This window comes from Thalassophryne amazonica, chromosome 10 (assembly GCF_902500255.1).
Source record: "Thalassophryne amazonica chromosome 10, fThaAma1.1, whole genome shotgun sequence".
NCBI classification, from domain to species: Eukaryota; Metazoa; Chordata; class Actinopteri; order Batrachoidiformes; family Batrachoididae; genus Thalassophryne; species Thalassophryne amazonica.
In genome coordinates, this window is record NC_047112.1 from 27,678,858 (window position 1) to 27,967,215 (window position 288,358).

The following is a 288,358-nucleotide window of genomic DNA, read 5'->3' on the forward strand; positions in this document are numbered from 1 at the left end:
TTCAGATTAATAATCATGGTGGCTCTCATCACTCCTCTCTTTTTTGCAGACTTGGGTTCGGAGAACTGCCTTCTCCAGTTAGATTAACCAGAGTTCCATACTGTTTGTATTTCTTAATGATTGATGTAAAAATTAAGTCCTAGACATATTCAGTGACTTGGAAATGTTCATGTAGCCATCCCAACTTCTCTAAAGAAAACTGGCTGTAAAAGTGTTGATTAAAACCTTATATTTAGAATTATGTTATTTTGTCCAGTAACTTATTGCTTCTGAAAATGGGCAGAGTGCATAAAAATTTCATTATTAAAGATTGATTAATTTCAACTACACTGAACAGAAGCAATGACAAAAAAATTGTGTCACAGCCCAGTTACTTATGGACATGGCTGTACGTGTTTATTATCTGCCACTTATAAGAAACACGGTATTAATGAAGGTGTTGTTGAAGTGATTGGTGAACTGTGTTTCTGCTGTTTCCAGGAAAACCCATCATCAAACGGGAGGTGGATGAAGCATCCGAAAAGAACTAAATTTCACCCACTCTCAACCCCTTAAACCCAGAATGGACCAAGGGCAGTATTTGCAACATTTTGTATTTGTAGTTTGTAATTGCTATTTCTCAACAAAATGTCAGTGTAGAAAGTGCATAAAGGTGTCGAAGGCTCACATTCTCCAGAACAAATCCAACCTGAACACAATGTTTGTGCGAGAGATTCAGCTCAGATTTTGGAAATTTTATTTTATTTTTCAATAACCAGTGTTTATTGGTTAAAAAAGTGAAATTTGTTTCTCCTTCATTAAAGAAGCTAATCAATTATCTACTTTCAAACGGGTATACCTGAAAGCACTGTTACCTCCCAGGGAGAAAGTTCTAGGTTCACTGCCCACCTCATCCTTTCTGTGTGGAGTTTGTGTGGGTTCCCTCAGGGTGTTCTGGTTCCTCAATACTTCCAAAGACATGGCTTTTTTTTTTTTTTTTTTTTTTGCTTTTGGTGGACAATGTTCCGTAAATGAAAGAAGCAAGATTGCACAAGTTCTTTGTTATGTGCGGGGCCAGACACATGCTGGATCAGATTCAAAGATTCCATCAGACTGATAGATTTAGCGGCAGATTCATCTCAAGAATCATCAATGTGGAAATTAAAATCACCCACAATTAAAAATCTCACTTATTCAGAGTGCCGGACAAAAAGTCACTAAAGTCCCAAAGGAGGTGCATGGACTAGGTGGACAGTATACTAAAACACAATAAAAAGGATTGATTTGTCCCTCTTTTAAGATCTGAGATTCAAATGATGAAAAAATCTCTGCGCTCACGCATCAACACATGAAGCTGCTCTTAAAAACCACAGCAAGTCCTCTACCATGTCCAGAAGAATGTGGTGAGCTGAAGAATCTGTAATTTTGAGGACAGAGTTTGATAAGAGGGGTGTGGTCCAGTTCCTGCTGCCACGTTTCAGTCAGAAACAAAAAGTCCAGGTCCTTGGACAGAATATAATCATTCAAGACAAAAGTCTTATTTGTAACGGACCATGCATTTATCAGCGCTATCCCAAAAGTCTCCGCAGGACCCGTGGAGACGATCCACTGTGCCTGGAGGTTCCGTGTGCCAGCAGGGGGCCATTGCAGCCGCAGGACAGTCAGGAAACACCTGACGGGGACAGCAAGCCCTCCTTTGATGATCCAGCGAGACAGACTGGCTGTACATCTGCGCGTCTGGAGAATGCAGGTTGATCAAGAAAGAACATCTTCCCGTGACTCCACGCGTCCAGAACAGCCTCAGCCTCATTGGACACTAGCTCTTCTCCCCCTCTTCCATCTGCATCCACGGGTGGTCAGCTGCACTCTACTCTCGTGCTGGGAGCACGAATAGCCCCGCCTTTTCTAAGTGTCCAATGAGTGGTGTTGGATGTTCGTGTGTGACACCTGGAATTTGGCCGACACCTGCTGAGAGGGGATTGAATAGGCACTCGCAGGGCACTGGCTGTCTTCTGGCCGCTGATGTGTGCGAATGGTTGTGGCGACAGGTGCACGAGGCGTTTGAGGCGGCTCCGATTTTTCATGAGTGGCATGCAATTCCTCCTTCGCCCGCCATTCTGCCTCAATCATGTTACGTGTAAAGTGGCTCTAAGGTAGGCTGAGTCAGGTCAACTCTTTGAAAATATTTGAAAATATTTCACTCGTCATCCAGAAAGGCTTCATCGGTACTTTAAGAGTAGTGAGAGGCTCAGATGTTTGTCCTCTGTTGGTTCTCTGATGTCACAGTGATACATAGAAGGGTGTTCATTGGTCACTGGAGGTCACTTGAATTCAGGTTAATTGTTCTTACTTTCACGAGAGGAGATGTGAGAAATATCTTTGAGTCTCTGAAGTATGAATGAAAGTGTAGAATTATCGGTGGAAGAGGTGGTATCTCAGCCCCACACCCCCTGTTTAGAGAAGGTTTCATCACTTTGACAAATATGCTTCCTGACTAGAGGAATTTTCCCTCCTGTGATGGGCCATCCTTTTTTTGAGCAGCTGTTTGGTTTCTCTGATGTAGAGCTCATTGCATTCCTCACTGCATTGAACTGCATGCTTTGGTGTGTCTTTTACAGTCTGGGTTGAACCAGTTTTTGTCTAATGTTGCTGAGTCTGAAAAACAAACGTGTTTATTGAAAATCCTCCTTGGTTTCTCACAAAATTCCAGACAGATATGGAATTATAATGTTACTGCTTCTGACTCATTTAGTCATTTTCTGTACCGCTTACTCCAACCAACCGCAGTCATAGGGTGAGAGGCAGGGTAATTTTCAATTTCAGTTTAATTTCAATTTATTTCCTTTATACGCGTATAACGCCAAATCACAACAGGGTTGCCTCAAAGCGCTTCACACAGGTAAGGTCTAACCTTACCAACCCCCAGAGCAACAGTGGTAAGGAAAAACTCCCTCTGAGGAAGAAACCTCAAGCAGACCAGACTCAAAGGGGTGACCCTCTGCTTGGGCCATGCTACAAACATAAATTACAGAAACAATTCACAGAACTGTTCTGAGTGAGCCTATAACAGTTTTATGAAGGTCATCCATTCCCACTGGCAAATACTGGGCCTCAATTTGATTGGAAATTTTGAAGGCATTTTGATGTGCCCACCAATCAGCATTTTATGTAGTGTTGTTGGCAAATGGGACAAAGTGCACCAAATTTCAGATTTTTACCTCAAACAATTCTACTTGACATGTCAGTTGTGCCCCTTGTGGATGAAATTTCACAAAATTGAGCTTGTGTGTGTGGATCGGGAGGTCTGGGCGGCTTTGCTTGAGCTGCTGCCCCCGCGACCCGACTCCGGATAAAGCGGAAGAAAATGGATGGATGGATGAGCTTGAATTAAAAAAAATGTATTGATTGTTAGTGTGAAGTTTTGTAAAGTTTCAATTTCTACAATTCCTTATTGCTTTAAAATATAAGTATAATGGGGAGGACTTCCGGGGTGGCATTTAGTGAGTAGACGCTTATTTGACTCACTCCACTTTGCACTTTTTACTTGGAATCCTAGTTTTATTTTTCATACTTACTGCATTCTGATCACCTGCAAAACGTCCAAGTCTAAAAGCAAGTCTGAACGAGACAGAAACTTCGCCACTTGCTGCACCTGTAACTATGGCGGAGTTTAGCCTTCTGTTGGAAGATCACAGCGCTGTGCTGTCTGTGGACTTTAAACCATCTTTTGAAAGTCTGTCGTCCAATCTGGACAGTGTCCAATCTGCAGTGCGTAACCATGGTTTATGCATTCATTCTTTTTAATCCGCACACACTGATTTCAGTCAGCATTTGGACCAGCTCAAGGTCGAATACTCTGCACTCAGAAAATACGAGTGGTTAAAATCCAAGATGGCAGACCTGGAGAGATGTAGCAGACGCCAGATGTTCAGATTACTTGAAGCTACTGAGGGAAGTTCTCTTTCATGTTTTTGGAAAGAGAGGTTCCTGCTTCGCCGCCGGAATTGTACAAGGTGCACCGGAGCTTAGCTCCTAAACTGGCTCGCGGAGGAAAACCCCGACCAGTTATCCCGCAATTTCATCATTATCAAATGAAAGATCTGGTGATTTATGAGGCGCGGAAGAGAGGTGACCAGACCTACCTGGACATAAGATTTGGCTCTACAAAGATTACAGTCCTGAAGTGGAAAGACAGCACATGAAGTTCAAGAGCGCCATGTCGGAACTCTAGAAGCAGGGACTCAGGCCTGCGCTCCTGTACCTGGCCAAACTGTGTATTACTTTGCCAACGGGGGAGAGGAAGTGGCTGCAGTCTGCATCGGATGGTGACACGTTTGTGCAGGACCTGTGCAGAGACGAGAGGTGTTGTTCTTCTTTTCATTTCAGTAATTGTTTTCTGCGCTGTTGCAGGTTAAGTGGACTGATCGTGGCCGTTGCTGTTTCTGCCTTTTCGTTGATCCAACTGTTTTGTGTTCAGTGTCTTCTCATAATTAATACCTTTTTGTTTTGTCATCTGTCCTACCCCCCCACCCCGTAATATCGTTCAGTGGTAACTTTGTTGATCAAGCGTGATGACTGCCTCTGCCAAAAAATTACTGTGATTATCCACTAATGAAGAGAGGGAAAGAAGAAAAAAGAAAAAAAAAACTTTATCTCAGCCAGAACAGTGCTAAAGGACCCTAATTTGTACTGAGTTGCTCTGCATAATGCCTGTTTGTTTCTCTTCACCTGCTTGGACAATACTGCCTTCTTGTGGGAACTCAGCTTTGTGGAAAAGGTTAATACATATAACTTTTTGCACATTTTGTTCACATTGGCTGTTTAGGCTGTAGTATTTGTATTATGTCACCAGATTAATAGCCTCGTAAGATACGTTTCCCTGATTTCAAATAATTTTTTTTCTGTAAATTGAGACCTTTACCATCTAAGGTTAATTTTTTTACCTCCGCCAACAAAGTTGGATGGAGGTTATGTGATCGTCTGCGTTTGTTGCTTAGTTAACAGTCTCATAGGCACACTTTTGTATCAATCATCTTAAAATTTGGACATATGGGTCAGATAATCCTAGAATATAGCGAGTTCATTTTTCAAGGTCATAGTTCAAGTTTCAAGGTAACGAAAAAAGTGAAAATCGCATAATCAGCCATAACTTTGGAACTACACACCATAGAACCTTACAATTTGGCTCACATTGTACCTCTAAGGGAGATGCTTTCTGATTGACCTTGACCTTCGAGTTTGACCTTCAAAAATTCGGTCAAGGTCAAAGTTGACCCCCAAAAAAATATTCTGTATTTAAATCTGAGGTGTGGAAGTGGTGTATTGGGTCCTACAATACAGTGAGTTCACGTTTCAAGGTCACAGTTCATATTTCAAGAAAAAGGTCACACAAAACATGAAAAATGCATAACCTATTTAGATCCCACTTGAATTTCATGATTATGAAGTGTCATTTTTGTAAGCATTTAGTTGGTATTTTTAAGTGGAATCACTTGCAGGACATTGTTGGCTTCACGTTGAAGGTCTCTGTTGTTGAAAACATGGGTGCAAAGCCAGCCAAAGGCAGTTCCTCCACACTTAAGTCTGTGCTGGATCTTGTCATTGACATCTGTGTTTAATGACACATGGCTGCCTGGGTTTGGAAAGTGGGTCATGTTTTCCAGTCTCAAAGCAGGAAGCTTTGAATTGATTATGTTGGGTAGAGGCTGATTCATGTCTCTGTCTTCTTCAGGTTGATGTGAAGACCAAGCTTAATGTAGGCTTTGTAGAAGGTTTCAAGGTTTTTCTGAAGACCTTCTTCTATAAAGGATGACACACTGCTGTCGTTGGAATACTTGAAGTCCAGGATCAAAGTGGTGGTGAATTTCTTCTTGGCTCTCACTCAGCTCAGGTTGAACAGCTTTCCATCTGTTTTATACGTGATGTAATTTAAAGGTATAGTGACACTTTTTTTAAAAAAGTTTTAAGTCATAAAAAGAATTATCACTGGCACCACTATAATTTTATTCCTTAGCATTTTGATGAAGGATTCATAATATGATATTGCCAATATGATCAAAATTCATGCTGTCTGGAAAGAATTTAGAAATTCAACCCAGAGGGGGAGAAATTCAAGGGATCAGATGTTATGACCAACATTTGGTAGATTTGGAAGTGATTTGCAAGAAATCTTATGGATGTTAATGTAAGATAGGTCACAAGTCATTTCAAAACCTCATGCATGCCACATGCACTTCCTCCTGTAATTAGTCTGTATGACGACGATGAAGGCAAAGACAGTATTCACTATGGAATTTCTCCCCAGATAAACATGTCGTCTTCATTAAAATGAGTTGTAATTTTGCAACATGTTACAAAAGTAAACTTACATTATAATACTTGGATTTCAATTGAAACTAAATTTTCTCACTTTTGAAAATTTTGAAAGGTCCTATTACTTTAATGGTGGGATCTTGTCCTTGAGCAGGTGAACGATTACTGCTACTAAAATGATGTCTTCATCATCTTTGTAGCGCTGCCTTACTCGTGATTGAACATTGAAGGATGCAGTTTTTGTGCCATTTGCCAAAACTGGCAGACATGTCATCGCGGAGAAGCCTCAGGATCTTGATGAATTTCTCCGGATTTCTCAGGATCTTCTACAGAAGAGGAGTGACGTATTTGTCGAATGCCTTTATCAAGGTCTTTGACAGAGTTGCAAAATAAAATCTTGAATCAGATCGAGGTGCAGTTGTGTGCTTGAGGTGACGCACATACTGTAAACCTCCAGAGCAGTTCACATCATTTTTGTTGCTTTCAAATAAACACATTTTAATTGTGATTAATATAATAATTAATAAAGCGAGGATGCTTTCAAAATAGTTGCACGATGTGTTTTTAATTCATCAATGACAAGAAAGGGTGTTAAATAAATAACAAATAAAAATTTTAAACAAACTAAATCAACACACTTTGAGTTTTTCTTAATATCTGCAGATGGGTTCTTTGCAACTACCCAAATATGCTCGTTATGTTGGCAGGTATGTTTGCTTATTTTAATTATTTCAGACTTTTAAACAACTTTTTAATTCCTAACTTTTTTTTTTATTATTTTGAAGTGTATTTGGTAACGTGTTTTCTGGTCACCCAACTTTAATTCCCCCCACACAGCTCTTTCTTTTCCAATCAGTCTGTTGTGAAAGTGTAGGAACACGGACCCACAACAGGGGGCGCAAATGAACGGACAATGGAGTAAGTCAAATAACAAAGCTTTACTGTTGTGAAACTCGCACAACAAACACAACAGATTACAATTTCGGGAACAAGCCGAATTCCAATGGTGTCGTGTGGGCAGGCTCGAAGGTAGGAGACGTCTGTCCAAGTCGAACCGGAACCACTCGATTTCCACCGCCACCGAACCCCGGGAATACTGGAGCCGCCAAGTCCCGAACTCCCAGGTGACCACTGCCTCCGCTTGTCGGATCTGGTACTGCTGGCGAGGAACAAAAACAGTCAGAGGTGGGTGCGCTGCACCCAGCAACACGGACGGTGGTAACACCACCTCCCCCTCTCGTCAAGTAAACACTGAAGTGCAGGAGTGTGAGTACTTATCCAACACTGTCTCCTGCTGCTCTTCTCTCTCTCTGTATAAAGGCAAAAAGTATTCAAGGTTGATATAGTCGGCTGGATACGTTACCTCCTCGGTAGAAACGATATCTCGGCAACGAGGTGGAGATGCCGTCCTGCTGATATACCCCTCTGATGATTGCTGTCAGCTGTCTCAGGTGATGGGTGACAGCTGTCACCCTGGCTGCTCCTGTGAGGCGGCAGCGCCCTCTGGTGCCTGGAGCCCGCACTCCAGGCAGGGCGCCCTCTGGTGGTGGTGGGCCAGCAGTACCTCCTCTTCAGCGGCCCACACAACACAGTCACTGTGTTTCAACCTACATATTATTTTGTTGGTCATTTTAGCAGCAGTTATTTAGTACAAATGCCTTCAAAATCTGAGTGTGCCAAAGAGAATTGTTGGCCTTTTAATTGCACATATGGTCATGCCAAATATTAAAGTGATTTATCTTTTTACATTTACACAATTTGTATGTTATTCATTACCTAATGTCTTCATTACACACATTTTAAAAGCATCCTCACTTTAGAACATTCGTCCTGCCCTGACAAACACATAAACAGTTTGCACATTACCGTAAAGAAGTCGTGTCAGATCTGTAGAGACCTGAGCTTATCCGAGACATTCATGCTTTTGAGTCCTCAGACTTTCAGATCAAGAGATGCCTGAGAAGAGCTCATGGAGACAAGAGGTGACTTTTGCAGGAGAAAGAAGGACCAAGTCTTGAAGATCTTAGTGCTTCCTGTCTGATTTTACTGTATGGTTGTGAGAATAAATGCTAACCAGTCACTAAGGCGATAACTGGATATTTTTTGGTACTAGGTTTCTTCAGAGGAGCCTTGGGTATCACTGGAATGCTTTGCGTTAGGGAAACTCATCACTGTGAGGGATCGTCAGCTGTGATGTTCAGGTACCTGAGTGCTGAGGACTCCAGTGGCTGGAGAAGGCCAAGAGGATGCTCACACTTCACCTGGTTGGGGCAGATAGATGGTTATTTTAGAGAAGAAGGGACGGACTGGTTGATTGGCTGGATAGTTGCCATCTAGGACCCAAGATGGTTTCGCAGCATGGTGGAAACGGCGACATGGTGCATCAGCACATTCTCCCACATCTAACCTCACCTGATCATAAAGAATAAACATGCAAAACCACACACACAAAACACAAGTCAGTGTTTGAATTTATGCATCTAGACTGATCAGCCATGACATTGTGACATTGTCCCCCTTTTGCCACCAAAACAGCCCTGATCCATGGAGGCATGGACTCCACTGGACCTCTGAAGGTTCTCTTTTGTGATATCTAGCATCAAGATGTCAGCAGCAGATCCAAATCCTGTTACTGCTGAAGCGGGGCCTCTGTGGCTCAGACTTGTTTGTCCTACATGAGCCTGTCGCCGGTTCACAACTAAATACAAGCACATATTGTTAAAAAAAAGTACAGTTTCCTGTGATACACATGATAAAGATCTGCTACACACAAAACAGATAATTATTCAAACTTTTGATACTGTTATTATCGTTATAGTTAAACATACGGTGCCTCAGGAAAGTATTCACAGCACTTCACTTTATCCACATTTTGTTATGTTACAGCCTTATTCAAATGGAGTAAATTCATTTTTCCCTCAAAATTCTACTCACAACACCCCATAATGACAACATGAAAAAAGTTTTTTTTTCAAATTTGCAAATGTACTAAAAATAAAAAAAACTAAGGAATCACATGTACGTAAGTATTCACACCCTTTGCTCAATAGATAAATAGATACATTTATTGTCATTACAAGTGCAATGGAATTTCTTCCCACACAATCACCTCAGACAAAAATACAATTAATCCACAATTATTAGAAGTTGAAAGTAATAATGGCACACATCAGAATTACAACACCCATACATATACATTTGATTGTTTATGTACACTAAACTTTAAGACAGTCCATCATCCGAATTGAGGCAATGTGAATGTGTGTGTGTGTGGGGGGGGGCACAGTAGTGTCCCACGCACCCACAAGCTCAGGGGGAGCGGCAGGGCGGAGGCAAGGGGAGTGGTAGAGGTGGAGGGGAGATGGCGCGTGCGTCATTAGTGCAGATGAGATCAGTTTGTATCAGTCTGTTGAATTTGTATCAATTTCTGTCAGTGTGTGCGCAATGTATGGAGTTGCCTTGACAACATCAGACTGACTGTCGAGGATGGCAGAAGATAAGAGGGCAGCTGTATGGTTCACCAAGACCACAGAAATTCTTCTGCAGGAAAACGCGGGGCGTTTTGACCTTCGGAGGCTGATAAGCCTGCCATGTTTAGGGTTGAGCAGAGAAAGCACTTTGCAGCTCCTCTAACCAACCAAATCCAATTTATGAGTATTCCCTGGTCTCCGGCATCTTCCTTTGCAAGGCGTTGCTCTGAGATGTTATCCAACTTACATCTGAGTTCAAGCGTTAACGCAGTCTGAGAATGTATCGCCTTGCGCAACTCATTAATCATGACAGACAGGTGAGGGGACATCGTTCTGGTAGCAGCTGTCTTGCAAATTCTCCGGTAGGTCAGGGCAGCACATAAACCAATACATACCAGCCTTCCCATGATCAAACCAAATATAAATAAATCTTTGACGTCATCCACAGAGAGTGTTTCCAAACACACAACACGCCATTTCTCCCAGGCACCGAGAACATAGCCCGCAGGGTAGGTTGGTTAATCCAATATATTTTGAAGAATTCACAGTCCAGTGAAGTAGGGACTTTGAAGGTTGGAGCAGAGACAGAGGAAGAGATAGGAGGAGTTGCAACCACCCTCGCCGGAGTCCCAAGCCTTTGGCAGCAACTACAGCCTCAAGTCTTCTTGAATATGATGCCACAAGCTTGGTGCACCTATCTTTGGGCAGTTTTGCCCATTCCTCTTTGCAGCACCTCTCAAGCTCCATCAGATTGGATGGGGAGTGTTGGTGCACAGCCATTTTCAGATCTCTCCAGAGATGTTCAATCAGATTCAGGTCTGGGCCCATGACTTGACCACTCAAGGACATTCACAGCGTTGTCCTGAAGCCACTCCTTTGATATCTTGGCTGTATGCTTAGGGTTATTGTCCTGCTGAAAGATGAACCGTTGCCTCAGTCTGACATCAAGAGTGCTCTGGAGCAGGTTTTCATTCAGGATATCTCTGTACATTGCTGCATTCATCTTTCCCTCAATCCTGACTAGTCTCTCAGTTCCTTCCACTTGACAAACATCCCCACAGCATGATGCTGCCACCACCATGCTTCATTGTAGGGATGGTATCTGGTTTCCTACAAACATGACGCCTGGCATTCACACCAAAGAGTTCAATCTTTGTCTCATCAGAGCAGAAAATTTTCTTTCTCATGGTCTGAGAGTCCTTCAGGTGCCTTTTGACAAACTCCAGGCGGGCCGCCATGTGCCTTTTACTAAGGAGTGGCTTCCGTCTGGTCACTCTGCCATACAGGTCTGATTGGTGGATTGCTACTCATTGATAATTGGCAAAGCTTCTGGGGAAAACCTGGTCTTGTTAGGAGAGACGGCATCCATCCCACTTTAGAGGGAGCAGCTCTCATTTCTAGAAATCTGGCCAATTTTTTGGGATCCTCCAAACTGTGACTGTCTAGCGTTGGGACCAGGAGGCAGAGCTGTGGTCTTATACACCTCTCTGCAGCTTCTCTCCCCCTGCCATCCCCCTATTACCCCATCCCCGTAGAGACGGTGCCTGCTCCCAGACCACCAATAACTAGCAAAAATCTATTTAAGCATAAAAATTCAAAAAGAAAAAATAATATAGCACCTTCAATTGCACCACAGACTAAAACAGTTAAATGTGGTCTATTAAACATTAGGTCTCTTTCTTCTAAGTCCCTGTTGGTAAATGATATAATAATTGATCAACGTATTGATTTATTCTGCCTAACAGAAACTTGGTTACAGCAGGATGAATATGTTAGTTTAAATGAGTCAACACCCCCGAGTCACACTAACTGTCAGAATGCTCGTAGCACGGGCCGGGGCGGAGGATTAGCAGCAATCTTCCATTCCAGCTTATTAATTAATCAAAAACCTAGACAGAGCTTTAATTCATTTGAAAGCTTGTATCTTAGTCTTGTCCATCCAAATTGGAAGTCCCAAAAACCAGTTTTATTTGTTATTATCTATCGTCCACCTGGTCGTTACTGTGAGTTTCTCTGTGAATTTTCAGACCTTTTGTCTGACTTAGTGCTTAGCTCAGATAAGATAATTATAGTGGGCGATTTTAACATCCACACAGATGCTGAGAATGACAGCCTCAACACTGCATTTAATCTATTATTAGACTCTATAGGCTTTGCTCAAAAAGTAAATGAGTCCACCCACCACTTTAATCATATTTTAGATCTTGTTCTGACTTATGGTATGGAAATAGAAGACTTAACAGTATTCCCTGAAAACTCCCTTTTGTCTGATCATTTTTTAATAACATTTACATTTACCCTGATGGACTACCCTGCAGTGGGGAATAAGTTTCATTACACTAGAAGTCTTTCAGAAAGCGCTGTAACTAGGTTTAAGGATATGATTCCTTCTTTATGTTCTCTAATGTCATATACCAACACAGAGCAGAGTAGCTACCTAAACTCTGTAAGGGAGTTAGAGTATCTTGTCAATAGTTTTACATCCTCATTGAAGACAACTTTGGATGCTGTAGCTCCTCTGAAAAAGAGAGCTTTAAATCAGAAGTGTCTGACTCCGTGGTATAACTCACAAACTCGTAGCTTAAAGCAGATAACCCGTAAGTTGGAGAGGAAATGGCGTCTCACTAATTTAGAAGATCTTCACTTAGCCTGGAAAAAGAGTTTGTTGCTCTATAAGAAAGCCCTTCGTGAAGCTAGGACATCTTTCTACTCATCACTAATTGAAGAAAATAAGAACAACCCCAGGTTTCTTTTCAGCACTGTAGCCAGGCTGACAAAGAGTCAGAGCTCTATTGAGCTGAGTATTCCATTAACTTTAACTAGTAATGACTTCATGACTTTCTTTGCTAACAAAATTTTGACTATTAATAACCATCCCAAAGATGTATCGTTATCTTTGGCTGCTTTCAGTGATGCCGGTATTTGGTTAGACTCTTTCTCTCCGATTGTTCTGTCTGAGTTATTTTCATTAGTTACTTCATCCAAACCATCAACATGCTTATTAGACCCCATTCCTGCCAGGCTGCTCAAGGAAGTCCTACCATTATTTAATGCTTCAATCTTAAATATGATCAATCTATCTTTGTTAGTTGGTTATGTACCACAGGCCTTTAAGGTGGCAGTAATTAAACCATTACTTAAAAAGCCATCACTTGACCCAGCTATCTTAGCTAATTATAGGCCAATCTCCAACCTTCCTTTTCTCTCAAAGATTCTTGAGAGGGTAGTTGTAAAACAGCTAACTGATCACCTGCAGAGGAATGGTCTATTTGAAGAGTTTCAGTCAGGTTTTAGAATTCATCATAGTACAGAAACAGCATTAGTGAAGGTTACAAATGATCTTCTTATGGCTTCGGACAGTGGACTTATCTCTGTGCTTGTTCTGTTGGACCTCAGTGCTGCTTTTGATACTGTTGACCATAAAATTTTATTACAGAGATTAGAGCATGTCATAGGTATTAAAGGCATTGCGCTGCGGTGGTTTGAATCATATTTGTCTAATAGATTACAGTTTGTTCATGTAAATGGGGAATCTTCTTCACAGACTAAAGTTAATTATGGAGTTCCACAAGGTTCTGTGCTAGGACCAATTTTATTCACGTTATACATGCTTCCCTTGGGCAGTATTATTAGACGGTATTGCTTAAATTTTCATTGTTACGCAGATGATACCCAGCTTTATCTATCCATGAAGCCAGAGGATACGCACCAATTAGCTAAACTGCAGGATTGTCTTACAGACATAAAGACATGGATGACCTCTAATTTCCTGCTTTTAAACTCAGATAAAACTGAAGTTATTGTACTTGGCCCCACAAATCTTAGAAGCATGGTGTCTAACCAGATCGTTACTCTGGATGGCATTTCCCTGATCTCTAGTAATACTGTGAGAAATCTTGGAGTTATTTTTGATCAGGATATGTCATTCAAAGCGCATATTAAACAAATATGTAGGACTGCCTTTTTGCATTTACGCAATATCTCTAAAATCAGAAAGGTCTTGTCTCAGAGTGATGCTGAAAAACTAATTCATGCATTTGTTTCCTCTAGGCTGGACTATTGTAATTCATTATTATCAGGTTGTCCTAAAAGTTCCCTAAAAAGCCTTCAGTTGGTTCAGAATGCTGCAGCTAGAGTACTGACGGGGACTAGCAGGAGAGAGCATATCTCACCCGTGTTGGCCTCCCTTCATTGGCTTCCTGTTAATGCTAGAATAGAATTTAAAATTCTTCTTCTTACTTATAAGGTTTTGAATAATCAGGTCCCATCTTATCTTAGGGACCTCATAGTACCATATTACCCCATTAGAGCGCTTCGCTCTCAGACTGCGGGCTTACTTGTAGTTCCTAGGGTTTGTAAGAGTAGAATGGGAGGCAGAGCCTTCAGCTTTCAGGCTCCTCTCCTGTGGAACCAGCTCCCAATTCAGATCAGGGAGACAGATACCCTCTCTACTTTTAAGATTAGGCTTAAAACTTTCCTTTTCGCTAAGGCTTATAGTTAGGGCTGGATCGGGTGACCCTGGACCATCCCTTGGTTATGTTGCTTTAGACGTAGACTGTGTTTCATAATTATTGTATGGCCTTGCCTTGCAATGTGGAGCGCCTTGGGGCAACTGTTTGTTGTGATTTGGCGCTATACAAGAAAAAAGTTGATTGATTGATTGATTGATTGCTACAAAGATGGTTGTCCTTCTGCTAGGTTCTGCTCTCTCCACAGAGGAATGCTGGAGCTCTGACAGAGTGGTCATCAGGTTCTTGGTCACCTCCCTGACAAAGCCCCCAGTCACTCAGTTTAGATGGGCAGCCAGCTCTAGGAAGAGTTCTGGTGGATCTGAACTTATTCCATTTACAGATGATGGAGGCCACTGTGCTCCTCGGGACCTTCAAAGCAGCAGAATTGTTTCTGTACCCTTCCCCAGATTTGTGCATCGAGACGATCCTATCTCAGAGGTCTACAGACAATTCCTTCGACTTCATGCTTGGTTTGTGCTCTGACATGCACTGTCAACTGTGGGACCTTATATGTAGACAGGTGTGTGTCTTTCCAAATAATGTCTAATCAACAGAATTTATCTCAGGTGGACTCCAATTAAGCTGTAGAAACTTCTCAAGGATAATCAGTGGAGACAGGATGCACCTGAGCTCAATGAATACTTATGTACATGTGATTTCTGAGTATTTTTTTATTTTGAATAAATTTGCAAAAAAAAAATACTTTTTCACATTGTCATTATGGGGTATTGTGTGTGGAATGTTGAGGGAAAAATTAATTTAATCCATTTTGGACTAAGGCTGTAACATAAAAGGTGGAAAAACTGAAGCGCTGTGAATACTTTCCGGATACACTGTATTTGTACCTGTATTAATGCGTCTGTCATGCCAATGAGCCAAACCTTATTGAAAAAAGCATATTTGAGTATTTAATTAAAGACTGAACAGGCTGTTTATGTATAATTCCAATCAAGTGTGAGTTTTAGAATATCTACATTTAATGGACACGGCAGCAGATCTCAGGTGGGTCAGACTGAGACTTTTGTTTTTCACAGTCTGATCTATAGTAGATCTGGTAATAAACACAGTAATCAGGGTAAATGTTTCACCAGCACTAAACACCTAATACAGTAAGTCTTAAAATAACAATTAGCATAGACATGGAAGTGAGGTGATTACGAACTCCATTCAGGAAAGGGGACGTGAGGTGGCAGGCAGATCGTGGGGAGTCATGTGGCTCAGAGATGGGGGGGCAGCGGTTTTTGCAATCAGCGTTAAATAGAGCAGTTTTGTGCCTGTGTGATTGTCAAGTGGGTCATTACCCCTTGATAAGAGTCCTTTTTTTTCCTGATGCGGCTCTGATTGGACTGAGCACGCTGCTCCCTCTCGCATGCTGTCCCATTGCAATCAGGCCCCTCTTTCACTGCTATTTTCACTGCTGTGATTTTCTACCCAATCCCCCTCCTACCATCAGCCCCCAGCCGACACGACTCCCCCAACCCTCTGCCAACACCCCGCCAACCCACCACCTTCAGATTCAATGAGGACCCATTTACAGCAAGGAGAAAAGGTCACGCCAAACCGCTTGTGTCAATTGTAAGCCGTCCCAATTTGGACTGATTTCAATGAAGTAAATGAGCAGTTGGAGCTCTAAAGAAAGCAAAGGTCTGTGCGAAGGTAGAAAATTAGATTTTCTTAAATGGGGCTAAATGTTCACGGCTTCTCTGGTTTCTCAGACATTCCTTTTTCTTGCTGTATGCTGGCATCCTCCCTTCAACTTACGGAAAACTTCTGTACAGCAAAAACAGCGTCTGATGTAGAAATATAAAACCTGAAGACAGTGTTTCATTTTAACTTCTGCTGACAGTCAACAATAACAACAACTAGAGTACTGCACTCGTAGAGCGCAAACCTCCACCAACACTAGTTTCTAATTTCCCAATATTACCTTGGAAAATATTTTCAAGGTCAAAGTCCTGTTAGAAGTGGCTTTTTATAAGCTAAATTAGATGTGATCAAGTGCCAGGAGTATGTATTTAGTTCATGCATTTGAAGTTTTTTTTGGTGTTGTCAGGGTTGGCTTTTTTTTTTTTCAACTTTTTTGATTTCTGAATTCTTTTTCAGATAATTTTCATTGAACATTGGCTATCTTTGCTATGTACAATTTGTCATTGCTTTTTGGCACTTGGTTTCCACCTGATAACTGGAAGACAAACAGGCAAAAAACTGGAACCTCCACCTTATTTTGGTGGTGTAGGTAAATCCATAACAGAAAAATGAGAGTGATTGAGACACTTTTGATTATGATATAATCCAAAATGTACACCAAATGGGTTTTCAATATTAAATTCAAATGTCCAGCAAATCCACAATCTGGATCAAACCCTGTCAGGTGACTGAGTGCCAGTCTTCACCTCAGGTTCAAATATGAGAGTAATTGGGTTACGTTTGATTAAGATGTAAAATATTTATTAAATGGGGTTTTCATATTCAAATCAGATTTATTCATATACATAGCGCCAAATCATGACGAGGTCGCCTTAAGGTGCTTCACAAACATTTAAAAAAGCACAACAAAAACAAAAGATTAAAAACACAATAAAAACTAAAACATAAATAAGTAAATGGACTGCATTTATATAGCACTTTTCCATCTGCATCAGACGCTCAAAGCGCTTTACAATTATGCCTCACATTCACCCCGATGTCAGGGTGCTGCCATACAAGGCGCTCACTACACACCGGGAGCAATAGGGGATTAAAGGCCTTGCCCAAGGGCCCTTAGTGATTTTCCAGTCAGGCGGGGATTTGAACCCATGATCTTCTGGACTCAAGCCCAACACCTTAACCACTAGACCATCACCTCCCCTAGTGAGTAAGTAAGTAAGTAAACAGAATAAAAATAGACATGCAATAACATAAAATACTAGCGATAAAACAAGGAAAAAAATGTCTCCAGTCTAGACTTAAAAGTCTCCACAGAGTCCGATTGATGGATCTGCACGGGCAGATCATTCCGCAGAGCTGGGGCATGGCGTGAGAAAATGCTCTGTAACCCAGTGACTTGTTTTCACCCTAGGGACACACAGTAGACCTGCATCCTGTGAATGCAGGGCCCGAGCCGGTACATAGGGCTCAACCAGGTTGACCAGGTAAGGAGGTGCCAGTCTGTGAACAATTTTGTAGGCCAGTAACACCACCTTAAAGTCCGATCTTAAAGAAACCAGAAGCCAATGAAGGGATGCCAAAACCGGTGTAATGTGGTCAAATGTTTTCAATGTTAAATTTAAATGGCCACAAAATCTGTAATCTGGATCAGATCCGGATCAAAATTTGTTAGTCAATAAAAGATACCATCCTACATTATCTCAAATATGAAAGAAATTAGATCTTTTTTGAGTTATGAATTTTTGAACATTTGTTCAATGATTAAGAGTAGGGATATTTTTAGTATTCCAAGATTTTTCTTGACTTTGACCTTTGACCTATGACCTAGAAAATGTAATCAGTTCTTGCCTATCAGAATGTGAATCTTCAATAAAAATTTCATAATGATATATGAAAAATTGTGGGCTCCAGGCTGTTCACAAACAAACTTTGTACTGAAATAGAATTTAATTGATTTACATGGAATTTGACAGGGAGGTGCGTTCTGGAATTGCAAAAGGTCAGATTTGCCAAAGATCATTCATTGGGGCCAAAGTCATATCAGCCTGTCTGTTTGTTGGTGTCATGATCTGACTTTATGTATTGTGCTTTGTTCTGTTTAGTTCTGCTTAGTTTAGTTTGATTTGGTTTTCTATGTGTGTGATTTCTCTTGTTGGGTTTTTCCTGCTTGGGCTTTGTCTTTCCCTGTCTCTCTTGTCTGTCTCTCTTGGTGTTTGGTGGTGGGCGGTGCACACTTTCTGGGCCACACCCTGTTCTGATGCTTTCCACACACCTGTTTCTACAACCCCTGGCAAAAATTATGGAATCACCGGCCTCAGAGGATGTTCATTCAGTTGTTTAATTTTGTAGAAAAAAAGCAGATCACAGACATGACACAAAACTAAAGTCATTTCAAATGGCAACTTTCTGGCTTTAAGAAACACTATAAGAAATCAAGAAAAAAAGATTGTGGCAGTCAGTAACGGTTACTTTTTTAGACCAAGCAGAGGAAAAAAATATGGAATCACTCAATTCTGAGGAAAAAATTATGGAATCACCCTGTAAATTTTCATCCCCCAAATTAACACCTGCATCATATCAGATCTGCTCGTTAGTCTGCATCTAAAAAGGAGTGAACACACCTTGGAGAGCTGTTGCACCAAGTGGACTGACATGAATCATGGCTCCAACACGAGAGATGTCAATTGAAACAAAGGAGAGGATTATCAAACTCTTAAAAGAGAGTAAATCATCACGCAATGTTGCAAAAGATGTTGGTTGTTCACAGTCAGCTGTGTCTAAACTCTGGACCAAATACAAACAACATGGGAAGGTTGTTAAAGGCAAACATACTGGTAGACCAAGGAAGACATCAAAGCGTCAAGACAGAAAACTTAAAGCAATATGTCTCAAAAATCGAAAAATGTACAACAAAACAAATGAGGAACGAATGGGAGGAGACTGGAGTCAACGTCTGTGACCGAACTGTAAGAAACCGCCTAAAGGAAATGGGATTTACATACAGAAAAGCTAAACGAAAGGCATCATTAACACCTAAACAGAAAAAAACAAGGTTACAATGGGCTAAGGAAAAGCAATTGTGGACTGTGGATGATTGGATGAAAGTCATATTCAGTGATGAATCTCGAATCTGCATTGGGCAAGGTGATGATGCTGGAACTTTTGTTTGGTGCCTTTCCAATGAGATTTATAAAGATGACTGCCTGAAGAGAACATGTAAATTTCCACAGTCATTGATGATATGGGGCTACATGTCAGGTAAAGGCACTGGGGAGATGGCTGTCATTACATCATCAATAAATGCACAAGTTTATGTTGATATTTTGGACAATTGAAAGGATGTTTGGGGATGATGAAATCATTTTTCAAGATGATAATGCATCTTGCCATAGAGCAAAAACTGCAAAAACATTCCTTGCAAAAAGACACATAGGGTCAATGTCATGGCATAGGGTCAATGTCAACGAGCAGATCTGATTTGATGCAGGTGTTAATTTGGGGGATGAAAATTTACAGGGTGATTCCATAAATTTTTCCTCAGAATTGAGTGATTCCATATTTTTTTCCTCTGCTTGGTCTAAAAAAGTAACCGTTACTGACTGCCACAATCTTTTTTTCTTGATTTCTTATAGTGTTTCTTAAAGCCAGAAAGTTGCCATTTGAAATGACTTTAGTTTTGTGTCATGTCTGTGATCTGCTTTTTTTCTACAAAATTAAACAACTGAATGAACATCCTCTGAGGCCGGTGATTCCATAATTTTTGCCAGGGGTTGTAATCTGCAGCTCATCACCAGGGTGTATTTAAGCTTCACTGGTTGCACTAGTTCTCCAACAGATCATTGCGCCTTCGCTTCCAGCATTTTATTCTGTGTTTTCTAGTCCTGCTTTCACATTGTGTTTTGACCACCTGCCTGTTTGTTTGACCAGGCCCTCTGCCTGATGATTTTGATTTGTTTGCTGATTTTGGACTGCCTCGCTGTGTACTGGACCCCGCTGATTCGTTCAGTAAACAATCTTAAAAACCAGAGCTTTACTGTTGAGTCCAGCATTTGCATCCAGATGTCTCTCTCCACCAAACCTGATAGTTGACCAAGCCCGCCCAGGTCCTTTTGCTGATTTCTACCATACTTGGTAAAACTTGTCAATGTAGGTTGGATCCGAAATTGCCAAAAATTCATTTTGGCAAAGGTCAAGGAATTTCACTTTCAACCCGATTTGGACCCAACGTTGCACACAGTCAAATTCCAGATGCGCCCTGGCAAAGTCAGCCAGAGGTCAGTCATTTGGATCACAGTCACTGGATTCAAATGACAGATTGCTGTTGTGGTTGTTATCTTCATGTCCATGAGTACTATTAACCAAGTAATAAAAAATGTCAAAACACATAAAATGTTAAGATATAAAGGAAAAATAAATACATTTACATAAAGTTAAGCCATATTCTCATTGTAAGCAGCAGGAAAAGGTATAATTTAAGGTTATTTTTAATAGGTTCAATAGCAGTGTGGTGGCCAAGGGATCGGAGGTCAGTGTGCTTGTTTCCAAAGTGGAAGTTACCTGCTTTAAGACCACACTTGTGCATTCTCCAGGTAATGTGGTGGAGTCGTGTTAGGACTTAGGAAAGACACCTGGTGTAAAATCTGTGCCAGCACACAGGGCTGTGTGCTGAGTCCCCTCCTGTACACACTCTTCACACACGACTGTGTGACCTCTCAGAATACCACCAGTATCATCAAGTTTGCCAACGATACTACAGTCATTGGTCTGATCACTGGCGGGGAAGAGACAGCATACAGGAAGGAGGTGGCTGAGCTTGTGGCCTGGTGTCATGACAACAATCTTTTATTAAATGCAGACAAGACCAAAGAAGTGATTGTTGATCCGAGGAAGAAGCAGGTGCTGCACACACCCCTGTATATAGGTGAAACGGAGGTGGAGAGGGTGAGAACTTTCAAATTCCTTGGCATCCATATCAGTGAGGATCTCCCCTGGTCTCACAACACACAGACCATCATAAGGAAGTCCCAGCAGCGATTATACTTTCTGAGAAGACTAAGGAAATTTGGCATGCCAGCCAAAATTCTCAGCACCTTCTACAGGAGTACGACTGAAAGTGTTCTCACCAGCGCCATCACAGTCTGGTATGGAAACTGCACTGCTCAGCACAGAAAGGCTCTCCAGCGTGTGATCAAGACTGCTCAGTCCATCTCAGGAGCAGTCTTTTCCCTCACTACAGGACATTTATCACACCAGAGTCATCAGGAGGGCCCAGAATATAATCAAGGACAGCACTCACCCCCAGCACAACCTCTTTACACTCCTACCTTCAGGCAGACGTTACAGGAGTGTGAAGTCCAGGACCACAAGACTAACAAACAGTTTTTATTCACAGGCCATCAGGCTTATAAACACATCATACACTACCTCCTCTCCCCTCCCACCCTGAACTGTTTTTAATTTTTGCCTGTTTACACTAGATTGCACCTTAAATACACCATACTGCTGCTATTAAAATACTGTTTACATAGGTTTATTTATATTTGTTCTGAATACTACTGTCCACATCCGTTACACATGATTTGCACTCTCTGAATCGCTGCTCCACATATTTGCACAATTTGCACAATAACTTAAGTGTTTTGTTTTTATTTTATTTTAAACATTTTGCCTTTTCCTCTCTGTCTCTCTTTCTTTCTTTTTAAGATTATATTGGTGAATGGAGGAATAGCAAAGTAATTTGGAATCTATTGCATTGATCCTGAGTTGGGGAAAAATGGAGAAGCTTAAAGGACTTACTCATTTTAATGGATTCCAAAGAATTTTACTTTCTGACACAAATGGACAGATATTCCACAATGTAGGAGCATGAAGAGCAAAATTTCTACAAGCTGTTGACTTAACACATTCTTCAATCCTTAAAACCATATCAGTTGTTTCTTCCTACTCTTGTATACAAACCACAGGAATGTTTAGCATGTTGTGCACACACGCATGGCTCCTTGTTGCTGCACATCTGTTTCTTGCTTCACGTTCACTACTGGGGCAGTTTGTGTACGAGGACAAACAAGGATTTTAGAGGCATGTTTGTGGTAAGGACGAGGCTGTTAAAAGCCAATTATCCAAGCACCTGGCGGCTACGCAGACAGGACAGGATATTTTGGCTCAGCCTCTTGCGCAGTTCCTCATGACAATTTCACCTGTTTTGTGCACTGGACGCTGTATATAAAATCATTATTTTGTACCGGATTAATCATTTTCAGTCACAGCTTGGATGTTGAAAACACAGAGGACATTTGGATACTTTTTTCCTCTCTCTGTGTTTCATGCACTGAGGTGGAGAACGTATTTGGAACAGCCTAAAAGGTAAGTATTTGTAATGTTTTTATTGTAATAGCTTGGTAAAACAGTTGCATGTTCATTCCTTCTTTATAAGCAGCTGTGAAAGTATGTTTATGATAGATTGGACATCTTCTAATGAGATGAGGTGTACTCTGAGTAGCCAGTAAACCAGTATTGATCAGTATGTCTGGTATTTATATTGTGTATTTATATTGCAAACTGTTTTTTTCTTTTTTAACTTTCTCTTTTGATGCTCTGTGTGCTTCTTCAAGTTCAATTCAATTTTCAATTTATTTTCATTTATATAGCGCCAAATCACAACAGAGTTGCCTCAAAACGCTTCACACAGGTAAGGTCTAACCTTACCAACCCCCAGAGCAACAGTGGTAAGGAAAAACTCCCTCTGAGGAAGAAACCTCAAGCAGACCAGACTCAAAGGGGTGACCCTCTGCTTGGGCCATGCTACAAACATAAATTACAGAACAATTCACAGAACAATTCACGGACGAATATACAAGAAATGCTATTGGCGCACAGGACAGTAGGATCGCCAACACGAATACAACTCCCATCTCTGGATGGAGCTGCACCTTAAACAGAGAGGAAAAAACAGAATCAGGCATCAGAAAGACAAAAAATACTGTATAATTTGCTAGCATTAAACAACAAGAAAAACAGAGAAGTACTAAGGTGATCGCTGACCACTAGCCCTAAACTTCACTAAAAGACCCAGAATTTAGGTAAAGTTGAGGCCACAGCCCGCTCCAATTGCTAATAAAATGAATTAAAAGAGTAAAAAGCATAAAACAAAACTGTACCAGTATGCTGGCCATATGAAAGGGAAAATAAGTACATCTTAAGTCTGGACTTGAAAATCTCCACAGAATCTGACTGTTTTATTGACGCAGGAAGATCATTCCACACACAGAACAGGGGCACGATAAGAGAAAGCTCTGTGACCCGCAGACTTCTTATTCACCTTAGGGACACAAAGTAGTCCTGCACCCTGAGAACGTAAAGCCCGAGTCGGTACGTAAGGTTTAATTAGGTCAGCTAGGTAGGGAGGTGCCAGTCCATGAATAATTTTATAGGTTAGTAGCAGAACCTTAAAATCTGATCTCACTGGGACAGGAAGCCAGTGAAGGAATGCCAAAATGGGTGTAATGTGGTCAAAGTTTCTGCTTCATGTCAAAAGTCTGGCTGCAGCATTTTGAACCAACTGGAGACGCCTAATGTTAGATTGCGGTAAACCAGAAAATAGAACATTGCAGTAGTCCAATCTAGAAGAGATAAATGTATGGATCAGAGTCTCAGCATCAGCCATAGACAGGATGGGATGAATCTTCGCTATATTTCACAGGTGGAAGAAAGCAGTCCTAGTAATATTTCTAATGTGGAGGCCAAAGGACAACAAAGGATCAAAAATTACCACAAGGTTCCTCACTTTGTCAGTGTGATGTATGACACACGAGCTGAGGCTGGTCAAATTGATGCTGATGTCTCACTGGACCAAGAACCATCATTTCAGTCTTATCAGAGTTTAAAAGTAGGAAGTTTCTAGACATCCAACTTCTCACTGCTGCAAGGCAATCTTCTAAGGATTTTATGTGAACGAGATTACCAGCAGTTATCGGGATGTATAACTGAGTATCATCTGCATAGCAGTGAAAGGTAATCCCAAAACACCGCAATATGTGCCCAAGGGGTGCTATATAAAGGGAGAAAAGCAGGGGACCTAAGGCAGACCCCTGTGGAACCCCAAATTTCATGTCACTAAGGTTAGAGGTAGTGTTACTGTACAAAACACAGTGAGAACGACTGGTCAAGTATGACGTCAGCCATGCAAGGGCACTCTCAGTAATCCCAAAATGATTTTCCAGCCTATCAAGTAGAATATGATGATCCACTGTATCAAATGCAGCACTGAGATCTAACAGCAACAGAACCGTAGTGGTGTCCGAATCCATTGTAAGCAGAAGATCATTCGCCATTTTAGTGAGAGCCGTCTCTGTGGAATGATATTTTCTAAAAGCAGACTGCAGTGGCTCAAAGAGATTATTCTCAGTAAGATAGTCTACGAGCTGCTGTGACACCACTTTTGACCAGTCGTTCTCACTGTGTTTTGTACAGTAACACTACCTCTAACCTTAGTGACATGAAACTTGGGGTTCCACAGGGGTCTGTCTTAGGCCCCCTGCTTTTCTCCCTTTATATAGCACCCCTTGGGCACATATTGCGGCGTTTTGGGATTACCTTTCACTGCTATGCAGATGATACTCAGTTATACATGCCAATAACTGCTGGTAATCACGTTCACATAAAATCCTTAGAAGATTGCCTTGCAGCAGTGAGAAGTTGGATGTCTAGAAACTTCCTACTTTTAAACTCTGATAAGACTGAAATGATGGTTCTTGGTCCAGTGAGACATCAGCATCAATTTGACCAGCCTCAGCTCGTGTGTCATACATCACACTGACAAAGTGAGGAACCTTGGGGTAATTTTTGATCCTTCGTTGTCCTTTGGCCTCCACATTAAAAACATACTAGGACTGCTTTCTTCCACCTGCGAAATACAGCGAAGATTTGTCCCATCCTGTCTATGGCTGATGCTGAGACCCTGATCCATGCACATATCTCTTCTAGATTGGACTACTGCAATGTTCTATTTTCTGGTTTACCGCAGTCTAGCATTAGGGGTCTCCAATTGGTTCAAAATGCTGCAGCCAGACTTTTGACAAGAAGCAGAAAGTTCGACCACATTACACCCATTTTGGCATCCCTTCACTGGCTTCCTGTCCCAGTGAGATCAGATTTTAAGGTTCTGCTACTAACCTATAAAATTATTCATGGACTGGCACCTCCCTACCTAGCTGACCTAATTAAACCTTACGAACCGGCCCGGGCTTTACATTCTCAGGGTGCAGGACTACGTTGTGTCCCTAAGGTGAATAAGAAGTCTGCGGGTCACAGAGCTTTCGCTTATCGTGCCCCTGTTCTGTGGAATGATCTCCCTGCGTCAATAAAACAGTCAGATTCTGTGGAGATTTTCAAGTCCAGACTTAAGACGCACTTATTTTCCATTTCATATGGCTAGCATACTGGTACAGTTTTGTTTTACGCTTTTTACTCTTTTAATTCATTTGTTATTAATTGGAGCGGGCTGCGGCCTCAATTTTACCTAAATTCTGGGTCTTTTATTGAAGTTTAGGGCTAGTGGCCGGCGATCACCTTAGTATTTCTCTGTTTTTCTTGTTGTTTAATGCTGGCAAATTATACAGTATTTTTTTTTTGTCTTTCTGATGCCTGATTCTGTTTTTTCTCTCTGTTTAAGGTGCAACTCCATCCAGAGATGGGAGTTGTATTCGTGTTGGCGATCCTCCTGTCCTGTGTGGCAATAGCATTTCTTGTATATTTGTCCATGAATTGTTCTGTAATTTATGTTTGTAGCATGGCCCAAGCAGAGGGTCACCCCTTTGAGTCTGGTCTGCTTGAGGTTTCTTCCTCAGAGGGAGTTTTTCCTTACCACTGTTGCTCTGGGGGTTGGTAAGGTTAGACATTACCTGTGTGAAGCGCTTTGAGGCAACTCTGTTGTGATTTGGCGCTATATAAATGAAAATAAATTGAAATTGAAACTTTCCAGAATTTTAGAGAAAAATGATAGATTTGATAACGGCCGATAGTTTGTCAATACACTAGGGTCAAGATTAGGTTTCTTAAGTAATGGTTTAATCACTGCAGATTTGAAACATTTAGGAACCGATCCAGAAGTCAATCAATCAATCAATTTTTTTATATAGCGCCAAATCACAACAAACAGTTGCCCCAAGGCGCTTTATATTGTAAGGCAAGGCCATACAATAATTATGTAAAACCCCAACGGTCAAAACGACCCCCTGTGAGCAAGCACTTGGCTACAGTGGGAAGGAAAAACTCCCTTTTAACAGGAAGAAACCTCCAGCAGAACCAGGCTCAGGGAGGGGCAGTCTTCTGCTGGGACTGGTTGGGGCTGAGGGAGAGAACCAGGAAAAAGACATGCTGTGGAGGGGAGCAGAGATCGATCACTAATGATTAAATGCAGAGTGGTGCATACAGAGCAAAAAGAGAAAGAAACAGTGCATCATGGGAACCCCCCAGCAGTCTACGTCTATAGCAGCATAACTAAGGGATGGTTCAGGGTCACCTGATCCAGCCCTAACTATAAGCTTTAGCAAAAAGGAAAGTTTTAAGCCTAATCTTAAAAGTAGAGAGGGTGTCTGTCTCCCTGATCTGAATTGGGAGCTGGTTCCACAGGAGAGGAGCCTGAAAGCTGAAGGCTCTGCCTCCCATTCTACTCTTACAAACCCTAGGAACTACAAGTAAGCCTGCAGTCTGAGAGCGAAGCGCTCTATTGGGGTGATATGGTACTACGAGGTCCCTAAGATAAGATGGGACCTGATTATTCAAAACCTTATAAGTAAGAAGAAGAATTTTAAATTCTATTCTAGAATTAATAGGAAGCCAATGAAGAGAGGCCAATATGGGTGAGATATGCTCTCTCCTTCTAGTCCCCGTCAGTACTCTAGCTGCAGCATTTTGAATTAACTGAAGGCTTTTTAGGGAACTTTTAGGACAACCTGATAATAATGAATTACAATAGTCCAGCCTAGAGGAAATAAATGCATGAATTAGTTTTTCAGCATCACTCTGAGACAAGACCTTTCTGATTTTAGAGATATTGCGTAAATGCAAAAAAGCAGTCCTACATATTTGTTTAATATGCGCTTTGAATGACATATCAATCAATCAATCAATCAATCAATCAATCAATTTTTTTTTTATATAGCGCCAAATCACAACAAACAGTTGCCCCAAGGCGCTTTATATTGTAAGGCAAGGCCATACAATAATGATGTAAAACCCCAACGGTCAAAACGACCCCCTGTGAGCAAGCACTTGGCTACAGTGGGAAGGAAAAACTCCCTTTTAACAGGAAGAAACCTCCAGCAGAACCAGGCTCAGGGAGGGGCAGTCTTCTGCTGGGACTGGTTGGGGCTGAGGGAGAGCATATCCTGATCAAAAATGACTCCAAGATTTCTCACAGTATTACTAGAGGTCAGGGTAATGCCATCCAGAGTAAGGATCTGGTTAGACACCATGTTTCTAAGATTTGTGGGGCCAAGTACAATAACTTCAGTTTTATCTGAGTTTAAAAGCAGGAAATTAGAGGTCATCCATGTCTTTATGTCTGTAAGACAATCCTGCAGTTTAGCTAATTGGTGTGTGTCCTCTGGCTTCATGGATAGATAAAGCTGGGTATCATCTGCGTAACAATGAAAATTTAAGCAATACCGTCTAATAATACTGCCTAAGGGAAGCATGTATAAAGTGAATAAAATTGGTCCTAGCACAGAACCTTGTGGAACTCCATAATTAACTTTAGTCTGTGAAGAAGATTCCCCATTTACATGAACAAATTGTAATCTATTAGACAAATATGATTCAAACCACCGCAGCGCAGTGCCTTTAATACCTATGGCATGCTCTAATCTCTGTAATAAAATTTTATGGTCAACAGTATCAAAAGCAGCACTGAGGTCTAACAGAACAAGCACAGAGATGAGTCCACTGTCCGAGGCCATAAGAAGATCATTTGTAACCTTCACTAATGCTGTTTCTGTACTATGATGAATTCTAAAACCTGACTGAAACTCTTCAAATAGACCATTCCTCTGCAGATGATCAGTTAGCTGTTTTACAACTACCCTTTCAAGAATTTTTGAGAGAAAAGGAAGGTTGGAGATTGGCCTATAATTAGCTAAGATAGCTGGGTCAAGTGATGGCTTTTTAAGTAATGGTTTAATTTCCAGCACAGACGGCCCAAGAGTGGGCCACAGGTCCTTAAACAGTTTTGTTGGTATGGGATCAAATAAACAGGTTGTGCTTTTTGTTGACATTACGAGTTTTGTCAGCATGCCCAGTGAGATACTATCAAACTTTTACCCTGTGTGCTGCTATACAATGCTGCTGGAACCTCAGTTTCCCTGAGGGAGTCTTCCAAAGGGATCCATAAAGTTCTATCTAATCTATTGATCACTGATGGGAATTCGCCGTTAAAATAAATGCTGTTATTAGTGCCATTATTTTGCAGAGGTGGGCAGGAGTTCATGCACAAATGCAAACCCACATGCACTTGTTCACACACAAATGACAGAGGGACACACATGCAGCTTTAGCATTAATAAAGTGGAACTACAGGCATTACTTTCTCCTCACTGAGACAAAAGGCATGAATGTACGTGAACAAACATAATTTAAATTTAGATTTATTTGATGGCCAGATGTGGCCTGTTGAGGTGCAATAAATATTCATTTTCAGCTGCTTTTCCGCGTACAGGTCGCAGTGCAATAAATATCAAAAATTTCTTAAATATCTATTGTGTTTGAATGTTCAACTATATAAACATAGTAATGATTATAGCTACAATAATATATTACATTGGATGGGTGTTTTGTCTCACAATGTCCCACAGCAACATTAAAATAATGTAGATTAGCATATGGTGTTCACTGTTAATAATTCATTCTAATAAGTGTACATTGCATTCATTAAACATTTAATATTCAGTTTTTTATTATAAATGATCTAATATACCATTGAATTTAAAGAACATGGGGGGGGGGGGTAGAGATCCAAATTCAATGAGATATTTGAACATTTGAAGAAAAAAAAAGCATGTTGCAATATGAAAATAGTGTTGATTAGTGTACAATGTTTTTGGTTAATATTTTAATTCTGTTAAGTGTCAATTTAATGAATTAAACTTGTTTAATATTCAGTTTTATTATAATTAATTGAGCATACAGTTGAATTTAAAGTTCCATTTAAAAAAAGCGGGGGGGGGGAAGACACAAATATTTGAATATTTTTTAAAATGTAAGGCAATAGTTTTTTTCCCTAGTAACTAATTACTTACTAACAGAGGTAAGTAAAAAGTTGTCCAATAAATGGATAAAAAAAATGGCACCATGAATTCAAATTTGATGAAGATTGCTATGTACAGCATTTTAGTTAGCTCACTGGATATATGCTGAATGTAGCTGTAAGCCAGCAAGCAAACCATAACATGTCAAAGAACATGCCCAACACAACAAACTCAAAATCTGATTGGTTAAACAACAGTACAGCTTACAACATTGTCCCCATTTGGTTTTAACAGCAGAGGGATTTACTTGAAATTTTGAAGGCCTCAGAGAATATTTTTTACGATTGGATAAAACAAAGCTCTTGTCAAAATAAGCTGATTTGAAAGCAGCACAGAGATAAAATAAAGATATAAATAAATGTCAGTAAATAAAAAACAGATGATTGGACCTTTTTTTGTAAAACCCATGTAACATGAATGAAAATATTAATTTAAGAAAATATAATTTCTGATTCTGACAATATCTAGGGCAGTACAGAAGGCCTGAATGGTGTTGACTGTTATGACAACTGGATACCAATAAAAACACAGGAACTTGTAAACAGACCAGGTTTTTGGTGGTCTAAGGCCCTGCCCTGACTCCCAACCTGGGGTTTGAGCCCATACCCTTAAGACGGTGCCAAAGATCACTAGTTGTGCCTGAGGTTATCAAAATTAAAAGTTCACCTAATAAATTATGTCATAACAACACACTTACTTGACAATCAAAACTAATTAAAATGATAATTTTCTTTGGATGAACCAAAAAGAAAAACTATCATGTCAATTTAAAAAAAAACAAGAGGAATCAGAGATTTCTGACATCCACCAAGGGTTGACAAAAACTCAAAATAAAAGATATGTGTCAGTCATAATTTCTCAAGGCGGCTGGACACAAATGCTGGATTCAGGAGGTTTAACTTCCGAGTTTAATGTCAGGTTGAGCAGGGTTCGGTACACAAAAAGGCAGGCAGAAATGAGCAACAGTGTCCGTAACGTCAGGCTGAGAGAGGATCCGAAAAACAAGCAAACAGGTCAGGACACAGACCAGCAAAAACTGGGAAAATACTCTGAAGACAAAAAGGCTTCAAAGCGACACCACAATCTTGCACCAGGTGAAGGGAACAGTACAGCTTTTAAATGGGAAGTGATTATAATAACAGCGAGACACCAAAAAACAAACCACAATATCAGACAGACCCCAATCATGACAATATGTGATTTACCTGGATCCGGATTCCACAACACAATGAAATCCTTCAAAGCCTATATAAAGTAAAATCTTGATCAAGAATCTGGATCCGGGTCACCTCAAAATTCAGTGGAGTCTTACATGCACTAATCAATTTATGGTGCAAATTTGATGAGAATCCATGAAGTAGGGTTTTTTTATGTAATCCTTCAAAGTCTGTATAAGTGAAATCTTGATCCAGAATCCAGATCTGGATCACCTCCCAAATTTAATGGAGTCTTCCATGGCCTAACATCTATCTGTGGTGAAAATTTTGTCAAATTCCACACAGTAGTTTTGACGTAATCCTGCCAACTGACAGACCAATAAATACATATGATGGTGATTTTATTACATCCTTGGCGGATGTAAAAATGGTAAATGGACTGCATTTATATAGCACTTTCCAAGGCGCCCACTACACACCAAGAGCAACTTGGGGATTACGGACCTTGCCCAAGGGCCCTTAGTGATTTTTCAGTCAGGTTGGGATTTGAACTGAGGATCCTCTGGTCTCAAGCCCAACGCATAACCACTAGACCATCACCTCCCCAAAAATGTAATGAATCATTTTTTGGTGTGTGCAGGCTGGGGGGTCTCAGCATTTCTTAGGTATATGTGGGGGTTCCAAAAAAAAGAAGACTGGGAGCCACTAGTCCATAGGGCATAAACACTTTAAACACATTTGAGTGCCAGATTATATCAGTGTGCCACCAAGATTCCCATGTGAGTGCAGGTGGACTTGCTCTTTAAAGAATGTGCGAGCTGAGCACCAAAATGACAACCACACCAAGCGAAAATTAGCAGTGACTCTAAAGTAGTAGCTCTAGTATACAACTTTTTGCCAGCTGCAAGATAGGGCCCCATCACACATTATGACAGCAGGGAGCCCAGGACCAGATCACCATACACACACACACACACACACACACACACACACACACACACACACACACACACACACACACACACACACACACACACACACACACACACACACACACACACACACACGGGTGGCCAATGAGAACACATAAAAGCAGCAGAGCAAATATGTAAGTATGTTGACAGATGGGGCATTATTTTTGTTTGCTCCACCTCATACATTTAAGAAGTCAGCCATGCAATGCTGAAAATGAAAACAGATAACTGCAAAGATTGTATGACTGACATCTTCACCCACATCAGTGTGGCACTGCGATAAATGACTTTCATGTGTGGTAGTTCCAGGCTGGATAAGGTACAGGTCCAGAGAAATCAGACTGACTTCTGTTTTTGATGATCCAGTGACCAGGTTCTGTTCAGGCGTGTAATTACGGTTTACTTTGGAATAACACAGAAACATGGTTTGGTTCTCTCGTCCATCTGTGTGCATCCAAACGGCCAACATAAAGCAGTTTTTAAAGCATTAGTGGATTTCAGCTTGAAATGCCTCCCATGGTGTGACACAGCAGAAATAATGATACTTTGAATCAAATGAAACAGAAAATGATTCACTGTTTTGAAATGCTTAAAAACAAAATATAACAATTACATACACACAGTTGAAATGCTTCAGACAAGCAAGCAAACAAACAACAATTAAGATTAACTTGTAAAAGCTAAATGAAACCATTTGCTTTAGGAAATATTCACTCATTTGGGGCACTCAAAAATCTATATGAAGCAAAAAACAAACAAAAAAAACACTATTTACTGTTTCAAAACACAACACTGAATGATGTAGTTACGTCAAAATAACATTGTTTTAAAATGTTTGAAACACTACGGTGTCAACATCTGGAGGACAGCGGGAGTTCAATGATCCAGAAAATGCTCAATAAATTAAATGAAACAATTACTTCAAAAATAAATAAATTAATTAATAAATAAACTTTCAGTGTTTTGAAATGATTGAAACACTGATGGTGACATTTTTTTGGACACTGACGATTCCTTGATCCAGAAAATGATTAATTTTGAAATGTTCAAAAAAATAAAATGAAACAATTCTTTGAGAAAACAACTATTGTTTTAAAAGCTAACGACTGAAAAGCTAACTAAGTTAACTCACTCTTGTTTGAAAAGCTAAATGACGCAATTACTTTTGGAAGTTACTAAAGTGTATCAAATGACTTAAACAATGAATGAATGAAACAATTACTTTACAAAAAAAAAACTTTCAGTGTTTTGAAATGATTGAAACACTGATGGTGACATTTTTTGGACACTGACGATTCCTTGATCCAGAAAATGATTAATTTTGAAATGTTCAAAAAAATAAAATGAAACAATTCTTTGAGAAAACAACTATTGTTTTAAAAGCTAACGACTGAAAAGCTAACTAAGTTAACTCACTCTTGTTTGAAAAGCTAAATGACGCAATTACTTTTGGAAGTTACTAAAGTGTATCAAATGACTTAAACAATGAATGAAACAATTACTTTACAAAAAAAAAACTTTCAGTGTTTTGAAATGATTGAAACACTGATGGTGACATTTTTTGGACACTGACGATTCCTTGATCCAGAAAATGATTAATTTTGAAATGTTCAAAAAACTAAAATGAAACAGTTATTTGAGAAAACTGACTGTTGTTTTAAAAGCTAATGACTGAAAAGCTAACTAAGTTAGCTCACTCTTGCTTGAAAAGCTAAATGACACAATTACTTTTAGAAGTTACTAAAGTGTATCAAATGACTTAATGAATGAATGAAACTGTTGTGTGGGCCGCTGAAGAGGAGGTACTGCTGGCCCACTACCACCAGAGGGCGCCCTGCTTGGAGTGCGGGCTCCAAGCACGAGAGGGCGCCAGACCCAGAGGAGGTGACAGCTGTCACTCATTACTCCAGCTGTCACTCATCTACACCACCATATAAGCCAGACTGCAACTCCACCTCCCCGCCGAGAAATCGACTACCAGTACTAAGGTAATTTTCTCTGCTGACTTATACGTTGAATAGTAATCTGAACTTCTGTTGCAGCCGTTTTCCTGGTGCTTTCCTTGTCTGGAGGATTGGCGTTTGGTGTGACAGTGACGGCTTCACCTCGCACCCCGTCCCAGATAAGTGGTTGATCAGGAGCTGCTAGTGTGTTCCTAGGTTGGAGGTGGAGGTGCTCCCTCCTAACGGTGTCTGGACTGTTAATTACTGAGTGTGCGGACTCACACTCACACATCATCGTTCTGTTTTCTGCCAGCAGTACCAGGGTCGACAGCCGAAGACAGAGGCCACCTGGGGACTCGGGACTTGGCGGCTCCGGTGTTCTTCAGGCCGTTGGTGGTGGAGGCCGTGTGGGACGCGGCTTCTCTCTCGTCGGGCGTCTTCTATCTTCGAGCCTGCCCACACGTCACCTGGTGTTTATTGACTGTGAACATTAAGACACGTTTCGTTGTGTAATATCACAACATTAAATTGTTACCTTTTGGCTTACTTATTGTCCGTTCATTTGCGCCCCCTGTTGTGGGTCCGTGCTACGACACCTTCCCAACAGAAACAATTACTTTACAAAAAAAAAAACTTTCAGTGTTTTGAAATGATTGAAACACTGATGGTGACATTTTTTGGACACTGAGGATTCCTTGATCCAGAAAATTATGTTGAAAAAACTAAAATGAAACAATTCTTTGAGAAAACAACTGGCTATTATTTTAAAAGCTAAAGACTGAAAAGCTAACTAAGTTAAGTTAAAAGCTAAATGAAACAATTGCTAAATGAAACAATTGCTTCAGGAAATGATTTATCATTTTACAGCACATGAAAGTCTGAATGAAACAACTACATCAGAATGTTTCCGTTTCACAACATGTTCTACACTAAATGGACCAGGAACAACAACAATATAAAAACTTTATTTATATAGAACTTTCTTAGAAATACTAAAAATAAAAAAGCAATAATAACAATAATATTACATATATTTGCACTTACAAATAACTACAAAGTGCTTAAAAACATCAATATATCAAACCAACAAAACTCACTAAAAAGAAGAACATGTGTGTGTGTGTGTATATATATATATATATATATATATACACACACACAAGAATGAGGTCAACAGCCACAAAAATAAAATAGTAATAATAATAATAATAGTAATAATAATAATAATAACTGCCCCCAGCAACACCACCAACTCTAGACGTGAATATCTGCCTACAGCCCTGCTTCAGCTGACTTTCATGTGCTGCAGACCCCAAACAGACCTCCAGCACAAAGGACTGTGGAAAGTCGTCTGACAGGCTGCTTGAGCTGAGAGATCTGATAAGCACTGAGTGGAACAGGACACACGATGATGGAGGCACGCTAACTGACTTATCGCGCTGTGATGGTGCGATACGGATGCAGGGTCGTGTCGGCGCAGGTTGGAGTGTTGTTTCTCATCAGACATGGAACCTGCAACACTGAGTGACAAAGACTTGCCCTTTTAGCTTCAGAGGCTGCGGTAATTTCCATGTCTGCCTGCTTGTCTCTCCATGGTGACATCTCCAAAAACGCAGAGCAATTTCAATTAAAATCTCGTGGATAATCTTAGCGGACTGACACGTCACAACACAGGTCACGTCAAGGTCAAATAAAAAGTCATCATATAAAATGCTTTAATCATTTCTGCTTTTCTGGGTCTATGCAGTGTATCAAACCTCTAACATCGATGATGTCACATGAACACATCAAGGAAAGTTGAAAAATCAGCTGGCGGTGTCAAAGCTCTGTGGTTGTCTGGATACGGTGATGCTGTGTGCATCTGTGTTGCAAGAGTTTAACTGAGTGAGTGAGCTGGTGAGCAAAGAAGTGAATCCACATAAGACGAAGCTCCTGTTGTTGTGCCTACAGTCAGTGACACATCCTGCCTTATGCACATCATGTGGATGGATTTGCTTAGGATGTCAAAAAGCGGCGTGACAGAGGAACAGATCACTAATCCTCACTAATCACCTGCTCCATGGCCTCCTGTGACCACGGAGCACTGCTTCTGTTCCTGCAAGGTTTGCTGGAGAATTTTGATCATATTGTGAATTCTTTAATTGAATCTACTTCTTCTTTTGGCTTCTCCCGTTAGGGGTCGCCACAGCAGATCAACTATTTCCATCTCACCATGTGACTATGTGTATCATCTTCTGTCACACCAGCCACCTTCATGTCCTCCCTCAGTACATCCATAAACCTTCTCTTTGGCCTCCATCTTCTCCTCCTGATGTTTGACTCCATCCACAGCATCCTTCTCCCTATATACCCTGGGTCCCTCCACTATGTCCAAATCATGTCAGTCTCACCTCTTTGACTTTGTCTCCAAACTGTCCTACCTGTGCTGTCCCTCTGATATCTTGACTCCTAATGTTGTCCATCTTTGTCACTAACCACATCAACTTCAGCTAAGGAGGTATGTGAATGTGGTGAGGGAGGACATTCAGGTGGTTGGTTGTAATAGAAGAAGTTACAGAAGACAGTGCGAGATGGAAACGATTGACTTACTGTGGTAACTACTAAAGGGAGCAGCCAAAAGAAAAAAAAATGTTTGAGCAGATCCAAATACAGAAGCCAAGTGGCCTCTGTGTGCAACTGTGTGTACCGTCAATCACGGGCACGGGGAGAGCTGACATTTGCCATTTGGTATGCTTATGTATTTGGGGTCAAGGATGAACAGCACCAAAATGGAACATTGATAGGACTAATATTTTTGGAGAAACTACAGATATTAGCTAATAACAGTGAACAATGGACATTGATATTTACATTCTGGACTCACACGCCATTCTAGCAGGGGGCGGTATATTTCAAGCGAAGTGGCCTTTGTGTGGAGCGCCTTGGGGCAGCTGTTTGTTGTGATTTGGTGCTATATAAAAAAAAAATTGAAATTGAATTGAATTGAATTGTGTATGTGTATGGCACCTTTGAACACAGATAAACTGGGTATGGTTATTTATTTTAGGTCAAGGATGAACGCTGCCAAAATGTTGATGTTGATAGGACTAATATTTTTAGAGAAATTATGGATATTATGTAACAACAGTGAACAATGGACGTTGATAATTACATTCTGGACTAACACGCCACTCCAAATCATTATAGAAACTTTGCATAATTTATTACCACCCCTGAAAAATGTCAGCTACCTATTTTATAAGCACTACCCAATCTAGAGCCCATGGATCCCCATGGGCAACACACTAGTTTTACAATTATTTAAAATCATATGATAGAGCATTTTGCTATTTGACAGGTTATTTTTTTTTAATAAACATTTGGTACAAATGTTTGGCCTTTAGGTGGAGCACACACATACACTGCAACCAATTATTTCCCTTATCAATTAATCGATCTATTACTTTCTCAACTAATCAATTAGATAGAAAATGGTGAATATTGCCAAATGATGTCCTTAAATATTGTGTTTTGTGCACATAAGCCAAAAGATATTGAATTTACCCACAGAGAAGTGTAAGAAAACCTGGTCAAATAAACCAGAAAATATTCTTGAAGAAGCTAAAATCTGTGAAGTTGTTTTGTTTTTTTAATGTATCTAAACAGTTCAATGATCTGAACAGTTGTCAATGAATTTAATAGCAGATTACTAATCAGTTAACTGTTGCAACTCTTGTACGTGTGTATTGTGTTAATTTTTTTTTACTTTCCTCAAAACTTCCATTAAGATCAAAACACGCAGTGTTGTGGGCGTGTCCATCTGAAAGTGTGCCTTGTGACCCCGCCCTCAACAAATCCGGAGGAAACTTGCAACAGAAACGAACACGAACAGCACTTTTCTTGAATGCAGCTCGAGTCTGGGCTCAGAAATGCGCTGGAAAAGTGAAGTAAAAGTTGGATGTTGTATCGTCAGAAAGAATGAAAGTGGATTTGCGTTGTCTAAAAAGGAGGTGAGTCTGGAACACTGAAATTGTTTTATTTGCAGGGGAAATTAAAGGCGGAAAGTGGTGCGGAGCGCAGGCTGTCTAACAGCAGGCTGACAGCTCGGTAGTTTTACAATTTATAGAAATGTCGAAGGAAATTACCCCTGCTGAATTCAGCAATTAAAACTCAAGTAGTTAATGAGACCTTTTCACCTTCTGCGCGACGTTTGTGACGACCTTACTCGTTTAATGGCAGTTATTAAATAAATCAGTTCTCTGCCTGCTTTTGATTGACAGGCAAATTGCGGTGCGGCGTTTTAACGGCGCAGTTTGCTGGCGCTCAACAACATAATGCGCACGTGGAGGATTAGTTCAAGGGTTGTCTGTTTTTGGAGGTAATGGCGATCCTTCTCTCCTATTTTTTTCTTTTCTCGTTGTCATGGTGAAAAGTGAAGGGCATGATATTTATGGGATGGCGTAGTGCGCGTTTAGTGCAGCTGCGACAGTTTGTCCGGAGCGTCATGTGCGAGGACTGCAAAGAAGTGCGCACGGAGGACAGGACGCGCGACTTGGTATAAGCGCGGGCCACCTTTTTGAAAAGACTTCAAATCTCACTTTATCTGCCAGATGCTCTAAAAACTGCATTAAAAAAAAAACTCTTTATAGCTTTATAGAGTTGCGCTTTAAGTAAGCGCATGTGAATTAAACTTTTATATTTCGATTTTGCACAGTGAGACCACAATCTAAGTTTGAACCTTTAACTTTCAGCATGCTGGGATTGACGCACGAGCATTGCGCAAAAAGAAAAAAAAATATATATATAGGTATCGCACTGTTTGGGTGAGTTTTTTTGCGTCACTTTTTAACCGCTGGTTTGATCCCCACGTAGGCTGCGCTGCCGGAGGTTTTGGATGAAGACTCGTCGTCGGTGCAGCCGATGTCCTCTGCGCCGCTCTTGGGCCGAACACTGTGCGCAAATTGCAACGAGGAAATTGTGGATAAATACTTATTGAAGGTTTTTATTTCTCAAGACATTTTTTTATACCTTTTTTTAACCCCAAGATGCATATTTCGGCCTCCACGTGGTTCTGATTCTTATTTCTTTCCAGGTTAACGACTTGTGCTGGCACGTGCGCTGTCTGTCGTGCAGCGTGTGTCAGACTGCACTCGGCGGACACAGCAGCTGCTACATCAAAGACACAGAGGTTTTCTGCAAACTGGATTACTTCAGGTAATATATTAGTGAATAGTTAACAGACAGTAACCGCGGCGGTGCAGTGAAGTTGGTTTTTTTTTTTTTTTTTGCTCTGACTGTCTGCAGAAGATTCGGCACGTGGTGCGCGTGCTGCGGCCGGAACATCCACTCCACGGATTGGGTCCGCCGGGCCAAGGGGAACGTGTACCACCTGGCCTGCTTCGCCTGTTTCTCCTGCAAGAGACAGCTGTCCACCGGGGAGGAGTTCGCCCTGGTGGATGACAAGGTTCTGTGCAGAGTCCACTATGACTGCATGCTGGACAACCTGAAGCGGGCCGTAGAGAAAGGTGCGCACCATGCGCTATAGTTTACGCAGATTTTTTTTTTAAAGAATGTTAAAATAATCTCTGATAATCCATAAATGACCCCCCAATATTACTCAAATTAATTGTGGGGAGAAAGCCTATTTTGTACAATTTAATATAAATAACTTTGTATCTCACACACACAGTCCTAGTCATTAAAAAAAAAAGCTTTTTAAATGGCACTTTATTTTTATTTCATTTTTTTGAACGAACTTTACATTGTTGTTTAAATTTTTAGGTTCAAAATAAACCTAAAAATCAAATCAGTGGCAAATTAACGAAAAATGTGAGTGAATTCTTGCAGATTCTGTTTAAAATCGTTTGATGTAATTACTTAGATGATACCATTTATATAAAAAAAAACTTTAAACATTTTAAAAGGCAATTTGGTGTGCCAAAAATAATTAATAATAATAATAATTAGTAGTAGTAGCAGTATTTATGTAGCACTTTCAGGCAATATATTTCAAAATGCTCTGCATAATAAAGCATCAAAAACACAGGAATAAGACCAGAACATTTAACCATTCTTAAAACGTGATTAAAATCAAGCACCAAACACAAATATACCACACTTACCAACAAATATAGCTAAAAATATGGGATCAATAAATAAATAAACAAACAAACAAATGAGGAATTACAATCAAGGCTGCTAAGAATCTAATACACATAAGTAAATATAAATGAGTAAAGTGGGTAAGTGCCCTATGGGGAGAAGATGATGATGATGATTATTATTATACAAGTAAAATTTGTGCCCACAGTTCACCTTTAAAATAACAACAAAAAGATTTAAGGTGATAAATACATAATTTTTGTCAGATTGTGTCTGTGGTTTAGACAAAAGTAGGTTTTGTTTTCAACATTTTATGTTTAGTAATGACTGGCAAGTCTTTGTTTTAAAATTGAGTTTTAATTTTTTTTTTGAAAATGTGCAAATTACTGGTAGTTGTTATTGAAACAGGGGGAAAAAATCTTTCATTTGAATTTTTGGAATTTTCTAGACGTAACTTGGAGGGGGTAAAAAAAAAATCCTGCTACATTTAAAAAAAAAAAATCTACTGTTTAAGAAGTTGGCAGAGTACTATGCCTTTAATAAAATGACATTTATAGAATGTTGATTTTGCTGCAGGAAATAGAGTTAACATGGAGGGAGCCGTTCCTACAGAACAGGAGATAAACCAACCCAAACCCTCCAAGAGAGCGCGGACCAGCTTCACTGCCGATCAGCTGCAGGTCAGAGTCCATCGGTACACACACACACACACACACACACACACACACACACACACACACACACACACACACACACACACACACACACACACACACACACACACACACACACAGCCCCCCTGTAAAGTTGCATATGTGTAAAGTAATTTTTTTTTTTTGCCCTCAAAACAAAATTTGAATCAGCTGTTGTTGCTGTATGTGCATGTGCACTTACATGGGGGGAGCTCAGCCTAGATTAAAAAAGAAAAAAAAAAGTGTGGGGTGTCCCCAAAGGAAAACAAAAAGGCTGGAGAGCACTGACATAGTGTGAGGAAGTTCTAAAATATTTTAGCTTTGTGTCTCCCCAAAATATTGACATTGTTATGTGTTGGCTAATCTGAGTGCACAATAGGCCTGTTTTCTCATGGTGGCTACAGAAGTTTCTGGAATAAAACCGTTTTTAATGCAGAAATAGAGTAACCAAAAAGTCTGAACACATTATAAACTTTTCAAGAACTATTATTAACTATTATAATGCATTATTACATTATTATAAAGCAGCTTTCTAAATTTTGGATTATTAAAATATGTCATGTCTTGTCATTCCATTGAATTTATTTTGTAGAGATTAAAATGTGCCATCTCGCACAGAGGATTAGCATGAAGTAATAAATAATTTAGACTTTTTTTTCCCCTGATTTATTTTCCCGTAAAATAGGATCCGAGGTGATCACTCAGAATAACATTTAATGCCTTTTTTTTTATGCATTTTTTTTTTTAAATTATCTCCAGTGACCACTGGTAATTTACACATCCACTAGTCCACAAGGTAATACTTAAATCGGATGTTGTGTCCAGTAAACTACAAATGCTGGTAAAACATTTATTCAAGGAAACTGATATCAATGGATGCAGGGCTTTTTTTTTTTTTAATTGGTGCATTTGTTTAATTGAATACTTGAGCATCATTAATGGTTTTGTTCCTGTCCGGGGTATTTTCAGTTAAATTTAAATAAACTCTAAAATAATACATTTGTAAATAAGTACTATCTAAGGACATTTCAGACAAAGTCATCTCTTTCTTTCCTTTTTTTTGTATCCAATTTGACAACCTTTAAACATGATTTCTTCTTTTCCACATTAGTTGGGCTGATTTTGAAATAGAGAAATCAAGAATGCAGCCGTCAGGTGTTAGTCCTCAAACTGTCTTACCAACATTTATTTCCATGCTTTTGCCCCCTCTGTGCTCCGACATGCAGGTGATGCAGGCCCAGTTTGCTCAGGACAACAACCCAGATGCACAAACGCTGCAGAAACTTGCGGAGCAGACGGGCCTCAGTCGGAGAGTTATACAGGTCAGTGAAACATCCGTGTGCATGACAAGAAATGTTTACGTGACGCATAGACGCATTAATGCAGTGCACTTTTGCACGAGGATAGAGCTAAAGGGAAGAGAAGTAATAAAAATGTACACACTAAAAATATAAATAAATAATGCTCTATTTACTTAAACTAGTGAATGTCAACTGTTCCGGCACCACTTGGTTGTTTAAAGTGATTTTAAAATGCGTCTACCAAGGATGCTTCTCCTGTTAACTCAGGTCTGGTTCCAGAACTGTCGAGCACGCCACAAGAAGCATGTGAGCCCAAACCATGCTTCCAGCACACTCTTGAGCTCGCTGCAGCCCACGGAGATGCCCGAGGAGCTGCATTACGCTGCCTACGGAGGGCCGGAGGGATCCATGCTGTCTGCACTTCACTCCTTTATAGACAGTGAGCAAAAGGTTTTTTGTGATTTATTGTTCATGCATAATTTCTAAATAGTTATGATGCTGTACTATGCAAAATGTTTGATCACTTTCTTTTGTTAAACGACAGCGTGGTCGGGCCTGGTTTTTCCGCTAATGAATATTTGTCTCCAGTGATGTTGTTCAGTGTGTTACTGTCAGGTCCATAAGTATTTTTGGCTGAATTTTTTGTAATTTTGCCTCTGTGCACCACCACAAATTAGACACTCATGTCCTTGTAGTGTAGACTTTAAGTTTTAATTCAAGGGTTTTAACAAAAATATTGCATTAACAATTTAGTAATTATGGCCCATTATAGATGTAGTTTCCATTTTCAGAGCCCAAACTAAATATAAATAATTATTGTGAATTCATACCATCATTTTTGTAGTCAGATTTCTTGAGATGAGTCAGGAGGTACATACAAGAAGATTTCCAAGTCACCCAAATACAGTAGTGTTCAGAATAATAGTAGTGCTATGTGACTAAAAAGATTAATCCAGGTTTTGAGTATATTTCTTATTGTTACATGGGAAACAAGGTACAAGGTACACACTGGAAAGGCCGCCAGTCTACTGTAGGGCCACATATAGACAGACAAACACACTGACACGTTGACTAAACTATGATCAATTTAAAGTTTCCAGTTCCCCTAACATCAGGGCTGTGAAAACTCTGCGGATCTGCGTATTTCATCATGGGGAGGGGAGGGGGGTATTAGTGTTTAACTCTAATCGTGATCATCACTGTCGGACAGAGAGAACATGGCGAGAAAGACTGTTTGAAAAAGTTTTTAAGGACAAGAATCCGTGGAATTGTCGCTGGCTTCATAAACACAGATGAAACGGGAAAAGTGAACTGTGCCATCGGGAAACGCGGTAAGAATTTTTCTCTTTCTAGAAAATAAACATTGTACTGTTCAAACAGGATTTTAGACAAGATTGTGACTTTTTTCATTAATCTAGACTTTCTTTCATTGGAAAAAAAGACTGGCTTTGAATGGATTTACACAAGAATATAAATGAGTTTTTATTAATATAGACTTTTTTCATGAGAAACAAGACACTGTGGCATTGAGTGGATTTACAGGAATTTACACAAGAATATGTTGCTTTTTTACTATAATGTATGTTAATGATATTTACCATGATTTTAAAAATCTTCTCCAAGCTTTAGCTGTGGTTTTTGAAATGCTTCAACAGTCTTTTCAGTCTTCATGAATTTCATGTAATTAAATTGTTTTAAGTTAATGCATAATTTGGTTTACAATTAAAAGGAAAATCATTCCAGGTCCTACTTTCACATCATATTTTGTTATTTCAACATGGTCATTGACGGTTCAAATCAAAGGTTGAATACAGGGTCATTTAAATATGCACTAATTTTGAGATTTTTTATTCCAGGAAATGCTGAAAATGTATCATTAGATAAAAAAATTTATTTGGTTTCTGGGATTCCACGGGGCTTGACACCCCAGCTCCTGGGGGGCCTGTGGTCCCCAGACCACAATTTTCATTTCACAGCCCTGTAACATGCATGTCTTGGGAGGTGGGAGGGAACCCAATGCAAACTCCACACAGAAAGAACTAGTCCGAAAGCAATCCCAAGACCTTCTTGTTGCGACGCAACATTGCTGTCTGCTAAGATACCTTGCTGCCCCAAATTGAGATCTAAAATAATGTTCCTTTGCTGTCATCTACAGTGCATCCGGAAAGTATTCACAATGGTTCACTTTTTCCACATTTTATGTTACAGCTGTATTCCAGGATTCTTCAAAATTCTCATATGAGCTGTTCAGACAGGAGTTGGCCTGAGTTGTACATATTCGCACTATGTATGAAGGGGCCCTAATTTGAGCAACGTTTGTCTGTTTTTTTGTTCCGTACTCCCTTGAGGTCTTTTGTACAATTTCCATGAAGCTTAGAATTGGCCTTAGTGTTATGCCACCTTGACACTTGCACGAATTTTGGCTCCGCACTGCCGTGCAATTCGTCGCGCCAACACGTGTCATTAGGTGGTACACTTGAAAAGCCACCTTGACACTTGCACGAATTTGATCCCGGGACTGGCACACAATCTCGTCATAAACTGTGCGAGGCCCTGCGCGCAATGGCACACAGTATTTGCAACCCTAACCCTTTGCAAATAGGTTAAGCAATGTTCACGCAGTCCAATCTCATGCTTTTTTTCATGCTATTTATAATCCTCCCCCTCATCCTAAGAATAACTAACCTAACTGTCTACCCTCCCCTAACCATAACCCCCCAGCCCCATCACCCCGCATTTCATGCCCCCGTCATGAAAAGTGCCCCATGTTTGTGCCCCCATCACAAACCAATAGATTAATGTACTTTTTGTAATGGTGTCATGAACTGCCATGAGACTGGATTGTGTTCATGAAATTTAGGGCCCCTTCACACACATAGTATGAATAAATACAAATCAGGGCGAATCACGGCGGAACGGCTTGTATGAGCGAACCCCGAAAACATCGAGCCGACAGGCAGGTGTGAACAAACCCGCTGCGACGGTGTCATGCACGTACAGTCATGAAACGACATGAATGGAGCATTGCGCTCTTATCATGTCCACATCTGCTGAACCTGGCGTGTCCAGCTGCCCCATATGCGTGTCCTGTGGATGGCACGCCACAGGACAGACAGCGCGTCATGTGGAACAGAGCTCACGTGGGTGACGTGACATTTAGATCGCCCGTTGCGTGTTATGATCTGACTGTCTGTATCACATGGGGCAGCCTGTCAGTGTGGGTGCTGTGCATGCTCTCCAGCCCATCGCAAAAGCGATATCTGTTTTTATGTATTTCCATGTGAGGACAGCAAGCACACACATGAGTGTGTCTGTCAAAACATGGTGCGTGTTCTGCAGCTGTGACATCCAAGACCAGAGATGCCACAACATCTTCTGCTGTTGGCAGACAGCCACGCCCCCGTCTGGTCAGCACACAGACCAAGGTGTCACTCTTTGATCATATTAGAGGCGCCTCGCCTGCGGGGGGGATACTAACTTGTGTTAGTATTTCTTAATGAATGATGTAAATAGAATCCTAGACATACAGTAGTGTTCAGAATAATAGTAGTGCTATGTGACTAAAAAGATTAATCCAGGTTTTGAGTATATTTCTTATTGTTACATGGGAAACAAGGTACCAGTAGATTCAGTAGATTCTCACAAATCCACCAAGACCAAGCATTCATGATATGCACACTCTTAAGGCTATGAAATTGGGCTATTAGTAAAAAAAAAAATAAAAATAAAAAAAGTAGAAAAGGGGGTGTTCACAATAATAGTAGTGTGGCATTCAGTCAGTGAGTTTGTCAGTTTTGTGGAACAAACAGGTGTGAATCAGGTGTCCCCCTATGTAAGGATGAAGCCAGCACCTGTTGAACATGCTTTTGTCTTTGAAAGCCTGAGGAAAATGGGACGTTCAAGACATTGTTCAGAAGAACAGCTAGTTTGATTAAAAAGTTGATTGGAGAGGGGAAAACTTATACGCAGGTGCAAAAAATTATAGGCTGTACATCTACAATGGTCTCCAATGCTTTAAAATGGACAAAAGAAAAAAAAAAAAAAACAGACACGTGGAAGAAAATGGAAAACAACCATCAAAATGGATAGAAGAATAACCAGAATGGCAAAGGCTCACCCATTGATCAGCTCCAGGATGATCAAAGACAGTCTGGAGTTACCTGTAAGTGCTGTGACAGTTAGAAGACACCTGTGTGAAGCTAATTTATTTGCAAGAATCCCTCGCAAAGTCCCTCTGTTAAATAAAAGATGTGCAGAAGAGGTTACAATTTGCCAAAGAACACATCAACTGGCCTAAAGAGAAATGGAGGAATATTTTGTGGACTGATGAGAGTAAAATTGTTCTTTTTGGGTCCAAGGGCCGCAGACAGTTTGTGAGACGACCCCCAAACTCTGAATTCAAGCCACAGTTCACAGTGAAGACAGCATGGTGGCGCAAGCATCATGATATGGGCATGTTTCTCCTACTATGGTGTTGGGCCTATATATCGCATACCAGGTATCATGGATCAGTTTGGATATGTCAAAATACTTGAAGAGGTCATGTTGCCTTATGCTGAAGAGGACATGCCCTTGAAATGGGTGTTTCAACAAGACAATGACCCCAAGCACACTAGTAAACCAGCAAAATCTTGGTTCCAAACCAACAAAATTAATGTCTCGCAGATGTGAAGAAATCATGAAAAACTGTGGTTATACAACTAAATACTAGTTTAGTGATTCACAGGATTGCTAAAACAGTTTGAACATAATAGTTTTGAGTTTGTAGCATCAACAGCAGATGCTACTATTATTGTGAACACCCCCTTTTCTACTTTTTTTTTTTTTTACTAATAGCCCAATTTCATAGCCTTAAGAATGTGCATTTCATGAATGCTTGGTCTTGTTGGATTTGTGAGAATCTACTGAATCTACTGGTATCTCGTTTCCCATGTAACAATAAGAAATATACTCAAAACCTGGATTAAACCTTTTAGTCACATAGCACTACTACTATTCTGAACACTACTGTACATTGATTTTATATTGCGCGTAGTCAACAACGAGTGAGTGATATGGCAGCGCTTAGTGAAAGCACGAACTCCGTCGCAGAGCACGCTGAAGCGAAAAATCCTCCCCCACGAATATCTACAGTCTGGGAGGGATGGATACTCAAACTGGGTATTAAATGGGGGTCTCCCTGTCTCCACGTGCATGCGCGCCATGTGTTTGGCTCAGACTGTAGGGGTTAACTCTGTTTCTGTTGTCTGGAGCACTGGATACTGCATGCAACACTGCATGCAAAGAAAAAATAGATCCACATTTGTGATGTGAAACATTTTTGTTTGTTTGTTTTTTTTGTCTCCATGAGATGATTTTCAGACCACCAGCTCTCATATGTGCACAAGAACCATGCTGGTGAGGAGGTGCACAGCCAAAAACAAAAATGAACCTCAGACAATTTGAAAGTGACTGTCGAGACAGATCTGGTCTTTCAGAGCTGAATGACTAAAATAATGAAAAAAAAAGAAAGAAATGGAAACAATAAAGGTGTGGCTATGAAATAAATCAAAATAAAGGTGCCGGGTTATTTTATTTATTTTTGAGGAGTGTGGGCTGTACATTTCCCCATTTATATTGAGCCTTCTTATCTCGTGTTTGGACATAAATATTCCATAACTCCACCTCCTGATAGAACTAATAATTTCATTAGAACAGGGCAAAACTTGGTCATCTTTCAATGATATTTTCCATTACTGTGCTGTAAGTGTGCTCTTTTTCTTTCATTTGTTGTTATTGAATGAAACAAGTTCTTGCATTAATTTTATTTTGGAGGGACTTCATAATGGACAAACTACCAGTTAAAACTGGGATATTTATTTGTTTAAAATTTTTTGGGGTGGTGGTGGTCAGTGGGGGGATAATGTCCAGCAGTGTATACTTTGTGCAGTTTTATCTTTTAGAGATTATTGAATGTTGAAATATGAATGACAAATTTTTAATTTGTGTAAATTCATGGTCTTTAAGCGTCATAACAATAATACTTTAAGTGGGGGAAAAAAATCAATAGTTTAATCAAAAAATAATCAGATGAATTAGAAAAATAAAAGTTAAGTGCAGCCTTAATATTAGTAAATGATTTCATGAAATCAAAATTTTAAAAAGAAGCTTTTTTTTCATCTTTTTTTTGGGGGGGGGGGGGGGGCTGTTTGATATGTGTGAATGCTTACTGATGGCGGTGTTGTCTGTCCACAGTACACTCTCCTCCGTCCATGTTCCAGCCGCTGCTGCCAGGTCACGCCATGACCTCTCTGCCTGTGTCGCACACCTGAGCTGCTCAAACGCGCGCACGCAGTCGACTGCACCAGTTACTCGCCATCATCATCTTCATTTAAAAACATTACTTTCTGCGAACTGCAAAACCCCCTTTTTTTGTGGAGATTTATTAATTCATGACTTCATAGTTTTTGAAAACATCAACATATATTCTGGATGGCTACTATCGACGTACACTGTAACTGAAGTATCCTGTGTTGTGGAAAAGCGAAGGTTGTTGGTTGTTGTGCATTTGGTGGCAGTTTGTCGGCGCTCCTGTAGGCGGAACCCAAAATCTGAACTCATCAGACAAAGAATATGAACAGTTTCGACAGTGTTTGAGTATTGCAGCTTTATTTATTTATTGTTTGTGACATGTTTGTTTTGAAAATAAATGTCTAATTTCAGAAAAGTGTGACAGGAATGAATGTAAGAAAGCGTACGTGGTGCAGCGTTTAGTGCAATAAGTGCATAGAGCATGAAATTACTGACAATGGTAAGAAGAAGATACATATGGAGCTGCTGGACGTCAAAACATTCCTACTGTTTCAGTGTGCTAACGGACTGTTGCAGCGTTTCTTTTAAGCAAACTGATGCACATTTTACTGAAGACACTTGTATCTACTTGTTGACCACTCAAACAAAATCTTAATTCCAAACATGAGAGGGAGAGTAAAACATTTAAAACCATCATTATTGCCTGTAGGAAAGAAGTGCACACAAAATACATGAGTACATTAACATCGCGTAGAAATGATGGTGCATTATATGCACGCGCTGCGCCATCTCTCCTTTCAGATAAACACATTTGCTTTAATTGCACTCTTGCATTGTTTGTTTCTGAGCATGTTGGAGCGTGTTGAGCTCCAGCGGCAGCAGACGTAACGTCTGGTGGAGGCACCATGAGGGCACATTCTCAGGAGTAACAAACACGAGTTACAAAATGTCACAAAAAGCCTCAATGTTAAACGTATTTTGAATCATTTTGACATGTAAACTAGTCGGAGCGTAGCCTGTAGAGATGCCACCACTGTGACCACAGGTATTTGCTGGCTGTGTATCAGTTTGTTGGATACTTTGCATTTCATTTTCAACTCTATTTTCTGGAAGAAATGCATGCGATAGCTACTAAAGCGCTGGGATGCAGACAGCTTCTGAAGTTTGGACAAATTTTCAGTAAGTAATGAAGCTGCATACTGTCTCCAGCCGTCCTCTGTAGACTGACAAGTGGTGCAGTCTGTACAGTCTATTCAGGTGCCGAACCGGAAGGGACGGCTTGGTAGTTACATTGGATTTGATGTTACCTGGGATCTTGTGGTTCAAGCTCCTGATTAGGGAAAAAAAAAATAAAAAATTCCACCAGAGATCAGAATTCTTACTCTGTAACTCAGGAAACATTTCTACACAGCCAACGTTATCCAGCGAAACAACAGAAACAACAACTGAAACTGAATGGCATTGATGGTTCATGCTACAGAAAAGATGGTACTGTGTTCATGGAAGCTCCAGTATGAGAAGGACCTGTGGCTGCGAGGATGCCCAAACTGACCTTCATGGCAACTAGTGTTGAAGAAAAACCTTGAACCATAAACTTTGGCATCACACTCTGTTTGGACACCAAGTTACTGGCCAAGATACTCGACATGACTTCAGGCCATTGCTGACCCAGTAAAACTTACAACCCAGACTCGAGTGTCATGGAGGGAGTCCCCTTTGCCAACAATGACCAGTTCAGCTTTGGCGCCACACTACACTAATAGCAAAATGACGCTTCCAATACAAAGACGTCCATCCCACTGGGTTCTGCGGCCCACCAGGTCCACTGTGTCAACTGTTCCTGTGGCTACGCTAACAAGGATTTCTTACCAGTTGTTCAAATTTCTCCTTGACGAGGAAGGGCAGCAAAAGGAGGGGGAGCACCACTGATTATACACATGCGCGTGCAACCTTATCCACACCAACACTACAGACCCCATTGCCCTTTATCTCACTTCACTTCAACATTTGTAACCCATTTAACATACTGGCTAAAAACCAAATTTCCTCATGTATTGTTGAAAGCACTTTGTGTGTTGGAAAAGCGATACAGAAATGCAGTCGATCACATAATGACAGCGCCTTTGCAGAAGAGTAATTAGCTGCGGTTGCTGAATTTTGAAATAGCTATCATATAGGACGCTTATTTACCTGCACATTAATGCAGCAGAAAGACTTCCTGTTGACATAATTACCTTCATTTCCTGAAGGAGCTGTGATAGGAATATGAGTGCCAATCTCACCTGGAAACCTCTATCACATATAAAATGAAATGATTCAGGCTTCAAGTGTCAAAGTCTCACACTAAATTAAGTTATTTTGATTTAAGAGTGAAACCTGCATTTCTGTGGAATTGTACTTTGATAAATTTCATGGTGGTGTGACTTGGGAAGATAAAGGTGTAGAATACATGTTTCAGTGCGTGTAGTTGCCTTGGAAACCACAAAGTGCAACACACACGGAACAACTGGAGCATCTTGGATGTGCTGCTATCATCAAAACTGAGGATATTTTTTAGAGAAATGATCAAACGAGCAGAAAATCTGTGAGGCTCAAACAGTATGATCAGCCTCTCTCAACAGAATTCTGCTGGGAATTTGTGTTTCAATATTGACTGGATATTTCTTCAGTCTGGACTTTAGCTATCCAGGAGGTTAAACTCTGAGCTACCTGAAGAAAATCTGCAAGCAAGCAGGTTAGTTTCACAAAATACCACGCCATAATGACGGCTTCAGAGTTCACCTGAACTCATTCTGTGAAGCTGATAGTGTTATTATCGAGTCTGTTAGCTGCAGGTCCGAGTCTGAGTCCCCAACATTCTCATGATCCAAGCATGGGTCCTTGGCATTTCAGTCTGAATCTCAAAATATTAAAAGACAATAACACACAAAGATGGAGGTAGGCAAAAACAACAAAAAAACAAAAGTAACTGATTCTACTGTCTGAATTTTTGTTGATTGGAAAAAAAAACATATTCTTAGAACTAATATAAAAATACACATAAAAACAAAGACCCCAGGCAGAAATGTGGAAAAAAGCAGCTGCCATGACACAAATGACTCACTGACATCAAGTGACAGCGACAACACTATAAAAAATAAAAGTGCTGAATAACAAATAAAATCATTTTTTTTCTTTCTTTTTTTAAATTAACCAATAATGCACACAATAGAAGACTGTAAGTCATGCTTTCTTTACTCATTTGGCTTGTCCTATATGCTAAAAAATTAAAAAATATATATACTGCATTATCATCTATGGCCACAAGATGACAGTCTACATGCCTGACAAGCTGCTTTGTATACTGATCTGAATGAGGTACTGTCTGATCTACAATCCACAGCAGAAGGTGACGGCGAAAGACCATTAAGATGGATGTTAGCCATCGTAAAACAAGAAGATCTGAATGTGGAGAACGTGCTGGATCTTAGAGAATGAGTGAAATAAATGAATCATGCTCTCAAACTGAAAAACCACGCTCTCGAATAACGACAGACAATAATCTTCACAATACTTGGCACTTGACTTCTTTGCACTATTTGGGAAAGTCAGAGAACAACAGAGGACAGATAGGCTAATGGTAACTATAATGTTTTAAAAATGTTCAATCAATTAACAAGTATATTTACATTTAGCAATGTAAACATGCACACATTTAGCTGCTTCTTCATGTTATCTGTTCAGGGGCAGCAAGAAGCAATTTATAATAAATAATAAAACATTTATTTATGCAGCACTATTCATGTAGGACTTTTGCTTAACATAATAAAACAACATTAAAACAGTTCATATAAAATGTGATGTAGAAATAAAAATTTAAAAGACGTTTACTCTCGAGCCTCTCTTCCAGTAACATTAATTAGCCCATAGCTTCTGCTCACTAATGTAAGTAAAGTACCTTCGGCTTCTCCCTTGTTTTACTCGAGGTCGCCACAGCCGATTAGAGGTGGATTTGCATGCTGATTTGGCAAGTTTTATGTTAGATGGCCTTAACCACTTGGCCACCACCCCTGCCTCTGCTCGCTAATGTCGTGTTTGCATTATAAATAAATAATGCACTGATTAATTTCATATTCTTGTTGTATGAAGCAGTAGTAGTACCACAGTTAAAAAACAAATGTGACTTATAGACCGATAGACTGAAACTATATCTTTCACTGCTGTCTGTATTATCCAACCTGAAACTGAAGAAAAGATTCCCTATTTGTGGACAATAAAGATTATTCTTATTATAACACTCATTTTCTTTCAACTCTGAGTCAACTAACTCAGTTTTCATTAAACCTATTTTCTAGAATGCTCCATTTAACATAAACTCTCACCACCATGTGGCACATAATGGAAACTGTAAAATAAACACCAAGATGTCTGATAAACTCCAACAATTACAAACCAACACTCATGCGAGAGCTTATTGTGAAGTACATTTTTTGACGATAAATGAGTATATAGTTAATTATTATCTGGTTATATGTATAACATTCCATTACTTGCAGGGGCTGCCATAGTTTTGACAAACTCAAACACGAAAATGGCAAACAAACAAAAAACAAAACATATTTCTAAACTGGCTGCAGGGTTACTTGTAAATAAAATATTGACCAACCTCTAGTTAATTTACAAATGTAGGTGAATCAAACCATTACAATTAGACATCTATCATTTGCCTACAATTTTGGCTGCTCCTGTCATTGCTAGGGGTCACCACAGCAGATCCTGCATGTTTATTTGGCACTGCTTTCACATCAGATGTCCTTCCTGACAAGTCCAGATGCACATGGACATTGAAGCATGGGTGGCTTTGAACAGGGAACCTTTTCGTTGGGAGGCAAAACCCACCACCACTCTTCCACCATGTCCTTCTGTTGTCCACTAATGTGTCCCGGTTAAAAAAAAAGTCTTTTCCCAGATGTGCATGTTGCAGTGAGCTTTGGTAAAAGACCTCCATTCATTGTCCTTCCTCACCTTTCTTCTTGTGCCTATCTTCTCCTCTTCATCTTCACGTTCTTCTTTTTCAGGATGCGCCTCAAGGTGTGGTTCATATAGTAGGGCTGAGCAGGAGAGCCGTCATTTGTCTCCAGGTCCCACACTAGGAATCAGGAGTGGCTTGTTAATTTAAGACAGACATACAGTATATCAAAGTAAAAGTAGAAATACAGAGGCAGCTCCCCCACCCACCCACCCACCCACACACCAATATATCAGTTGCTCAACTATAAACACCAACATAAAACTGACATATTCCAGTCAACAATTACTCAGGTTTTTAGCTTTGCACCACCACAGCAATGGATCTGGACCTACAGTGCCTTCAGTTACAAAGTATCATTCTCATTGCTATAATTTGTAGAAGATTAACTATATAGGCTCTGAGGCCCAGTATCGATCTCCAGAGTCTGTAACGTGAAGTGGATAAGTCACCTCAGTCAGAGTGGTAGCCATTTACAGCTGGGTGTACTGAGACAAGGCATTGTCCAAGGACATAGACAGGTAGCATGAGTGGGATTCAATTCCAAGTCCACATATTGATATAACCCAGCTCCTTATCCACTGAGCTATCTAAGATATGCTAGCATGATTAAAAATGGCAGATTTCCTTTCCACATAACTGTGCAGGAACCAGAACCAGATGAAATTGAGAGACTGGAATATGGACGTCTAAAGCCACCTTGACACTTGCATGAATTTGAGAGCCAGTGCGTAAACTCATCATAAACTGTTGTAAACTTGTCATAAACTATGCAAGACTGCACGCCAGAGCATAAAGAAAATTTTGAAATGTTCAAAAATCCTGGCATGCATAAATTTTGTGGCACTTGTGTGAACTAGCCATGAATACTGTGCACCTGTTTGCAAACACTGCATGTCATTGAACAGTTCACAAGAGTTTACAAAGAGTTTACTCACTGGCACACAAGACTGCACCCAAGATCAAGTGTCAAGGTGGCTTAACACTCCAAAAGTGAGAAGAACAGCCCAACCTAAAAGACAGCAACCTGTATCCTGACCGCGTTGTTTGTTGTTCGGTGCGTAGGGGAACTACGATTTTTAAACAACCACTTTGGTTCTCAGTTCTGTCTGTTGTGCATGGGGTCACACAGACCACCTTACTGCTCTACAATAATGCTGTTAGCTTGACGTTGACTACTCACTGAGCACATGATTATGGCATGGTTATGATCATTACAAACTACTGATGGCCGTTACTACCTGATGAAGTGTAATTAGTTGCCTTCTGCCTCCCTTTCGCGCAGTTGCGCAAACCACAGACTGAATCTTGTGCAATTTCATTTTTTCTTACAGTAATATTTAAAATGTCTGTCGTACTTAAATGGAACTTGTAGCAGACACGGTGTGCAGTCATTTCCACCTGTTAGTTTAAAAAAATGCATCATGAGTTATCAGCAAATGCATTAATTTTGTGGATATAAAGCATTTCTTTTCTCTCACGCTCCACTATTAGCGAGATCAATCATGGTCAGTCAACCTCATCAGAATTTTCATAAGAAAAATTTCAACTTTAAACAGTAACGCAACCCCTAGTGTGGAATCATAACATGTATAGTAGTGCTTGAAGGTTTGTGAACTTTTACATGACTGAGCTTTGTGATGATGTTAATAAATAAATAAATAAAAATCAGGCTGCTTTGTATTAAAATTCTTTTAAAAAAAATGCACTTTACACTCACAGGGAAAATCAATCTCTATAATATGATGCAAATAAAATTTTAGAAATGTTAATGTAGAGAAGCCTGAATTATGTTCTTTAATTACGATAGTAAGTCCCTTCGGCTGCTCCCTTGTTTGCACTTGGGGTCGCCACAGCAAATCCAAGGTGGGTCTGCATGTTGAATTGGCACAGGTTTTATGCCGGATGCCCTTCCTGACGCAGCTCCACATTACATGGAGAAATGTGGCAGGGGTGGGATTTGAACCTGGAACCTTCTGAACTGAAACCAAGCGCATTAACCACTTGGCCACCACTACAAAATTCAGATCTGTAAAAGCTCAAGGATTCACAAACTTTCAAGCACCACTGGATGTACCGTTTTTTCTGGAGTAAAAATCGTGTGCTTGCTCTGGGGGTTGGTAAGGTTAGACCTTACTTGTGTGACGCGCCTTGAGGCAACTTTGTTGTGATTTGGCGCTATATAAATTAAATAAATTGAATTAAATTAACTTGATAGTCTGGTGTGACTTTATCTAGGTTTTTTCTCTTCAAGAAGCATTTTTTTTTTAAACAGGTATGACTTATACTGTGGAAAATACGGTAGTAGGCACTTGAATTTTTACAAAAAGGTCTGTTACTATGCCACTAAATCACACCCAAATCTACCCCAGCCACAAAAAAAAAAAAAACCCTGTGGAAACACCCCTGCATAAACACATACTATGCTATGAAGGAGTAAGACTTAAACTGTTTAAGTTTATTCAAAAAAAGGAAAAAAAAAGAATCGCATTTTCATTGTATTTCATTGATTAAAAAATGTCTCCTTTACAAAAAGAACACTGAATTACCTCCATACAGATGTGTGTATTATACTTGGTATTAAAACAGTACTACATCTGAACCATCCAATAAAAAATGTTTTTACCAAAAATGGCTTTGACATCCATTTATAAACTGTATCTCAAAGGATCCTGGTGTTAAGCCTAAAGTCACAGAATAAGCAACAAATCAGTTGTGTTTTGTATTTTTCCCCACAGCTAGGCACATAAACTAGTGGCTGCATTCAGACGTGTCCAGAAAATGATCAGGTTGGACTCAAAATGTAAAGCAAATAAATGAAGTCTCTTTAAGTCTTGACCTCCCACAAAGTCTGTTTCATTTACAGTACATCTGCGAACAGAACAGAAACTTTCCAGATAAACGTGACTTTGTGCAAATGATGTGAAACGTGAGAAGCCGGTTTTGTTTAGTGCAAAATAATGCACCATTTGGGCCGTGGAGTCTGTGAGTGTGTGTTGGTGTAGATACTGTGGGTCAGCGCAAACTAGAAAATCAGTCATCATGCTAGACAGAAAAAAAAAGATATATGAAAGTGCCTATCAAACATGATTTTAACACTCAGAAGATCAAAGTGCTAGAAGAGAGTGACCCATAAGTTCACCATTTCATCGTGAATGGTGTCTTATGTCATAGTCCATCTGTAACATCTGTACAACTTAATGTCTGTATATTTGCTTCTTCTCAGCCTGCTGCATCCTTCTTGTTGACGTGTACCCTCTCAGTAAGGCAGAGGTCAGCAGAGAATATATTGGAAGAAAAGAAAAACTAGAGAACAAATGCAGAAAAAAGGCAAGTATCTGAGTTGGCTCAAGAGAGGAAGTGAACACAGGTCCTTTTCCAGTCCTGCGGGCCTTTTGTCTGAGGAAACAAAAGCATGTCCCGTCTCATCCAGGTCCTTCCTGGCCACACTTGGATGCATCCGGATTGATGTTTAGCCCTACAGAAGTCACTCTCTAACATCCCACCCCCACACGTACTGTACAACAGTTATGGAGAACTGAGAGAGAGAGAAAGAGAGAGAGTCAGGGGTTCAGTAACACTGCAGCACTTTGCTCAGGAGCCGGAGCCCAATTTGGCACCGTCCTCTCCTTTGCGCAGGATCTTGTGCAGGCCAGGAGACATGTAGTAGGGCCTGGAGGAAGAACCGTCATTCCTCTCCAGGTCTTCACCTGATGCCAGATCCCAGATCCCAGATCCCAGCACAGAAAGCAGCAGGAATAGCAGAGTGCAGAGTGACAGCCAGAAAGAGAAACAGAAGAAAAGGAAGGCAAAGGCTTAATCAGGTCAAACAGGAACTGAAGAAACAGTGAACGAACAGGAATCAGTTTAAGCAATTAGTAACCAGTTTTACAGAGGAAAAGTGAATTCAACCAGCCACAACAAGCTTTTTGGATTAGGGTTTGACCCCCTTAAATTTAGTTTTTAAATGACCCCCCCAGCAAACCAAACTGTTTCTTTTCTACATAATGTCAGCACAAGCTAAAAGACACTCAACTGTGATTGTTGTATGAATGTTAATTCTGAACAATTGTCAGAGGAGCTTCAGGAAAAATGTTCAGTTTGGTGAGCGTGGTAGAGTCATTTAAGCCCAAATCTGCTCTGTGGTCTCAGTCACTTCTGGCAGTAGGTGAATTTGAAAATTTTTATTTGTTGCCAACACTGTACTTTCTGATGAAATGTGCCATTAGAGCAGTGTTTCTCAAACTTTTCCAGACCAAAGACAACTTAACGATTAAGAAAAATTTTGTGGACCACCTATTTAATTGAACCTTTATGTAACCAGGTTAGTCCTATTGAGATCTAAAACGCTTTTGCAAGGGAGACCTGGACAATTATAAAGTTTCCAATTCACCTAACCTGCATGTCTTTAAATGTGGGAGTAAGCCGGAGCACCCGGAGGAAACCCACACAAACATGCAAACAAACATGCAAACTACACACAGAAAGGCCATAGGTGGGAATCGAACACGAGCCTCTTGCTGTGAGGCAACAATGCTAACCACTAATCCACCTAACTCCAAAATATGCAGAAACAGTAGGTCTGCTTATCCTTACAACATATATTACTATTTATTAAACTCTGAGTCAGAATATGATAATTTAAAATGTGATCTTTTACCAACATACTCAAGGACCACTAGGGGTTGCTCATGGACCACCAGTGGTCCGCAGACCATTCTTTGAGAAAGGCTGCATTAGAGCCAACAGAAACTTATACTTTGTGAGCGATTTGATGTAAAAACTGAGAATGTGGGACCAACATTTCTTACTGTACGACATAATGTTCATAAAAGCACTCGCAGAGAGAACATACACACAACTTTTCCTTCCCCCCCTTTTTATTTTAAACTTGGATCTGTATGGGGTTCGTGAAAGTACTGCCACGCTACTCGACCTTTAAGCCCCTTTCACACCAGGGCCACTTCCAGTTGCTTCCTGTTGTGTCATGACAACACAGGAATATCTGCGTCAGGGGCGCGCAGCAGGGGGCAGAGAGGAGGTGAGAACGCAGCCTGCAGGTTCTCTGCACAGAGAAGTCAGAGTGCACAGTTTGGCTGCAGACAGACTGTGCACTCTGACTTCTCTTCTACTTGTTGTTGTGCTGAACTGCAGGGCTGCACTCTGAGTTCTGTTATAGTTTATCTTTCCTCCTATGACCGCGAGATGCGCGCGAACGAACCGTCCTTGAGCAAATGTGGAGATGTCTGGAGTTCTACTTAATGTTGACATGTCCTGTCTCTGGCAATCAGTCTGTGAGCAGGACTTGTGTCCTTTTATTAACTGTGATGAGAGAGTTTGAGGAGAGAAAGGAACTAACTGCCTGCAGACAATTTTTTTTTCTTTTAATTGTTCACATGTGCGTGTGTGAACGAACCGTCCCGTCCATGAGTGGACTGGAGATGTCCGGACTTTTTACTGGATGTCTCTGGATGTCTCAGTCTGTGAGCAGGACTTTTATGGATTTTATTTAAACACATTTGTGAGAGAAGAAGCTGCAGCTGGTTCACAGTGCCTCTCTTCACCAGACAGCTCCACACAGAGAAGGAGCTGAGCTGCAATCAGCATTTTTTTTCTGTGGTCTTTTTTTTAAGCGTGTAGTTTTTACTGTATTGAGTACAAGTGTATAAAAACAATCCTGCGTGATTTATACTTCGGGAACAACGGAACACAGCAGAAATCATAAATTGGCATCGGGTAGTGTGGTCTTTCGAGGGTGTGGCTTCCGAGTAACGCCTCTTTGCCCCGACTTGCGCTGGAACCACTTCCTTTCTGCGTCGAGCACAGGACGCCAAAAAAATTAAACAGGTTTAATTTTTCGGCGCCCGACTTGCTTCCTCTTTTGCGCCCCTTGCGCTGTTGTGGCGCCGAGCTGCATCGTCTCTGTACTGAGTTGCTTCCACGCGGCAGCGTCATAATGATGCACGGCGCAAATGGGAGCAACCGGGAGCACCCCCGGTGTGAAAGGGGCTTTAGTCTGTACCCACTTTACTAATACTGACAGACAGGCATATTCTCACAGTGTGTGATGAACGTAGGAACAAAAACCAGCATACTTACAAAAGCAAATGAACAAAGTGTCCACACACATGGCGTAGACGTTAAAAAAGCCATGTGCAATCAGGTAGGATCCAAATATCACAGTCTGTGAAAAGCAAAACAACACAATTCATTCATCAGCAAATTGTTTTTTAAATGACTGATTTCAAAAAATGTGCAACTCATTGATATACATGATGCACCACTTTACTTATCTCCCCTTCAAATTACAAACATTTTGTGTCGTCATTTAAATGTTTGATGTTGTTCGGGTAATCAGCAGCTGAGTGAGCTTGTGTCCAGGCCAGGGAGAGCTGGAGACTCACGTCCACGTCACAATATGGAATCAAGGCGTGGAAGAAGTAACATACATTCTTATTTTAAAATGCCAAAATAAATACTGTACCAGTATATCCCACTGAAATAAATGTACTATTTATAATGCATAGATTTTAACATGAAGTCTTTTTTTTAATTTAAACTTTGTGAAAAACTCAAGGGGACAGCAATGTCAATGTAGATTTATTTCAAACAAATCGCAATAATGCAGATACCGATGAAGCAGAAGCAAGTACAGGTACAACAGAATCTATGCAATAGTTTTATAACAAAGGTGCATGCTTCAAACAGAATGTAGTGTCACTGGCAGTACAGAGTATTGACAGTATACACAGCATGAATGAATGAATAATTCATTTCAGACATTCCACCAGAAGTGACCAAAATATCAAAATCAGCACATATACCTAATCCACAGTATTAACACACACACACACACACACACACACACACACACACACACACACACACACACACACACACACACACACACACACACACACACACACACACACACACACACACACACACACACAGTGACCCAAAAACCCCAGAACCCATAAAGACTGCAATAAATCCTACAGACAATTGGAACAATCATCTTCCCCAACATGTCTTGTCAACCAAGGAAGAGACATTTTGCCTGGTGGCCTGTTTTGCCAACAAATCAAACCATTTGGAGCATAAATTTGAAAGGACATGACTTTTATGCAAAGCAACCAAGATAACTGAACCTTTGAGGAATGATTGTACACAGACTGAAGTTTAAAGTTTAAGTTGTAGGATTTATTACTTTTTTGGGGGGGTTCTGTTTTTTTGGGTCACCCTACACACATTTTATGCCTGTATGTACATGTGTGTATCATCCCATATTTAAAAAAGGTGACCAGAGAGTGTGTGCCAGTTACAGGGGCATCACACTACGCAGCCTCCCTGGTAAAGTCTACTCCATGGTGCTGGAAAGGAGGGTTTGGCTGATAGTCAAACCTCTGAAGAGGAACAATGTGGGTTCCATCCTGGTTGTGGAACAACCGACCAGCCCTTCACTCTCACAAGGATCTGGAGGGTGCCTGGGAGTATGCCCATCCAGTCTACATGTGTTTTGTGGACTTCGAGAAGGCGTATCATCGGGTAACCCAGGAGATACTGTGGGAGGTGCTGCGGGAGTATGGACTGAGGGGGTCCCTTCTCAGGGCCATCCAATCTCTGTACTCACAAAGTGAGAGCTGTGTTCAGGTGCTCAGCAGTAGGTTGGACTCGTTTTCAGTGCCGTGGGGTGTTGCTTCCGCCAGAGCTGCACCTTGTCACCAATCCTGTTTGTGATATTCATGGACAGGATATCGAGGTGTAGTTGGGTGGAGGGTCTTCAGTATGGGCGGGCTCAGCGTCTCATCACTGCTTTTTGCAGATGATGTGGTCCTGTTGGCTTCATCAGCCTGTGACCTCCAACACTCACTGGATAGGTTCACAGTTGAGTGTGAAGCGGCTGTGATGAGGATCAGCACCTCTAAATCTGAGGCCATGGTTCTCAGCAGGAAACCGATAGATTGCCTACTCCGGATAGGAAATGCAGTCTTGCCCCAGGTGAAGGAGCTCAAGTATCTCGGGGTCTTGTTCATGAGTGAGGGGACAATGGACCGTGAGTTTGGCTGGAGAATCGGCACAGCAGGGGCGGTATTACATTCACTCTGCCGTACTGTTGTGATAAAAAGGGAGCTGAGCCAAAAGGTGAAGCTCTCGATCTACTGGTCAATCTTCGTTCTTACTCTCACCTATCAATCAATCAATCAATCAATTTTTTTATATAGCGCCAAATCACAACAAACAGTTGCCCCAAGGCGCTTTATATTGTAAGGCAAGGCCATACAATAATTATGTAAAACCCCAACGGTCAAAACGACCCCCTGTGAGCAAGCACTTGGCTACAGTGGGAAGGAAAAACTCCCTTTTAACAGGAAGAAACCTCCAGCAGAACCAGGCTCAGGGAGGGGCAGTCTTCTGCTGGGACTGGTTGGGGCTGAGGGAGAGAACCAAGAAAAAGACATGCTGTGGAGGGGAGCAGAGATCGATCACTAATGATTAAATGCAGAGTGGTGCATACAGAGCAAAAAGAGAAAGAAACAGTGCATCATGGGAACCCCCCAGCAGTCTACGTCTATAGCAGCATAACTAAGGGATGGTTCAGGGTCACCTGATCCAGCCCTAACTATAAGCTTTAGCAAAAAGGAAAGTTTTAAGCCTAATCTTAAAAGTAGAGAGGGTGTCTGTCTCCCTGATCTGAATTGGGAGCTGGTTCCACAGGAGAGGAGCCTGAAAGCTGAAGGCTCTGCCTCCCATTCTACTCTTACAAACCCTAGGAACTACAAGTAAGCCTGCAGTCTGAGAGCGAAGCGCTCTATTGGGGTGATATGGTACTACGAGGTCCCTAAGATAAGATGGGACCTGATTATTCAAAACCTTATAAGTAAGAAGAAGAATTTTAAATTCTATTCTAGAATTAACAGGAAGCCAATGAAGAGAGGCCAATATGGGTGAGATATGCTCTCTCCTTCTAGTCCCCGTCAGTACTCTAGCTGCAGCATTTTGAATTAACTGAAGGCTTTTTAGGGAACTTTTAGGACAACCTGATAATAATGAATTACAATAGTCCAGCCTAGAGGAAATAAATGCATGAATTAGTTTTTCAGCATCACTCTGAGACAAGACCTTTCTGATTTTAGAGATATTGCGTAAATGCAAAAAAGCAGTCCTACATATTTGTTTAATATGCGCTTTGAATGACATATCCTGATCAAAAATGACTCCAAGATTTCTCACAGTATTACTAGAGGTCAGGGTAATGCCATCCAGAGTAAGGATCTGGTTAGACACCATGTTTCTAAGATTTGTGGGGCCAAGTACAATAACTTCAGTTTTATCTGAGTTTAAAAGCAGGAAATTAGAGGTCATCCATGTCTTTATGTCTGTAAGACAATCCTGCAGTTTAGCTAATTGGTGTGTGTCCTCTGGCTTCATGGATAGATAAAGCTGGGTATCATCTGCGTAACAATGAAAATTTAAGCAATACCGTCTAATAATACTGCCTAAGGGAAGCATGTATAAAGTAAATAAAATTGGTCCTAGCACAGAACCTTGTGGAACTCCATAATTAACTTTAGTCTGTGAAGAAGATTCCCCATTTACATGAACAAATTGTAATCTATTAGACAAATATGATTCAAACCACCGCAGCGCAGTGCCTTTAATACCTATGGCATGCTCTAATCTCTGTAATAAAATTTTATGGTCAACAGTATCAAAAGCAGCACTGAGGTCTAACAGAACAAGCACAGAGATGAGTCCACTGTCCGAGGCCAGTGACCTATGGTCATGAGGGTTGGGTCATGACCAAAAGAACTAGATTGCAGGTACAAGTAGCTAAAATGGGTTTCCTTAGGAAGGTGGCTGGTGTCTCCCTTAAAGACAGGGTGAGAAGCTCGGTCATCTGTGGGGAGCTCAGAGTAGAGCCATTGCTCCTTCATGTTGAAAGGAGCCAGCTGAGGTGGTTTAGGCATCCGGTAAGGATGCCCCCTGGGCACTTCCCTAGGGAAGTGTTCCAGGCATGTCCATCTGGGAGGACACCCAGGACTAGGTGGAGAGATTATATCTCACCACTGGCCTGGGAATGCTTCAGGATCCCCCAGTCAGAGGTGGTCAATATGGCACAGGAAAGGGAAGTCTGGGGTCCCCTGCTGGAGCTGTTGCCCCATGATCCAATCCCAGATAAGCGGTTGAAGATGATGATGATGATGATGTATATGTGTGCGTGGGTACATACACACGAGCATATATGTATACATACCCCCTCCCCCCCCCCCCCAAGACACCAAATAGATTTTAAGCCCAAATATACACTAGTCCAGTATATGTGCAAACCAGTATACATCTCCAGTCCAAAATAACATTCCAACCACAATATAACTCCCTGCAGAGTCCTACATAGGTACACATTCGCACCCTTATAAACCATACACACATATGCACATCCCAACACATTCTTTGAATATCTGTACAGTTCACCTCCCCTCCTCATTCCCGTACCTATTTATAATAACCAGTTTCAGCCTTTTTTTTTAATTTTTTTTTAAACAGACTCATGCTTGGACTTTGTTTCAGCTCTTTACCGAGTTTGTTCCAGAGCTTCACACCACTGACTGAAATGCACATTGTTTTCATGGTTGTTCGAACACTTAGGGTTTTATAATTTAGGTTTTCCCCATAATTATACTCACCCTCTCTCTCAAGAAGGAGTTTTTGTAAGTTATCTGTCAGCAGTTTGTTTCTTGCTTTGTACATTAACTGAGGTGTTTGAAATTGTAGCACATCAGGCAATTTTATCAGGCAAGAGTTCACGAATAATAAATTATGATCACGACATCAGGGTGAATGTGAGGCATTATTGTAAAGTGCTTTGAGCGTCTGATGCAGATGGAAAAGCGCTATATCGTAAGTGCAGTCCATTTACCATTTTACCATTTACCATTTAACCCGCCTTATGCATCATTTTAATGGATTTTTTCTGGAGCATGCATAACGGTCAGAGTGAAGTCCTGTAGCTGTTACCCCAAAACTCTGCACAGTAATTCAGATATGAAAAAATCAGAGAACAATACAAAATGTGTAGTGCTTTACAAATATGTAATGCTTACAGTAAATCTGAATCTGACACAGATCTTAATCTGCACAAAACCCAAGCAGCTTCAAGGACTAGCATTGCTATTAAGGTCTAAAAGTTTTCATTCCTTACCAGCAGGGGGACCCAGTAGTAATTTAGGGATGGCACCTGTTCTTGGATAACTGGTATCTTGCGTGTGAAAAAGAAAAATGCCAGAACACCTGAAAGACAGAACACAACACACTGCTTATGAAAAATAAATATACAAGATTGGAGGCAAATTATAATGGGGTACCATGAGCATATTTGCAGATATGCATACCATTTTCACTCATCAGGAAGACAAATAAAATGTGTAAATTTTATATTAAAAAAGAAAATACATGAAAAAAACAGCATACAATTAATTAAAACAAGAAACCTGGAAGCAGGTTTGTATTTTTTTTTTAAGTGTAAATGACGTTTATATCCGAAGGCACATAGAAAAGATTTCCGATATGTCTGCAGAGTTCAAGGTAATTCTTTGTAAGACTTTTAAGAGACACAGCAAAATAAATAAATAAATAAATTAATTAAATAAATCTTATTTTGTGCTGGAATTGTACTGCTATCCTGTATTTTATATGAAACATGCATTATGTCAACCATATTGTGTGGGCTGAACAATCTGGAACTCAATGCTCTAAATACTGTGGACATAGCAGTGGACCTCAGCAGGAGCCCCCCCAACCACCATCCACAACAGCACTGTGCTTATGGTGCATACATTCAGGTTTCTGGGCACCACCATCTCCCAGGACCTGAAATGGATGATCAACATCGACTCATTGAATGGAACATTCCATCTTTCACCTCATGAAATATTAGTACTCATAAACATTCATTATTTGTATAATATATTGTGACTCTGTAAATCCCCTGGTAACCAATTTGCACCTGATATTAATAGTTTTCAATATGTGCAGAGAATCAACAAGTTTGTTGAGAGAAGTGCACAAAGGTACATTTCTCTCTCTTTCACTCACTCACTCACTCACTCGAATGTTAGCAAGATGTGACTTGGTTTCATGTGTTCAAGGTTTCTGTGGTTGTGTAATAAATCCACACATTACTGTCTTTCTGTATAAATAATTCCTACAGATAATGTCTAAATTAAATTTAGTTTGATACTGAAATTAAACTGAAGCTGAATTTAAAACCTTTAAGATTTATATGACAATCCTTTTGAAGACCTACAGGCAGAGGTGGGAGTAAGTCACCATCAAGTCACAAATCAGCAAGTCCCAAGTCAAGTCTCAAGTCATAATGACCACCAAATATTTGACAGCTGACTTGAGACTTGCAGACTGATGACTTGAGAATGACTTGACTGTGACTTACTCCCACCTCTGCCTACCGATATATAAAAACTGCATTTCAGTAAATTCAACTTCCAATAACTAAGTGGAAATACATGAGAGGACACATATTAATGGAAAAAAAAAATTAATTGAATAATTTTAAATTATTTTTGGTTTGTTTAACTGCATCGCCATAACGGATCTGGTAGAGATCTGCATTCAAATTTGCCACAAGTTTAACATTGGATGTTGTCCCAATGCAGCTCCAGGTCCACGTGGACAAACATGCACAGCTCCTGGTGTTCCTAAGCAGTCTCCCAGCCAAGTAATAATCAGGACATACGAGTACTTGTACTCTGCTTAACTGTTGAGATCTTGTGGATTGAAGTGTGCACAGAGTGACATGGCTGCACCAAGTGAATTATTTTAGTAATATCTTATAATCTAAAATGTATAATGTATATGGCCCTGTGACAGACTGGTGGCCTGACCAAGGTGTACTCTGCCTCTCAGCCAGTGACCACTGGGATACATTCCACCCCCTGCCCCTTTGAAATAAGCAGGTATAGAAAATGAAAGAACTAATGAATAAAATGTATATGTGTATTGTAATTAATTATGCTCCTTCTGACAGATGTAATTAACATCTCACCAACTCAAGCGGATACGACAAATTAGGAAATATCTTTATAAACCAGCTACTGAAAGGATTGTCCATGTATTTGTCACCTCCAGTATTGACTATTCTAATGCCCTTCTGTACGGGGCGCCTAAATGCGTCATGAGTAAGCTGCAGAAGCTTCAAAACTGTGCTGCTCGTGTGGTATGTGGTGCAAGAAAATACGACCATGTGACACCTCTGTTGAGAGATCTGCACTGGCTACCGTTGTTATTCTGCATATCCTTCAAGATTGCACTGCTGATGTACAAGTGCATTAACAAGCTCGCACCAATGTATCTTCAAGGTCTGATTGAGGCTCACAATCCACCGCGACAGCTATGCTCCAGCAGCCAACTCAACCTGAAGGTCCCCAGGTGTAGGATTCAGGTTGGGACTTGTGCCTTCACATGGACAGCCCCACAAGTGTGGACCTCTATCCCTAATCATATCAAACTACTTAATTTGGACAATTTTAAAAGACAATTGAAGTCACATTATTTTAAGCATGTATTCTGAGTCAATTTTAGTATTGTTATTTTTCTTTTGCATTTTTATTGGTTTTTATTTGTCTTCAAATTATTTTAATTTTGTTGTTTTAATTGTTTAAAGATTGTAAGTGCCCTGAGAATGTTATATTTTTGGTGCCAAATAAATAAACTGTTTTAACTGTTAAATGCTCATGGCACTTCCCTATGAGCAAATCAATAAAACTCACCAACGCTTCCTGAAATAAGAAGTTTTCCCAAGAACAGCAGAAAATCTGTCACCTTGTCCAGGACAGCGACCCTAGAGATGACACAGACAAAACACTGTCATGCAACAGACAGCCTCAAGGGCTGAGTGCAAACTCTACGCTTTAGATGCAGTGTTGGGAAGCAGGGTAATTAGGAGCACTCTTCCTGTTACGGTTTCACATTCAGGCTTGTAACTGCAAATGCTGTTTGTGTTAGCATTACATGTTTCCTGGCAACAAAGATTTTTTTCCAAAATTGAATATGCAGAGATGCCAGAAACAAAACTGAGAAATAAAATAATAAATAAACCTTCGTAGTAGCATATGCACTGCTGTCAACAGTGGAAAGCAAGGAATGGTTTTACCTAATAACATTCCTCATCAAGAGGCAGAAAGCGTCCTTTGCAGAGGTGCAGAAGTTCTTGCCATATATTGCTACCTGTTGAGGGGAAAAAAGGTTAACAGCGCTCCCTAGTGGGTAATTCAGTGTCAATGCACGAATCAAGAAAAAACTGATCAGAGCTCTTGACAATTCATGTACAGCTCACCATAATGTATGCATTTCTGTTTAGAAATTTGATGAAACGCTCCAGGCACCAGAAGCAGCATTTGAAGCAGCAAAGTATGAAACGGGCAAATGTGTTATGACTACCTGGAAAATGGAATAGATCTATCAGTATCAAAATTAACACCACATTTGGATAAGGTAAACTGTGTTTGAATATCTGCATCTCAGAGGTGCAGCTTACCTTTGAGTTTATGATCCATGTACTCAAGAACAATTCGGAACATCTGCACCACAGCGAGAATCAGAGAACCAAAGGCCAGAGAACCTGTGTGGTAACTGTGACAAAGGAGACCAACAGTGTAAGTAGCAAAATGTTTGAAACCAGATACATTAATGAACAATTCTACAAATGGAAAAACAATCAGAACAAGTTTTTACTTGTAAGATAAAATATGTATGGTGAGATTTTACAGTCACTGTAATTCCACCACCAAAGTCAAGTCTGGGAGCATGCGCTGGTGCTGTGCTTTGCCATGGAACTGTCTTGGGTCCTGGGTGGCAACCACCCAGGCAGACAACTGGTCCATTCCCACAACTCTAAAATAACCATCTATCTGCTACAACTAAGTGAAACATGGCAATGAATGGACGTCTTTGGTACTAGATCTCTTCAGAGGATCCTTGGGTACCGCTGTAATGACTTTGTATCAAATGAATGGTTACTAAGAGATACTAAGATGAAGAGTACCACATTGTGAGGGAGCATCAGCTTTGACATTTTGGCCATGTGGCCCATTTCTCTGTTACCAAAGGACTGCCATATTGTAAAAAAAATAAAATAAAGTGCCTCTGTTTTGTTAGCAGTTTGAAAACTAACTGAAATGTGTTTGACACTGAACCTAAACCAGTTTAAAGCGTGGTGTACACTCAGTAAAATCCTTTTTCCCCATAAGACACAGCTGTTTGAGAAGCTACCACAAAATAAGCTGTTTTTTCCAGTGTAACATTAAATGTAATATGTGGAAGACATATTTCTAAGTAACACTGCTCAACAGTGTTTTCTTGTCATCATGAAGAACTAAAAGAGCTTCTAAGGCTGTTAAAGACATCGTAATAAGAATAGCTTTTAAAGAGCAAAACAATCTTTAACTAGGTCCTTATTCTCTTTTCTAGAATGGCTTCTAGTGAGTCCAGATTAATGCCAATCACAGAGCCAGCTTTCTTGATCAATTTGTTGATTGTTTCAATCATCAACACAGATGTTGCCTCCCCAGAAGAGCACAGACTAAAAAAGAATGTTAGTCAAGATTCCCTGATAGAGGACATGTAGGAGCTTCTTGCTAATGCCAAAGGATCTCAGTTTTAATTTAATTTAATTTATTTCATTTATATAGCACCAAATCACAAGAAAGCTGCCTCAAGGCGCTTCACACAAGTAAGGTCTAACTTTACCAAGAAAAACTCCCTCTGATGATTTGAGGAAGAAACCTCAAGCAGACCAGATTCAAAGGGGTGACCCTCTTCTTGGGCCATGCTACTGACACACTTGACAATACAAATATACAGGAAATTTTGGGAGTCCATGCTGGTGTCCAAGATGGCACACAGTTTTCTCAAAAAGAAAAGTCTTGACTGAGCATTCTTGAAAAGAACCTCAGTGCAGGTGATTCAGTGGTGACTACAGCACTCATTAGCTCCAGGGATGGTTCTTGTGTGGAAAGTGTCTCTTCAATCTCAGAGATCCATAACTTGGTCAGATGCAGAGAATCTCTGCATCTGACCAAGTTATCAATAATCAAGTGCCGCTGCTTTGACCACGGACGTTTGCATAAAACTTTAAATCTGTTCTTGTGCTGGAACAAGGTGCTGGTTATAACATCAGCCTGGGCACATTTGGTTAAACATTCCATTTAAATTAATGTACAATGTTGTTCTTAGCAGTGGTTCCTTTCCAGTGGTTGTGCTCCCTTCCAACTCAAGCAATCGCATTTCCAAGAGGGATAAGTTTGTTTTATTTTGAAATGCAGGGAAAATTGCCACTAGTTGCATGTACTGTAAATACAGGTAATGTTTCCTTCACTTTGTCTTTGGCATGTGGGAGCACACACAACAAGGATGACAGTTGTCATGCAGTTTTTGAAAGATGGAGTGGCTGTGCCATCAAACCTTCACTGACAACGGGGACTTTGGTCAGTATCAGAAGGAGGGTGCTCTTGATAACAAATCCAATCTCATGAAGTCTTGATTGCATCAGGAAAATGTCACATTCACAAAAAAAGTGTGTCCTCTTTTTTCTTCTTTCAACTGGCCTTTTATCTGCTTCACGTCTGGCTTCATTAAGAACAACAATGTCTAAGTTGTAGTTTGTAGCTTGCGAGTGATCAGAGCTGTTCTTCTCAATCCAGTCTGCTTGAGCTGTCCATAAGTGTTCTGACATTACAAATTCTAAATTTGATAGCTTTCACATTTTTTTCTGATTTCAAGCTTGTGATTCCTCCAGATGTTGGCATCTAAAGTAAATAGCTTGAAGCAGACTATCTATAGGTAACCTTTTCCAACCACTTTCCCATGTTGGCCGATCCTAAAAAAGGTTGTCCAGATATGGATGCAGCAGCCTAAGCCTCCTGCTTTTGCCCAAAAGATCAACAACTAAAATCAAATATCCACTACATGTGTGCAACATCCAAACAGAGTTTCCAGATGATCCTGCCCTCATTACTGTTCAATACAAATGCTCATGAAAATGCCAACGCCAATAGTGTTAAAAAGCCAAAGAAGCTGGCGCGTAGTTGAATTTCTGTGTCGTGTTATTTTGTGGAACAGTCACCTTGGTTTTATTTTTTAATGTCCATTTAAAAACATATTTATTGTGTAATACTTATTAATATCATATATAGTTTGAAATAATTTCAACTAACTTTTGTTAGTTTTTATGATATGCTGGTTTGTATGTATGCATTTGTTTTGTTTCTTCTTTTAATTTCATTTTATGGATGTTTAAATTTGTGTTTTAGCCTTTGTGTTGATGTTTTACTATGTAGAACATTTTGAAATTTTCTGCCTGAAAGTTCTATATAAATAAAGGTATTATCACCGGGTGTAAATTCTTACTGAATGTTTTCACACTGTTTCACTTTATGACACTTACTTACCGTATGGCTCGAGTAAATGAGGAGAAGAGAGGACACGCTGGGATGTCGTTTGGCTTTTTCAGAGCCCAGTAGTAGGATGCAAAAGCCCCGGCAAGGGTGCACTGGCCCAGGGCGATAGTAAAGTTGACCAACCACAGGAATACAAACACGTTACACAGCTGGAGGACTAAGATGTAACGGTGGTACAGACTCTCTCCACCATAGAAGGCAAACATGCACTGTGACCCTGGGCACAGTTTGGTAACATTGGACTGATGGAAGGTCTGAAAGGAAGCAATGAAATTGATCTTGTTGTGCAGTCAGGCATCATGAACGTCTGCTACTGTTTCAACAACAGTCATGCAGCACTGTCTCAGGAAAACAATATGGTTATTTCTCACTTTTTGGCCTTTTTCTTATAGGGTGTTGATTACTTTTTTACTTTTGATCTTTTTGATGATTAACAAAGAATTTCACTGAGTATAAGTTAAATCTACACTCACTGGAGGTCACTTAGGCAACTCTCAGAACTGTTGAGCAATATTCACAACAGGGAAGCACAGTGTTGCAGACCGAACGTTCCGCCCCTAAAAATTGGACCGCCTTTTGCATCTGCACATGCGTCGTTTCGGACCACAGCAGCATGTCTGACACGGAGTCTCTTCACCCAAAGTAATCAGATGATAAAAACTTAAAAATTTAAGATGGTAAAACCTCTTAAATCATTCTAAAGTCAGTTTTAAGCAGAAACAAGGCCGTTTTAAGCAGAAACTCGATGAAAGTCCGTGACACTTTGAAATGACCGATGCACAGTGAACGCATCAGCTAGCAGCTCGTTTAGCCGCCCACCCTCTTTTCTGATGAAATAATGCTGAATTTGTGTGGAAATGATTGCTGTACAAAAGCTTCAGATATCTGTCGTTGAGATAGATGATGACTGGAGTGCAGTTTGAAGCAGAAACAAGATGTTAATCCGTGAACCGCGTCATCGAGGGGACCAATTTTTAGGGGGACCGTTTGGTCTGCAACACTGGCAACCTGAATAACATCTGTCAAATAAGCATTCACAGCTGCCAGCTTTGTATTTACACTGTACAGCGCACTCACCTACAGAAAAAAAACAAGAACAAAAAAAAAAACCTGGCCCATCTAGCCCCCATTACTCACAGGAAACAAAAAAGATGCTTTGTTTGATTATACAGTCGGGTAAATAGAAATTGAGAACAGTGACAATCTTTGTCTCTGTATACCACTGTGGTGGATGTGAAATGAAGCAGTCATGATGTGTTTGCACAGTTAACTGTCAGTTTTAATTCAAGGGGATTAACAAAAATATCACTTTAACCATTGTAGGAATTACGGCCTGTTTTTTGCATCAGCCCTCCAATTTCAGAGGACATAACTAACTGGATAATTGACTAACTCACAGGTTCATGGTCATGTGTGGTCAGCTCCCTAATTATTTCATGGCAAATTAAACAGAAAAATGGTCTAAAGCTCATTCCAAATATGGAATTTGCATTTTCTTGCTGTTCTCTGGAACTCTCAAAATCAAGTCCAAAGAGATGCAAGTGATGCAGGGACAGAATTTGGACAATCAGACAGATATAGAGCTGCCACGATTAGTCGACTATAGTCACGATTACACCGAATATTAAAACTGACGTGTCTAATTCAATAATCAACGCACTCATCAGGGCTGGATCCAGAGTGAAAATCTGACAGATGCATTTTTACCCAATGATAAAATAAAAATCGTACGTGTCTTGCTAGTCAATAATCTTCATTCTTTTATTCGGATTTTATTTTATTCGTGTATCACATGGCTGTGGAACTTCCCTATAATTTAAAAATAAGTTTTAGAATTTTGCAGAATTTATTTATTTGCTCCAGAAGAAAAGTAGATCTGCAAATTTACAGTGTAGTTTTTAGAATTTTATAGTATTTATTTTTAATATTTATTCGCTCCAGAAGAAAAAAAAATTGATCTACAAATTTACAGTTTGGAATTTTTTGAATTTATTTCTAATAGTATTTATTTGCCCCAGAAGAAAAATATAACTACCAATTTACAGTGTATTTAAAATATGAAGAAAGTTCTGTGTGTCAATAATGATTTAATTTCTTTGATTATCGGAAAGTGTCCTATGCCACGTGACCGAATGGATGCCTTCGTTCGGATACATGTATTTGGTAAATAAATAGAATGTTTTCCAATCTGGAGTTTGTGTGTGGCATAAATACACTTAAACCAGGCATACTTCCATGATGATTTATGGATAAATTAAATACTTTTACAATCAATGCATGTGGTATGTCCGATATCGTCGGCATCAACAATCGATAGCGACTGAGCGAGTGTTTTTTTTTCCAAGTTTCGGCCAACAATTGACCAACGATTTTAGTCGGAAAACCACCGAAAATGTAATTTCAGTCATCATAGAATGCCTTTCAAACCACACTATTGTCTGAAAACTATTTATAAACCACTCACTGTTTCTTGCTGAAATAAGCGCCCAATTTTCCTTGCACAACAACGTTTTTCCTGGATGCCATGATCATCGACTCGATTGGACTGACGCTATGTTTGTTTTGATCCACCTGTGCGGTGCATTGTGGGATCAAATCAAAAGCTGTGTTTACCGCAGGGAAACGTTCGTCACTATTCGGGATTATTTGAGATTTTTTTTTAACCGATGACGAAAGATGCATAAAAAATCTGACCGATGCAACTACATCGGTCCAAACCGGTCTTGATCCGGGCCTGGCCATCATTTACTTTTTTAAGCTTTGTTTTTCTCTTAAAGCTGCCACTGTATCTTCCACTGCCTTTCTGTCCTTGACGCACCTGCACAGTAGTGGTAATCCAGGTTAGCCATGATGTCACCGGAAAAGTTACGCCCATACAATATCATGGCTTGCCAGCAATGAAGCTCAAAAGTTTGGGAACATTTTAGTCAAATTAAAAAGAAAAACGTGCAATGCAAAATCTGCAAGGCTTAACTTGCCTTCCACGGCAGTACAACGGTGATGGAGGAGCATCTGAAAAGGAAAGATGTTGTGACTGATTGTGACGAAGTGAGACAGTCCTCTTGGTAAGCTAATTGGCTAGTTAGCCACTAACATTAATGTCTATAGTGAGCTACTTACTTAGCTGTAAAAGTTGACATTAAGGATGACGATTGCATTAGCCTTAACACACATATGTCATGTGTTTGCTGTAACGTTATAACAGGGATGTCATGTTTGAATAGGAAATGTGATAACGCTAATGTTTTATAATGGTACATTAGAGTGCTAAAAAATATGTTCCTCTTTAATGGATGACTTTGTCACCAAGTAAAAGCTGAATGAACTATCATCTTAATTGTATTTATTTTTAGTTAGTGTTTAGCATATACCTTAAACACGTCAAGCTTGAAGCTAATGATGGTTATATAAGAGCAGCTGCTTCCCAACGCATTAAGCGGCAATTTCCGTATGATCCGATTAGTCGACTAATTGCAAAACAGACAGAAGCTCCACTGACTGATCTGACGGAGCAACTGTGCCGCAAAGTGCCACAGGGACTTTTCTTCAGCCATGACAAGGAATTTAAGTATTTTCAGACATCATTTTCCAAAATCAGAATGCTTTATGTGGGTAATTTTTTTTCAGATTTTCTTTGATGAGTCCACTAAAACGAACAGGTAAGATATATATATTTATATTTACTTTGTGTGTGAATTTACACTGCATGAGGACAGCAGCTTTCAGCGAATTAATGGACACCATCAACTGACGTATTTCGACTTATGAGAAAGCCTGTAAAAATCCATGAATTAGCCGCATCATTGTTTAAGCTGCAGTGTTTAAAGCGTGAGAAAAAAGTAGCGGCTTACAGTCTGGAAATTACGGTAATTCCTAGATGGTTAAAGAGATATTTTTGGTAAACTCATTGATTAAAGCTGGATGGCATTACATCAATCACACCTTTATTGTGTAATTTCAGCTCCATTGTTACAAACATTTATTACAAAAATTGTGCCACTGTCCAATTATGCAAGTCGACTGTAGGTGTTAGAGGTATACTGTGAGAAAACCGTTGCACAATGGTATATTTCACAGGGGATGAGAACAGTATCAGTAAAAAACAAAATCGAATTATTATTATTATTATTGCAGGGACATTTGTTACACCTAAAACCACTGAAAAACAATGAGCACCTCTAATACTTATAAATAAACAGAATACACCACGTAATGTATAATTAACACTTTAGAATTAATAATTATGAGAAACGACATAAATTAGTTTAGGTGGGATGACGCAAATTATGAGGAAAATATGCAAACACGGGGAGAGCACGCACACTCCACACAGTAAGGACCAGGTGTGAAGCAATGCCATGGCCTTCTGGCTGTGAGGAAACCACTGTACTACCCCAAATCAAATCAAGTCAAATCAAATAAAATAATTTCTTTGTATCCATAAGCCCAGTCTATCTGCCAACAGTGATCACAATTGGATTAAATGTTCTTAATATTACATAAATACATACAAACAAACAAACCATTACATAGGCAATCATGAGAGTGTAAGTCTCTATTAGCGCCAATAACTAAACACTGCAAAAGTATAGTGACTGTATTTTTTGGAATAGAAATGTTCAGAAATTTCACACTTGATTTTCTGATGACCCACTACTGCAGAAAAAAAGCCATCAAGCACTATTTTTTTAATGAAAGCTATACTGTACACACTGTGTACTACTGACAAATGTTCCTTCTGTGTAATTGTAGAAAAAAAAATAAGGCTCACCTCTGGATTGCATGTGTGATTGGCGTACATACATTTAACATCTGTGGACAGCACCTTATAGACGGCATCACCAGAGGATGCTAAGAAGCTTCAGGGAACAGTTAAGGGCTGTAAAAACGGACATCACCAAATCCACAGCACACTGATAAAATACAGTCATATTAGCTGTGTACATTCCGTCAAATGATATTCAACAAGAGTGCTCTGAGAGCACATTATCCCCTGCTAGCAAATAATGCTCTGGTACAAGTGTTTGGCACACTGTGATAACATTTCAAGGTATCTGATAACATTTGTTTTGTCAACACACATTAGCTATTTGGACTTCTAGCACAAAAAATGTAAAATGAGCTAATTTAGTGAAGAATTTCTTTCTTAAATCAGGAGAAACATTTCTTGCTAATGAATCACAGAATAGAATAATAAATATATCAAATGACAATATAATATGTGTACAATCAAAATATAATGAGTTGTACCAGGTTTCATGAAATTCCCCATAAAAATGTGAGAAGAGTTGATTTCAGAATGTAGGCACCCATTCATGAAACTGACAGAGCCTAGATTTGTTAATCAAGGGCCATTACTCTGGTAAAATGGGCCCAACTCTAAACAATATGATAATGTGCATATTACCAACCTATAATAAGGATTTGTACCAAGTTTAACAAAATTCCTCCTATAAATCTGAGAGGAGTTGATTTCAGAATGCAAGCACCCACTCATGGAACTGACGGAGTCTGGATTTGTTAATCAAGGGCCATAACTCTGGTAAAATGGGCCCAACTCGAACAATATGATAACGTGTGTATTACCAACCTATAACATGGACTTGTACCAAATTTCACAAAATTCCTCCTAAGGATGTGAGAGGAGTTGCTTTCAGAATGCAGGCACCCACTCATGAAAATGACAGTCTAGATTAGATTTGTTAATCATGGACCATAACTGGTAGAATGGGCCCAACTGGAACAGACAGACAGACAGATAGAAGTCACCACACCATAATCCCCTTCAAGCATTCGGCCAGCAAGGGATAAAAACTGCTGTGCCATTTCATGGGTTAAACTACCCAAAGATTGCATTAAGTTAGAAATATTTTGTACTTGTGATCAACTTGGAGTAGCAACAGTCAGAAGGATACACTGCTGTGACGGCCCAGTAAGCTATGCAGATGGCCAGAAGGAAAAAGGTGATTATTGGATAAAATAGAGTGGACATGACATAGCCGATGGCCCTAGAATGAAGAGAAATAACGTTTCCAGTTGTGTCTTATGCATAAAAACAGCATTTAAATGTTACAGTCAACAGCACTTTTATCTTTACTCACTTGCTCCCCTCCTTCAATAATGCAATTGCGATGCGTAGCCTTGTTCTCAGAAATATCAGCATAATGACAATGACGGCCTCAGTTACACAAAGTGAAATCACTGCAACATAAATGCAACATTTAATTCAATGTTAAATGGACAAAACAAGTTGAAAACAGATGCGCAGTTGGGGAAGTGATAGTCTAGTGGTAAAACAGTGGGCTTGAAACCAGAGGATCCTCATTTCAAACCCCTGTCAGGCTAGAAAATCACTAAGAGCCCTTTGGCAAGGTCCTTAATCTCCAAGTTGCAATGGGTGTGGAGTGAGCACCTTACATGGCAGCATCCTGACATTGGTGTGTGTGTGTGAGTGAGTGAGTGAGTGAGAGAGAGAGAGAGAGAAAGAATGGGTGAATGCAAAGCATCAATGTGAAGAGCTTTGAGCATCTGATTCAAATGGAAACGTGCTATATAAATGCAGTCCATTTACCATTTATTTTTGACAGTTACAGCCCAGACATATTTCTAACAATGAAGCTGAGTATCTGAACAACAGCAACAGCAGTTTTCACTCTGGCATTCTAAAGCATCACACTGTATCTCTATTTGAGAAATGTGTGTGTGTGTTTGCGCCCCTACTCCTTTGAGGTGTGCAGACCAATTTCCACCAGCATGTAAGCTCACCCCAGAATTGCTGTTAAATTGGTCAGAACAAATACAGATATTTTGTTTTGGCAAAGATCAAGGTCACTGGAGTTAAAGGTGAAAATTGTGATAGTTACTTTGATGTCCACCAAATCTGGCACATCTAATGTACAACCCCAGTTCCAAAGAAGTTGGGATGTTGTGTGAAATGTAAATAAATACAGAATACAATGATTTGCAAATCCTCTTCAACATATATTCAATTGAATACACCACAAAAACAAGATATTCAATGTTCAAACTGATAAACTTCATTGTTTATGTGCAAATATTTGCTCATTTTGAAATGGATGCCTGCAACACATTTCAAAAAAACTGGAACAGTGGAATGTTTACCACTGTGTTACATCACCTTTCCTTCTAACAACACTCAATAAGCATTTGGGAACTGAGGACATTTATGATTGGGTATAAAAGGAGCATCCCCAAAAGTCTCAGCTGTTCACAAGCAAAGATGGGGCGAGGATCACCACTTTGTGAAGAAATACAAGAAAAAAATAGTCCAACAGTTTAAGAACAATTTTTTCAACATTCAATTGCAAGGAATTTAGGGATTCCATCATCTACAGTCCATAATATAATCAGAAAATTAAGAGAATCTGGAGAACTTTCTACATGTAAGCGGCAAGGCCGAACACCAACACTGAATGCCCGTGACCTTCAATCTCTCAGGTGACACTGCATTAAAAACTGACATCATTGTGTAAAGGATCTTACTGCGTGGGCTCAGGAACACTTCAGAAAGCCAACAACATCAACAACATTCAGAAACGCTGCCGCCTTCTCTGGGCCCGAGCTCATTTGAAATGGACAGACGCAAAGTGGAAAAGTGTGCTGTGGTCTGATGAGTCCACATTTCAAATTATTTTTTGGAAATCATGGACGTCATGTCCTCAGGACAAAAGAGGAAAAAGACCATCCAGATTGTTACCAGCGCAAAGTTCAAAAGCCAGCATCTGTGATGGTATGGGGGTGTGTTAGTTGCCCATAGCATGGACAACTTACACATCTGTGATGGCACCATCAATGCTGAAAGGTACATCCAGGTTTTGGAGCAACACATGCTGCCATCCAAGCAACGTCTTTTTCAGGGACGTCCTTGCTTATTTCAGCAAGATGATGCCAAGCCACATTCTGCATGTGTTACAACAGCGTGGTAAACATACCACTGTCCCAGCTTTTTTGAAATGTGTTGCAGGCATCCATTTCAAAATGAGCAATTATTTGCACAAAAACAATACATTTTATCAGACTGAACATAAAATATCTTGTCTTTGTGGTGTATTCAATTGAATATAGGTTGAAGAGGATTTGCAAATCATTGTATTCTGTTTCTGTTACATTTTACACAACGTCCCAACTTCATCGGAATTGGGGCTGTAGGTGGGTTGCAGAATTTGCCAAGTGACATCAAATATGCCAAAGGTAATTTCCTGGGGCCAAAGTCACTGACGTCAGCGTTCAAAAATGGTCAAGGTCATTGTGGTCATTTAATGTCAAATTGTCATGGCCATTACTGTCTTCATGGTCACATGTACTATTACCTACTGTTTTTAAATTTATCCATGTTCTGTCGTTTATCCTTGATCAGGTCTTCCGACTCTTCCTGGGGAATTCCAAGGCATTCTCAAGCTATCTGGGAAATATAATCCCTCCAGCGTCGGTCTTCCCTGGGGCCTCCTCTCATTTGGACATACCTGGAAGGACCCCCTAGGGAGACGGCCAGAGGGAATCCTCACCAGATGCCCAAACCACGTTAGCAGGCTACTTTCAATGCAAAGAAGCAGTGGCTCTACTCCAAGTCTCTTCTAGATAGTTAAGCTTCTCACTCTGTCCCGGGGAGTGACAGCCCAGATACAGGATAGAGGAATCTCATTTCTGCATCTTCCACAACCTTCTTTCAATCATTACCCAAAATTCATGATCATAGGTGAGGATGGGAGTGTAAAGCAACTGGGGAACTGAGAGGCTCACCTTCTGGCTCAGCTCTTTCTTTACAACGACTGCCTGGTACAGAGCCCGTAAAACATCAGACGCAGCCCCAATCCATCTATCAATCTCATGCTCCAACTTGCCCCCACTCATGAACAAGGCCCAGAGATAGTTAAACTCCTCCACTCGGGGCAGTAACTCTCCCCAGACCCTTACATACTTTTTCGTTCACCCACTCAGCTTGCAGGTGAACACCTGGTAGCTGGCCCAGGTCAGGCTCAGCCAAAAAACAAAAACATGGCTTCACCTCCATGTGGACCCACCATCCACAAGGAGAGAATGAAAGGTTTGGTGTGCTGCTTGATAGGCAGAGAACGTATAGACAGGAGCATAAACCCACACAGACTGACACACCCCTTTGCTTCACAATACACATGGGGTTTCTTTTAAAGAATACAGACCAGGAAATGCTCTTGCAATTGTATTTCTTCTCAAGTAACGATTGTGGATGAGCTCCTAGTTAAACAGCTCAATAAAAAAAAGACGACATGCACTCTCACTGTAAAGAACCAAATGATACATAAAGCTGACACAATACACAAGAAGGATTAAGATAAAAGATCAACTAGAGGGAGACATACTGAAGATGAGCCACGTCTGGCTGAGCTGAAGGTAAACTCTGAAATCTGTATGGAAGCCGATATCTGAAATGGTGACGTTAGCATCTGGCTTCCCTCTTAATGTGCTGTACTCCCAATAGCAGTGCCAGATACCTGACAGAAAGAGGCACATGCATTCAAAGGTTAAATGTGAACAAAAGATGGTGTGTTTCTCAACTAATACTGTATGTGATCAAAACTCTTTTCTGTTGTGTACTCTGTGTACTAAGTGGCACCAACAGTGTGGTTAAATGCAGTTTAGTGGATTCTCACCATAGCCAACCACAGTGATGACGCCAAAGATGATGAGCCACAGCAACACGCCAGCGGTGAAACGCAGCAGCAGAATGAAGAGGAGACTGACTACCATGGTGATCACCAGGCCACTGCAACATCACAGACACATGCACATACTGGGATCACACCATTGGAGGGTAGAAGACCTGCATCAACTAACATTTACAAATAAATAATAATATATAATTGTGCAAACTCGAAAGTCTAGCTAGCAGGTCTTTATAAAAAGACACATTTACAAGAATTTGCACCGCTTCAATTTTGTGTATTTACATATTCATCCTGGGGATTTGTAAATACACATGACATTTGCATAACAATAATGTAAACAAAAACATTACATTGATAAAATATAAGATAATTATGTGTTACAGATATATAAATCTGGAATAATGTACAACCCCAATTCCAATGAAGTTGGGACACTGTGTGAAATGTAAATAAAAACAGAATACAATGATTTGCAAATCCTCTTATTGAGTGTTGATAGAAGGAAAGGTGATGTAACACAGTGGTAAACATACCATTGTCTCAGCTTTTTTGAAACGTGTTGCAGGCATCCATTTCAAAATGAGCAAATATTTGCACAAAAACAATAAAATTTATCAGTTTGAACATTAAATATCTTGTCTTTGTGGTGTATTCAATTGAATATAGGCTGAAGAGGATTTGCAAATCATTTTTGTTTTTATTTACATTTTACACAACGTCCCAACTTCACTGGAAACATCCTTTGTGGTAAATCACACTGGGCCTAAAATAATAATTTTGCAGGACTGAATAATACGCAACCATGCCGCACCAATATCATTTGTGCGGCATGGAGGTGTGTCTTGTCAGGTGAGGCAAACCAGGTTTTTTTTTTTTTCCTTCTTTACAACATTATGAAGCCATACATGACTGGAGACGTTATTTGCAATGTCATTACTCCAACTCTGTGATCTCTCATCTAAAACCCCTGCTCTTCTGGAAACGTTTGCACAACAGAAGAGCATTAAGTCACAACCTCTTATAGGCCACATTAACTACAACAACGTTAACTGCAGAATGGACACGTGATATTTAGTGGTGTCGAGTGAATGATGATATCCACACATCAGCTTTGCAGCTGACCACACCTCATTATTTTGATCACACAGGTGGTGCTGGGTGTAAAAATGACATCAGCATCAGGTGAAAACTATCAAAGATGCTTGTATTGGGCTGTGTGCCATCTTAAGCCAGTGGGACAACAGGGGCAGACTCTTCCCTTCTTAAAAATAAAACGTAATCTTTTTGGAATGATAATCAGATGCTTTGTTGTGATATTTGATGTACTTATATTTGCAAACCATTTTTCTTTTTTCACTTTTGATGCTGTGTGTGCTTCTTACCCTGTGTGCTGCTATACAATGCTGCTGGAATCACAATTTCCCTGAGGAAATAAGAAAGTTCTCTCTAATCTAATCTATATGAATTATCATTTTGTTGTAGGGATTTCTTTCAGCTGCTTTCGGTCATTAGGAGTTACCACAGAGGAGCCACTGTGGATCTGCATCATAAATTGGCATATGTTCTATGTCAGACAGCCTTCCTGACACACAACTCTGGATTTGCAAAAAGAACTGACATGACTGGGCTTGAATCCTGCACCTTCTTGATGTGAGGCAAATGACTATGCTCCATAATTGTCTTTTTCTTGTAAAATCTAACAAATTGTTGCTTTAAAAAGCGAAGACTGTATTATTATTATTATTATGAAACTCCATTAGAGTGAAAATGTCGTAGTTTCAAAATGTCATTGCAGGGCCAAAGAAAGCAGCCATGTGTAATAAGAAATACATACAAAGGGACATAAGCCACAGACAGCAGTGAAAATGTGTTTTTTAACCAGATGTAAGGAAAGCACACTTTATCCTACAGACATATTTACATCAGGATCCAGTTCCAGGAGCTGGCATAATCCTCAAAGATCTTGATGCCGACTTCTTTGGCATTGAGAAGACTGGCGATACCTCTGTGCCAGAGTACCAAAGTGAGGTGGGGAAAAAGTCAGAAAGATGACAGAGGACAAAAAAAGGAAGATATAAATAAATAAATAACTAAATAAATAAAAGCAAAGAAAATCAAAATTAACAATCTGTGTTACTGGCTGTAGGAGACAACTGTGGTTCTGAACATTTTGACATTAATTTACCTATGGTGCTGTCAATGGAAAACAAGTCTAAATATAGTTTTAAAAATGTCTCTAATAGCTGCTTAGCAGGTTATGATGGTCTGTAAAAGAGCACAAAGCAGCGCTAGTGTTATCAAAGCACTACTGAGCAATAGGTCCCACAATATGACAGTAAGTGGTGCGGCAGCAGGCTGCTAAATGTGACAGAGAACAGGAGAACATGGAAAAGCATCAAGTAATGGATGAGTTAGATCAAGACAGTGATTTCTGCTCAGACTGCAGGGAAATGTGCACATAAAAATAAGCTTTAAAAAGATAAACTAGGTCCTTTGAACACAACATAATAAAAATACTATCTGCCAATTTGCTTAATTAAATGCCTTAATAAAGTTATATTTTACAACAAGGTAACATGACTGAAATGGAGTACTTGATTTTGTTGACTGACTGGCTTGTGAGAAAAAGCCTAAATACCAACACTGCCACAGAAAACTTTCAAGCACCAAATTTGGTATATATATATATATATATATATATATATATATATATATATATATATATATATATATATATATATATATATATATATATATATATAAAAGTCTTTAGACATTATCTTTTGAATAATCCCACGGGTCATTCAAATTTTCAAGAAAAAAAAAAAAGATTAAACAGTCACTATTCTGGAATCTGGACAATCTTGGTGTCTAAAAGCCTCTACTGGTGGTTGGCTCTCACTGCGGTATTGTATCACTTCCTGTTCCGGAGCACAGCGGTGTTTTTCTGTATCTGTTAGCTGTTTAATCTGCGCAGTTAGATTGATCTAGTTATCTAGATTACGATTTGTTTCCCAGTGTAATCTTTACGTGCCTTAACTAAAGCACTCCTTCTGCTGAATCACCTCTAAATTATTTACACATTATTCACTTTGCGTATTTTTAGGAATCCGCTAGGTTAGCGTAGCTACTAGCTCTTAGCCGATTTAGCATGGCGGCTTCTCCTGTCTCTCCCGCACTTTTCTGCTCTGGGTGTGAAATGTTTAGTTATTCCTCAGCCTCCTTTAGCAGTAACGGTACTTGTAATAAGTGTAGCTTATTCGTAGCTTTGGAGGCCAGGCTGGGCGAATTGGAGACTCGGCTCCGCACCGTGGAAAATTCTACAGCTAGCCAGGCCCCTGTAGTCGGTGCGGACCAAGGTAGCTTAGCCACCGTTAGTTCCCCCCTGGCAGATCCCGAGCAGCCGGGAAAGCAGGCTGACTGGGTGACTGTGAGGAGGAAGCGTAGCCCTAAACAGAAGCCCCGTGTACACCGCCAACCCGTTCACATCTCTAACCGTTTTTCCCCACTCGACGACACACCCGCCGAGGATCAAACTCTGGTTATTGGCGACTCTGTTTTGAGAAATGTGAAGTTAGCGACACCAGCAACCATAGTCAATTGTCTTCCGGGGGCCAGAGCAGATTTGAAACTGCTGGCTAAGGCTAAGCGTAAATTTGGTAAGATTGTAATTCACGTCGGCAGTAATGACACTCGGTTACGCCAATCGGAGGTCACTAAAATTAACATTAAATCGGTGTGTAACTTTGCAAAAACAATGTCGGACTCTGTAGTTTTCTCTGGGCCCCTCCCCAATCGGACCGGGAGTGACATGTTTAGCCGCATGTTCTCCTTGAATTGCTGGCTGTCTGAGTGGTGTCCAAAAAATGAGGTGGGCTTCATAGATAATTGGCAAAGCTTCTGGGGAAAACCTGGTCTTGTTAGGAGAGACGGTATCCATCCCACTTTGGATGGAGCAGCTCTCATTTCTAGAAATCTGGCCAATTTTCTTAAATCCTCCAAACTGTGACTATCCAGGGTTGGGACCAGGAAGCAGAGTTGTAGTCTTACACACCTCTCTGCAGCTTCTCTCCCCCTGCCATCCCCTCATTACCCCATCCCCGTAGAGACGGTGCCTGCTCCCAGACCACCAATAACCAGCAAAAATCTATTTAAGCATAAAAATTCAAAAAGAAAAAATAATATAGCACCTTCAACTGCACCACAGACTAAAACAGTTAAATGGGGTCTATTAAACATTAGGTCTCTCTCTTCTAAGTCCCTGTTGGTAAATGATATAATAATTGATCAACATATTGATTTATTCTGCCTAACAGAAACCTGGTTACAGCAGGATGAATATGTTAGTTTAAATGAGTCAACACCCCCGAGTCACACTAACTGTCAGAATGCTCGTAGCACAGGCCGGGGCGGAGGATTAGCAGCAATCTTCCATTCCAGCTTATTAATTAATCAAAAACCCAGACAGAGCTTTAATTCGTTTGAAAGCTTGTCTCTTAGTCTTGTCCATCCAAATTGGAAGTCCCAAAAAACAGTTTTATTTGTTATTATCTATCGTCCACCTGGTCGTTACTGTGAGTTTCTCTGTGAATTTTCAGACCTTTTGTCTGACTTAGTGCTTAGCTCAGATAAGATAATTATAGTGGGCGATTTTAACATCCACACAGATGCTGAGAATGACAGCCTCAACACTGCATTTAATCTATTATTAGACTCTATTGGCTTTGCTCAAAAAGTAAATGAGTCCACCCACCACTTTAATCATATCTTAGATCTTGTTCTGACTTATGGTATGGAAATAGAAGACTTAACAGTATTCCCTGAAAACTCCCTTCTGTCTGATCATTTCTTAATAACATTTACATTTACTCTGATGGACTACCCAGCAGTGGGGAATAAGTTTCATTACACTAGAAGTCTTTCAGAAAGCGCTGTAACTAGGTTTAAGGATATGATTCCTTCTTTATGTTTTCTAATGCCATATACCAACACAGTGCAGAGTAGCTACCTAAACTCTGTAAGGGAGATAGAGTATCTCGTCAATAGTTTTACATCCTCATTGAAGACAACTTTGGATGCTGTAGCTCCTCTGAAAAAGAGAGCTTTAAATCAGAAGTGTCTGACTCCGTGGTATAACTCACAAACTCGTAGCTTAAAGCAGATAACCCGTAAGTTGGAGAGGAAATGGCATCTCACTAATTTAGAAGATCTTCACTTAGCCTAGAAAAAGAGTCTGTTGCTCTATAAAAAAGCCCTCCGTAAAGCTAGGACATCTTTCTACTCATCACTAATTGAAGGAAATAAGAACAACCCCAGGTTTCTTTTCAGCACTGTAGCCAGGCTGACAAAGAGTCAGAGCTCTATTGAGCTGAATATTCCATTAACTTTAACTAGTAATGACTTCATGACTTTCTTTGCTAACAAAATTTGAACTATTAGAGAAAAAATTACTCATAACCATCCCAAAGACGTATCGTTATCTTTGGCTGCTTTCAGTGATGCCGGTATTTGGTTAGACTCTTTCTCTCCGATTGTTCTGTCTGAGTTATTTTCATTAGTTACTTCATCCAAACCATCAACATGTTTATTAGACCCCATTCCTACCAGGCTGCTCAAGGAAGCCCTACCATTATTTAATGCTTCGATCTTAAATATGATCAATCTATCTTTGTTAGTTGGCTATGTACCACAGGCTTTTAAGGTGACAGTAATTAAACCATTACTTAAAAAGCCATCACTTGACCCAGCTATCTTAGCTAATTATAGGCCAATCTCCAACCTTCCTTTTCTCTCAAAAATTCTTGAAAGGGTAGTTGTAAAACAGCTAACTGATCATCTGCAGAGGAATGGTCTATTTGAAGAGTTTCAGTCAGGTTTTAGAATTCATCATAGTACAGAAACAGCATTAGTGAAGGTTACAAATGATCTTCTTATGGCCTCGGACAGTGGACTCATCTCTGTGCTTGTTCTGTTAGACCTCAGTGCTGCTTTTGATACTGTTGACCATAAAATTTTATTACAGAGATTAGAGCATGCCATAGGTATTAAAGGCACTGCGCTGCGGTGGTTTGAATCATATTTGTCTAATAGATTACAATTTGTTCATGTAAATGGGGAATCTTCTTCACAGACTAAAGTTAATTATGGAGTTCCACAAGGTTCTGTGCTAGGACCAATTTTATTCACTTTATACATGCTTCCCTTAGGCAGTATTATTAGACGGTATTGCTTAAATTTTCATTGTTACGCAGATGATACCCAGCTTTATCTATCCATGAAGCCAGAGGACACACACCAATTAGCTAAACTGCAGGATTGTCTTACAGACATAAAGACATGGATGACCTCTAATTTCCTGCTTTTAAACTCAGATAAATCTGAAGTTATTGTACTTGGCCCCACAAATCTTAGAAACATGGTGTCTAACCAGATCCTTACTCTGGATGGCATTACCTAGAGCTCTAGTGATACTGTGAGAAATCTTGGGAGTCATTTTTGATCAGGATATGTCATTCAAAGCGCATATTAAACAAATATGTAGGACTGCTTTTTTGCATTTACGCAATATCTCTAAAATCAGAAAGGTCTTGTCTCAGAGTGATGCTGAAAAACTAATTCATGCATTTATTTCCTCTAGGCTGGACTATTGTAATTCATTATTATCAGGTTGTCCTAAAAGTTCCCTAAAAAGCCTTCAGTTAATTCAAAATGCTGCAGCTAGAGTACTGACGGGGACTAGAAGGAGAGAGCATATCTCACCCATATTGGCCTCTCTTCATCGGCTTCCTGTTAATTCTAGAATAGAATTTAAAATTCTTCTTCTTACTTATAAGGTTTTGAATAATCAGGTCCCATCTTATCTTAGGGACCTCGTAGTACCATATCACCCCAATAGAGCGCTTCGCTCTCAGACTGCAGGCTTACTTGTAGTTCCTAGGGTTTGTAAGAGTAGAATGGGAGGCAGAGCCTTCAGCTTTCAGGCTCCTCTCCTGTGGAACCAGCTCCCAATTCAGATCAGGGAGACAGACACCCTCTCTACTTTTAAGATTAGGCTTAAAACTTTCCTTTTTGCTAAAGCTTATAGTTAGGGCTGGATCAGGTGACCCTAAACCATCCCTTAGTTATGCTGCTATAGACGTAGACTGCTGGGGGGTTCCCATGATGCACTGTTTCTTTCTCTTTTTGCTCTTTATGCACCACTCTGCATTTAATCATTAGTGATCGATCTCTGCTCCCCTCCACAGCATGTCTTTTTCCTGGTTCTCTCCCTCAGCCCCAACCAGTCCCAGCAGAAGACTGCCCCTCCCTGAGCCTGGTTCTGCTGGATGTTTCTTCCTGTTAAAAGGGAGTTTTTCCTTCCCACTGTAGCCAAGTGCTTGCTCACAGGGGGTCGTTTTGACCGTTGGGGTTTTACATAATTATTGTATGGCCTTGCCTTACAATATAAAGCGCCTTGGGGCAACTTTTTTTTGTGATTTGGCGCTATATAAAAAAATTGATTGATTGATTAAAAGTACATTTTTAACCTATAGAGGTCCTAAAGTCCACTGAGCCAATCCTCCCCATGTATTTTGGCATGTAGCAGATGAGAATCTACAGCTCCCCATAAATGGGATACCAGTTCATCACAAGTTACTTCCCCAGCCATGAACAGCACCCAGCTGGTTGGACTGCAACAATGCAGCTGAAGTATCTTGTCCAAGGACACAGACAGATAGCGCCATTGAAAATCCAACTCAAGTCTATATACTGGTAGGCAGCATGCTGGTCATGCTTAAGTAATGCTGCTTGAGTTGAGGAATGGCTTGTCGAGCTACAAATTTGGATTCTACAAAGTTAAAAATTTATGATTTTGTATCAGCAGCATCAGTATTGCGCATTACTGTTTCAAATTTTCATAACAAGCATGTCGGCCATCTTGGAGAATGGCTGTCACTTTCCAAGATGGCCCCCACAGGCAATTTCAAAGAATGGCTAAGAAGTATTTTGACAAATTTGCATAAGCATTACCACCTTTTGAAACATTCTCCTGAAATATTCGGTTTCTGCTACTGCATACAAAGAAAATTACATCTAAAGCACTGGCAGTGACAGAATATGTCTGCATACAGAGGATTCAAAGTCCCAGAATGCTTTGTGATTCAGATATATTTTGAGACTATGATGGAGGACCAGAGGACATTCTCACTGGACAAACAACACTCAATACAAATAATCTAAGGACAAAGAATTCTGTTTTGCTACTGGTTGCAGAATCCTTGTCTGTTGACAACTGTTTGGATCATATCTAGAATTGTTATGTAATTCCGCATTTATGTCTAAACTGGAGCAGAAGAGCAAAGGTAACAACCACCAGGGGGCACTGCACAACTCTACACCTTGTTCCACAGAGACTCTGCACAGCAGTTTACATGGTCGTGGATTGAAGTGATGTTATCATCTGCCACACATTGGAATTTTAGTAATTGTTCCTGTTTCCTGTCCACAGTTAATTATAGATGGATGAAGGAACACACAAAGTACCTCATGATAAAAAGCACAAACAGGAAGGTTAGTTTAACGCTATACTGATGACAAAATTACAAATCTGGAATAAATTATCTTTGAGACCTGTCGACTCCTTGTTGCATGGCAGTTACTTGGCTACAAAGACAAAAACATTAAAAACATCAAGTTTCCAAGTTAAATGTGAGAAAACCAAAACTTTTTGTTTTGCTTTCTTAATTACATAACAACAGTTATCTCAGCCCATCAACATGTTAACAGTGACTACTTTTACATGCAGCCAATAACCCTTTCATAACCGGAATATTAGCAATAACCCAGTTGCGCACGGCCATGTAAACACCCGCAAAAACCCGAATATCCTCATATTCCGGTTTTTATAAACCCGAATAAGACCCCTGGGTTACTCCTTTTCTAACCCGAATATCAGATCATATAAATGCGCATTGGGATATCCCCATAGAAAGGAACATTATTTTGTGTTCTGCGCATGTCCTATCCGCAAGGAATCTTGGTCTTTTGAGTACGACAACTACTTGTATGCAGCGCACGCAACCCACCAGACACCACAGAAGCAGAGGTAAACAGCGCATTGTGTTCTGCGTCCTTATCAGGCAGGCCGGTCGCGGCACCGGTCGGCATCACCGCGATTGCTCTCACTGCCTCTGATGCGCTTACTGAGTCTGCTGGCTCGGTAAACGCCGCAGCGGGCCACTCACACCGCCCCCCTCTCTGCTGTGCAGCGCTGCGCCAACTCTGGCAACAGGTCCAGAAACTACTCTCGCTGTTTTGATGTGGAACGCTCCTATGGAGTTAAAATTGTCTCATTAATATTTGTAAATGCACACAGGGTGATTTACAAATAATCATTGATTTGCAAATGTGTTCAGATATCTACAAATGCAAATTTCATATTTGTAACTTGTAAACTGGTCTTTGCAAATAATGTTGTATTTGCAAATATAAAACTTAATTTGTAAAAAAAAATTACATTTGTAAAACTGGAAATTGTATTTGTGAATTGAGTTTCAGCATTTGTGGATCACCAATTACACGCATTCATCGCTTTCCTCTGCAACGTCATTTTGAGACATTCTTTTCACGAACACAGATCCACAAACAAATGCCAACTGATTCACAAATACACACGCACACTGGATATCCACTAGATGGCAGTGTGGTTCCATTCATTGATGTGGCAAGCTGAATTATTTTTTAAAATTATGTGTCCGCGGATTTCATCATGGGAATGGGGGCGGGGGTGTTAGTGTTGTACTCTTTAGCGCAGTGGTTCAAATAAGCGTATTAAACAGCATTGCGCCTGTGCGTGCTCCGTGACACAGACATGCTGCAAAATTCTTCTTTTAAAAACTTGAAAGTTCTAAAAGTTGCTACATTTAGCTAAGCTTCACACAGGAGCCACACAGCGTCACCGCAGCAACCAACCAGTCCCGCTTTACGACAACTGTTGCAACAGCCAAGCTCCGCGGATCTGAGGAAACTGATTTGTATATGTAACACACAGATCAGTGTCCGCGGACTTATAAAACTTGCATTATGTCGTAAAAAAATAACGCTTTGCGATAAGCTTTTTAAATACTCAGTAACGATCACGATTAAAGAGTCATCCGGGAGCATATAGTTTCAACTTGCCACATCAATGAATGGAACCACACTGCATTTACAAATAGTAATGAGACAATTTTAACTCCATACGCTCTGGCCGCAAGGATAGATTTCTTGCGGAAAAATCCGCAGCGTGGCAGGGTCTCGGTATACCGCAGCTGCAGAGCTCTGTGGCCATGACTTGGGTTCTTTGCGGATCCCGCATCCGTACCGTCCCGCATGCCGTTATCCAGAATATTAACAGCATGTAAACGTAGCCAATGAAGGCTTTAACAGCAACATTTTAGTTTTAACTTATTGCAAAGCTGCATTTTCATGCAAAAAACATGCAAAGGCCTTTGCTTTGGAATGTAGTTCGCCACATTCCTGGGCATCAGTGACATGTCCACGTATCCTACCCTGTCACATCTGTCCAATTCTTTCTGGTACCGTTGACAGCCCTATTGACAATATAACACCTTTTAAATACTTGATTTGACTGTCAGCATGTCAATCCTCCATCAAGTTTATGTAGATTTCTTACATGCATATTGTCATCAGTTTCATGAATTTGTGGAACACAGGTGGTGAACTTACTTGGCAGCATCTTTGAGGTCACTGACACTCCTGATTTTACCATCACCATCTTTGAAGTTGGTTTGGTTCGCTACAGTTAAAATTTGATTTCTTGTAATAAAATCAGGGAAGCACCGCTGAAGGACTGAAACAAAAAAACAATACATAAAAGGTCCGCAGTGATTTGGCAAACAAATAATGAGTAAATCTTTGCAAGTCTTAAGACATACAAGGTCGGCTTGGCACAATCATAGATGGGCAGTCTTCATCCCGTAAGACTTGTTTTCCTGGCTGAAAGGTGAGAAGAACGTAAGTGACTGCAATGAAGAAACACAAGCAGGGTTTATTAATTTAAGGGACAATTTTTGACATTAAAGTATTTCTATTGTGTCGATTATCATTCTAAATGTACAACACGTATAATCTACCATATGCACTGGCATAATGGAGTTAGTCAGTGAGTAAGTCTGTAAACTTTCTGCCAATAATAACACTGCAAAAACTACTGCACTATTGCTTTGAAATTCTGAATTTCAAATTCTGATAGACATAGGTGAGGACCAGTGAGCCTCCTATTTGGGCCATGTTGGCATCTTTCAATAACAATGTGCCAGTACATTTTTAGACATTAGTTTAAATAGTAATATTGGCACAGTGGGACATGTCTGGACTTGTTCAGACAGGAACATGTAAAGGAGACCTTATTCTTAGCCTTGTTATTAAAGTGCATATCACAAGTAAATAAAATGTCAAATGAGCTGACTATTTCAAATAAATAAAGAATTATGAAAACACTGATGTATTTTGTTTTATTTTTGGTGCCATATGCCCTAAGAAATTAAGGCATAAACATGGGGCATTTAACCTGATTCCACCTGCTGCTGATAAACGCTCAGAAATGTCCAACAAGGACACCAAGAAAATGTATTTGTCTGTTCGTTAGGAGAATTACATCAAAAGTACTAAATGGATTTTGACAGGATTTCCACCATAGATAGATATTAGGCCATGGAAGACTCCATTAAATTCTGGATGTGATCCAGATCCACATCTGGATTCTGGATCAAGATTTAACTTTATATAGTCTTTGAAGGATTACGTCAAAACTACTTCACGGATTCTCTCCACATTTACACCACAGATAGATATTAGGGCATGGAAGACTGCACTGAATTTTGGAGGTGAGCCTAATCTGGATTCTGCATCAAGATTTCACTCTACATAGGCTTTGAAAGATTACGTCAAAACTACTTCACAGATTCTCACCAAACTTGCACCACAGATAGATATAAAGGCATGGAATACTGCACTTAATTTTGGAGGTGATCCAGATCCAGATTGGTGGAAGTCAGACATCTCAGATTGCTCTTGTTTAAAATGTGTATTTATTGTGGAGTACTGTCAGCTAACATCAGCTATGACACTACGGCCATGTGGTGTGTTTCGGAGGATGAACTAGCAAGCGGGTACTTCAATACCGAGGAACCCAGTAACTGGAAAAGTCCAGTGGTATGCCCACATGTCACCTGGATGTGGCAGGAGGTCGGTTTCAGCAGAGTTCCAGTTCAGGGCACACTGTAAATAAACCTCGTGAAGTATGGACAACAAGGTAACATCGGGGCACGGCAGAAGTCCATCAGAGGTCCTACACCTCCTCTAGATAACCCTCTCAACTTGGGTGAATGTGCCATCATCATAATTGCCCGTGAACTCGCTGGATCAATGCCATCCACATCCTCGCTAGCTATTGTTAACATGCACTGTGAGACGCCAGAACTCTGCTGGCGCCATGGTGCATTCTGGGAAGTACAGGGGGGCGCCAGGGGGATTATGGGAAACCTTAAAGTACCAAATGGGAATGGACCGGTTGTCTGCCTGAGTGGTTGCCAACTTCACAGGGGTGGGTGCTGCACTGTGGCAATCAGCAATCAGTTTGTCAGTTGGGCAATTCTATGGTAACGGAATTATAACAGCAGCAAAATCTGGAAATATGGCATCTAACCATGACAGATTAGCTCAGATTGTAATTCCATTACTGTAGAATTGCCCAGTTTGAGCTTTGCTATTTTTTTTTAACAAGTCATTGATAGGTGTTTATTGTTGTTGTGTTTGTTCATGCATTGGACTACAAGGCAACATGTTGAGTACATAAGGATTAGATCCCTGAGCCTGGTTCTGCTGGAGGTTTCTTCCTGTTAAAAGGGAGTTTTTCCTTCCCACTGTAGCCAAGTGCTTGCTCACAGGGGGTCGTTTTGACCGTTGGGGTTTTACATAATTATTGTATGGCCTTGCCTTACAATATAAAGCGCCTTGGGGCAACTGTTTGTTGTGATTTGGCGCTATATAAAAAAATTGATTGATTGATTGATTGATTTATTGTGAGGAGTTCTTTTGTTTGCAATCAAACTGGAAAGTGAATCAGCTACCAAATCGGACTAGCTCAAGTTCATTTGGTGGTTAAACGTGCAAATATATTTCTGATTTAAGTTGCATTTTTTTTTCTGTGTGATTATTCATGACTAAATCATAGGGATGCCGAAAAAAAAAAATCGCTTCACGTCCGAATCGCGATTCTTATTTATTACGATTCTGAATCGATCCAAAATGTCCAAGAATCGCTTTTTAAAAAGCATTTTTTAAAAACATTTTCTTGCTTACTCGCTGCGTGTACTGTATGTCATGCAACGGCCTCCGTACTACAACGTCCCCGCGAGGGGAGGGTCTGGCGTGCTTCAAACATTCATGAGCTGCAGCTTAGCATGGCGGACGAAGAGCTAATTCAGCCAGCACCATCTTTGCTGAAGGTAAATGTTTGGGCGCATTTTGGATTTTATTATTTGCTGCATAAGAAGGAGCTTGACATGACTTATGCAGTGTGCAAAATCTGCAAAATGAAAGTCAAGTACTTCGGAAACACTTCAAATCCGCAAGCCCACATGCTACGCCATCACCCAGAGCTAAAAGAAGTGGAGCAGCGGTATCTGCCTATTACTGACCAGCGCACACTCCATCACTTCGCTAAACTGCCAGCCAACTCTGAAAGAGCAAAGCAGATAAGTAAATTTACATCTTTAGAATAGAAAAACCGCATTTTCTTAAACATAAACATTTTTTAAGTAAAATAACTTTCTCAGAGCTCTTTGAATCAAAAAATCGATTCTGAATCGAATCGTCACCCCAAGAATCGGAATCGAATTGAATCGTGAGTTGTTGTAAGATTCACATCCCTACTAAATCAATAAAAATGTGTGACTAATTAGTGACTGAAAAAATGACTAATAATTAAATTAAATCCCAGTAATCATTAATCCCACCCCCACCCTCCCACCAAACCCCCCCCCCAAACAAAACAAAATAAATAAATAAATAAATAAAAAACCTTTGAATTGGATATATTGTAAAACTGCAAGTACACAGACTGCAGGATATGTCAGAACTTGAGTCGCATCACTGTGAAAAAATAATAAATTTGCTCATCTGGATAGCTAGAGCTCAAAACAAACCAGTAACGTGACAACTCACCTTACGGCCAATTTCAAAGCCCGGCTTGCAGAATTGCTTGTAATATTCCCAGTCTTTACTATTCTGTGCATCCAGGAATGTGGCAAATCTGTCAGGGCACTCTGAGACACAGAGCTGAGGAGACAACACATCTTCTTAATTACAAAAACCATCAATCATGCATAATCAAGCATGGATGAACACGTGGAGAGTAACATAAAGCACTGTAATCGTAGCATGTGTGGCTGCAAGCCGGGCTTCAGTCAGGCTGTCACCTGGGTTGTAGGGCACTGGAGGTTAATTAACACTGCAGGATTGGCACATTTCAATATGTTGAAGTAGAATAATATGGCTTTGTTTCTGTGGAGACAAATGTCGAAGACAAAGAATTAGATGTGCTCACTGGAGTCGAAGGAAGGAAATCAACTCATTACTGCATAGTGATTTATCAGCAATCCTTGGCATACACGCGCCCATGGCCACACGCACGCACACATGCACAGCAGTGAAGCTTGCCATCGTCATCTCCGACTATTGTGCTGAAAGGCTTTTGTGATTAGCAGGATAACAATGATAAATCAGAAACATAATTGTTCCACAGCACAGGCGTGTAAGAAGCAGACATTTTACACTCACGCATTCAGTGTGCCGTGCTGTCCACAGAACTGGCCGTGGCTGTCGGTGGGATAGACCACTTTCCTCGGGTCACCGTGGATCCAGGCTGAAAATACACCACAAGGTTTTTCAATATGATCCCTTTCCTATAGCATACACATATTACTGCATGCTTTTTTTTTAGCATGAATCCATGCAGGGAGCAGAGTATAAATCCTGTCAGTTTTATTGCCGTTTTGTATAAAGTCAGTTCAGTACACTCCTTTGTGGTTGAAAACCACTTTTTTTTTGCCTTGATTTATGTGTAAGACATACAGTACCCTCTAAAAGTATTGGGCCCCTGGGTATTTCACACATTTTAATTTGTTTATGGCATTTCAAATACAAAAAGTAAATCAGGCTTCTCAATATAAAAATATCTAAAATTATCTTCCTTAAACTAAAACTCAAAGCAAATCTCTACAACTTGACATAAATTAATTATATATATAAAAGCCAAGATGACAGGTTGCATAAATAATTGGTCCCTTTTGTATAATACCTCGAAATAATAAGTTTTATTGCCAGGGGATGGATACATGAACATTTCCAAGTCACTGAATATGTTTTGGACTTTATTTACATCAATTGTGAAGAAATACAAACAGTATGGCACTCTATGATTAAGTCTTTTTGGAGTAGACAGTTCTCAAAAACTGAGTGACTATGCAAGAAGAATAATGAGGAAAGCTACCAAGACACCCAGACAACCCAGAAGAAGTTATAGGCTTCTGTGGCTGTGATTGTAGAAATTGTGCACAGTGCATGTTTTGCATTTTGCATCACCAGTTATACAGCTTCATGATGAAGTGGTATAGATGAGGATTTTCTTTCACAAAAACATCAAATCTAGGCTTGCATCTCAGATGTACCTCCTGGCAAATTACTGCCGAACTTTCAGGTCTTCTTTTTAAGAAAATCCTCTTCTATACCACTTCATCAAGAAGTTGCATCCATTGTCTCCCACTCTTTTAAATTACTGGCAAACATCAAGTTATTCTTGTGCCAAGATTGAGACATGATTACACTGACATCTACCTTCTCTAATTTGTCATGTACGCTGTGCACATGTGAAGGTGGGAAAAAGAAATGTGTGGTCTGGCTTATTGGGTATAAAACAGATATGTCGGTGAGACAATGAGACAGGGAGAAAATAAGTGTGTGAGAAAAATGGAAATCAGGATAAAGAAAAGTGGAAATGAGGTACTTAAATGTCCTAATTTCTTGCCAAGACTTCACAAATTATAATTAGTATAAATGCGTGGTTAACTCAACTTACCTAGTTTTGACTCGCTACCTGTTTAGTAGGATTGCTCTCTCAGCTTCCTTTATGCATAATTTTGTACAGGACCCTTGCCTGTATTCTTAAGGCACCCTGACACTTGCACAACTTTGATGCACGCACTTGGACACCCTGTGTCGTGCAGGAGAGTAAACCCGTCTTTAACGGGTGTAGACTGAATGTGAGAGAGGCGCCGGCGCATGCAACTGTGCAAAGAGAATTTTGAAATGTTCAAATCTTTCATGCATAAATGTTGTACAACGTTGCACGACCTGCTCGCCAACACTACGTGCAGCTCGTCAAGTTGAGTAAAGAAGTGAACAGAGCGAGTGCTTGCGTCAGCGCACTTGATCACAGCACAGCTCATCTAAACGATTATAATGAGATGTTAAATCCATTATAAACATACTTTTACAGCCGCACACAAGAAGGAAAAAACATGCAACTGGTTTACCAAGCCATGACAATGCAAACATGACAAATAATTACCTTTTTGACGGCTCCAAATGCTTTCTCCAGCTCATTCAGCGTGCGCGTGTGTGAGAACAGCTCCGGCTGGAGCAGTCCTCTGTGATTGAGGAAGCCATCAGAGCCATTTTCAACAGACAACTCACAGAGAAAATGATTAATCTGCAACAAAATAATTATTTTATATTTGCAGCATCCGGCGCACAGCGCGTGGCAACCAGTGGAACAAAGCATGGCATCCAGCTGGGAACACAGCAGGTGAGATCTTCATGACGACGTGCATGCAAGTGCGTGCATCAAAGTTGTGCAAGTGTCATGGGGTCTTTAGCCATTCACCTGTTCAGTTTCCCTCTGGACAAGTTCTTTTGTATTAACTTCCTGTGCCGTGCTTAGTGAATGATCCAGTTTCTGATGGGCAGAATGTTGTTTGTTGGTCTTTTGGATGTTTCTAGGTGCTCAGGGTCACCATAGGCAATTGGATACAGATATACACTGGGACTAATTCTGGCACTAATTTAGGGAGGTGATGGTCTCGTGGTTAAGCGCTGGGCTTCAGAACAGAGGATACTCAGTTCAAAACCCAGCCAGACCAGAAAATCACTAAGGGCCCTTGGGCAAGGTCCTTAATCCCCTAGTTGCTCCCGGTGTGTAGTGAGTACCTTGTATGGCAGCACCCTCATATTGGTGTGTGTTTGTGTCAACGGGTGAAAGTGAGGCATAATTATAAAGCGGTTTGACCTTATGATGCAGATGGACAAGCGCTACATAAATGCAGTCCATTTAACATTTTTACCCGAGGCCAACACATGGCCATCGGGTATTGCAAAGACTTGGCATCCATCCATTTATCTGTCCATCTGTCTGTGCTCAGCGTAAGCCCAGTTCTCTTACTGCCACAGTCTTCAAATTCATAGGGAATGTTCTTGGGACACAGACCTTGGACAAGTTTCAAGATGGCTAACCTTGACATATTTTAAGAGGTATTTTTTTCAGAGGTTAAAAAGTCGCATTCTGTACCTAATTTTATGGCATAATCTCACAGACGTTAGCGTGGTGACGTCACATGCTGCTAGCTACATGGAATCTCCATTTTGTTTGTGTATAAATATAACCTCTTTGTCATAAATTATGTAAAAATGGGCTAGAAATAAATACTTCTAAAACTAAAAATGCTGTTTTTAGAACCTAATAATACCTCTGAAGTGATTTAAAAGACATTTAGCAGATGTTAACATTCAACCTATTCACTTTAGTTTTTGAGTGGCGGGGTGACAGCCAATCAGAGTAGAGCTGCACTGTGACATCACAGTCTGGTTGCTAGCTGCAAATTCAGATTTTGGAACCTATTAATTACTTAAACAAGGGGGTATTTTAGCATTACGTTATTTTTAATTTTACACTGGATGCCATTGAAGACAACTCCAGTTCTACATGGAGAAACACACAGCCATGTACCAGTCAGGACCAACTCTGCTTCACTTCTGAGATCTGACAGGAGCTGTTGATGTACAGAATAAAGTTTGTTTTTACCTCACACCAACATTGTTCTCTGCTCGGGGTCTTTTGGTGCTGGCATTACTGTACAATCTGGCTGTGACAAAACCCGGGGAGAATAATCCAGTAAGGACATCCCTTAATACGCAGGCACAATGGATAGAGGCTCGGGTACACAGTCCTCACAGGCATCTTTTGATCAATTCTGATGTCACAAAAATGGTCATAAAATATGATGCCGTTGTGCATGGATGCAGACGCCTCGTTGGCTCCAAAGAATGGTGCTAGTTTGTGTGTTGATGTTTGTCTCAGAGACTGTGCCAAAGCCTGTCTGGCTAGTTGTCGAACCACCTTCAGCTACAGCCATAAAGCACTTATAACTCTGGGCTGAAAGAGCAAATATAAGACATAAATGCTGACACGACTATCAGAGAAGCTACGTGGCCTGGGACTACTGCATAGACAAAGGCCAACTGGGGTGTCGCCTGACTCAGCTGTCTGGATGAGGAGGCACCGCAAGCAGTGCGAGAGGAAGCGGAAGCAGGGAAAGCGAGAAACGGCCCGCCCCAACGTTAATCATGCCAACCTCAGAATTGTTGCACCAAAATTCTACCAGCATGTGATGTTTGCCACAAAAGAGGGCAACATACTGGACTTATTTTACACAAACATCTGCGATTTATACAGGGCCTCATCCTGCCCCCACCTCTGTGTCCTGCTTCTCCCTGCTGTTGAAATGCTCCAGGCCAGAACAAAAGACCATCAGAGTGTGGCCTGAAGGCGCCGCGTCAGTGCCTCAGGACTGCTTTGAGGACACAGACTGGGACATGTTCAGGGAAGCAGCCACCTACAGCCAGCTCACCTGTATAGAGGAATACACCGACTCTGTGACTGGGTACATAGAAAGGTGTAGAGGACATCACTGACGTGGGGGAGTGGGCGGTAGCCAAATGGAATCAGCAATCCCCCATCTGTCAGTCAGATGCCATGAGAAAAGTTATTGAATGTGGTGCTCCAGGTAGGGAGGCATTCAGGGCCTGACTAGACTCCACTTATGCTCCCGTCCACTGCTGATCACGAAGCACACCAGAACCTTCCTTCTCTTCTTGTTGGCGGTGGGTCCACATGGAGGTGACACCGTGTTGTTTCTTTGGCCTGAGCCTAACCAAGGCCCATGGCTTTTGGCCCAAACATGAGGTGCTCACTTGCAATAGTGTGCCTAGATAGAGCGAGTGGCGACATGACGAGTCGGAAAAAAAAGAAAAAAAAAAATCGGTCACATGACTCCTGGTGCCATCTTGGATTCAAAATAGCATTCATTGTTAATCTGCCTGCATGGAAATCCAGCTATTTTATTTATTTATTTGCTGAAGCCTAAACCGTCATTGTATAAACCAGATATTCGCAGTCACCGGACAAAAAAAGTCCCAAAGTTTTTGTATTGTTTTCCATGTAAATAATGGATTTTGTACAACGGATTTTCTCTCACATCGGCTAAAATGTCCCGTCCGATCGCAATGTATTTCTATTAAAACCCTCACATGTGGGACCGGAGTCATTTCCATGATTAAAAGTCTGACCGTTTATTTCACACCGTGCACAAACTGCAGCCTGGACGTGCGCGTCAGGCTGCGCAGTGAAAGCAGCAAAGTGTCAAATCACAGCCGGCTGTGATTTGACACTTTGCTGCTTTCTGTTTTTGTCTGCCACCATATTTTAACAGTTTTTACAGTGCACGCGCTGACTACAAATGGATCAGAAAAGTATGCATATTTACAATACGAAGTCAGTAAAAGAGGAAAATGTACAGCTTACCTTTGACCTTTCAGGGTCAAATTAGTTGAGAATAAAGCATAATCCAGACGGAGAACTTTAAACTGTCATGCACGTCACTGTATGACACAGAGTTACAGCCGTGCAGCTGTATAAATCAGGCTTTAAATTAATTAAATAAACTATCATAAATTGTAAATGTGATATCTTAACTATTTTTATATTTATTTTGATAGCACCTGTACCTGGATGTGTTGCTTTATGCGGTTAAGTGATTTAAAAAAAATGTTGAAAACATTAAAGGTTCATTCAGTAGTTCAGTTGGGCCCAAAATGGCTTCATGTTCTAAGTTGATGCCACTCTATCTATCTAGGCGCACTAACTTGCGAGCTTCCCCCACCCTGTGGAAGCTGGGCCTCCACCTGCCTGGCTGCATGTTAAAGGATAGGGATTTCTCCAATTTTGCAAGATTTTTCCTGATTTTCACCTTTGACCTTGAAAACTGAATCCATTCTTGCCTATCAGGATATGAATCCTCTGTAAAAAATAAAATAAAATAATGATATATGAAAAATTACAGGTTCCAGGCTGTTCACAAACAAACAAACGGGGCGAAAACACAATCTCTGTCCAACTTCATTGGCGGAGGTTAAAAACTGCGAGAGAATACAAAAAAAAAAAGAAAAAAAAAGAAAAACAAAAGAAAAGATGAAGAGTGAGAAATAAGGAGGAAAGGAAAAAAGAGGCAGTTGGGTGATTGACATCAGTGCAAGAGTGCAACTAGTTACACAAAACATGCATTGTCCTTGTACTCAAGTGAACTAAATGGTGTCAAAGAAATGTGATTCAAACGAGCCACTGGTCTCCGAGACAAAAACATGACAGCGACATCAGAACAGCTTTTCTAACACAATCGCTTTAACTCCAGATTGGAGCAGAGTGAGTTATAGAGTGTTATGCTGCACTGTAACTCCCACTTTAAAAGAATAGTCTATTCTCCGGGGGAACAGTGTTTAAGAACTCCTTGCATGTATTATGATAATTTTTTCCTAAATCCTCCTGCTATGAAAAATCAAACAAAACAGCTTATGTAGTCTTGGAGTTGATTGCATCCTATGGTGCAGAGTAGGTCCATTTTGATGCTGTTAAATATGACTCAAAGACACAGGCAGAGCACATGACTTCCACTCACCTCCCCAACACCACTCTATTCCATGCTTCCGGCCAGAAGGATAGTGAGCAATTCTCACTTCTAGACCTCAGAACATATCACCATTTTTATTTATTTCTTTATTTTGCGTGTGTGTCTGCGTGTTTGTGCATCGTGATAAAACTTCCCATGATGAAATCAGCAGCAATGTGTCAAACTCACCCACGGTTCCCAGAGCGATGTAACCTAGGATGACGATGATGAAGATAACACAGCAAACCACATCAGTGCAGCTCCTAGAGAGAGAGAGAGAGAGAGAGAGAGAGAGAGAGAGAGATGAAAACAATATGTGTGCGGCAAACAAAACACTAAAAGTGAAAAGAAGTTGGAAAATAAATGGCTGATTTTATTCACAGAAGCTTAGAAAAACAAAAGCAAATGCATGTTATTATTAGCGACCTCCGGGGGAATTAGGAATCCACCTCATGTATACAAAGAAGAACAGAGAAACTAGACAAAATAACATGAAGGAGCACAATAAACAATTCATATTCTTCTTGGACATACGATATTATGTATTCTCTCTGTGTGCATGCGTGACCTTCAGGGCAAATATCCAATTCTTCTAATCCTTTTCGAGGGTACAGAATTCTATTTGTGCAAAGCACACAGCTGTCAGAAGTTGTCAAGGCCCCTCTCCCACACTGTACATTTACATAAAAACAACCCACCCAGCAACAGCGATTTGACATTCCCACATGAGATTTCGTCACATAATGTAGGTGATATCCACATGTGTCACATACACCCCTCAACCAGGGATCTGTGTGCAAGCTCACAGAATGATGCGCCTCACTCTGGCATAGTATTTGCATATATCTGTAGCTGTAATTCATTTGAGATGTAAAATGAGGTGGACTACAGGATTATTATTATTATTACAGATTATTAACACAGTTAGTTCTACCCTGCTGTGTGCTAATTCTCCTGTTTAACGTGATGCACACACCTCTCTTCTCTCCTCTGCACCGCAGATACTTCATGTGTGCTTAACAGGCAAATTAATAATAAATATAATGCAATGCTAAAATAACCGCGGCCATATGAGCATGGTCTTCTTTATAATTTGCACTTGTTTAACTGGTATCTAAGTGCAAAGTATATATTTATTTATTGTTATTTACATTAATTATTAAGATCCTATTGTCTTACAATTAACCCTCTATCAATCAATCAATCAATCCATCATAAACAATATTTACATTCATGACCTTTTGACAAGGGCAGAAGTTAGCTTCGAGTTGGAAGACGTTCCTGTGCACAGACAGACAGACGGACGCAAAGTCTTTGCAATAGCCAACGGCCATATTTGATGGCTTCGGTAAAAACAAAAACACTGTTGGGGTGGCATAGATTTATAAAGAAGACTACTTAAGAAGTCAGCAGGACAGGACATTTTTATATTACTTTGTTTTAATCACTAAATGTAACAGGACAGATGGATACAGTTTTGACCTTTTTGCAGAAATTTTGTAATAATACCATTTTAGACAAAAGACAGAGTATCTAAAACAGCCAGGTTTTTTCTTCAATATTGTATTAAGCCCTACCAAAACCTTATTTTTGTGCATCTTCATCCCACATTCGTGGTGGAAGGGTGGCACTGTGCTCCAAAGATGAGCAGTTTATGAGTTCAGTGCCTTATCCAAGGATACTTCAAAGGAGTTTGAACCCATGGATTCTATTAGTCGACAATCCACTCAAACAAATGAAATATAGTTCCCCCTTGACATGTTCAAAATACAATGTCCTAATAAATCATGGAAGAATGTAGCGTTGTACAGAATGGTACTAGGTCACGAGTAGGAGAAAAATTTGGATTCACTTCTCGGTATCACACACTCTCTTTTGTTCCTACATAACACTTGATGTTTTACAAGAGGATACATGTTCTGGTCTATCTTTATTTCCCCAAAATAACCATTTTTCGTGCTGCAACCAGTTTTTAGGTGGGCGACCCCTTGGCCTGGTCTGATCATCGGCATCCTCAGTGATGATGCACCTGCGTGCTTGATCATGTTTGACCAAATGCACTACATAGTGGCCTAATTTTAAGAGAGATGCCCCATTTACCAACACAGTAATTGCAAAATTACAATGAAAAAATAATTTGCTGATTAGTTTTAACCACATAATCAAACTGCATGCTATGCTGGCTGCGTGCCTCTTTCATGCCAGTTGTAAGACTTTTCAGGTTCATGATAGAGAGCTCACCAAGATGAGTCATAAGTTTCTAAAATTAACCAAGTAAAGATGATGTTCTTGCGGACCATTTGTGTATTGCAGGTTTGATGATTTTATAGTGGTCCATCGTGACATGTTAAATGTATTTTCTGCCCTGTGGGTGAGTTGAGTGTTTGCTGCAAGGCTTGACAGAGTGTTGTGTGTATCCTCAGTTTTCAGAGGGTGTGTAGTAAAGCTTTACTGACTTTCTAATAAGACTCTGAATCCCCCCCAGAGTTAAGTGCCCCACAGGCACAGAGACAGCTATTTGATGATTACCTCTCTTTCTCTCCACGGCAGCTTCAGTCTGCTAGTTTAAAGAAGTAACCGGGAGTATTTCTCTCTTGAGTCTCTCTCTCTCTCACTGTCTCGCTGTTTTTCGCATAACAAGCTTCTTTTCTTCTTTTAAGACTTGAGAGAAGCTGTCAATGCAGCCCCTTCTTTGCTCTTTCAAAACTGTTCAGAGTGTAGCCTTCCACATGCTGTGCAATCTTGAATTTAGCAAGATCAGCGGTTGCCAAAGTCTGGGCCATAGCCCCCTGGTGGACCACATGAATACTGCAGTTGGTTCGTGGCCTCCTAGTCGGAAATTAATTTTGTGCAGCTCGAACAAAATAAAAAAGTGTCTGAATTTCAATTTAGCTATATTTAAAATTACTACTACTAAAATTACTACTAAAATTGCTACTGGAGCTCTGAGTCGGACCTCGGCTCAGGGGCACCCTATTAGCTCTCACTCAAAGTGACCATGCCCCTAATTATGCAAAAACCTTATAGCTTAAAATGTATTAAATGAGTTATTAAAAATCACTCCTATACAGTTGTCATGTAGAGGGGAAACTAGCTATAGTGACCAGAATTGTTTTTTGTACCAGGCTGTAAGCATGTTTATTTCTCCAATAATGTTGGAATTTTAACTTGGGCTTCAATGGGAATCTGCTTGCTTTTAGAGCTAGCCTCAAGCACCCATTCAAGAAACTGCAACTTCTTAACTGTTCTGGGTAGCTTCATTTAATGGTGGGAGGCAGGGATTTGAGAAAAACACAGAAATGGCTCCCAAATCAAAATTAATGTCAGATGTATGGAATTAATTCAGGCACAGAAAGGATGATGCTGCCCAAAAACAGGTCATTTGTTGGGGGTTCCTTGCAGAATCTTAAGTTTTTATTTCTGAATTTCAACATTTTATTTTCTGTGCAGATGCATTCCCCTACAAAATCACCCTAATCATTCTACAATGGCTCATTCTTTACAAATTGAGCTATTCACTATAAGTGTAAAAATGAATGTATTTTTTCCCATTGCAATATGTATCACAGAAAAGCAGCAATATTGCAAGCCTTGAATACATGCTACTGGAAAAAAGCCCTGCTTTTACACTTTTTTCAGACTACCCCCAATGTCCAAAGAGCAACTTGAGGCCCTCATTTCTTCCAACTCTTTCATTCCTCTTTCAAAGGATCAAAGCTCTCTTCTGAATAAGGCCCAAGCTTACGTAAAACTCTCCTCTCCTCTTAAATATTCCTTTGAAGACAGAATTGTACTTGATCTGTATGCAACAGAGGGACATGGCGACATCATATATTTCTACTAATCTTCTGCTTCCCACCCATCCATGATTAACTAGCAGATGGTCAAGAGGTGCACTGATGCACATGCAAAATGTTGCCCGAGAAGCAGCGCAGACAACAGAAGATAAACATGATTAAAGGTGTTGTCACCATAGACATTATAAAGAGAAGACGCCACATTGGTTGCTGAGGCACAAGAAATGCGGCTGCCATCTTGGACCGGTCATCATAGTCATTCCATCACAAGGGACAGTGAAGGTTTGACTTTATATTCTTGTTTATTTTTATTTTTTAATCTTTCTATAATAAAGTTGCTTTGTTATTTTCTCTGTTCTGTAAGGTGTCTTCTAGCAGTGTGTAAAGTGCTATATAAATATAATGCATTATTATTATTATTAGTATTATAATAAGGTGCTGAGAGCTGCACGAGCAAGTTTGTACACGTGTAAATATGATTTGGGGTGGGAACGTCATGTTGTGTTAATTTGACAATTTACATTTACATTACATTTTATTCTCTCTCTCTTTGTACAGCTTTGGAACTCTGTCTTTCTCTCTCTGACCTGATATAAAGTATATTGATACGCGATGTCAGGGGTGGCCAAGTTCGGTCCTCGAGAGCCACCTTCCTGACACTCTTAGTTGTCTCCCTGCTCTAACACACCTGAATCCAATGAAAGGCTCTCATTGGATTCAGGTGTGTTGGAGCAGGGAGACAACTAAGAGTATCAGGAAGGTGGCTCTCGAGGACCGAACTTGGCCACCCCTGCGCTATGTGATCTACATATATGTTACCATTTTCTGATATATAACTACTTAATATATATGTAGGAATTATATTGATACTTTATATATAATTTATATTATAATTTTCTCTGATATATACACACACACACACACACACACATATATATATATATGTATATATATATATATATATATATATATATATATATACATACATATATAATAAATTTTTTGTTTGTTACTGCTGCAAATAAGTATTTGAACACCTACCAACCAGCAAGAATTCTGGCTCTCACAGACCTGTTAATTTTTCTTTAAGAAGCCCTCTTATTCTGCACTCTTTACCTGTATTAACTGCACCTGTTTGAACTTGTTACCTGTATAAAAGACACCTGTTCACACACTCAATCAATCAATCACACTCCAACCTGTCCAACATAGCCAAGACCAAAGAGCTGTCTAAGGACAACAGGGACAAAAATGTAGACCTGCACAAGGCTGGGATGGACTACAGGACAACAGGCAAGCAGCTTGGTAGAAGACAACAACTGTTATGATTACTTATTAGAAAGTGGAAGAAACACAAGATGACTGTCAATCTCCATCGGTCTTGGATTCCATGCAAGATCTCACTTTGTGGGGTAAGGATGATTCTGAGAAAGCTCAGAACTACACAGAAGGACCTGGTCAATGACCTGAAGAGAGCTGGGACCACAGTCACAAAGATTACATTAGTAACACATGATGCTGTCATGGTTTAAAATCCTGCAGGGCAGCAAGGTCCCCCTGCTCAAGCCAGCACATGTCCAGGCCCATTTGAAGTTCACCAGTGATCATCTGGATGATCCAGAGGAGGCATGGGAGAAGGTCATGTGGTCAGATGAGACCAAAATAGAGCTTTTTGGAATCAACTCCACTTACCATTAGAGGATGAGAACAACCCCAAGAAAACCATCCCAACTGTGAAGCATGGGGGTGGAAACATCATACTCTGGGGGTGCTCTTCTGCAAAGGGGACAGGACGACTGTACCGTATTGAAGGAATGATGGATGGGGTCATGTATTGCAAGATTTTGGCAAACAACCTCCTTCCCTCAGTAAGAGCATTGAAGATGGGTCATGGCTGGGTCTTCCAGCATGACAATGACCCCAAACACACAGCCAGGGCAACTAAGGAGGGGCTCCGTAAGAAGCATTTCAAGGTCCTGGAGTGGCCTGGCCAGTCTCCAGACCTGAACTGAATAGAAAATCTTTGGAGGGAGCTGAAACTCCAAACCTGAAAGATCTAGAGAAGATCTGTATGGAGGAGTGGACCAAAATCTCTGCTGCAGTGTGTGAAAACCTGGTGAAAAAAATACAGGAAACGTTTGACCTCTGTAATTGCAAACAAAGGCTACTGTACCAAATATTAACATTGATTTTCACAGGTGTTCACATACGTATTTGCAGCAGTAACATACAAATAAATTATTTTAAAAAAATCATACATTTTGATTTCTGGATTTTTTTTTTTTTTTTTAGATTATGTCTCAGTGGACATGCACCTAAGATGAAAATTTCAGACCCCTCCATGATTTCTAAGTGGGAGAACTTGGTGGGGGCAGGGTGTTCAAATACTTATTTTCCTCACTGTATATATATCTATATCTATATATATAGCCTAATCATATATTGTCTCTTCAAATTACTAAAATAGTCGACTTTACTGCCACTATCCGCTTCTCTATCATATATTAGTGTGTGTATATATGTATAATGTGTGTGTTTCCAGTGTTTGTGAAATACCTGTCTGCTATATCAGAATATTCTATCGGAATATTCTATTACTGTTAATCCCACTATGAATATTAATATACAGCATATCATTTATCCTGTATCATAGCTACATGTACAATGTTTTCAGAAAAAAAGGTGTGAAAATCGGTTTAGTATTCAGAGAGTTATGATGGATTAAATGCACTGCGCTGCCAAACAGCACTGGGTGGAGCGGGTCAGATGACCAGTCCAAGATGGCGGCCCAACTTTTTTTAAATGTGTTGCAAGCAACCATTTCAAAATGAGCAAATATTTGGACTAAAACAAAAAAAGTCTATCAGTTTGAACATTAAATATCTTGTCTTCATGGTGTGTTCAATTGAATATAGGTTGAAGAGGACTTGCAAATCATTGTATTCTGTTTTTATTTACATTTTGCACAACGTCCCAACTTCATTGGAATTGGGGTTGTAGTAATAGTATGAAAAAATGTCTTCAAAAGTGGACCTTTAATCTAGGGCTGTTGTGGGGAGCCATGCACCCCCCGCCCCCTCCACACGTGGATGCACCCCTTACTTGCTGTTTGAGCAGAAGAATGGATAATGTTTATTTGCAGAAAACATGACCAGATTGAAAGGTAAGAAAGTTTTATCACGTCATATCACCCTCAGAAAGAGACTTAGGTGCATTTGGGTGGAAAAAAGGTGTTTTTGCGCATCACGGATCAGCTGTTTTTAGCGGAGACACACAGCGACAAAGAGTGTTAAAGAAAAAAAAGCGTAAAAATGTCCTTAAAACCATAACTCTGAGCATCACCGTGCTTTGCGAGACAACTGTGTTTCAACTTACAGCTGCTGCACAGCGGACACGGCTCTGTGCTCATAGCTCGCTGAAAGTGGGTGAAGTGTGCGGTTCAACCGAACACCAACCTCCCCCTGCTCACACGCTGCAATCGAGCCACAATAGTCATGCACAATGACTCGAAGAAGTAACTTTAATTTGATTAATGATTTGGAAAGATTAATGCATTAGATGTTGTGTGGGCCGCTGAAGAGGAGGTACTGCTGGCCCACCACCACCAGATGGCGCCCTGCTTGGAGTGCGGGCTTCAAGCGCGAGAGGGAGCCGGAGCCACTGGGAGTGACAGCTGTCACTCATCATCAGCACCAGCTGTCACTCAGTCAACTCATCACCATCACCATAAAGGCCGGACTGCAACTCCACCTCCTCGCCGAGAAATCAGCTACCTTGGAGGTAATTTCTCTGCTGTATTTAACGCTGACTTATAGTCTGAACTTCTTTGCAGCCGTTTTCCTGTGGTGTTTTCCTTATCTGTGGGATTGGCGTTTGGTGTGATCAGCAACGGCTTCGCTTCACACCCCAACCAGATAAGTGGTTAGACAGGAGCTGCACGAGTGTGTGACTGGAGGTGGAGGTGCTCCCTCCCAAAAGAACACAGACTGTGGGATTACTGAGTGTGCGTACTCACACTCACCTGTGCTGTTTCTGTTCTCTGCCAGCAGTACCAGGTCTGACAGCTGGAGACGGTGACCACCTGGGGACCCAGGACTTGGCGGCTCCGGTGTTCTTCAGATCCGTTGGCGGTGAGGGCCATGTGGGATCCGGCTCGGTTCTGGACGGGCGTCTCCTATCCTCAAGCCTGCCCACACGTCACCCAACGTGTAATTGACTATAGTCCCAAACTGATTGTTGTCTGTATTCTGTTGTGCACAATTTGCAACATTAAATTGTTACTGTTTGGCTTATCCATTGCCCATTCTTTTACGCCCCCTGTTGTGGGTCTGTGTACCTACACTTTCACAACATTAGATTACTCATTACTGCAAAAAGCGGTCATATTAGAGTAAGGTATTACTAAATAAAGCATTACTGGTATTACTGGTCATTGAACATATACAACCCCTGGCAAAAATTATGGAATCACTGGCCTCGGAAGATGTTCATTCAGTTGTTTAATTTTGTAGAAAAAAAGCAGATCACAGACATGACACAAAACTAAAGTCATTTCAAATGGCAACTTTCTGGCTTTAAGAAACACTATAAGAAATCAAGAAAAAAAGATTGTGGCAGTCAGTAACGGTTACTTTTTTAGACCAAGCAGAGGAAAAAAAAATGGAATCACTCAATTCTGAGGAAAAAATTATGGAATCACCCTGTAAATTTTCATCCCCAAAACTAACACCTGCATCATATCAGATCTGCTCATTAGTCTGCATCTAAAAAGGAGTGATCACACCTTGGAGAGCTGTTGCACCAAGTGGACTGACATGAATCATGGCTCCAACACGAGAGATGTCAATTGAAACAAAGGAGAGGATTATCAAACTCTTAAAAGAGGGTAAATCATCACGCAATGTTGCAAAAGATGTTGGTTGTTCACAGTCAGCTGTGTCTAAACTCTGGACCAAATACAAACAACATGGGAAGGTTGTTAAAGGCAAACATACTGGTAGACCAAGGAAGACATCAAAGCGTCAAGACAGAAAACTTAAAGCAATATGTCTCAAAAAATCGAAAAATGCACAACAAAACAAATGAGGAACGAATGGGAGGAAACTGGAGTCAACGTCTGTGACCGAGCTGTAAGAAACCGCCTAAAGGAAATGGGATTTACATACAGAAAAGTTAAACAAAAGCCATCATTAACACCTAAACAGAAAAAAAACAAGGTTACAATGGGCTAAGGAAAAGCAATCGTGGACTGTGGATGACTGGATGAAAGTCATATTCTGTGATGAATCTCGAATCTGCATTGGGCATGGTGATGATGCTGGAACTTTTGTTTGGTGCCGTTCCAATGAGATTTATAAAGATGACTGCCTGAAGAGAACATGTAAATTTCCACAGTCATTGATGATATGGGGCTGCATGTCAGGTAAAGGCACTGGGGAGATGGCTGTCATTACATCATCAATAAATGCACAAGTTTACATTGATATTTTGGACAATTGAAAGGATGTTTGGGGATGATTAAGTCATTTTTCAAGATGATAATGCATCTTGCCATAGAGCAAAAACTGTGAAAACATTCCTTGCAAAAAGACACATAGGGTCAATGTCAACGAGCCGATCTGATTTGATGCAGGTGTTAGTTTGGGGGATGAAAATTTACAGGGTGATTCCATAATTTATTCCTCAGAATTGAGTGATTCCATATTTTTTCCTCTGCTTGGTCTAAAAAGTAACCGTTACTGACTGTCACAATCTTTTTTTCTTGATTTCTTATAGTGTTTCTTAAAGCCAGAAAGTTGCCATTTGAAATGACTTTAGTTTTGTGTCATGTCTGTGATCTGCTTTTTTTCTACAAAATTAAACAACTGAATGAACATCCTCCGAGGCCAGTGATTCCATAATTTTTTCCAGGGGTTGTATACTCAACAAAAATATAAACGCAACACTTTTGGTTTTGCTCCCATTTTATATGAGATGAACTCAAAGATCTAAAACTTTTTCCACATACACAATATCACCATTTCCCTCAAATATTGTTCACAAACCAGTTTAAATCTGTGATAGTGAGCACTTCTCCTTTGCTGAGATAATCCATCCCACCTCACAGGTGTGCCATATCAAGATGCTGATTAGACACCATGATTAGTGCACAGGTGTGCCTTAGACTGCCCACAATAAAAGGCCACTCTGAAAGGTGCAGTTTTGTTTTATTGGGGGGGATACCAGTCAGTATCTGGTGTGACCACCATTTGCCTCATGCAGTGCAACACATCTCCTTCGCATAGAGTTGATTAGGTTGTCAATTGTGGCCTGTGGAATGTTGGTCCACTCCTCTTCAATGGCTGTGCAAAATTGCTGGATATTGGCAGGAACTGGTACACGCTGTCGTATACGCCGGTCCAGAGCATCCCAAACATGCTCAATGGGTGACATGTCCGGTGATTATGCCGGCCATGCAAGAACTGGGACATTTTCAGCTTCCATGGATTGTGTACAGATCCTTGCAACATGGGGCCGTGCATTATCCTGCTGCAACATGAGGTGATGTTCTTGGATGTATGGCACAACAATGGGCCTCAGGATCTCGTCACGGTATCTCTGTGCATTCAAAATGCCATCAATAAAATGCACCTGTGTTCTTCGTCCATAACAGACGCCTGCCCATACCATAACCCTACCGCCACCATGGGCCACTCGATCCACAACACTGACATCAGAAAACCGCTCACCCACACGACGCCACACACGCTGTCTGCCATCTGCCCTGGACAGTGTGAACCAGGATTCATCCGTGAAGAGAACACCTCTCCAACGTGCCAAACGCCAGCGAATGTGAGCATTTGCCCACTCAAGTCGGTTACGACGACGAACTGGAGTCAGGTCGAGACCCCGATGAGGACGACGAGCATGCAGATGAGCTTCCCTGAGATGGTTTCTGACAGTTTGTGCAGAAATTCTTTGGTTATGCAAACCGATTGTTTCAGCAGCTGTCCGAGTGGCTGGTCTCAGACGATCTTGGAGGTGAACATGCTGGATGTGGAGGTCCTGGGCTGGTGTGGTTACACGTGGTCTGCGGTTGTGAGGCTGGTTGGATGTACTGCCAAATTCTCTGAAACGCCTTTGGAGACGGCTTATGGTAGAGAAATGAACATTCAATACACGAGCAACAGCTCTGGTTGACATTCCTGCTGTCAGCATGCCAACTGCACGCTCCCTCAAATCTTGCGACATCTGTGGCATTGTGCTGTGTGATAAAACTGCACCTTTCAGAGTGGCCTTTTATTGTGGGCAGTCTAAGGCACACCTGTGCACTAATCATGGTGTCTAATCAGCATCTTGATATGGCACACCTGTGAGGTGGGATGGATTATCTCAGCAAAGGAGAAGTGCTCACTATCACAGATTTAGACTGGTTTGTGAACAATATTTGAGGGAAATGGTGATATTGTGTATGTGGAAAAAGTTTTAGATCTTTGAGTTCATCTCATACAAAATGGGAGCAAAACCAAAAGTGTTGCGTTTATATTTTTGTTGAGTGTACATATATATAAAATATGTGTGTGTGTGTGTGTGTGTGTGTGTGTGTGTGTGTGTGTGTGTGTGTGTGTGTGTGTGTGTCATATTGTATGAGTGTCTGAGGTGATAATTTGGTGACAAACAGATTCAATATACATTGAGTACAGAATGATAAATTACATTTTCTTTGGTTTATGGTGACCCACTTTCTTCAGTACAACCAAGTCCAGGCATTTGCTTTGCACTGAAGAGCAGTGTTTTCCAGAGAAGCAAACTCCCATGAGATTTTCACCACAGGCTTTTCTTGATGATTTAGTCATTTTCAGAGGTAATGTAGGCTGTTATCTCTTTTACGTTCTGTGTCAGTTTGGCAGGCTGCTGTGAAGGCATGTTTCACTCCTCCCGTGTCTCTTTAGGCCACTTTCTCTACCCCATTTCACTGCTACAGCTGGATGAAGGCACCAAGGATACTTTGTTTTTTATGGCTAAGAGCCTTTTTCTTAATGAGAAATGAAAGAAAACCAACTCTGTGGTCATCTTGTTTTTATGCTAACTCGGTGCTTAAATTTAATAATAACCATAGGGTGTTGAGCTTTAAAGCACAGACATAAGTGGGCATGATAGTAGTGCAGTGGCTGCAGAAATGAATTTTTAAAACAAATATTAATGCGCTGCAGTGTGTTGACTCTCATTGTAGCATGTGCAGCAACATACTAGAATGATTGTTGTGTTCTCCCTAAAAGTGCCACAGCCGTGCCACTGAAAGCCCATCGAGTCCTTCAGCTCTCAGAGGGGAAGCAGAGTTGGACCTACAGCAGATCTGCACAATATTGCGAAAAATTGAAATTACAGTATTTTTCTTTTCTGCAATATCTGTTGTGCACAGTGACTTAGTAGTTAGTACAGTTCCCTCACAGCAGGATGGTCCTGGGATCGATTCCCATCTGGTCCTTTCTGTGTGGAGTTTGCATGTTCACATGGGTTCCCACTCTCATCCAAAGACATGCAGATTAGGTGAATTGGTGACGCTGAATTGACTGTAGGTGCTTGTGTTTGTCGATATCTGACCCTGCAATAGGCCGGGGTCCTGTCCATGGTGTACCCCGCCTTTTATCCTGTGACTGCTGGGATGAATGAATGAAGATCTATTGTGATGTAAAAAAAAAAAAATCGCTGGCATTTACATGCATGTAACGTCAATTATCAATAGTCATTTATTTATAAAGCATTTTACAGCAGCCATAAGGTAAAATCAAGGAATACAATTCAGGAGCATAAAAGGAAACAAACAATAGAATTAAAAAGGGCACATGAAAGCAAAACATGCCACAGTGTCACTAGGTATTAAAAAGCTCTGTTTGGTAAAAAGACTCATTGTAGAAGATTAAACTCTTAAATGAAAAATGAAGTTAAAAAATCCCTGCCAGTAGCTGTCAACAAATCAGCTAACATATTTTGGGTCAACATCATCCTTTCTGCACCCAAATTAATCTCATACAGCTGGAGTTGTTGCAGTCGTGTGTGTGTGTGTGTGTGTGTCCACATACACACACAGTTTTACTCAATTTTACCAATGAGTTGAGCTAACTCGCCACTTCTTTCACAGTCAAATACTACACAAAGCAAACGTGGTTCTTCTGTTGTGATGCTTCACAATAAAAGTTCAAAATATAAGGTCACATGTCCAGGAACGTCCGTCCTACAATACAGACGGGCAAAGACAAGCATTGCAAATTTGTGACAATTTGCGGTTAGCTTGGCAGATGTTGTGTCTTGCTAGCACAAAATAACACAACAAAACTCCTTGAATACAGGAATCCTTCATTTGGAGATAATGATATTATATCTGACAGACGTCTCTTGTGAATTACTCATGGAAGATGAGAACTTTCTTTTTTAAAATCAAGCAACAACAAAGTTGTTACTTGAAGTGTTTTATTTAAATTGCTTTCTTTGATATCGCATGACTTGCGATGTGGCTATTGCGCATGCTCACATTGTGATGATGATGTTGAAACGATATAACATGCAGCCGTATATGGACCCGATTTGTACTTGTCTGGGAGACTGTGAGCAGGTTTCTGTATGTAGAACTGGAGTTGTCGGTATACAGTGCAAAACTGGTGTCACACCAAAAAAAGTGGATAAGGAGCTGGCTTGTCAGTACGTAGACCTGGGATCAGTTCCTGCTCATGCTACCTGCTTGTGTCCTTACATTGTCCCTCCCCACCCCCAGCTGTGGGAAAGTAACCTGTGTCAAATTTGTGTCGTGTCTAGTGGAAGTTGTAGACTCTGAATCGCTTCAGCCTACAGAATCTGTTGGTTAGTCCCGGAATGGGTCTCAGGGCCTATATAGGACTTACTGTATTTTCCGGAGTAGAAGTTGTGGTATTTTTGCTAGTTTGGAAGGTCCTGTGACTTATGCTCTGCTGCGACTTGTACTTGTTTTTTTTTTTTTTCTGTCCCTATTCAAGAGGCATTTTTTTGACAGGTGTGACTTATACTGCAGAAAATACTGTATATATACTCATGGTGGCAATTGCAAATAGACAATAAATATTTGCCTGGATTTGAAGTAGTGTTGTGCGCTTCAAGCAACATTTTTCAGACTTGGAGAGCCTGTTATAAGTCATCAAACTAAAACAACGAGAACATTTATTCATATTCTATATCCATTTACTACAATTATGGTCAAGCGGCGGGTGGTGGGGGGGGTGGCTGGAGCCTATCCCAGTAGCAATAGGGCGTGAGGCGGGGTACACCCTGGACAGGAGGCCAGTCTATTGCAGGGCAACATACAGACAAACACAGTTACACCCTGACTCACTGCTACGATTCAATTTAAAGTTTTTACTTCACCTAACATACGAGGTCTATTAGATAAGAAACCGACACTTTTATTTTTTTTTTAACTATATGGATTTGAATGACGTGCGATTACATCAATCATGCTTGAACCCTCGTGCGCATGCGTGAGTTTTTTCACGCGTGTCGGTGACATCATTTCCCTGTGGGCAGGCCTTGAGTGAGATGTGGTTCAGCCCTCTTGGCTGAATTCCTTTGTTTCACACGCTGCTCAAGACGGCACGCGTTGCTTTATCAAAATTTTTCTGGACCTGTGAGGAATATCGGAGTGGACACTATTCGAGAAATTAAGATGGTTTTCGGTGAAAAGTTTAACGGCTGATGAGAAATTATGGGGTGTTTCTGTCGGTGTAAGGACTTCCCACGGAGCAGGACGTCGCGCAGCGCTTCCAGGCGCCATCATCAGCCTGTTTCGAGCTGAAAACATCCTAATTTAAGGCTTAATTCACCCAGGACGTCATGAGAGAACAGAGAAGAGTCAGAAGAGGCCGGCATGAGGACTTTATGCGGACATTCCACTGTTTAAGGACATTTTTTAATAAAAGACATGCGCGCAAATTTGCCGAGTCATTTCCGTGACAACTCGGCGAATCTGTGTGCGCCGCGACAGGAAAAACACCTCCGTGTTGAAAACCATTTGTAAAATTCAGGCGGCTTTTGATGGCTTTCAACAAGTGAGTAACTGAGAAATTGTTTAACAGCTTGGGCATGTTCCAACTTGCCCGTTAAGGTTTCCAGCGGAGGTGTTTTTCCTGTCGCGACCCCCCGAGGTCGGGTCCGGCCCGACATGCGACTCTGCCCGCACGTTCTTTCATTACAAAATGTCTGTTAACAATGGAATGTCTGAATAAACTCCTCATGCTGACTTCTTCTGAAAGTTCTCTGTTCTCTGACAACTTACTGGGTCAACAGAGCCTGAAATGTGGAAGTTTTCAACTTGAAACGGCAAGACGCTGCCGCCTCGAAGCACAGATCGCCGTCAGGCGCCGTGGGCCGTCCTTACGGTGACACTACCAGACCAAAATCTCTCATCAGCCGTTAAAATTTTTACCGAAAACCAGCTGAATTTATCGAATGGTGTCCACTCAGTTGTGCCTTACAGTTTTGAAAAAAATTTTGATCAAACAAAGCAGCAGTCTCTGAGCCATTCCTAAACAATGAAAAAATCGACGAGAGGGTGGACGACTCCTCACTCAAAGACTGCCCACAGGCGAATGACGTAACCGACAGGCGTTAAAAAACTCTTGCATGCCCACGAGGGTTCAAGCATGTCTGATGTAATCACACGTGATTCAAATCCATATGGTTTTTGAAAAAAATAATAAGGTCGGATACTTTTCTAATAGACCTCGTACATGTCTTTAGAAGTGGGAAGAAGCCAGAGAACCCAGCGGGAACCCACACAATCTTGGGGAGAAGATGCAAGTGCCACACTGAAAGCAATGTCACATCCTTGTTGCTGTGAGGCAACAGTGCTAACCACTAAGCCACCATGTCGCCCACAATGAAAACAACCTTTTTCAAATCTTTGATGCACACAGTCAACCTAAAAAGCAATTTTGTTTTGCCTATGTAATATCCTGTGGATATGTCTGCCACCTGCTGTACAATTGGTGGATGCTGAACTAAGGATGAATTGTGTGTGTGGTTTTGAGTAGGGAGGTATGGTGGCTTAGTGGTTAGCACTAATGCCTAACACCAAGAAGGTCGTGGGATCGCTTCTCGCCCTTTCTGTGTGGAGTTTGCACATTCTCGCCATGTTTATGTGGGTTCCTTCCAGGTGCTACAGTTTCCTCTCACATCCAAAGACATGCAGGTTAGGTGAACTGGAGACAGCACACAGGGTAAGAAGCACACAGAGCGTAAAAAGGTGAACTGGAGACAGCACACAGGGTGAGAAGCACACAGAGTATCAAAAAGTGAAAGTAAAAAAAACAATTTGCAAATATAAATAGAAATACCAGACCTAGTAACTTAGGCCATAATGTTCCTTCCAGTTCACCTGAAATATAAATTTCACAAACATCAGACTTCACATTTAGCTATCAGGTTTGTTAGAAAAATTTAAGCTCACTTCCATTCTTGTGTCTTTGTAATGTTGAACAGCAAAGCTGCTTCAAATTAACATTCACAGCTTTGCTTCCAGGAGGTTAACAAACACAATAAACACAACAAATGCATACAAGTTGTTGCAGTTTTGCATGAATATGGATATCAATATGAAGATGTACAGACTGGACTCTGTGTAAATCAATCACAAGATCTTGATATTTTATGAATTACCATCTTGTCAGTCAAGTACAGATTGTACTTGATTTTCTCCTCAGTCTGGTTGAGCTCACCACAGTGGTGTCCACACTATTCTGTGGCACCGCTGCCATTTGTGTCACCTTTGCAGCACACACTTTGGGCCCTGTTTGAGCATCTTGAATATGATGACATCTAAACTTTTGGAGTGAAGCCAAAATGCATTTGTCCCCATACTGCAAGATATTTTGCATCACAGTTACAGTTAATCTGTTTTTGTTGTTGTTTCTTGTTTTGTTTGTTTGTTTTTGTTTTTTGGCTTTCCTGGGATAAAACAATGAAGCACACTTGTTTCAGTCCCCTCACTTTGTCATCTTCCCTTCACTGCACCGTTTCATCCCTCAAAGGTGACTTTGTGTTTGTGCCGGGGTGCTGTGTTGGCACTTTGTGTTAATTATGCAGTCGTGACTATATAAGGGAACTGGGAACAGGAGACCTCCAGTAATGTTCATATTAAGGAGGAGGAGAATCAAGGTTGGTGTTGGAGTGTCACCCTTTAGATCTCCTCTTCTAACCATCCACAGTATGTGGCTGACTGACAGCTCACTCCCCAACCAAACCATGAAGACAGATTCAGAGTGATTGCCATGACAACCCACACAGCACTTCCTCTTATTCAGTGAAATTTAATGATTCGCTCTTGTCTTCTTTATTAACAATAAGCACAATATCAACAACTGCTTTGCTGGTAGTGTGACAGGACGTCCTCACACTTATTACCAGACAGACCTCCATCCACTTCAGCTTTCAATTTCTTCATCATCTTCCTAATTGCTGTGCTTTCTGTAAAGATGTGATATGTGTCAAAGAAAAAGTGACATGTCTCTGAAGGAGACTTTTTATTCGCAATGTCACAGCTGAAGACCTTTCTGCTACAGAGATCGACTGTGTTCTTGTGGAGGGTCCATGAAAGTGCACAGTTTGTGAATTATCCAGTTGTGATCAATCAGGATAAGGTCCTGATCAGGATCAGCGATTGGGATGTCATGATTGTCTACCCATAAGTGTACTTTGGACTATGAATTGGAATTTGATTTGAGGCTTAAATTAAAGAGGACTGTGGAACCTGCATTCTAACAAGTACACTTCTAGTTTCTAAACAGTGCTAGACTAGAATAAAAAAAATATTAATTTTACTTGCACATTCCACTTAGGGGTGCATTATATATTGTTTGAGTATCACCATTTCAATGTGGATGTGTGCAATTGTTGCATCGCAGGACTCGCAATGTGGCATAATTAAATTAAGCATGCACGTTTACATAAGGGTAAAAGTCCAATTTCGTTTTTCATGACTAACCGACAAACGATATCGAAGACGTTGAATTTACTCTGATGGGCTCAATGCATATGTAATTTTTACCCCGGTTCTTTTTGTAATTTACTGCCCCTTACCAAAAACCAGACCATTATTTTCCTCATTCTGAGTTTATTAAAGGTCACCTGAAAACCAGGCCTGGGACCCTCACAGACAGTGTTCCATCTTGTGAAAAGTCTCTAAAATGAGTCATACAACACTTTTTATACCTTGCAGGCGTCACAGTGGGTGTGGTTTAGTCTCACATTTCTAATGTTACTGACTCTCATCAACAGGGGGAGATCTCCCTGTTTCTGAAACTTGCACATATGATGGAAGTGAAACTTAACTCATATTTCTCAGAAACTTCCAAACAGATAACAGTCAAACACTTGATAACTAACATAGAATAAGGAATTAGCACAGATATTATCTAACACACACATCAGTTCCGCATTTGACATAAGGACATTATGACATTTCCGGTCACCGGCTGAACGCGGATGAAAACTGTAGCATCTGTGGGACATATATATATATGCTCTTTTAATATGTTTAGTGTCCATATTGCATACCATACCAACTTTATTTCTAAAAGCACCTTAAGACAGCCAGCGCTGACACAAGGTGCTATAGACTACAAACATAATCCAAGTTAAAAGGCAATACAATAAAAATAAAAAGAACCACTAAAATGCAATTAAAAATTAAACAAAGCCTCATTGATGTCAAAAGATATGTTTTTAGACAAACTTTAAAAATGACCAATGAGGGTACCTCCCTAACACCCAGAGGCAAACTGTTCCACAGGTTGGGAGCAACAGTTCAGCATTAAACTGCAAATATGTCAACATCCTTATTGTCATTTATTACGCTACTGCTCTGCGGCTCTAATACTTCTATATTAATCTGAGAAACATGGTGGATATTTTAATTTATCTTGTGAAAAATCTTATGTTGTCATCAGTAGCAGCAAACTTCTGCAAACAGAACTTGCTGCTAATGGTTATGTCCTCAGTTTGATTTTGGAGCCTTGCTATTTGTGCATGGACTTCTTCATTGTGGTCAAGAGACAAATCCAGCATTGCAAGGTCAGTACTGACACAGTAGTCATTGCCGGGATCTTCCACGTCCACAGACGGGTCATCAGTCTGCATTGATTCTGTGTTGGGTCGCTTTGTCCTTTCCCAAACTCCGGACTGTGGGGCTTGAAGACTGAAGTTGTTTCACTGAAAAAGCACCAGGACGGCTCAGTTTCTCAAAAGCATGCATCTAGCAGGAGTTATAGGCTCTATCAAGTCTATACTTTGTAAATGTCAGCTACAAACTCGTGAGTTGGTTATAACTGTAAAGTTGTCTTACCCACTGCCTCTTGAATTCCTTGTCTTTGGAAGCATATGGGAACTGAGAACAGAGTCCCATATTGCAGGCGCTGTGCATTACAGCACACAGCAGTGGTGGCTTGAAGTGCTGTCCTCCCATCTTTGAAATTACACTTTTGTACCTTTTCACGTTGTTGTCGTTATTATGTAGACGTATATTGAAGTAATAAAAATTATTAACAACAACAAAAAGAGCAGTTTAGATTGTTTTGGTGACTGACGCTCCATGGTAGCTTAGCACTCTACGATGGCCGGATGTTTACAACCATCCGGGAGAGGTGATGGTCTAGTGCTTAAGCGTTGGGCTTGAGACCAGAGGATCCTTGGTTCAAATCCCAGCCTGACCGGAAAATCTCTAAGGGCCCTTGGGCAAGGTCGTTAATCCCCTGGTTGCTCCTGGTGTGTAGTGAGCACCTTGCATGGCAGTAGCCTGACATCAGTGTGTGATTGTGTTTGACTGAATGGGTGAATGTGAGGCATAATTGTAGAGCGCTTTGAGCGTCTGATGCAGATGGAAAAGTGCTATATAAATGTAGTCCATTTACCGTTTATCCTGAGATTTCACCGGACACACATCATGCTCATGCATGCATTTAGGCCATGCATGACATGTACCTTCTGCCTCGCTGTGTTGCATGCAACAGTCATGTGCTAAGCTAAAAAAAAAAAAAAAAAAAAAAGCAAAACAGGCAGCTCCCTTGCCTCTTGTCTTGTTTTTGGTGGCCAGAAACAATGCTTTTTGATCATCGGCCCCAGAGTGGCTAAATTTGAAAATGCTGGATTCGCATTTCATAGTCCTGCCTCTGTAGCCTTGGCCTCTCATAATTAATGACACATTGTTTTTAACACTGTAATTTAACATACTTCTTTTTTGTCTTGGTAGATCATTAATAGCATTTACTTTTGTGGAGAGCACAAAGCTGAAGAGATGATGGATGGCTGTGGTGAACACTGATTGTGAATAAATGAAGTACTGTAGCGCTTATAAAATAATTGCAGAAAGGACTTTCAGCTTTTAAAATAAGTTATTTTTCATCTTGTTGGTGGCTTCCTTCAGCTCACACTGAGGGACAGTTTTTAAAATGCTGTATTTATTCACAAGCAATTTCCACAATAAGGAATTAAAGTATTTCCAGATGGTGTCTTCAAAAAACAAGGGCATCTTCTGTTAATAACAGTTTTCCACAGGCTGTAATGATGAATCTGGCTGAAAGTGGGAACCAGGTCAGAAAGATTTTATTTACTCAGTTTGCCGCTTTGAAATGTGCTAGTCTTCTGCTGCTACATTGATTAACTCCTTACATTGGTTATGCACAGGCTCCTGTCTTCTTCTGTTTGTAGAATTGTTACGCCACATACAGGCCTTGCATATGTACTACAGTGGCCCTTTCAGTGGATTCATATGGACGGCGATATTTCTGGAAACAAACATATATTGCTATGGGCAAAAAAAAAAATCGCAATATCAATTTTTTTCCAATATCATGCGGCCCTAATTCCACTGTAATTTTCACTCTTTAATGCTGAATTAGTCCTTTTACATCATGTAGTGTGTGAATAATTACCTTGGAAGACAAGATTTAGCATTGAACTTCCTATCAGACCTGATTTGACTGGACTGACGACATGAAGATACAAAATCTTTCTTCAGCTGTGAAAGAGTAGTTTTACTCTCCCTTGTAGTGGTTGTTAGATCATCTGTCTCAACACATAAGATTGGCCACTTTGACCACAGCTGCTACAATCTGAGAAATAGAAACTTTCAAACTGTGATGTCACCCAGATAGCTCATAAAAGTGATGATTTTAAAATATGTGAACAAAACTTGTCCGAAGATTGACTAGCGTCCAGTCCAGGGTGTATCCCACCTCTCGATTTATGACTGCTGGGATAGGCTCCAGGCCCCCACGTGGCCCTTGATTGGCGTAAGCAGGTATAGAAAATGAAAGAATATGAACAAATCATTTTTCTGTTGTACTTTGAACACCATCCAATATAACAGTACGAATATCTTAGTATATTTGATAAGTATTATGTTGATTTTGGATGGCAATTCATTAAATCAATGCTTACTTAGGGTCTGTTCCTTTCTCTGTCCCTGACCAAGGCAGCACCTCTACATCTGGAGTTGATCCCTGGGCACCAGACTGTGGCTTCCCACTGCTCCTAGTGGTTGGATTGTGTCTAACCATAATTAGGATAGGATAGGATTAGGATAATTTTGCTGTATGTATGTACACTCAACAAAAATATAAATGCAACACTTTTGGTTTTGCTCCCATTTTGTATGAGACGAACTCAAAGATCTAAAACTTTTTCCACATACACAATATCACCATTTCCCTCAAATATTGTTCACAAACCAGTCTAAATCTGTGATAGTGAGCACTTCTCCTTTGCTGAGATAATCCATCCCACCTCACAGGTGTGCCATATCAAGATGCTGATTAGACACCATGATTAGTGCACAGGTGTGCCTTAGACTGCCCACAATAAAAGGCCACTCTGAAAGGTGCAGTTTTATCACACAGCACAATGCCACAGATGTTGCAAGATTTGAGGGAGCGTGCAATTGGCATGCTGACAGCAGGAATGTCAACCAGAGCTGTTGCTCGTGTATTGAATGTTCATTTCTCTACCATAAGCCGTCTCCAAAGGCGTTTCAGAGAATTTGGCAGTACATCCAACCAGCCTCACAACCGCAGACCACGTGTAACCACACCAGCCCAGGACCTCCACATCCAGCATGTTCACCTCCAAGATCGTCTGAGACCAGCCACTCGGACAGCTGCTGAAACAATCGGTTTGCATAACCAAAGAATTTCTGCACAAACTGTCAGAAACTGTCTCAGGGAAGCTCATCTGCATGCTCGTCGTCCTCATCGGGGTCTCGACCTGACTCCAGTTCGTCGTCGTAACCGACTTGAGTGGGCAAATGCTCACATTCGCTGGCGTTTGGCACGTTGGAGAGGTGTTCTCTTCATGGATGAATCCCGGTTCACACTGTTCAGGGCAGATGGCAGACAGCGTGTGTGGCGTCGTGTGGGTGAGCAGTTTTCTGATGTTAATGTTGTGGATCGAGTGGCCCATGGTGGCGGTAGGGTTATGGTATGGGCAGGCGTCTGTTATGGATGAACACAGGTGCATTTTATTGATGGCATTTTGAATGCACAGAGATACCGTGACGGGATCCTGAGGCCCATTGTTGTGCCATACATCCAAGAACATCACCTCATGTTGCAGCAGGATAATGCACAGCCCCATGTTGCAAGGATCTGTACACAATTCTTGGAAGCTGAAAATGTCCCAGTTCTTGCATGGCCGGCATACTCACCGGACATGTCACCCATTGAGCATGTTTGGGATGCTCTGGACCGGCGTATACGACAGCGTGTACCATTTCCTGCCAATATCCAGCAACTTCACACAGCCATTGAAGAGGAGTGGACCAACATTCCACAGGCCACAATTGACAACCTGATCAACTCTATGCGAAGGAGATGTGTTGCACTGCATGAGGCAAATGGTGGTCACACCAGATACTGACTGGTATCCCCCCCAATAAAACAAAACTGCACCTTTCAGAGTGGCCTTTTATTGTGGGCAGTCTACAGCACACCTGTGCACTAATCATGGTGTCTAATTAGCATCTTGATATGGCACACCTGTGAGGTGGGATGGATTATCTCAGCAAAGGAGAAGTGGTCACTATCACAGATTTAGACTGGTTTGTGAACAATATTTGAGGGAAATGGTGATATTGTGTATGTGGAAAAAGTTTTAGATCTTTGAATTCATCACATACAAAATGGGAGCAAAACCAAAAGTGTTGCGTTTATATTTTTGTTGAGTGTATATTATATTGAATGCCATTATCTTGAATGACCTTGAAAATCTGGGCCAAGGTCCTATGCCTGAATGTCACATTTATGTCTGTTTACAATATAGTATTGGTGTGTATTATGTATGCATGGGGGAAATCTAGAGACCTCAAAATGTGACGGACAGATGGATGCACAAAAAATGGGCTTTGTCAAAATCACGAAAAGTAAAAGGGGTAAAACTGATCTGAGTTTACAACTTAATTTTTTTTAAACAAGACATGACGATATCTACATTGTCTGGTGAGAAGGTAACACTAAAAAGTTTAATTAATAATAACCCATCTGGCATAAATACATTCATCCTACCCACTGACTCAAATCCATTCAGATCAGTGGTCCTGCCAGGCAGACACGCAGAAAAAGTCAGGAACTATGAACCTTCATCCACCTCACTTGGTTAAGTGCGCTCAATACTCATGTTGCCAAAGTAAGAGACGATGGACACTTAGTTGTTAACTCCCTTAACGTTTGTGAGATTCTTTCTGTGGTTGGATCCACATGTGTGCTGATCCTGTTGTCTGTAGCAGAGCATGAGGCTGTAACAGGCTGCATGAGTGCACCTACAGTGGGAGCGACAGTCTCTAAGCGAAGTCTGTTTAAAAAAAAACAAAAAAAAAAAACAGGCTATGTGAACATGGAACTGCATTTCATCCACTCAGATTATGATTTTACTGCAATGGCACCAAAATTAACACAACTATCTGCTGTGTGGGCCGCCAGAAGAGGAGGTACTGCTGGTCCACCACCAGAGGGCGCCCTGCCTGAAGTGTGGGCTTCAGGCACGAGAGGGCGCTGCCGCCACGGACACAGCCGGGGGTGACAGCTGTCACTCATTATCTCATGACAGCTGTCACCCATCTACACTTCATCATACTACTCCATAAAACCCGGACGTCATCTCCACCTCATTGCCGAGATATCATCTACCTGTGAAGGTAATTCTCTGCTAAACTGAAAACACTGACTAACAGTCTGAACTTCTTTGCTGCCGTTTTCCTGTAAGTGTTTCCTTATCTGTGGGATTGGCGTTTGGTGTGATCAGCGATGGCTTCGCTTCACACCCCAACCAGATAAGTGGTTGACAGGAGCTGCACGTGTGTGTGATTAGAGGTGGAGGTGACTTTCCACCTTCTGACTGTTTTTGTTACTGGGTGTGCACACACCCACATCTCACTGTTTGTGCTCCTCACCAGCAGTACCAGATCCGACAGTCGGGGACGGTGATCACCTGGGAATTCGGGACTTGACGGCTCTAGTATTCACCAGGTTCGGTGGCGGCGGAAATCGTGTGGTTCCGGCTCTTCTCAGGACAGACGTCTTCTATCCTCGAGCCTGCCCACACGTCACCTTTGTGTATTGACTGCTATCATATTCTGAGATTGTCTGTATAGTCGTTGTGCACATTCACAACATTAAATTGTTACCTTTTGGCTCATCTATTGACCGTTCATTTGCGCCCCCTGTTGTGGGTCACTTTCCCCAACACTATCACTTTAAAAATAAGTCACCATGACATAAACACATTTACATAAAACAAAAAATAGCTAAGAACAGAATCAAATCAGTCCTCAACAATACAAAATCAAAGGATGGGCAAATACTATAAGGTAATAAGATAAGATAGCTGACAAAGGTGTTGTAAATTTATGCCCTTCTTTATTATATTTTTGTTGAGTGAATGGAGGACCCTTCAATCATACTGTGGAGGATAAAATGGTGCAAACATTTTAAAATAATACATCAATATCAAGAAAGAAGATATTCTTATTAACAACTGCATTCGTGTTGTTTTTCTTTTATAAGTTCCAAAATAAACATACCACCTTGTGAACACATAAACACTAAGTGGATTGAATGTATGAATAACTGCAATACATTGAGCGCAGCTATCAGACTGCAAGTCATCAGATGTGCTCAGTGGCTTCACTGATGTGTGAACTCCAGCTGTTGTGGGTGTATTAAGGCAGGGTTAATAATGTGTTTCATTGGGCTAACTCCAGCCACCAGTTTGACTTATGGCTATCGATTTGTGTGCTGGAGTGGAGAGAACGGCGAGCAGTTAGCTGTGATCTTTATTAATGTGGCAAATGATCAATCAATAAGCACTCAAATGCAAGCTGTGCCAAAAGGCTTACACAATGGGGTGCAATCTACACGCAGTAAATATAAAAACAGATGTCAGAATACAGCAGGTGGTATTAAGGCAGCTTACACCTTTTAGAGTTGAATACACTATAAATCACAAACAGCTTCTTTGCACAACTACAGTTACATTAGAAAGTGTGCTTACAAGCTGGAAGCATGCTCCATTACTGCTACACTCTCAACAACAGCAGGACTAAAGGTGGGGATGCACGTAATACCTGTTATGAACAGGCCCTCTGAAAGTTGGATCAAACTTGTGCGGCTCACCTGAAAAAAACAAGAAGATGTTATCAAGGTTATGTGAAAAGAGTATGATATATCAAAAAGGAAAACGGTTAATAAGTTCAAATACATAACAAGGAAACCTGCTAATCAAACAGTGAAAATATGCCAATGTACTGGGACATTCAGATCAAAGTATTTTATTTAGGTCAAAACAGTAATTTGTGGTTGCACAATTCTGGAGATTCCAACATGTGTGCTATTAGCATTAGCTTCTCCTTCCTGGTCAACAGGACCGATATCCAATCTTTATTCACTGGCTGCATGTACTAAGGTCAGCAAATGTGTGGAGAAAGTTTAACCAATTTGAGCTTTTGATTCAATGTATTTCTGAGCAAAATTGTCACAATGAGTCACATACACAGCAGTGGAGGCATCGCTTTGTTTTGCTACACTAATGTGAACACAGATTCAGGTATACAGTAGTGTTCAGAATAATAGTAGTGCTATGTGACTAAAAAGATTAATCCAGGTTTTGAGTATATTTCTTATTGTTACAAGGGAAACGAGGTACCAGTAGATTCTCACAAATCCAACAAGACCAAGCATTCATGATATGATTTATATGATGATTTATATCACCATTTAGTATTACTGCCATATCAGAATCCTGGTTACAAAAGGAAAAAGGTATTGATTTTGATTTAGATGATTATGAGTTGCATTATGTAAACAGGAAAAACAAAACAGGAGGTGGCGTTGCATTAAATATTCATAAAACAATTCAGTTTACGGTTGTAGAAAGTATGTCAGTAACAATAGATGGAGTAATGGAATGTCTGACAGTCGAAATATACAACAAAAAGAGAAAAAACATTATTGTAAGTTGTGTATATCGGTCACCTGGTTCAAGTATTGACATTTTTAATGAACAAATGGAAAAAATGTTTTCAGAAATAAGTACTAAAAACATATTTGTCTGTGGGGATTTTAACATAGATCTTTTGAATCCTGAAAAACAGAAATCAATAGATGCTTTTTCTGACACAATGTATAGTATGTCCCTTTATCCAGCAATTACAAAACCAAGCAGAATAACATCTCACAGTGCCACAATAATCGATAATATCTTTACGAATATTATTGAAAATCAAGTTATAAGTGGCCTGTTCATATGTGATAACACTGATCACTTACCTGTTTTTATTGTTTATGACTGTGACTTTAAAAAAAACTAAACATGACAGAGAAGTAGTCCATAAACAAATAAGAACAGAAGAAACAATAAATGCCTTCAACAGCAGTTTAAATACACAAGACTGGAACACAGTCTACAGTGAATCAGATGTAGATGGTGCATATAGCAATTTCATAGAAATTTTCTGCACGTTGTATAATAAACATTGTCCCCTTAAAGAATACTATAAAAATAAAAGATACAATAAATGTCCTTGGCTAACCAAAGGAATATTAAAAGCCTGCAAAAAGAAAAACAGCCTTTATAAAAAATTTATTAATTCAAAAACAAAAGAAGCTGAAACAAGATATAAAGTATATAAAAATAAATTAACAGAAGTCATCCGAATAAGTAAAAAGTTGTACTATAATGAAATTTTACAAAAACAATAAAAACAACATTAAAGAAACTTGGAACATTTTGAATAACTTAATTAAACCAGGATCCTCCAATATAAGATATCCAGATTATTTTATTGATAAAAATGTTCATGATTACAACATGAACAATATAGTAAATAGTTTTAATAAATTTTTTGTACATGTTGGCCCCGACTTGGCTGCTGAAATCCCAAGTCCAGGAATTCAGCAGTCCAATGAAACCATAAATAGAAACATAAATTCAATTTTTCTTTCAGCAACAAATGAACAGGAAATAAAAGACATTGTTAATAAATGCAGAAACAAACTATCTACAGACTGTCACAATATAGACATGGTATTAGTCAAAAAAGTCAAAACAACATCTCAAAACCTCTGACCTATATCTGTAATTTGTCATTACAAACTGTATGTGTTCCAAAAAAAATGAAAATTGCAAAAGTTATACCACTGTACAAAAATGACAATAAACATATTTTTACCAATTATAGACCAATTTCTTTACTCCCACAGTTTTCAAAAATCCTAGAAAAATTGTTTGACTCTCATTTGGAAAAATTCATAGAAAAATATCAGTTAATAAATGAAGGTCAATATGGCTTTAGAGAGAAAAGAACCACTTCAATGGCTATTATTGAGGCAATAGAAGAAATCACTAATGCATTGGACAGAAAAAGATATGCTGCTGGAATATTCATTGATCTTAAAAAAGCATTTGATACAATTAACCATTCAATTTTAATCAACAAATTAGAGAATTATGGTATCAGAGGAGTCGCAGGAAATTGGATAAAACGTTATCTTACAGATAGGGTCCAATACGTGAAAATGGGAAATTACAAATCCGAATGTCTTGGCGTTGCTTGTGGTGTCCCCCAGGGGGGAAGTGTTGGGTCCCAAATTGTTTAATATGTACATTAATGACATTTTTAATGTATCTAGATCACTGAAACTAATATTATTTGCTGATGATACAAATATATTCTACAGTAGTGATAATTATAATGAACTTATAAATACTGTAAATGATGAACTAAGTAAAATAAAAAAATGGATGGACAGTAACAAATTATCATTAAATTTAAATAAAACAAAAGCAATGATATTTGGTAATTATAAGATTTACAAATAAGCATAGACGGTGTCCAAATTGAAAATTTAGCTGAAAACAAATTTTTAGGAGTAATGATAGACAGTAAATTAACATGGAAAGCCCACATCAGACACATAAAAATGAAAATTTCAAAAGCCTCTCTATTATGAATAAGGTAAAGCAATTTCTTGATCATAACGTACTCCGTACATTATATTGCTCCTTAGTTCTCCCATACTTAACATATTGTGTTGAAGTGTGGGGTAACAATTATCAATGTTCAATACAACCACTATTTATATTACAAAAACGAGCAATAAGGATCATACATAAAGCTGGATTTTTAGAACATAGCAATAATCTTTTTATGCAATCAAAATTACTTAAATTTCATGATCTTGTAAAATATTATACATTATAGATTCTATTCAAGGTATTTAATAAGTCACTGCCAAGTAACATTCAAAAGTTCTTCTCAGTCAAAGAGTGTGCTCATAATCTTAGAGGTTTTGCTAAATTCACATTATTAAAAGTTAGAACCACCGGAAAAAATTTTCGCGTGTCTGTATGTGAAGCAAAGTTATGGAATGGTTTGGACGTCAAACTCAAGCAATGCCAAAATATTCATGAATTCAAGTCACATTATAAACAGAGGGTCTGGGATCGGTATAGAATGATTGAGACTCAACAATAAAAGCCATTTTACATTCATGGCTCTGTATCACAATTGTTGGTTTGTGCATTATATGTTTGTTTCCTTCATATGTTTGGTTCTTTATCGTAATTGGTATTGTTGCTCTCTTATCATTGTTGGTATGTGCATCATATGTTTGTTTTCTTTGCCGTAACTGGTATCGTTGATCTCTTACCATTGTTGGTATGTGCTTCGTTGCTTGTTTATCATATTGGTATTGTTTTTTTGCCGCTGTTGGTATCTATTGTGGGAAATTACAAGTATTTAAACGTATTATTTTCTTAATTTTCTATCTAACTGACCGGAAGCAGCTATGTACTTTATGTTAAATTTGAATAAAGAGGTGGGATTAAATAAGTTTTCTTCCTCCCACTCCATTTTGAGCGGATATAATGACCTGAGTTAATAGTAAATTAAATTTATTGTTTAATTTATTGTTCAATTGTTTTCCTGTTTTTTCTGTTTTGTTTTTCTGCATTTCTTATCCTCTTCTCAAATAAAAGAGATGATGATGATGATATGCACACTCTTAAGGCTATGAAATTGGGCTATTAGCAAAAAAAAAAGTAGAAAAGGGGGTGTTCACAATAATAGTAGCATCTGCTGTTGACGCTACAAACTCAAAACTATTATGTTCAAACTGCTTTTTTTAGCGATCCTGTGAATCACTAAACTAGTATTTAGTTGTATAACGACACTTTTTCATGATTTCTTCACATCTGCGAGGCAATAATTTTGTTGGTTTGAAACCAAGATTTTGCTCATTTACTCGTGTGCTTGGGGTTATTGTCTTGTTGAAACACCCATTTCAAGGGCATGTCCTCTTCAGCATAAGACAACATGACCTCTTCAAGTATTTTGACATATCCAAACTGATCCATGATACCTGGTATGCAATATATAGGCCCAACACCATAGTAGGAGAAACATGCCCATATCATGATAAATACATGGTAAATGTACTGCATTTATATAGCGCTTTTCCATCTGCATCAGATGCTCAAAGCGCTTTACAATAATGCCTCACATTCACCCCGATGTCAGGGTGCTGCCATACAAGGCGCTCACTACACACCGGGAGCAATAGGGGATTATGCTTGCACCACCATGCTTCACTGTCTTTACTGTGAACTGTGGCTTGAATTCAGAGTTTGGGGGTCGTCTCACAAACTGTCTGTGGCCCATGGACCCAAAAAGAACAATTTTACTCTCATCAGTCCACAAAATATTCCTCCATTTCTCTTTAGGCCAGTTGATGTGTTCTTTGGCAAATTGTAACCTCTTCTGCACATGTCTTTTATTTAACAGAGGGACTTTGTGGGGGATTCTTGCAAATAAATTAGCTTCACACAGGCGTCTTCTGTAACAGCACTTACAGGTAACTCCAGACTGTCTTTGATCATCGTGGAGCTGATCAATGGGTGAGCCTTTGCCATTCTGGTTATTCTTCTATCCATTTTGATGGTTGTTTTCCATTTTCTTCCATGTGTCTCTGGTTTTTTTGTCCATTTTAAAGCATTGGTGATCATTGTAGATGAACAGCCAATAATTTTTTGCACCTGCATATGTTTTCCCCTCTCCAATCAACTTTTTAATCAAACTACGCTGTTGTTCTGAACAATGTCTTGAACGTCCCATTTTCCTCAGGCTTTTAAAGAAAAAAACATGTTCAACAGGTGCTGGCTTCATCCTTAAATAGGGGACACCTGATTCATACCTGTCTGTTCCACAAAACTGACGAACTCACTGACTGAATGCCACACTACTATTATTGTGAACACCCCCTTTTCTACATTTGTTTTTACTAATAGCCCAATTCCATAGCCTTAAGAGTGTGCATATCATGAATGCTTGGTCTTGTTGGATTTGTGAGAATCTACTGAATCTACTGGTACCTTGTTTCCCATGTAACAATAAGAAATATACTCAAAACCTGGATTAATCTTTTTAGTCACATAGCACTACTATTATTCTGAACACTACTGTATATTTTAATTTAACCTTTATTTTACCAGGTTAGTCCCATTGAGATCACAATCTCTTTTGCAAGGAAGACCTGGGCAATATGCCCTTATCTTGATGGCGGACACAAAAATGAATTACACTGAGGACACAAATCTATCTGGAGCATGTCTAAGCACACAGTGCTACTTAAACGGTGGGACATACTGGTGCAAAACCAGGCACTAGTGAAAAGGGGTTGGATTTACAATGTGGACTGGGCATGTTGCAGTACAAACATAGTATCAACCCGTCAGAGTGGCACTTGCCTTGCCCTTTACACTGGATTGTGTCTGGCACACAGCACAAATAAATTACCTCTGGGGTGTTAACGCACTACCAACAACCTGTCAGAGTGCACAGCAGATAGTAGCCAACAAAGCTCCCTGAGGTGAAGCTGTGAACCAGCAAGGTTAAGTTTTGCTTTGTATTTTTTCCCCCCATTTATGTTGTTTATTTTGCAGCACACAATGTTGACTATGTCAGGGAAGCGGAGGATTTGAGATAGTGTTTTGTGTCCCATTATAAACACTATGGCTTCATTTTGCAACCTCTCATCACAGGTGGCAAATATGCACATGAGCAAGGTCCGACAGCTTTCAATCAATCAATCAACTTTTTTTTTATATAGCGCCAAATCACAACAAACAGTTGCCCCAAGGCGCTCTATATTGTAAGGCAAGGCCATACAATATAGCTTTGAACTGTACACTCAAAAAAACCAACATGGGTGTTGTTGGTTTTTATGTTACATGAACGTAAGTCTAACATGTAGCTTCTACAATATAGAATCAAGTTTTATAGGAGAACACATTCAAATCATGTAGTTTTAACATTACATGCAACAACTTAAAATGTAACTTGCTCAGTGAACATAATAAAAGTATGGAAAGTATTTCCACCCAAGTAAAATGCATTAATGTAGCCAATTTTGCTGAGTGACCTAAGTGTAAATTTGTTGGGTCAACATGATGAATTTGTGTTCCTGTTACTTTATTACCATGAGTCAAGCCAACTAGATTTGTAAGGGTAAATGTAAAAACAAACAAACAAAAAAACAGTAAGTCCCTTTGGCGGCTCACTTGCTTGCACTCAGGGTCGCCACAGCAAATCCAAGGTGGATCTGCATAAATTGCGCTGATCCAACACGGCAAAGTTACAACCCCAATTCCAATGAAGTTGGGACATTGTGTAAAATGTAAATAAAAACAGAATACAATGATTTCCAAATCCTCTTCAACCTATATTCAACTGAATACACCACAAAGACAAGATATTTAATGTTAAAACTGATAGACTTTTTTGTTTTTATGTAAATATTTGATCATTTTGAAATGGATGCCTGTAACATGTTTCAAAAAAGCTAGGACAGTGGTATGTCTACCACTGTGTTACAGCACCTTCCCTTCTAACAACACTCAATAACCGTTTGGGAACTGAGGACACTAATTGTTGAAGCTCTGTAGGTGGAATTCTTTCCCATTCTTGCTTGATGTACGACTTCAGTTGTTCAACAGTCCGGGGTCTCCGTTGTCGTTGCTTGGATGCAGCATGTGTTGCTCCAAAACCTGGATGTACCTTTCAGCACTGATGATGCCATCACAGATGTGTAAGTTGTCCATGCCATGGGCACTAACACACCCCCATACCATCATAGATGCTAGCTTTTGAACTTTGTGCTGGTAACAATCTGGATGGTCTTTTTCCTCTTTTGTCCAGAGGACACAACGTCCATGATTTCCAAAAACAATCTGAAATGTGGACTCATCAGACCACAGCACACGTTTCCACTTTGTGTCTGTCCATTTCAAATGAGCTCGGGCCCAGGGAAAGCTGCGGCGTTTCTGGATGTTGTTGATATGTGGCTTTCACTTTGCATGGTAGAGTTTTAACTTGCACTTGTTGATGTAGTGATGAACTGTGTTAACTGACAATGGTTTTCTGAAGTGTTCCTGAGCCCACGCGGTAATATCCTTTACACAATGATGTCGGTTTTTAATGCAGTGCCACCTGTGGGATCGAAGGTCACGGGCATTCAATGTTGGTTTTCAGCCTTGCCGCTTATATGTAGAAAGTTCTCCAGAACCTCTGAATCTTCTGATCATATTATGGACTGTAGATGATGGAATCCCTAAATTCTTTGCAATTGAACGTTGAGAACCATTGTTCTTAAACTGTTGGACTATTTTTTTCATGCAGTTGTTCACAAAGTGGTGATCCTTGCCCCATCTTTGCTTGTGAACGGCTGAGCCTTTTTGGGGATCCTACTTTTATACCCAATCATGACACTCAAAATTAGTATCCTCAGTTCCCAAACGTTTATTGAGTGTTGTCAGAAGGAAAGTTTATGTAACACCGTGGTAAACATACCACTGTCCCAGCTTTTTTGAAACGCATTGCAGGCATCCATTTCAAAATGAGCAAATATTTGCACAAAAACAAAGTTCATCAGTTTGAACATGAAATATCTTGTCTTTGTGGTGTATTCAATTCAATATAGGTTGAAGAGGATTTGCAAATCATTGTATTCTGTTTTTATTTACATTTTACACAAGGTTCCAACTTCACTGGAAATGGGTTGTAAGTTGACATGTAACTGTACTATTTTAAAAGTAGCTGTAACTACTTACATGGCAGGGGTGATGGCCAAGTGGTTAGTGCACTTGGTCTCAATACGAAAGGTTCCCAATTAAAACCCCACTCCATCCGCACTTCTCCAAATAATGTGGAGTTGCGTCAGGAAGGGTATCTGGTGTAGAACCTGGGCAAATTCAACATGTAGATCCACCTTAGATTTGCTGTAGCGACCCCGAGCACAAACAAGAGAGAAGCTGAAGGGACTTACTTTATATTTTTGTTACATTTACCTTTACAAATCTAGTTTGCCTGAACCATGGTAATTAGGTAACAGGAATGCAAATTCATCATGCTGACCCAACAAATTTACACTTAAGCCCTGTTTACACATAGACGGTAAGAGCTCCCGGAAGCGTCCCCGAAGAGTTTTTGGCCGTCTTAAGGATCACATACCGTTGTTAACGTCGGCACTAGGGGGCGTGGCTTAGTTCCGGCTTTACCGGGAATCATTGAAAAAATTATTCAACATGTCGAATAATTCCAGGAGCGCTCCCGGAGAATTCGCGTGACGACGGAGACAACGCGAACAACGGCGTTTGATACTTTTTAATCGCCGTTTCATCCTGCCCCTTCCTGTAGTGCCGCAGTTTACACCGCCATAATTGGCGGCCGGCGTTGTATCCCTAATCAACGGCGTGTAAAACGGCGATAGAGCCCACATCGGCGTCCTCAAGGGCGTTTTAACCGGCGACAGAGGCAGACAAAACGGCGGCACTAGCGGACAGTACGCCATTCTAAACACCACCTCCCGGTTAACGGCGTTCCAAACGGCCGATAGGCGGCGGTCAATATAAAAATGCTAGCGTGCTGCATGCAGGCCTCTCACTTGCGGCCAGCTCCAGATATTTTTGCAGAGAAGCTCCAGTATGCCTCCTAAAAGAAAATTGGCAGCGGCAAGGACTTACCAAGAGGTCTCGTTCAGAAGCAGAGGGTAGCCCTGTGGTGGAGGGGGAAAGGAAGGAGAAGAAGAGGCTGAGGATGATCTCCCTCCCCCTGAAGTGACAGAGGCTTCAGCCTATTATACTCTGGGGGCGGTGCCTATATGCAAAAGTTCCTGGAGTAACGCAGGATTTGCCTGGATAAACCCAGCAGTACACAGGGCATTATCGGCGGCAGCAGAACACCGCCGTTCTCACACGTGTCTTAACCTGCGATTGTAAAGGATAGAACTGGGTATTAACCCCCGTTGCCTGACGTGTGCCGGATGCTACGGCGTCAAAACGCCGCTTTAATCGGCGGATTTAGTGGCGTTTTATCCACATATTTGCGGATAGTACAGAGGCCAAAACGCCGGCGAAATGCCCCGCCCCTTTCCACCGCAAAAACAGCCGGAACTACCGCGAAATTCGGTCTACGTACTGCCCGCTGACAAAACCGTCTATGTGTAAACTAGGCTTTAGGTCACTCAGCAAAATTGTTTCTTGTGAGGTTAATGCATTTTATTTACTTGGGTGGAAATACTTTACATAATTTTTTTTATGTTCACTGAGCAATTTTTTTGAGTGCATATTGATATATGACAGAGGGTGAAAGAGAGAGAGAGAGCTCTTGTAAAATAAAGGAATATCATGTTGTGAACCCACTTCTGTGAGGCATGTCTGAGTGTTGCTCTTTTTAGTTTTAATAAAATAAAAAACAGACCTGAACATTCAATGTAGTTTTATGCTCTTGACAGTTTTATACAATGCTTTCCAGTGATGCTTTGCACCCAACCTCACCTCAGTTTAACACCAACACACCCACACAAACGCACAATAGCCATGGTATATGCCACCCTGAAATAAGTGTTCTGTTAATGTGCAATATCCACTGCCACTGTGAAATAGCCACGGCTTTCTCATTTTTATATATTTTTTTGCTACTACATTCTTAGTATTTTTTTTAACTTACGCTTTGTACATTCCTTTTTTACTATGTTAAATTTTATGTTTATTTTCGTTTTCTTTCCTGGACCTTGCAAGTCAGCAGGTTGTTTATTCATAGGTTTATATTTGCACTGAGAGGCTGAAATGATCCTTTCTGGTAGATTGTGCAATCTCTATATTAATAGCCAAGTGGCCTCTGTGTGCATGCGTGTGTATGGCTTTGATCACGGACAAACTGGGGAGAGCTGACATTTTCCATTTGGTATGTTTATGTGTTCTGTGTCAAGGATTTACGCTGCCAAAACGAAACATTGATGAGACTAATATTTTTGGAGAAACTGGAGCTTATAACAGTGAAGAATGGATGCTGATAATTAAATTCGGGATTCACACACGATTCCAGCAGGGGGTGGTAAATGATCTATATGGCTTACAATATGCTAAACCGTTATATTACACCTGAGGTACTTCATGAATGTGTTTATTAAATATGGATTGTTGAATAGAAATGTTTGTTATTGTTAACACTAATGTAACTAATGTATATATAGTATGCATAATTTGAGTGTATTTCATTGCTCATAAAATAAAGAAAAATTTAAAAGAAGTTTGGAAAATCCACTTTTTCCCATCACATATTATAACACAATTGGACCTCACTTTTTCAACCAGGTCATATTTTTTTCAAACCAACCTCAAGGCAATTGCATTGTGTGCTAGTCAATAGAAAACCCATGAAATGAAAAATTAAAAGTAAATAAAATCCCTTGAGTCAATTTTAAGTACAAAAAAATTAAATTAAAAATGACCCTTGCGGATGTTACGCTGTCAAAACCTAGTGGGAAATATAGATGGTTAAAAGTCGCATAAACTATAGCTAACATTTACACTTAGATGGGCATTCTACTTTGAAATATGTATTCTCCGATATACATCGTCAATTTGTATAAAAGATACGCGGATTAAGAAATTATAACAAGTTGAAAACAACCTGAGAATTGTCCGTCAAAAATAACATCCGCAAGGGTCCATACTCTTATTAATTTCACTTTCCATAATGGAAAAGTGAAATTTTTAAAGTTAATAGTTAATGAGTTAATAGTTAATGAGTTATCTTGAGCTTTGTGGTTTATGAAAGAAATACATATGTGTACTACAATTTTAGTTTGCAATAAAAACATGTAACTTGAAAAATTGACCTTTGTGTTACACTTTCATAACAGTTTAGCATATTGTGAGCCATATATGAAAAGGGAAGTGGCCTTTGTGTATGTGTATACATGTGTGCATGCATACATGTGTTTGTGTGTACTTTGGAACACACAGAAACTGGGGAGAGCTGAGAAACTGAGGAGTCATTTACCATTTGGCATGTTTATGAATTCTGGGTCAAAGATGAATGCCACCAAAATGGCACATTAATAGGACTAATCTTTTTGGAGAAATCACAGATATTACATAATAACAGTGAACACTGGACATTGATAATTACATTCTGGACTCACATGCCATTCCAAGTCATTATAGAAACTTTGCATAATTTATTACCACCCTTGAAAAATGTTAACTTATTTTATAAACAGTACCCAATCTAGAGCCTGTGAATCCCCATGGGCAAGGCGCTAGTTAGAAAATTTAATGGTCAATCTTTAAGCAAGTTGTAGTGACGGCACAGTTACTATGTTCAACTGAAACAGAAATGGACAGATGCCATGTCTGTTGGTGGTATATGAACAATATCATGTTGACATCTAAAATGTCTAGAACATTTTAGTGTCAACATGAAAAATGGCCTTGTAATAAGGATTTTGAGTTGGTTGGAACTTTACCAAGTTGCATTAAATATGTAATCATATCAGATCCATAAATATAACAACAGACTGTTGTGTTGGATGTTTTGCTTTGTAGAGAGTAATTTCACAAAAGCAAACCATACAGAGTTAGAGCATACAACCAAACTGCACCATTCCAGGCAGAACAATGGCACAATTTACATGCCCAAAAAATCAGATTAACACATCTGGATTTCTCCTCAATACTCCGATTTCTTCAGTACATGTATACCATTAATCTGATTTATTTTGTTCTTTTACATTTGCGCAAGTGTAAAGGCAAATGGCACTCACATTTCCAAAGGTGCAGCGGGACGCACTGCTGTCTTGTCGGGTCTCATAAAATCCTTCATCAGATCACAAAGTTCTGAGAGTTCGTTGTGAGTCCAAAAAAATTTACCAGGATGCACAAGTGTGCTTCACTGTCCCTGTGTGATGTTTCAACATTCTAAAGAGCAAATTTCTTGGTGATCTATGCCGTTCATAGACAAATATATTAAAGCTGAGTTTGCTAAAAGCATGACATCATATTTCATATGCGATGACATCAAGTCCGTGAACCTCCTCACTGAGGGAGAAAGAGAAGAGTCTACAGTCTATGCTTTTCTTTTCAAGAGCTGCCCTTTCTCAACTTCGAAAGAAATACATCTTATGAATTAACATCATGTAAACCAGGTTTTTCTGATTATCGGATGACTAAAGTGCATGTAAACACAAGAGATAAGATTATTACAGTTATCTGATTATTACAGTCATGTAAACACGTTCCGTAATCGGCTAATGGCCCGGTCACACGGCATACAACAATTCCTCAACAAAGGGAAAAAACTTAAAAAGTCACAAATCCTTGAGAAAAGGTGGACGAACGAGCTTTATCACCGAATAGCCTGCGAATCAAGAGCACAAAAGGGACTAAAGAGCAACAAAATGAAACCGAAGCTAATGATCTCGAGGCTTTAAACAAAACTCATCTCCGTTTTACTCTAATTTAAAAAAACAAAACAAAAACAAAAAAGCTTTTTTGCTGTGGTGGCTACTATTTCGCTGTATTATGTTATTAAGCCATATATAGATTTATAACAGAAAACTGTCAAAAGGGAAATAAATGTAAGTTTAAAGATGATTGAATATATCAGAGCAGTAAATTGATTAGTCCGTGTGAATGCCGCGCATTGACTCCCCATGTGCAGTTATTTACACCGGCTGCAACTGATCCACAATATGAATTCTACCTTGCAGAACAGCTCTTATATAGTCATCTGAATCATCTACTTGTTGCCACAAGGACGGAAGGGTTGGATTGTTATTCCTACATTCATATTGTTAATTAAAAAAATAAGCGCATGCAGGAAGCGATGGCTGCTGCTGATGCTGCGTTCAAGCACCATCAAAAATTATACCACTTTTTTATTGTTTCAAATTCAGCAGTTGCTTGTGGCAGGACCATGGTTTTCAATCAATCAATCAATTTCAATCAATTTTTTTATATAGCGCCAAATCACAACAAACAGTTGCCCCAAGGCGCTTTATATTGTAAGGCAAGGCCATACAATAATTATGTAAAACCCCAACGGTCAAAACGACCCCCTGTGAGCAAGCACTTGGCTACAGTGGGAAGGAAAAACTCCCTTTTAACAGGAAGAAACCTCCAGCAGAACCAGGCTCAGGGAGGGGCAGTCTTCTGCTGGGACTGGTTGGGGCTGAGGGAGAGAACCAGGAAAAAGACATGCTGTGGAGGGGAGCAGAGATCGATCACTAATGATTAAATGCAGAGTGGTGCATACAGAGCAAAAAGAGAAAGAAACAGTGCATCATGGAAACCCCCCAGCAGTCTACGTCTATAGCAGCATAACTAAGGGATGGTTCAGGGTCACCTGATCCAGCCCTAACTATAAGCTTTAGCAAAAAGGAAAGTTTTAAGCCTAATCTTAAAAGTAGAGCGGGTGTCTGTCTCCCTGATCTGAATTGGGAGCTGGTTCCACAGGAGAGGAGCCTGAAAGCTGAAGGCTCTGCCTCCCATTCTACTCTTACAAACCCTAGGAACTACAAGTAAGCCTGCAGTCTGAGAGCGAAGCGCTCTATTGGGGTGATATGGTACTACGAGGTCCCTAAGATAAGATGGGACCTGATTATTCAAAACCTTATAAGTAAGAAGAAGAATTTTAAATTCTATTCTAGAATTAACAGGAAGCCAATGAAGAGAGGCCAATATGGGTGAGATATGCTCTCTCCTTCTAGTCCCCGTCAGTACTCTAGCTGCAGCATTTTGAATTAACTGAAGGCTTTTTAGGGAACTTTTAGGACAACCTGATAATAATGAATTACAATAGTCCAGCCTAGAGGAAATAAATGCATGAATTAGTTTTTCAGCATCACTCTGAGACAAGACCTTTCTGATTTTAGAGATATTGCGTAAATGCAAAAAAGCAGTCCTACATATTTGTTTAATATGCACTTTGAATGACATATCCTGATCAAAAATGATCAGGATATTTCATGTTATTTTTGGTAAAATAATTAATTGTTTCCACACAAAAGATTAATTCTGGCCTATATAAGGTGCCTGAGCCCAGTGAAGCTGACCCCCCACACAGATAAAAAATAAAAAAAATCCAGGTAAACAGGCTCAGTTTGCCCTATAGTTTCTGACGGTACAGGAACTAAATGCTAACATTACAAAAACTAAGCAAACGATAAAAAACAGTCAAGAACTACCACCAAACAAAATACGGATGAATTTTCAGCGGCATTCATTCAATTTTTTTTTTTTTGACAGTTTAAAAATCCTGATGAAGCACCAGCTGTAGGAACGAAGTTGTGCGAAGGTTAAACAATGTCAATGAAAGTCCAGATTTCTTGTTTCGTTTGGGCTTCATTGACCTTCGTGAAGTGCTGTGTGACTGTGCCTTAACCCTCTCGGGTCCGAGGGCATTTTTTGGACAGTTCACTTGCCTGGCATAAATGTTTTATTATTGCTGTTAACAGCTGTCCCTGCATTCCACAATCAAGTTGTATGTCTCTTTTTTTCAGGACAACCTGTGCTTTCATAATATATATATATATATATATATATGCTTTTGTTGTGTTTTATAAGCGTAATAAAAGTTTACAATCAGAAATAAGAAAAGAAAAAGTAAAGCGGCAATAATTTTCCACACACATTTATTCAAAACACAAAGCAAACTATAATAAACAACTGTTTTGACATTTTATAAAGGTAATTTGGGCTCTTGTGTGAAAGACTGTAGAACAAAAAGGTTCAAACAATAAACACAAATGCACATTTTGAACAATATATACAAAATGGTCTATGTGTTTTGTTTGTCTTCATCTCAAAGCAACTTCTGTCTGCTATTACACAAAGGTTACATCACAAACTTCTACTTCTACTGGGTTTTGGAGTGTTCTGTGCTGCTCCTAAAGCAGCTTTAATTCACACTTTGGCCTGCTTTGGCTCCTTACAGTCTGAGGAGCGGCCCTCCCCCTCACTCCATTGATATGGTAAACATTGCTTTACACCAAGAAAGCAACAGAATTATCCAGTAAAGCCCCTTTCACACCAGGGCTGCTCCCAGTTGCTCCCTGTGGCGTCATGACGACGCAGGAATTTCTGCGTCAGGTGCGGACAGCAGGGGGCAGAGAGGAGGTGAGAACGCAGCATGTTTTGAGCAGCACTTCACCCATGGACCCCACACATGAATACAGCATCACACCAAAGCCTGCTGTGCCATCCAACTAACCAGAACAAACTAACTAGGCCATTTCACAGCATTCGTTTCTAAGCAGAGATGAAAAGCGGGAATGAAACGGAACAAGCATGTGAAACTCTCAGTGAGGAATGAATCATAATAAATCATTTTAAACTACGCTACAGCCAAGTAACTTATTTTGGGTCACAGTAAGGATCTGCCATTTGACCCAGCAGATCAAACACTGAAGCATGGTTCCAAGCACAATCAGCCACCCAAGTCCCAAACTCCATCTGTGTGTACTTGTAGGTGTTACAGAGCTGATGGATTTGTATTCATCACTGACTGATGTGATGTTCATGTGCTTCTGTGCATGCACTGCCTCTGCTGCATTTTGCAACTTGCTATGATGTGTTTGAGAGGACCTATTAATCATCACACATGCAGTGAAATATCTCCAAGCAGATGGGGTAGATTGAGGGGCAGCATGTGTGGGCCTACCGCTCATATCCCATAATGATCCTACTGAGAGACATACAAGTCTGTCTTCATTCTAGAAGTGAGGAATGAGTAGAACGTACTACTACACACACGCAAATGTGAAGAGCCTGTTCCAAATATAAACACCTATAATGTGAATAAAGATAAAAGTAAAAAATATTTTCAGTAAATCAGATGAAAAGACCATCACCAACAATGAAGTTATCATAATTATTCTCTGGGTCACACATTATGCATCCATCCCACATGAAAAAAAAACAAAAACAATTCTAAACAGGTAAAACAGTCACATATAAGCACCGTATAAGTGTATAAGCAAAATGAGCGGCATTTTTTTTTTTTACTAAAAAGAAGTCATTCTCAAACATAAGAATGACACAGAGCCACGCTGAAATCTGAAAATCTTCTGGGCCCAGCAGACAAATGTGTATTGTGTTAAATTACTAATTCAGTGGCTTCATTTTATTACTTCTGATCACATATTTAAAATGAAAGGCATCAGAAAAATGAAGCATAGCCTCTGCACAATGAGACATGTTTATCCTCTGAATTATGATTCCTTATTGTGAGCAACACACGCACTGAGATTCGAGGGACCCCACACAGTCGAGTAAGTGTTATTGTTTAATGACTTCATCATGAAGTCACTTAAGCCAGTTGATCATAGATATTGTAAAAAATCAATATGAGCTTATGATCAAATCTCCAGCCATACTGACAGCAGTGAAACGTATTATTATGGTAAACATATTTTGGGCCTATGTTTTCCATGACCTTGATCTTTGACTAATGTGTTACAAAGGTTAATCAGGTGGAAACACTGACCCAAGTAATATTCCCATTCCAAGTTTGATGAAAAGCATCCCATCTGATTTTATCTATTTTGTTCTCTCTCTCTCACACACACACACACACACACACACACACACACACACACACACACACACACACACACACACACACACACACACACACACACACACACACACACACACACACACACACACACACACACACACACTAGCAATTACAATACCCTGCTTGTGCAACAGAATAGAGCAATTACCACTGAAATTGTTGGGTAATTCTAAAGTGCATTACAAAATTGAAAATCAATAATTTATTTGTTTACTGTTAATAACATCTCACAGCCCACCTGCAGTACCTTCATGTCTCACTGGGGGGCCATAGCCCACACTTTGGTAATCGCTGCTGTAGCTGCCCCATCACACATTCGAAAGATTAAGAAAAAAAAATAGAGTAATGCTAGATCCTATTGTCTTACGTGCAATTTGTACATGTTCAATAAAGCCCCTCTATCAATCAATTAATCAAAAACAATATTTATGTTTTAATGGCATCTGCAGGAGGCATAAACATGACCTTTTGCCAAGAGCCGAAGCTGTGCAAATCAAGGAATATTTGTAGATCACCCTCTGTGCATTTGCAGACCTAAATGAGACAAATTTAACTCCATAGGAAGTTAGCTTGAGTTAGCAGAAGTTAGCGTGCACGGCAACATCACAAAATGTCTTGTAAATAACTCCAGAGGTTTTAACAGGTTACAAAAACACAAATACCAATAATCACTCAATACTCAATAGCCTTGAGATAACATATGACAGAGGATATATGAGGTCTGTTAGAAAAGTATCCGACCTTATTATTTTTTTAAAAAAACCATATGGATTTGAATCACGTGTGATTGCGTCAGACAAGCTTGAACCCTCGTGCGCATGCGTGAGTTTTTTCATGCCTGTCGGTTGCGTCATTCGCCTGTGAGCAGGCTTTGAGTGAGGTGTGGTCCACCCCTCTCGTCTATTTTTTATTGCGAATAAATGTCTGAACGATTTGGAGCTTTGCTGCATCAATTTTTTTTCCAGAAACTGTGAGAGACCTCCAGGTGGACACCGTTCGAAAAATTAATATGGCTTTCAGGGACGATTTTATGGGGATTAAACAGATTACGGGGTGTTACTGCCGCTTTAAGGACGGCCCACAACTGCTGAGAGTGCGGCGCGCTCCCAGCCCCCATCGACAGGCTGACACCCCGCTGGAACAACCAGATCATTTCCAACGTGAAAGCTTTGTTGATCCGGGACCTCGTCTGACTTTCACAAAAAGGCAGAAGATGTAGACATCAGCACTTTTTCCGGCACACTCCACCGTTACAGGAGTTTTTTTTTCATGGAAAGAAAAGCGGAGGGACGCGCCACGGCTCCGTTCATTACGCGGGACAAAACCACCTCGGTGTTGGTCTCTTAGGACAGCTTTCAGGTGGATTTCAGACGGATTCCGGTTGCTTTCCAGTCGTGTGAATATCCAATTGTGATTGTGCATGAGCTGGACATGCCAGAACATGTCCCGTGAGGCTTCATCATGGCGTTGCTTTGCGCCGAGCGGCTGCACCGCGACGCGCGGTTGAGCAGCTTCTCTTTCCATGACAAAAACTCCTGTAACAGTGAAATGTGCCGTTCATCTTTAAACTGGACGCTGTCTTGATCCGGTATGTCATCTGACTAGCACAGGAATTGTGAAAAGACGTGGACATCGGCACTTTTTCTGGCACATTAAGACAGACGTGCGTCCAGTCACACGACTGGAAAGCAACCGGAATCCATCTGAAATCAACCTGAAAGCTGTCCTGAGAGACCAACACCGAGGTGGTTTTGTCCCGCGTAATGAACGGCTCCGTGGCGCGTCCCTCTGCTTTTCTTTCCATGAAAAAAACTCCTGTAATGGTGGAATGTGCTGGAAAAAGTGCTGATGTCCACGTCTTTTCACAATTCCTGTGCTAGTCAGATGACATACCGGATCAAGACGGCGTCCAGTTTAAAAATGAACGGCACATTTCACTGTTACAGGAGTTTTTGTCATGTAAAGAGAAGCTGCTCCACCGCGCGTCACAGTGCAGCCGCTCGGCGCAAAGCAACGCCGTGATGAAGCCTCACGGGACATGTTCTGGCATGTCCAGCTCATGCACAATCACAATCGGATATTCACACGACTGGAAAGCAACCGGAATCCGTCTGAAATCCACCTGAAAGCTGTCCTGAGAGACCAACACCGAGGTGGTTTTGTCCCACGTCATGAACGGAGCCGTGGCGCATCCCTCCGCTTTTCTTTCCATGAAAAAAACTCCTGTAACATTTTGCAAAATTCTACATCATCACTGGTAAACAGTTTCAGAAGAAGAAAAAAAATTGTCCAAACAAAAGTTTCCCTTGCAATCATACCTGTTGATGACCAGTGATGCCGGTAAAGCATTATTTAGTAATGCGTTATTCTAATCTGACCACTTTGTTCAGTAACGAGTAATCTAACACATTAATCTTTCCAAATCAGATGAACGTTAGTTTTCCAAGTCACTGCGCGTTACTATTATTTTTGTACTGTGGGTCGATCGCAGCATTAAACTTGGTCCGTGGGCAGGGGGTCGGGGTTCGACTGAACTGCACACTTTCAGTGAGCTGCGAGCATTTCCTCCGTGGTTTTCTGCAGCAGCTAGGACTCGTCCTCATCTCTCAATGCGCAGTGACAACAGCACACCTGTACTGAGCTTTACAAAGACATTTTTATGCTTTTTCCCCCTTTATTTAGAACTCTGAGCTCAACCCCTCTGTGTGCCGACTAAAAATCAGCTGATCCACTGCAAAGCTTCAACACCTGACACTTTTTTCCTCACTCAAAAGCGCCTAATCTCTCTTTCTGAGGCCGACATGACGTAAAAACCTGTGAATATGATCATGTTTTCTGCATAAATAAACATTATCCATTCTTTATGCTCAAACACCAAAGCAGGGGCGAATCAAGACGGAAAGGGGGTGTGGGGCGGGGCAGAGATGCGCCCCCCCCCCCCACAACACCCCTAGATTAAAGGTCCAGTTTTGAAACCTTTTTTTTTTACTACAGCTAGTAATACTACTTATAATAATAATAATAATAATAATTTCAACAACTAAAATGTTTAGAAAAATGTTAAAAAGAATTTAATAGTCACATTTATAAACAATGTATGTTAGAAATTGCAAGTTTTACTGTTACAGTGCTGTCAACAGTTAAATATGTGGTCAAGAAAGATGTCTTTATTTTACTTTTTATAAAAAAAAGTATTTTCATTGAAGTCAAGAAAGGGCAGTGGTGTCAAAAGTACACACATTTGTTACTTAAGTAGAAGTATAGATACTGCAGTTTAAAAACACTCTGGTAAAAGTTGAAGTATCAACTTGACCTCTTTACTCAAGTAAAAGTGAAAAAGTATGTACTCCAAAACCTACTTAAAGTACAAAAGTATAAAGTAACCTTTAAAAAAAAAAGAAAAAAAAAAAGGTAGATGCCACTATATGAATTGAAAGCTTAATTTAAAAACTGATTCATTCTACATGTGGTCCAAGACCCAAGACTTATTTATGTATGTATGTATTTATTTATGTATGTTCATTGTTAATTGCTTTTATATTTTCTGTTGTGTTTCTATTCAGGTTCTTTTTGCCTCTTTCTCTAAAACTGTATATAATAATCATTAGATTATTAATATATAAACAAAAATATATTTAAGAAATATTACATTTTGAAAACAAATGCACCCGAACGTGACGAGAGCTGCTTAATGCTAACTTTTAACATTGAAAATGCCATAGACATGCTAACGCGTTAGCGTCGCTCCCGTTTTTAAGTTATAAAATACATCTATCAACTGTTTCAGAAGACCATAACAGGTCGGTTTAACATAGAAAAGGTAAATAATACTCACAGAAGTATGCTCTTTAGGGTTTACCAGGGGAAAATTAAGCGAAAGAAAGAAAGAATAAACGAAGCAATAGGTCGAAGCATTGCTTCAATCTGCGAACCACTGCTTGGATTAGTTCACAGCAAAGCCGTGCTGCAGAAAAGTTGATTACAGGCGCACATGACGTGAAATATATATATAAACATTAAACTGAAGCCAAGAGTAACGAGGCTGTTTGTTTTAAAAATGTAAGGAATAGAAAGTACAGATACTTGTGTGAAAATGTAATGAGTAGAAGTCAGAAGTAGGCAGAAAAATAAGTAAAGGAGTAAAGTATAGATACCTAAAAACTGTACTTAAGTACAGTAACGAAGTATTTGTACTTCGTTACTTGACACCTCTGAGAAAGGGTGACTATAAAGTGAGTATTGGCAAAACAGGTTATCATTTTCATGTTGAGGTGGCAGAGGGGTGTTGTCGGCAGCTGGTGAAAGTAACTAAAACTAGTAACTAGTAATCTAACTTAGTTACTTTTACAACTGAGTAATCAGTAAAGAAATTAAGTTACTTTTTCAAGGAGTAATCAGTAATCTGTAATTGGATTACATTTTCAAAATAACTGGCAACACTGTTGATGACTCCTTTCAAATTCATGCTTTTTTTAATCATAATACTAGACTGGGTGGGTAGACTCAGTTTACAGGCTATGCATTTTGTCACAGTTGCAATATTAGCCACGCTGTACTAAAGAAATCCATCTTCACACATAATACTTCAGTTTCTGCGTGGGAAAAACAGTGATGCAGTAAAGCATTACAAATGGAGCAAATGGAGAAAAATGTTTCAAAAGCCAGTGTCTGCATGAAGAATATGCATCAAAATGCCAGGATGGTGCACACATTTTACATGGGAGAAACCAGGACTAATAAACACAAACCATTTTAGCAATCCATTCACTGTAATCAATGAATTGATCAAGGCAATCTGAGAGGAACTGTGAGCTGCCTGAGGAAGAAAGCCAACATTCAGTGCCGATTTACACAGTTATATATGAGGTTCTATGTAATTATGAATAAAATATGTGGGTTCTGGAATGTTCATGGACATTTTCCAACTTTTGTTTTATAAACAAATTATCCAATCCAAAAAAATAACAATACATGACAGCAATAAACACTAGCTGTTGCATGAGACATAATCCATTCATACACAGGAAGAGCAGAAATCCTCAATCAATCAATCAATCAATTTTTTTTTTATATAGCGCCAAATCACAACAAACAGTCGCCCCAAGGCGCTTTATATTGTAAGGCAAGGCCATACAATAATTATGTAAAACCCCAACGGTCAAAACGACCCCCTGTGAGCAAGCACTTGGCTACAGTGGGAAGGAAAAACTCCCTTTTAACAGGAAGAAACCTCCAGCAGAACCAGGCTCAGGGAGGGGCAGTCTTCTGCTGGGACTGGTTGGGGCTGAGGGAGAGAACCAGGAAAAAGACATGCTGTGGAGGGGAGCAGAGATTGATCACTAATGATTAAATGCAGAGTGGTGCATACAGAGCAAAAAGAGAAAGAAACAGTGCATCATGGGAACCCCCCAGCAGTCTACGTCTATAGCAGCATAACTAAGGGATGGTTCAGGGTCACCTGATCCAGCCCTAACTATAAGCTTTAGCAAAAAGGAAAGTTTTAAGCCTAATCTTAAAAGTAGAGAGGGTGTCTGTCTCCCTGATCTGAATTGGGAGCTGGTTCCACAGGAGAGGAGCCTGAAAGCTGAAGGCTCTGCCTCCCATTCTACTCTTACAAACCCTAGGAACTACAAGTAAGCCTGCAGTCTGAGAGCGAAGCGCTCTATTGGGGTGATATGGTACTACGAGGTCCCTAAGATAAGATGGGACCTGATTATTCAAAACCTTATAAGTAAGAAGAAGAATTTTAAATTCTATTCTAGAATTAACAGGAAGCCAATGAAGAGAGGCCAATATGGGTGAGATATGCTCTCTCTTTCTAGTCCCCGTCAGTACTCTAGCTGCAGCATTTTGAATTAACTAAAGGCTTTTTAGGGAACTTTTAGGACAACCTGATAATAATGAATTACAATAGTCCAGCCTAGAGGAAATAAATGCATTAATTAGTTTTTCAGCATCACTCTGAGACAAGACCTTTCTGATTTTAGAGATATTGCGTAAATGCAAAAAAGCAGTCCTACATATTTGTTTAATATGCGCTTTGAATGACATATCCTGATCAAAAATGACTCCAAGATTTCTCACAGTATTACTAGAGGTCAGGGTAATGCCATCCAGAGTAAGGATCTGGTTAGACACCATGTTTCTAAGATTTGTGGGGCCAAGTACAATAACTTCAGTTTTATCTGAGTTTAAAAGCAGGAAATTAGAGGTCATCCATGTCTTTATGTCTGTAAGACAATCCTGCAGTTTAGCTAATTGGTGTGTGTCCTCTGGCTTCATGGATAGATAAAGCTGGGTATCATCTGCGTAACAATGAAAATTTAAGCAATACCGTCTAATAATACTGCCTAAGGGAAGCATATATAAAGTGAATAAAATTGGTCCTAGCACAGAACCTTGTGGAACTCCATAATTAACTTTAGTCTGTGAAGAAGATTCCCCATTTACATGAACAAATTGTAATCTATTAGACAAATATGATTCAAACCACCGCAGCGCAGTGCCTTTAATACCTATGGCATGCTCTAATCTCTGTAATAAAATTTTATGGTCAACAGTATCAAAAGCAGCACTGAGGTCTAACAGAACAAGCACAGAGATGAGTCCACTGTCCGAGGCCATAAGAAGATCATTTGTAACCTTCACTAATGCTGTTTCTGTACTATGATGAATTCTAAAACCTGACTGAAACTCTTCAAATAGACCATTCCTCTGCAGATGATCAGTTAGCTGTTTTACAACTACCCTTTCAAGAATTTTTGAGAGAAAAGGAAGGTTGGAGATTGGCCTATAATTAGCTAAGATAGCTGGGTCAAGTGATGGCTTTTTAAGTAATGGTTTAATTACTGTCACCTTAAAAGCCTGTGGTACATAGCCAACTAACAAAGATAGATTGATCATATTTAAGATCGAAGCATTAAATAATGGTAGGGCTTCCTTGAGCAGCCTGGTAGGAATGGGGTCTAATAAACATGTTGATGGTTTGGATGAAGTAACTAATGAAAATAACTCAGACAGAACAATCGGAGAGAAAGAGTCTAACCAAATACCGGCATCACTGAAAGCAGCCAAAGATAACGATACGTCTTTGGGATGGTTATGAGTAATTTTTTCTCTAATAGTTAAAATTTTGTTAGCAAAGAAAGTCATGAAGTCATTACTAGTTAAAGTTAATGGAATACTCAGCTCAATAGAGCTCTGACTCTTTGTCAGCCTGGCTACAGTGCTGAAAAGACACCTGGGGTTGTTCTTATTTTCTTCAATTAGTGATGAGTAGAAAGATGTCCTAGCTTTACGGAGGGCTTTTTTATAGAGCAACAGACTCTTTTTCCAGGCTAAGTGAAGATCTTCTAAATTAGTGAAACGCCATTTCCTCTCCAACTTACGGGTTATCTGCTTTAAGCTACGAGTTTGTGAGTTATACCACGGAGTCAGACACTTCTGATTTAAAGCTCTCTTTTTCAGAGGAGCTACAGCATCCAAAGTTGTCTTCAATGAGGATGTAAAACTATTGACGAGATACTCTATCTCCCTTACAGAGTTTAGGTAGCTACTCTGCACTGTGTTATATGGCATTAGAGAACATAAAGAAGGAATCATATCCTTAAACCTAGTTACAGCGCTTTCTGAAAGACTTCTAGTGTAATGAAACTTATTCCCTACTGCTGGGTAGTCCATCAGAGTAAATGTAAATGTTATTAAGAAATGTTCAGACAGAAGGGAGTTTTCAGGGAATACTGTTAAGTCTTCTATTTCCATACCATAAGTCAGAACAAGATCTAAGATATGATTAAAGTGGTGGGTGGACTCATTTACTTTTTGAGCAAAGCCAATAGAGTCTAATAATAGATTAAATGCAGTGTTGAGGCTGTCATTCTCAGCATCTGTGTGGATGTTAAAATCGCCCACTATAATTATCTTATCTGAGCTAAGCACTAAGTCAGACAAAAGGTCTGAAAATTCACAGAGAAACTCACAGTAACGACCAGGTGGACGATAGATAATAACAAATAAAACTGGTTTTTGGGACTTCCAATTTGGATGGACAAGACTAAGAGACAAGCTTTCAAATGAATTAAAGCTCTGTCTGGGTTTTTGATTAATTAATAAGCTGGAATGGAAGATTGCTGCTAATCCTCCGCCCCGGCCCGTGCTACGAGCATTCTGACAGTTAGTGTGACTCGGGGGTGTTGACTCATTTAAACTAACATATTCATCCTGCTGTAACCAGGTTTCTGTTAGGCAGAATAAATCAATATGTTGATCAATTATTATATCATTTACCAACAGGGACTTAGAAGAGAGAGACCTAATGTTTAATAGACCACATTTAACTGTTTTAGTCTGTGGTGCAGTTGAAGGTGCTATATTATTTTTTCTTTTTGAATTTTTATGCTTAAATAGATTTTTGCTGGTTATTGGTAGTCTGGGAGCAGGCACCGTCTCTACGGGGATGGGGTAATGAGGGGATGGCAGGGGGAGAGAAGCTGCAGAGAGGTGTGTAAGACTACAACTCTGCTTCCAGGTCCCAACCCTGGATAGTCACGGTTTGGAGGATTTAAGAAAATTGGCCAGATTTCTAGAAATGAGAGCTGCTCCATCCAAAGTGGGATGGATGCCGTCTCTCCTAACAAGACCAGGTTTTCCCCAGAAGCTTTGCCAATTATCTATGAAGCCCACCTCATTTTTTGGACACCACTCAGACAGCCAGCAATTCAAGGAGAACATGCGGCTAAACATGTCACTCCCGGTCCGATTGGGGAGGGGCCCAGAGAAAACTACAGAGTCCGACATTGTTTTTGCAAAGTTACACACCGATTTAATGTTAATTTTAGTGACCTCCGATTGGCGTAACCGGGTGTCATTACTGCCGACGTGAATTACAATCTTACCAAATTTACGCTTAGCCTTAGCCAGCAGTTTCAAATTTCCTTCAATGTCGCCTGCTCTGGCCCCCAGAAGACAATTGACTATGGTTGCTGGTGTCGCTAACTTCACATTTCTCAAAACAGAGTCGCCAATAACCAGAGTTTGATCCTCGGCGGGTGTGTCGTCGAGTGGGGAAAAACGGTTAGAAATGTGAACGGGTTGGCGGTGTACACGGGGCTTCTGTTTAGGGCTACGCTTCCTCCTCACAGTCACCCAGTCAGCCTGCTTTCCCGGCTGCTCGGGATCTGCCAGGGGGGAACTAACGGCGGCTAAGCTACCTTGGTCCGCACCGACTACAGGGGCCTGGCTAGCTGTAGAATTTTCCACGGTGCGGAGCCGAGTCTCCAATTCGCCCAGCCTGGCCTCCAAAGCTACGAATAAGCTACACTTATTACAAGTACCGTTACTGCTAAAGGAGGCCGAGGAATAACTAAACATTTCACACCCAGAGCAGAAAAGTGCGGGAGAGACAGGAGAAGCCGCCATGCCAAATCGGCTAAGAGCTAGTAGCTACGCTAAGCTAGCGGATTCCTAAAAACACGCAAAGTGAATAATGTGTAAATAATTTAGAGGTGATTCAGCAGAAGGAGTGCTTTAGTTAAGGCACGTAAAGATTACACTGGGAAACAAATCGTAATCTAGATAACTAGATCAATCTAACTGTGCAGATTAAACAGCTAACAGATACAGAAAAACACCGCTGTGCTCCGGAACAGGAAGTGATACAATACCGCAGTGAGAGCCAACCACCAGTAGTAAATCCTCCGTATGAAAAGGTTTCTCTGTGATTTGAACCAGGAAAATGACACACTTGATATTAGTAACATGACACTGTGGAGTCTGTCTCTGTACAAATGCACATATTCATGGAGAAAATGATTCTAAGTGCATGAGGAAGGACTGCAGAGTGTGTGTCACTACTAAATAAAATGTCAAATGAGCTGACTATTCTAAAATAAAAATTGTGAAAATACTGATGTATTGTGTTTTATTTTTGGTGACATATGCCCTGAGAAATTAAGTCATAAACATGGGGAATTTAGCCTGATTTCATCTGCTGCTGATAAACGCTCAGAAACATCAACCTCTCAGAAAACTGGACTTTGATTATATCATGTAGGGCACGGGGTAGTCAACTCCAATCCTCGAGGGCCAGTGTCCTGCACCTTTTAGATGTGTCTCTGGTCCAACACACCTGAATCAAATGGCTGAATTACCTCCTCAGTATGCAGTCAAGTTCTCCAGAGTGCTGCTAATGACCTCATTAATTGAGTCAGGTGTGTTGAGGCAGTGACGCATCTAAAAGTTGCAGGACACTGGCCCTCGAGGACTGCAGTTGAAGCGCCCTGAAGGGTAACACCCGCTCGAGACATGCTACTGAATGGGGTAAAAACTGAATTTTTTACCGTGTGAAATCAGTGTTTTATGTGTACTTTGATGGTGAATACATTAAAATGTGTTTTGTAAGAATGCAGTAAAACGACTAGTGTTTATTAGTTGGACAGATTTTCTAAACATAATATTTTGAGGAGCAAAGTGAGAGTTTTTTTTTTTAAGTGCCTCTGAGACAGACTGCAGAAATCAAGCCCAGCACAGTGTGAAAATGGTCTTCAAAACATGGATCTAACAAAAGATTTGATTTGATCCTTTCCTTTCACACTTAAAGTGTGTTTTCCTCTGCTGAAAGCGTGGAACCGGCTGTGTTTGTGGTTTGTGCCACCGCGTCGCACCATGCTAAGCTAAACTGCTACGTGGGGGATGCAGGTGAGTCTCGCTGAGGAAGTCGCTTCTGTGATCACAGAGTCGGAAAGTACATAACGACGAGTGACTGCTGTTAACAGGATAGCCATGATGTGTACCAGCTTCTATAGCTGAGCTAAACCGATAGCTAAATAAGCTAAGCTACCGGGAGCCCCGGTGAGTGTGGAGAAGGCTGAGGGAGGAACGCTGTTTTTCTGTGGACAAAAAAAAACAGCACCACACAGTGAAACATTAATTGTACATGGCTCTGCCTGCGAACACAGCAGGAGTGAAATGAGAGACACCTCCGTCAAGGTATGTCATCATCATTATTCAGTCTTACTAAGATGTGTGAGATGGCTTTTTTCCTGATTACACTGCGGGTTACAAGCCGCACGCAGACACGCATGCGGTCTCCACAGACTGGACCAAGAGGGAAGTGAATCCAGGAAACAGTGCTAACCACTAAGATACTGTGCTGCACAATATGAAACAAACTAGTTATTAAAATTCATATTTTTCTACAAGTTGTTACTTTTATTTCCTTTTTGCATTTTTTTTTTTTCAATTCCAGATTTGTAGTTTGATGTACCAATGTGTACCTTTGTGTGTACAGAGTGTACATATCTCATGGACCCGCCGTGTAAGGCATTCTAATTATTACACTCTTTAAATACCACAAAACACTGCTCTGGACTTCAGACCAGATTTTTTTCTGGTTTATAGTACTAATACTTTCTGGTGTCAGACAATACTAACGTGCCATCCCTGGATGGTTCCGTTTATTGTAGCTAGCCTAAAGCACACCTGTGCAATAATCATGGTGTCTAATCAGCATCTTGATATGCCCCACCTGTGAGGTGGGATGGATTATCTTGTCAAAGGAGATGTGCTCACTAACACAGATTTAGACAGATTTGTGAAAAATATTTGAGAGAAATAAGTCTTTTGTGTACATAGAAAATGTTTTAGATCTTTGACTTCAGCTCATGAAAAATGGGAGCAAAAGCAAAAGTGTTGGGTTTATATTTTTGTTCAGTGTAATTTGTACAGTGTTGGGAAAGTGTAGTGACACGGACCCACAACAGGGGGCGCAAATGAACGGTCAATAGATGAGCCAAAATATAACAATTTAATGTTGTGAATGTGCACAACGAACATACAGACAATCTCAGAATATCACAACAGTCAATACACAAAGGTGACGTGTGGGCAGGCTCGAGGATAGAAGACGTCTGTCCTGAGGAGAGCCGGAACCACACGATTTCCGCCGCCCCAGAACCTGGTGAATACTGGAGCCGCCAAGTCCCGAATTCCCAGGTGATCACCGTCCCCGACTGTCAGATCTGGTACTGCTGGCGAAGAACAAAGACAGTCAAGTGTGGGTGTGTGTACACCCAGTAACAATAACGGTGGGAATGCCACCTCCACCTCACACTCAGCGCGTTGCAGCGGTCTCAGCTGAAAAGGAGCGCCATCTTGCACAGCCTCCTCAAAAACGACCGGTTCTCCTGCAAACACTCACAATAAACAGATTTACAAAAGGCTGAGGATATTACCTCCAATGAAGTATGATATCTCGGCAACGAGGTGGAGATGACGTCTGGTCTTTATGGAGTGAGATGATGTTGAGTAGATGGGTGACAGCTGTCAAGAGGTAATGAGCGACAGCTGTCACCCCCGGCTGTGTCCATGGCGGCAGCGCCCTCTCGTGCCTGAAGCCCGCACTTCAGGCAGAGCGCCCACTGGTGGTGGGCCAGCAGTACCTCCTCTTCTGGCGGCCCACACACAACATACAGTATATATATGAATGAATATAAGATACAGTATTCAGTGAAACCATCTGAGGGCTGAAAAGGTAATGGCCTTGCTGTTTAAATATACGGAGAGGAATGTAACAATAAAATAAAATATACTTATCCTAGCAATGTACGGCCATAGGCAGGCACGGTTTATCAACCTTCATGTGTGAACAGAAGGTGAGGGGAAATTAGGGGCCCCTGCTGTCAGTTTCACCTTGCTTCAGGGAACAATACGCACAGGAGTAATCCCGTATAGTGACAAAGACTGAGACATTTGTGTTCCATTAACTGAATACTTTCTGTATTTCCATTACATAAGGGCACCAATTGTCAACAGGCAGATGGAACTGAATCAAACCACAACAGCTTGGGTTAATATCCAAATTTAGTTTACTTTAAATGCATGAGCTGAGGATAATTTCACCCCATTGAGGTAGTAATCGTGGCCATTTTATGAGGGAGTTGAACTACTCCTCTGTGTTGTGCCGTAAGTTGCCTCTGACTGTTTTATATCACTGTGATTGTTGTTACAGCTCCGTGGTCAGCAGACTGCATCACATTACCTTGCATTAGAGCTAAATAAAGGTATAGATGCACAGGCTGAGCGAGATACCGAGTCACTGGACTCGGTAGATTCACTGTGTTAAAAAGCATGTCTGTCCTTAATGCCAGACTGTGGTGCATTAAGTGTCAAATGGTAAAGGGTTCTTCTTTTCTTCTTTTTCTTCTTCCTCCTGAATTATGATGGTGGGTTTTTGATCAGCCTACTGTTTGGATTTATGGATCTTGTCAGTATGCCCAACAAAAGGACTGACAGGAAGCGAGGTCCCTTGTCAGCTGAAGCAAAATAAAGACTGTCATCATGTTGGACAAAACCCAGTAAAAGACTGCCAATATGAGAGAAGGAAAAATCCAGCATGTGGTTGTGTGAAAGACATCACGGTTAAAATAAAAAAGACATAATGTTTAAAGTGAAAATAAAATAAATTACCCTATCTGACTCTAAATGTTACTTCATCACAGGGCTCACCAACCGTGGTTCTGGAGATCACCCACCCTGCATGCTTTTCAAAACTCCCTGCTCCACCAACTGCAATTTAATCCACTTGTCAAGTGTGACGACTTGCAGCATTTGCAGGTGCAACCAAAGATTTGCACACTTTGTTTGCCGTTTGTTTTGATAATGAGTTATTTGTACAGTGGATCCAGAAAGTAGTCATAGCCCTTCACCTTTTCTACATTTTGTTATATTACAGCCTTATTCCAAAATGGATGAAATTCATTTTTCCCCTCACAATTCTACTCACAGCACCCCATAATTTTTTTTTTAGATTTCTTTAAAAACAAACAAACAAAAAAACTAAAAAACCTATGTACATAATTATTCACACCCTTTGCCATGAAGCTCAAAATTCAGCTCAGGTGCATCCTGATTTCACCGATAGATAGATAGACAGTGAGGAAAATAAGTATTTGAACACCCTGCGATTTTGCAAGTTCTCCCACTTAGAAATCATGGAGGGGTCTGAAATTTTCAACTTAGGTGCATGTCCACTGTGAGAGACATAATCTAAAAAAAAAAAAAAAATCCGGAAATCACAATGTATAAATTTTTTAGCAATTTATTTGTATGTTACTGCTGCAAATAAGTATTTGAACACCTGTGAAAAATCAATGTTAATATTTGGTACAGTAGCCTTTGTTTGCAATTACAGAGGTCAAACGTTTCCTGCAGTTTTTCACCAGGTTTGCACACACTGCAGCAGGGGTTTTGGTCCACTCCTCCATACAGATCTTCTCTAGATCTTTGAGGTTTGGAGTTTCAGCTCCCTCCAAAGATTTTCTATTGAGTTCAGGTCTGGAGACTGGCCAGGCCACTCCAGGACCTTGAAATGCTTCTTACGGAGCCCCTCCTTAGTTGCCCTGGCTGTGTGTTTGGGGTCATTGTCATGCTGGAAGACCCAGCCATGACCCATCTTCAATGCTCTTACTGAGGGAAGGAGGTTGTTTGCCAAAATCTCACGATACATGACCCCATCCATCCTCCCTTCAATACGGTGCAGTTGTCCTGTCCCCTTTGCAGAAGAGCACCCCCAGAGTATGATGTTTCCACCCCCATGCTTCACGGTTGGGTGGTTTTCTTGGGGTTGTTCTCATCCTCTAAACATGGTAACTGGAGTTGATTCCAAAAAGCTCTATTCTGGTCTGATTTGAACTTCAAATGGGCCTGGACATGTGCTGGCTTGAGCAGGGGGACCTTGCTGCCCTGCAGGATTTTAAACCATGACAGCATCATGTGTTACTAATGTAATCTTTGTGACTGTGGTCCCAGCTCTCTTCAGGTCATTGACCAGGTCCTCCTGTGTAGTTCTGAGCTTTCTCAGAATCATCCTTACCCCACAGAGTGAGATCTTGCATGGCATCCCAGACCGAGAGAGATTGACAGTCATCTTGTGTTTCTTCCACTTTCTAATAAATAATCATAACAGTTGTTGTCTTCCACCAAGCTGACAGCCTGTTGTCCTGTAGTCCATCCCAGCCTTGTGCAGGTCTACAGTTTTGTCCCTGGTGTCCTTAGACAGCTCTTTGGTCTTGGCTATCAATCAATCAATCAATCAATTTTTTTATATAGCGCCAAATCACAACAAACAGTTGCCCCAAGGCGCTTTATATTGTAAGGCAAGGCCATACAATAATTATGTAAAACCCCAATGGTCAAAACGACCCCCTGTGAGCAAGCACTTGGCTACAGTGGGAAGGAAAAAACTCCCTTTTAACAGGAAGAAACCTCCAGCAGAACCAGGCTCAGGGAGGGGCAGTCTTCTGCTGGGACTGGTTGGGGCTGAGGGAGAGAACCAGGAAAAAGACATGCTGTGGAGGGGAGCAGAGATCGATCACTAATGATTAATGATTGGTGGACAGGTTGGAGTGTGATTGATTGTGTGTGTGAACAGGTGTCTTTTATACAGGTAAAAAGTTCAAACAGGTGCAGTTAATACAGGTAAAGAGTGCAGAATAAGAGGGCTTCTTAAAGAAAAATTAACAGGTCTGTGAGAGCCAGAATTCTTGCTGGTTGGTAGGTGTTCAAATACTTATTTGCAGCAGTAACATACAAATAAATTATTTTAAAAAAATCATACATTGTGATTTCTGGATTTTTAATTTTTTTTAGATTATGTCTCTCACAGTGGGCATGCACCTAAGATGAAAATTTCAGACCCCTCCATGATTTCTAAATGGGAGAACTCGCAAAACTACAGGGTGTTCAAATACTTATTTTCCTCACTGTATATATATATTATACAAATAATGAATGTTTATGAGTTCAATGGTATGAATATTTCATGAGGTAAAAGCTGGAACATACCATTCAACGAGGCAAAGCCGAATTGAATGGTTTGTTCCAGCTTTGACCGAATTGTCTAGTGAAAAAAATCACATCAGCGTTTCATGTGAACAGGTATCCAGACAGCTTACAGCGGAGTGGATTTTGTGTGTGTGTGTATGCAGCGTCAGTTAGCTCAATGAAATCATTGTGTCGTTGTGCGTGTGCACGCACGCGGCTCGGTCGACTGGTTTGCGCGCACGAGTGTGGCTCGGTTGACTGTGTACGTCCTCAGTGCAGCGGAAAAAAAAAAATCACGTCAAATGAGTCCAGCTTTTCTTTTTCTTCCTGCTAACAGCCTCCAGACACTGCAGTGGATTTGTTTTGTGTGTGCATGCGCACACGTTGTGTGTGCACACGCACCCGCATGTGTGGGCACGCGTGCATGTGTGATCACGTGTGCACGCATGTGTGTGTGCGCACGTGCATGTAGAGTGAAATAGTACCAAATGTATGGAACCAAATTTGCACTCTAAATGGAACCAAGCTGCACACATGCAAATGCAATGCTGCACAAATGAATTAATCCATGTCATGTGGCATACAAATCACCAATCAAATGACAAGGATCCACTCATCCATTATATAAATACACACACACACATTATATATACAGTAGTGTTCAGAATAATAGTAGTGCTATGTGACTAAAAAGATTAATCCAGGTTTTGAGTATATTTCTTGTTACATGGGAAACAAGGTACCAGTAGATTCAGTAGATTCTCACAAATCCAACAAGACCAAGCATTCATGATATGCACACTCTTAAGGCTATGAAATTGGGCTATTAGTAAAAAAAAAAAAAGTAGAAAAGGGGGTGTTCACAATAATAGTAGTGTGGCATTCAGTCAGTGAGTTCATCAATTTTGTGGAACAAACAGGTGTGAATCAGGTGTCCCCTATTTAAGGATGAAGTCAGCACCTGTTGAACATGCTTTTCTCTTTGAAAGCCTGAGAAAAATAGGACGTTCAAGACATTGTTCAGAAGAACAGCGTAGTATGATTAAAAAGGTGATTGGAGAGGAGAAAACGTATACGCAGGTGCAAAAAATTATAGGCTGTTCACATCTCCTGCCATTTTTGTGTAAGTCAGACGACGTCCCGGATCAACAAAGCCTTCACGTTGAAATGATGAGATGATGGCTTTGTTGATCCGGGACGTCGTCTGAATTACACAAAAATGGCAGGAGATGTGGACATCAGTACTTTATCGGCACATTCCACTGTTACAGGAGTTTTTTCCGTGCGTCGCGGTGGAGCTGCATGGCGCAAAGCAACGCCGTGATGAAGCCTCACAGGACATGTTCTGGCATGTCCAGGCTCATCCACAATTTCTCGGTTAGTCACACGACTGAAAACCTACCGGCAGCCGTCTGAAAGCCATCTCAAAGCCGTCCTGTGAGATCAACACGAAGGTGGTTTTGTGCCACGCCATGAGTGGCACGGTGGCGCATCCGTCCGCTTTTCTTTCCATGGAAAAAAAAAACTCCTGTAACAGTGGAATGTGCTGAAAAAGTACTGATGTCCACGTCTCCTGCCATTTTTGTGTAAGTCAGATGACGTCCCGGATCAACAAAGCCTTCACGTTGGAAATGATCTGGTTGTTTCAGCGGGGTTTCAGCCTGTCGATCGGTGCTCGGAGCGTGGCGCGCTCTCAGCAGCTGTGGGCGGTCTTTAAACCGGCTGGAGCACTCCTTATTCTGTGTAATCCCCATAAAATCGTCCCTCAAAGCCATTTGAATTTTCCGAATGGTTACCACCTGGAGGTCTCTCACAGTTTCTGGAAAAAATTGATGCAGCAAAGCTCCAAATCGTTCAGACATTTATTCGCAATAAAAATCCGACGAGAGGGGTGGACCACTGCTCACACAAAGTCTGCTCACAGGCGAATGACGCAACCGACAGGCGTGAAAAAACTCACGCATGCGCACGAAGGTTCAAGCTTGGCTGATGCAATCACACGTGATTCAAATCCATATGGTTTTTGAAAAAAATAAAAAGGTCGGATACTTTTCTAACAGACCTCATATATATATATACGAGGTTTATTAGAAAAGTATCCGACCTTATTATTTTTTCAAAAACCATATGGATTTGAATCACGTGTGATTACATCAGACATGCTTGAACCCTCGTGGGCATGCGAGAGTTTTTTCACGCCTGTCGGTTACGTCATTCACCTGTGGGCAGTCTTTGAGTGAGGAGTTGTCCACCCGCTCGTCGATTTTTTTCATTGTTTAGGAATGGCTCAGAGACTGTTGCTTTGTTTGATAAAAATTTTTTCAAAACTGTAAGGCACAACTGAGTGGACACCATTCAATAAATTCAGCTGGTTTTCGGTAAAAATTTTAACGGCTGATGAGAGATTTTGGTCTGGTAGTGTCGCTTTAAGGACGGTCCACGGCGCCTGACGGCGATCTGCGCTTCGAGGCGGCAGCGTCTCGCCGTTTCAAGTTGAAAACTTCCACATTTCAGGCTCTGTTGACGCAGTAAGTCGTCAGAGAACAGAGAACTTTCAGAAGAAGTCGGCATGAGGAGTTTATTCGGACATTCCATTGTTAACGGTCATTTTGTAATGAAAGAACGTGCGGGCAGAGTCGCATGTCGGGCTGGACCCGACCGCGGGGGGTCGCGGCAGGTTGGAAATCTTAACGGGCAAGTTGGAACATGCCCAAGCTGTTAAACAATTTCTCAGTTACTCACTTGTTGAAAGCCATTAAAAGCCGCCTGAATTCTACAAATGGTTTTCAACATGGAGGTGTTTTTCCTGTCGCGGCGCACACAGATTTGCCGAGTCGTCACGGAAACAACTCGGCGAATTTGCGCGTACGTCTTTCATTAAAAAAATGTCCTTAAACAGTGGAATGTCCGCATAAATTCCTTCTTCTCTGTTCTCTCACGATGTCCTGGGTGAATTAAGCCTTAAATTAGGATGTTTTCAGCTCGAAACAGGCCAACGACAGCGCCTGGAAGCGCTGCAGGACGTCCCGCTCCGTGGGAAGTCCTTACACCGACAGAAACACCCCATAATCTCTCATCAGCCGTTAAACTTTTCACAGAAAACCAGCTTAATTTCTCGAATAGTGTCCACTTGGATAGTCCTCACAGGTCCAGAAAAAATTTTGATAAAGCAGCTCGCGCCGTCTCGAGCAGCGTGTGAAACAAAGGAATTCAGCCGAGAGGGCGGGACCACATCTCACTCAAGGCCTGCCCACAGGGAAATGACGTCACCGACACGCGTGAAAAAACTCACGCATGCGCACGAGGGTCCAAGCATGATTGGTGTAATCGCATGTCATTCAAATCCATTTCAGTCATGAGACTATCCAAGAAATTGTGGACGAGCTGAGCATGTCACAACATGTCCTGTGAGGCTTCAACACAGTGGCGCTTTTGCTGTGCCATCAGCTTCGTGCCGATGATTTTCGCTGCAACTCTTTTCATGGCCAAATCTTCTGTCACAGTGGAATGTGCCGAAAAAGTGCTGATGTCCACCTCTTCCGCAATTTCTCGGATAATGACACGACGGTCCCACATCATCACAGCGTTCACTTTGGAAATGATCCAGTCATTTCAGCATGTTGATGGCCGACCGGAGCGAGGCGCACTCTCCACCGTTAATTAAAAACATAAAAGCCAAGATGATGGGTAGCGTAAGTAATCAGCCCCTCTGGTATAATACCTGTAAATAATCAGTTTAATTGCCAGACATTGGTATACTTTTATTTACAAGACCATGCTCAGACTGCTACCCTTCTACAGTTGTAATTTAATCACACAGAGCATTATTGAATCTTATTCATTGCGTTCAAATGATCATTTCTTGTTGACGGCCCCATAAAACAAAGTGGAGATTTGAAAATGAAAAACACCCCAAAAGACATAACAGACAGATAAACAAAACAGTACAGTCCTTACAAACAGTATTCAAAATTTCCGAGAAGATATAACACCAGACTCTTCTGTCTCATCTTCCTATGGGGACTCACAAAGATGTCTTTACCAGACAGGTTGTCACTCTGATAGTTATACAAACTCACCCTTAAGACATACAACCCATTATTTAAAAACCTATCTACCAATAAATATTCTTGTTTGATTATGGAAGAGAAACTCTATAGAATAAGAGCTCCAGCTGGACAGATCATGTTCAAACTGCTGACAACACTGATTGCAAACTAATCTAGTTTAAGATGAGAAGAATTCAGCAAAGCAAGCTTTGGTCAACGACTAAATTTTACTGTAGTTTCTACTGACTATGTCAGTCTGATTGCCTCCACTAGGCTGACAGAGTAATGAAGATCATCAGTGTTGCTAGACCACCAGTAGTCCGCATTAGATAACATGCTGTGTTGACAGCACTATAGTTTGCCAACACAGGTTGGGTGACTGGATGTGTGCGCCAAGCTGCGGACAGAGTGACTAAGACTATGCAGTCAACAATGTTTGGAAAATGCCTGGCAGGCATTTGAAAAGCTAGAGCCTCTGTGAGCTGGAGTATGCACTATTGACATAGTCCTGGATAATGCCACTGTGTACTGCTGTGACTGCAAAATAATACACACAAGAACTGTGGTAGTAGTCAAAGCCACTGAGGCTTTGATGCTGGACAGAGTGAGGAATTACATTCCAGGACAAAACAAAAGTCTCGGTGGAAATGGTCTCTCACCAGGACATTTGTATTTGCCACTGAAGCTAGATCTTTGGATCCATCTGCAGTAAGGTTACAAGCATAAAATAAGACTGTGACACATAGAACAGTCACATGATATGTTAAAAAGCCTCCAACAGAGAGGTGTTTAAAAACCTCTCAAGTAAGACGAAAACTGCTGTGGCATTCCCTCAGTTGAACATCTATACCTTCCCTCATAAACATTCTGAAGTGTGGAAGCCATAACTGACTCCAAATGATCAACTTTCAGTAGCACATGATGGAGGAAAGCCAGCTGAAATAACTCAGAATGTGACAAAATTGTGCACTTTTCTGCAGTGACTCACAATATGTTTAGATTGTTGAAGATAAAATGCATATTCACTGATGTAACTGAGCCACACCTGTATATATCGGGTGTCCCAAAAAAATATGCAACAGTTTATCAGTAAAGAAAATGGTCAAAGCATATGTCTAGGAAATAAATTTATGGCTGGATAGAAAACTGAAAGGTTGAAGTTTTTCATACCAATGTCAATATTGGCCCTGCATTTTGTCAGTCTCTTAGACAACATGTTCAATGTAGGCCCCGTAGGCCTGCAAACACTTTGGGGAAAGTGTCCTGAGGAATGTTTTGGATTTCTCGGCAGATGTTTTCCTTCAATGCATCGATGCTTGGCATCAACATAAACTTCAGGGTCTCTGCAAATAAAAAAGAAACATAAGTGATTAAGTTTGTATCATTTAAGGGTCAAACCAAGTGTTTTAAATGTTGTATATTTTTTGGAACACCCGATATACACTGGACAAACCTTCCATGAAGTCTCATAGGTTTTCTGATGAGCAGTTTTGAACTCTACAAGTGCGGTTCTGGATGTTGCCATTGTGGTTCCATCTAACTCCTGGTCAACCCATAAATGGGTAAAGAAGTAAAGCGTGGGTTATACCCACATCACACATAGCCGGAATCCCACCGAGTGTGACGTCAGTGGCATCAGACTTATGAATTGGCGCACATCCGAAAAGTGTCGAACTTCACTTCCAAAACATTCTGACAGCCATCTGCGGAGGTCGACACAGTTGGTCAAAATCGGCCGGCAGCCCGGAGTGTTACGCACCTGTTCAAAACACTCCGGGCATGGTTGAGATGAGACACCTATCCGACATTGGTCCACATGACGACCATCAAACCACAATTTACACATTCTGATGGCAGCAAAACAGGATCCGAAACGATTTGAATGCATATGAGGGAACCTTGAGATAGATCTGGCATGGTAAAGTCTGCCAGTATGACCCACATGTGCCATGTATAATAATGTTCACCCCCACCCCATGAGTGCAAAGGAACTGTTGAAATGTATGTGGCACGCTTCATCACAATAATAATTATGAATTATTATCATGTACAGTGAATGTGAACAGCGGCTATCAAACCAAAAGCTCCGTGCGTTAATGCGCACATACCGCCGCAAATCTGAACAAGCTCTTATATCCACAACAGACCTTAGATTACAGATACTTGTCCATTACTTCCCATGGGTGATAATGTGAACTATTGTTTCCATCATAACACAGGCAGCTGCCCCTTTCCGTGGTGCGCAGTAACGCGTCATTGCATGCATAAGGCTCGGAAATGGATGGATCTCACGTTGTAATAAATGAGATATATATATATATATCTCATTATATAGATTCAGTGGTGGGCACAGCTAACCAAAAGTTAGCTTTGATAACAATTAATCAGATAACTGAAAAGTTATCTTTTATGACGATAAACCGCTCAAAAATGTATCTTTATTACAGATAACCGATAACTATTAGTATTGATTTGGACATTGCCACATCTACACTGCCGCAGGGGCTGCTGGGTAAATTCAAGGATCACAAATACAAAGAAAACAGAAAAATGAATAAATAAAAAATAAAACCCCAAACACTGTCATCATCGTTCAAAAGCAGTAAAACACAGTATTAGAATTCACAGTTTATCTCGGTATTATATACACTGTCATTTACAAGCTAAAAACTAGGGGTGTCGGGAAAAAAAAAAAAAAAATCGATTTACGTCCGAATCATGATTCTTATTATTACGATTCTGAATCAATCCAAAATGTCCAAGAATCGATTTTTAAAAAGCATTTTTTTAAACATTTTCTTGCTTACTCGCTGTGTGTACTGTTTGTCAGGCAACAGCTTCCATACTATAGCGTCCCCGCGAGGGGGGGGGCCGGCGTGCTTCAAACATTCGTGAGCTGCAGCTTAGCATGGCGGACGAAGAGCTAATTCAGCCAGCACCGTCTTTGCTGAAGGCAAATGTTTGGGCGCATTTTGGATTTTATTATTTGCTGCGTAAGAAGGAGCTTGACATGACTTATGCAGTGGGCAAAATCTGCAAAATGAAAGTCAAGTACTTTGGAAACACAAATCTGCAAGCCCACATGCTACGACATCACCCGGAGCTAAAAGAGGGGGGCAGCGGTCTCTGCCGACTACTGAGCAGCGCATCGCTAAACTGCCAGCCAACTCCGAACGAGCAAAGCAGATAAGTAAATTTACATCTAGAATCACTTGATTAACCTTGTAAAGCTGCATTTTCTTAAAAATAAACATTTAAGTAATATAACTATTTCTCAGAGCTCTTTGAATCGAAAATCGATTCTGAATCGAATTGTCACCCCAAGAATCGGTATCGAATCGAATCGTGAGTTGTTGTACGATTCACATCCCTACTAAAAACTGCTGCTTTTTTCACACGCTTTGAACCCTGCGGCTTAAACAACCGAAATACACCCATTAATGCATTGACTGGCAGAGTAAAATACACGTAGTAAATATAAATTCTTACCTGTTAGTTTCAGTGGGATTCATCTGAAGAAATAATCCACATAAAGCATCCTTTTTTGAACCCAAAAGAGTGTCTAAACGTGAAGAAAAGTCCCTCCCTCTGTACACACAACTGCGCCATGAGAGCTCCTCTCCCCCACTGAGTTTTGACGATTAAATTCTAGCCACAAAGAAATAAAATAATGTTAAAATTAGTCTGTTTTGTTTTTGTGTCGAGTGGACAACTCACAGTAACATCCAAAGTGAACCTGAACTACACTACCCACAATGCTCCCTGCATCGACCGGCAAATCACGTTTTTCGCTTAATGATGACATTTGGTTTTGCTCCCATTTTGTATGAGATGAACTCAATGATCTAAAACTTTTTCCACATACACAATATCACCATTTCCCTCAAATATTGTTCACAAACCAGTCTAAATCTGTGATAGTGAGCACTTCTCCTTTGCTGAGATAATCCATCCCACCTCACAGGTGTGCCATATCAAGATGCTGATTAGACACCATGATTAGTGCACAGGTGTGCCTTAGACTGCCCACAATAAAAGGCCACTCTGAAAGGTGCAGTTTTATCACACAGCAAAATGCCACAGATGTCGCAAGATTTGAGGGAGCGTGCAATTGGCATGCTGACAGCAGGAATGTCAACCAGAGCGGTTGCTCGTGTACTGAATGTTCATTTCTCTACCATAAGCCGTCTCCAAAGGCGTTTCAGAGAATTTGGCAGTACATCCAACCAGCCTCACAACCGCAGACCACGTGTAACCACACCAGCCCAGGACCTCCACATCCAGCATGTTCACCTCCAAGATCATCTGAGACCAGCCACTTGGACAGCTGCTGAAACAATCGGTTTGCATAACCAAAGAATTTCTGCACAAACTGTCAGAAACCGTCTCAGGGAAGCTCATCTGCATGCTCGTCGTCCTCACTGAAGTCTCGACCTGACTCCAGTTTGTCGTCGTAACCGGCTTGAGTGGGCAAGTGCTCACATTCGCTGGCATTTGGCACGTTGGAGAGGTGTTTTCTTCACGGATGAATCCTGGTTCACACTGTCCAGGGCAGATGGCAGACAGCGTGTGTGGCGTTGTGTGGGTGAGTGGTTTTCTGATGTCAATGTTGTGGATCGAGTGGCCCATAGTGGCGGTGGGGTTATGGTATGGGCAGGCGTCTGTTATGGACGAAGAACACAGGTGCATTTTATTGATGGCATTTTGAATGCACAGAGATACCGTGACGAGATCCTGAGGCCCATTGTTGTGCCATTCATCCAAGAACATCACCTCATGTTGCAGCAGGATAATGCACAGCCCCATGTTGCAAGGATCTGTACACAATTCTTGGAAGCTGAAAATGTCCCAGTTCTTGCATGGCCGGCATACTCACCGGACATGTCACCCATTGAGCATGTTTGGGATGCTATGGACGGGCGTATACGACAGCGTGTACCAGTCTCTGCCAATATCCAGCAACTTCGCACAGCCATTGAAGCGGAGTGGACCAACATTCCACAGGTCACAATTGATAACCTGATCAACTCTATGCGAAGGAGATGTGTTGCACTGCATGAGGCAAATGGTGGTCACACCAGAAACTGACTGGTATCCCCCCCAATAAAACAAAACTGCACCTTTCAGAGTGGCCTTTTATTGTGGACAGTCTAAGGCACACCTGTGCACTAATCATGGTGTCTAATCAGCATCTTGATATGGCACACCTGTGAGGTGGGATGGATTATCTCAGCAAAGGAGAAGTGCTCACTATCACAGATTTAGACTGGTTTGTGAACAATATTTGAAGGAAATGGTGATACTGTGTATGTGGAAAAAGTTTTAGATCTTTGAGTTCATCTCATACAAAATGGGAGCAAAACCAAAAGTGTTGCGTTCATATTTTTGTTGAGTGTGTATGTGTGTATATATATATGCCTATCTTGGCTTTCAGTGGCTTACCAGTCGAGTGAGTATAAGAGAAATTGTGGAGAGCTGGGCATGTCCCAACTTGTCCTCTGACACTCCCAAACGGAGGTGTTCTTTGTCTCGCTCCATCAGCGAATCCGTTGTGACGCGCGAAGCCTCCGCGCGGCTTTCCATGACAAAATCTCTTGTTAAAGGTGAAATCTGCTGGAAAATGGCTGATGTCCAGCTCTTGTGATAACCAGAGAAATTGCACACGACGGTCCCGGATCCACACAGCCATCCGTTTAGAAATGATGTGGTGGTTTCTGCCTGTCGATCGCAGCTCGGAGCGCGGCGCGCCGTGTGCCATTGTGGGCCGTCCTTAAAGCGGTAGTAACACTCCTTAATCTCTGTGAAGCCCATAAAATTTTCACCGAAACTCATGTGAATTTTCCGAATGGTTTCCAGCCGCCTGTCTCTAACAGTTTCTGAAAAAATTCTGATGGAACAAAGCCCAAATCATTCCGCCATTTCCTTGCAATGAAAAAACGAGAGGGGTGGACCAGAGCTCACTCAAAGCCTGCCCACAGGCGAATGACGCAACCGACAGGCGTGAAAAAACTCACGCATGCGCACGAAGGTTCAAGCTTGGCTGATGTAAAAACATATGAATCAAATCCATATATTTTTTGCATAAAATAAAAAGGTCGGATACTTTTCTCAGACCTCGTGTGTGTATGTATATATATATATATATATATATATATATATATAAAATAAATGATCACCTTCTGACTATGTAGGAGATACGATGTGGAACTTGTGCCAGGCCGTTACACCATTAATAAACATGAATCTCCCCTCCAACAATGGACCAGGAGTGTTTCACAGCGCGGACATGGACATGAAGCCGGGACAGCAGCCTGTGGTTAAAATCCTCTCATCCAAAATAAAAATATTTAGTCCATGTGATGATCCAACCATCGCAGTGGAGTTGGGTTGTGCTCCTGAAGTGGGCAAACAAAAAAAAGGAAGTTCCCTGAAAAGGCTTTCCATCTGAATCAGGGGACAGCATGACCCAATGCCAGCAAACTTTGAGCGAAGCGGTCAAGCTTATTTATTGTTTGTGTATGGCTAGCATACTGGCATAGTATGATACTATGCTTCCTATCCTTTTAAATTAATTTTATTAGTAATGGAACAGGTCTTGCACTCAACTTTATGCAAATGTTGGGTCTGTTAGTGAAGCTTAGGGCTAGCGACTGGTGATCACCTTCATATTTTCTCTGCTTTCTTGTGAATTTACTGCTGATGAATTACACTTTAGGTGTAGTTTTTCCAGGAGACTGATTCTGCTATTTCTCTCTGTCCGAGGTATGGATAGCAGGACGGCTACTGAACATAAGATACCAAACTGACAGACTGCACACTGAAGCCTGCGCTTGGAAGGGACATTGCCACGGAAACAGGCCCACTGACGGCATGAGGAATGTGGGATGACCCCTGCCTATAACATAACCGCCTGTGTGGACTTCTCATCAAATACATATACTTTTGTTATTATGTCATGTTGTTTTGATCTCCCATTTTCTCTTTCTTCACCTTTGTAAAGCTTTGTAAAAAAACCTTGTAACTGTTAGAATGGCCTAAGCAGTGAGTCACCCCTCTGAGTCTGGTCTGCTTAAGGTTTCTACCTCAATATCATCAGGCGGAGTTTTTCCTTACCACTGTCACCTGTGTGCTTGCTCTATAGGTTGGTATATATATATATATATATATATATATATATATATATATATATATATATATATAATGAATTGAAGGGCGGTAACTCTGGTGAAATGAGCCCAACTGGAATGATATGAAAATATGCATATTGCCAACCTATAACAAGGAGTTGTACCAAGTTTCACAAAATTCCTCCTAAAAGTGTGAGAGGAACTGAGTTCAGAACCATTTTTAGGATGGGTGGATGGACAGACAGACAGACCGATGGATGGAAATTGGATAAAAAGCCTCAGAATAATCCCCAAATTCTGTAATGTTTCAAACTCCATGATTGTGCTGTGGGAGGAGTATTGCTCAAGCTGTGTTTTTCCGCAGGATTAGGCTAATTTATTTTTAGGATATTTTATCATTTCAAATATTGAACTAATCTGTAAATATAGTCAGTTTATCATTTATCAATAGCAAAATAGTCATTAGTGGCAGCCTTAATGATGAAACATATCTAGTCAGATGGACGAGGTTGCATTCTGAGTGAAAGTGGCAACACATTTAACAAATGTAAAAAAAACTGAATAAGGAGCTAGTAGCCTTACAGTCAGCAGATTTCAAACCAAAAGAAAACCTATGGAAGATTTTAGACATCACTCTCCAGCACAAAGTTGGTAATATCATTTGGAAGTTTGAGCTCAGACATCCAGTTGAGCACCACAGACCAAAGTCTAAGACAAGAAGAACTGAAAATTATTCTCCTCAGCAATGGTGGTAAAACATTTTACAGACCCATTGTTTTTGTTTTGTTTTCATGTCTATATTTAGCTTATGAATCAGTTCAGGTGCAGTATTGAGTACTGTGCTGATCTGCACTGCCTGCTTCATTTGTGTTCTCGTATCAGCTGTATTATTACTTCAGTCATGTTTATTACCTGCTTCCTTGTTATTGTAACCCACCAATCCATTTATATTCACGGATGCAAAGTCGAAGGTCACATGATAATCCAAATATAGTTATCCACCGGCTCAAATTCTATATTTAATGCAAGTGCTTGAAACACTACAATGGCGACTATGAAAACTCCTTCCTCAGCCCCCTCCTTCTTATGTAACTGAAACTTCAGCATAGTTGTTGATAAGATAGACTGTTCACATATGTTTCGGTCATGCTGCGGGATAAGCTTCCACAGAGAAATTCTACTTGTCTTTCAGAATCTTTGAGAGATCTTTGAAAGAGTAAAGCCATTTTCACCAAGTCATGAGATGAAATAGTCAAATGAAAACAGTAATTCTAACTGAATTACAGAAAATAGCACAGTTTTTGGAAAATACCTACATTTCACTACAGATGCTGATCAGAGATCACCAGAGAACAGCCATTGCACATATAGAAAGAAAATGAAAATCATGAAATGAAACTACCGGTATGAGAACAGGAGTGCTGTAGGGGAAATAAGTAGGAGTGCAGAGCACCGTGATGTCATCATATGTTCCACAGTGAAACTTTACTGACTTTCTCTCTCTAGCAACCACAGCCAACATTCCCTGCCTTTCTTGTATCACCTTCACAAGCACATCCGGTACAGTACAGTTACAGTGATGCAGACAGACACAAGGTCCTCTGTCTAATACAGACCTCTTTTATACCACGGTAACACAAATAGGTTGGACACTGCAAGTTCCCTCCGTGGGAATGGTCAGAGATGCCATACGGAAAAGCTTTTTCTGGGTTAGTTTCTTGTTTCTACTCATTCCCAGTATTTCTAAGACCAGGGCCCGGTTTCATAAAGCAGTCTAATCTTGTTTAGTCGAATAAACTCACTTAGTTGACTAATTTGTGACGTTAGTTGTTGCACAAAGTGCTTAGTTGGCTGAAGTTTCATGTTACCCGACTAAACTTTTTAGCCTGGTACAGAGGAGGCAAATCTTATTTTGGTCGATAAAACTTCAATGTCTTACCTCAAAAAGTGGCAGCTACCATGTACTACCACTTGATGGAACAGTCAAAAGCACGCCTACATCGCTCGTATTCCTTCAAAAGGAGAGCTTCCTCTGCTTTTGGTCATGGATGCAGCAGATGACTGTTGTGATGTGTTTGTGACAGATCTCACACCAGCCACCGGGTGTCGATGTTACGGTGAGCAGTGTTGTGTGCACAAAAAGGTTGACGAAAGTATAGAAGAAGAAACTGAAGAGTGAAACTGCTAGGCTAAGTGCTAAGCACGTCATTCTGCAGTTTGTATGGGCCCGTAAATGTTAATAAAGCCATTTAACGAAACAAAGGCTAGATAGTTCATGACAACGACCAACCCAGAAGTAAACAAAACTGTCGCGCATGAAGCCGTCATGCCAGTGAAAACTGTCGACTAAGGTAAGACAACTAAACCACAAGTTTAGCCATCAATGTGAAACTTTGATCAGACGGATAATGTTGGGTGACTAACTGTAGTCAACTAACAAAGTTTAGTAGACTGAAAGATTAGGTTGCTTTATGAAACCGGGCCCTGGACTGAATGAAGTCTACTGTACTGATGTGGAATCTATGTCATCTTAGAATGGCATGGCTACAAAAAAAAAATAATAATAATGTTCTAAATGCAGTACTATATTTTCCACACTATATGCTGCACTAGAGTATTTGTTGCATCTGACCAAAAATGCATCATGAAGAGGAAAAAAACATAAGTTGCATCAGTTTGTAAGTCACATTTATTTTTGAAACAGTGCTCCTGCTTCCTGCAACAAGAAGTAAAGTGAATTTAATTGGAGCATTAGCGAGCAGAAGGTAATGGGATCATTAATGTTATTGTATGAGGCACAAATAACTCAACAGTAAACAGCATCTTGTCACCACTGAACAGACGAAAACGTTAAAGCGAACATGTTTACCTCACTAAATACAGATCAACATTTTAATTGATTATATAACACTGAACACAACAAAACGATTAAACTTTTATGGTGCTTTCATGGCATAATTTGCCAAACCACCATTCTTAGCACACTGCAGCACACGAGTAGATCTGATATTAGCAGCTCTATGTAATGAATTGATTTAGAATCAAAAAATCTATTATTGAATTGAAAATTGTTTGGAATCAAACATAAATCTTGAATCAAGTTATGGTCCCATGAATCGGAATACAATTGAATCATGAGATACTGAAAGATTTACACCCATAGTCAAAAGAATGAGGCATGAAAATTCAGTAAGGTAAATCTTATATATTATATTCCATTTCTAAGGTGGAACTATGCTAGTATACTAAGGTATATTTAAATATCTAAAAAGGAAGAGTAAAATAGAAGAGTAGAAAGAGTAGAGTAGATTTCTGAGAATCTACTGAATCTACTGGTACCTTGTTTCCCATGTAACAATAAGAAATATACTCAATCCTGGATTAATCTTTTTAGTCACATAGCACTACTATTATTCTGAACACTACTGTACAGTACAATTTGTTGGCATTAAGCGACAAGAAAAACATAAGAAATACCAACGTGATCACCGACCACCAGCCCACCAGAAAGATAATTGGTCCGATGACGGTTTTAAAACTTATCTGAAAAGCTAATCCGATAGCAAAAACATTAGCGCCTATAATGATCTGTTATTGGGTTAGCTGAACTGTGCCCACCACTGGCAATGACAGAGGTCAAATGTTTCCTCTAAGTCTTTACCAGGTTTGCACACACTGTAGCTGGTATTTTGGCCCATTCCTCCATGCAGATCTCCTCTAGAGCAGTGATGTTTTGGGGCTGTCGCTGGGCACATGGACTTTCATCTCCCGCAACAAATTTTCTATGGGGTTGAGGTCTGGAGACTGGCTTGGCCGCTCCAGGACGTTGAAATGCTTTTTACAGAGCCACTCCTTCGTTGCCTGAGCAGTGTGTTTGGGATCATTGACATGCTGGAAGACCCAGCCACGTTGCATCTTCAATGATCTCACTGATGGAAGGAGGTTTTGGTTTAAAATCTCATGATACATGGCCACGTTCATTCTTCCCTTAACACAGATCAGTCGTCCTGTCCCCTTTGTTGGGAAAGTGTAGTGACACGGACCCACAACAGGGGGCGCAAATGAACGGTCAATAGATGAGCCAAAATATAACAATTTAATGTTGTGAATGTGCACAACGAACATACAGACAATCTCAGAATATCATAACAGTCAATACACAAAGGTGACGTGTGGGCAGGCTCGAGGATAGAAGACGTCTGTCCCAAGAAGAGCCGGAACCACACGATTTCCGCCGCCCCAGAACCTGGTGAATACTGGAGCCGCCAAGTCCCGAATTGCCAGGTGATCACCGTCCCCGACTGTCGGATCTGGTACTGCTGGCGAAGAACAAAGACAGTCAAGTGTGGGTGTGTGTACACCCAGTAACAACAACGGTGGGAATGCCACCTCCACCTCTCACTCAATAACTTGCAGAGTACTGTGGATTCCTCAGGGGAAAAGAGTGCCTTCAGCGCTCTCACAGCTTCCACCGACGGAGGAACTGGTACTCCTGCAAACACTCACAATATACAAATATTACAATTACAAAACGGCTGAGGATATTACCTCCAATGAAGTATGATATCTCGGCAACGAGGTGGAGATGACGTCTGGTCTTTATGGAGTGAGATGATGTTGAGTAGATGGGTGACAGCTGTCAAGAGGTAATGAGCGACAGCTGTCACCCCCGGCTGTGTCCGTGGCGGCAGCGCCCTCTAGTGCCTGAAGCCCGCACTTCAGGCAGGGCGCCCTCTGGTGGTGGGCCAGCAGTACCTCCTCTTCTGGCGGCCCACACAACACCCTTTGCAGAAAAACAACCCCAAACCATGATGTTTCCACCCCCATGCTTCACAGTAGATATGGTGTTCTTGGAATGCAACTCAGCATTCTTCTTCCTCCAAACACAACGAGTTGAGTTTTTACCAAAATGTTCTATTTTGGTTTCATGTGAGCACATGATATTCTCCCAGTCCTCTTCTGGATCATCCATAGGTTGTCACTCTGATAGTTATACAAACTCACCCTTAAGACATACAACCCATTATTTAAAAACCTATCTACCAATAAATATTCTTGTTTGATTATGGAAGAGAAACTCTATAGAATAAGAGCTCCAGCTGGACAGATCATGTTCAAACTGCTGACAACACTGATTGCAAACTAATCTAGTTTAAGATGAGAAGAATTCAGCAAAGCAAGCTTTGGTCAACGACTAAATTTTACTGTAGTTTCTACTGACTATGTCAGTCTGATTGCCTCCACTAGGCTGACAGAGTAATGAAGATCATCAGTGTTGCTAGACCACCAGTAGTCCGCATTAGATAACATGCTGTGTTGACAGCACTATAGTTTGCCAACACAGGTTGGGTGACTGGATGTGTGCGCCAAGCTGCGGACAGAGTGACTAAGACTATGCAGTCAACAATGTTTGGAAAATGCCTGGCAGGCATTTGAAAAGCTAGAGCCTCTGTGAGCTGGAGTATGCACTATTGACATAGTCCTGGATAATGCCACTGTGTACTGCTGTGACTGCAAAATAATACACACAAGAACTGTGGTAGTAGTCAAAGCCACTGAGGCTTTGATGCTGGACAGAGTGAGGAATTACATTCCAGGACAAAACAAAAGTCTCGGTGGAAATGGTCTCTCACCAGGACATTTGTATTTGCCACTGAAGCTAGATCTTTGGATCCATCTGCAGTAAGGTTACAAGCATAAAATAAGACTGTGACACATAGAACAGTCACATGATATGTTAAAAAGCCTCCAACAGAGAGGTGTTTAAAAACCTCTCAAGTAAGACGAAAACTGCTGTGGCATTCCCTCAGTTGAACATCTATACCTTCCCTCATAAACATTCTGAAGTGTGGAAGCCATAACTGACTCCAAATGATCAACTTTCAGTAGCACATGATGGAGGAAAGCCAGCTGAAATAACTCAGAATGTGACAAAATTGTGCACTTTTCTGCAGTGACTCACAATATGTTTAGATTGTTGAAGATAAAATGCATATTCACTGATGTAACTGAGCCACACCTGTATATATCGGGTGTCCCAAAAAAATATGCAACAGTTTATCAGTAAAGAAAATGGTCAAAGCATATGTCTAGGAAATAAATTTATGGCTGGATAGAAAACTGAAAGGTTGAAGTTTTTCATACCAATGTCAATATTGGCCCTGCATTTTGTCAGTCTCTTAGACAACATGTTCAATGTAGGCCCCGTAGGCCTGCAAACACTTTGGGGAAAGTGTCCTGAGGAATGTTTTGGATTTCTCGGCAGATGTTTTCCTTCAATGCATCGATGCTTGGCATCAACATAAACTTCAGGGTCTCTGCAAATAAAAAAGAAACATAAGTGATTAAGTTTGTATCATTTAAGGGTCAAACCAAGTGTTTTAAATGTTGTATATTTTTTGGGACACCCGATATACACTGGACAAACCTTCCATGAAGTCTCATAGGTTTTCTGATGAGCAGTTTTGAACTCTACAAGTGCGGTTCTGGATGTTGCCATTGTGGTTCCATCTAACTCCTGGTCAACCCATAAATGGGTAAAGAAGTAAAGCGTGGGTTATACCCACATCACACATAGCCGGAATCCCACCGAGTGTGACGTCAGTGGCATCAGACTTATGAATTGGCGCACATCCGAAAAGTGTCGAACTTCACTTCCAAAACATTCTGACAGCCATCTGCGGAGGTCGACACAGTTGGTCAAAATCGGCCGGCAGCCCGGAGTGTTACGCACCTGTTCAAAACACTAATAAGGCTCGGAAATGGATGGATCTCACGTTGTAATAAATGAGATATATATATATATATCTCATTATATAGATTCAGTGGTGGGCACAGCTAACCAAAAGTTAGCTTTGATAACAATTAATCAGATAACTGAAAAGTTATCTTTTATGACGATAAACCGCTCAAAAATGTATCTTTATTACAGATAACCGATAACTATTAGTATTGATTTGGACATTGCCACATCTACACTGCCGCAGGGGCTGCTGGGTAAATTCAAGGATCACAAATACAAAGAAAACAGAAAAATGAATAAATAAAAAATAAAACCCCAAACACTGTCATCATCGTTCAAAAGCAGTAAAACACAGTATTAGAATTCACAGTTTATCTCGGTATTATATACACTGTCATTTACAAGCTAAAAACTAGGGGTGTCGGGAAAAAAAAAAAAAAATCGATTTACGTCCGAATCATGATTCTTATTATTACGATTCTGAATCAATCCAAAATGTCCAAGAATCGATTTTTAAAAAGCATTTTTTTAAACATTTTCTTGCTTACTCGCTGTGTGTACTGTTTGTCAGGCAACAGCTTCCATACTATAGCGTCCCCGCGAGGGGGGGGCCGGCGTGCTTCAAACATTCGTGAGCTGCAGCTTAGCATGGCGGACGAAGAGCTAATTCAGCCAGCACCGTCTTTGCTGAAGGCAAATGTTTGGGCGCATTTTGGATTTTATTATTTGCTGCGTAAGAAGGAGCTTGACATGACTTATGCAGTGGGCAAAATCTGCAAAATGAAAGTCAAGTACTTTGGAAACACAAATCTGCAAGCCCACATGCTACGACATCACCCGGAGCTAAAAGAGGGGGGCAGCGGTCTCTGCCGACTACTGAGCAGCGCATCGCTAAACTGCCAGCCAACTCCGAACGAGCAAAGCAGATAAGTAAATTTACATCTAGAATCACTTGATTAACCTTGTAAAGCTGCATTTTCTTAAAAATAAACATTTAAGTAATATAACTATTTCTCAGAGCTCTTTGAATCGAAAATCGATTCTGAATCGAATTGTCACCCCAAGAATCGGTATCGAATCGAATCGTGAGTTGTTGTACGATTCACATCCCTACTAAAAACTGCTGCTTTTTTCACACGCTTTGAACCCTGCGGCTTAAACAACCGAAATACACCCATTAATGCATTGACTGGCAGAGTAAAATACACGTAGTAAATATAAATTCTTACCTGTTAGTTTCAGTGGGATTCATCTGAAGAAATAATCCACATAAAGCATCCTTTTTTGAACCCAAAAGAGTGTCTAAACGTGAAGAAAAGTCCCTCCCTCTGTACACACAACTGCGCCATTTTAGCTCCTCTCCCCCACTGAGTTTTGACGATTAAATTCTAGCCACAAAGAAATAAAATAATGTTAAAATTAGTCTGTTTTGTTTTTGTGTCGAGTGGACAACTCACAGTAACATCCAAAGTGAACCTGAACTACACTACCCACAATGCTCCCTGCATCGACCGGCAAATCACGTTTTTCGCTTAATGATGACATTTGGTTTTGCTCCCATTTTGTATGAGATGAACTCAATGATCTAAAACTTTTTCCACATACACAATATCACCATTTCCCTCAAATATTGTTCACAAACCAGTCTAAATCTGTGATAGTGAGCACTTCTCCTTTGCTGAGATAATCCATCCCACCTCACAGGTGTGCCATATCAAGATGCTGATTAGACACCATGATTAGTGCACAGGTGTGCCTTAGACTGCCCACAATAAAAGGCCACTCTGAAAGGTGCAGTTTTATCACACAGCAAAATGCCACAGATGTCGCAAGATTTGAGGGAGCGTGCAATTGGCATGCTGACAGCAGGAATGTCAACCAGAGCGGTTGCTCGTGTACTGAATGTTCATTTCTCTACCATAAGCCGTCTCCAAAGGCGTTTCAGAGAATTTGGCAGTACATCCAACCAGCCTCACAACCGCAGACCACGTGTAACCACACCAGCCCAGGACCTCCACATCCAGCATGTTCACCTCCAAGATCATCTGAGACCAGCCACTTGGACAGCTGCTGAAACAATCGGTTTGCATAACCAAAGAATTTCTGCACAAACTGTCAGAAACCGTCTCAGGGAAGCTCATCTGCATGCTCGTCGTCCTCACTGAAGTCTCGACCTGACTCCAGTTTGTCGTCGTAACCGGCTTGAGTGGGCAAGTGCTCACATTCGCTGGCATTTGGCACGTTGGAGAGGTGTTTTCTTCACGGATGAATCCTGGTTCACACTGTCCAGGGCAGATGGCAGACAGCGTGTGTGGCGTTGTGTGGGTGAGTGGTTTTCTGATGTCAATGTTGTGGATCGAGTGGCCCATAGTGGCGGTGGGGTTATGGTATGGGCAGGCGTCTGTTATGGACGAAGAACACAGGTGCATTTTATTGATGGCATTTTGAATGCACAGAGATACCGTGACGAGATCCTGAGGCCCATTGTTGTGCCATTCATCCAAGAACATCACCTCATGTTGCAGCAGGATAATGCACAGCCCCATGTTGCAAGGATCTGTACACAATTCTTGGAAGCTGAAAATGTCCCAGTTCTTGCATGGCCGGCATACTCACCGGACATGTCACCCATTGAGCATGTTTGGGATGCTATGGACGGGCGTATACGACAGCGTGTACCAGTCTCTGCCAATATCCAGCAACTTCGCACAGCCATTGAAGCGGAGTGGACCAACATTCCACAGGTCACAATTGATAACCTGATCAACTCTATGCGAAGGAGATGTGTTGCACTGCATGAGGCAAATGGTGGTCACACCAGAAACTGACTGGTATCCCCCCCAATAAAACAAAACTGCACCTTTCAGAGTGGCCTTTTATTGTGGACAGTCTAAGGCACACCTGTGCACTAATCATGGTGTCTAATCAGCATCTTGATATGGCACACCTGTGAGGTGGGATGGATTATCTCAGCAAAGGAGAAGTGCTCACTATCACAGATTTAGACTGGTTTGTGAACAATATTTGAAGGAAATGGTGATACTGTGTATGTGGAAAAAGTTTTAGATCTTTGAGTTCATCTCATACAAAATGGGAGCAAAACCAAAAGTGTTGCGTTCATATTTTTGTTGAGTGTGTATGTGTGTATATATATATGCCTATCTTGGCTTTCAGTGGCTTACCAGTCGAGTGAGTATAAGAGAAATTGTGGAGAGCTGGGCATGTCCCAACTTGTCCTCTGACACTCCCAAACGGAGGTGTTCTTTGTCTCGCTCCATCAGCGAATCCGTTGTGACGCGCGAAGCCTCCGCGCGGCTTTCCATGACAAAATCTCTTGTTAAAGGTGAAATCTGCTGGAAAATGGCTGATGTCCAGCTCTTGTGATAACCAGAGAAATTGCACACGACGGTCCCGGATCCACACAGCCATCCGTTTAGAAATGATGTGGTGGTTTCTGCCTGTCGATCGCAGCTCGGAGCGCGGCGCGCCGTGTGCCATTGTGGGCCGTCCTTAAAGCGGTAGTAACACTCCTTAATCTCTGTGAAGCCCATAAAATTTTCACCGAAACTCATGTGAATTTTCCGAATGGTTTCCAGCCGCCTGTCTCTAACAGTTTCCGAAAAAATTCTGATGGAACAAAGCCCAAATCATTCCGCCATTTCCTTGCAATGAAAAAACGAGAGGGGTGGACCAGAGCTCACTCAAAGCCTGCCCACAGGCGAATGACGCAACCGACAGGCGTGAAAAAACTCACGCATGCGCACGAAGGTTCAAGCTTGGCTGATGTAAAAACATATGAATCAAATCCATATATTTTTTGCATAAAATAAAAAGGTCGGATACTTTTCTCAGACCTCGTGTGTGTATGTATATATATATATATATATATATATATATATATATATAAAATAAATGATCACCTTCTGACTATGTAGGAGATACGATGTGGAACTTGTGCCAGGCCGTTACACCATTAATAAACATGAATCTCCCCTCCAACAATGGACCAGGAGTGTTTCACAGCGCGGACATGGACATGAAGCCGGGACAGCAGCCTGTGGTTAAAATCCTCTCATCCAAAATAAAAATATTTAGTCCATGTGATGATCCAACCATCGCAGTGGAGTTGGGTTGTGCTCCTGAAGTGGGCAAACAAAAAAAAGGAAGTTCCCTGAAAAGGCTTTCCATCTGAATCAGGGGACAGCATGACCCAATGCCAGCAAACTTTGAGCGAAGCGGTCAAGCTTATTTATTGTTTGTGTATGGCTAGCATACTGGCATAGTATGATACTATGCTTCCTATCCTTTTAAATTAATTTTATTAGTAATGGAACAGGTCTTGCACTCAACTTTATGCAAATGTTGGGTCTGTTAGTGAAGCTTAGGGCTAGCGACTGGTGATCACCTTCATATTTTCTCTGCTTTCTTGTGAATTTACTGCTGATGAATTACACTTTAGGTGTAGTTTTTCCAGGAGACTGATTCTGCTATTTCTCTCTGTCCGAGGTATGGATAGCAGGACGGCTACTGAACATAAGATACCAAACTGACAGACTGCACACTGAAGCCTGCGCTTGGAAGGGACATTGCCACGGAAACAGGCCCACTGACGGCATGAGGAATGTGGGATGACCCCTGCCTATAACATAACCGCCTGTGTGGACTTCTCATCAAATACATATACTTTTGTTATTATGTCATGTTGTTTTGATCTCCCATTTTCTCTTTCTTCACCTTTGTAAAGCTTTGTAAAAAAACCTTGTAACTGTTAGAATGGCCTAAGCAGTGAGTCACCCCTCTGAGTCTGGTCTGCTTAAGGTTTCTACCTCAATATCATCAGGCGGAGTTTTTCCTTACCACTGTCACCTGTGTGCTTGCTCTATAGGTTGGTATATATATATATATATATATATATATATATATATATATATATATATATAATGAATTGAAGGGCGGTAACTCTGGTGAAATGAGCCCAACTGGAATGATATGAAAATATGCATATTGCCAACCTATAACAAGGAGTTGTACCAAGTTTCACAAAATTCCTCCTAAAAGTGTGAGAGGAACTGAGTTCAGAACCATTTTTAGGATGGGTGGATGGACAGACAGACAGACCGATGGATGGAAATTGGATAAAAAGCCTCAGAATAATCCCCAAATTCTGTAATGTTTCAAACTCCATGATTGTGCTGTGGGAGGAGTATTGCTCAAGCTGTGTTTTTCCGCAGGATTAGGCTAATTTATTTTTAGGATATTTTATCATTTCAAATATTGAACTAATCTGTAAATATAGTCAGTTTATCATTTATCAATAGCAAAATAGTCATTAGTGGCAGCCTTAATGATGAAACATATCTAGTCAGATGGACGAGGTTGCATTCTGAGTGAAAGTGGCAACACATTTAACAAATGTAAAAAAAACTGAATAAGGAGCTAGTAGCCTTACAGTCAGCAGATTTCAAACCAAAAGAAAACCTATGGAAGATTTTAGACATCACTCTCCAGCACAAAGTTGGTAATATCATTTGGAAGTTTGAGCTCAGACATCCAGTTGAGCACCACAGACCAAAGTCTAAGACAAGAAGAACTGAAAATTATTCTCCTCAGCAATGGTGGTAAAACATTTTACAGACCCATTGTTTTTGTTTTGTTTTCATGTCTATATTTAGCTTATGAATCAGTTCAGGTGCAGTATTGAGTACTGTGCTGATCTGCACTGCCTGCTTCATTTGTGTTCTCGTATCAGCTGTATTATTACTTCAGTCATGTTTATTACCTGCTTCCTTGTTATTGTAACCCACCAATCCATTTATATTCACGGATGCAAAGTCGAAGGTCACATGATAATCCAAATATAGTTATCCACCGGCTCAAATTCTATATTTAATGCAAGTGCTTGAAACACTACAATGGCGACTATGAAAACTCCTTCCTCAGCCCCCTCCTTCTTATGTAACTGAAACTTCAGCATAGTTGTTGATAAGATAGACTGTTCACATATGTTTCGGTCATGCTGCGGGATAAGCTTCCACAGAGAAATTCTACTTGTCTTTCAGAATCTTTGAGAGATCTTTGAAAGAGTAAAGCCATTTTCACCAAGTCATGAGATGAAATAGTCAAATGAAAACAGTAATTCTAACTGAATTACAGAAAATAGCACAGTTTTTGGAAAATACCTACATTTCACTACAGATGCTGATCAGAGATCACCAGAGAACAGCCATTGCACATATAGAAAGAAAATGAAAATCATGAAATGAAACTACCGGTATGAGAACAGGAGTGCTGTAGGGGAAATAAGTAGGAGTGCAGAGCACCGTGATGTCATCATATGTTCCACAGTGAAACTTTACTGACTTTCTCTCTCTAGCAACCACAGCCAACATTCCCTGCCTTTCTTGTATCACCTTCACAAGCACATCCGGTACAGTACAGTTACAGTGATGCAGACAGACACAAGGTCCTCTGTCTAATACAGACCTCTTTTATACCACGGTAACACAAATAGGTTGGACACTGCAAGTTCCCTCCGTGGGAATGGTCAGAGATGCCATACGGAAAAGCTTTTTCTGGGTTAGTTTCTTGTTTCTACTCATTCCCAGTATTTCTAAGACCAGGGCCCGGTTTCATAAAGCAGTCTAATCTTGTTTAGTCGAATAAACTCACTTAGTTGACTAATTTGTGACGTTAGTTGTTGCACAAAGTGCTTAGTTGGCTGAAGTTTCATGTTACCCGACTAAACTTTTTAGCCTGGTACAGAGGAGGCAAATCTTATTTTGGTCGATAAAACTTCAATGTCTTACCTCAAAAAAGTGGCAGCTACCATGTACTACCACTTGATGGAACAGTCAAAAGCACGCCTACATCGCTCGTATTCCTTCAAAAGGAGAGCTTCCTCTGCTTTTGGTCATGGATGCAGCAGATGACTGTTGTGATGTGTTTGTGACAGATCTCACACCAGCCACCGGGTGTCGATGTTACGGTGAGCAGTGTTGTGTGCACAAAAAGGTTGACGAAAGTATAGAAGAAGAAACTGAAGAGTGAAACTGCTAGGCTAAGTGCTAAGCACGTCATTCTGCAGTTTGTATGGGCCCGTAAATGTTAATAAAGCCATTTAACGAAACAAAGGCTAGATAGTTCATGACAACGACCAACCCAGAAGTAAACAAAACTGTCGCGCATGAAGCCGTCATGCCAGTGAAAACTGTCGACTAAGGTAAGACAACTAAACCACAAGTTTAGCCATCAATGTGAAACTTTGATCAGACGGATAATGTTGGGTGACTAACTGTAGTCAACTAACAAAGTTTAGTAGACTGAAAGATTAGGTTGCTTTATGAAACCGGGCCCTGGACTGAATGAAGTCTACTGTACTGATGTGGAATCTATGTCATCTTAGAATGGCATGGCTACAAAAAAAAAATAATAATAATGTTCTAAATGCAGTACTATATTTTCCACACTATATGCTGCACTAGAGTATTTGTTGCATCTGACCAAAAATGCATCATGAAGAGGAAAAAAACATAAGTTGCATCAGTTTGTAAGTCACATTTATTTTTGAAACAGTGCTCCTGCTTCCTGCAACAAGAAGTAAAGTGAATTTAATTGGAGCATTAGCGAGCAGAAGGTAATGGGATCATTAATGTTATTGTATGAGGCACAAATAACTCAACAGTAAACAGCATCTTGTCACCACTGAACAGACGAAAACGTTAAAGCGAACATGTTTACCTCACTAAATACAGATCAACATTTTAATTGATTATATAACACTGAACACAACAAAACGATTAAACTTTTATGGTGCTTTCATGGCATAATTTGCCAAACCACCATTCTTAGCACACTGCAGCACACGAGTAGATCTGATATTAGCAGCTCTATGTAATGAATTGATTTAGAATCAAAAAATCTATTATTGAATTGAAAATTGTTTGGAATCAAACATAAATCTTGAATCAAGTTATGGTCCCATGAATCGGAATACAATTGAATCATGAGATACTGAAAGATTTACACCCATAGTCAAAAGAATGAGGCATGAAAATTCAGTAAGGTAAATCTTATATATTATATTCCATTTCTAAGGTGGAACTATGCTAGTATACTAAGGTATATTTAAATATCTAAAAAGGAAGAGTAAAATAGAAGAGTAGAAAAGAGTAGAGTAGATTTCTGAGAATCTACTGAATCTACTGGTACCTTGTTTCCCATGTAACAATAAGAAATATACTCAATCCTGGATTAATCTTTTTAGTCACATAGCACTACTATTATTCTGAACACTACTGTACAGTACAATTTGTTGGCATTAAGCGACAAGAAAAACATAAGAAATACCAACGTGATCACCGACCACCAGCCCACCAGAAAGATAATTGGTCCGATGACGGTTTTAAAACTTATCTGAAAAGCTAATCCGATAGCAAAAACATTAGCGCCTATAATGATCTGTTATTGGGTTAGCTGAACTGTGCCCACCACTGGCAATGACAGAGGTCAAATGTTTCCTCTAAGTCTTTACCAGGTTTGCACACACTGTAGCTGGTATTTTGGCCCATTCCTCCATGCAGATCTCCTCTAGAGCAGTGATGTTTTGGGGCTGTCGCTGGGCACATGGACTTTCATCTCCCGCAACAAATTTTCTATGGGGTTGAGGTCTGGAGACTGGCTTGGCCGCTCCAGGACGTTGAAATGCTTTTTACAGAGCCACTCCTTCGTTGCCTGAGCAGTGTGTTTGGGATCATTGACATGCTGGAAGACCCAGCCACGTTGCATCTTCAATGATCTCACTGATGGAAGGAGGTTTTGGTTTAAAATCTCATGATACATGGCCACGTTCATTCTTCCCTTAACACAGATCAGTCGTCCTGTCCCCTTTGTTGGGAAAGTGTAGTGACACGGACCCACAACAGGGGGCGCAAATGAACGGTCAATAGATGAGCCAAAATATAACAATTTAATGTTGTGAATGTGCACAACGAACATACAGACAATCTCAGAATATCATAACAGTCAATACACAAAGGTGACGTGTGGGCAGGCTCGAGGATAGAAGACGTCTGTCCCAAGAAGAGCCGGAACCACACGATTTCCGCCGCCCCAGAACCTGGTGAATACTGGAGCCGCCAAGTCCCGAATTGCCAGGTGATCACCGTCCCCGACTGTCGGATCTGGTACTGCTGGCGAAGAACAAAGACAGTCAAGTGTGGGTGTGTGTACACCCAGTAACAACAACGGTGGGAATGCCACCTCCACCTCTCACTCAATAACTTGCAGAGTACTGTGGATTCCTCAGGGGAAAAGAGTGCCTTCAGCGCTCTCACAGCTTCCACCGACGGAGGAACTGGTACTCCTGCAAACACTCACAATATACAAATATTACAATTACAAAACGGCTGAGGATATTACCTCCAATGAAGTATGATATCTCGGCAACGAGGTGGAGATGACGTCTGGTCTTTATGGAGTGAGATGATGTTGAGTAGATGGGTGACAGCTGTCAAGAGGTAATGAGCGACAGCTGTCACCCCCGGCTGTGTCCGTGGCGGCAGCGCCCTCTAGTGCCTGAAGCCCGCACTTCAGGCAGGGCGCCCTCTGGTGGTGGGCCAGCAGTACCTCCTCTTCTGGCGGCCCACACAACACCCTTTGCAGAAAAACAACCCCAAACCATGATGTTTCCACCCCCATGCTTCACAGTAGATATGGTGTTCTTGGAATGCAACTCAGCATTCTTCTTCCTCCAAACACAACGAGTTGAGTTTTTACCAAAATGTTCTATTTTGGTTTCATGTGAGCACATGATATTCTCCCAGTCCTCTTCTGGATCATCCATATGCTCTCTGGCAAACTTCAGACGGCCTGGACACGTACTGGCTTCAGCAGGGGGGCACGCCTGGCACTGCAGGATTTGAGTCCCTCTCTGCATAGTGTGTAGCCTTTGTTACTTTGCTCCCAACTCTCTGCAGGTCATTCATCAGGTCCCTCCTTGTAGTTCTGGGATTTTTGTTCACCGTTCTCATGATCATTTTGACCCCACGGGATGACATCTTGCGTGGAGCCCCACATCGAGGGAGATTTTCAATGGTCTTGTATGTCTTCCATTTTCTTACAATTGCTCCCACAGTTGATTTATTCACACCAACCTGCTTGACTATTGTAGATTCACTCTTCCCAGCCTGGTGTACGTCTACAATTTTCTTCCTGGTGTCCTTCGACAGCTCTTTGGTCTTGGCCATGGTTGAGTTTGGAGTCTGACTGTTTGAGGCTGTGGATCGGTGTCTTTTATACAGATAATGAGTTCAAACAGGTGCCATTTTCCACCATAATTTACAAATAAATTCTTTAAAAATCCTACAATGTGATTTTCTGGATTTTTTTTTTCTCATTTTGTCTCTCACAGTTGAAGTGTACCTGGGTTGAAAATTACAGACCTCTCTCATCGTTCTAAGTAGGAGAACTTGCACAATCAGGGGCTGACTAAATACTTTTTGGCCGCACTGTAACTCAGTAGGCTAAGGAGCTGGGCTACCAATATGAAGACCTGGATTTGATTCCCAGTCATGACACTCGTCTGTGTTCTTGGACAAGACACTTCATCTGGAATGTCTCAATACACCCAACTGTTGATGAGTACCAGATCTGGGTGAGTAAGCTACCTGTGTCAGACTAGGCATGTCATAGATGCACCTCCACTTCATGCTATGGACCAGTACCAGCTGGTCTGAGGACCTATACAGGATTTACTTCTACCCACCCAACACTTGCTGGGCACATCTGAGTTTGTTGAAGGGGAATAATCTGATCATCACATGCATGACGGAAATTAGGAACAGGTGTGGCTGAGGTTGCATGTATCTTGAAATTAGCCTGCCATTTCCAAAGCGTTGGTGTGGTGGTCCCCATGGCCACTGTTGCTTGTATTTAATTTGAAATGCAAATCACATTAGAGCAGATTCATCCACCATTACACTGACAGTGACGGTTCCATTGGGAGAAACACTAATTTCATGCTGTCTGCAGAATCACTTTCATGCGGCCTACGTGACAGAAGGTCGTGTATGTGTGCGTGCCCACATGAACACATACATGCAGATGAGTTGGGAGCAGCATGATCATCATGCAATTTTGCATCAGTTCCCAAAATAAAAAAAGACAAGATTCTGAGTCCACCAGAGAATAAAAGCTGCAAAAATATACTGGAAGGTACCTTTTTTATATATCTTTTAAAGCTGTGAACAGATAAAAGAGAGTATACTCAGTCTTTCTCAGCCTTTATTCTCTTGCCTCCTTGTATCCACAGACATTTCTTTTACTTTCACTCTTTGCAAAACACTAGTTTATATGTAGTGTACTATATCTGTGTTTAAAGACACCCAACTCAAAATCCAGAGCTTTGTTTCAGGTTTACTTATGAGAAACTCATGGTATCATATTAATGAGTGTGAGGCAGCCCAGTGCTCGAGGGCTACGCATTGAGTGCATGTGTCTTCGTAGCCCTCTGGATTAACTACAATCAGTGGATTTGCATTATTTATGGTGCACATTTACAAAGAGGAGGCATGGGGCGCGATGACATTGTCTCATAAGCTAAGAATAGTGGGGACATTGAGTAGAATTCAACCCTCAGGAGGGAAGTTTGCATTTCGCGGTGTCAGACGCTGACAGCTACCCTGCTGGTCCAAGCAGAGAGCAGGATAGTAGATGAGGATTTGTGACCTTGGCTACTTCGGGTATGTCAGTCTCATGTTCTTGTGAAACTCCACTCACTGCAGTAACTGTGGATCAGTGACAGGCTCAGCTAGCTTTAGGTTTAATCAAGCTTTAAACACAAGGGGATAGACCACATTATGATATCCAAAATGCACAATATATTAAGAAAGGGAAAGAAAGCTGAAGGTACACAGAACCTACACATGTGCACACACATATTCTTGTGGATCTTATGCTTCCTTGTGTTGTTGTTTTGTCTTAAATCTGGTCATCCAGACTAAAAATTCCAGTAAGATAATTCCATTTTTTTACATCTACAATATTCCCTGAGTGTTTTACTAAAGAGAATCTCTCCTAAGGGCAAATATCACAACTAGCAAGGAAAAAGGAGGAGATGAGTACACATCATCCAGAAAGCTGATCCCAATTATGGAGACGGGAGTGATAACAGCCTAGTTTGCTTAAACCTTTGATAAAACTTGAGCATATTTTTCTATAACTGAATCGTCCAACACAGTCTCAGAAGTCAATCTGTGATGAGTTGAGTGTCCCCGGTAGATGACTGTGTGAGGTGCAGGGAAGCACTAACCCTAGCCATAACAAAAACATAGATGAATGTTCCCTGAAGATGTGCAAGCAAAGCAGATAGGGCAGTGCACTGTCAGAGAAAAATGACAGCTGTCAAAAAACACATCTCCCCATCCGTCACAAAATGATGCAGTGGGGGTCCCTAACTCATAACATTGTTACAGATAGGGACACTGACCAAGTATAACATTTGAGGAGTTGGGATTGAGAATGTGTTGTCATCCACACAGACAAACACCAAAAATGATTTTGGTGACACGGGGCCTTAGTGGTTAGCACTGATGGCTCACACCAAGGTTATAGCATCGCTTCCCACTCATTTTTGTGTAGAGTTTGCATGTTCTCCCTGTGTCTGTGGGTTTCCTTCTACAATCAAAAACATGTCATGGAACATCTACTAGGGACAACAGATGGAAATTGGCTATAATCTGGCTTGTTTACTTCACTGTATGGTGATGAAAATGTGCTTTCCCTTCACAACTAACCAAATAAAAAGCTCAGGTTGGTTTGGACCAAGACATCTTTTTAAACACTTTCAATCCTGAGTGTGAAAGTACATAGTTTGGGTGACAGATATGTTTTTTTTTGCAACATCCCACAATTTTATACAATCAGCAATTACAATTATTTTGGTTTTTCTTTGTCTGTTTGTTTTGCTTTCGATTGCCCTAGGTTGCTCAGGGTCACCACAGAGATCTGCAATGGAATTTGGTATGAGTGTTACACCAGGTGCCCTTCCCAACACAATTCCAGTTGTACATGGAGAGCCTACCCTGGTGAATGTCTGAGATCTGATGGGATCAGTTATGCACAGACAGACATGGGTGATAAATCATCAATTATCAGATTAATAACTGGTAAATAAATTAGATATGCTGGTCTACATCAAATACAAGCAGGTCTCTGAAGTCCTCGGACCAGAACCTGTTGGTGGTCCCTCAGTCAAGGTTCAAGATCAAAGGAAACTTCTCTAGAGGTTGTGGCTCCCAAACTGTGGAATGCACTGCCACTTCATCTGCAATCTGTGGACACTTGAAATTTTAAAGAGAAGCTCAAGACCCATGTGGACAGACTTGCTTTTAATTAGTTTACGGCACTGTTTTAATTTCTGTATTTTTATTTTGTCACTGTAAACCACTTTGTGATTTTATCTTGAAAGCTAAACTGTACTCATCAATAAAACATTCCTGACACTTAACGCTGCTTCCTGTTGATAATCACCATTATAAAAATTGTATAAAAAGAACATTGCGATGTAAAAAAAAATAAATAAAAATAATAATAATAATAATGTTCAGCAGTAGTTCAAAAATTTCATAAAGTGCAGGAACACTACACAGGAGGCATCAGTGTTCATTTGAAATGAGTATTTGCAGAGGATAGTGACACTTTAAAAAGCCTATAACAGCACTTGTGGACAAACAGCCGACTGTACTTTCACAGGAGGAGGCTTTGAATATGTGCTTCTAATACATAGCTCTCAGCTTTCTGTCAAGCTCGGCACTGACTTTGTATAAAAAAGATGCAGCATTTAGGGGAAGCTGCCCATGCGAGAAATTTGTTAATTAATAGTGTGCCCAACTCAACACTTTCTGTGGTGAATGGAAATCATATCTAAATTGTTACTTACAATCCTGTCACAGAATGATTATAAGCCATTTTTCTATTTTTCTGACTGACTGAACATTCCAACAGTACAGCATTATGAATGAATACTTGCTACAGGCTTAGACAGATTATATCAGAGGTCTCAAACTGGCAGTCTGACAGGAGTATTCTACCCCCAAACCAGGGGTTTACCACCTGCATTCCAACAGAATCTTGTTCTTCTGGCTGCTTCTACAACCCCTGGCAAAAATTATGGAATCACTGGCCTCGGATGATGTTCATTCAGTTGTTTAATTTTGTAGAAAAAAAGCAGATCACAGACATGACACAAAACTAAAGTCATTTCAAATGGCAACTTTCTGGCTTTAAGAAACACTATAAGAAATCAAGAAAAGATTGTGACAGTAACGGTTACTTTTTTTAGACCAAGCAGAGGAAAAAAATATGGAATCACTCAATTCTGAGGAATAAATTATGGAATCACCCTGTAAATTTTCATCCCCCAAACTAACACCTGCATCAAATCAGATCTGCTCGTTGACATTGACCCTATGCCATGACATTGACCCTATGTGTCTTTTTGCAAGGAATGTTTTCACAGTTTTTGCTCTATGGCAAGATGCATTATCATCTTGAAAAATGATTTAATCATCCCCAAACATCCTTTCAATTGTCCAAAATATCAACGTAAACTTGTGCATTTATTGATGATGTAATGACAGCCATCTCCCCAGTGCCTTTACCTGACATGCAGCCCCATATCATCAATGACTGTGGAAATTTACATGTTCTCTTCAGGCAGTCATCTTTATAAATCTCATTGGAACGGCACCAAACAAAAGTTCCAGCATCATCACCTTGCCCAATGCAGATTCGAGATTCATCACTGAATATGACTTTCATCCAGTCATCCACAGTCCACGATTGCTTTTCCTTAGCCCATTGTAACCTTGTTTTTTTTCTGTTTAGTTGTTAATGATGGCTTTTGTTTAGCTTTTCTGTATGTAAATCCCATTTCCTTTAGGCGGTTTCTTACAGTTCGGTCACAGACGTTGACTCCAGTTTCCTCCCATTCCTTCCTCATTTGTTTTGTTGTGCATTTTTCGATTTTTGAGACATATTGCTTTAAGTTTTCTGTCTTGACGCTTTGATGTCTTCCTTGGTCTACCAGTATGTTTGCCTTTAACAACCTTCCCATGTTGTCTGTATTTGGTCCAGAGTTTAGACACAGCTGACTGTGAACAACCAACATCTTTTGCAACATTGCGTGATTTACCCTCTTTTAAGAGTTTGATAATCCTCTCCTTTGTTTCAGTTGACATCTCTCGTGTTGGAGCCATGATTCATGTCAGTCCACTTGGTGCAACAGCTCTCCAAGGTGTGATCACTCCTTTTTAGATGCAGACTAATGAGCAGATCTGATATGATGCAGGTGTTAGTTTTGGGGATGAAAATTTACAGGGTGATTCCATAATTTTTTCCTCAGAATTGAGTGAGTCCATATTTTTTTCCTCTGCTTGGTCTAAAAAAGTAACCGTTACTGACTGCCACAATCTTTTTTTCTTGATTTCTTATAGTGTTTCTTAAAGCCAGAAAGTTGCCATTTGAAATGACTTTAGTTTTGTGTCATGTCTGTGATCTGCTTTTTTTCTACAAAATTAAACAACTGAATGAACATCCTCTGAGGCCGGTGATTCCATCATTTTTGCCAGGGGTTGTATTAGGGGTCACCACAGCAGATCTTCTGTCTCCTTTCATCTCTGTCCACTGCATCTTCTTCTGTCAAACAAATTGCCAATATGTCCTCCCTCACTATATCCATAAACCTCTTTGGCCTTCCTCTTCTTCCCCTTTCTCTTTTTGCTCTGTATGCACCACTCTGCATTTAATCATTAGTGATTGATCTCTGCTGTCTTCCACAGCATGTCTTTTTCCTGATTCTCTCCCCTCAGCCCCAACCAGTCCCAGCAGAAGACTGCCCCTCCCTGAGCCTGGTTCTGCTGGAGGTTTCTTCCTGTTAAAAGGGAGTTTTTCCTTCCCACTGTCGCCAAGTGCTTGCTCATAGGGGGTCGTTTTGACCGTTGGGGTTTTTCTGTGATTATTGTATGGCTTTTGCCTTGCAATATAAAGTGCCTTGGGGCAACTGTTGTTGTGATTTGGCGCTATATAAATAAAATTGATTTGATTTGATTTGAACAGCGCATCGTTAAGTTCTGTCACGTTGTGAATGAGGTGACTTGTCTCCACACACACACACACACACCCATATTCATCCAACCGAATTCAGATCGCTCCAGTTTTTCAGAATAACTTTGTGACTGCATGCGTAGTTGGGCTCTGTGCCATGGAGTGGTGCAGAGAGGGGGGGATAGAGCCAGATGTGTGGCTTCATGCGGCTCGTCTCGCGCATTTTCCCCAAACATCAAGCACATGCAGCAGGTGGAACACCTGCAGGAGCACACTGAAGAGCACTGAAATTAGGCTTTTAGCCGACTTGGCGTCAGCAATCAAACTGAATGCGATGCAGCAGGGTTTAATTGTGCACACGCTTCTTCCTCTGCCAGACTGGAGGAGGTGCAGAGATGTCTGGCTGCACATGAGTCTCCTCTCGCTGCTCTGATTCCTCTGGCTCAGACTCATTCTCCCGCTCATCCTTTCTTATAGCAGGTGGAACACCTGCAGGAGCGTCCCGAGGAGCTTCAGCAGGAACTGTGGCCCGACATTTGGAGCCGAGTTTAATTGTGCACACGTGACAGAAAACTGATTTGTCGTGGCGCACAGTGAAATGTGACGCCACATTACAAGTCATGTCAAAACTTGACAGTTTCCGTGTCACTTCGTAATAACGTGTGACAGTTTGGGCTTGAAGAACCATCACAGGAACCACTACGAACGTTGTCACGTTCTATTAAGGATCATACTCATCAAGACGGATCAACACGCTCAGTTGCGACCTCCACGACGTGAGACGAAATGAGGGTGGTGTGTGACATTCGTGGAAGATTTTTTGACAGGCAAAAACATGCTCCATGAATATCAAGAATATCACGCTCCAACACGCACTATTAAGAAACCTATTCAGATGTGTTAAGTCACATTAAGAATGTTAGGAATGTGTCACGAATGACAGAAAAATGACATTCGTAACGCGTCTTGGTTATGTGTAAACGCACCTTAACATTTTCTTAAACAATGTGGTTAATAACTCTACTGCAATCTTAACCTCTTCATGCATCTACTGCCATGTCATTGAGACCGACCTTTCCACTCTTTATCCCCTTCATAGCTGTCCTCACTTCACCCTTCGTAATCTAATCTGCTTCTCGAGTCACATGATCAAACAGACTGTTCATCAGCTCTTCAAAGTACTCCATCGAACTTTTCAAATGACTCATCAGCACATTTCCAACTGCATTCATTATCACCCCAAGTTGCTGCACCTCCCTTGATATTTGAGTTTGTGAAATAGTGCATCAATCAGGTCGATGCTACTGGAAACCCATTTGTCTGCCAACACAATATCAGACAGCTCTGAGATGGCACATGTCATTTATAGTACTGACTGAACACTGGCAATTTTCAGTTTTCTTTTCAGCTGCACACCTAAGGACTGCTGTCTTGGAGGATAACAATTGTATAGACAAGAAAATGCAGATGGAGATTCATGCACATTGATACTGTGAAAACAAACTATCTTTTTTAAATAATTTGCATTTTTTTTCTCCCTGCGAAATTTGCTTTAATTTGCATGTTTATGTAGTTACGTTATGATGGTACAAATACATGTAAATGATGATGCTGCACATATATTTTTCATGTTTATAGTTTTCAACTGAACTGTGTCCTCTTGATATGAGAAAAGCTGTTTTTGTGATAGATATAATACGAAAGATTCTCTTTTTTAATTACACTGATTTATTACCTAGCAAACAGAGTTTGTTATCATTACTGCTGCATGTACACTAGATAGGACAGTATGTTGACAAACTGTTGGAACATGAACTACTTATGGTTTCTGTAAGTTTGTTTGACTGATTGTTAGAAAAAAAATGTGCCATTTACAGGAAATAAGAGCCTAACTTCACAAACCCTGACTCCTATAGATTAATCTGTGATGTTCACTGCACTGCAGTACAGTAAAGCAATGAATGGATTTCTTTCTAGTACGCACTTCCCCTGATTATACCCCAACTTCACTTGGTGAGTTTTACCATTTCCCAAAAATGTTAGAATCCATAATAACAGCATTTTAAGATCAAGGGAACAACTGAGTTTTCAGATGGGAAAAACCTGAGAACACTAGCACTCCTTCCCTCAAATATGCCCTGTGGCTACTGTTCAGAAAGAAATTGATGTCTTTTCAGTGTTTCTCTTTCCTCCAATGTGAGCGCTGAGTGTCACTTTAATATAGTTACTCAAGAAAGAAGCATTTTTTTTCTTTGATCCTGAGACACTGACACAAGAGATCCATCTGGCTGCACTCTTGCTGAACTGGAGACAGAACTAGCAAACATCAACATGTGTTGTCTTCCAGAATATCAATCAATCAATCAATTTTTTTTTATATAGCGCCAAATCACAACAAACAGTTGCCCCAAGGCGCTTTATATTGTAAGGCAAGGCCATACAATAATTATGTAAATCCCCAACGGTATATGTGATTAAAGGGGTCCAATTACACTGGTCAACATGATTTTTCTTGTATGGAGCTTTTCAACGGATTTTGGGTAATTTGGCAACGCTGAATCCAAATCTGGTGTTAGGTTTTGCCAATCACATCACGTTTTTGAGATAAGAAATCATACTGCTTGTATGGAACACTGAAGTAAAAGCTACAGTCTCGCACACCTCTTCAGTGCCATAAGCGATACTGCAGCTCTTGTTCACATTTTGCGAACCTGGTTTAATAACTATGCTTTATAAGCTGCTTTTGTGCATGATTAGTGGCGTCAAACTCATGAGTGAATGAGCAACGTTTGCTTAATCCATCAACAGAGAACATGCAGATTGCAAAAAGACGTGATGTAGGAAATCCGAACTCAGATTTGGATTCAGCACCCCAAAATTGCCCGAAATCAGTTCTCAAAGTTCATGCAAGGAAAAAAAACCAAAACTTATTTTGTTGACCAGTGTTATAAACCTTGTCAGCAAGCTAATATCAGTTAGCATGTGTCTTAAAAAATAAAGTAAACAAATAAGTATTAATGTTTGTAGCAAAAAATAAATATAACAATAATAAAAAACATGCTTAAGGCGATGGATATGTGGCACACCCAAAAGCGTGTGACCACTTTTGTTTTGATTCATAAAGGATTAATTTCTCGTAACACTGAGGCGTGATGTTACCCTACGAAAATTATGAATAAGTAAATAAACAGATGTATATTAACAATGTTTTTTTTTCCAAAGTATTAGAATCTGGTTATTATGATGATGATATTGTGCAAAAACATCTTTAAAATGGCTACAAAAGTGGACATATAAGGAGTTTTGTGGGGGGGGGGGGGGGGTTCCTATCCGTCACCCCTGTGGCTCCGCCCCTGCACCCAGAGGCCTGCAGAGTGTGCATACAGCTGCAGAGAAAGGGTTCACTGGCTGTTCTTATCAACTCTGTGCTATCAAACAATGAGATGATCTTAAATAAACTTGTTGATTTAAAGCAAAGCAGTGTGTTTGTGTATTTAAAAACAGCACCACTGTGTGATGATGATCCCCTGGACCAAAAGGACGCCCATTTTTCAATAAAGTGAATTTGCAGAAAAGCTTCACACATGCAAGACTGTTTTTCCACCGGCTGCGTTCGCAACGGTAACATGCTGCTCTCCACTGACTGATTTCACAGCAAATGCTTAGAAATAAATGCAGTTTTTTTTTTTCAAATTGTTTTTTATTGATTTTAAACAAGTTTTAATTCGTACAAACATGAACATTTGAACATAACACAAACTGCAATCATTCACACACACACACACATCCCTGGCAAATTTACACAAAGAGGACCCCAGAAACAAAATACAGTTGGTAAAAGGCTTACAGATGTACTTAAAGCGTATCAACCTATAGTGTTCAATTAAATAACAACATAAATAATAATAAAATAACTAAACAGTAAACATCAAATATAGTAAATAGGTTTCACAACTCTATTTATCTGATTCTATAATATTTATATAAGGTTTCCAAAAAGAATAAAAGTCCTGCTGACGTCCTTTGACAATATACGTTAATTTCTCCAATCCAACACACTCTGAAAGTTCCTTTGTCCATAATTTTAAAGAGGGAGCATCCACGTTCTTCCAACATAAAGCAATAGCTCTTCTGGCGTGTAAAAGTCCAAAGTCCAGTAGTTCAGTCTGTTCGTTTGAAACCCTCCAGATATATTCCCAATATACAAAGTTTAGCACAAAGAGAGATTTTCACATTAAATGCTTGTGACAAACAGTTGACAACTTCAATCCAGAATTTCTGGATTTTTGAACATTCCCATAAACAATGAATAAGCGTACCCTTATCATTCAAACACTTAGTGCATGTATCAGGGATATTACTAGACATATGAAGTTTGGCGGGGGTTATGTAGACTCTTGTAAGCCATTTATATTGCACTAAATTTAGTCATGTGTTTATTGTCTGTTTTTGAGCTTTTAAACATGCCTCACTCCATTCCAACTCCTTTATTTCATCTTGTATGTCATATTTCCAGGCATTCAATTTCTCTATTGAAGATTCCCTAGAGTTAGACATTAATAATATGTAATATCTGGACAATAGTCCTTTCTGTGGTTTAAATACAATTTCTTCTATCAGTGAAAGAGGAGGAAGTTTCATAATAATTTTAACTCTAGATGATACGTAGCTTTTAACCTGTAAATATTTAAAAAAATGTTTCGAGGGAACCTGGTATTTTTCACATAATTCGGTAAATGTGAGCAACTCACCCCCAGTATATAGGTCTTTTATTGTCCTGATACCCTTAGTGTTCCATAGTCTGAACCCTCCATCTTTTGCTCCAGGGGTAAACTGGTCATTTCCCCAAATTGGTGTAAACTGGGAGATGGCGGGGAGTCTATTACATGTTTATGAGCTGTGTGCCACACTGATACTGTATTTTTAAGGAAGGGATTTTTTGTATGTTTTCGAAGAGTTTTAACATCTGAAGAATATAGATAACTAGACAATGGTAGATTGGGAACAGACTCTTGCTCAATTGTCACCCAGGCTGGAGGTGGAGTTACGCAGAAATATTGTGCAGCCGAAGCTAGCTGGGCAGCCATGTAATACCATCTAAGATTGGGGAGTTGGAGGCCTCCTCTTTCATAGGGCAGGTAGAGGAGATTAAAATGAAGTCTTGCTTTCCTATTGTTCCAAACAAATCGACTAAATTCTTTATTCAAGTTGTCAAAAAAAGAATGTGGTAATGGCAGGGGAATTGTCTGAAAGTAGTACAGGAATTTAGGTAAGATTGTCATTTTTATAATATTAATTCGTCCTATCATAGATATTGGTAAATTTGACCATCTTTTCAATGCACCCGATATGTCATCCACCAGGGCGTTATAATTTGCGGGGACTAATTTTTTTAAATCTGGTGTAATTTTAATACCTAGGTACGTGAATCCTTCCTGTACTATTGTGAACTGAGTATTCACAATAGGTTTTCTCCTCTCCTCCTCATTAAGAAACATAATTACTGACTTTGTATTATTTATTTTATATCCAGAAAAAAGCCCAAAGTCTTCAATTACACTCATCAGATTAGGGATAGAGTTTTTGAGATTTGTCAGAAAAAATATGTCGTCTGCAAATAATGAAATAAGGTGATTGCTCTCGCCAATGCTAAGACCTGCTATTCCTGTATTTTGTCGTGCAGCCATCGCCAGAGGTTCTATAGCTAGTATGAACAGCAACGGCGAGAGCGGACAGCCCTGTCGGGTTGAGCGTTGCAGGTTGAAGGGTTTCGAATCGTTATTGTTAGTTAAGATTTGTGCAGTTGGATTCGTATACAGTAATCTTATCCATTGAATAAATGTTGGGCCTAGGCCATATCTTGAAAGCAGGCTTAAGAGATACTTCCATTCTATTCTATCGAATGCTTGACAAGCATCCACTGCTAACATTGCTGTATCCTTAGTATTGTGTTTCGCATGTATGATATTTAAAACTCGTCTAATATTGTGATAGCCCTGTCTATTTTTAATAAAACCTTGCTCATCATCTATAACCAATTTTGGTACGTATTTGTCCAATCTTTTAGCGAGAATCTTACACAGTATTTTCGTATCACACCCCATCAGACTAATCCCTCTATACGATGAGCACTCTGCTGGGGGTTTGTTTGGTTTTAAAATAAGGGTTATTGTGGCTAATCTTAGTGAGTCAGAGAATGCCGCACTCAAATGATTCATTAAACATATTAAGGAGAGGCTGTACTAGCTTGTCTTTAAATGCTTTGTAAAACTCTATTGGGAACCCGTCGGGCCCAGGTGCTTTGCCACTATTCATCTCTCCTATTGCTTCTAGTATGTCAGTTATAGTCAATGGGCTATCAAGAGCTATTTTATCTTCTTCAGATAGTATTTGAAATTGCAATTTGTTTAAAAATGTGTCTTGAGCTTCATCATTATCACTACATTCTGACTTGTATAATAGCTCGTAAAATGCCCTGAATCTTTCATTGATCTCTACTGGATCATAAGTCAACTCGTCTGAAGTGGATTTTATGCTAAAGATTGTTCTCTCTGCCTGTATTTTTTTAACCCTCCAAGCCAGCAGTTTACCCGCTTTTTCTCCCTGATCATAATATGCTTGTTTGGTCCACATTAAGCTCTTTGCCACTTTATCAGATGTCAATTCATCATATTTAGCTCTCATGACATTTAACTTGTTAAGATCACTCGGGTCACTATTATTGTAAAATTTATTCTCTAGGGCTTTGATGTCCTTTTCTAATGATTGAATTTCTTGGTTAAGTTTTTTTTTTTTTGGGTAGCAGTGTAACTTATGATCTCTCCCCTTATGTAAGCTTTATAGGCTTCCCACCTAATACTCGCTGTGGTTTCTTCATTATTTAGTTCAAAATATTTATCTGTGGAGTTTTCTACAAAATGAACAAAAGTTGGGTCTTTCAACAAAAATGCTTGAAATCTCCACCTTGGAAGATTTCCATTGTTTCCCAATTTTATTTTCACAGAGACCGCTGCATGATCACTTATCACAATACTATTATAACAGCAATATTTAACTTGAGGTTCCAATTCAGTAGATATTAGGAAGTAATCAATGCGCAAATGATTTTTATAGGAGCTTGAATAACATGAATATTGTCTAATGTTGGGATTCCTAACCCTCCAGATATCAACTATTCTCAGATCATGCATATATTCTTGAAGTATTTTTCTAGTTTTTATATGTGTATTGTCAACTTGGGTAGATCTGTCCAAATATGGGTCCAAAGTACAATTAATATCCCCTCCTATAATATATAGGCCTTCTAGGGCAGAGACAGTTAAAAACAATCTCTCAAAGAAGGACGGGCAGTCCTCATTTGGTCCATATATATTTATAAGATTTATTTTTTGTTTAAAAATATTACCCTGAATGATAATGTATCTCCCTCCTGGATCTTTTATAAGTTTTAGAGTTTGAAAAGATATTGATTTATGAATTAAAATTACAACACCCCTAGCATGACTGGTATAGGAGGCATGAAATACTTGTCCTGGCCATCGTCTAGTCAATGTTTGTATATCGGATGCAATCAAATGTGATTCTTGTATGAACACAATCTTAGATTTTAGACACTTAATCCTGTTTAGTATCTTCTTTAAGAAATTTTCTCATTCCCCTGACATTCCAACTTAAGATATTTGCATTCAAACTACTTCCCTCTTTTATCCTTTCCATACGATTCCATTATACCATCTAAATAGGACTGGTATAAATAAAAATAATATGTGATTTAAAATTACCAAGGAGATGCAAGTATACACATTCTTTCACACACTCACACACACTAAAACTTAATGTAAAACACCACCTTAACCTGAAAAATTTCCCATTGAACCCCTGCATTCCCTCCTGTGGAGTGCAAACCCTCCCCCCTTAGAACTAAATAGTTATAGGGATGTTGATCCTCAACTTGAGGAGCAACTGGTCAGTAAGACCTCACTAACACCAAAACAAAACCTTCAACCACCGCGTAGTTTAGAAATTATGTTTGACTAACCCTTACAAATATAACAAATATATACTTTTTTTTTTTTACAAAAACTGCAAACATCAGCACAAACAAAATTATTAAACCATCATTTTTGATGCTATACAACTTAGTAGTACCACAAAATATAGTTATTCACCTGTTGAGTAGAAGTGTAGCTGTTCCACATCCTTTTTTTTTTTTTTCCCTTCAGTCAGTGCTGGGCTGTACAGTCTGTGGACGTGTTTATTCGTCTCTGTCCCCCTCCGTCGCTTGTGGAAGAGTCTTGTAAAACAGTTCAGCCTCTTGTGGTGTAGAGAAAAGGTGCATCTTACCGCCATGCAGGATCCTGAGTTTACAGGGATTATATTGAAATCCGCGGAAGGCGTTGATATCAATAAAGCGCTTTATTACCGGGTGGAAGCTTCGCCGAGTACGGAGCGTCTCCGCGGAAAAATCTTGTGCAACACTTATCTTGAGTCCTTCATGTGTAATGTCCTTTTTCCTTATTTCCTGATAGACACACTCCTTGTCCTGAAGACAGGAACCGGACCAACACTGCTCTGTTTTGATTTGGTTTTCCCGAGGCTAATGTACGGTGAACCCGCTCCAGGGTAAATGACTTTTGAGGGGATAACCCCAACCACTTGGGAAACATGTCGGTCATGAACTCGATAAGAGACTGTGTCCCTTCTGCCCCCTCTCGTATGCCAAATACACGTTTGTTTTTTCTCCTGCCCCTGTTCTCCAGGTCATCTGCTTTTATCTCTAGCAGGGCGATTCATTTAGCAGCTGCTTCCAAGCGCCCCTTCTGTGTCTGCGATGCGGGCCTCGGCCTCTTCAATGCGGGCTGTATTATTCGTCACGTCTTGTTTTATCTCAGTCACTTTATTCTCCAGCGATGTTGAAGAATCTGCCACCCCAGTCAGTTTTGTGCCGATATCCAATTTACCTCCAAAGTCTGACCAAAGTGACCTGAGCTCCTCCATTACATCCTCAATGCTGCCCATGCTAGCTGCGCTCTCTGTGCTAGCACCCGTGCTAGTCGAGGGGCACAAAGTAGTTGTTTTTGAGGTTGTTTTACGTCCACGAGTGAAGATTTCACACTCTTTCACAGCGGTGTTCTTTGACATAGCAGTTTTTTGTCGTTTCTCTAAAACTGTTGGTAATTTGTTAGGGTTATTTGTTGAAAACTAACACACGGTGTCGGAGCTTCTCTTCTAAGCTGCCATCCTGGTCACGTGACCCCCGGAACTCTCCATAAATGCAGTTATTACTTTAAAAACAAGACACTGTTACACAAAAATCATACTTAACAGTATGTGAACTTTGCAAATAATCCACAGTTCACCTGCGTGCTGATCCACCGGAGGCAGTCTGTATGCATCAATCAGGAAAACTCCAAAACTCGTAAAGAAAAGAAAAAATACACATAATTTGACCACTTCAGAAAGAAATTTTGACTTGTTCAATAAGCAAAGTGCACAACACATCTGTGCATGTGTGGGTCAAATGGGGGCAAAAATTCCAACTACCAAACTCACACCGCTATCATTGAATTTCGTATACAGTAGCATTAGCACACTGTAAAAGTTAAGACTTATAGGGATTGTTTCAAAGGCTTTAAGCCTTAAGCGATGCATACAATAATGACAGGTGCGCATTGTGCTGTTTTCAAATGCTGGAACGGAATTTATAGGCTTGAAAGTTGGCTGAAAACACACGATTGCAAAGCTCCGCCGAGTCCACACAAAGAGGGAAAGAAGAAGAAATGTGGTTGTAAACCTCTGTTCATTCTACACAATTTCCCCACAGAAAAGAAAGATCCAGATGGACGTAAAAGACGGACTAAAATTGTAAGTTTCTTGCACACATTTATTTTGTCAATATCCTGAAACTATGCTGAATTATAATGTGGTTGATGGCGCCGTTTTTGTGCATCAGCTTATGACTGTAATGTAGGGCTGAAACGATTCATCGAGTAATTTGAATACAAAAAATGTTTGAGGCAAAGTTCGTTTAAAGCTGTAGTACATACACCAGGCCTGTATGTGGTGCTGTAACGCTCCCACAAAAAATACAGAAGACGACCATAGCGCTAATCAATGTAGCAGGCGATGCTGCTACAAGTTTACAAAGCCACACGCTGAGTAAAATAAAGCCTTTTAAGAGAAAGGGTCCGTGCGGATCGTCTGAAACGGACTTATTGCGCATTTAAAGTGAAGCAGGGTCTTTGTATATATCAAAAAAAAAAAAAAAAAAAAAAAAAAAAAAACACGTTTTGCTCCACTAGCCTTTCTCCACCTCCGCAGATGAAGCGAAAGGACATGCAATTTACATGAGTCATGTTTAATGATTAAAAAAAAGCTTTAATTCAGATTTGGTAAGAGTTTTTATCAACAGGCAGCTTTTATGGAAATGCTGCAATCCACAGCGTTTTTCAAAGGCTTATTCGCCAAGTATCCACAGAAAACAAAGAATTTGACTTTGGTTTGAGCTACACTCTGTACAGCATCTATAAATATACACTAAACACTGAATAAATCACAGTAATAAAAAGTGCAAATGAAATATGCAATAAGAAGGAAAAAAGAATGCACACTGAAGATTTCATAGACTGCCTGGGCTTATGGTTTGGCAAAGCTCTAAAACTTAATATGAAAACATAAATAATAACCCGGCAAAACAGAGAGAGAGGGAACACCCTAAACTTAAAAATCTGCATGATGGCACAGCAACATTGTGCCAGTGCTTAGGGAGAGCCCTGCCACTACGGATATTGTTTAAAAACACAAAGGTAATTTTTATCCGATTACTCAATTAAAAAAATAATCGATAGAATATTCGATTCCAAAAATATTTGATAGCTGCAGCCCTACTGTAATGTCGCGCCATGAATGACGTGGCGTGTAATATTGTAAAACTGACATGTTCTATAAACAAAATGCATGCATGCACATATCACTGTATGTCTGTCAACTTATCAAAACAAACGTGACACCAAAGAGGTTATATGCGAGACCCACCTTCCTTGTAGTCATTACGAAGTCAGAGGAGTAGCGATTTCTCATTCCTGCTTAGCAAATATTCTGCAATATCCACAGTTTCAGACTCTGGACTTTGCCTAACCATCCATCAGTTGCCTTCAAGGGATCAGAAATTTGTTTGTCTCCAACTATCAACAAAGACTGGTCATTTTCGACAGCAGCTCTCTCTTCCTCCTTCGTCGGCACCAACGGTAGTTTCTGTAATGATGCAGTGTACGCAAGGGCAGCCAACTCTTCTTTCCGTTTCTGTCCACTGCCGTACGTAGTCCTGGTTGTAACAGGCAATCCACGGAGCTGACAAAAACGCTTTAAATCGTCAACTTTCCAGCGGTTGAAATGATCTAAATCATAGCACTCCTCGCTGCTTTCCGCCATCATAGCATGTGGATTGGTAGCCGAAAAATTTAGCGTACCCATAATGCACCGCGCGGCCCGAGATGTGCACTTTGCATATTTGGGTAAAGTTATAGGGGATGTGCGTTTTCCAATCACATTTTTACTTGAACTGAACAACTGACAACCATTAATGTCGAGGGCTACAGCATCAATGAGGCTTTTGGATGCATTAGAGGTAAGAAGAATGCGTTACTTCGGATGTTTATTGCATTACTGAAGCGGGCCACGGTCTCAGCTCAATCACTGTATTCAGATACAATGGTATGTCATTGGCAAAATTTAAAATAAGTGAATCCTTTGAAGAGAATGAGTGAAGTGACTGAGGTGGGGGAAGGAGAAAATTTTGAAATTTAACTTGAAATGGTAAGATTGGGTGCATTTTCATACACAAAATTCACTGAAATTTAAACCTGGCATATGATCAACTTTCAAAAAATAAATGTAAAAAAAAAAAGTAAATAATTTCTTTTTTTGGCTGCTCCTATTACGGGTCGCCAAAGCAGATGAAATGTTTCCATCTCCCCCTGTCTTCTGCATCTTTCTCCCTATATACCCTGGGTCCGTCCTCTGCCTATGTCCAAACCATGTCAATCTCACCTCTCTGACTTTGTCTCCAAACCATCCTATTTGTGCTGTGCCTTTGATATGTTCATCCCTAATCCTGTACATCCTCGTCACCACCAAAGAAAATGGCAGCGTCTTCAGCTCTACCTCCTGTCTTTTTTGCTTGTGCCACTGCCTCTAAGCCATACAGCACAGCTGCTCTCAGTACCCTCTTATAAACTTTCCCTTCTCATTCTTGCAGATGTCCATCTATCACAAATTACTCCTGCCACCTTTCTTCACCCACTCCACCCTGCCTGTACTCTTCCTCACCTCTCTACCACATTTTGAATTACTTTGTATAGGTGACCCCAAGAATTTAAACTCATCTACCTTCAGCACCTCTACTCCTTGTAACCACACTATTCCACCGAGACCCCTCTCATTCACACACGTGTACTCAGTCTTACTCTGACTTTCATTCCCCTTCTCTCCAGAGCATATCTCCATGTCTCCAGGCTAGTCTCAACCTGCTCTCTGCTCTCTCCACAGATTACAATGGCACCCCCCCTCCCTTTCAAGACTATTTTTATTCATTATTACTGTTCATATTATAATTTAATTGAATAATTTTTAAGTGGTTAGCACTGTTGCTTCACAGCAGGAAGGTCCTGGGATCACTTCCGCCTGCTCCTTTCTGTGTGGAGTTTGCATATTCTCCACATTGTATGTGTGGGTTCCCTCCAGGAACTCTGGCTTGTTCTCACTTCCAAAGACAGGTTATATGAATCAGTGACTCTAATTTAACTGTAGGTGTGCGAGAGCATATGAATGTGTTTGTGTGTCTACATGTGGTCCTGCGATGGGACTGGTGGCCTATCCAGTGTGTACCACACCTCTTGTCCAGTGAATGCTGGGACAGTCTCCAGCCTTCCTGTGACCCTTAATTGGAATAAGTGGGTACAGAAAATGAATGAACATTATTTAAACATTGGACACTGGACTGTTTTAAGTTGGGACAATAAGCAAAAAAAAAAAAAAAAAAAAATGTTCCTTGTTTTCATTGTTCTAATTATTTTTAAAAATGGAAAGCTAAGTTTAGGTAATAATTACGTGTTTCATGTTCAAACTGTCCAGAAATCTGTTTAAAACAATTGCCCTTCTGGTGCACAGATGAATTCTCAGTAATACTAAGATTGCAGTAATACGAGGTCTGTCAAAGTATAGGTCCTTTTTATTTTTTTTCAAAAACTATATGGATTTCATTCATATGTTTTTACGTCAGACATGCTTGAACCCTCGTGCGCATGCGTGAGTTTTTCCACGCCTGTCGGTGACGTCATTCGCCTGTGAGCACTCCTTGTGGGAGGAGTCGTCCAGCCCCTCGTCGGAATTCCTTTGTCTGAGAAGTTGCTGAGAGACTGGCGCTTTGTTTGATCAAAATTTTTTCTAAACCTGTGAGGCACATCGAAGTGGACACGGTTTGAAAAATTAAGATGTTTTCAGTGAAAATTTTAACGGCTGATGAGACATTTTGAGGTGATACTGTCGCTTTAAGGACTTCCCACGGAGCGGGACGTCGTGCAGCGCTCCCAGGCGCCGTCGTCAGCCTGTTTCAAGCTGAAAACCTCCACATTTCAGGCTCTATTGATCCAGGACATCGTGAGAGAACAGAGAAGTTTCAGAAGAAGCCAGTTTCAGCATTTTATCCGGATATTCCACTGTTAAAGGAGACTTTTTTAATGAATGAGTGCATCCGCAGCAAACGTACGGTGAAAAAAAAACGCACGGTGGGTTGTGACCGGGGCTTTACTGGTAACTGTGAGGGTATTTGTCTTTCACAAACCTATATCGACAATTAAAACATGCACAGAGAGACAGCAGTTGTGATAATCTGTCTACATCTTCCCTAATCAATTATGTAATTAGGCTGTTGGAATCCATCTGGAGGATGCTAATCCAGAATATAACCATGTCAATCTCTCTGCTCAGTTTTCTCACACACACCAGCCTAAGTGAAGGAGGAAAACCACAAAACAAACAAACCAAATAAAATACAATGTAGCTGGCCTCAACACAGGGAGCCACTGTAATATTATCCCATGCTTTAAGAGTGAAGTCATTCAGTGCATTTAAGGCAAAATTATTATCCTTAATTAAAGTTCTTAACTCCAATTCTCTGGAGAATCATGTTTTATTTGCTGCAGCAGAAGAAATTACAGAGAAATGACCACTGAATATGTCAATAAAATACAACTAACAGTTTAAAAGTGCTACATTGTGGTTCACTCCACAGCGACAGCAAGTTGTTTATGTACTACAGAGTTACTCTAACACCAGATTTAATGTGCACTTCAAAAGATCTGCTTGAACTTATGAAGAGGGAGTGATGGGTTTTGAAGGCCATGATAGAGCTGTGTGTTTACAGAGAGACTTGAGAATAAAGTACAGCTGACATGCTGCAGTCATGATTGGCAGAGTGCTGGAGTCATGAGATCTGAGACACAAGCCACAAGAGCTGTCTTTATCACAGAGTGATTGTGACATCTTTGACACACTGCTGCTGTTCATTTATATATACAGTAGCTATCAGGATTTGGCCAGAAACCAGTGATATGATGCATCTAAGTGATAATGATGCGTTTTGCAATATGCGTTGCAAAATGGAAAGAAAGGTAGGCTAAAACAACAGAGGTCAACAAAATTCACATTTCTGTCCAAACATCAAATACAAGCAGTATAACAATTCACTGATATAAATCAGAAACCAGATTAAAAGTAAACAATATGGCTACATTTGGGACCCTTGGATCGATCTATACACACCATGAACCGGTTGTTGGTTCAATTTCAACATTATGAATTGCTTGAATGTAGGGATGGGGCTGATCAGATCCAGTATCGGTATCAGCTTCCGATACCAACATAATACACGGATCGGAATTTTCCGATATAGGAAAACTCTGTGAAACGTCTGTGAACTACAAGTACTGCCTTTGGTGCTCCGTTTGCTGCAGAAGAAGGGAGAGGGTTTCTGAATGGAGGCATGAGACGAGGAGTGAGTGCTGTATGTGAGACTGAGATGCCTCCGTTGGAAGGTCCTTTACACAGTTAGCAATTAAACCCTGAAAAGTTCTGTCGCTGACAGAAGCCTGAGCACCGCAAACCAAAGACAGCAACGTGAAATATTTACAAAGCCGCTGAACAGAGAGTTGGACAGGCCACCTGAATCAAACATTTTAGAAATTTAATGTTTAATGTGGTGCTTTTTTTCTTAATGTGGCATTATTTAAAAATAATGCAAGGATTTTTTTTAACCGGAGCACAAAAACAAAATCAGCCAGCATGAGACGCTTCTCCCAGACTGACTTAAAATATGAGTAAATTAAGTAGGTTTATTAATTTTTTTGGTGGCTTCATGTTGAGTTTTGTAAATAAGGAAATGCTCTGTGACCGTCCTGAAAACGCTTCATGTATTCAGAGCGGGTGTGCCATCTAGTGTTCAAGAGATGAAACTCCAGCCACTGACCCAACAATAAATATAATTATTGAATTCTTTCACCAAAACATCAAATCTAAGTTTGCATCTTAGATGTACCATCCATCCATCCATTTTCTTCCACTTTATCTGGAGTCGGGTCACGGGGGCAGCAGCTCAAGCAAAGCCGCCTAGACCTCCCGATCCACACACACCTCCCCCAGCACCTCCAGGGGAACCCCGAGGCGTTCCCAAGCCAGCCGAGAGACATAGTCCCTCCAGCGTGTCCTGGGTCTTCCCTGGGGCCTCCTCCCGATGGGACGTGCCCGGAACACCTCTCCAGCAAGGCGTCCAGGGGGCATCCGGAAAATCGGGCGTCTTAGATGTACCTTCTGGCAAATTGGAGCTGAATATTCAGGTGTTGTTTCTAAGAAAATCCTTCTCGAAACCACTTTATCATGAAGCTGTATAACTGGGGATACAAAATATCCTCATATACAATCATCAATAATGATAATAATAATAATAATATTAAAGCAAACAGAGCTCTGGTGTCGCAATAATATTGGTATCAGCGGATATCCAAATTCATGTTTTGGGATCAGACTGGAAGTGAAAAATGTGAATCGGTGCATCCCTAACCAAATGAAGCTTTTAGGCTGTTATTTCTGCTTCTTGAAGCACTTGTAATTGTTTAAAAGGTCAGAGTGAGATGCTCATGGCTCCAGAAAGAGAATGTTCAGGGTTCAATTTGGGGTTTGGAAATTTGAAGTCCCTGGGACTCCATGGGGTAAGACTTTGAAGTCCCCTTGTGATTTGATGTAATCCCCATTCAATCAATGAATTTTGCAATGTACAATTGAGTGCAACAAGTTTACCTTTCCTGAATGGAATGCACAGCTTTTTTTCCTCATTTTTAATTTTCATCATAAGCTACTGCACTTAGTATTTTATGATGTTGTGGCAGCTTTTCTAAAAAGACTGCAATGCAAGTTGTAATGTTTTCAGGCTGTTTTAGTTGTTGTCTGTTGGCTTTTTCTTTTTTTGCAATGAAGTTGCAGGAACAAGTGAAAACTGCCAAAGTACTTGCAGTTGTTGTATAATGCATTAAAAATAAATAAAGGGAAGTGGTTCCAGTGCTACATTTTAAGAAACCATTTCCTTTATCTCTTACTCACACACAGTTTGTGCATGGCCAGAATATATCTCCCTCGCAGAGAAGACAGTCTGGGTCTCACTGAAATCAACCAGGCCTACAGAGCATCGATAAGTATTGGACAGTACTTAAAGAGCTCTGAAGAAGAAATCATGAAAAAGGTCGCACAACACCATGAGAAGACCTTATCTGAACAGACCTCAATCACCAAACTGGCAAAAAACTTTGGCGGAGAACTTCTACAAGAGAGAAAGCAACAATCTGACGCCTGCAACAAAATTTGCAAGACAGACCAGAGAACAAGACAGCAAAAGAGAAGGAAAACATCAAGTGGAAAGACGGAAACAGCACAAAAGGGCTGGACGATTCCAAAAAGAACTAGAAAAGGAATACATTGACGAAGTTGGATCAATGCAGTGGCTAAAAAATGGAGAACTTGCTTTTGATGGAGAAAGAATTCTGATTGGAGCACAAGATCAGGGACTTCTAACAAATGGCTTCAAAAAAATGGCAGGGATCTCACAAAACGATAAATGCCGATTCTGTCATACAGCTGTTGAGAGTGTAAACCATCTAACATCAGCATGCCAGATCCTCATGGCAGACGGACATTATATGTCCAGACACAACAAGATCTGTCAATAGCTTCACTGGAAAGTATGCAAGGAACCGGAGATGCAAGTCACAGAAAACATCTGGGAGCATGAGCCAGCACCAGTCTCATCCAAGGGAAAAGTAACTGTCTTCTAATGGCCCAGTCACACGGCACACGACGATTCCTGAACGAAGGGAAAAAGTAAAAAACGTCACAATTCATTGAGAAAAGGTGGACGAAAGAGCTTTTATCACCAAACAGTCTGCGAAGCAAGAGCGCAAAAGGGACGAAAGAGGAACTTAAAACCGAAGCTCACGATCTTGATGAAACGCACCTGGAGCCACTGCTGGAGCAGTGTGTGTCTGCGTCTCTGCGTTCCAGGACTCGGCGCTGGGACGGAGCTCATAGCGCCAAGTGCTGGAGAAACTGCAAACAGAATCTGTGGAGATCTGTGTGCACATCAGTCCAGAACAAAAGAGGGATCATGTCCATCATTATCAGAATCCACACTGTCTGTTGACACGCTGCGCGCTCCGTCTTCCTCCAATAAAAAAAAAAAAAAAAAGTGCGCCATGGTCACTGCTGTATCACAGTATTATCTTCTAAGCCATATATATTTATTTATAACAGAAAACTGTCAAAAGGGAGAATAAATATAAATATAAATGTAAAGATGATTGAATATATCAGAGCAGTAAATTAATCAGTTCGTGTGAACGCGCGCACTGACTCACGTGCGGTTATTCCACCAGCTGATCACTGATCCACAGCGTGAATTCTGCCTTCCAGAACAACTCTTTATCATCATTTTGATTCATCTACCTGTTGCCACATGTACAGAAGGACTGGATTGTCATTCCTACACTCAGACTGTTATATTTAATAAAAATAATAAGCGCACGCAGGAGCTCCTGCTGCCGCTGATGCTGCATTCAAGTACCGTCAGAAATTACACAACTTTTTTGTTTCAAATTCAACAGTTGCTTGTGGCAAAATAATTAATTATATCCACACAAAAGATTAATTTTGGCCTATGTAAGGTGCCTGAGCCCACTGAAGCTGAACCCCCCCACAAAGATAAAAAAATCCAAGCAAGCAGGCTGAGTTTGCCCTGTAATTTCCGATGTACATGAACGCAGCAGCAGCCTCAGTGCTCACAAACCGGCTTCTGCACTGTGTGAAAACGTTCAGCTGCTCCAACGAAGTCAAATTAAACAATAACGTTACAAAAACTACACAAACGATTAAAAAACGTCAAGAATGACAGCAAAACGAGACACAGACGAATTGAGGTTTTCGTTGCCCTTCATTCAAAATTTTCAAGTTTAAAAATCCTGACGAAGCGCCTGCTGCAGGAACGAGGCTGCGCGAAGGTTAAACAATGCCAACGACAGTCAACGAAGGTCCAGATTTCTTGTTTTTTCAGGTCTTCGTCACCCTTCATTAAGTGCCGTGTGACTGGGCCATAAGACAAATAGATCCCAGCAGGAAGACATATCGAAGGTGGTGCAATCAAACCTGATATTGTCATCTGGAACAAGCAAGAGAAAACAGCCAAAATCATCGATGTAACAGTCCCCAATGACTATGGCCTGAGTCGAGCGGAAAGGGGAAAGATCACGAAATACCAAGACCTGAAAAATGACCTACGAACAACATGGTCATTGAAAGACATTGATATCATCCCAGTTGTGGTGGGGGCAACAGGCCTGATGAAGAACCTGAAGAAATACCTTGAGGCAATCCCTGGTCACCCAAGCGCACATGAAGTGCAGTTGTCTGCAATTAAGGGAACGATCACCATCTTGAAGAGAGCCCTCGGATACAATGTCACCTATGGTTAGGATAACTATAGAGCCTAGAGTGCAACTTTAGACCCCAGGTTTGGAGCCCACTGCATTCTATTAAAAAGACATCAAAGATAATTGAAAAAACAAGGACAACATGCTTCTACTCTACTATTATCGTGCACAGTATTTCATGGACCTTGAAGCGCATGGCCTTGATTCACCCTAATTAAATAAATTAATGCTGTCTCAATGAAAACCTGAGTTTTGAACTGCAGACAAAGACTGTGTTTTCCCTCTCAGTTGAGAAATTCCTAAGTCATCTGGAGATCTTAAGATAAGCTTGGAGACATCCCGCATGGGCCAACACTGGGATTCACAGCAAAACAAAACTGTAATTCAAAGTTTTCAAAGGGGAGCCCTTGCCTTTTTATTAGTGAATTTTCACTCATTATGAATTACATGACATTATAATGGCTTCATGTCAGAATCTGAGTTTCTCCAGGCCAGAAGAACCCACCTTTATGGCCTCATGCTAAGGCCAGAACCTGTCAAGACTGCAAAACTTCCCCCACGACAAGACGTGGCCATAAATCTTTGAGGACGACGACAGGACGACATCTCCACTTCTTTGCCGAGATATCGCTATGCTTAGGAGGTAACGAGCTCAGCCAATCAAGTTGTCTTTTCGACAGAAGAATATTGTTGCTTTGTGTTTTTTGACAGCAGACTTTTCGACGAGAGGTGGAGGTGGATTTCCCACCATACGTGTTGCTGGGTATAAACACACCTACATCTAACTGTTTTTGTTCCTCGCCAGCAGTACCAGATCCGACAAGCGGAGGCAGTGGCCACCTGGGAGTTCGGGACTTGGCGGCTCCAGTATTCCCGGGGTTCGGTGGCGGAGGAAATTGTGTGGTTCCGGTTCTGCTTTGGACACACATCTCTTATCTTCAAGCCTGCCCACATGACACGTTCTGTAAATTGACTTCATTGCATACTATTGTGACCTGCCGTGTTTGTTGTGCTCATTCACAACAGTAAAGTGTTGTTATTTGACTTCCTCCATTGTCCGTTCATTTGCGCCCCCTGTTGTGGGTCCGTGTTCCTACACTCTCACAACATTAATAGTGAATTTACAGATCGTCAGTTTACTGTCGGCTAATTTGTTTTCTCAACGCTTTTAAAGTTTTAACTTTTTCCTAAATTCACAAAGACTTTTAATCTGGTTCCAACAAACTTTTTAAAAGCTACCAGAAACCAAACACCTTCCACCTTCTGACTTCCTGCAAGCTGACGACAGTGCTGATTTCAAACCACTGGCCAACCTATCAGTAAAGCCAGCCACAAGCCTTTGGGATCGCCTGGGGAGGGCAGCAGCTCAAGCAAAGCCGCCTAGACCTCCCGATCCACACACACCTCCCCCAGCACCTCCAGGGGAACCCCGAGGCGTTCCCAAGCCAGCCGAGAGACATAGTCCCTCCAGCGTGTCCTGGGTCTTCCCTGGGGCCTCCTCCCGATGGGACGTGCCCGGAACACCTCTCCAGCAAGGCGTCCAGGGGGCATCCGGAAAATCGGGCGTCTTAGATGTACCTTCTGGCAAATTGGAGCTGAATATTCAGGTGTTGTTTCTAAGAAAATCCTTCTCGAAACCACTTTATCATGAAGCTGTATAACTGGGGATACAAAATATCCTCATATACAATCATCAATAATGATAATAATAATAATAATATTAAAGCAAACAGAGCTCTGGTGTCGCAATAATATTGGTATCAGCGGATATCCAAATTCATGTTTTGGGATCAGACTGGAAGTGAAAAATGTGAATCGGTGCATCCCTAACCAAATGAAGCTTTTAGGCTGTTATTTCTGCTTCTTGAAGCACTTGTAATTGTTTAAAAGGTCAGAGTGAGATGCTCATGGCTCCAGAAAGAGAATGTTCAGGGTTCAATTTGGGGTTTGGAAATTTGAAGTCCCTGGGACTCCATGGGGTAAGACTTTGAAGTCCCCTTGTGATTTGATGTAATCCCCATTCAATCAATGAATTTTGCAATGTACAATTGAGTGCAACAAGTTTACCTTTCCTGAATGGAATGCACAGCTTTTTTTCCTCATTTTTAATTTTCATCATAAGCTACTGCACTTAGTATTTTATGATGTTGTGGCAGCTTTTCTAAAAAGACTGCAATGCAAGTTGTAATGTTTTCAGGCTGTTTTAGTTGTTGTCTGTTGGCTTTTTCTTTTTTTGCAATGAAGTTGCAGGAACAAGTGAAAACTGCCAAAGTACTTGCAGTTGTTGTATAATGCATTAAAAATAAATAAAGGGAAGTGGTTCCAGTGCTACATTTTAAGAAACCATTTCCTTTATCTCTTACTCACACACAGTTTGTGCATGGCCAGAATATATCTCCCTCGCAGAGAAGACAGTCTGGGTCTCACTGAAATCAACCAGGCCTACAGAGCATCGATAAGTATTGGACAGTACTTAAAGAGCTCTGAAGAAGAAATCATGAAAAAGGTCGCACAACACCATGAGAAGACCTTATCTGAACAGACCTCAATCACCAAACTGGCAAAAAACTTTGGCGGAGAACTTCTACAAGAGAGAAAGCAACAATCTGACGCCTGCAACAAAATTTGCAAGACAGACCAGAGAACAAGACAGCAAAAGAGAAGGAAAACATCAAGTGGAAAGACGGAAACAGCACAAAAGGGCTGGACGATTCCAAAAAGAACTAGAAAAGGAATACATTGACGAAGTTGGATCAATGCAGTGGCTAAAAAATGGAGAACTTGCTTTTGATGGAGAAAGAATTCTGATTGGAGCACAAGATCAGGGACTTCTAACAAATGGCTTCAAAAAAATGGCAGGGATCTCACAAAACGATAAATGCCGATTCTGTCATACAGCTGTTGAGAGTGTAAACCATCTAACATCAGCATGCCAGATCCTCATGGCAGACGGACATTATATGTCCAGACACAACAAGATCTGTCAATAGCTTCACTGGAAAGTATGCAAGGAACCGGAGATGCAAGTCACAGAAAACATCTGGGAGCATGAGCCAGCACCAGTCTCATCCAAGGGAAAAGTAACTGTCTTCTAATGGCCCAGTCACACGGCACACGACGATTCCTGAACGAAGGGAAAAAGTAAAAAACGTCACAATTCATTGAGAAAAGGTGGACGAAAGAGCTTTTATCACCAAACAGTCTGCGAAGCAAGAGCGCAAAAGGGACGAAAGAGGAACTTAAAACCGAAGCTCACGATCTTGATGAAACGCACCTGGAGCCACTGCTGGAGCAGTGTGTGTCTGCGTCTCTGCGTTCCAGGACTCGGCGCTGGGACGGAGCTCATAGCGCCAAGTGCTGGAGAAACTGCAAACAGAATCTGTGGAGATCTGTGTGCACATCAGTCCAGAACAAAAGAGGGATCATGTCCATCATTATCAGAATCCACACTGTCTGTTGACACGCTGCGCGCTCCGTCTTCCTCCAATAAAAAAAAAAAAAAAAAGTGCGCCATGGTCACTGCTGTATCACAGTATTATCTTCTAAGCCATATATATTTATTTATAACAGAAAACTGTCAAAAGGGAGAATAAATATAAATATAAATGTAAAGATGATTGAATATATCAGAGCAGTAAATTAATCAGTTCGTGTGAACGCGCGCACTGACTCACGTGCGGTTATTCCACCAGCTGATCACTGATCCACAGCGTGAATTCTGCCTTCCAGAACAACTCTTTATCATCATTTTGATTCATCTACCTGTTGCCACATGTACAGAAGGACTGGATTGTCATTCCTACACTCAGACTGTTATATTTAATAAAAATAATAAGCGCACGCAGGAGCTCCTGCTGCCGCTGATGCTGCATTCAAGTACCGTCAGAAATTACACAACTTTTTTGTTTCAAATTCAACAGTTGCTTGTGGCAAAATAATTAATTATATCCACACAAAAGATTAATTTTGGCCTATGTAAGGTGCCTGAGCCCACTGAAGCTGAACCCCCCCACAAAGATAAAAAAATCCAAGCAAGCAGGCTGAGTTTGCCCTGTAATTTCCGATGTACATGAACGCAGCAGCAGCCTCAGTGCTCACAAACCGGCTTCTGCACTGTGTGAAAACGTTCAGCTGCTCCAACGAAGTCAAATTAAACAATAACGTTACAAAAACTACACAAACGATTAAAAAACGTCAAGAATGACAGCAAAACGAGACACAGACGAATTGAGGTTTTCGTTGCCCTTCATTCAAAATTTTCAAGTTTAAAAATCCTGACGAAGCGCCTGCTGCAGGAACGAGGCTGCGCGAAGGTTAAACAATGCCAACGACAGTCAACGAAGGTCCAGATTTCTTGTTTTTTCAGGTCTTCGTCACCCTTCATTAAGTGCCGTGTGACTGGGCCATAAGACAAATAGATCCCAGCAGGAAGACATATCGAAGGTGGTGCAATCAAACCTGATATTGTCATCTGGAACAAGCAAGAGAAAACAGCCAAAATCATCGATGTAACAGTCCCCAATGACTATGGCCTGAGTCGAGCGGAAAGGGGAAAGATCACGAAATACCAAGACCTGAAAAATGACCTACGAACAACATGGTCATTGAAAGACATTGATATCATCCCAGTTGTGGTGGGGGCAACAGGCCTGATGAAGAACCTGAAGAAATACCTTGAGGCAATCCCTGGTCACCCAAGCGCACATGAAGTGCAGTTGTCTGCAATTAAGGGAACGATCACCATCTTGAAGAGAGCCCTCGGATACAATGTCACCTATGGTTAGGATAACTATAGAGCCTAGAGTGCAACTTTAGACCCCAGGTTTGGAGCCCACTGCATTCTATTAAAAAGACATCAAAGATAATTGAAAAAACAAGGACAACATGCTTCTACTCTACTATTATCGTGCACAGTATTTCATGGACCTTGAAGCGCATGGCCTTGATTCACCCTAATTAAATAAATAAATTAATGCTGTCTCAATGAAAACCTGAGTTTTGAACTGCAGACAAAGACTGTGTTTTCCCTCTCAGTTGAGAAATTCCTAAGTCATCTGGAGATCTTAAGATAAGCTTGGAGACATCCCGCATGGGCCAACACTGGGATTCACAGCAAAACAAAACTGTAATTCAAAGTTTTCAAAGGGGAGCCCTTGCCTTTTTATTAGTGAATTTTCACTCATTATGAATTACATGACATTATAATGGCTTCATGTCAGAATCTGAGTTTCTCCAGGCCAGAAGAACCCACCTTTATGGCCTCATGCTAAGGCCAGAACCTGTCAAGACTGCAAAACTTCCCCCACGACAAGACGTGGCCATAAATCTTTGAGGACGACGACAGGACGACATCTCCACTTCTTTGCCGAGATATCGCTATGCTTAGGAGGTAACGAGCTCAGCCAATCAAGTTGTCTTTTCGACAGAAGAATATTGTTGCTTTGTGTTTTTTGACAGCAGACTTTTCGACGAGAGGTGGAGGTGGATTTCCCACCATACGTGTTGCTGGGTATAAACACACCTACATCTAACTGTTTTTGTTCCTCGCCAGCAGTACCAGATCCGACAAGCGGAGGCAGTGGCCACCTGGGAGTTCGGGACTTGGCGGCTCCAGTATTCCCGGGGTTCGGTGGCGGAGGAAATTGTGTGGTTCCGGTTCTGCTTTGGACACACATCTCTTATCTTCAAGCCTGCCCACATGACACGTTCTGTAAATTGACTTCATTGCATACTATTGTGACCTGCCGTGTTTGTTGTGCTCATTCACAACAGTAAAGTGTTGTTATTTGACTTCCTCCATTGTCCGTTCATTTGCGCCCCCTGTTGTGGGTCCGTGTTCCTACACTCTCACAACATTAATAGTGAATTTACAGATCGTCAGTTTACTGTCGGCTAATTTGTTTTCTCAACGCTTTTAAAGTTTTAACTTTTTCCTAAATTCACAAAGACTTTTAATCTGGTTCCAACAAACTTTTTAAAAGCTACCAGAAACCAAACACCTTCCACCTTCTGACTTCCTGCAAGCTGACGACAGTGCTGATTTCAAACCACTGGCCAACCTATCAGTAAAGCCAGCCACAAGCCTTTGGGATCGCCTGGGGAGACCGCTGAGTTAACCCCTTGACCCAAGTGAGCACGACGGACGGACGGATCCCTCCGAACCACCTCTTCAACGTGTCAGCTAAGTGACCCAGTTAAAGGTTCCAGGAAAAGGGTTTGCTTTTACAAAGTGGCTTCCTTTTAAGCATATTCATGTTTGTTTAAGATTTTTCTTAATAACTGGCTTCAGGTTTCATCTCTAAATTCTAATCAGGTTTATTTACTTAAAGTCTTTAAGCTCTATCTCTCCCTCTATTCCAACGTCTCATGAGTAAGAAAATTGTTTCCATGAATGAACTGATTTAATCACTGTCCACAAAAATGCCAGTAAACTGTTCATTTCTTGTATACTTGTAAATAAATTGTAAATATTTCTGCAGTGGTTCATTTTGTGTTCAGAAGGAAACCTTTGGTTAATCGTATTGTAGTATTCAGACTTTCAGATCAGAGACTGATTAATTCAATTGAGACTGATTAATTCAATTGAGACAAATGAATTAATGAATGTTTAAATTAAAGTACCTATGCTTCAAATAGGTGGTGCCCTGAGTAATAATTAAATAATAAGTATTAAACCCTAAATTGTTAATTATTTTGGTGACTCATCAGATGGGGCCTAGTCCAATGTAATTCAAATTGGGAGTTTAACTGCTTATTCACTACATTCTTATGGTGCATCGGTGATCTAGAATTGACCAATTTGGTTACATCTTTATGGTTGCCATGTGAGGTACCATTCATTCCAAATAATTAAATTAATGTAAATTTGTTACATTATATTGGTCCCCCATGCGAGGCATGTAAATTTGCTACAATCTTGCACTGATTCGTTTTGTACTTGTAACAGGTGTGGCTGCAAGAGCCTGTATCATGAGGGATCTTACAAATCTGTCCTTTTTTTATTAATTTTCCTTCCCCTTAAAAAGAGAGGTGCCTAAATTCTTCCCTTTAGCTATAAATTCATCTGAAAAGAGGGCCACAGGCCAAAGATACAGAATTTATCTTGTGTGAATTACATACGAGGTCATCAGCACTTTTTCAGCACATTCCACTGTGACAGAAGATTTTGCCATGAAAAGAGTTGCAGTGAAATTCATCGGCACAAAGCTGATGGCGCAGCAAAAGTGCCTCCGTGTTGAAGTCTCATAGGACATGTGACATGCCCAGCTCGTCCACAATTTCTTGAATAGTCACACAACTGAAAAGCCACCGAAAGCCATCTGAATCTTCCGAATGGTGGAAGAGCTGGGCATGTTACAACATGTCCTGTGAGGCTTCAACACGGAGGCACTTTTGTTGCTCCATCAGTTTCGTGTCGATGAATTTCGCTGCAACTGTTTTCATGGCAAAATCTTCTGTCACAGTGGAATGTGCCGAAAAAGTGCTGATGTCCACCTCTTCCACAGTTTCTCGGATAGTCACACGACGGTCCCACATCATCACAGTGTTCACTTTGGAATGATCCGGTCATTTCAGCATGTTGATGGCCACCCGGAGCGCGGCGCGCCCTCCCCCGTTGTGCAGCCGTCTTTAAACCGGTTGTACCACTCCTTAATCTGTGTGATGCCCAGAGGATCGTCACTGAAAGCCGTCTGAATAATCCGAATGGTTTCCACCTGGCTGTCACCCAGTTTCTGCCAAAATTTGATGCAGTCGCGCTGCTCCAGTTGTTCCGCCATTTCCTTGCAAAGAAAAAACGAGAGACTCCACCCATCCTCACACAAAGGCTACTTACAAGCAAATGATACAACCGACAGGCCTGAAAAAAATCACGCATGCGCACGAAGGTTCAAGGTTGGCTCATGCAAGCACACGTGATTCAAATTCATCAGGTTTTTGAAAAAAATAAAAAGGTTGGATACTTTTCTAACAGACCTCGTACAATTTCAAATAAATGCATTATATTTCATAGAAACTCATTCATTCATTTTAGCCACTTATTTGGGTCCAAGTCACAGTGGCAGCAGAACATGCAGCTCATTCCATGCTTCCCTATCCTCAGCCAAGTCTGTAACTCTTCCCAGTTGATCCCGAGGTGTTCCCAAGACAACTGGGAAATATAATCCCTCCAGCATGTCCTGGGTCTTCCCCGGGGCCATCTTCCACTTGGATATGCCTGGAAGGTCTCCCTAGGGAGACGACCGGGGGCATCGTCACCATGTGCCCAAACCACCTCAGCTGGCTCCTTTCGATGTGAAGAAGCAGCAGCTCTACCCAGAGTCCCTCCCGAAAAGTTGAGCTTCTCAACCAGCCCAGGAGTGTAAACTCAGGTACTCCATGGAGAAATCTCATTTCTCCCACTTGTTTCTGTGACCTTATTTCAGTAATTACCCAAAGTTCATGACTATAGATGATTGGAGCATAAATTTCAAATAAAACTATTTTATTTATGAAACAAGGATATTTAGTCTTCAAAAAGTATTTTTTCTAAAAAAAAAAAAAAAAAATCTAATGAAAAAGTGTTGTTGGTCATCTCATAATCAGGGTCACATTATATTCAGACCAATGGGGTAAATTCCACTGATACATTCTGGACTTTAGTTTTAATAAAACTAAATTAGCGCATTTTTCCCCCCATGACTAAAAGCAACCTGAAAATAATTTCACTTTCAATTCAGCTAGATTTGTTTCCCGTGACTGTATTTTAGTCTAATACTACACAGACATCAACTACTACATGAACACTGGATGATTTTTTTTTTTTTTAAATGACCAAATGAAAAGTACGGAAGGGTATAGGTACGGTCAGGCCTATGTCACTTCCGCTTAGTTATGGCCGCCATTTTGGATCGCCGCTGAAAACAAACTGTATGTGCACTCATAATCATTGTTGATATAGTTGTCTTTACCACTGTTTATTCGCAAAGGCCTGTGGTCATGCCAAATGGCGTATGAGTATGCGGAGAGCCTAGATAGGTGTGCAAAAGTTGCTGCAGTTAAAGTTGCTGCAGTTAAAAAGCTCGTAGTTGGATCTCGGGATCGAGCTGATGGTCCAGCGCGAGGCAAGCTGCCATCTGTCCCAGCCCCTGTCTCTCGGTGCCCCCTCGATGCTCTTAGCTGAGTGTCCCGAGGGGTCCGAAACATTCACTTTGAAAAAATTAGTGTGTTCAAAGCAGGCCCGGTCGCCTGAATACCCCAGCTAGGAATAATGGAACAGGACTCTGGTTCTAATTTGTGCGTTTTCTTTCTCTGAACTGGGGCAATGATTAAGAGGGACGGCCAGGGGCATTCATATTGTGCCGCTAGAGGTGAAATTCTTGGAGCGGCGCAAAATGGATGAAAGTGAAAGCATTTGCCAAGAATGTTTTCATTAATCAAGAACGAAAGTCAGAGGTTCAAAAACGAGATACCAGCGTAGTTCTGACCATAAACAATCCCAACTAGCGATCCGGCGGCGTTATTCCCATGACCATCCTAATTTACTGGGCTGATAGTGTAGCGGCTGCACTCTGCGTTGCGTTGTTATGACTCCACCCATTCGCTCCCCTCGGGACGCAAACTCACAATCCTCAGCATGGAAGTCGGACTCTCTAACCAGAAGGCTAAAATCCAGGGCTGTGGCCTTGTGACCAGACAATCCTTTTGAGCTGTTGGGAGTGAGGTTTTACTAACTACATCTGCACAGCGACACCTGCTGGCCTCCGTTACACTCACCCCCCAAACTCACTCCCATCCGGGTCACGGCACCATTGTAGCGGCTGCACTTTGCGTTGTGTTGTTATGACTCCGCCCATTCGCTCCCCTTGGGATGCAAACTCACGATCCTCGGCATGGAAGTCGGACTCTCTAACCAGAAGGCTAAAACCCAGGGGTCTGGCCTTGTGACCAGAGAATCCTTTTGAGCTGTTGGGAGTGAGGTTTACTAACTACATCTGAACAGCGACACCTGCTGGCCTCCATTACAATAGCAGCCAGCCATTTGTCCTTCTCTCTGGACTTTTGTGTCGCTTTGGGAGCTCGAAAAATGCACTTTTCAATCTTTTAACTTATCGTGGTTGGTAGAGCCAACTGCAACACGTTTGTGGCTTTCTCCTGGTTTATATTAAGCAGAAAAAAGTGGCAGAATGATACGAGTGCGTTGGACGTCAAGTAGGAAATGAGCACAAGAGCCGCTTGTTTTCAGTGTCTCGCTGGTTACTATGCGCGTTGCTATGTGCGCATGCATCAGGGACCCAGATGTCCGACGATACCTATAGTTTTCACTGGATTAAAAAATAATAATAATTTCAAAAAATTAGACCCAAGATCTCATAATTACAAATGATCTCGTAAGTACCAGAAAAGATCTCGTAATTATGAGATCAGAGGTCTTTTTTTTTTTTTTTTACTGAATGCAATACACGAAGAAAAGCAACTATGATTCGCTGAAACAATTGTTGTAGAAGAAGAAGAGTCCAGGTACAGTGCCTAACATCAGCAGTGGGTGTCTCTTTGTTTGGAAGCACTGCCGTATGTGTGGCACCTTTGTGCTGGCAAAGGACTGCACGGCTTTAATAAGATGTATCACAGATACAAACATGCATAGGGATTAACCACATCCAGACGCATCAAGCAGCAAAAATGTCACCTGCAGACAATAAATCCTTTGTTATTAAAAACGTGAACAAAGGACGTTGCTTTTCACCATTATTCCCATCCGCACCGCCTCCACTGCAGCCGTTATAACGTAATTATCCTCACTGAAGGCGAGAAGTGGAGCAGGTAAAGCGGAAAATGACAACGCTATTGTTAAGAGTCCATTGTTGTGCGCACTTTTGCGGCAGAAACAATAAGTCAACAACCACACGTCTTTCGCCGGAGTGTAACGTGAAGTCAAGTGTTAAAACAGTCACAAACATCGATCTTTAGCTGCTAACGCCAGCGTAAAATACCTTTACAGTAAAGCTGCTGCGCATTTGCCACCGCCAAAAAAAGCGTTTAGCTACAGAGCATGCAGGTAACATACACCACCGCTAGGGGTCACTAAAGACAACTGATAGTAAAGATAACGTTATGTCCCGTTCTGCCACAGGACAGAAGAAAAATATGTTGGCGTTTCCAACAAAGAGCAGCCGACTCACCATAGTAAGACGATGGGATGTCCGTCTTTCTAGCCATGGTACTTCGCAGGACAGACGCAGCACCGTCTTGGCTTTAGAGACGGCATATGAGAGTCGAGGTGAACCGAGGTTTTAGTGTTTGTTAGCGGTTCCGTCGAGAGGATAAACGCAACCTGGTGAGTTCTGCTTCTTCTCTGAAGATGCTTCGGCCACGCAGCCGAGCGTCAGTCGTGTTTACAGCCCGACGTCATTAATTATTCAAAAACGTTCTTAAAGGGAACGCTGCTGCGCAGTGAGCCGAGAAAAATAAATAAAACCCAAACCAGAAACATAAAAAAACACAACAGCAAAAAAACAGAAACACTATTGAAAAAAAAAACGCCTGGAAAAAACGAAAACAAAACTTAAACCAGAAACATAAAAAACCCAACAATAAAAAACACCAGGAAAAAACAAGAACGAAACCTGAACCAGAAACATTAAAACACAACAACAAAAGCAAAACCTAAATCAGAAACATTAAAAAGCCAGGAAAAAAAGCCTAAACCAGAAACACAAAAAAAAACAAGCAAACAAACAAAAACACCAGGAAAAACAAAACTAAACCTAAACCAGAAACACACACACACACAACACACACAAAAAAATGGCAGGTGAAAAAAACCTAAACCAGAAGCATGAAAAACTTAAAAAAAAACGCCTGGGGAAAACATAAACGCAAGAACAACAATAACAGCAAAAACAAACAAAATGCCAGGAAACATCAAAACAAAACCTAAATCAGAAACACTAAAAACAAACAAAAAACAAACAACCAAAATGCCAGGGAAAAACAAACAAAAAAACAAAACAAACCCATACCAGAAACACAAAAAACAAACAATTAAAAAAGCCAGAAAAAAACAAAACCTGTATGTTTTTGGAAGTGGGAGGAAGCCAGAGCACACACAAACGTGAACGTGCAAACTCCACACAGAAAGGCCACAGGTGGGAATTGATCCCGTGACGTTGTGAGGCAATAGTGCTCACACTTTATAGTGCAGCAGATAACTGAAATAATCCTTCACTTGGTGATGCAAGCATCAGATTTGACATGAATGTTCTTCATAAATCAGTGTTTGAGGAAAAAGTGCTGGCCACTTGAAATTCCAATATGGCGGCCAGGTAGGGGTCAGTGAAGAATTGCACAGGGGTCAAAATCTAAAAATGCTCCAATCATATTGAAAGCTATACCACATTATGTGTCTGGTCACAAAGATTGCAAAAAGGTATAGTTTGGATGATCTATGACTGAATGATGTGGAGTTATGGGATCAAAACAGCAACAATGGTGACAAAGGTCAATTTCAGTTTGTACAGGAGTCAAAAGATAAAGTTGCCCCAATTTTGATAAAACATGGTGCAGATTATTGGTTGAACTAATAGGATTAATAAATGGAATAGTTTTGACTGTGTTGAATGCTTGGTTTGCAAAGTAAATGTCAAACAATGTCAACATCCACTGAATTCTATGGCATGTGATAGATGTTACCCTGTAACGTGACAACTGAGCATGACACATGGTGCAAACTATTCCTTTTTAAAACCCTATTAACTCAACCAATAATTTGCATCACATTTTACAAAAATTGATGCAACTTTATCTTTTGACCCCTATAGAAAATGAAACTGACCTTTGTCACCATTCTTGCTGTTTTTACCCCATAACTCCATAACAGTCAGACATAGATAGTCCAAACTATACCTTTTTGGAATATTTATGATCAGACAAATAATGTGTTATACTTTTCAATATGATTGGAGCATTTTTAGATTTTGACCCCTGTGTAATTCTTCATTGACCCCCTACCTGGCCGCCATATTGGATTTTCAAGTGGCCCGCATTTTTTCTCAAACACTGATTTATGAAGAACATTCATGCCAAATTTGATGCTTGCATCACCAAGTGAACAATTCTGGCCAGAAATCATACTTATCTGCTTCACTATAATACGCAAAATGCATTAAAGCACACTTGTGGAATCAACCCCCGTTTGTCAGCCCACAGCACATTTCTAAGTTTCTGATAATACAATGCTGAAGCCAGTCATTTCTGATGGCTTTTGACTTTAAGTCTCTCCATGCCTTTCAACACTGAGCTCTCTGTGGAAGAACACTGACCCCAACTGGTAGGTTTGTGGAAGTGCAACTTTCTTTCTCGACGTGTACGTATGAGAAGTAGCATTGGTTTTCTTATTCTTAAAAATAAATAAATAAACCCTTCAATCAGGCCAGTGATAACGTTTCAAAATACTCCTAACATATTTTTGCCCATTTTTTCCATTTGGCAAACACTACTGTGGAAATTTAACTGAGCAAATTATGAAACTCAGCTGGTTAACTTGATTTACCTCACTGAGAATTTCAGCCCATCTCCCCTCATATTATTAGCATATCATTTATATCGATTTCCATCCAAACACACTTGAAGACCAAGAGAGAGACAGAGAGAGACAAAACAAAAAAAATCAAATGAAATTCCTGTTCCAAAGCATTCACATGGGCAGCACAGTGGCTTAGTGGTTAGCACTGTTGTCTCAGCAAGAAAGGCATGGGATCAATTCCCACCTGTGGCCCTTCTGTGTGGAGGGGTTCCCTGCCACATTTGCAGGTTAGGTGATTGGAAACTGTCCAGGTCTTCCTTGCAAAAGAGATCTTGATCTCAATGGAACTATCCTGGTTAAATTAAACATGATTTTTGTTTTTGTTCAGTCAAAGCAACTGAGCAGTAATTGCCTTGAAAGCCTCATTAAAGTTACAGTGTGTAGGATTTAAGGGTGTTTATTAGCAAAAATAAGATATAGCATTCATTATCATTTGTTCATTTCTGCATAAATTACCTGCAACAAAGAATCTGTGAGTTTTCATAAACTTAGAACAAGCTCTTCATATCTACATGGGATCAAGGCTCCTCATGGCCAACGTGTGTGTGTGTGATGGAGGCAAGCTGGAGTGCTGAGTATGTGTATTCAGAAAACCTCACTTCCCAACACCAAAAAAAAAAAAGAAAGGGAAAAAAAAAAAGACAGTCTGACAACAAATGCTGTGGGTCATGGGTTTTAGCCTTGTGGTTAGAGTGCCTGCACTCTAAGAAATAAAACATTGAATTTAATTGATAAAGTTAAGGTAACTATTTCCACACTGTCAATTAAGTGCAAAACATTATTGTAGTTGAAATTAATTAAATCACATGAAACATTATTACTTAAATCCCTATAATTAACAGTTGCAAGTATATTGAAAATAATAGTATTAATTACATTTAAAACCCCTGTGTTTCATTTCTTAGAGTGTGCCTCCCATCTGAGAGATTATGAGTTCATGGCCTGAGAGGGGAAAACTCAACACAGAGATTAAATGTGGACAAAGTAGCTTGAAATCATTTGATATGGAACAAATATGCTTGAATGAGCAATAATGAAGTGATTCGATGTTGGTTCAAATAATAAAGTAAAAAAAATAAATAAATAAAATGGGCCCAGTGCTTCTATGTAGGATTGCAAATACATAAACTGGGGTTGCTTTAGCCCAGTCCACTCAGCCGTGGCTAGGGAAGTAACCTGTGATGGGCTGACATCCCTTCTTTAAACTCTAACTCACTTCACACCACGTTCTCTGTGGGTAAGCACTGGCCCAGTGGGCCTCGTGACCTGTACAGGGCTTAATTAACTTCTATATGGTTAGGACATGTGGTTAAATATACACCTGTGGTTACTCAAACACTAATAGGAAGTCATACGTCAGCTTCCCTTTGGGCATATGATCGGTGACCTTGAAAGGTCCATCCCAAGATCACAATGGTTTAACTCAAACTGTTTGGCACCAATACTGATTTGAAAGGGTTGTGTGTTCATTGAGTATAAACTGGTTCAGTTTCAATAAATTTGCAGGCCTCTGTGTTAAACATGTAAGGTGGGGTCACAATCTGTAGTTACATGACCCCGCAACACAGTTGCAAACTGCTCCGTAATAAAAAGGATTGTAAACACATGATTAAATGATGTACAGAGTTGCAGTAACTACAGAGGCATAAAGTTGATCATCCACAGCATGAAGTTATGGGAAAGAGTAGTAGAAGCTAGGCTTAGAAAACAGGTGAAGATCTGTGAGCAGCAATATGGTTTCATGCTGAGAAAGAGCACCACAGATGCAATGTTTGCTCTGAGAATACTGTTGAAGAAGTACAGAGAAGGCCAGAAAGAGTTACATTGTGTGTTTGTGAACTTAGAAAAAACTTATGATAGGGTGCCAAGAGAAGAGCTGTGGTATTGTATGAGGAAGTCTGGAGTGGCAGAGAAGTATGTTAGGGTAGTGCAGGACATGTACAAGAATAGTGTGACAGCGGTGAGATGCGCAGTCAGAATGACAGACTCATTCAAGGTGGAGGTGGGATTACACCAAGGATCAGCTCTGAGTCCTTTCTTGTTTGCAGTGGTGATGGACAGGTTGACAGATGAGATCAGACAGGAGTCCCCATGGACTATAATGTTTGCAGATGACATTGTGATCTGTAGTGAGAGTAGAGAGCAAGTTGAGTCTAGTCTGGAGAAGTGGAGATATGCTTTGGAGAGAAGGGGAATGAAAGTTAGTAGAAGCAAGACTGAGTACATGTGTGTGAACGAGAGGGAGCCCAGTGGAATAGTGCAGTTACAAGGAGTAGAAGTGGTGAAAGTAGATGAGTTTAAATATTTGGGGTCAACTGTTCAAAGTAATGGAGAGTGTGGTAGAGAGGTGAAGAAGAGAGTGCAGGCAGGGTGGAGTGGGTGGAGAAAGGTGGCAGGAGTGATTTGTGACCGAAGAATATCACCAAGAGTTAAGGGGAAAGTTTACAAGACAGTAGTGAGACCAGATATGTTGTACGGCTTAGAGACGGTGGCACTAACAAAAAGACAGGAGGCAGAACTGGAGATGGCAGAGCTGAAGATGTTGAGATTCTCTTTGGGAGTGACGAGAATGGACAAGATTAGGAATGAACATATCAGAGGGACAGCTCAGGTGGGACGGTTTGGAGACAAAGTCAGAGAGGTGAGATTGAGATGGTTTGGACATGTGCAGAGGAGGAACCCAGGGTATATAGGGAGAAGAATGCTGAGGATGGAGCCACCAGGCAGGAGGAGAAGAGGGAGGCCAAAGAGGAGGTTTATGGATGTGCTGAGGGAGGACATGCAGGTGGTTGGTGTGACAGAGGAAGATACAGAGGACAGGGTGAGATGGAAAAGATTGATCTGCTGTGGCGACCGCGAACGGGAACAACTGAAAGACAAAGAAGAAGATGTAAACACATGATTAAATACATTGCAAATAAAAGCAATGATGTAGTTTTGTCACATCAAAGATGAGAAGTTGCCACACATTTTGTTTACATTTTTTTTATTCATAAATATGAGATGGCTGCTCCATACATGTAAATGCTGTGAGATTTTTCTGGAAAGTGGTAAATTAAGAAGCATATTCTGTTTGTGACAGCTGCAGCTGAAGTGATAGAGAAAATTAGTTGCTTCTCCGCTGATGAAAGTCATGAAAGCTCAGGTTGCTAAAGGCCAGTCATGAGGAAGGGATTGCTTTCCCCAGGACACATCACAAGTTGTCACGCAGCAACACCCCGGAGAATGTGAATCACATTATTGCAGAGAGCAGGACAGTAAATGTAGAAGAAAATAACGTGCTGATGATGCTAATCTGTGACAGTAGGTTTCCTTTAATTATTATTATTGTTTAAATCAGATATCACCCTCTCATGTTCAGAGATACACTTCGTCTTCAGAGTACAGCTTTTTGTGCAAAAGGGAAAAGGACGTGGATTCTTCAGTCATGTTTTTCAAAAGAATACACTTCTCTGAGAATTTAAAATGTATCATTTGAACAAATGATTATTGATGCTTGATGTACAGTGTTTGATGTTATAAACAGATTTCTGCCAGAGCCAGATAGACCAGTGATGTCATAGCTCAATCAAAAACCTGTTTAATGCTACAGTGAGGGGGAAAAAAGGACATTTGCGCCTTATTGTTACACATTTATGTCTATATATTCAATATATATCTGCAAACGATCTATCGTGGCAATAAAAAAAACGTTTTTTTGTTTTGCTTTGTTTTAATAAATTGAATAAAAATCAAGCTTTATCTTACAAATAATAATAAATAATATTGCACTCTTTATTCTCAAAGTGAGAACAAATCACCACAGCATGATCAGAATGAAAACACAAAATACACTAAGTATTCGCAAAATAATTGTTTTATGGCCTCTCATACTTAAACAAGTCTTTTTCCAATGCAAGAACATTGCTGTTATCAAATACCCTATTGTAGAGAAGCTTGAATCTTATTCAAGCTTCAAGATTCAAGCTTCTCTACTATGGAAACCACCTGGACAACTGAGAGCCTACACAGAAACAAATACCCTATTGTGTTCATCAGCTCATTTGTACAGCACCAAATCACAACAAAAGTTGCCATACATGAACAAGGTTTAAATCTTACTTCTCTCATGAACAAGCACACTGGAGACAGTAGTAAGGAAAAACTCCCTCAGGGTTTTTATGATTTCTCAGGAAGAAACCTGAAGCACACTGTTGTGTGGGCCGCTGAAGAGGAGGTACTGCTGGCCCACCACCACTAGAGGGCGCCCTGCCTGGAGTGCGGGCTCCAGGCACCGGAGGGCGCTGCCGCCTTACGGGAGCAGCCAGGATGACAGCTGTCACCCATCACTGGAGACAGCTGATCCCAATCAATAAGGAGGTATATCAGCAGGACGGCATCTCCACCTCATTTGCCGAGATATCGCCTTACCAAAGAGGTAACAAACTCAGCCTACACATACGTGTGACTTTGTGTTCTTGTGATTATCTGTAGGACAGCTGACTACCAGACAGCATTTGGATAAGTACTCACCTTCCTACATTTCTTGATTGTTGTTGACGAGAGGTGGAGGTGGACTCTCCACCCTCCGTGTTGCTGGGTGCAGCCGCATCCACACCTGACTGTTTCTGTTTCCTGCCAGCAGTACCGGATCCGACGAGCGGAGGCAGTGGCCACCTGGGAATTCGGGACTTGGCGGCTCCAGTATTCCCGGGGTTCGGTGGCAGAGGAAATCGGGTTGGTTCCGGTTCGACTTGGACAGACGTCTCCTATCGTCGAGCCTGCCCACACGACACCATTGTAATTAGACTCGATCTCCATATTGTAATCGGTTGTATTTGTTGTGCCTTTTTCACAACAGTAAAAACAGTGTTATTTGATTCCTCCATTGTCCGTTCATTTGCGCCCCCTGTTGTGGGTCCGTGTTCCTACACTTTCACAACACACACCAGACATAATGGGGAGGCCATCTGTTTTGGCTGTACTAAGAAAATACAGAGTTCTCAGAATACACAGTGATAGAAATACTGTACCTGAGCAATCATACCGTATTTACTCTAATAAACACCCCGGGGGTGTGAAATTTTCACGAAGTGGGGCGTTTATTGACAGTCACTTGCGTATGTGTGCATGCATGCATGCTGTACAAAGTACGGCCAAACGGTACGTACATGTCTAGTGCATGCATGCATGCTGTACAAAGTACGGCCAAACGGTACGTACATGTGTACTGCATGCATGCATGCTGTACAAAGTACGGCCAAACGGTACGTACATGTGTACTGCATGCAAGAGAAGCAGCGTAAACCTAAAACGAATGTTGTTTTTCTGCATGCAGTAGCTGCTACAGAATTACATAAAATGGCTCTGCGCAAATGTTTTTTCCTCGGCAGTGTTCAAGCTAAAAGTTGTGAGTGAAGCAGAAGAGAAGGGAAAGCACCATGGTGCTCGGATTTTCCTAGTCAATAGGAAATGCATCCAGGAGTAGTGTAGGAACAAGGATAAGCTTGCAGCTTTGGCCAAAACATCAAAATGCTGTCTGGTGGGTGGGTAGTTGGGGGCGGGGGTAGCAGGCATTCGTGTGACAGGGAAGGTTCTGAAATACAAGGCACTGTGGCTGCATAAGCAACATGGAAACCAGAACAGACTTGATGAGATTTTGTGGTAATGAGATATAACTATGTAATTTTCATTTTACTCTGTTCTCTCAGGAATTCCCAATTTCACTTCATGCAATGCGACAAAAAAATAGGGGGGGGGGGCTTTTATTAGAGAGGGAGCGTTTATCAGAGTAAATACGGTACATGGTCTGGTGTTCATAGTGATGGATGGCCAGAAAGGACAACCCAGAGGCAAATATCCTTAAATATCTTCCCCAGCATGGATGGAAATGGTTCACTGCTCAAGGCGTCACTCTTCATTCTACCAAGTTGACACCACCGACTCCTTGTCACACAGGAGCTCAGAGAAACAGCAAATCAGTCAGTCAGTCAAAATGACTAATCCACATTAACACCAGCTTTAACATCAAACTAACAGGTAGCATGTTCGCTGGCAGTAATCTGATACTTCAATCATTATGAAGTGTAATGAGTAAAGGCACAGTAGAGTAGCCTGTCCTCAAAAACTGAGTGAATGTGCTTGAAGGAGACAAATGAGGGAAGCCAAGAAGACATCCAGACCTGAAGGACTTACAAGCTACAATGGCTGTGATTGGAGAGTCGGGCGCATAGCTCCACCACTCACAGCTTTATGGTAGAGTGGTGGCATTATTGAAAAGAGAGGGCGCCTAAAATCAAAATGTACACTCAAGGTTATCATAAGGCACATGGGATAATTATAGTATAGGTTTCATATTGCAGCTGTTGCATCAGCATTGTCATTGAACTCTCCAAAATTCAACCACAAAGTCAGAACTTCAATAATGCAGCAGCATCCCTGATGTAGAGACTTCGTGCACAAGGTGACTGGACATCTTTATTAGATCAGTTGGATAAACAAATCACTTCTGGGAGTTGGAAACTGGATAACAGGAAATTGCAACAGTGATTGACTGAGATGCCTCCACTGAGTCAATGTAAAGCAAAGACGATTTGCACATAGAATAAAGATTCTACAGTCATGAAAACACAACACCTTTAATTGATCCATTGCTTTTTTGGGCTAATGTTCACCTTTTTTATGGACTACAGAAGTCAAATTCAAATCATCACACTACCACAAACACAGTTGTTTTCTGTAAATGTCCAGGGATATGAGAAGTAAGTCCTATTTGGTGTATTGCTGTGACCCTTAACTACAAAACGTGTGAAATGGTTGTAAGACTTTCTTTGTGATGTCATTCACTTCACTCTGAGTTATTTCTTCTTGCTCTGACTGTCTGAGCAAAAACACACCAAGCAAAAATTACTGACTGTTGCAGTTTTTAAAGATTTTTACTAACCTTTGTTTAACAGGTTAGTTTCATTGAGATTAAAATCTTTTTCAAGAGAGAACTAACCAAGAACAGTTCTATTACAGATAGTTTCAGATTAACATAAATATCATATTAAACAATATATACCCTAAAAATGAAATGCAGAATCAACTTACATGCAGGTAAAAATGCAATATTATAAATCAAAACATTTACAAATTTCAGTAGACTTAGACTTTACAATTCCTTTAAATTCATTGATTGAAACAAGGTCCCGGAGTTAGAGCTCATACTGTAGGCTATTCCAAGATGGTGGTTCAGAAAATATAAAGACCGTTTGCCTTGCTGACAGTACCCTAAGTTTTGATGACCTTAGTACAGCTAATGCCCCGTTTACACCATACTGAGATCTGTATAAGACCTACAAGATCATGACATTTTGTCAACTCTCACAAGTCCTGGCTGGTCTCCATTGTGATCTGTTATTTGCGTTTACACCAAGCTTGCATTGCGACTGAATTGTGCGAGTGAAAAATATGTTAATATCCGCGATCACTGATGCAACCTCATGCAGAGTCAATTGAGAGTCTATGACAACCCATGGGATCAAGTTGACAGTGAGCTGAGACATGTGAGAGTTTATCAAGACTGATTATGAGACCCATGTATCTGTTAACTGGTCGGACAACTTGTGCGAGGGTTGTGAACAGTTCAATATACTCGCACACCTGTTGAAGACCGATAGGGAGTGATGGAGAATGATGGTGACCAAGAGGGATCTATTTCCAACCGTGGAGAACCCATTGAGACCAGCCTGCAGCCCCAGTGGGAGTCAGTGAGAGTGACAGTGAGCAGAGGCCATTTCTCGATTGCAACTCGGTTGTGGACTCGGTGTAGACAGGGTGTAAGATGTAGGTCCTGAGGCGTGACGTGGATAACATTTTGCAACTCCTTCTGGACATGATGCCAGTCCACCATAGGTTACTTTCCCAGCCAAGGCTGGTACCCATTTCCAGCTGGGTGGACTGGAACTATGCTTCATGATTGGGAATCTAATCCAGGTCTAAATATTGGTGATCCAGTTACTGTCCCACTTAGTGGGATAAGCATATTGCTGTTGCATTAATTCCATATTGGCTGCTGTTAACTTTTTACAATCAACACTATGTAGTGTTGTAGTCAAGTCCACCTCCCCTGAGGCCAGGGATGAGTCCAAGTTCTGAGTAGCCGAGACCAAGGTCAAGACAGAGTCGTAACAACTCAAGGCCAAAGCCGAGGCCTAGTATTATATAAAGTCTATTGTAGTTGCCACGGCCCATTCCCATCGATTTATGCATAAATTCAAGCCATTCGGGGTTTTCATGTATCCCATAATCCCTTGCACGCTAGAGAGTCACTGCAGTCAAAACAACATAAAAAATCCACATGATGACAATTGTAAATGAATATTATAGTACAAAAATGTAATTTTTTATGCTTTTCATCACATTTATAAGAGACTGCTGCATGATACCCTGAAAACTTACTAAAACAAATATAACAAATAATCTGTGTCTGTTACGTTTAATTTGCGTGGAATTTAATAAATGCAAACCGAATTTCAGACATATTATATATATTAGTCTGGAACATAAAGGACAAACAGTGTTGTAAAGAACAATAATCAAGACGTTAAAGAGCAAACTTCACTTTCCCCCAGAACGACATGATCAGGAAGCGAGCATAGCTCACAGCAGCTCCCATTGGAAAATAGCGGAGAGACAGCCTGTGATTCTCGCATGTTTACATAAAACAAACACAATAACAGCGTCTAAAAACCCAGTGAATATATTCAAGAGAGTTTTAGGTACAATATAAAAATAGTTTTATGTTGCGATGTTAATGCTGTTGTCCATGTGCAGCAGTTAAAGTGCAGCGTGATCAGAGCGTCTCAATGCAGTTCTCAATGTTACTGAGATCTCGCAGCGCGGCGACCTCTCCAAAGTTTTGCGGGATTTGAAACCTGAAAAGCCTCAATAGCCAAGTGAGTTGGATGCAGCCTTATATAATCTTTAACATACTTTCGTGACGCAATGTTTTGGCATCATAGACATTAATACATTAGTTGTATGAAGGAATGTAATAATGCTTGGGCTGTTTCATAATATTTTTATACATTACTACTTGTGCAGCGTAGTGTAGCATGTGTCTATGTGTGCATGTAGTACTGTGATGACTAGAAAAAATAATGCATTCAATCATATGCATTAAGTTACCGTGACAGGCGCTTTTTTTGTTTGGTGAGAAGTAAAAAGTGCTAAATTTTAAATTTAATTTAATTAGCTTATAATGCGCCAAATCACAGCAAAAGCCGTCTCAAGGCGCCTTACATAAAACAAGTCAACATAAAATTGAATAAATAATTAAAAATGAATAAAAAATTCAAATACATAAAAACAGAAGTAAAAGAATGAAACAAATAAAAATAAAAACTATCCATAAGAAAGAGAATAAAAATAGGTTTTGAGTCTTGACTTAAAAATGTCCACAGACTCAGACTGCCTCACGGTCGCAGGAAGACTGTTCCACAGGGTGGGTGCACGATACGAAAAGGCTCTTTGACCTGCTGACTTCTTCTTCACCCTGGGAACACAGAGAAGTCCCGCATCCTGCAACCGCAAAGCCCGGGCCGGCACGTAGAGTTCCACCAGATCAGCCAGATAAGATGGCGCCAGTCCATGAACAACCTTATAAGTCAATAACAAAACCTTAAAACCTGCTCTCACAGAGACAGGGAGCCAGTGCAAAGATGCCAAAATGGGTGTGATATGTTCAGACCTTCTGCTACGTGTCAGAAGTCTGGCGGCTGCGTTCTGTCAGGAAAGATTACTTTAAGCTTGCTTTCAGCTTGTTTTCATCTTGGAATATAATACGAGCCATGGAATTAATATACATGCTGTTGGATTAAACTGCACCGTTTTTGGTACCTTCCAGGAGTAAGTGAGGTCATACCGGACTTTTCCATTGCAAATGGGGAGGCCCACGGAATGAACTCGGTGGTGAAGACGATGGAATATGTCTAAGAATGATTCTAACATGACAAGTATGATCAAATGAAGTATTAATGTGTTAAAATTAAGAGTCAATTAGAAGATGTATTTTACAAATAAGTGAAATTAATGATTATATGAGTTGTTTTTCATAAAGAGTGCAGAGTCAGAGAAAAAGAGGAAATGAAGAAGATGTCGCAAGTGAGGCAAGAAAAGCTGATGTTAAACAACTGATCAAATGACTAAGATGTTGGTAAAATATGAAATGAATAATAAGGAATGAGAATGTTTGTATATGATCATATGAATTGTTTTTATGTAAAAGAGAGTTGTAATGAAATGATTGAATATGATTGATGTGATTTTGAAGAAATGATTTAAAAAAAAAGAATTCTCAGAAAAGCTGAAGTGTTAACAGAAAAGAGGAACTTGAGAAATAAGTTACTGGTAGGGGCTGCGGGGATTTCCAGTAAAGCAGAAGGAGAAGGGAGGAGGTTTTGAGTCAACAGCGTCCCCATGGTAACAAAGATCATCTGAGGACGACTGGAGTCAAGAACATATATAACTTGTTGAAACACCAGGAAACGGGGTTATTCTTCCAGGGAGAGGTGCTGTTGGCACTACTCCCCTGCTACGAGGAGATCACAAGACTTGACCATCTTGTGAGCAGCAATTGGAATCGTGGAGTGAGAGGATTGGAGCTATAAAAGATCATTTGAGAGAGATTTAATCTCCCACTCAGGCCGTCCAGTCACGGAGTAGCAGAACAATGGAGAATAACCACTGGCCTTAAGTCTGAGTGGGGAATGTTCAACAATTTCTCTCTCAAGGAACATCACCGCATACCAGAATGGATTAGATCAACTTTTGGTTAATTGAAGACAGAATAAATTCTTATGTGGATTAACTTCCTGAAGGATTACAACATCACATAAGGTCGTGGTCAGCTAACGATTAATAGCTGATGAAGAGGAAATCAAGTTCATCGAGCTGGGGACCCTAACCTCAAAAACCTCCTTCCCTCACTCCTAGAAAAAATTGTTAAGAAGTCAATCCAGTCCCAGTCAAAGTAAGATCAGTCAGAATTATTGAATTAAAAACAAAAATCTCTGCCAATCATTATTCTAATTATATTTGAATTACTATTGTGAAATTATCACCATATAATCTATGTTGATTATGTTATTGGCACTTGCAAAACCTGCAATAAATTTCTAAGCATGCAGTTAAAGTGTTAAGTCTCAGACATTGGATTATTGATGCTTCTTAAGGTGTAAAAGTTAGTTTATTGGGTGTACAACATCAAAAAGGCTCTAAAAGGTTAGTCTGTTTTTTTAATGAAAATAACACATCCTGGGGACTCGCTGTACGAGTCACTAAATTCAAAATCTAGCAACATTCCAAGAGCCCTGATCCATAAGAGGAGAGCTGCCGTTAACGGGCATGGCCGGTTCGTATCCTGGTTCCTGAGAAGGCTATTCGACCGGGGTGCGAGATCAGCTTCAGCGGGGTGGACGTCTGGATGGAGGCAGTGAGCAGCTAGACGAATCTCCTCGCCACCAGCTTGAACAGCCTTTGTGCAGCCCTGCCGGGTAATACCCGTGGAGACACAAAGGTCGGACCCCAGAGACGGAGAGCTAGTTTTTACACAAACACACTCATCGGAGGGTGAGCGTGTGCCATGTATCTAAAAAGCGGGATCTGACAGTTCTGAACCAGCTGAAGACCCCTAATGCTGGACTGTGGTAACCCTGAAAATAGAACATTACAATAATCTAGTCTAGAAGAAACAAAAGCACGAATCAGGGTCTCAGCATCAGCCATGGACAGGATGGGGCAGATCCTCACTATATTTCTCAGATGGAAAAAAGCAGTCCTAGTAACATCCCTGATGTGGAGGTCAAAAGACAATGTGGGATCAAAAATTACCCCAAGGTTCCTCATTTTGTCCGTATGATGTATGACACAGGAACCCAGGCTGAGTGCCAGCTGGTCAAACTGGTGCCGATGTCTCGCTGGACCAAGAACCATCATTTCAGTCTTATCAAGTTTAAAAGTAGGAAATTACTAGACATCCAAGGTGGGATGGCTTATCTCAGCAAAGGAGAAGTGCTCACTATCACAGATTTAGACTGGTTTGTGAACAATATTTGAGGGAAATGGTGATATTGTGTATGTGGAAAAAGTTTTAGATCTTTGAGTTCATCTCATACAAAATGGGAGCAAAACCAAAAGTGTTGCGTTTATATTTTTGTTGAGTGTACCTTAGTATACTAGCATAGTTCCACCTTAGAATTGGAATATAATATATAAGATATACAGTACGTGGGTGATTCTTTAACTACAGGCACTATTGGCCTTGTAAATGTAATTTCCACCACACCATTGCCTTACAATATAAAGTGCCTTGGGGCAACTGTTTGTTGTGATTTGGCGCTATATACATGTGCTCTGTTGTCACTGTTTATCTCCATAGAAACTACCCAAACAATCTTTCATACAAACTGTTTAAAGGGACATTACAGTGTTGTGGTGGAAATTACGGCAATAGTGTGGGACAACTACATTTTGTTTTAAAAAAAAAATCACAACAGTTGTATGACATTGAATACCCCAATTATGTTTTGATTATTTTACTGATATTTTATTCAGAGATATTTTAAAACATTAGAAAAAAGGTTTTTTACCATTCATTTGTATCATTGAAGATCTAAAGTCTGGGTGTGGGACAAGCACAAAACGGCAATATTTGCATATAATGATGCTGAAAAAAGGTGAAAAAGTCATCATAGACTACTAGAACAAATTTCTTAAAACACTTTCATTGTAAACATAACTATAAAAGTGTGAAACTTCCCCTTTTTTCTGTTTTTCATACAATATGATCAAAGGACATAATAAGTGCCCGTAGTCTAAGAATCACCCACCTACTGAATTTTCATGTATGATTGTGTCTAAAAGCATATTATTATTATTATGATTAGTATTAGTAGTAGTAGTAGTCATAATAATAACCATATTAATAATAATTTTTAATGATAATAATAAATAATACTGCCATTTGGAAATACAGTGAAGCTATCTGGGCTTGGCTTTGGCTAGCTGAGTTCTTTTGACAGCCACCTGAGGTGTTTACATTTTGATGGTGTACAACTAGGGACAATATAATAAGTAAAAACAAACTGCCTTTGGCATTCCAAACAGGTGCAAGGCACAGCAGATTATTTCTCACTGAAATTGTGTTTGAGGGCACGCAGACAGCAGTGTGGCACCTCTCTGGATAAGAACTTGGAGTTAATTAAAAACGCCTTTGTCCCACAGACATTTGCTTTTCTGCCATCACTGCATCCTTCCCCAGGCTACTGTATGTTTTCTGATGCAGTCAAGACCTCAGGGATACATCTAGACCAAAACACACCTCACTGCCAGCCACCTACGGTACTGAATTCAAAATTTGTCTCAGTGTTGGAGCTGATGTGGTGATTAAAATGACTGCAACATCCATTTGCCTAGATGGAGTCATACAAAAGAGAGGAAAAAGAAAAATGGAGCACCTGCTATGCCCATACAGCTATTACAAAAATAAATAAATCCTGTAATATTTCTTTGCAAGATATGTGACACTAAAATAGGTTAAAATAATCCAAAATATGGAGCTTTAAGGACCTCATTCCTTCATTTTTCATACCTGCTTATTTTAATTAACGGTCACAAGGGAGCTGGACACGTTCCAGCCACCAAGGTTGGGTAGGATTACTTTGAAAGAATACATGTGGATTACATGTATGTATGTACATAGATTTGGATTACTTGTAATCTGATTACTTTTGGATTACATTTCAAAGTAATCCTACCCAACCCTGCCAGCCACATATAGACAGACAAGCATATTTACACTCTCACTCACACCTACGGTCAGTTTATAGTCACCAATTCACTGAACTTAGATTCAATAGAACTTTATTGATCCCTTGGGAAGACTCCCTCAGGGAAATTGAGGTTCCAGTAGCATTGTATAGCAGCACACAGGGTAAGAAGCACACAGAGTATCAAAAGTGAAGGTAAAAAAAAAAAAAAACAGTTTTTAAATATAAAAACACAATTATAAATACCAGACATCCTAATCAATATTGGTTTACTGGCTACTACTGTTCCTCTGTAATAAAAAAAGTTACTAATTTATTTATTTTAGATTTTTACAAATTTATTAAAAATAAAAACATTAAGAAATCACATGTGCATAAGTATTCACAGCTTTTGCCATGAAGCTCAAAAGGTGCGTCCTGTTTCCACTGATCATCCTTGAGATGTTTCAACAGCTTAATTTGGCTCCACGTAAATTCAGTTGATTGGACATGATTTGGAAAGACACACACACCTGTCTACATATAAGGTCCCACAGTTGACAGTGCATGTCACAGCACAAACCAAGCATGAAGTTAATGGAATTGTCTGTAGACCTCTGAGACAGGATTGTCTGAAGACACAAATCTGGGGAAGGGTACAGAAAAATTTCTGCTGCTTTGAAGGTCCCAATGAGCAAACTGGCCTCCATCATCTGTAAATGGAAGAAGTTCGGATCCACCAGGGCTCTTCCTAGAGCTGGCCGCACGTCTAAACTGAGTGATCGAGGGAGAAGGGTCTTAGTCAGGGAGGTGACCAAGAACCTGATGGTCACTCCTTCAGAGCATGAGCATTCCTCTGTGGAGAGAGGAGAACCTACCAGAAGGATAACCATCTCTGTAGCAATCCACCAATCAGTCCTGTATGGTAGAGTAGCCAGACAGAAGGCACTCCTTAATAAACGGCACATGGCAGCCCACCTGGAGTTTGCCAAAAGGCACCTGAAGGGCTCTCCGACCACGAGGAGCAAAATTCTCTGGTCTGATGAGACAAAGATTTTGGCGTGAATGTCAGGCATCGTGTTTAGAGGAAACCAGGCACCATCCCTACAGTGAAGCATGGTGGTGTCAGCATCATGCTGTGGGGATGTTTTTCAGCAGCAGGGACTGTGAGACTAGTCAGGATTGAGGGAAAGATGAATGCAGCAATGTGCAGAGACACCCTGGATGAAAACCTGCTCCAGAGCGCTCTTGATCTCACAACGGTGCATCTTTCAGCAGGAAAATGACGCTCAGTACACAACCAAGATATCAAAGGAGTGGCTTCAGGACAACTCTGTGAATGTCCTTGTGTGGCCCATCCAGAGCCCAGAGCTGAATCTGATTGAATATCTTTGGGGAGATGTGGAAATGTCTGTGCACTGACGCTTCGCATTCCAACCTGATGGATCTTGAGAGGTGCTGCAAAGAGGAATGGGCAAAACTGCCTAAAGATCGGTGCGCCAAGCTTGTGGCATCATGTTCAAGAAGACCTGAGGCTATAATTGCTGCTAAAAGTATATCAACAAAGTATTGAACAAATGCTGTGATTACTTATGCACATGTGGTGTCTTAGTTTTTATTGGTAATAAATTTGCAAAAAACAAAACAAAAAAACATTTTTTTCATGTTGTCATTATGGGGTATTGTGAGTAGAATTTTGAGGGAAAAATGAATTTCATCCATTTTGGAACAAGGCTGTAACATAACAAAATGTAGAAAAAGTGAAGCACTGTTACTTTCCAGATGCACTGTGCATCACATTAGATTTTCCATACATTAGAGCATCTAACTTTCTGATAGTCATTTCTACATTTGCTGTTTTGCCAAAAAGAAAAGGTGACCCTGCCTTCACTTACAGCATGGTGTGGTCATTGTGAAAATGTTCTTTTTGAGAAAGGCCCCTTTCCACAAAGCAGACAAATTTCTGAAGCGGAAGACTGGAACTTTGAAAGACACGTTAGAAAATAAGCCCAATGATGGCAGCACAGAGGGCACCTATAAAAAGACTTATTCCAATTTCCCAGAACCTTCTGACGAGATTACAGCTTCCAGCAAATCTCTCTCCCGTGAGGAGCTTTAACTGCTCAGGTCACTGTGACAAATGAGAAAAAAGTGATTTCTTTTCATGTCAGATTTCCCAAAATCCTATTGAATGATAAAACAGAAATGATGCACAATGTTTGGCATATCTTGTATGCAATCACTGTTATCCCATTTTGCCACGTGAAAAGTCTCATTGCAGAGATTTAATCTGACTACAAAAAGCAAAGTGATTTTACAGGATAATTTGTGAAATTGTAAATATGTTATTTTAAAATTGTATTATAGTTGCATTATCCTACAGTGAGTTATAGTCCCTTTAATTAGGACAGTAGTGTGTAGAGTTTTCTGAGTGTTATCCAAATGTTATTTATGATCTATAACAAAACACTCAAATAAGTTTCTGTAATGTTACTGCAACCTTAACAAACATGTCTAAATCTTTATTGCTTTTGCACTTTTTTCAACATGAACACTCTTGACCTTGTGGATTATAAAATCCTCAAATGTAGTATAAGCAGATACAGCTGAGTGCTTCTTCGAGCACCTTTTTCCAACAAACCAAAAAGTCGCACTATGAGCAATACTGTTTCTTTTTTCATGAGCGCTTTCTTCCTTGACACTTAATTTGGATGACGTGCATCAATTCGACTGGGGTGATATCGACTGGGATTTGACAGGACAACTGTGAAATTGGACTGTCAACTACTTGATTCTGAGATTATACGCTGTTTATAGCAAGTCTGCTGTAAACAGTGCCAACCAGTTGTGAGCAACAGGATTTGCAATGTGCTAACAAAAAACAAATATAAGTCACATTATTCATTTTCCTAATTTGAGAGGTAACTTGTACTCACTCCGGTGCAGCTTATTTTCCAAAAAAAAAAAAAAAAAAAAAAAATGAAGCTTTCATGTTTAATAAAAATTACAGTATAATAACTTTTTTTTAGATTGGGGTTTCACAGGAATCAAGAAACAAAATTAACTCCAATAATGAATGAATAAATGCTAAAAATAAAAAGAACACCACAGAAATGCACAAAATCCCAAATTAAAGACCTGATAATAAATGTTTTTGGGTTTTTTTCTATTCAAGATGCTTTTTTGACAGGTGTGACTTATGCTCTGAAAAATAAAGCACTTACAGACATATTGTACATGGCAACATAAATACATGCATGCTAATGTTAGTCCATTAGCAATGCTAGTACAATGCAAATGAGCTAGCATTGGCACTGTTAGCAGGTTAACAGCATGAACTCAATGCCTTCATTGTGAGCAACTGGATTTTTAAGATGCGTAAAAATATATATTTACATGCATACATATGTGGTACACACATGCTAACATGTTAGCGTCACTATCAGGCTAATGTTAACATGAAAAGCTGGCTGGATAATGGCCTAACATTAGCTTAAGTTGACTGAGTGCCTCCATTGAAAACTTAAAAAGCATGCTCAGAGTTACAATTTAACTTAGAAATTCTTACTGCACATCTTCAGGCAATTTAACATGTCTGAAAAATAATCTAACAATGTGTTTGTTTGTTTTTTGTTTGTTTTGTTTTTTGTTTTCCACTGGACAGACTACCTAACTAAGGAGAAGAGAATTATATTATAGATAAGGCAGGAAGGGTTTTTTTTTTTATTATGATGTCATATAACATCCACTTTTCCAGTGGTGATGCTAGTGAGTGTATTCTAGATCCATTTTATTTCCTGCTCCCATACTCCACCCCTCCAACAAACAACCAGACAAATGCCACCATTAACAAACTGAAGCTTCATTAATGAAGTAGCAACACTAACCTTTTAGTAAAACTTTTTGCTTGTCATTTAATTCCACTTGTACAGTTGGTGCAATTTTGGAAGTTTGCAACACACATGCATGAGGACTTGCAGGTAGGATCAGATGGAGTTTAAATTTTATGACTTAACTCGTACATCATGCGTTCAGGTAGAACTCAACTGCATGCAAAATGAAGCATCCCGTTTTCACGCCCTCGTTAGCTCATGTCTAGTACCTCCTGTGGGCCAAATTGTAAATTTCACAGGCATCATTAATTTTGCAAATGAAAACAGTCACTCAGTGTTTGGTAAGTATTGGGTTCAAACCGCACAGATAGATTAACTACACTCTTTAGGCATAACATTAAAAAAACATTCAGAAAACATTAATAACATCTAACAGAATCATGTCACAATAATTAAATGTTAGTATAAAACCATTAGTAACTAATGATGCTACACAAGCAGCATTTTCCCTGTGGCCATCAGACCTCGACGTTAGAAATGAATGAAACCAACAAACAAGATGATCTCAAGATGCAACTTCAGTCACCTCTGCTATTAATTTAAATCATGCATGTGATGATGACATTATTCCCTTCAATAGGCCTACACTTATCCATCACATGGCTACCAGACCAGGTGGCATATGTAAAATAAAGCTGCTTTTTGGATTGATCTGTTGCATCAAAGTTAACCAAATTTGAATCAGCTTAACCCCATTAGATGCCCTTTTAATTTACAGGCTTCAAAGACTATTGCATTTATTGCTTTTGAGTAATTGGAATGTGCCTTGAATTTTCCCAAAGCCTCAGAGCAACACAATATTAATGTGCATGTGTGTCTCTTCTACTTGTGCACTCTGAGCGGCGTTGCTTAGGACCATGAGGAGCTGTGTGCTGACTGATCCTCCCTGTGGAGAGGAGCACAGAATAGTAGTTGGGCGTCCTTTTCTTCAGCTGAGCATTGATCCCAGTGATGCTGGCGCTCAGGTGTTACACACTGAGGAGTCCAGACGACGTGTGAGTGCTTTAAGACGATGCATGGCCCTGTCTGCGCTGGCAAACAAAAGAAGATGAAAATGAAGACCCGACTGGTAATTATGAGAAGGCAGCGGTGTAATAACGCGTTGTGGGGTGATGTGAGGGGTTTGTGGTACAAGGATGAGTTGCTGGCTGCTTTGTGTCATTATGCATTTGTTTAACGTGAAAATACACTTTCTTCTTTATTGCATGTTTCTTTGAGATCTCGCCTTGTAAAGTTTCTAATTGTTTGAATCCAGCCATCTAAAACTGTTCTTTGCACCTCTGATGCCCTGCAGACTGCATGTTACATTTGAGTGGCGCGGCGTTGTATGCGCACAACACGAGCACTTCTTTACTGTTAAAACAGATTTTTTTTAATTAAGCAGAGAGATTAGTTTCATGATCTCAGTGTGTTCTGTTATTTTATATTCTCTCTCTCCAGTGCCAAGGTGTTAGTGGCATCCTCATCATTACCATGGTTACCAGCATTATGCTGGTTTACAACAGCAGCTCTGGTGACAGATCATCTTTGCCTCCTGAGCCGTTGTCTTCCCGTCACAGAGATGAGCCTGGTCCATCCGTGCAAAAGTCAGAGAGACCACGGGGAGTCCAACCACTTCAAGGGTACACAGGAGTCATGGATCACAAGGTAAGTGTGCACCATCTGTATCCTTAAGCGCTCTGCACATCCACTACTGCGGCATCGACTGTGACAAAATGGGGAGAAAAAGTCCACAACAAGCAATAAAGTCAATTGAGATATTCCTTGAAATAAGCTTAGAATGAACCCTTCAAATGCACATGGGGGTGCGCCCCCTCGTGGAAACTGCCATGGTAGTACAACCTACCATGGCAGTTTCCATCAGAATCAGATTTATTTTCAAGTAAGTTTGCACATACGGTGAATTTGTTCTGGTGTCACTGGTGCATAAACAATAAGAAAATAAAAACACTTCTGTAAGAAGAAAAAGAAACAAATAGGCAAAACTATATTCACTGCTAAATAAATATAATGAAATGGGTAAAAACAGGTTATTTGAGTACAGATGTACAGTATCTTTCAGTGCAGGGATGACCAGTTCTGTACTTTATGGTAGTGGTGGAGGGGGAGGGGGCAGATTAAGGGGGAGCTCCCCTTACTCTGCCTTGCCAGGGGGAGCCCCCCTTATAGAGCATGACACGGGAGTGGATTTTCACTCCTGTCCCATCCCGTTTCCAGAAAAAAAAATCCCATCCTGTCCCAATCCTGGACTGGAGTAAAAAAATAAATCCCATCCCGTCCCACTCCTGTAAAGATGACTCCCAATCCCATCCCGCTCCCACTCAAAATCAGTCCCACTCCCATCCCACTCCCATATGTCCCGCGCTGTGATGATCAATCAGGGACTGAATATGTAGTGACGTGGAGATGTCTGGAGTTTGACTGAAGATGTGAACATGTCCTGTATCTGGTAGCAGCCTGTGAGCAGGACTTATGTCTCTTTTATCCTTTATTTCACAATTATGACAGAGTTTTTGGAGCAAGCAGCAGCACCAGCAGCGGGAGCGGAGTTTCTTTTTATTTTTATTTTACGTGCGCGTGCGAGCGAATCGTCCATGGAGAATATTTTACTTATTAACTACACAGATGTATAATAAAACAAATGGTGACTGGTTTCTAAACACAATTATGACAGAGTTTTTTTGGGGAAAGCGCGAGGAGCAGCAAGCAGCGGAGGTTTTTTTTTTTTTTTTTTACGTGTGCGCGCGAGTGAAGCGTCTGTGGAGAATATTTTATTAATTAACTACACAGATGTATAATAAAACAAATGGTGACTGTTTCTAAACACAATTATAACAAAGTTTTGGGGAAGAGCAAGCTGCAGTACCACAGCAGGCAGCAGAGTTTCTTTTTTTTATTGTTTACATGTGCGCGCGTGAACGGGACAGGAGGTCCTCAAACTGGGTCCTGCAGAGGTGGAAGGACCGCTGAAAGCAGCCGTCATCCAGACACAGCTCCTGCAGCAAATAATGATACTCTCTGTACTGGGAGCTTTCCACAACAACTCGCTCCGTGTGATCAAGGTCCGTCATGTTAACTTGACTGACAACCGGAGCCGGCGAGCGGAATGGAAGCTCCTCCTATTTGATGACGCACCGGGGCGAATTTTCGCAGCAAAAGCAGAGCGACACACCGGGTGAAGGAGGCGCGTCTGTCACCACGCGACCCCTGCGAATTTGTAGCGTCTGATCGCCCCCGGTGTGAAAGCGTTTTGGTTGTTTTAAATAGATGAAAATCATCATCTATTTTTGGCATTCCCGCTCCTGCCCGCTCCCGTTCATTTTTATTCCAGTCCTATCCCAGTCACGGGATTGATAAAATTTTGACTCCCATGGTATCCCACAGGAATGACGTGACCCACGGGAATTCCTGAAAAATGTCATCCTCTACCCCCTTACTCTGCCTCGCCCTACTCTGCAATAGCCTATACTATCTACTCTTTGCTAGTCTAGGCTAACAACATTAAGAACCCTTATTTTTGTAAAATGAAGGTTCATACAGTATATTGTTTATCTCAAGAGAAGACAAGTGTGCATAAACCTCCATCAGCAAAGAAGCAAAAACCTGAAGGGAAACAAAACCATGAACCATAATTCCAAAACGTATTCTGAAACCTCACCGCTAGATGACACTAAAGTCTACACACTGCAGCTTTAAGATTCATGTCCAAAGACATTCCAAAAGGGCCAACAAATTCATCCCTGACAGGTGGTTTTGTCTGGAGACAAATGCAAGACTCAGGAAGGTAGGTTGTGTTTAAGCAAAACTTTAGTGAGGTGGAGAGCACAGGTCGGTACACAGATAGGCAGTCCAAAAACACAGCAAAAGTACAATTAACATCAGGCTTAAACAAGGTCGGAGTGAACAGGCTGGAGGTCGATAACAGGCAAAAGCAGGCAGGACAATGGACACAGGAATCAAAGGCAGGAATGAAGGCACAGGGTGCATCAATCTGGCGAAGAAGCAGAGCAACATGAGCAATATATACAACCCCTGGCAAAAATTATGGAATCACCGGCCTTGGAGGATGTTCATTTAGTTGTTTAATTTTGTAGAAAAAAAGCAGATCACAGACATGACACAAAACTAAAGTAATTTCAAATGGCAACTTTCTGGCTTTAAGAAACACTATAAGAAATCAGGAAAAAAAATTGTGGCAGTCAGTAACGGTTACTTTTTTAGACCAAGCAGAGGGAAACAAATATGGACTCACTCAATTCTGAGGAATAAATTATGGAATCACCCTGTAAATTTTCATCCCCAAAAATAACACCTGTATCAAATCAGATCTGCTCGTTAGTCTGCATCTAAAAAGGAGTGATCACACCTTGGAGAACTGTTGCACCAAGTGGACTGACATGAATCATGGCTCCAACACGAGATGTCAATTGAAACAAAGGAGAGGATTATCAAACTCTTAAAAGAGGGTAAATCATCACGAAAGTTGCAAAAGATGTTGGTTGTTCACAGTCAGCTGTGTCTAAACTCTGGACCAAATACAACAACATGGGAAGGTTGTTAAAGGCAAACATACTGGTAGACCAAGGAAGACATCAAAGCGTCAATACAGAAAACTTAAAGCAATATGTCTCAAAAATCGAAAATGCACAACAAAACAAATGAGGAATGAATGGGAGGAAACTGGAGTCAACGTCTGTGACCGAACTGTAAGAAACTGCCTAAAGGAAATGGGATTTACATACAGAAAAGCTAAACAAAAGCCATCATTAACACCTAAACAGATAAAAACAAGGTTACAATGGGCTAATGAGATTTCCAATGAGATTTATAAAGATGACTGCCTGAAGAGAACATGTAAATTTCCACAGTCATTGATGATATGGGGCTGCATGTCAGGTAAAGGCACTGGGGAGATGGCTGTCATTACATCATCAATAAATGCACAAGTTTACGTTGATATTTTGGACACTTTTCTTATCCCATCAATTGAAAGGATGTTTGGGGATGATGAAATCATTTTTCAAGATGATAATGCATCTTGCCATAGAGCAAAAACTGTGAAAACATTCCTTGCAAAAAGACACATAGGGTCAATGTCATGGCCTGCAAATAGTCCGGATCTTAATCCAATTGAAAATCTTTGGTGGAAGTTGAAGAAAATGGTCCATGACAAGGCTCCAACCTGCAAAGCTGATCTGGCAACAGCAATCAGAGAAAGTTGGAGCCAGATTGATGAAGAGTACTGTTTGTCACTCATTAAGTCCATGCCTCAGAGACTGCAAGCTGTTAGAAAAGCCAGAGGTGGTGCAACAAAATACTAGTGATGTGTTGGAGTGTTCTTTTGTTTTTCATGATTCCATAATTTATTCCTCAGAATTGAGTGATTCCATATTTTTTTCCCTCTGCTTGGTCTAAAAAGTAACCGTTACTGACTGCCACAATTTTTTTTCCTGATTTCTTGTAGTGTTTCTTAAAGCCAGAAAGTTGCCATTTGAAATGACTTTAGTTTTGTGTCATGTCTGTGATCTGCTTTTTTTCTACAAAATTAAACAACTGAATGAACATCCTCCGAGGTCGGTGATTCCATCATTTTTGCCAGGGGTTGTATATCTCCAGATAATGAGTGGCAAAGAGACAGGTGTGCGCAGAAGGCACCAGAAAGAGGGCATGGTCACGGAGAGAGAAAGAGAGAGAGAGACACACGCCCACATCCCAGAGAGACAGAAAACCCAACACAGGGAAAAAGTCAACCAAGAACATAGTCAAAAGAAAGAAAGAAAGAAAAAAAAAACAACCAATCAGATAAATCTAATCAAAGCCTTGAAGCAGATCAACTCATGCTCTGACAATCCCATCTGCCCAAAGTGATGTTAATCAGTGAAATCACCTGCTGGAGTCAGTAATTGCAAAGAAAAGCTGCACCCTCTTGGCCATTTTTGGAATGCCTTTGGACACCACTCATTCCATTGTTGCATTTTACATGCTTTCTTAATATCATAGTGTCGCCTTTTCAAATGCACTTTGTACACATTTTCAATCACAGCTACACAAATGTGTCGAGCTCCCGACTCAACAAAATAACATCTGTGGGAGTTTTGCACATGAACAGCAGCTCATCTCCATTCTGCTTTCATGCATGTAAATCAGAGACTGACATGTAAATGCAGATGAGTTCAGGTATGCAGTTAAAAGGGCTTTTTGAGGCTTCAGCTGTGTCCAGAGAGAAAGGAAAATGGCTCTTATGTGTTTGGCATTCGCATTAAATTATGGTCTCACGCCTCAATCTCATGTGCACATTTTCCAGGTTAATTTGTTGAAGTACTACTGAATACGTGACAGTAATAATAAATATGGTCTTGAAGGGGTCGCCAGTTGCTAGCATAGCGCTGTGCTGGTGGTTAGGGACCCAGATATTAGCTGTTTCTCACATCTGACCATGCATCTTAGTTGTTCATAAAATACCTCAAATGAATGAGCTATATTTAAAAAGGTTATGGGAAACTGGCTATAGAGACCCAAACCAACCCAAAAATGTATGATAGCCATCCAGGGTGGTAGGGGTGAATGAAGGGTTACAGGCTCACTGACAGCGCAAGAACAGGCCCACTGATGGTGTGAGAAATGCCAGATGACCCCTGCCTGTGGTGCTAACATCTGCGTGGACTTCTCATCTTCTTTACATTATTATGTTGTTTGATTTCCTGTTTTCTGTTTCTTCAGCTTTGTAAAACTTTGCAAACCTTTTAACAGAATGGCCTAAGCAGTGGGTCACCCCTTTGAGTCTGGTCTGCTTGAGGTTTTTTCCTTAATATCATCAGAGAGACTTTTTCCTTACCACTGTCACCTGTTTGCTCTAGGGGTTGGTAAGGTTTCTCCTTACTTGTGTGAAGTGTCTTGAGGCAGCTTTGTTGTGATTTGGCATTGTATAAATGAAATGAATGAAATACACAGAGGTTAAAATTTAAAATGCTCCAATCATGTTGAAAAATATACCACATTATTCACATTATTTGTCTGATCATAACTATTCCAAAAAGGTATAGTTTGGACTAACTATGACTGAATGTTCTGGAGTTATGGGGTAAAAACTGTGACAAAGGTCAATTCCATGGGTCAAAAATGAAAGTTACTCCAATTTCAGTAAAAAAAAAACCAAAACAAAAAAACAAAAAAAAAAAAATGATGCAGATTATTGGTTGAAATTAAAGGATTAATAAATGGAATAGTTTTGACCATGATGGATGTTTGGTCTCCAAAGTAAAGGTCAGATAAGGTCAACATACAGGGGTGGCGGCCAAGTTGTTAGTGCGCTTGGTTTCAGTGCAGAAAGTTCCCAGTTCAAACCCTGCTCCTCCCAAATTTCTGTAATGTGGAGGTGCGCCTGGAAGGGCATCCAGTGTAAAATTTGTGGCAATTCAACATGCAGGTCCACCTCAGGTTTGCTGTATTGACCTAAAGTGAAAAGAAGGGAGCAGCCAATGGGACTTACTTTTACATTGGATTCTATGACATATGTTACCCCTTATTATGATAATTAATCATGACAGATGATGAAACTATTTCTCTTTAAAACACTATTATCTCAACAAATGATTTACATCACTTCTTGCCACAATTGGAGCAACTTCAACTTTTGAGCCCTGTACAAACTGAAGCGAACCTTTGTCACCATTTTTGCTGTTTTTTTTTACCTCATAACTCTATAACATTCAGTCATAGTTTACCAAAACTGTACATTTTTGGAATCGTTATGTTAAGTTTACTTATAACACAATAAGTTTTACTTCTTCTCACTCCTTTTCAAATATCCATTGATTATGGTTTTCTTATATATATTATTGTTGTTATTTATTTTGTGCCTTGATATTCGAAATAAACATTTCAAACAAAAAAACATTTCAAACAGTTATGTGCAATGTGTTATATTTCTCAATATGATTGGAGCATTTTAAAAGTTTGACCTCTGTATAATATGATTCTTCACTGACCCCTACCTGGTTATAACTTCCGCCCTGGGATGGCTATCATACATTTTTGTGTAGGCCATGGTACACTGAGACTGGATTCTAAGTGTTGTTTAGTCCCCTTAAGTGGTACCGAAAGCCTGCTTGGCCCATGAACTACATTCTGTTTTGAGAGGGGGTGTGGCTAGCAGCAGCTCCTTTCCAGTTAAAGCAACAGGCACAGTTGCATCATCAAAGTGTGTATTATTTTTGTCAGCACACTTCTGCATGCTTTTTAAGACACATATCAGATTGCTGATAATGTAAAATACAACACTTTAAGTCCAAAACGCAAAAGCTTAAATTGGTTTGAGAAACTACCATCTCTAAATTCTCTCTGCAGTTTGCTCCATTTTGCAATTCATATTTAATGGGTCCACCATGAAATATTTAGAAACAAAGGCACTTAAATCAGGACAGTTCCCCCCACCTCCACCCCCCAGAATAGAACCTCAAGACATTATTGCTGTAATGCACTGGTCATAAAAAGAGATGTGCCACAGAGGCCCAATCATTAAAATATTACAACTTCATATCTAAGTAGATCTTTTGGACATCTGCCATCAGAGAGGGTGGGGGGAATTCTGCTGCTTGGATAGAAATGATTTGTACAGTGTCAGGGGGAGGGGGGAGCACAAACCATAAAGATTTGACTGACATTTTCTTAATTCAGCAGATATCAGTGTGAGGTGGAATATATATATATATATATATATATATATATATATATATATATATATATATACAGTTGTATGCAAAAGTTTAGGAGTTTAGGCACCCCTGAAACAAAATTGGGTAGGTGCATAAATTTGTCCCTTGTCCCTTGCGAATTTGCACCCTTGTCATTTTATCGATTTGAATACATTTAGCATTAATTATTGGAACACAAAATTGGTTTGATAAGCTCAATGACCCTTGACCTCCTTACACAGGTGAATCCAATCATGAGAAGGGTATTTAAGGTGCCCATTTGCAAATGTTTCCCCTCTTTGCATCTCTTCTAATGAGTGGCAACATGGGTGCCTCTAAACAACTCTCAAATGACCTGAAAACAAACATTGTTCAACATCATGGTTTAGGGGAAAGATACAAAAAGCTATCTCAGAGATTTCAGCTGTCAGTTTCCACTGTGAGGAACATAGTGAGGAAATGGAAGACTGCAGGCACAGTACTAGTTAAAGCCTAAAGTGGCAGGCCAAGAAAAATCTCAGATAAGCTGAAGCGAAGGATGGTGAGAACAGTCATAGTCAACCTACAGACCTGCTCCAAAGACCAACAACATGATCTTGCTGTAGATAGTGTCTCTGTGCATCGTTCAACTATACAGTGCACTTTGCACAAAGAGATGCTGTATGATGCTGTAATGCAGAGGAAGTTTTTTCTGCATACACGCCACAAACAGAGTCGATTGAGGTATGCTAAAGCACATTTGGACAAGCTAGCTTCATTTTTGAATATGGTGCTGTGGACTGATGAAACGAAAATTTAATTATTTGGACATAACAAGGGGCAGTATGCATGGCTGAAAAAGAACACAGCATTCTAAGAAAAACTATATATATATATATATATATATATATATATATATATATATATATATATATATATATATATATATATATATATATATATATATATATATATATATGTGAGATAGGCTTAGATTTGTAACCTAATTCCAAGTTCAGGATACTCCACATATGCCTCCATAAATTCTTCCAAAGCTGCAAAGCAGATGGACAAACAAATGCTGCCAGCACTCATTTTTCCTATTCACATCCTCACGTGGCCGTGCACCTCCTCTTAGATGCCACCTGGCGGGGTGTTGATGATGAATCCACACTGCAGCATGTTCATTCTGCATAGTGCCACTCTGTGAGCTGCAGCAGAGCTGGATGATATCTATCTGGAGCAGACCCACTGGATCTGCCTGTACAGTCTCCTTCAGTGTCGTCTGAGGTCTGCTTCCGTGGTAAAGGCTCTTGGCTCCAGCACCAGCGAGCACTCACATTCACACAGCAATGGTCCACTCGTGCACTCGCACGGCATTAAACTTTTATGCTCTTATTAAAGCCTAGGGGTGCTTGTGAATATGCTGCCTCTCTATGACCCATGTTACTCAATATGCAGAACTTATTTGCACAGGCTGTGATTTCATTAAGATGGTTGGTGGTCTGTGGATGTTTTGTTCATTTGGCTCAGCCAAGAGATCACCAGACATAATTAAAAAGAGCATACTGTGCCACACTGCTGACTGTTAGCTGCTAAACATTTTATTTATTGCTTCCTAGCACTTCATTATTTGATAAAGATGCAAAACCCCGCAAATGTGCGTATTGGACAATCATTGCAAGCCTCAACAAATTCAACGCTGTGACTCAACCAACCCAACTTATAGTTAATTAAATAAATAAATCAAATTTAATGCATATGGAGGGTATGTCATTTCTAGATCAAATTATTTGCACATTTCTATAGACCCCGTTTAGTCACGTTATAAATAGGCTTATCGCTACGAGGCTGTAAGGTACATCCACAACATCTGCCCATCTCTAAATACAGTGAAAACTAAAGTGGTGAGGCTATAAGGAATGATATGTAGAAATAAATTATCACAAGGTTAGAGTGCAGGATACATCCAATCTGCACGGTTAATTTTCTTTACTTTCATAAACTGCACAGTCATCAGACAACTTGTCACCACAAGTGTCATGACAACTGATCACCAAAACACATTCATCAGCGTTTGGAAGTGAGCAGACATTGATTACCCCCCCCCCCCCACACACACACACACCCCTTCCTGTACAGGCACCAAAGTGAGGTCGTGGAAAATGCCCACTGGGAGTGACGACCACCCTTTCTGCTATATTTAGAAATAAACTGATACTGCATTTAAACTCTAGATGTCTCGCTAAGTCAAGTTGTCACCTTACATTTTGAAGAATTACTTTGAGAGGAGCATATTTACAGCCTCTGGAAGGCTTTTCATTAAAAATTTTGTGAGGATTGGTGTCACGGTTCCCCCTCAAAATCAGTCTGTGCTGCCTCCACTGCACATACGTCATTTTGGAGTGTCAGCAGCAATTCACAGATTATCACCTCATTTCTGCTTAAAATTGCACTCCAGTCAGCGACAGATATCTGAAGGTTTTTAAGAACAATAATTTCCACATAAATTCAGCATGATTTCATAATTAAAGATGGGGGACCGATCAAAGCGTGACAGCAGCACATCTGAGTCTGACTCTCTGAGTCTGATTCTCCTCACCAAAGCCATCAAACAGAATAATGTGATTATTAACCATCAGATGACAAAGTAAGGGCCCCTTTACACATTACATGAAAGATGCAGAAACCGGAAGAAAATACACAAACCAAACACGAAATGGGGAACCACAAAAAATTCTACCAGCTGTCGTGAGGGGCGCACGGTCACACAGGCGTGCACGACACACCGGTGATGATTTCGTGCATGCTCGTGTGCATGGAACGTGTTGCACCACACACATGGAAAACGCGTTTTCAAAAAAGAGAAATTAGATGATGTATGGACACATGTGTCGGGTCGGCCCCCAGCCTGCTGAGGTGCACTGTGTGTGGCTGCTGCAGCGAGGTGCAAAGGTGAAAGATGTTTTATGTATTTCCACGTGAGGACAGCAGGCACAGACAGGTGTCCTCAGGACCTGCTGCAACCTATTACCAGATGTTACAATTAATGGCACATGTTGCTGGAGAATTATCAGGAACCATTATGCACTGTCAAGAATAATGTTCCACGTTGTTGCGCGCCATTGCGCATCTTTAAGTTCTGTCACGTTGTGAACGAGGTGAATTGTCTCCACACACACACCCATTTTCATCCAACTGAATTCAGATCGCTCCAGTTTTTCAGAAGAACTTTGTGACCGCATGCATAGTTGGGCTCTGTGCCATGGAGTGGCGCAGAGAGGAGGAGGAGACGGACAGAGCCAGATGTGTGGCTTCATGCGGCTCTCCTCTCGTGCATTTTCCCAAACATCAGGCACATGCAGCAGGTGGAACACCTGCAGGAGCGCGCTGGAGAGCACTGAAATGAGCCGTTTAGCCGACTTGGTATCAACAATCAAACTGAATGCGGTGCAGCAGGGTTTAATTGTGTGCACGCTTCGGACTGGAGGAGGTGCAGAGATGTCTGGCTGTACGTGAGTCTCCTCTCGCTCCTCTGGTTGCTCAGACTCGTTCTCCTGCTCATCGGTTCCAACAGCAGGTGGAACACCTGCGGGAGCGTCCTGAGGAGCTTCAGCAGGAACTGTGGAATGACACTTGGCTGTTCCACAGTTCCTGCTGTTCCTCTTCGGCATACTGCATCAAACTGAACGCTGTGGAGCCGAGTTTAATTGTGCGCACTTGACAGAAAACTGATTCGTTGTGGCGTGCAGTGAAATATGACGTTGAGATAGATGATGAGTGGAGTGCAGTTTTAAGCAGAAATGTGGCGATATTCAGTGAATTCAGTGAAATCGGTGGACTGATTTTTAGGGGGGACCTTTCAGTCTGTGACACTGGCCTATATGTCCTCACTTTCCAAAATGGTCCTTATTAAACAGGTCGGTCGTCTCCCCGCGATGATCCTCACAAAGATAGCAATACAAACACTGCCCCCCCCCCCCCCCCACACACACACACACACACACACATACACACAGTAACCCAACATACATCGTCATCTAATGTGTCCTTTCTTGTTTAATCCAAATTGTTCCCACTTGTTGATGGTGGTTCTCACTTCATCACTGCAAATCTTTTAATCTTTTTTTGTGGTTCTGATGAAAATACCTCTCTTTTTTCTATGAGTAGTGAGGCAGCCTCACATTCTGTTCTGGAAACCAGCAGGGGTCCTTCAAAATGAGAGAACATTAACGAAAGGAACGAATGATTTACTACTCACACTAACCTCACCCATCTCTAATGCTCTTATGATGTCACCTGTAGCAGATCTACAGGATCTAGCAAAACACTGTCAGAAACTGGGGTTGTCATGGTAACATCCAAAAATGGCAAAATTTTTGCACCCGTCATCTTAATAACCACTGAGGCTAGAGAGGAGATTTTGGGCTAAAATTAAGTGAGCCAATGTTTCTATTTGCTCCAAAATAAACATTTTTCATGACATTGTCTGGAGATTCATGGACCTTTGACCCTAATGAAACAGCCCCTTCAATTATCGTAGTAAGAAACCACTGAGGGTAAACAGATTTTGTTCTGTAATTGCTCAGTATTCTCAAGTAGCTTGTTTTTTTCCTTGAAAATGACCAAAAACACCTGTTTTGACTTTTTAGCAATATCAAATGGTCCACTCACTGCACACCAATAACCACCAAAAACTGCCTGTGTACAGCTTGTGACATAGTGGGTTGTACATTTGCCCGATTCATGTGAAATACTTTCAGCATCTGGTGGTGGACTTGGAAGTGTTCATACTTCTACATCCTGCAGTGTCTGCAGGATTTTATTAAATAACATCCTCTTGTATGCGTTCTGTCAACTTTAGTGATGAGAGCTGAGCGTGTAAAAAAAAAAATCATTCTCATTTGGTTGTACACACCTAAACACACTGCTCATCTTTTGTCCCTCTTTGTCTGTTCATTACTGTCAGCAGATTCATTTAAAACTGGCATTTATGTGCTCCAGTCACAAAGTCTGATTGAAGATTGGGCATGAGGTACCCATTATAACCCACAGCTCTCTGTGCTCTGACAGTCTAATACAGTCATTAAATCAGTTGTGCAAGAATTCTCATGTCTACACTGACTCTTTTATGAAGTTCATTGAAGATACCTTATGAGTGTGTAACAGAGGCAATTTTCTGAAATAATATTAAAACCTTGTAGTCTTTTTGGGTGGAAATCATTATGAGAACATGCACATTTTAATTCTATTACTGTAGTGGCTGAAAAGATGATTATTTTAATCAGTGTCATCCTTAAGATAATTGATTTGTTTTGTGTTTTGTCATGCTGATACCTTAACTTCATTGTTAATTCCAAACATTAGATGGATGAGGTAAATGTGAAGAACTAAAACCCCTGTTACACTGTGACTGATCAAAGAAACGTATGAAGAGCTCATACTATAAGTTTGTGTTTTTTCCCGACAAGTCCATTTCCCATCAGCAAACTGAGTTTCTTGTCAGCTGATGTCTAAAGATGATGTCAGAAAGTTTTGTGCGTGTTCAAATCTTTGAGCAGAGATCAGGCAGAGAGCATTCCCGCTGTGTTTCTTTGCCATTTTGTCCTCTGCTTGTTTTTTTGTCGTTTTTTAAATTATTTATCCTGTGGCTGGTGGATGGTTTGGCCTTCTGATTGGCCAAAGCTCCAGCACAAGTGGAGAAATGATCGGTGCAGCTCCATGTCTTGAAGAAGAGGACATATCTCTCTCTCTCTCTCTCTCTCCCTCTCTCTCTCTTTCACCGCATGAACAGTGACGAAACATGACATCATGCTTTCAGACCACGGCAAACTCAGCTCAGATTCAGCATATATGTCTCTAACCCGTCATCTGTCCATTAGCACCTGAACGCTATGGGAGACTGACAAATTTGTCAATGGACAAAATACTTAAATACATAATCCTATCCTTTGTCAGTCAGAGTGTCACACAGCCCTAATTGGAATATTCACTGTAGTTTTTTTGTTGTTGTTGTTGCACCACCATTCAGGGTTGAAAGCGAGCATCACAATATTTTACTAACTCCATCAATTTGCTCCTAACAAGGGTACTTCCTCTAAGATGCAGGTCCACCCCCCCCCCAACAAAAAAAATCTCCTCTGAGTTCGGCCCAATGAAGAATAGACCAGGCGCCTATAAGCTGTCATGTTGTTAGCAGAGTGAGTTGATGATTGTGACTTGAATGTGTGTCACCAGGAACAGAGTAATAAGATTTTAACTGTCAGGAGGTTTTCAGAATAATTAAATAGTCTGAGAGACCATGAAAGCAGGTCTGAACAGGTGCTGCTTAATCTATCTCCACTCCCAAACCCACCCATTAGCCTAATTCACTGGATAAATTCAGTTCCTCTGCTGTCTGCATGTTTTCATTTCCTCCAATATTACCCACACTGTAGGATATTTAAAGCGGTGGTGGCCAAGTGGTTAATGCGCTTGGTTTCAGTTCAGAAGGCTCCGGGTTCAAATCCCACCCCTGCCACATTTCTCCATGTAATGTGGAGTTGCGTCAGGAAGGGCATCCGGCGTAAAACCTGTGCCAATTCAACATGCAGATCCACCTTGGATTTGCTGTGGCGACCCCGAGTGCAAACAAGGGAGCAGCCGAAGGGACTTACTAGGATATTTAAAGCGGTCATGTAGTGCAGTGATTTTCAACCTTTTTTGAGCCGTGGCACCCTTTTTATATTTACAAAATCCTGCAGAACATCACCAACCAAAATAATATTATAATGCTATTACCTCTGGTTTTGCGCAAAACCCAATTATCGCAGTAGAAAATCGATACAGAAAACACCGCATTTCGAAAATCCTCAAGCATTTTGCGCTCTGATCTCAAGTAGGGCTGTCACGATTAGGAATTTCTGGAGACGATTAATTGTCAGACAAATAATTGCGATTGACGAATATATTGTCTATTTTTTTCTTTTTTTCCCCTTCTTTATAGTCTACTATTGTAGTATAATTACACAACTCTGAAAGAATGTTTGGTTTCTGTGAGTGGGAAACTGGGAATGGTGCAACATTTTTATTTTTATCTTCATTTTATATACAGTCCCAACTTTTTCTGATTTGTGGTTGTTTCTGTTGCATTTCTGAAATTGTTTCTCCTCATCAGTCACATTTTGTGCTTAAACACTGCATTAAGCTCAAGATTGAACAAATAAATACCTTTGGAAAATAACAGCTGTTAAAGTTCAGAGTTCTCACCTGCTTTTTGTGATCTCTGCGTCTGAACATTTTTTTTTTTTTTGTGGCTCAGTTCATTCATATATTCTCATTTTTTAAATATGTTTTTAAAGATATTTGACCGTTTATTTCATCTCATGATCTCATAAATTCAGCATACGACGCTCACATGGTGTGAACAGGACGGTAACGGCAGAATCACACCTTTAGAGAAAGTTCAGAGAGAAGTAAAGGCAGCTTCACGTTTCCGTTTTTTTTAACGTTCACTCGGGTTAAAATCCTCTCTCTGCTCCGCGCTCAATGTGCACTGAACGTGTCACGCCTGCATTCAGGAATCTCCCTCACCCACCCCCTCCCTCGCAGTCTGCAGCCTGTTAACTCTGCACGCGCGCACACACAGGCACAGACACACACACTGACAGCTCCGCATTTTAGACGGCTTTTGAAGAAGACGGCACTGTTTTAATCGGCCATCAGCCTCCTTGTTATTGTCCCGCCTTAAGACGAAAGAGAGGCTGCAGCACGTTTGACGTCAGATTCTGTCGTTTTATGCTTTGTGGATAAAATAAATAATTCATGGTAATCGCGAATATGAAAAATACCCACGGCACCCCTGACAATCAATCACGGCACCCTAGGGTGCCGCGGCACCCCGGTTGAGAATCACTGATGTAGTGTACAGTTGTTTTCACTTACCTTTTCGCATATAAATATGGTTCGGGTTTCATGTTCAACATTCTTAAATTTCCCCAAACTCTGTGCCTGTCCATGAAGAAACTCCCAATATGCTGCTGTTACTAAGACAGAGGAGGCATGTTGGGCAGGAGTTGTATTCCATTTAAGGGTGATTCTTAGACTACGGGCACTTTTATGTCCCTTGATCATATTTTATGAAAAAAAGAAAAAAGGGGAAATTTCACACTTTTATAGTTATCTTTACAATGAAAGTGTTTTAAGAAATTTGTCCTAGTAGTCTATGATGACTTTTTCACCTTTTTTCAGCATCATTATATGCAAATATTGCTGTTTTGTGCTTGTTCCACACCCAGACTTATGATCTTCAATGATAAAAATGAATAGTAAACAAACGTTTTTTCTAATGTTTTAAAATATCTCTGAATAAAATATCAGTAAAATAATCAAAACATAATTGGGGTATTCAATGTCATACAACTGTTGTGATTTTTTTAAACGAAATGTAGTTGTCCCACACTATTGCCGTAATTTCCACCACAACAATAATGTCCCTTTAAAAAGTTTGTATGAAAGGTTGCGTGGGTAGTTTCTATGGAGATAAACAGTAACATCAGAGCACATGTATATAGCGCCAAATCACAACAAACAGTTGCCCCAAGGCGCTTTATATTGTAAGGCAATGGTGTGGTGGAAATTACATTTACAAGGCCAATAGTGCCCGTAGTTAAAGAATCACCCTTAAAGCAACATGCCTCCCCTCTATTAGCAATATCATTGTTTTAATATAATTGAGTTTGTAAAAAGGAATTTAGTCTTAAACAATGTTAAGAATCAGGACTAATAATTGATGAATGCTTCATTTGGAAGAATCATTAATTTATTTATTTTACTTAGCTCAGGAAGGATTCCTGGTACAGAGAGTTAAAAATATATCCAAAGCTCATCACAGTAACGGAAGAATGTAACTTAATGTATTCTCGGCAGTACAGCTAGGAAGGGGTATTTGTTGCTAACATACAAATTATTAGTTAGGTGTGCTCCATTTGTTTACCACTGATGTAATGCATGTGAAATAATCTTGACAGAAACTTAATATCATCAGCATTACATCTTGTAAGTAATCATAAAATGCAAGAATGTTTTAATAACTAAAATCTGCAGTTTTGAAGTTTGGGGGGAAAATGCAGTTTGAGATCAGGGAGAGAGGTCTACTACAAGTACCTGTTCTTGCACTGAAACAAACAATATTTCTGTCATACGATGCAGTTCTCAACAATAATTAGAGCACTTAGATACTTGATAGCTAACAGTGTTTTAATATGATGAAGGTTGCAAAGGTTTCCCTTAAACTGGGTTGTGGAAACCAGTGCCTTTGTTGGTGAGGAAAGCTTTACTTATCTTGAATTTACAGGTAATGCTGAGATCTTTTTGAATCATTGGATTCTCTGATTGCAGCAATTGAGTAGCTGAGTGAAGAGTCGGAGTGTCTGGGTTTGAGATTGCCCTAGATCAAGACTAAGATCCAGGCATTCAGTCACTCTCTGGACTGAGCCATTATAAGTGTAACTGTGTGCAGAGAAAATGTTGCACTTGTAGAAAGATTTAGTTATCTCGGCAGTGACATTCATGTCTCTGGATCCTATGCCTTTGAGATTGAGAGGCGCCTGGGAAGAGCTTATGGAGTCCTGAAGTCACTGGACAGAGGTGTTTGGTAATGTAGATATCTTTGCAGGAGAATGAGGGTCCAAGTCTTTAGGGTCCTGATGCTTCCTGTTACTGTATGAGTGCCAGACTTGGATACTAAGGGTTCATTCACACTATGACATGAAGTGGTTGATACTGCCCGGCGTATCATATTCTCAAAAATCTTTGTGAAATGCCAGAGAAGACTCACTCCACGGGTCCAAATTTCCTGTCTTCAACACAGATCAACATGGCTCAGCAAAGGGCAAGGTTGTACCGGTGGAGCTCAGTGTGTGGCGGTGGCCCACTGACTTACGAGGACATAGTTCAATTTTTGTCCTCGGAGGGCAGGCGCATTGGTAGCGGAGGAGTACAGTAGCGTGACATCACATGACATAGCTCATATAAAATCGACTTAAATGAGCAATGGCGTCACTTGCTACTGATGTGTTGTCAAGACCAGGTCTATACCAAGGGTGCCCAAGTTCGGTCCTCGGGATCTACCTTCCTGACACTCTTAGGTGTCTCCCTGTTCCAACACACCTGAATCCAATGAAAGACTCATTAGCAGGCTTTTAATAAGCCTTTCCTTAGATTCAGGTGTGTTGGAGCAGGGAGACAACTAAGAGTGTCAGGAAGGTAGATCTCGAGGACCGAACTTAGGCACCCCTGGTCTATACATTCCTTCACAATTCTTCATATTTCTACATATTTCCTCATGCACCCAGTCAAATCTCCAATGTTGACCAGTGGAGGCCACCCAAAGCAGAAGGAGCAGTAATGGCATACTAGTGGTGATGACATAGTGGTAGCAAAGCTTAACTTTTGCCTGTGTTTTAGCACAAACATCAGTGCTTTTTTAGTTCTTGTTTTTTAAGACATACTTTTTTGTTTTATTGCATGCCCTTCTGTCTATTCCTACTGTTCTATGCTGCGATGTGACACTGAAATTTCCCCCATTGAGGGATGAATAAAGGCTTTTCTTATGTTATCTTAAAGTCTTCTAAGTATATTGAAAATTTTTCAGGACCACAGCGAACATCAATTTTGCCCAACTGACATAGACCTCAGTGCTTATCAACATTAATCAACCTTTCAGTCTCCATTGGCAAACACTTGGCTAATCGTCAAGAGTATGAATATACCATATCCAGTGACCTAAGGTGATGACGGGATGTGTTTGGTACCAGGGCTGGCTCTTTGAGCAATCTTTGGTTACCACTGGAATATTTTTTTCTTTCTCTTTTTTTCTTCTGCAAAAGGCCAAATTATCTGTAATCTTCCCTTCATGCAGTTGAATGCGGTGCAGACAGAGGCTGGAGGCTTGGAGGCACAGAGGAAGCATGGGTGCATTATTAGATACTGACTGATGTGGTTTGCACTGAGAGAAATTATGATCTGGGCTCCCCCTGGGAGGTGCATAAACAGAGTCGTAGTGATGAGTGTGGAGTGAGTATGTGGGCAGTAATTGACTGGGACTGAAACCAGAGCCAAACCCCTTCCTGCTTCCTTTCTGCTTTTAGCTCTATGGTCCAGTTTAATCTAAAGTCAGTATCGATAAAGAAACACTTATCTATCTGTACATTAGCATTCAAATACTATTGTGCCAATCCAAAGCTTGTTATCAGAAAATATCTTCATATGCTTCATTTGACTTTCCCTACTAAAAAAAACAAACAAAACAAAAACATAACGTGCAGAAGAGTTTTCACTTATTCATTTATTGATTTATTCAGAAATGCCTGCAGGCTGCATCTTTATCTGTCTGCTGTATTCTCCATGTGATGAAAGCTCCTCTTGCTGGGATGCAGGGACTATAAGTGGCTCTTTCCCAGCATCATCAAACTGTCAGAGTCTTTGGGGAGCAGGAGCTGCTGCATCAGCATCACTGCCACTGACACATTTGTGCGCTAATGCTTTGACATTGGGCTTTTTAGACTTTAATTTCATTTTACTGGTTTAACTTTTGTGGAAAGTTGTGTGCTGAAAGTTGTGTGTGTGTGTGTGTGTGTGTGTGTGTGTGTGTGTGTGTGTGTGTGTGTGTGTGTGTGTGTGTGTGTGTGTGTGTGTGTGTGTGTGTGTGTGTGTGTGTGTGAGTGCAAATTATTTTTCTTATCTTCTTAATTGCTAAATAATGTATTGGTAAATATATAAAACAAATCTTCTAAATCAGTTTTTGAAGTAATTTTAAAGCCAAATTGACAACAGTCAGTTCAGTTTTTAAACATTTTTAAGAATAAGATGTTTTTTGTAAATTAACTTTTTAATGGTTTTAGCCGTGCCAAATAAAACAATTGCATTACTTGTATAAAACTGGGGTGGAGGGGGAAAAAAAATCAGTAAATGGAGTTCTTAAAATCTCGAGGAGATGGAGCCATTGCGGTTGCAGCTCCCACTTTGTGGAACGTCACGTGCTACGTTTTATGGTGCGGACTGTGAACAGCCTTTCCAGTTTTAAAATGCTTCTTAAGTCTCATTTGTTCCCCTTTGCTTTTAGCTGAGAAAACCACTTTTATTGGGTATTTTATCTGCTTTATTCCACTGTACTGTTGTTTTTATTGCTGTGCCTATTACATTGTAAAGCACTTTGGGAGGCCTTTGGCTGTGTAAATGTGCTACATAAATAAAGCTGACATTGACAGTGACAAAGAATCGCTTGTGTATGAGAAGGATCGAGAGCTTTGAAATATGTCAACGCCTAAATAAGCCAGTGACATTATAAAATGCTAACAAGCAACAATTTCAAATTTGTACTGTTTCAGAACACTAAAACCCATTGCTTCAGGTATTATTGTTAACAAATGTTTGATGCACTGCATGAACCACTTGTACTTATTCTAGAGGAGATGCAATTACAGAGTTCTAGAGGAGGTGGAGTGGCCACTTTTGTTTCTTCACATTTTCAGTCATATCCTGTTTTTCCAAAGGAGAAACCAGTCAATTTTGAATCGCTCTTTGTTCAAGTGATTTTACATGAAAATAAACATTTAATAATAGGTAACATTGAATATAATATATATATTTGAATCAAGCAAGTGAAATTATTTTGATGGGTGATTTTATTATTGACTGGTTAGCTCCATCTTCAGCCGGGGGCCGGAACATTTTTAATAGTGCTAATTTCACTCAGTTTATCAATGAACCAACAAGAATTAATCTTCAGTCTAAATCTCTTCTTGACTGGATTTTAGTAACTCATCCCAATAGATTTTTGGAATCTGGTGTCCTGTCTGACTGTTTCATCTACTGTTGTTGGAAAATTAAAACTTCTTGTCTGCCCCATGAATTTATTACAGTTCATCAGTTTAAATCATTTAATTGTGATAATTACATTACTGACCTGCTAAATATTAACTGGAGTCGACTGAAACTAATACCTTTTATTAGACTCTATTGGCTTTGCTCAAAAAGTAAATGAGTCCACCCACCACTTTAATCATATCTTAGATCTTGTTCTGACTTATGGTATGGAAATTGAAGACTTAACAGTATTCCCTGAAAACTCCCTTCTGTCTGATCATTTCTTAATAACATTTACATTTACTCTGATGGACTACCCAGCAGTGGGGAATAAGTTTCATTACACTAGAAGTCTTTCAGAAAGCGCTGTAACTAGGTTTAAGGATATGATTCCTTCTTTATGTTCTCTAATGCCATATACCAACACAGTGCAGAGTAGCTACCTAAACTCTGTAAGGGAGATAGAGTATCTCGTCAATAGTTTTACATCCTATTAGACAATCATATTTGTCTAATAGATTACAATTTGTTCATGTAAATGGGGAATCTTCTTCACAGACTAAAGTTAATTATCGAGTTCCACAAGGTTCTGTGCTAGGACCAATTTTATTCACTTTATACATGCTTCCCCTAGGCAGTATTATTAGACGGTATTGCTTAAATTTTCATTGTTACGCAGATGATACCCAGCTTTATCTATCCATGAAGCCAGAGGACACACACCAATTAGCTAAACTGCAGGATTGTCTTACAGACATAAAGACATGGATGACCTCTAATTTCCTGCTTTTAAACTCAGATAAAACTGAAGTTATTGTACTTGGCCCCACAAATCTTAGAAACATGGTGTCTAACCAGATCCTTACTCTGGATGGCATTACCCTGACCTCTAGTAATACTGTGAGAAATCTTGGAGTCATTTTTGATCAGGATATGTCATTCAAAGCGCATATTAAACAAATATGTAGGACTGCTTTTTTGCATTTACGCAATATCTCTAAAATCAGAAAGGTCTTGTCTCAGAGTGATGCTGAAAAACTAATTCATGCATTTATTTCCTCTAGGCTGGACTATTGTAATTCATTATTATCAGGTTGTCCTAAAAGTTCCCTAAAAAGCCTTCAGTTAATTCAAAATGCTGCAGCTAGAGTACTGACGGGGACTAGAAGGAGAGAGCATATCTCACCCATATTGGCCTCTCTTCATTGGCTTCCTGTTAATTCTAGAATAGAATTTAAAATTCTTCTTCTTACTTATAAGGTTTTGAATAATCAGGTCCCATCTTATCTTAGGGACCTCATAGTACCATATCACCCCAATAGAGCGCTTCGCTCTCAGACTGCAGGCTTACTTGTAGTTCCTAGGGTTTGTAAGAGTAGAATGGGAGGCAGAGCCTTCAGCTTTCAGGCTCCTCTCCTGTGGAACCAGCTCCCAATTCAGATCAGGGAGACAGACACCCTCTCTACTTTTAAGATTAGGCTTAAAACTTTCCTTTTTGCTAAAGCTTATAGTTAGGGCTGGATCAGGTGACCCTGAACCATCCCTTAGTTATGCTGCTATAGACGTAGACTGCTGGAGGGTTCCCATGATGCACTGTTTCTTTCTCTTTTTGCTCTGTATGCACCACTCTGCATTTAATCATTAGTGATCGATCTCTGCTCCCCTCCACAGCATGTCTTTTTCCTGGTTCTCTCCCTCAGCCCCAACCAGTCCCAGCAGAAGACTGCCCCTCCCTGAGCCTGGTTCTGCTGGAGGTTTCTTCCTGTTAAAAGGGAGTTTTTCCTTCCCACTGTAGCCAAGTGCTTGCTCACAGGGGGTCGTTTTGACCGTTGGGGTTTTACATAATTATTGTATGGCCTTGCCTTACAATATAAAGCGCCTTGGGGCAACTGTTTGTTGTGATTTGGCGCTATATAAAAAAATTGATTGATTGATTGATTAATGAGGCATGGGACTGATGAGTTTTGTAGGGTCAGTAATACTACAGAGTTGTGGTCTTACACACCTCTCTGCAGCTTCTCTCCCCCTGCCATCCCCCCAATACCCCATCCCCGTAGAGACGGCGCCTGCTACCAGACCACCAACAACCAGTAAAAATCTATTTAAGCATAAAAATTCAAAAAGAAAAAATAATATAGCACCTTCAACTGCACCACGGACTAAAACAGTTAAATGTGGTCTATTAAAAATTAGGTCTCTCTCTTCTAAGTCCCTGTGTTATGTGTCGACGCAGGTTGAGGAGCGGACCTGCGTCTGACAGAACCCAGCGGTAAAAATAACCAGAAGGCGGTTCCCAACAGAAACAATTTATTTTTCACCTGTGCTTACAAATGTAAAACATAAAAAGCGTCCCTCTGGTGGAGTGATAAGTGGCACGTTCTCCAGCGCCTGCAAGGATTAAAGCCCGGCGCTCCTGGACCCACTACCACCGCCAAACACCCCCCAGGTGGACACGACGAACCGATTCTCTGTGGAGCAAAGAGAAGGTGAGGTGAGTCAGCAGATACAACTCTATCTTTCGCATAACACACGCCATCAGCAACACACTTAGGTCAATGTTTCTTTTTATCTTTATACAAATGAGCAGCCTCTCACAACCAGTGGAGGATCACTTATCCTGCACGCCACCGCAGTGAGAAGCAAGCTGCACAATTCTCTTCACAGTCTCAGTTTACTGTGTAACAAAACACCAAAATACTATCAACAATTACTTAATCACTTAATTACCTTTAGCGTGTGCTGACAGCATGTGTCCTCACCCTTCCCTGCTTCACGGGCTCGATATGTCAAACCCAGGCGCGATCCTCAGCGTCTCACAAACGAACATCACAAGGTCGAGTTCCCGGCAGTTCTGCTCAAATCACACATGACTTATATGCAGAACGCCATCCAATTATCTGCTACAGCTGCAAGTCTTCAAGGCCGCACGTGAGCTCCTGCCACAGGTGTTCCACATGACACTAATAAGGGTGAGGACTCTTCAGCCAGCACTTTCTCCACAGACAAATCAGCCCTCATGCCACCTGGAGAGCAAAGAAAAGAAAAGAACACCAACACAGCCAGCCACGCCCCCCCAACACACAACACCCTGTTAGTAAATGATAAATAATTGATCAACATATTAAATGAGTCAACACCCCCGAGTCACACTAACTGTCAGAATGCTTGTAGCACGGGCAGAGGAGGAGGATTAGCAGCAATCTTCCACTCCAGCTTATTAATTAATCAAAAACCCAGACAGAGCTTTAATTCATTTGAAAGCTTGACTCTTAGTCTTGTCCATCCAAATTGGAAGTCCCAAAAACCAGTTTTATTTGTTGTTATCTATCGTCCACCTGGTTGTTACTGTGAGTTTCTCTGTGAATTTTCAGACCTTTTGTCTGACATAGTGCTTAGCTCAGATAAGATAATTATAGTGGGCGATTTTAACATCCACATTGATGCTGAGAATGACAGCCTCAACACTGCATTTAATCTATTATTAGACTCAATTGGCTTCACTCAAAATGTAAATGAGTCCACCCACCACTTTAATCATACCTTAGATCTTGTTCTGATTTATGGTATGGAAATTGAAGACTTAACAGTATTCCCTGAAAACCCCCTTCTGTCTGATCATTTCTTAATAACATTTACATTTACTTTAATGGACTACCCAGCAGTGGGGAATAAGTTTCTTTACAGTAGAAGTCTTTTGGAAAGCGCTGTAACTAGGTTTAAGGATATGATTCCTTCTTTGTTATGTTCTCCAATGCTATATACCAACACAGTGCAGAGTAGCTACCTAAACTCTGTGAGTGAGATAGATTATCTCATCAATAGTTTTACATCCTCATTGAGCACAACTTTGGATGCTGTAGCTCCTCTGAAAAAGAGAGCCTTAAATCAGAAGTGCCTGACTCCATGGTATAACTCACAAACTCGCAGCTTAAAGCAGATAACCCGTAAGTTGGAGAGGAAATGGCGTCTCACTAATTTAGAAGATCTTCACTTAGCCTGGAAAAAGAGTCTGTTGCTCTATAAAAAAAGCCCTCTGTAAAGCTAGGACATCTTACTACTCATCACTAATTGAAGAAAATAAGAACAACCCCAGGTTTCTTTTCCGCACTGTAGCCAGGCTGACAAAGAGTCAGAACTCTATTGAGCCGAGTATTCCTTTAACTTTAACTAGTAATGACTTCATGACTTTCTTTGCTAATAAAATTTTAACTATTAGAGAAAAAATTACTCATAACCATCCCAAAGACATATTGTTATCTTTGGCTGCTTTCAGTAATGCTGGTATTTGGTTAGACTCTTTCTCTCCGATTGTTCTGAGTTATTTTCATTAGTTACTTCCTCCAAACCATCAACATGTCTATTAGACCCCATTCCTACTAGGCTGCTCAAGGAAGCCCCACCATTAATGAATGCTTCGATCTTAAATATGATCAATCTATCTTTATTAGTTGGCTATGTACCACAGGCTTTTAAGGTGGCAGTAATTAAACCATTACTTAAAAAGCCATCACTTGACCCAGCTATCTTAGCTAATTATAGGCCAATCTCCAACTTTCCTTTTCTCTCAAAAATTCTTGAAAGGGTAGTTGTAAAACAGCTAACTGATCATCTGCAGAGGAATGGTCTATTTGAAGAGTTTCAGTCAGGGTTTAGAATTCATCATAGTACAGAAACAGCATTAGTGAAGGTTACAAATGATCTTCTTATGGCCTCAGACAGTGGACTCATCTCTGTGCTTGTCCTGTTAGACCTCAGTGCTGCTTTTGATACTGTTGACCATAAAATTTTATTACAGAGATTAGAGCATGCCATAGGTATTAAAGGCACTGCGCTGCGGTGGTTTGAATCATATTTATCTAATAGATTACAATTTGTTCATGTAAATGGGGAGTCTTCTTCACAGACTAAGGTTAATTATGGAGTTCCACAAGGTTCTGTGCTAGGACCAATTTTATTCACTTTATACATGCTTCCCTTAGGCAGTATTATTAGAAAGCATTGCTTAAATTTTCATTGTTACGCAGATGATACCCAGCTTTATCTATCCATGAAGCCAGAGGACACACACCAATTAGTTAAACTGCAGGAATGTCTTACAGACATAAAGACATGGATGACCTCTAATTTCCTGCTTTTAAATTCAGATAAAACTGAAATTATTGTACTTGGCCCCACAAATCTTAGAAACATGGTGTCTAACCAGATCCTTACTCTGGATGGCATTACCCTGACCTCTAGTAATACTGTGAGAAATCTTGGAGTCATTTTTGATCAGGACGTCCTTCAATGCACATATTAAGCAAATATGTAGGACTGCTTTTTTGGATTTGCGCAATATCTCTAAAATTAGAAAGGTCTTGTCTCAGAGTGATGCTGAAAAACTAATTCATGCATTTATTTCCTCTAGGCTGGACTATTGTAATTCATTATTATCAGGTTGTCCTAAAAGTTCCCTGAAAAGCCTTCAGTTAATTCAAAATGCTGCAGCTAGAGTACTGACGGGGACTAGGAGAGAGCATATTTCACCCATATTGGCCTCTCTTCATTGGCTTCCTGTTAATTCTAGAATAGAATTTAAATTCTTCTTCTTACTTATAAGGTTTTGAATAATCAGGTCCCATCTTATCTTAGGGACCTCATAGTACCATATCACCCCAATAGAGTGCTTCACTCTCAGACTGCAGGCTTACTTGTAGTTCCTAGGGTTTTTAAGAGTAGAATGGGAGGCAGAGCCTTCAGCTTTCAGGCTCCTCTCCTCTGGAACCAGCTGCCAATTCGGATCAGGGAGACAGACACCTTCTCTAATTTAAGATTAGGCTTAAAACTTTCCTTTTTGCTAAAGCTTATAGTTAGGGCTGGATCAGGTGACCCTGAACCATCCCTTAGTTATGCTGCTATAGACTTAGACTGCTGGGGGGTTCCCAGAATGCACTGAGTGTTTCTTTCTCTTTTTGCTCTGTATGCACCACTCTGCTTCTAATCATTGGTGATTGATCTCTGCTCTCTTCCACAGCATGTCTTTTTCCCGATTCTCTCCCCTCAGCCCCAACCAGTCCCAGCAGAAGACTACCCCTCCCTGAGCCTGGTTCTGCTGGAGGTTTCTTCCTGTTAAAAGGGAGTTTTTCCTTCCCACTGTCGCCAAGTGCTTGCTCACAGGGGGTCGTTTTGACCGTTGGGGTTTTTCTGTAATTATTGTATGGCTTTTGATGGGAGAGTGTCAGAGAGCTTTGTGTGTTTGTGTGTGTGGTGTGATTGGTTGTTGGTGTGTGCATGTAGTTATGTTTGTGTGTAATTAATTGTTTGTAGTTGTATTGTTGCCTTTGTTTGTATATTTTGTTATGTATGTACTGTTGCATGTCTTGCCCATTGGATGTCTTGTTGTTATTATTGAGGACCCCCTTGAAAACGAGATTATAAGTCTCAAGGGGTTTATCCTTTCAAGTTAAATAAAATAAATAATTAAATAAAAACCTTGACACACTAGATGAAACAGTCACCTCATAAAATGATTCATGTTTCAAACCAATAAATACTAAACCATTTGCTTCATGAAATGTTTCATGTTTAGCAATATTTTACACGATAAATGAAACAGTATTTTCTGAAAACAGGTCAGTGTTCCAGTTCATTAATAAAAAAAAAAAAAAAAAAACAGTAATTGCTGAGGAAAACGAATCACTGTTTGGAACTGATTCACTATTTTAAAACACTCAAAAATAACATTGGTTTTCAAAAAAGATGTTTCGGAACACTCAAAATCAGCTTACTATTTTCTAAAAATAAAATAAAAAATTCCAAAATGCTTGACAGACTAAATGAAGCAATTCACCATTTTAAAATATTTGATTTTGTAAGTGAACCAATTCCTTTATCAATAAGTGTCTCAATAAGCTTGATACACATACTGAAACAGATGCTTGAGAGAACGATCCACTGTTTCAAAATATGCATGCACACACAGCAACCTGTGCAAAATTGCCCCAGTCTGCCTGCCTGTAGAGGATTCTTTTTGGCTTTGTGTTGACGTATGGAACCGTCCGTCAGAGCGTGCACTGAGATAGTGAGACCGTGCTGCTGTCCGTGGCTTTACAGCTGCTACTGGATCTCAACATGTTTCAAACAGTTGCAGAGTCTTACCAGAGAAATGTGATTGTATGACCTACCTGAGGTGGAATCAAACTCCACACACACACACATGCCCGCCCTTGTCAGTGTTTTCGTGTGGAGCCAGAGAAATAGTGGGAGAGTTTTATAAATAGAGCAGTGAATGCACAGGGCCTGTAACACCTGCATGTTCTCACACACTCTCACAACCTGATGGAGTATGAAGCTTGCAGCGCAGTGTGGAATGCCGATGTAGTTCTCTAGTAAAGTCGGGAATAATTCATGTGAAGAGTCTCAGGAGTTTTCCTGACAGATCATTTAATCTAAGTTTTCCTTCGATTAAGTTTTCCTTAGTTTTCCAAACACAGCGGCCCTGCAATAAATGCCATCTTTATGAAGCTTAAATGGTCCTTTGGGGTGAGTTTGATTACAGATAAGGGAGCATGTGACAGTGCTTATTTTGTTTTATACAACATATTATCCTATTTTAGGGCCCCTTCACACATAACACGAAGTTGGGCAAAAGAAGCAGAAACTGGCCGAAAATCCGTGAACAAAATCGAAATGGGGAACCGCGAAGCATTCCACTTGCTGTCGGGAGGGACGCATGGTCAGACAGGCGTGCACGATACTGCGGCGATGGTTTCGTACATGCTTGTGTTCACGTGCATGAACACAGTGCAAGCATGTGGAAAGTCACGCACTCAGCAGCGAAGCCAAAAAATGTAAAAACACTACAATTTATAATACTTAATTCCTGTTATAAAGAGTGGACTTAGCCTCCACCTAGACGTACACCAGGAAGTAATGAAATGATGTGGATTACTGTTCTCCCTTTTATGCTTTGCATGAATTAGCTGATGCGCTCATGTCATGAAGATGTCAGCTGGGCTCTCGTCTCATCAAGAGCCTGCTTTCATCTCATGAAGACAATTTTCACAGACAGCTCGAATGAGGCATGTCCAGTGCGCAGTAATCCAATGGTGACCACATTGCAACTGTGATATGTGTTTTAATTAATGCAATGTGGGGAAATCCCGCAGTTATACGTGCCTTGCGGTGGCATCCAGTGTTGGAGTGCGCTGATGCGGCAGTCAGCTGAAGCGAAATGTGTTTTAATTTATTTCCACATGAGGACAGCATGCCAACATCTGCGCCTCGCGGTGAAGTTATGCGAGGTCATACTCTACAAACCACTACAGGTGTTCTCCAGCTGTGACTTGCGAGCACAAATATCTGAACAGCTGCAGGGACACGCCCACCTGTGTCTGCCAACTTCGTCAGCTCACAGAAAAAAAAGGCTCACTCTCTGTTCCGTTTTTCTGTAGTAGTTAACTATAGTATGTAGTTATTGTTGTATGTGTTATTATTTTTTGTCCTGCATCTGTCTGATGTCTGTTTTTAATTTAACACCTTGTGTGCACAGTCAGGTCCAGCGGTCAGCATACACAATAAATTTTGCAGAGTAAAATTTACTCTGCAAAACTCTGTGATAACATTTGGTCCCAGTCCAAATAGAGTTAAATATACTCTATCACAGTGCTAAATCAACTCTTTCACGGTGTAAAATCAACTCTTATTGGAGTAGAAACACGATAGAGCTGATTTCACTCTATGATAGTAAATTTTACTCAGTGAAATTTACTGTGCAGTCACATCCATGTGTGTTGCTTGGTAACCAGGGTTGGGAGGGTTACTTTAAAAATGTATTCTGATACAGTTACTAGTTACCTGTTGAAAAATGTAGTCAGTAACGTAATCCAAGTACCATAATATTAAAGTCATGTAATTTGATTACTTTCAATTACTTCTGGATTACGCCAATATCAAATATGCTAATACAGACAAAAGAAACTAAATAGAAATAGTCTTGACCACATAGTACAGTTTATTAAGCAAAAATAAAACTGTTTCTTTTACATGGCATGCTCTGTTTTACTTCACATTATGAATTAAGAGCACCCTCAATATTGTTTTAAACACACCCAGTGTTCACCTGCTAAATTTTCAACAAAAAATGCCAAACAAATGAAGGATAATGAAAACTCAGGCGGTGTGCGGATGAATTTGTAATTAAAAGTGGCTTGCACGACAATATACAAAACAAAAAAAAAAGTCTACTACTTGTTCAGTAAACATAAAATTATCTTACTTTAATCTTTCACCTAGCATTCGCACCATGTTTAACATATCAGTCCACTTGTTGAACTTTCAAAATAAGAACAAAAGCATAATGAAAACCATTACGTAAATACTGTCAGTAAGGAGGCGTGATCGCCATTTTAATTCCGGGCAAGTTAGTGATTTGCGTGCATAGAAGTTAAAGAAACAGGTGGAATATGCTGGAAAGCTGCGCATGTTGGCAAAGCCACAAACTGAGGAACAAGGGAGACGATATTTCCTTCCATAAGTAAGTGGTTTTGGTTCTTCTTGTCACTTTGTCCGTGATATTTGAATGATAAACAGCTGTATGTTTCCTGTGTCGCCCGATGACACGGACCATTAACTCTTCACTTATGTCTAGTTGATATTTTCCACTGCTAGACCAATGTCTAGTTAAAATACTTGTCGTTAGTGATTAAAATTGTTCAACCATACTGGGGATTTTTTTTTAATTTGTACCTTAAAATAATGAGATTATAATGACCCGCGCTGAGCCGCTCACAGTCACACCCACACATAGAGATGTGTATCCACACCACTGACTTCATGAATGAAACCCGGTCAATAAAGGATAATTGTGTAAAAATATAATATGTATATAAATGTATTGTAATGGTTTTAGGAGCCTCGCTGCGTTGAACAGCTGCAGCAGGACGCCTCAGCTCAGCAGCTTGAACGGCACAGATCCGTGTAACTTTCAACATTAATATTTGGGAATGTGTGTGTGTGTCCGAGTAAGTGTAATACTTTCCTGACATAATTTAATGTCATTTAATTTTATTGGCTCAATATCCAGGTCAAAATGGCATTTTAACATGTATTTTGCGAGCATTTTTCTGAGTGTGTTCAGTCACGAATCTCCATTGAAAATGCATTAACATCCGTGTACTTCATCAATATTTCGCCCGGTTAGGAGGCGTCATGTCGCTGACCATGAAGGGACGTTTTCGTTTCAAAGAAAAAAAATATATACAGATAATATCATGAAATGCTTTAAAATTGTAATCCTGCGAAGTAATCCCCATTTTTACTAAATATACCTGTACTCTGAATGTCTTTTTTTCTGTAACTGTAGTGGAATACAGTTACCTTTTTTTTTTGTATCCTAATTACGTAACGCCGTTACATGTATTCCGTTACTCCCCAAGCCTGTTGGTAATGCACACTCATGTGGCACTTAGACAGTTTTCACAGGCAGTTCGAATGTGGTCATCTGCACTCCACTATCGTGCCAGGAGCGCGAATAGCAGTGGCTTTTCTAAGTGCCCAGTAAGAGGTGTTGGATGTTCATATGTGGCACCTGGAATTTAGCCGACACCTGCTGAGAGGGTGTCGAATGGGCGCTCACAGAGCACTCGCTGTCTTTTGGCCGCTGGTGTGTGCAAATGGTTGTGGTGACAACTGTACAAGGTGTTTGTGGTGGCTTCGATTTTTCACGAGTGGCATGCAATTCCTCCCTCATGCGCTAGTCGCTTCAATCGTGTTATGTGTGAAGGGGCCCTTAAACAAACAATACAGCACAGCATCTAGACAAACTGCCTCTAGTGGTTTGACTGAGACAACCTGTTCAGGGCGTACATTTGCAAAAGAGAGAACTGAAGTAAATTGCTTCAGGTGTGATGCTCTAATGAGTTATGTTTTTCCAAATTAAGCTAAACTGCTGTAAATTACTTAAGTTCTTTTGTTTGTGTAGGCAGAAATTGAGATTGCTTCCCTGCCCATTGTACATCGTTACATTACATACTATTTTGAGAGTTTTATTTGACTGAATCATTTTCTGAAACAATTGTATAATTTAGTATTTCAAGCATTTTACAGCAGGCAATAATTCGAGGAAATTGCTTCATTGAGTGTTTTTGAAAAATCGCACATTGCTGAAGCACTTTTTTGTAAATATAAATAAATAAACAGTGAATCATATTCCAAACCAATTGCTTGATTTAGTGTTTGAATCATTTATAACTGAATCATTTTCCAAATAACTGGGTTCATCATCTACTGCTTCAAACCTTTCAAAACAGTAATGTCTGCTTTCTGAAGCAGTTACCTGTTATATTTAATGTTTCAAGTCAGTGAATACTTTTCTAAAGGAATTGATTTTTTTTGTCTCCAAGATTTTAAAATAAATAATTAAAAGCGATGCTTTTAATTATTAATTAATTAATAATAATAATAATAATTATATATAATATAATATATTAATATATATATATTAATTAATTATTTATTAATTTATTTATTAAGCAAGCAATGGCTCATTTCTGCTATTACAAAGTATGAAATACGGGATATAACAAGCTCCATGTCAGTCCAGTTATCTGCCCGTTTTCATTTCTTGTCACGATATCTGTATGTACTTGGGTGATCCCCCGACACCAGTCGATTACAGTGACCTTGGGGTCAATTTCAAGGTCACAGTGAGATATTCAAGATATTGTCATTACCACCGGTTTTAGCGTGACATTAAAATAATCAGTTGAACATCCATCCATCCATCCATCTTCTACCACTTAGTCCGTTTAAGGGTCACGGGGGGCTGGAGCCTATCCCAGCAACCATAGAGCATGAGGCGGGGTACACCCAGGACAGGATGCCAGTCTGTCGCAGGGCCACAAACAGACAAACAAACACAGACACACACACACACACACACACACACACACCTACGGACAATTTTTTTTTTAAGATTCCAATCCACCTAACCCGCATGTCTTTGGATGTGGGAGGAAACCTGAGCACCCGGAGGAAACCCATGCAAACACAGGGAGAACATGCAAACTCCACACAGAAAGGCTGCGGGAATTGAACCCACGACCTTCTCGCTGTGAGGCAACAGTGCTAACCACTAAGCCACCGTGCTGCCCACTAGTTGAACCATTTCATTCATATTTAGCTTAAGGGTGTGCTTGGATGATCCCCCAACACCAGTTGATTACAGTGACCTTGGAGTCAATTCCAAGGACACAGTGAGATATTCATGGTATTGTCTTTGCCACCCTTGTTAGCTCGATATCTCAAGAACCAGTTGAACAATTCCATTCATATTTAGCTTAAGAGTGTGCTTGGGTGATCTCCTGACACTTTGTATTGCCGATCTGTGTGGACCGGAGGCATATGTCATCTCCTGATGACTTGATTTATTCTGCCCCAAACCAGGAATCTTGATCCAGTCAAGAACTTTTAGCACTTTCAATAGAATTGATTTGATAGAAATGATGTGTGACGGCGCCACAGTGCATGTTCTCTGAATTCATGAACAATTGTTTTTGACCTTTGACCTCTCACCTCCTCAGCCTCTCAAGATGCACTGCAGGTCTTGCACCCTGGTTACCAGTTCGGGCCAGTTAACAGGGAACAACAGAGGTGAAGACATTGATGATTCTCAGTGCGTGATTCGCATGAACGATGCCCCAAGTTTGGGCTTCCAGCAGGACGTCGGCCAGCGCACAAGCTTACGAGTAGTAGCTCACTCCAGCCTGCAGAGGGTGCTACGGAGCCGGCAGGAGCTGCTCAACGCAAACCAAGAGACAGTGTTCATCTTCTGGGGACCAAGCAGCTGCATGAGGCGGGACGGAAAAGGTCACGTTTATAACAACCTGAAGCTGCTGAAACAACTATTCCCCCAACTCAAAGTCTACATCGTTTCTCGAAGCAAGATGCTGAAGTTCGATGAACTTTTTAAAAGGGAAACAGGAATTGATCGGTAAATATTCACAAATCGATCTTTTTATAAGGGAAGCAAGACTGCAGAAGACAAATATCATCATTTGTGCAAAGCCACAGACACGGTCTTCAAAAGACAAGCTTGTATCTCTGTAGTCATATTTAGAATTGAGGCTGTATGTTTACCTTGGCTAAAAACTTTCCATCACAATTTTCCCAACTCCACACATTTCAACTCAGCAAACAATTCACCAATTAAGTCAGTTACAGTGCCTACTCTATTTCAATAAATCTGTATTTTCCTTTTCATTTTATAACTGAAGATGATTTCTCAGGTGAAGTGTGGAATAAGAGGAAGGGCATGTACATCCAATATTTGGGCACACGAGTGTGGATATACTAGAAACGATAACTCTCTCATCTTCCAGGAAGAGTTCCAATTCGTGGCTGAGTACCGGCTGGTTCACCATGGCAATAGCCCTGGAGTTGTGTGACAGGATCAACGTGTACGGAATGGTACCTCCTGATTTCTGCAGGTACAGTACAAGCTGATGCAGGGTCTTTGCCAAATGAATGAGTTTAGAGGGATAATAGTAAAATTTTGTAATGGGAGGATTTAGGCAACAACAACAAAAAACAGAATGTGTGCTTTTGCCAAACAGTGTGTGATTACTTTGTATTATCTGGATGAGATGAACGTTTCTTCATTCAAAAGTGTAAATAGCTCGCTCAGTGTTGCTTAGCAGCCGTTCAGTTCAGTACTCTTAAGTAACAATTTAAATCACAAAAATTCTCAATTTTAGGTGGAAATTTATTTATAATTTTCTATTGCTCTTATATCTTTAAAACCAATCCAGCAGATTATTGGTTTTAATGAAATTTCAGTAAGGTATATTATATTATAAGCCATTAGCAGTGCATCCAGAATGCATTCACAGCGCTTCACTTTTTACACATTTTATGTTACAGCCTTATTCCAAAATAGAATAAATACATTTTTTTCTCAAAATTCTACTTATAACACCCCATAATGACAAGATGAAAATTTTTTTATTTTTTTGCAAATTTATTAAAAAACTGAGAAATCACTTGTACGTAAGTATTCACACCCTTTGCTTAACCTGTTTATGCCCAGATTTTTTTTTATAAGTGGATAAAGTTGCATTATTACCTTTGAGATTTTTTTATTGTGAGTAGAAAATGACAGTGATACACTTTGGCAACAATCATTGCCAGTGGGGCAAAACGGGCTAATACTTTGTTAATGCACCTTTGGCAGCAATTACAGCCTCAAGTCTTCTTGAATATGATGCCACAAGCTTGGTGCACCTATCTTTGGACAGTTTTGTCCAAAAGCAGATGGTGCCTGCTCCCAGACCACCAATAACCAGCAAAAATCTATTTAAGCATAAAAATTCAAAAAGAAAAAATAATATAGCACCTTCAACTGCACCACAGACTAAAACAGTTAAATGTGGTCTATTAAACATTAGGTCTCTCTCTTCTAAGTCCCTGTTAGTAAATTATATAATAATTGATCAACATATTGATTTATTCTGCCTTACAGAAACCTGGTTACAGCAGGATGAATATGTTAGTTTAAATGAGTCAACACCCCCGAGTCACACTAACTGCCAGAATGCTCGTAGCACGGGCCGAGGCGGAGGATTAGCAGCAATCTTCCACTCCAGCTTATTAATTAATCAAAAACCCAGACAGAGCTTTAATTCATTTGAAAGCTTGACTCTTAGTCTTGTCCATCCAAATTGGAAGTCCCAAAAACCAGTTTTATTTGTTATTATCCATCGTCCACCTGGTCGTTACTGTGAGTTTCTCTGTGAATTTTCAGACCTTTTGTCTGACTTACTGCTTAGCTCAGATAAGATAATTATAGTGGGCGATTTTAACATCCACACAGATGCTGAGAATGACAGCCTCAACACTGCATTTAATCTATTATTAGACTCAATTGGCTTTGCTCAAAATGTAAATGAGTCCACCCACCACTTTAATCATATCTTAGATCTTGTTCTGACTTATGGTATGGAAATTGAAGACTTAACAGTATTCCCTGAAAACTCCCTTCTGTCTGATCATTTCTTAATAACATTTACATTTACTCTGATGGACTACCCAGCAGTGGGGAATAAGTTTCATTACACTAGAAGTCTTTCAGAAAGCGCTGTAACTAGGTTTAAGGATATGATTCCTTCTTTATGTTCTCTAATGCCATATACCAACACAGTGCAGAGTAGCTACCTAAACTCTGTGAGTGAGATAGAGTATCTCGTCAATAGTTTTACATCCTCATTGAAGACAACTTTGGATGCTGTAGCTCCTCTGAAAAAGAGAGCTTTATATCAGAAGTGCCTGACTCCGTGGTATAACTCACAAACTCGCAGCTTAAAGCAGATAACCCGTACGTTGGAGAGGAAATGGCGTCTCACTAATTTAGAAGATCTTCACTTAGCCTGGAAAAAGAGTCTGTTGCTCTATAAAAAAAGCCCTCTGTAAAGCTAGGACATCTTACTACTCATCACTAATTGAAGAAAATAAGAACCCCAGGTTTCTTTTCAGCACTGTAGCCAGGCTGACAAAGAGTCAGAGCTCTATTGAGCCGAGTATTCCTTTAACTTTAACTAGTAATGACTTCATGACTTTCTTTGCTAATAAAATTTTAACTATTAGAGAAAAAATTACTCATAACCATCCCAAAGACGTATCGTTATCTTTGGCTGCTTTCAGTGATGCCGGTATTTGGTTAGACTCTTTCTCTCAGATTGTTCTGTCTGAGTTATTTTCATTAGTTACTTCATCCAAACCATCAACATGTCTATTAGACCCCATTCCTACCAGGCTGCTCAAGGAAGCCCTACCATTATTTAATGCTTCGATCTTAAATATGATCAATCTATCTTTATTAGTTGGCTATGTACCACAGGCTTTTAAGGTGGCAGTAATTAAACCATTACTTAAAAAGCCATCACTTGACCCAGCTATCTTAGCTAATTATAGGCCAATCTCCAACCTTCCTTTTTTCTCAGAAATTCTTGAAAGGGTAGTTGTAAAACAGCTAACTGATCATCTGCAGAGGAATGGTCTATTTGAAGAGTTTCAGTCAGGTTTTAGAATTCATCATAGTACATAAACAGCATTAGTGAAGGTTACAAATGATCTTCTTATGGCCTCAGACAGTGGACTCATCTCTGTGCTTGTTCTGTTAGACCTCAGTGCTGCTTTTGATACTGTTGACCATAAAATTTTATTACAGAGATTAGAGCATGCCATAGGTATTAAAGGCACTGTGCTGCGGTGGTTTGAATCATATTTATCTAATAGATTACAATTTGTTCATGTAAATGGGGAATCTTCTTCACAGACTAAGGTTAATTATGGACTTCCACAAGGTTCTGTGCTAGGACCAATTTTATTCACTTTATACATGCTTCCCTTAGGCAGTATTATTAGACGGCATTGCTTAAATTTTCATTGTTATGCAGATGATACCCAGCTTTATCTATCCATGAAGCCAGAGGACACACACCAATTAGCTAAACTGCAGGATTGTCTTACAGACATAAAGACATGGATGACCTCTAATTTCCTGCTTTTAAACTCAGATAAAACTGAAGTTATTGTACTTGGCCCCATAAATCTTAGAAACATGGTGTCTAACCAGATCCTTACTCTGGATGGCATTACCCTGACCTCTAGTAATACTGTGAGAAATCTTGGAGTCATTTTTGATCAGGATATGTCATTCAAAGTGCATATTAAACAAATATGTAGGACTGCTTTTTTGCATTTACGCAATATCTCTAAAATTAGAAAGGTCTTGTCTCAGAGTGATGCTGAAAAACTAATTCATGCATTTATTTCCTCTAGGCTGGACTATTGTAATTCATTATTATCAGGTTGTCCTAAAAGTTCCCTGAAAAGCCTTCAGTTAATTCAAAATGCTGCAGCTAGAGTACTAACGGGGACTAGAAGGAGAGAGCATATCTCACCCATATTGGCCTCTCTTCATTGGCTTCCTGTTAATTCTAGAATAGAATTTAAAATTCTTCTTCTTACTTATAAGGTTTTGAATAATCAGGTCCAATCTTATCTTAGGGACCTCATAGTACCATATCACCCCAATAGAGCGCTTCGCTCTCAGACTGCAGGCTTACTTGTAGTTCCTAGGGTTTGTAAGAGTAGAATGGGAGGCAGAGCCTTCAGCTTTCAGGCTCCTCTCCTGTGGAACCAGCTCCCAATTCAGAGCAGGGAGACAGACACCCTCTCTACTTTTAAGATTAGGCTTAAAACTTTCCTTTTTGCTAAAGCTTATAGTTAGGGCTGGACCAGGTGACCCTGAACCATCCCTTAGTTATGCTGCTATAGACTTAGACTGCTGGGGGGTTCCCATGATGCACTGAGTGTTTCTTTCTCTTTTTGCTCTGTATGCACCACTCTGCATTTAATCATTAGTGATTGATCTCTGCTCCCCTCCACAGCATGTCTTTTTCCTGGTTCTCTCCCTCAGCCCCAACCTGTCCCAGCAGAAGACTGCCCCTCCCTGAGCCTGGTTCTGCTGGAGGTTTCTTCCTGTTAAAAGGGAGTTTTTCCTTCCCACTGTTGCCAAGTGCTTGCTCACAGGGGGTCGTTTTGACCGTTGGGGTTTTTACGTAATTATTGTATGGCCTTGCTTTACAATATAAAGCGCCTTGGGGCAACTGTTTGTTGTGATTTGGCGCTATATAAATAAAATTGATTGATTGATTGATTGATTTTGTCCATTCCACTTTGCAGCACCTCGAAAGCTCCATCAGGTTGGATGGGGAGCGTCGGTGCACAGCCATTTTCAGATCTCTCCAGAGGTGTTCAATCAGATTCAGGTCCGGGCTCTGGCTGGGCCACTCAAGGACATTCACAGAGTTGTCCTGAAGCCACTCCTTTGATATCTTGGCTGTGTGCTTAGGATCATTGTCCTACTGAAAGATAAACCGTCGCCTCAGTCTGAGGTCAAGAGTGCTCTGGAGCAGGTTTTCATCCAGGATGTCTCTGTACATTGCTGCATTCATCTTTGCTTCAATCCTGACAAGTCTCCCAGTTCCTGCCTTTGAAAAACATCCCCACAGTATGATGCTGCCACCACTATGCTTCACTGCAGGGATGGTGCCTTGTTGGCTCCAAACATGACGCCTGGCATTCACGCCAAAGAGTTCAGTCTTTTTGTTTCTCGTGGTCTGAGAGTCCTTCAGGTGCCTTTTGGCAAACTCCAGGTGGGCTGCCATGTGCCTTTTACTAAGGAGTGGCTTCCATCTGGCCACTCTACCATACAGGCCTGATTGGTGGATTGCTGCACAGATGGCTGTCCTTCTGGAAGGCTCTCCTCTCTCCACAAAGGAATGCTGGAGCTCTGAGACAGTGACCATCGGGTTCTTGGTCACCTCCCTGACTAAGGTCCTTCTCCTCTGATCACTCAGTTTAGATGGGCGACCAGCTCTAGGAAGAATCCTGGTGGATTTGAACATTTTCCATTTATGGATGATGGAGGCCACTGTGCCCATTGGGACCTTCAAAGCAGCAGAAATGTTTCTGTACCCTTCCCCAGATTTGTGCCTTGAGACCTGTCTCAGAGGTCTACAGACAATTCCTTTGACTTCATGCTTGGTTTGTTCTCTGACATGCACTGTCAGCTGTGGGACCTTATATGTAGACAGGTGTGTACCTTTCTAAATCATGTCCAATGAACTAAATTTACCCCAGGTGGACTCCAAATAAGCTGTTGAAATATCTCAAGGATGATCAGTGGAAACACGATGCACCTGAGCTCAGTTTTGAGCTTCATGACAAAGGCTGTGGATACATAGGTACATGTGATTTCTTAGCTTTTTTTATTTTATAAATTTGTAAAAAAAAAACAAAAAAAAACAACAAAACTTTTTCACATTGTCATTATGGGGTATTGTGTGAACAATTTTCGCCGGCGGGTGGGGGGGGGGGGGGGGGGGTGGAGAATTAAACTTTTGGAATAAGGTTGTAACAACAAAATGTGGAAAGAGTGAAGCGCTGTGAATACTTTCTGGACGTACCGTACATATCATCTTGGATTGTACATGTTCACTGTGCATAGTGAAAAATGTGTCTTTTATTTTAATGTCAGTGAGACTGTGTTCTGCAGCAGTGAAAACAAAAATCACCACTTTAACAAATTTCATCATTAAACACTCAATAAGTGCATCATAAATGTGTAACTTTTTCATATCAATCAATCAATCAATCAATTTTTTATATAGTGCCAAATCACAACAAACAGTTGCCCCAAGGCGCTTTATATTGTAAGGCAAGGCCATACAATAATTATGTAAAACCCCAACGGTCAAAACGACCCCCTGTGAGCAAGCACTTGGCTACAGTGGGAAGGAAACAGCTTACATTTTATACCCAGATAAAATGTAAGCTGATTCATATAAAACTCAGAAACACAAACAGAACAGCTTGACCCATTATGACCTTGGTGTGTATCAACCCCCCCCCCCCAAAAAAACAACTTTTCAGGTCCCATATTCTTCTGATGTTTTTGACTTTTGTTGTTCCTGCCTCCATTTGCTTCCCACTGTGACTCCGTACCTCTTTTCTCTCATAATTATCCCCAAAGTCCTTCCTCCCTGACACTTCACGTCTCCTCCTCTTTCATCCCTTGTAGATCCTCCTCTCACCCCTCTGTGCCATATCATTACTACGAGCCCTCAGGGCCCGACGAGTGCACCATGTATCTCTCCCACGAGCGAAGCCGACGTGGAAGCACCCACCGTTTCATCACAGAGAAGAAAGTGTTTGCAAACTGGGCTCGATCCCTCAACATTCACTTTTACCAGCCAGAGTGGAAGCCTCCTGCTGCCATCAGCCTGAACAGCTCCCAAACTGCACTTCCAGCTGGGTCTTGAAACTCCTCGAAGTGTGCCCGATGTTTGTGCACTAGGGGTGTCGGAAAAAATCGATTCACGTCCGAGTCGCGATTCTTATTTATTACGATTCTAAATCAATCAATCAATCAATTTTTTTTTTTATATAGCGCCAAATCACAACAAACAGTTGCCCCAAGGCGCTTTATATTGTAAGGCAAGGCCATACAATAATGATGTAAAACCCCAACGGTCAAAACGACCCCCTGTGAGCAAGCACTTGGCTACAGTGGGAAGGAAAAACTCCCTTTTAACAGGAAGAAACCTCCAGCAGAACCAGGCTCAGGGAGGGGCAGTCTTCTGCTGGGACTGGTTGGGGCTGAGGGAGAGAACCAGGAAAAAGACATGCTGTGGAGGGGAGCAGAGATCGATCACTAATGATTAAATGCAGAGTGGTGCATAAATCGATCCAAAATGTCCAAGAATCGATTTTTTAAACATAATCTTGCTTACTCGCTGCGTGTACTGTTTGTCAGGCAACGGCTTCTGTACTACAGGGTCACCGCGAGGGTGGGGGTGGTCCGGCGTGCTTCAAACACTCGTGCGCTGCAGAGACACACAGGAATGACTCATGATGTTTTGGTGGCTTTGGGAGCGGTTGGGAAGTGGGCTTGCCGCTTCTGAGGAGCAGCGAATCAAAGAGCCACCAGCCAAATCGAACCATTGCTTCAGTGATTCACGCTTTAAACTGGAGTTGGGCTGCAGAAACGGTTGATTACACGGTCCAAAATAAGCGTAACGGTCCAAAATTATATCGTAACGGGCCGTAACGCCTGTTACGATAGCTCGCTAGCTGGCGCGAGGCTAGTGTGAAGTGTCTCCGCCTGTGAGTGCTTTGTGACGGTGGAGGAGCTCAGTGGCACCCGCTGATCGGTAGGGACAGAAACTGCGATAGAAGTCAGTCTCCAAACACAAGCAGCTACAAAAAAACCCCCACCAGAAATAGAAGCTCGATTTGTCGCTAGTCGTTTTTAACAAAGAAAATGCCGCTAAGAGGATTAGGAAAGTCTCCGTTTCAACTCAGAAAAGAATGAAAACGCTCCCACGGATGTTTACACCAAAAGATCGCTGATTCGCTCATTTCGCTGTCAATCAAAAGGATTCAGCCTAAGACAGATCATCCAATCATCATGCAGAAGCTGGGCGTCCGGGCCAGCCGAGGCCAGCCCACTGCCCCATAAACCCCCAGACACGCTGAGCGTCCGATGGGCGGGACAAAGCCCAGCATTTATCCAATGACTCGACTCGTTGCATGCTTTGTTTCGCTGTTAAAGCACTGTGAAGCTGGGAGAGTTCAGTGGCTGTAGCTTAGCATGGCGGACGAAGAGCTAATGCAGCCAGCACCGTCTTTGCTGAAGGCAAACGTTTGGGCGCATTTTGGATTTTATTATTTGCTGCGTAAGAAGGAGCTTGACATGACTTATGCAATGTGCAGAATCTGTAAAATGAAAGTCAAGTACTTCGGAAACATTTCAAATCCGCAAGCCCACATGCTACGCCATCACCCGGAGCTAAAAGGAGCGGAGCAGCGGTATCTGCCGACTACTGACGAGTGCTTCGCTAACCTGCCAGCCAACTCCGAACGAGCAAAGTAGATAAGTAAATTTACATCTAGAATCACTTGATTAACCTTGTAAAGCTGCATTTTCTTAAACGTAAACATTTTTTAAGTAATATAACTATTTCTCAGAGCTCTTTGAATCGAAAATCGATTCTGAATCGAATCGTCACCCCAAGAATCGGAATCGAATTGAATCGTGAGTTGTACGATTCACATCCCTATTGTGCACCCTCTGTGGGTGCATTTCTGCAGGGCAGCACGAGGTGCTGGTGCAGCTGAAAGCAGCTTGGAGCTGTTGGATTGCTGTGAAGTAGCAGCACAAAGCTTCAGCTGTGTCAGAGGAGTGTAAGTTTTTACACTTGAGTCACAAGCCATGAAGAACAGTGTGGGGCTGCTGGAAGAACAGCAGAGCTGTCAGACAGGAGATGGATAGTACAAATGTTCACTGCAATAATGATGATGAATTCGATTTCTTAAAAAAAATAAAAAATAAAAAAATAAACATGAAAATAAAGTGTTTGAATTGATATTTAATAAGAATTTCAGCTGAAACTACTAAGTAATTGATTTGTCAATTGAAAGTAAATGTCAAATTGATCATTGTGTGAATACTCCAAATTACTCAGCCATGGTGTCATCAAAATTTTCTTCCAACCATATTTCGACCACAAAAATTATTATACTGTATATATCCCACCCATAGAAATGAATGTAATTCAACATTTCACCCCTCAGGGTTATCACAGGTGATTTCTTACACATTTTACACCAGGTGTTCTTCCTGACACGACTCCATGTTACAATGAGAAGGAGTTCATGTGGTCCTGAACCTGGACCCTTCTGTTTTAAAACTGCAACTAACATGTCCACTGACATAGTTACAAGTTGCTTTTTAACTTATTTTCTGTAAATACGCAATTGAGAGCAGGTGGTAACATGGCATAGACAGCAGTATGTAAATGAGGATTTTGTGTGTGTGTGTGTGTATTAATGCCTGTAAACATAAAATGAAATTAAATGTTTTGTTTCATTACACATGAATGCCTCATAAATGAGTCACATGATGACAATTAAAAAAAGAAAAACAATCTCCCAATTTGGGGTTTGTCCACCTGACTGTACAAAATTGTAGGAGAAAACATGCAAATCCATGAGGTTTGCAACTTTATTTCATGATTGTTTCTTTAAGAATAAATCTCTCAAAGACCAAAACCAGACACACATATCAGAATCTGTGTGAGAAATCAAGGTTGTGCACAAAAGACGCACAGAGCTTGAACACTCTTATGCGCTGACTGTTACAAACAAACATATGAAAACAATCTCCGATTGCAGACTTTTAATTTCTGTTCCAGCCATGGTATGTTTGCACACTGGTGAATAATTATGTTGCATTCTGCCAGCGGAATGGAGACAAAAAACTGCACACAGTCGACAACATACGTTAATCGTTACCTTGTTTAACTTTAGGGGGTTCAGACATCAAACAACCCGGTCTGTTCGTGCATAACATTTATTGGACGCACCTACCGAGCCAGTGCCACAATACATTTCCGTGTGGAAACATTCAGCTGCACATTAGTTCTGCTTTATCCAACAGTACGCACCCTGACACTTGCATGACTTTGATGCCCACGCTGGCATGGAGTCGTGTGTGCCAATGAGTAAGCGCGTTGTAAATGTGCGTAAACTGTGCGCGTATTGACATGCAGTGTTTGCAAATAGGTTGCGCAATGTTCATGGCTAGTTCACACAAATGAAACAATTCTAGCGTGCTAGAAATTTTGAACATTTCAAAATTTTGTTTGCGCACTGGCACACAGCCTCACACAGTTCATGTACAGTTTACTACAAGGTACGTGCCAGTGCAGGGATCAAATTCATGCAAGTGTCAAGGCACCTTTTGTAAATCACATGCAAAATGTTCTCCATCCCAGTTTGCAAAAATTTAGAATGCCCAAGCAATTTAGTGTGGGATCTCAGTAAATCGGGCCAAAGTGACCTACAGTTGTGCACAAAAGTTTACATACCCTGGCAGACGTTTAGGGTTTTTTTTGTTTGCCATTTTTCAAAGATTATGAATGATAACACAAAAACTTTGTTTCACCCATGGTTAGTGGTTGGGTGAAGCCATCTATTGTCAAACAACTGTGTTTACGCTTTTGAAATTATAATGACAACACAAACTACTCCTAAAACTAATCC

The 288,358-nt window shown here is 40.6% G+C and overlaps 4 protein-coding genes across 11 annotated transcripts in view; 3 read left to right on the forward strand and 1 right to left on the reverse strand.

Annotated features, from left to right (window-relative positions):
* dnal1 (dynein, axonemal, light chain 1) overlaps positions 1 to 572 on the forward strand; it is a 15,675-nt gene extending 15,103 nt beyond the window's left edge. For both annotated transcript variants that reach the window (XM_034180816.1, XM_034180815.1), the window contains exon 8: positions 481 to 572. In XM_034180816.1, the coding sequence (XP_034036707.1) occupies positions 481 to 530 (50 nt within the window). In that variant the 3' untranslated portion in view covers positions 531 to 572. The remainder of the gene's footprint in view (positions 1 to 480) is intronic.
* A 36,554-nt stretch (positions 573 to 37,126) lies between these two features.
* On the forward strand, positions 37,127 to 47,713 carry LOC117518500 (LIM/homeobox protein Lhx8). 4 transcript variants are annotated; one of them, XM_034179637.1, is made up of 8 exons: positions 37,127 to 37,283; positions 38,146 to 38,271; positions 38,366 to 38,487; positions 38,578 to 38,798; positions 39,952 to 40,055; positions 41,294 to 41,389; positions 41,636 to 41,807; positions 47,603 to 47,713. In XM_034179637.1, exons 1-8 carry the CDS (start codon positions 37,203 to 37,205, stop codon positions 47,677 to 47,679), a joined length of 999 nt encoding a protein of 332 aa, XP_034035528.1. In that variant the 5' UTR covers positions 37,127 to 37,202; the 3' UTR covers positions 47,680 to 47,713. The 4 variants fall into 4 exon arrangements, with proteins under 4 accessions (XP_034035528.1, XP_034035526.1, XP_034035527.1 ...); XM_034179635.1 differs by lacking the exon at positions 37,127 to 37,283 and adding an exon at positions 37,401 to 37,828 and having other exon boundaries at positions 38,581 to 38,798; XM_034179636.1 differs by lacking the exon at positions 37,127 to 37,283 and adding an exon at positions 37,407 to 37,828 and having other exon boundaries at positions 41,648 to 41,807.
* A 3,562-nt stretch (positions 47,714 to 51,275) lies between these two features.
* On the reverse strand, positions 51,276 to 223,372 carry slc44a5b (solute carrier family 44 member 5b). Of its 4 annotated transcripts, none has more exons than XM_034179639.1 (23): positions 223,131 to 223,372; positions 126,258 to 126,306; positions 101,037 to 101,110; positions 94,630 to 94,714; positions 94,269 to 94,353; positions 94,015 to 94,128; positions 90,723 to 90,783; positions 90,514 to 90,637; positions 88,417 to 88,449; positions 81,728 to 81,811; positions 79,792 to 79,904; positions 79,501 to 79,632; positions 76,243 to 76,342; positions 76,057 to 76,149; positions 74,913 to 75,000; positions 70,133 to 70,395; positions 67,222 to 67,316; positions 67,021 to 67,124; positions 66,838 to 66,911; positions 66,455 to 66,525; positions 63,871 to 63,959; positions 58,767 to 58,851; positions 51,276 to 52,787 (listed from the first exon to the last, which is right to left on the reverse strand). In XM_034179639.1, exons 1-23 carry the CDS (start codon positions 223,165 to 223,167, stop codon positions 52,678 to 52,680), a joined length of 2,163 nt encoding a protein of 720 aa, XP_034035530.1. In that variant the 5' UTR covers positions 223,168 to 223,372; the 3' UTR covers positions 51,276 to 52,677. The 4 variants fall into 4 exon arrangements, with proteins under 4 accessions (XP_034035530.1, XP_034035532.1, XP_034035529.1 ...); XM_034179638.1 differs by lacking the exon at positions 51,276 to 52,787 and adding an exon at positions 55,384 to 56,377 and having other exon boundaries at positions 223,131 to 223,371; XM_034179641.1 differs by lacking the exon at positions 88,417 to 88,449 and having other exon boundaries at positions 223,131 to 223,371.
* A 20,706-nt stretch (positions 223,373 to 244,078) lies between these two features.
* On the forward strand, positions 244,079 to 284,600 carry st6galnac5b (ST6 (alpha-N-acetyl-neuraminyl-2,3-beta-galactosyl-1,3)-N-acetylgalactosaminide alpha-2,6-sialyltransferase 5b). The gene is made up of 5 exons (XM_034179642.1): positions 244,079 to 244,263; positions 244,635 to 244,841; positions 277,273 to 277,682; positions 278,071 to 278,178; positions 284,334 to 284,600. The coding sequence occupies exons 1-5, from the start codon at positions 244,207 to 244,209 to the stop codon at positions 284,572 to 284,574; spliced, it is 1,023 nt and encodes a 340-aa protein (XP_034035533.1). The 5' UTR covers positions 244,079 to 244,206; the 3' UTR covers positions 284,575 to 284,600.
* Positions 284,601 to 288,358: the final 3,758 nt, after the last annotated feature.

Coding starts and splice junctions, on each gene's coding strand:
- slc44a5b (XM_034179638.1), bottom strand. CDS start 223,167: ATGGCTAGAAAGACGGACATCCCATCGTCTTACTATG. Junction 94,715..101,036: donor CATCGCTCTGGGAACCGTGG/GTGAGTTTGACA, acceptor GTGTATTTTCAG/CCTGGATCCACGGTGACCCG. Junction 66,526..66,837: donor TTGATGAGGAATGTTATTAG/GTAAAACCATTC, acceptor TGTCATCTCTAG/GGTCGCTGTCCTGGACAAGG.
- st6galnac5b (XM_034179642.1), top strand. CDS start 244,207: ATGCATGGCCCTGTCTGCGCTGGCAAACAAAAGAAGATGAAAATGAAG. Junction 244,264..244,634: donor TGAAAATGAAGACCCGACTG/GTAATTATGAGA, acceptor CTCTCTCTCCAG/TGCCAAGGTGTTAGTGGCAT. Junction 278,179..284,333: donor GTACCTCCTGATTTCTGCAG/GTACAGTACAAG, acceptor CATCCCTTGTAG/ATCCTCCTCTCACCCCTCTG.
- LOC117518500 (XM_034179634.1), top strand. CDS start 37,715: ATGATATTTATGGGATGGCGTAGTGCGCGTTTAGTGCAGCTGCGACAG. Junction 38,272..38,365: donor TGGATAAATACTTATTGAAG/GTTTTTATTTCT, acceptor ATTTCTTTCCAG/GTTAACGACTTGTGCTGGCA. Junction 40,056..41,293: donor TCACTGCCGATCAGCTGCAG/GTCAGAGTCCAT, acceptor TCCGACATGCAG/GTGATGCAGGCCCAGTTTGC.